The 237,374-nt window shown below is 38.5% G+C and overlaps 4 protein-coding genes, 1 long non-coding RNA gene and 1 pseudogene across 14 annotated transcripts; 2 read left to right on the forward strand and 4 right to left on the reverse strand.

Moving 5' to 3' along the window:
• The first annotated feature begins 2,320 nt into the window (after nt 1-2,320).
• INTS8 (integrator complex subunit 8) lies at nt 2,321-113,181 on the forward strand. Of its 7 annotated transcripts, none has more exons than XM_037802745.1 (27): nt 2,321-2,632; nt 3,828-4,002; nt 5,679-5,819; nt 6,121-6,192; nt 7,216-7,267; nt 8,238-8,420; nt 15,271-15,378; nt 17,911-18,066; nt 24,371-24,471; nt 24,913-25,054; nt 38,667-38,737; nt 39,101-39,276; nt 40,398-40,531; nt 62,206-62,316; nt 72,878-73,079; nt 92,132-92,253; nt 98,760-98,944; nt 99,383-99,416; nt 100,101-100,157; nt 100,233-100,294; nt 102,824-102,942; nt 104,123-104,226; nt 104,896-104,946; nt 106,378-106,451; nt 106,532-106,596; nt 106,759-106,802; nt 109,767-113,181. In XM_037802745.1, the coding sequence occupies exons 1-27, from the start codon at nt 2,503-2,505 to the stop codon at nt 109,929-109,931; spliced, it is 3,036 nt and encodes a 1,011-aa protein (XP_037658673.1). In that variant the 5' UTR covers nt 2,321-2,502; the 3' UTR covers nt 109,932-113,181. The 7 variants fall into 7 exon arrangements, 5 of the variants coding, with proteins under 5 accessions (XP_037658673.1, XP_037658674.1, XP_037658675.1 ...); XM_037802746.1 differs by having other exon boundaries at nt 109,815-113,181; XM_037802747.1 differs by having other exon boundaries at nt 106,532-106,652; nt 109,815-109,913.
• LOC119508991 (mitochondrial import receptor subunit TOM20 homolog) lies at nt 34,715-35,152 on the reverse strand. The gene has a single exon (XM_037802752.1). The coding sequence runs from the start codon at nt 35,150-35,152 to the stop codon at nt 34,715-34,717; it is 438 nt and encodes a 145-aa protein (XP_037658680.1).
• On the reverse strand, nt 54,731-55,355 carry LOC119508990 (annotated as a pseudogene).
• On the reverse strand, nt 110,036-121,763 carry CCNE2 (cyclin E2). Its single transcript, XM_037802750.1, has 11 exons — nt 121,741-121,763; nt 121,549-121,645; nt 121,414-121,467; nt 120,312-120,463; nt 119,289-119,424; nt 117,119-117,265; nt 115,680-115,775; nt 114,265-114,399; nt 112,544-112,655; nt 111,881-112,038; nt 110,036-111,478 (listed from the first exon to the last, which is right to left on the reverse strand). The coding sequence occupies exons 1-11, from the start codon at nt 121,752-121,754 to the stop codon at nt 111,365-111,367; spliced, it is 1,215 nt and encodes a 404-aa protein (XP_037658678.1). The 5' UTR covers nt 121,755-121,763; the 3' UTR covers nt 110,036-111,364.
• A 1,172-nt stretch (nt 121,764-122,935) lies between these two features.
• Nucleotides 122,936-173,229, forward strand: LOC119509120. Of its 3 annotated transcripts, XR_005211629.1 has the most exons (5): nt 124,409-124,434; nt 124,824-124,889; nt 128,927-129,080; nt 166,071-166,145; nt 173,093-173,229. It is a non-coding gene; the product is annotated as an uncharacterized LOC119509120 (long non-coding RNA). The 3 variants fall into 3 exon arrangements; XR_005211628.1 differs by lacking the exons at nt 124,409-124,434; nt 124,824-124,889 and adding an exon at nt 122,936-123,467; XR_005211630.1 differs by lacking the exons at nt 124,409-124,434; nt 124,824-124,889; nt 173,093-173,229 and adding exons at nt 122,936-123,467; nt 171,577-171,871.
• On the reverse strand, nt 162,923-180,174 carry TP53INP1 (tumor protein p53 inducible nuclear protein 1). 2 transcript variants are annotated; one of them, XM_037802978.1, is made up of 5 exons: nt 179,961-180,174; nt 172,326-172,585; nt 171,370-171,727; nt 168,920-168,957; nt 167,659-167,794 (listed from the first exon to the last, which is right to left on the reverse strand). In XM_037802978.1, exons 2-4 carry the CDS (start codon nt 172,435-172,437, stop codon nt 168,936-168,938), a joined length of 492 nt encoding a protein of 163 aa, XP_037658906.1. In that variant the 5' UTR covers nt 172,438-172,585; nt 179,961-180,174; the 3' UTR covers nt 167,659-167,794; nt 168,920-168,935. The 2 variants fall into 2 exon arrangements, with proteins under 2 accessions (XP_037658905.1, XP_037658906.1); XM_037802977.1 differs by lacking the exon at nt 168,920-168,957 and having other exon boundaries at nt 162,923-167,794.
• Between the last annotated feature and the right edge of the window lie 57,200 nt (nt 180,175-237,374).

A 237,374-nucleotide genomic window follows, 5' to 3' on the forward strand; every position in this document is an offset into this window, starting at 1 on the left:
GGCCCACGCTGAATGGGTGGGGCTATGCTTCCATGGAAATGATCTAATCAGAGTTATCACCTACAGTTGGGTGGGTCACATCTCCATGGAAACAACCTAATCCAAAGGTTCCAACTTAATCAACACTAATATGTATGCCCCTACAAGACTGCATCAAAGAACAAGGCTTTTTCTGGGGGACATAATATATACAAACTGGTACAATCTCCTTGTGTAAGAAAGTAAGGAAATGTTCAAATCTGATGAGCATATTTCAGAAGGACACAGAGCAGCTTGAAGGGGTTCTAACTGACCATCTAGGACAATTTGAGCATCAGAGTGATAATGATTACAACCCATTGAATAAAATAGAAATCCATGAGTCTCTGCTGATGTAAATAAATAAATGAATAAATAAACAACGGGGGGAGAAGGAAAAACTCTTCCTTACAGGAGAATGCCAGCTAATCAACATAGAATGGATGATGAAAGTAGACAATCACCATTTGGCAAACATCTTGGTGGTAGTTTATTCAGGCAAGAGTTGTCAGTGGTTGCTAAGGCTGCTTAGAGAAGAGTACTGATGAGGAAAGGGATATTGGCTTAATATTTTAATATCTCTTACAAACTACTAATCAAAGATAGTGGGAAACCAGGAAGACACCAACCTGGTCTGGTGGCCAGTAGTGGGACACATCAGTGGACCTCTTGACGTGATGCACTGAGAAGAGCACAGCATCATTTTCTGTGGTTTCCTTCCAAGAATGCATGGCCTGAGTCTGCATCCATGAGGGAACATTGGGCAGACCCAGGATGAGCGTTATCCAACTTTTTAAAATTGTCAAGAACATGAGAAATGGGTAAAGACTAAGGAAGTGTTTGAGATTAAAGGAGACTGGTGAGATATAACAACCAAATATCATGTGTGTTCCTGGATAGAATCCTGAACCAGAAAGGAAAAAGAGATGTTGTTTGATTGGTGAATGACTGGATGATTGGTGAAATTTGAATGGAGACTGTGGATGTATTGTACCAATGTTGATTTCTTGATTGGAAGGCTTATATGGTAGTATAGTAGATGTTGTGTCCTTGTACGGAGGAGGTACACACTAGAATATTTAGGAATGGTGGGGTGTCAGATCCCAAAGAGACATCTATCTCTCTATCTAGAAAGAAAGAGGGTCATGGAGCAAGTGTTGTAAGTGTAGTAAAATATTAACAACTGGGTAAAGGGAATGTGACAGTTCTTTATACTGTTCTTGCAATTTTTTTGTAGGTTTACTACTATTTTACAACATAAACCAACTCAAGATATCTTCTTGATGAAGTAGAGTGGTAGTAACAGTTGGGTTCTGGGATCAGACACAACTGGACTCAAATCCCTACTTTACTGCTAGATAGGTGTGTAACAGTGTGTAAGTTATTTTACTCCTCTGAGACTTAGTTTCCTCATCTATAGGTGTTTGAAGCAGAATTCAAAGCATTTATATAGAGACCTGAGATAGAGGAAAGGCTGGGATAGTATTTTTTTTTTTTTTAGACCATAAACTATTATATTTATTGAAGAGTTAAAATAATGCACTTATAAAACATTTTAGGAAAATAACACCAGAGTTCTGAGTTCCTCCAGGGCAATAGTAGGAACATGTTGGAAAAAATGTAGTCATTTTAAGTTGTTTTTCTTACTTGTTTTGTTTTGTTTAAAACGTTTCTTTTGTTTTTTGTTCTGTTTTTAAATAAATAAAGCTTTAAAAAAAATGATAAAGCTTTTAAAAAAATGCAAGCACACTACAGGACGGAGGTAAATGGGAAATGGGGTTTACTACCTGTCTCTACCGGGGAAATGAGAGGATTAATTAGGTGCAAAATATTGAGCTAGTCCTGAGAAGCAGCTGATAGACTGGATCTCACCGTAGGCTGTAATCGGTCATTTGGGTTCCTATAGAGTAGCGATGAGGGGCGGGGCTGTGGGCGAGAGGACCTCGGTGCAAGGTTCAGCCAAGGGGAGCATTGTCGAGAGGACCTAGGTTGGTGGAAATCTTGGAAACGAACATGAGAAAATTAAAAACACCAAGGACAAACTTTGCCTCGATTTGTCGTGTTCAATGTCTTTCACGAAGACACTGAGGCCCGCTGCAACCTTAAGATGTTTCATGTTCTCACTGACTACTCGCAGCCCACGGTGTAAGCCCAACTGCTACCTAGCTTCCCCGGGAGCCGACTGCCAAGGCAACCTAGGGGAGGCGTGGTCTGTAGCGGGTCCGCCCCTTTTTCTCTAATTCGAACAACGATTGGTCTGAAGGCGCGGCGGTGACTGCAGAGAGGCGGATCCAGGAGTCCAAGCTCTTATGGGGCCATGTCGCCATTTTGGGTTGTCTGGTTGAGACTTTCCTTGTGCGGTCACCGGGGTCCTTAAAGCGGGCGCCGTCCGGACAGTTCCGCAGGTTACAGGCCCCGGGCCCGCTTCCGAGTGTCAGGTTGGAGCCGGGAGGCGTCTCTGGGGGTAGCGGCGGCGGGGGCAGGATGAGCGCGGAGGCGGCGGACCGGGAGGCAGCCACCTCCAGCCGGCCCTGCACGCCGCCGCAGACGTGCTGGTTCGAGTTCCTGTTGGAAGAGTCGCTGTTGGAGAAACATTTACGCAAGCCCTGCCCGGGTAAGCGCGGCCTCTGCAGCGCGGGGGAGTGGGGCACGGCCCGCAGGGTTATCCGCCGGGCCTTTCTCGATCCCGCGCCTTCTCTGCCACCGACCTGGGAGGCGCCTACGGGAGCCGAGCGCTGGCCACTCCCTTGCTAGACGTTAAACCTGCACCGCCGTGGAGTGTCAAAGAAAAACTCAAAGCAAAGGCCCCCCCCCACCCCTTACCCCGCGGCGATCTCGTTCTTTTGGGATTTTAGCACATGCGAGGTGTATCTCCTGGTTGCTTGGACCGGGAAGACTGGCCCGAGCGAACGTTCCTTGTACAGAACTCCGGGCTGTTACACGTTTGGGGAGATGGGGAGAGTCAGCTGTTCTGGTGCTGAGCCTAACGCTGGGTAGTTTTGTTGTATTAGGTTCTTGTTACAGTGTTTTGTTCCTCAGTGAGGGGATTTTACTGACTCTTAAATATATTTTTAAACGTATGTAAACTAAGAGAGATAATTAAGAAAGCAGGAAGTGCAATGCAGTTTAAGTTATATAATGTTCACGATAAATATATCAGTTAAATCGGCTTTATTGGGAAATGAGGAAAACTCCAGGCAATTCTGGAGAGAAGTACTGGCGTGAATAATTGACTTTTTTTGTTATGTTCAAATCCAAATATGGTTTATTCAGTCTAATAGATCGACCTTAACTGATTGAGATTACTCTATGAGAAGTTAGCGTACTCTCCTTTTTGTGTTGTTTACTACAACTTGATCAGTTACCACCTATATTCTTTTAATTCATTTTTTCAGTCTTCATAATAATCTTGCTAGGTGGATGGTGGTTATTGGTATTTTGCATTGGAGGAAACAGGTGGAGAGAGGTAACTTAACGGAGGTCCCACTCTTAAGTGTCAAAGCAATAATTATAAAGTCTGCATCTCGTTCCTGTAATTGGCATTGGTTATTTGCTGTACCGGAAATCTATAACTATTACATGGCTTATTTGAGTAAATGTCCTTCCCTATGAAGAGGTTTCTTCTGCTCCTGTTACCCCTTCCTGCTCACACTCTTCATCCCTGAGCATATGCATTATAAATCCTTTTCCTTAGTCATTATAACTCCACATCTTGTTTGAATTCTTTTTGTAGCCAAAAACCACAGTGAGTCTCTGCATCTTCATAATTAAAAGTTCATTTTAAGGATTTATTTTCTTTTAAATCCTAGATCCTGCACCAGTTCAACTTATAGTTCAGTTTTTGGAACAGGCTTCCAAACCTTCAGTTAATGAACAGAACCAAGTTCAACCTCCACCTGATAACAAGAGAAATCGAATTTTAAAACTACTTGCTCTTAAAGTTGCTGCACATTTGAAGTGGGACTTAGACATATTAGAGAAAAGGTATACAAGATTTAAGTGAAATGTTATGTGAAGTACTATTTATGTGTTTTTTTTTCCATTTATGCTTTTATTATATCAACAGATGAAAATTATTTTTCTGTGTATTTGTAATAAAATATGCAAGCATTTTTCAAAAGGTGTAAGAAAGTATTTGAACTTTCAGTGAATTTAAATGGCTCCAAGATGCAATATGATTAAAAAGCAGTGATGTTAATTTTACTTGTATATAGTGTTGGTCAAATCTTAAACTGTGTGCTATGTTCTTTTAAAGCATAAACTTGATGTTATCAGGAATGAGGCAGTTTTAATTTTTTTTAATATGGTAACAAGGACAATTCACACCTATACTTTGAAGATGTTTTGGTTTTGTTTTGCATATCTAAAGGAAATGAATAGAAATTAATGATGAAAATTGCATAATATGAATGATTTGCTATTGAATAATTCAATTATTTTTACTGAGATCAAATAAATTACTCTCTCCCAAACTGTTAAAATATCTTATTAGAATCAGTGTTTTTGTTTACAAATAAATACTTCCAAGGCTGGGATTAGGAAATGATTTGTTTTCATCCCCTTCCCCTACATTTATAAAGAAATACTTATTTATTATAGAAAATTTGGAAGCATACAGAAACTAGAAATTATAATAGAGGATGGGACAAAAGTATTTTTAACATTTTTGTGTGTTTTATTGGTATTTTTTTCCCTATATTTTAAAACAAAGTTGTGATCATACCCTATATACTATTTTGATTTCTGTTTTTTCACTTAACAGAATATCATGAACATTTTGCCATTTTATTTGTTGTAGGTTTTTCCACTGCATGGTAATTTATTAACTATTCCTCCATGAACAGTCATTTAGTCTGTTTCTACTTTTCACTATGATAAATCACAGGGCTTTAAATATCTTTGCCCATGAACTTTTTGCTTGGTCATATGGCATAAACGTTTTTAAGGCACATGATGCATATTGTCAGGTTGCATTCCAAAAGAATTGTGCTAGTTTATACTCCTATCAATAGTATTTAAACTCTGCCCCACCACCACACATTCTCCAGCATTAAATATTAGAATTGAGAAAGAAAAAAAATCATTTAATCTAAAATCTGTAAGCAGAACCTATAGAATAAGATTTAAGTAACATCAACAGATTGTAATGTGTACAAAAAGTATGATTTATATGAGACAGTTGGAAAATTGAGCACTGATTGGGGATTCACTGATAATCAAGTATTCAGTTTTTAGATGTGAAACTAATACCGTGGTTAAGAGTTAATTTTTTGGAGACATGTTCTGGAAGAAATGATTTAATGTAGGCACTTTGTTTCAAATAATAACAGGAAGGAGGAGAGCAAGTGAGAGTATAGGAGAAACAAGATTGGCCATCAGTTGATAACTGGTGAAGCTGGATGATGGATACCTGGGGGTTCATTATATTATTGTCTACTTTTGTATATATTTAATTTTTTTCATAATAAGTTGTTTTAAAAGGCTTTTCAAGTTTGATAGGTAAATATGTTTTTAGTAAGTCATTGAGACTTAGATTAGTAAAATGGCCCTAAGGATTTTGTCCTTTAACAGTGTATTTTCAGTGAAGGTATTGATTTGTATATTATATGCAGCTAATATGTAGTCATGTGTTGCTTTTTCCTTTTTTTCCTCCTTTTAAGTTTGTCTGTTCCAGTATTGAATATGCTACTAAATGAACTGCTCTGTATCAGTAAAGTTCCTCCTGGGACAAAACATGTAGACATGGATCTGGCCACTTTACCGCCAACCACTGCCATGGCTATACTTCTCTACAATAGATGGTAAATTTTTTCATAAATCCAAATGTGTTGGACAATGTCTACCTAATTGCATTCCATTTTCAGGGGTATGCTTAAGTTGCCCCTTCTGCTCTGGAGATCTCTCAGATGATCTTGGGAAATTGTGAGTCTGGTGGTAGAGAAAATCTCTTTGACTGCAGAGATGAATAACATTTTGATAAAAAGGTGGATGATTTATAATGTTTATTATATGTAAAATAAAACTAAAGTAAGAAGTATTTGAAAAGACAATTGAAGTGATATTTATAATGGATTAAATTTGCTTTTTCTGTCTTTTTTTCAGGGCAATTAGGACAATTGTCCAAAGTAGTTTTCCTGTCAAACAGGTGAAACCTGGACCCCCTCAGTTAAGTGTGTAAGTTGGCAGATATGACACTTACTTGGCACTTTTTTCATCAGAATTTTAAAAATCTTTGCATAATAATCTCTGGTACAGAAGTAGTAGAGCAGAAATTGGAATGCAGAAGGCCTGAACAAAAGGTTTGTTTAGAAGAGTTGGAGAAGCAGTAAGAGGTAGTACTCTAGGTATCTAGAGAAGCAGGTAGTACTCTAGGTATTTAGAGAAAAGAGCTCAGAAAAGGAAAGGAAGCACTTTTTGAATTTTACCCTTCATTTTGGTAAGTGTCTGTGAACCTGCTTCAAAGTATTAAGATATTTTTGCATTAAACTTAGTTGACTTGAAGAAGATATATTTGTTCTGTATGTGGGGAAGTTATTTTAATATATGTAAATATTGGTTTAGATTTTAATTAAGTATAGTACTTGACAAAATGAAGGCTTCTTGGGGGGAAATTCTACAGAAGTCAAGAATCACAATTTAGAAATGTTTTAAAAAATGTTGGACCAACAAGATTTTTTTAAAATTGTATTAAAAAAATAAATTATTATAATTTCTTACAGTTCTATATTTTAAATTTTTATGCTGGTAACCAATCTAAAATTTCACCTTTTATCCACTTTCAAATATACAATTCAGTGGTGTTAATTATATTCACAATGTTTTGTCACCATCACCACCATCCATAATGTATCTACAGTTTCAAGCCTAGATCTTAAATTCCATGTAGTAGCTTAACCAAATTGTGGAGCTAGAGAGCATAGGTTATAACTTGATATGAATGGACTTTTATTGTCAGTAAGTTTTACTTGTTAAATTGAGGTTTATTTATGCAAAACATAAATAAAATAATAGTAAATAAAGCATCATAATAATTGGGGGTTTTATTTTTTTAAGCATGAAAATAAATAGCATTAACAATTATTTTATCTAAATAGTATTAAAAATACCTCAGTTTCAAGCATGATGCTCTGAAGTATTAAATTTTCAGTCTTGTGAGTAACATTTGATATTCTTCTTTTCATCAAAATTCTCTTTTAGCATGAATCAGATGCAGCAGGAGAAAGAGCTAACAGAAAATATTTTGAAAGTGGTGAGTATCGACGTCAGTCATATTTTTGACATTCTGAAAAACATTTAGAGCATGTTGAGATGCTGCTTCTGGTCTTAGGTATATGAGAATTGTTAAAGTCTGGAAGCAGTGGCATTTAGGTTTTTACTGTTAGAACATAGCTGAGCTTTTATTAGTAATATGATTCTAAATTGTACAGGTTTTCAACTTTAAGGATAAAGTGCTTTGCTACCAATTTTTTGTTGACTAATTCACAATACTTACAGCAGGTAATAGAAATTGATGTCTTTATTATTTTAATTTTCTAAAAATTCTGCAATAAACATGTATTACTTTTATTTTTAAATAACTTTTATTATCAGAAAACTACAGTAGTTATTTTTAATTGATCTAGTTATTATAAAGGTAGAAATGGAATTTCTGTAATTTAGAAAAAATGATCTCTGTAATTCTTTGACACCTCCAATTACTAGAGACACTGTTCAAGGTTTAGAGTTGGGAGAAGCCGGCCATTGAGGAGGGAGAGGGAAGATAAAAAACAGTCTGTAGTTACATAAAACAAATATGCTGTAGTATTTTGAATGTAGAACCAAAAAGCTTGTGTTATTTTATTTTTCTTATCTAGTGCCTAGTGAAATGTCTGGCACATTGAAGCGTACAAACATTTCTTGAATAAATCAAATAGAACAGGACAAATCTCTAAAGCATTTTTCTTCATTTGTAAACTTTTCTGTAGGAAAAACTACCAGTCTTTTTCTAGTTGTATTTTCTAATTTCATGATAGTAACTGATAGTAACTTACCATGGTATTTTGTTTTTTTTCATTTAGGATAATTTTATTTCAAAAAATTTAGTTTTACTCCTACTGTTTTAAAAACAATTTTAATAGCTCAGTACACTAAGCTACTAAGAATCTTGCAAATAGTTTTTGGTTAATATAGTCAATTACTGCTATTTTTGTATTTTAATATAATTTATTGAATTTTTATAGCTAAAAGAACAAGCTGCTGATTCTATTTTGGTACTAGAGGCATCCCTTAAATTAAACAAGGATCTTTATGTCCACACAATGAGAACTCTAGATTTATTGGCCATGGAACCTGGCATGGTAAATGGAGAAACTGAGAATTCTACCGCTGGATTGAAAATCAAAACTGCAGAAATGCAGTGCCAGGTATTTATTTCAGGATTTAATCAATGCATGGCAATTTTTTGGAAAACCTTATTTCATTATTTTAATTAGAATTTTTTTCTGCCTTTTATCTCTTTGATATTGACCTAAGATGCTATTAAACTTTGTATTGTATTCAATTTGTAAATTTTGTAAAGCTTCACTTGAAATTTTTCTAAAAGAAGTAGAAGAAAAATTGCATTTGATCTGTTCTCTGAAGTAGTTTCCCACTTGTATTTAAGAGACTGAATTTACATTCTGAAAATGCAGTGAATATATAACTGATTTGCACTTCATTCATATAATTAGAAATCCAATCAGACCTAAAATATATATATATAGTGCTAGACTTGGAAAAATCCAGGTCCCTAGGAAAAGTGTCTGGTTTTTCAAGGGTCTTATTTTCTGTCACTCTGGACCCCAGTTCCTTTGACAGTTTTCACTTGATGTTTGTGTCATATACTATTTTACATGCTCATGTCTTCTTTTTCTCTGATAGATGGTAAACTCCTTGAGGCCTCTTTTTAAAAAATACATTCTTCCTCACTTTCTAGCACAGAACCTTCAGTATAATAGAAATTTGAAAATATTTGATGATTGCCTAAAGAGGGCTACTAGAATAGTGACTTTTAAACTATATTTTCTCCCTAGTTGTATGAGTTGGTATGGTTTCTTTAATAACTGTTTCCTGTTTCTGAAATGGACAGAAGTAGCTATGATAAGGTGTTAGGAAGTCGTCTTTTTTGATTAGATGGGTCCAGAGCTGAAAGTAGTAATTTTTTTACACCTGACGAGTTTGAGGTTACAGTGTGACTATGAGTAATGACATTTGACACTTGGCAATCTCTTTAAATCATTGATGAAACTTGTATATGGGAGGACTTCTGGTACTATACTATCTTATAATCTCTGAAAGTCTGAATAAAAATTATCAGTAACACTTCTAATTCTCACAATGTGGTGAGTGATACAACCTGGAAAAAAAAAAAGGCAAAACTACTAAAAAAAACTACACCGAGACAGGGTACATAAACAGCAGACCAAATGCTCTTCTAATTACATAACTGAGTTCACAATTCCTGTTTTTTGAATGGCAAATCAGTGGTGATACTCACTTCTTGATATGTTAATATTTAAGGTACATTCTCTATGGTACTAAAACTTACGTAAGATTCAAAAAAAAAAAAAAACCCCCCACCAAAACCCAAAAATGTTGTTTTTAGTGGGAGAGCTTCATTATCAGGTTTTCATTTTGTTTTATTTTGTTTATCCTTTCGACTGCCTCTTTTTTTTTTTTTTTTTTAATGATCCCCAAAAGAAAACTTGTACTTATTGGCAGTCACTCCCCCACTCCTCTCCTCCCTCTCTCCTTTAGCTCTAGGCAACCAGTAATCTGCTTTTATTTATAGATTTACTTAGTCTGGATGTTTCATATAATGGAATCACCATATGTGGTCTTTTGTGGCTGGCTTCTTTCCCTTAGCATAATGAATAGTTTTGTGGTTTATCCATATAAATACTAAATAAGTATTTCATTTCTTTCTATAAACTGCTGAATAAAATTCTGTTTTATGGATATACCATATTTTGTTTATTCATTTATCAATTAATGGGCATTTTGGTTGTTTCCACTTTTTGGCAATTATGAAATGCTCCTATGAACATTTATGTACAAGTTTTATATGGCCATATGTTTTCTTATACGTATACCTAGGGGTAGAGTTGCTGGATCCTATGATAATGTTATGTTTAACATTTTGTGGAACTGCCAAACTGTTTTCCGTACAGCCGCACCATTTAAAATTCCTACCAGCAGTGTATGAAAGTTTCAATTTCTCCACATCCTTACCAATACATGTTATTGTCTGTCTTTTTGAGTGTAGCTATTCTAGCGGATGTGAAGTGATTTCTCCTTGTGATTTTGATTTTTTTTATATTCGTTTTATTGAGAGATATTCACATACCATGCAGTCATACAAAACAGTGTACATTCGATTGTTTACAGTACCATTACATAGTTGTGCATTCATCACCAAAATCAATCCCTGACACCTTCATTAACACATACACAAAAATAACAAGAATAATAATTAAAGTGAAAAAGAGCAATTAAAGTAAAAAAGAACACTGGGTGCCTTTGTTTGTTTGTTTCCTTCCCCCATTTTTCTACTCATCCATCCATAAACTAGACAAAGGGGAGTGTGTTCCTTATGGCTTTCCCAATTCCATTGTCACCCCTCATAAGCTACATTTTTATACAATCGTTTTGACTGCCTCTTAAGAACAGAATTTAACTTGTTTTAATGGCTAGTCAGTTACTATATAAAACTTGAAAATATCTTTTTGATGTCTTTATACTCTGTCCCTACCTGGAAAGGAGAACTGTGTTTTATAGTTACTCCTTTAGCATCCCCTCCCCCCAGGTGGAAGGAGTGCTCTGGAAAATCAGCCATGTATTTAGTGTATATCAAATAGTTCAAAGCAGTGTTCTAGAGGCTGAGGGGAATTAATCTTGATTCGTATAGATCAATATCTATAATGCCTGTCAGTGAAGAGTAGTTCCATAATGTGTGTATCAGAGACTTAACAGCTTAGGAGTTAGGAGGAGAACTATGTATCTTTTGGCTAAGGGTGGTTTGGTGTAAATGGAGATAAAAGTGTGGAAGGAAGCTCATTTCTAGGATTCAATATAAATGGGGAATTGAGGAGACTGGTGTGATTGAAATAGGGGAGAGTAAAGAGGTCTTTGGAGAGAGAAGTTAGGCCAGATGTGAGGTCCTTGAAGATCAAATCAAGGAGTTTATCCTGTTTGGGGGAATAATTAAAGACCTTTCAAGAAAGTCAGATCAAGAAGGCTGATTTGAGAGCCATGTGTAAGATAAATTGCAAATACTCTAATATATCCAAGAGATCTGGGTTTAAGCCTGGGCTCTACCACTACTTGATTGTATGGTTTTATACAGACATGTCACTTCCTGAGTCTCATACAGTCATCCAAAATATATAATCAATTGACTACATTACCATAGTTGTTCATTCATCACCGTGATCTATTTTGTTAACATTTTCCTTGTACTGGAAAAAGTGATAATAATAATAAAAAAAAAATAGTGAAAAAAGAACACCCAAATCTCCCCCCCCTTGCCCTACGTTTCCTTTAGTTTTTTTGCCCCCATTTTTCTACTTACCCATCCATATACTGGATAAAGGGAGTGCGATCCACAAGGTTTTCAAAATCATGCTGTCACCTCTTGTAAGCTACATTGTCATACAATCGTCTTCAAGAATCAAGGTCACTGCGTTGGAGTTTGATAGTTTCAGGTGTTTATGTCTAGCTATTCCAGTACATTAAAACCTAAGAAGTGTTATCTATATAGTGCATAAGAATGTCCACCAGAGTGACCTCTCGACTCCATTTGAAAACTCAGCCTCTGAAGCTTTATTTTATTTCATTTTGCATCCCCCTCTTGGTCAAGATGTTCTCAATCCCACGATACCGGGTCCAGATTGATCCCTGGGAGTCATATCCTGCATTGCCAGGGAGATTTACACGCCTGGGAATTAGGTCCCATGAAGGGGGGAGGGCAGTGAGATCACCTGCCAAGGTGGCTTAGTTAGAGAGAGAGGGCCACATCTGACCAATAAAGGGATTCAGGGGGATATTTCTTAGGCACAATTATAAGCAGGCCTAGTTTCTCCTTTGCAGTAACAGGCTTCCTAAAGGCAAGTCCTCTGATAGGGTTCGGCACATCAACCCGCCAATCCTCAATGTTTGTGAAAACATCAGCAACAATCCAGGTGAGGAAGCCCAACACCTCTGCATTTTCCCCCAGCTCTTCAGGGGGTCTCTGCGTATTTTTTTCATTGTTTTTCTTTTTTAAATTAACGTTATCAAAAAATTAAAAAAGCAGACAGTAGAAAACCATTTCAAACAAAACCAAAACAAAGGAATAAGAAAAAGTAAATATCCTAGAATAACTACATTACTTCCAACATGTTCCTATTCTACCCCAAGAAAATACAGACTATAACCCAGGAAAGGAATAAGAAAAACAGATAATCTAAGATCACTACTTTTCTGTGAACTTGTTCCTACCATACCCATGAGAAATTAACAAAGCATAGTCATTCCTGAGCATTCCCAAAATGTTAAATTTACCCACAATAATTTATCTGTTCTTGTTAGATTATCATTCCCCATTCACTAACTGCTGTCACTAGATCCCCTGCATTCTACATTATAAACCATTTATTTTACATTTTTCAGTGTTTACCTCAGTATTCTTATACATAAAATGACTGAGTTGAATTAAATAATCTTTGAGTTGACATTTGGTTAATCTAGGCACTAATCTAGGAAAACTCTTTGAAGACTCTATGAATTCCAGTTACAAAAAGGCAGTTGCTAAAGTATTAGCATTTTATAGTCAATTTAAATTTCTCAGTATTTTACTCTAGCCAGTCTTGTTATCATAGACTTTTGCCCACCCCACCCCCTGCAACTTTTCCTGGGGGCTCCCTATCATCTGTTATCTCTTACGTTAGAATTTCCTACCTTTTGAGACTTGGTGGGAGGCAGAGCCTGCTTCTTGTAGTAGAAACTGAAAACTCATACTTTCTCAAACCACCTCCTGCTTGAGGGTGGGCATTTCACATAGGTTTGACAGATACATACTCTTAGTTCAGACTAAATCTGGAACTTACTAAGTCAAAGAGGGTAAAAAGTCCATTTTGGTGGTGGGTAGCAGCAACATTGACTATAAAATCTAGTTTCAGGGGCTGCTGCTTCCAATGTCTAGTGCTGGTGGCAGCAGTGATACAAGCTGTGAAGTCAAATGTTCAGTTTGACTGCAGCAGTATCTTCATTAGACTGGTTTTGGCTCTCGGCCTAGCTGCTTTCCTCCTTTGCCTCTTTTGTTTTCCAAGCCTGATTCTTTGGCCTTCCCAGTAATTCTGTAGGCTAGCTGAAATCTTTTCAATAAATATATTTTCTGTTTAAGTCAGTCAGAGTTGGTTTCCATTACTTGCAACTAAGAACTTTGGTTATTTCACTGCTCATTGAAATGTTTTTTTTCCACGTGTGTGTGTGTGTATATGTGTGTGTGTATTTTTTTTTGTGTGTGTGTGTAGGTGTGTGTATATGTATATACATGTATACATATATACATATATATACCTATGTTTTGCTGAGATAAAGCTAATTTTTTAAAACAGTTTTTTTCACACACCATACAGTCCATTCTAAGAGTGCAATTAATGGCTTCTCTTATAATCACAGTTATGCATTCACCACCACAGTCTATGTGAGAACATTCCCATTTCTTCCGAAAAGGGAAAAAAAAAATCCCACACCCTCCTTTATATCCCCCTGTTACTGACATTTAGGATTGGTATAGTCTCTTTGTTATAATTAATGAAAGAGTATCACAGTGTTGCTGTTAACTATAGACTTTAGTTTGCATTAATTTTATTTTTTCCATGTACCATCCCATTTTTAACACCTTGTAATAGTGACATACATTTGTTCTAGTTCACGTAAAAACTTTCTTATATTCAGTTAGCCACTGTCATCATCTACTGTAGGTTTCACTAAGGTATACAGTCCCAGTTTTTATCCTCTAGCTTTCCTTCTGGTGACATTCATGCCCCCAGCCTTCCTCTTTTGACCATGCTCACACTCAGCTTTGTTCATTATACTTACAATATTGTGCTACCATCACACAGTATTGTGCTATCCATTTCTGAACCTTTACAGTCAACCTCATTAAACATTCTGTACTTCTAAAGGATCAATTGCCCAATCTCTATCCTCTTTCTATCTCCTGAGAACCTGTGCTATCACATTTAACTCTCAGAATTTGCTCATTATAGATAGTTCATATTAGTGAAACCATATACTTTTTGTCCCTTTGTTTCTGGCTTATTTCACTATTTCACTCAACATAATGTCTTCAGGGTTCATCCATGTTGTTGCATGCATCATGACTTCATTCTGTCTTATAGCTGCATAATATTCTGTCATATGTATATGCCATAGTTTGTTTATCCACTTATCAGTTGATGGACATTTGGGCTGTTTCCATCTCTTGGCAATCGTGAATAATGCTGCTATAAACATTGGTGTTCAAACGTCTATTCGTGTCTCTGCTTTCAGTTCTTCCGAGTATATACCTAGTAATGGGATTGCCTGATCATATGGCAACCCTATACTTAGCTTCCTGAGGAACTGCCAAACTGCTTTCTAGAGCGGCTGCACCATTCTATATTCCCACCAATAGTGATAAGTATACCTATTTCTCTACATCCTCTCCAGTACTTGTAGTGTTCTGTTTTTTTTTTGTTTGTTTGTTTGTTTTTGTTTTAAATAATAGCCATTCTAGTAGATGTGAGATGGTATTTCATTGTGGTTTCGATTTGCATCTCCCTAATAGCTAGTGAAGTTGAGCATATTTTCATGTGCTTTTTAGCTGTTTGTATTTCCTCTTTGGAAACGTGTCTATCCATGTCTTTTGCCCATTTTTAAATTGGGTTGTTTGTCTTTTTGTTGTTGAGTTGTGGAATCTGTTTATATATTCTGTATATTAAACCCTTATTGGATATGTGGTTTCTGAATATTTTCTCCCATTGAGTAGGCTGCTTTTTTACTTGCTTTAAAAAAGTCCTTTGATGCACAAAAGTGTTCAATTTTGAGGTGATCCCATTTATCTATTTCTTCTTTCATTGCTTATGCTTTGGTTGTAAGGTCTAGGAACCTACCTCCTACCACAAGATCTGATAAAGTTAACTTTGAGTTCTTTCAGCGCTTAACTGCATGAAAAATTACTAAGCAAATTGGATTTTGTTATCATTTCAGGTGTGTTATGATTTGGGGGCAGTATACTTCCAGCAAGGCTCTACAAATTTAGCTGTCTATGAAAATGCCAGAGAAAAGTTTTTTAGGACCAAAGAATTAATTGCAGAGGTAAATAAAGGCATAACATGCTTGTAATATTCAGTTCCTTAAAAGTTTTACTTTCTCTAATGTTAAAGTGTTCATTGTAGTAAATTTGGGAAGTTCAGAAAAGCATTAAAAACTGGTTGAAAAAACAAAGAAATGGTATTACTACTACATGGAAATAACAATCCCTTTAGGTATTTTGGCTTATTTTCTTCCCATTTTTTTTCTTTCTGTGTGTTTTATATAGTTACGCTTATACAATATATACTACTTTGTATCTTGCTAAATCTTTGAATAAACATTTAAAAAAAATTCATTATATGGAATATGGTGATTTATTTCCATTTCCCTAATGTTTAGACATTTAGGTTTTTTTGAATTTACGGAACAATCATGCATAAAATAGAGGCTTCCCGTAAACTACCCTATTATTAACAGTTTGTATTGGTGTGGAAGGTTTGTTACAATTGATGAAAGCACATTTTTATAATTGTGTAATTGTGCTATTAACTATAGTCCATGGTTTAACTTAGGGTTCACTGTTTGTCCTAACTAAACAAATGCTATTTGTTTCAGGTTTTTATTTCTTATAATGATGTAATATTTGCATCTCCAAGCATAAATTTTTGTCTGGATTTTAGATATTTTTCAAGTTAGATTCCTACGAGTAGAATTACCATGTCTGTGGGTATTAAGTGTTTAAAGCCTGTAATACAGAAAACCAAATTGCTTTCCAGGTACATTTCTTTCAGAGTACTGCAGTCAGCAGTGAGTGTAAAAAACAAACAGACAAAAATAAATTCTGCTAATGTGATGGGTGAAAAAATAGTGTCTGTTATAAATTTGTATTTCTCGTAAGGGTAAATTTTTCATATATTTATTATTTGCATTTTTCTTTTTATGATTCAATCAGCTGAATTTTGAAGTATATAACTTGGTTTTGTATGCCTTTATGTCTAGAAAAATTCCCATTTCAATCTCTCCTTTTCTCACCAGAGAAACTAATTAAATTCCCTAGACATTTAACTTAGATTTATTTTAGATCCATTGGGAACCCCCATTTTTCTTTGCCTGGGGTTCTCATCAGATTTCTAATTTTATGGCATTTCAGGTATAGTAATTTAAAACTTTCATTATTTTTTCAAATGTCTTTTAAAAAAATCTCTTTAACTTGAACCATTTCTCTTCTTTCCAATTGTGTGAAGATTATGGATTTATGGTTTATCTTTGCTTCTTTTCTCCCCTTGACCCTTTAAGTCTCTGCTTGGTTATATGTATTTTCAAAAATTTTAAGCTTTTTTTTTAAAATTCAGTTTTATTGAGATATATTCATATACCATACAATCATCCATGGTGTACAATCAACTGTTCACAGTACCATTATATAGTTGTACATTCATCGCCCCAGTCTATTTTTGAACATTTTCCTTATGCCAGAAAGAATCAGAATAAGAATAAAAAATAAAAATAAAAAAGAACACCCAAATCATCACCCCCCCATCTCACCCTATTTTTCATTTAGTTTTTGTCCCCATTTTTCTACTCATCCATCCATACACTGGATAAAGGGTGCAATCCACAAGGTTTTCCCAATCACACTGTCACCCTGTGTAATCTACATTGTTATACAATCGTCTTCAAGAATCAAGGCTACTGGGTTGGAGTTTGGTAATTTCAGGTATTTACTTCTAGCTATTCCCACACATTAAAACCTAAAAAGTGTTAACTAAATAGTGTGTAAGAATGTCCACCAGAGTGACCTCTCAACTCCGTTTGAAATCTCTCAGCTGCTGAAGCTCTATTTTGCTTCATTTCTCATCCCCCTTTTAGTCAAGAAGATGTTCTCAATCCCACAATGCTGGGTCCATATTCATCCCTGGGAGTCATATCTTGCATTGCCAGGGAGATTTACACCTCTGGGAGTCAGGTCCCACATAGGGGGGAGGGCAGTGAGTTCACCTGCTGAGGTGGCTTAGCTAGAGAGAGGGGGCCACATCTGAGCAAGAAAGAGGCACTCAGGGGGAGACTCTTAGACACAATTATAAGCAGGTTTAGCCTCTCCCTTGCAGCAACAAGCTTCATAGGGGCAAGCCCCAAGGCAGATGTTACGTCCTTTTTTTTAAGCAGTGTTCACTTTTTGTGTTAATTGTCATGTCTACTTAAAGTGGTAATAACGGCTACCTTTAATAATGTTGGCCTGAAATCTAAACCAGGGGTTAGCAGACGTTTTTCTGTAAAAGACTGGATAGTAAATATTTTTGGCTTTGTGGGCCACATATGGTCTCTGTCCCATATAATTTTTTTTTCTTTTACAACCTTTCAAAAATGTAAAAATTGTTCATAGCTGTACAAAAACAGGCCATGGGCTAGATTTGTCCTGTAGGCAGCAGTTTGCTGACCCCTGCTCTAAACCTTTAACATTTTCAGTTTTTATGGTTCCTCCAGTCCTGACTTTTTCATTAGCATTACCTTATACTATTAAAATGCAGTAAGTGGATGCTAGACTATTGTTTAATCACATTAATGGATAATGCTGTATACCCTCTTACTTTACAGATAGGTTCATTATCTCTTCATTGTACCATAGATGAGAAGCGGTTAGCTGGCTATTGTCAAGCATGTGATGTTCTTGTACCTTCTTCTGATAGTACATCTCAACAATTGACTCCATATAGTCAAGTCCATATTTGTTTGAGGTCTGGCAACTATCAGGTAAGATGTCTGATGGGAAATGCAATGATGTAGTTGAAAAGTTTTGAAAGCCAGGCAGAACTGAGTTCACGTCTTTGTGCCATGAGTTATGTGAACTGGGGCAAGTCACTTAAACTGTCAAACTGACCTATAAAATAGCAGTAATAAATACCCCATTTCATAATATTCTCATGAGAATTAAGTGAGAAGTTGTAGTTTTATAAACTCTAAAAGAAAGCACTGCACAGGTGTTATTATTATCTTATCTTATAAAAGAAAGTATAGAGTTGCCCATTTTAAATAAACTCGAAGAAACTCTGTAAATAGTACTTTTAAGTTTTAAAATTACAGATAGACAACTTTTAGTTTTAGGGAGGCTGAAGTCTTATGTCTGTTTTGAAAATAGGTTTTTGAAAGAACTATGGCTGTGTTAGCCATTGTATATAATAAGACCAAAGGAGAAAGTGAGCATAGCTGTCTCGGTAGGTCTGGATGGTCTGTTACAGAGCCCACCATGCCATTGAGCCAGGTCGTCATCTCAGCTTTACTCACTGAAGGGGTTTAAATTAGTCTGTCGAGATTTTCCACTTTGGATGTATGATTTTGGTTTTATAATGAAAATCATTGGGAATTAGTGTTTGTACTTTTAAAATCTTTATCAGAAAGCCTTCATTCTAGACAATGAACAGCACCTTCATGTTATTTAATTCAAAACAGGAATCTTGAAATGACAAAACTAAAACATACTTTTAGTTTTGTCTCTCAAAATGGGCTTGTCTCTTCTCATCTAGAGTTGTTTTGTCTCCCCCTCCCCCCACAAAAAATAGATGAAGGGAGGGGGATACCACTCTCCTTCCTCTACTACCTCACAACCCCTTTTCTCAAATTCTGCTTTGCCCTTGGGAAGAAAATTAAACTCTCTTGAAGATTGTTTAGAGATCTGGATGAATTTATTAGAGATTAGAGATCTATAATATGGCTTATGGTGGGTTGGGATCAGTTACAGTAAGCTCACTGGAGCAGTAAGATCTGTGTAAACAAGACCTTAATGTTACCCCTAGACAGGCATCTGTTACTGTTAATGTAACAAAGTGCCAAAATTTGTAAATCAGAAAATAGTATAATGGGTACTTAGGAAGTGGAAAATAACAATTTTGTTGCAACTCTGATGTTCATTAATTTAGTTACATATGCAGGAGTATGTATATTAGAAAGCATGTTTAGCCTTTTATTTGAATAAGATTCTCTTTATCTGAACTGTATAAAGTTTTTGTTATGTCCTGTCAAGCAGTAGTTGAACAGCTATAACAGATGTGTCTCTTTACATTTGGAAAGTTGCTGTCTTTCCTCTCTGTAGCCCTGCATTGCTCATGTTTTGCTTCTGAGGTGAATTAGTTTTTGATTTTTCAGTACTTTTGTGGTAGCAGCTGATTAGCTTTAACTGTTTCCAGAAATTCTCTTCCCCGCCTTCCCACATTATCAACCCTTCTGTCTCCTTTTCCATTTCTTGAGAAAGAGCAGAGAAAAAGTCTGTATATAATGTATTTGTATGTAATAATGTGTTTAATTCACTAAATAACTTATTTTAAACTATTTAAATTTATTAGAATCATTTCTTAGCATGATTTTTTTTCCAGATGAATTATTTGAAATTAATTGCTTTTTAAATTTTTTTTTGAATTTAATGTTTTCTTGTTTTGGCATTTTTTTTTTAAATTTTTTTATTAGAGAAGTTGTGGGTTAACAGTACAAGTACAGGATTCCCATATACCACTCCACCACCACCTCCTTGCATTGGTGTGAAAGATTTGCTATAATTGATGATAGCAGTTTTTTGTATTGTATTAATTTTTTAATCCTTTTTTCAATTGAAATATAGTCACATACCATATAATCATCCAAACTGTAAAATTGTTGTTCACAGTATCATCATATAGTTGTGCATTCATCACCACATTCAATTTTTGAACATTTTCTTTACTCCAAAAAATAAAAATAAGAATAAAGATAAAAGGAAAAAGAACACACAAATCATTCCATACCCCTGCTCCCCTGTAATATTCATTTATTTTTTGTTCCCATTTTTCTACTCATTTGTCCATACACTGGGGAAAGGGAGTGTTAACCATAAGGTTTTCATAATCACACAGTCACACCATATAAACTGTATAGTTATACGCTCGCCTTCAAGAATCAAGGATACTGGATTGCATTTCAACAGTTTCAGCTATTTCCTTCTAACTGTTCTAATAAACTAAAAACTAAAAAGGGTTATCCATATAATGGTTAAGAATTACCTCCATGATGACCTCTCGACTCCATTTGAAATCTCTCAGCCACTGAAACTTTATTTTGTTACATTTCTCTTCCCCCTTTTGATCCAGAAGGCTTTCTCAGTCACACAATGCAGGGTCCAGTGTCATCCCCGGGAGTCACATTCCATGTGACTGCGGAGATCTACAACCCTGGGAGTCATATCCCACATAGTGGGGAGGGCAGTGAGTTTACCTGCAGAGTTGGCTTAGATAGAGGCCACATTGAGCAACAAAAGAGGTTCCCTGAGGGTGACTCTTAGTTACAAGTAGACTCAGCCTCTCCTCTGGAGTAACAAGCTTCATAAGGGCAAGCCCCACGATTGAGGTCTCAGCCCACCAAGCTGGCAGTTCCCAATACTTGCGAGAACATCAGGAACTCCCCCCCTGGGGAAGTTTAGTATTTCCACATTTTTCCCCAGTTCCTTAAGGGGGCTTTGCAAATACTTTTTGTTCTCTGCCCAAATTACTCTGGGTTTTATCAGGGCTTCATGCGATCCTATACAAACCAACATCTCACTCCCTAATCAAAGTTCCATGTAATTATGGTATTTGAGTAAACTGACCATACAAGTTAAGTTATGTAGTGTGCTACAGAAAATATAGATTTTGTACCAAATAAACATCTCTTCCTTTGGTCCCACACAGAAGCCACGGTTTTAAAACGCAGTTAATATCATCCTCTACCCTTTAGTCTGATCTACCCCAATCTCAGCCGAGTCCGTTCATTCATATCTCCCATTGAAGTCTGATCTCCTTTTCAGCCTCTTTAACAGTTGATTCATGGGGCAATGCTGACATTTGCAGCTGCTGAACTCTGGCTCTAAGTCCTAGGTGCCACACAGACACCCAAAGCTCCAGGGACCAACCACGTCACACTACAGCTCAGCATCTCAAAATTTAGAAATAGCTCTTACAAGTCATGAATAGATGTGACTGCTGTAAAAACTTATAATCTAGGAAACTTGACATCCACTGATAACTCATGCTCCCAGATTTCTATTCTCAGAGTTTGCACATTATTATTAGTTCGTATTAGAGGTGTTAACAATGTTTGTCTTTTCATTTCTGACTTATTTCACTCAACCTGCTGTCCTCACGGTCCATTCACCTGGTTGCATACCTCACAACTTCATTCCTTCTTGCCACTCCCTCATATAAAAACATTCTTATATTTGTACATTTAGTCACACTCATTGACCACTCTAGGTTTCACTAAGTTATACAGTCCCAGTATTTATCATCTATCTTTCCTTCTGGTGTCACACATACTCCTAAACTTCCTCTTTCAATTTACTCACAGTCATCTTTGTTCAGTGTACTTACAGTATTGTGCTACCATTACACAGTATTGTGCTATCCATTTCTGGAGCTATACAGTCAATCCTGTTGAACATTCTGAACTCCTTCAGCATCAAATGCCTGATCTTTACCCTCTATCTCCTGGTATCTTCATTTCTACACTCTTCTCCAAAGCTCTCTCTCCTGCTTTTCCTATCTGTCGGTAGCACTCCCTTTAGTATTTCTTGTACAGGAGGTTCCCTGTTCACAAATTCTCTCCGTGTCTGTTTATTTGTAAATTTTAAACTCTCCCTCATTTTTGAAGGACAGTTTTGCCAGATACAGGATTCTTGGTTAGCAGTTTTTCTCTTTCAGTATCTTGAATATATGATACTATTGCCTTCTGACCTCCATGGTTTCTACTGAGAACCCTCCACACTTAGTCTTATTGAGCTTCCCTTGTATGTGATGGATTGTTTTCCTCTTGCTGCTTACAGAATTCTCTTTGTCCTTGACATTTGACAATCTGATTAGTAAGTGTCTTAGAGTCGGTCTGTTTGGATCAGTTCTTTGTGGGGTATGCTGTGCTTCTTGGACCTGTAATTTTATGTCTTTCCTAAGAGTTGGGAAGTGATCATTGATTATTTATTTCCTCTATTATTTCTTTCTGCTGCTTTTCCCTTTTCTTCTCCTTCTGGGACACCTATAACACTTATGTTCATGTTATCATTCAGTTCTCTGAGACCCTGCTCATATTTTTCCATTCTTTTCCCTATCTGTTTCTTTGTGTGCAGGATTTCAGATTTCCTGTTCTCAGTTGACTAATACTTTATTCTGCCTCTCCAAGTCTGCTGTTGTATGTTTCCATTGTGTTTTTCATCTCTTCTGTTGTGCCTTTCATTCCCTTAAGTTCTGCCAATTGTTTTTTCAAGCTTATGAATTCCTCTTTATGATTACCCGCTGTCTTCTTTATATCCTTCATCTCTTTTGTCATGTTCTGTCTGAACTCATTGATTTGATTTAAATGGTTTGTTTGAACATCTATAATTAATTGTTTCAACTCCTGAATCTCAGTTGAGGTGTTAGTTTCTTCCTTTGATTGGGCCCTATCTTCTTGTTTCCTGATGTGGCTCGTGATTTTTTGCCATCTAGGCATCTGATTTTCTTGACTGGTTTGTTCTGGAGGTTGTTTTCTCTCTTTTGCCTAAGGTTTTCTTGTTGGTTGTCTTTGATCTCTGTCTTTTCTTTCTTTGTCTCCCTGGCCAGTTGTTAGATTGGCTCTGCCCTCCAGTTTTCCCCCAGAAATCAGGCACCCACCGTGACCTGCCACAGGGATGGCAGGTGGGCACTGGTATCCCAGCTAGTTCACTATGTGTGGTAATACCAGTCTTCCCGTGATGCTCTGTTTCCCATTGGCTAGCAAGACCTGCGTTTGTTTTCAAGCTCTGCTTTAACAGTTGGGTCTTCCCTATTTCTCAGCCCAAACAGGGCCAGGTTTCCATACAGAGTGTTTAGACAGCTCTTGTGCTCCTAAGAAAGGGTCTGAATCATCTTTTAAAAAGTATTTTACTTCTGTTGCACTTTCTGGAGTGTCCAGCAGATGGCACTGTTCAGTAACTTAATCGACCTCAGAGGCTGCTTTGCCTCTGAGCTCAGGCTGTGTCTACACAGGTAAGCTGAAACTGCAGGATTCCTATGTCCTCATTTTACCAGCCAAAATCTGGCTTGATGTGGGGCTCCACCTATGGCAAAGTACTCCCTCAGTTGACCCAGCACTCCAGCTGTCTCCAAGGCAAGGAAACAGCTGGCTGCTGCTCTCGTCAAGGGTGGGGGAATGGCTTTCAGATGCAGGGCTGGAAATAGTCTCTGTCCATGATTTCTCAATCTGTGTCCCTCACAGATCTGGGCCGTGAAATGTCTTACCCTGTCCACTGGGTCTTCAAACAGTGAGGGTATTTTTCACTGCTGTGAGAGATTTTAAAATCTGTGACCCTGGTGGGAGGAGTCCTGTCTGCTATTCTGTGCCTTAGAGACCGAATGAAGGGGAGGGGAGAGGACTGGCTGGTCTGGGATGGAAGATTCCTACCTTATATTTCTTCTCTTTATTTAGTTTGGCATTTGTAGGGTCTTTCTCCAGTCTGTATTCTCCTCCAGAGTTTCAAACAATTCAGAATTGTCCTTTTTTTCGTTAATCTCTGGAGAGAAGTTTTCAGTAGCTGTTTACGTTGCTGTGTTGATGACATCCCTTGTATTTTTTTTAACAGTTACTTTTGTTACAGTTGATGAAAAATTAAGATAGTACTATTATCATCCATAGTTTACATTAGGTTTATTTTTTCCATTTATTAGAATCATTTCTTAGCATGATTTTTTCCAGATGAATTATTTTAAATTAATTGCTTTTGTATTTTTAAAAGCTTATTACATGAACCCATGTTTAAAGTGGATGAGAGGAATATTTTAAAATTCTCTCTAGTAATACTGCTGAATTGCCTCTTCATGATTGAATTTTCCCTCACCTCTCATTTTGGATTCATGATCTTCAATTAAAAAAAAAAAAAAAAAAGCTATGTTTTTTTTAGTTTAAAAGTTTTAGAAAGGGAATGTTTCCCAGTAAGATATTTCTGTGATTTTCTTCAACTTATATTTTTTCATTGTAGAAGGATGTTTTTAAGTAAAGGAACTTTGCCATGATATTTTAAAGTGGATGCAATTTTATGTATGTGTTCTAGGAAGTAGTAGAGATATTCACTGAAGATAACTTAACCTTCAGTTTACCTGTCCAGTTCCGACAATCAGTACTAAGAGAACTCTTTCAGAAAGCTCAACTGGGGTAAGTAAGTAAATTGAAAAATTACTTTTCGTGTTTTGAATAAAAGGATAAGTGTATTTCTAGGTAGTCAAAAACATACCTCCAAAGTGCCTAATAATATGACAGTACTTTCAGTTTTATTAATGTAAGGGAAACTAACATAGCCAGAGATGCTTCTCCAGTGATCATCTAATCCATTTTGAAACTCTTGAAAAAAAAATTTATGCATGGCAGAAAATCATTCTGTTGCTGAGTCTGTAATCAAATGGTCCCATAGTCAATTCAAAACCTTTTTTTTTTTTTCCCCCTTGACTTGGTATGTGGTATATACTAGAATACTTGGATATACTAAAATCTCATCTCTTAAGAATAAATGGCTCGTTCTTGTGAATTTTGTTTGTAATATACACCTTTCTTTTATGGTAAAAATAATATTAGTGAATCTACTTTTGTCTTCTACAGAAATGAAGCTCTAGATGAAATCTGTTTTAAAATCTGTGCCTGTAACACAGTCTGTGATATATTGGAAGGTAGAACAATTAGTGTTCAATTTAACCAGCTATTTCTTAGACCTAATAAAGAGAAAATAGACTTTCTTCTTGAGGTAAGATATATTTTCCCCCTTTTGATTTATTATTTTACTTTAAGTTTACTAATGACCTCTTAATTGCCAATTCTAGCACCCACTTTTCAGTCTTCATCTGACTTGCCTCTCTGGCTGAGAATTGACACTACTGACAGACTGCTCTTCATCCTTGTCTTCTAGTTAGCTCTTTTCTCGTTCTCCATGTTTTTTCTACATCTTTCATTGGATTCTCCATAACCCTTCATTGACTTCTCTCCTGATCTCCATTTAGTATTTTGATTTATGTTTTGGACTTTGCTCACACATAACATTTTTTATTGTCATCCAGAACTTCCTTAATCACCTTTTTACTAAAAACTCATGAACCATACTCTGGCCTCTCATATGAGCTCCAGAATCTATTTCTACTGAATCTTTTGACCTCTTTCTGTAACATTCTTTATTTATTTATTTATTTTTTTAATCATCATTTTATTGAGATATATTCACATACCACGCAGTCATACAAAACAAATCGTACTTTCGATTGTTTACAGTACCATTACATAGTTGTACATTCATCACCTAAATCAATCCCTGACACCTTCATTAGCACACACACAAAAATAACAAGAATAATAATTAGAGTGAAAAAGAGCAATTGAAGTAAAAAAGAACACTGGGTACCTTTGTCTGTTTGTTGGCTTCCCCTACTTTTCTACACATCCATCCATAAACTAGACAAAGTGGAGTTTGGTCCTTATGGCATTCCCAATCCCACTGTCACCCCTCATAAGCTACATTTTTATACAACTGTCTTTGAGATTCATGGGTTCTGGGTTGTATTTTTTTTTTTTTTTTTTTTTTTTTAATCATCATTTTATTGAGATATATTCACATACCACGCAGTCATACAAAACAAATTGTACTTTCGATTGTTTACAGTACCATTACATAGTTGTACATTCATCACCTAAATCAATCCCTGACACCTTCATTAGCACACACACAAAAATAACAAGAATAATAATTAGAGTGAAAAAGAGCAATTGAAGTAAAAAAGAACACTAGGTACCTTTGTCTGTTTGTTTGCTTCCCCTACTTTTCTACACATCCATCCATAAACTAGACAAAGTGGAGTTTGGTCCTTATGGCATTCCCAATCCCACTGTCACCCCTCATAAGCTACATTTTTATACAACTGTCTTCGAGATTCATGGGTTCTGGGTTGTATTTTAATAGTTTCAGGTATCCACCACCAGCTACCCCAATTCTTTAGAACCTAAAAAAGGTTGTCTAAAGTGTGCGTAAGAGTGCCCACCAGAGTGATCTCTCGGCTCGTTTTGGAATCTCTCTGCCACTGAAGCTTATTTCATTTCCTTTCACATCCCCCTTTTGGTCAAGAAGATGTTCTCCATCCCACGATGCCGGGTCTACATTCCTCCCCGGGAGTCATATTCCACGTTGCCAGGGAGATTCACTTCCCTGGGTGTCTGATCCCACGTAGTGGGGAGGGCAGTGATTTCACCTTTCAAGTTGGCTTAGCCAGAGAGAGAGGGCCACATCTGAGCAACAAAGAGGCATTCAGGAGGAGACTCTTAGGCACAAATACAGGGAGGCCTAGCCTCTCCTTTGCAGCAACCGTCTTCCCAAGGGTAAAACTTATGGTAGAGGGCTCAACCCATCAAACCACCAGTCCCCTATGTCTGTGGTCATGTTAGCAACCATGGAGGTAGGGTAGGCGAATACCCCTGCATTCTCCACAGGCTCCTCAAGGGGGCACTACATCTTTTTTTTTTTTTTTTTCCTTGTTTGTCTTTTTTCTTTTTTTTTTTTTTTTTAACTTTCCCTTCTTTTTTAAATCAACTGTATGAAAAAAAAAGTTAAAAAGAAAACAAACATACAATAAAAGAACATTTCAAAGAGACCATAACAAGGGAGTAAGAAAAAGACAACTAACCTAAGATAACTGCTTAACTTCCAACATGTTCCTACTTTACCCCAAGAAAGTTACATAATATAGCAACATTTCAGTGAACTTGTTCCTACTACATCCATCACAAATTAACAGACCATAGTCATTTCTGGGCATCCCCAGAACGTTAAATAGCTTATCTGTTCTTCTTGGATTATTGTTCCCCCTTCCTTAATTGCTCTCTACTGCTAGTTCCCCTACATTCTACATTATAAACCATTTGTTTTACATTTTTCAAAGTTCACATTAGTGGTAGCATATAATATTTCTCTTTTTGTGCCTGGCTTATTTCGCTCAGCATTATGTCTTCAAGGTTCATCCATGTTGTCATATGTTTCACCAGATCGTTCCTTCTTACTGCCGCGTAGTATTCCATCGTGTGTATATACCACATTTTATTTATCCACTCATCTGTTGAAGGGCATTTGGGTTGTTTCCATCTCTTGGCAATTGTGAATAATGCTGCTATGAACATTGGCGTGCAGATATCTGTTCGTGTCACTGCTTTCCGATCTTCCGGGTATATACCGAGAAGTGCAATCGCTGGATCGAATGGTAACTCTATATCTAGTTTTCTAAGGAACTGCCAGACTGACTTCCAGAGTGGCTGAACCATTATACAGTCCCACCAACAATGAATAAGAGTTCCAATTTCTCCACATCCCCTCCAGCATTTGTAGTTTCCTGTTTGTTTAATGGCAGCCATTCTAACCGGTGTTAGATGGTATCTCGTTGTGGTCTTAATTTGCATCTCTCTAATAGCTAGTGAAGCTGAACATTTTTTCATGTGTTTCTTGGCCATTTGTATTTCCTCTTCAGAGAACTGTCTTTTCATATCTTTTGCCCATTTTATAATTGGGCTGTCTGTACTATTGTCATTGAGTTGTAGGATTTCTTTGTATATGCAAGATATCAGTCTTTTGTCAGATACATGGTTTCCAAAAATTTTTTCCCATTGAGTTGGCTGCCTCTTTACCTTTTTGAGAAATTCCTTTGAGGTGGAGAAACTTCTAAGCTTGAGGAGTTCCCATTTATCTATTTTCTCTTTTGTTGCTTGTGCTTTGGGTGTAAAGTCTAGGAAGTGGCCTCCTAATACAAGGTCTTGAAGATGTTTTCCTACATTATCTTCTAGGAGTTTTATGGTACTTTCTTTTATATTGAGATCTTTGGTCCATTTTGAGTTAATTTTTGTGTAGGGGGTGAGGTAGGGGTCCTCTTTCATTCTTTTGGATATGGATATCCAACTCTCCCAGCCCCATTTGTTGAAAAGACCATTATGGCTCAGTTCGGTGACTTTGGGGGCCTTATCAAAGATCAGTCGGCCATAGATCTGAGGGTCTATCTCTGAATTCTCAATTCGATTCCATTGATCTATATGTCTATCTTTGTGCCAGTACCATGCTGTTTTGGCAACTGTGGCTTTATAATAAGCTTCAAAGTCAGGGAGTGTAAGTCCTCCCACTTCGTTTTTCTTTTTTAGAGTGTCTTTAGCAATTTGAGGCATCTTCCCTTTCGAAATAAATTTGATAACTAGCTTTTCCAAGTCTGCAAAGTAGGTTGTTGGAATTTTGATTGGGATTGCATTGAATCTGTAGATGAGTTTGGGTAGAATTGACATCTTAATGACATTTAGCCTTCCTATCCATGAACATGGAATATTTTTCCATCTTTTAAGGTCCCCTTCTATTTCTTTTAGTAGAGTTATGTAGTTTTCTTTGTATAGGTCTTTTACATCTTTGGTTAAGTTGATTCCTAGGTACTTGATTTTTTTAGTTGCTATTGAAAATGGTATCTTTTTCTTGAGTGTCTCTTCAGTTTGTTCATTTCTAGCATATAGAAACATTACTGACTTATGTGCATTAATCTTGTATCCTGCTACTTTGCTAAATTTGTTTATTAGCTCTAGTAGGTGTATCGTCGATTTCTCAGGGTTTTCTAGATATAAGATCATATCATCTGCAAACAATGACAGTTTTACTTCTTCTTTTCCAATTTGGATGCCTTTTATTTCTTTGTCTTGCCGGATTGCCCTGGCTAGCACTTCCAGCACAATGTTGAATAACAGTGGTGACAGCGGGCATCCTTGTCTTGTTCCTGATCTTAGAGGGAAGGCTTTCAGTCTCTCACCATTGAGTACTATGCTGGCTGTGGGTTTTTCATATATGCTCTTTATCATGTTGAGGAAGTTTCCTTCAATTCCTACCTTTTGAAGTGTTTTTATCAAAAAGGGATGTTGGATTTTGTCAAATGCTTTTTCAGCATCTATTGAGATGATCAATTGATTTTTCCCTTTCGAGTTTTTAATGTGTTGTAATACATTGATTGTTTTTCTTATGTTGAACCATCCTTGCATGCCTGGAATGAACCCCACTTGGTCATGGTGTATGATTTTTTTAATGTGTCTTTGGATTCGATTTGCAAGTATTTTGTTGAGGATTTTTGCATCTATATTCATTAGGGAGATTGGCCGGTAGTTTTCCTTTTTTGTAGCATCTTTGCCTGGTTTTGGTATTAGATTGATGTTGTAACATTCTTTAAATTGTAAAATGTAATAGACATTGAGAGATGTATATAAAGCACATGTATCACCACATAATTACAAAATACAGTGTTGTCATCATGCTAGAAGCTGCTTTTAACTTTTTAGCAAACCCTCTGCTTCTTCTTGAGGAAACCTACTGTCCTGACTTTTGTGATAATCATTTCCTTGCTTTTCTTTATAGTTATTATCAGCTTTGTATGCCCCCCTAAAGAACCTTTATTCTGCTTCTTTTGGACTTCATGTGCAATATGTTCTTTGTCTTCTGTCATTTAACATTATATTTGTGATTTATTCAAGTTGTTTATAAATAGTTTTTTTCTTTTTTTTTTTCATTGCTATAATCATAATAATATGACCATGCCACAATTTATCCATTCTTATGACTTTGGACATTTGGGTTGTTTACAGTTTTTGGAAATTACACTTCTTGGAACATTTGCACATGTATCATAGTACATATGAGTATGCCCAAGTTTATCTATGGTATATATGTAGGGAAAGTGTATCTGCAACATTACTAGATGATATCAAAATGGTTGTACCAATTTATATTCCTACCAGGATTCATGAGAGTTCCTATTGGTCAACATCCTTATCAACAGCTAGTATTGTCAGATTTGCTTGTTAGGTAGTTTGTATATGGTGTCTTAATGAAGTTTTAATTTACATTTCCCTTATTACTAAAGAATTTAACAGCTGTTCATTTGTGTTTTGCTCATATGGATTTTGTCTTTCAAGGTACTTGTTCCAAGTGTTATGCCTCACTTTTCTATAGGATTGTCTTTTTTTTTTTTAATTAAAAAAATTTTTTTTTGTGTGTGGGAGTTCTTTATCAGCTTTAATATCGCAGGTATCTTCTCTGATTTTTATTTCTTTTTTAAGTTTTGTATCATTTCAAAACCTTTTAATTTTAAGATAAATCATATCTATCAATCTTTTCCTTTAAAGTTTGTGATTTCTTGTCTTGTTTAAGAAAATTTTCCCTCTCCTGAGGCCATGAAGATAATCTTCTATTTTATATACTAAAACTGCAACAGCTTAGCCTTCCTTATACATTTAGGTCTTTACCTACAGTTGATTTTTGTGTATCATGTAAAATAGAGATCTGATGTCATTTTTTTTTCCATGTGATATTTTATCCAGCACCATTTATTGCAAGGTCCATCTTTTTTCCACCAATTGGCAGTGCTACTTTTTTTTTTTTAAGCAAAGTGTCTGTACATGTGTGGGCCTGTTTCTGGGCTCTCTTTCTGTACCACTCTTCTATTGGTCTATCCATATATCAATATCCCTGTGTTTTGATATCAAGGGCAAGTTCTCCTACTTCATTTTTCATGGTTGTCTTGGTTATTCTTGTCCTTTGTTTTCCATGTGAATATTTGGACTCAGATTATTGTCAAGTTCCACAGATAAGCCTGTTGGAATTTTATTTGGAATTACATTAAATTTAAAAATCAATGTGGGAAGAATTTTAAAAGATTTTTTCCTGTGGACTTATATAGTTTATGCATTGGTATAGAGGTACAGTTGAACTTTGTGTAATAATTTTGTATCCAACAACTTTGCTACACTCTTAAAATTCTTTTAATTTATCAGTAAATTCTTTTATTTTCCTAATTATACAGTTTTGATCTGTGAATAATGAAATTTGGTTTTTCCTTTTCTAACCATTTACTTTTTATTTCCTTTTACTTGTTCTTGTTGTATTGACTATTCAATAGTGTTCGTTCAGTAGAAATGACAGTAGTGGGCACACTAGTCTTATTCCAAGTCTCAGAGTGAAGGCTTATACTATGTTACCACTAAGAATGATGTTTATTGTAGGTTTTTTGGTTGGAATCTCCTCTTACCAGAATGGAAGTTCCCTTGGTGTCCTTAATTTGATAAAAGTTGTTTTGTTTTGTTTTTTGACTCATGAATGAGTTTTAGATTTTATTAAATGCTTTTTCTGTCTCTGTTGAGATGAACACATGATTTTTCTTCTCTAGTCAATTAATGTGGTGAGGTACATTCATTGATTTTCAAGTGTTAAACTACATTTGTATGTCTGTAATAAACTCAACAACAAGATTATGATCTTTTTGAATATAGCTGTGTTTGTTTGCTAATATTTTAAGATTTGTTTGCATTGATATGTGATATTGATCCATATATATATTTTTTTGTCTTTTTTTTTTTTTTTTCTTGTCCTGTCTTTGATTTTGGTGTCTAGGTCATGCTTGTCTCATAAATAAATTGGGGCTTAGCTCTTCTTTTTTCTTAACTGGAAAAGTTTGTATAAAAGTGGGTTCGTTGCTTCTTTCAGTGTTTGGTAAAATTCACCAGTGAGGCCTTCCGGAGATTCTTTTGTGTGTGTGTAAGAAGATTTTTGGCACTGATTGAATTTTGTCTGTGATTATAAGGCTATTTTCTTTTTTTCCAAATTAGTTTGAGAAGTTATTTTCTTGGAATTTGTTCACTTCATCCGCATTTAAAAATTAATTATTATTACAAGTTTTCATTTGCTTATCTTTTTCTTCTTTTTTTTTTTTTTCCTCCAAGCCCTTTAATAGTCACTTAAACGGTTGAGGCACAAGCAATAAAAACTGCATTTTTTTTATGTTACAAGAAAAAAAATTTGTGTGATGGCTGCATGATATGCCAGTTTTCTCAAAATCTCTTCTGCAATAACATTTCGTTAACAATCTGGTCCACGGGTCGAATCAGTAAGGTCACAAAGACAGGCAGGAAAGAGGTAAAAATATCAAACTTACTGAGGGATTAGAAGAATCAAGTATTTACTAACTCTATGCTAGGCACACGGTAGTAGGTTTTACACACTTTACCTAAGTTAAATGTGAACATAAGTTCTAGTTATTTATTAATAGAAAAACAATACTACTGTCAGGTAAGCTATGTTTTAAATGCTTTCACCTTAAATACAAATTATAGAACCTTTGTATTTAACAAAGATCTTTCCCAAAGAAACATGTCAACACACCCTAATACATGTTTGCATTTCCAAAGATTTTATAATAGCATGCAACATTAGCACATGGTAACATTGTCTGTTTTACTCAAATTAAATATTCAGTTGTTCTGTTTCCATCTACCGGGTACCATTTGGCTAGCATCACAATTCCCTGGTTTCATCACTATTAAAACTTTGGGCAGGAAACATTGTGTTCACTGGGGTAAAAAAAACAGGTGATGATTTTTTCTTTTTTTTTTTTTACATAATACCTTCAAAAGTACCAAAGCTGATTAAGCCAAAATGTACTTGGCTTAATCAGCTCTAAAGGGAGGCTATCACAGACTTTTCAACAAGGCTTAAATCAAAGTGAATTATTTTCCAGAAAGCCAAGTGATACCCAGCTTATACTGCACTACAATTTTCAGGGACATAAATAGAGTTGGCTTTCTACCCTCCCCAAATCTAAATTGACCCCTATTCCTCCAGTCAATAGTTAGTTTTTCTGGGCCCATTCTTTTCTTCCCAAGCTGTCTGCTCCTTGTTCTTTTTTCCACCTATATTCTCCCTCTGTCCGCCCCACACACCACCCCAATCTATACCTAGACTATTGCAAGAGAGAAGCTTGTTTCTCAGCTGCATGGTCAATTATTAACCAGTCACTACTAGAATGCTTTGAATTTCAGAGCCTATTAGTAAAATGACTGCCATGTTTCTATTGATCGTCCCCCCCAAAAAAAGTACACCAAGTGTCATGATAATAATAATAAAAGTAAGAAGGTACCTGGAAGGAGTCCTTAAATGTTTGAACCATCTAGTCTGATGTTCTAATTTATAGGTGAGAGTATTACAGGTGATATGACATGATAGCCCAAGGCTATATGACTAACTAGAGGCAGAAGCTAGACCTGCATTTCAAACTCTTTCCGCTATACCACAACCACCACACAGAAAAACCCCTAAGATAAGTAAGAAAAGTTTGTTAGTAAACCAAAAGCCCAGTACATAGGAAAAACCTTTGGGATCTCTCTGCAGACTTTTAGACAGCATAAAAGCCAGTTTGTACAATGTTCAGCACATGCCATACAATACCAAGGATCTTTAAATATTGACATGCAGAAAACATGTCAATATTTGAGAACAAAAGGTCCCACTAGCTGTATTCTTTTCAGTCTTCAGCCACAAGGTTATGCCTTACTCTTAGTGTTCAACAAGATAAATGAATTAAGTACACTAAAGAGAAACACAAAGGGGAATAAACATTTCTTACAAGCAGGTCATCCAGTTACCAATACACTTCAAATTAATTTACAGAGCTGTGAAAGAACCATATGACATCAGTGAAAATCAACACAATAGTTAAACACTAACAAAAGATCAATTTGGAAATGCTAAGTCAGGCAAGCATGCGAAATTCAGAGTATAAAACAATGCAAGGCCTGGTAGTCAAACAAAGACACTCCTCAGGTGAAGGTGGATTTGAAGATGCTGAAAAGAACAATATACATTAAGGGTTGAAAGGTATACCTCAGAAATTAGTGGACCGGTTCCCTTATTTTATAAATGAGGAAAGTGAACAGACATGAATTGGTGAAGCTCACACAGCTAGTGCTATTTGCAACTACACATATCTAAAACACAGGGTGATAAATACCCAGAACATATTAAGCCCACTGTTTTAAATAAAACATTTCAGTAAGCTCATTGATTTAAACAAAGTATTTCAAGACTGATGGAAGGGGTAGAGGTGAAGTTCATAATATAACACAGCAGCATGTTTCACAAATATTTGATAAACACAATCAAGTTTTCATACAATCTTCTGATGCATAGCAAAATGTACTAGCTTTAAAAAATGTGCATCCTTCAGGTTTCTCCTATACTTTTTTTTTGTCTTATCTTTCAAAACTGAGCATTGGGTATTTTTAACCTAAGTATTGTTACATGTATGTACATTTTAATTGCACATTTTAGAAAGAAACAAAATCCATGATATTTCAGTAACTTAGTGTATTTATAAAATGAAAAATACTCATTAAAAGACACTTTTCACTGGGAAAAATAAATAAAACAGACAAATGGATCTACACAAAGTAAAAATTAACTTTGGTAGACTTCAGTGTGGTACACAGTCCATATCAAGCACATTTGCCCTTATTCCCCCAGAGCTGTTCATCTTCCAAATTTTTAAAATATTTTAAATTGAGATTTGTTTATGCTGACATTTGTTTTTCATTCCACATCATCTTCAGCCAAGCTCTGAGCACTTACAATTCTCTGACTAATTGTTGGGAGCTTACTCAGAAGCATCTGAAACACTGGTTGTGGAAGAGTTTGCTGTAATACTTGCAATAATTGCTGTGGCTGTCCACACACAGCAACTGCATTTGTCAAATGGGCCACACCCTTCTCAAACTCCCCTTGGGCTAGTAACTCTTCACCAAGCTGTATTTCTTCAAGGAAAAAATTCTGAACAGCTTCAGGATCTTTAAGGTCAGGTAACTTAGAAAGCCCAGCTCTCTCCTTGGCAAGTTTCTGTTTGTTTCTTCGCTCTCGCAGCCTGTTCTTGAAATTGGGGTCACTCCGTCTCTTGCGGTTGAAGTAAATGCAGTACCCGATGAAAAGAGCCCCGCATACACCGGCGGCAATGGTGCTGTTCCGACCTACCATTTTCTCCCGACTGCCTGGCGTGGGGGGTGGCGGTGGCGGCGGCAGCCCGCGAGGGAGCCGTTGGCTGCCAACCCTCAAGGGGTACTGCTTGTCTTTTTAATGCTTACAGCATCTGGAAATGTCTCCTGTTTCGTCTGTTTTTTTGTTTTTTTGTTTTTTTTTCCCCATTAAATAACCTTTTTTTATGAGGTGAAACTCACATAACAAAATTAACCATTTTGAAACAAATACATCAGTGGCATTTGGTACATTCACAGTGTTATGCAGCTACCACCTCTTCTAGTTCCAGACATTTTCATCACCTCAAAAGGAAGTGCCATACCCATTAGGCTGTTACTCCCTATTCTCCCCATCCCCAGCCCCTGGCATCTACCAACTTGCTTTCTGTTTCTATGGATTTGCCTAGTCTGGATATTTCATATAAATCTACAATATATGACCTTTTATGTCTGACTTCTTGCACTTAACATAATGTTTTCAAGGTTCATCACCCATGTTGTCATATATATCAATACTTTGTTCCTTTTTATCATTTTTTTATTGTAGAATATAACATATATACACAGAAGTGATAACTTTCCAAGTACGATTTAACAAGTAGTTCACAAATTCCAAGAATGTTAGGGGTTACAGTTCCACAGTTTCAGTTATTTCCTTATTTTGAAATATAGCACATATGCTGAAAGGTAATATCTTTCAAAGTATGAATTAACAAGTAGTATATAGGAAATTTCCAAAAATATGAGTTACAGTACCATAAAATTTCTTATTGTGAAATATAACTTCATTCCTTTTTATGGCTGAATAGTATACCATTGAATGGATGGATATACCACACTCGTTAATTTAAGTAACTTTTTTAAATTAAGAAATATTTCAAACCCATAGAAAAGTTTAGAGAGTGGAGCAGTTGATCATACCCCTCATGCAGATCAAACAATAACATTTTGCTATATTTGCTTCATATCTTTTTGTTTGTATTAAGAAACAAAGCATTACAGATACTATGGACACTTCCTCTAATCCATTTCCTGCTCCAGGAATGATCAAAGAATACATTCCCCTAGGTTGGTCATCTTCTTTGCAAAGCTATCCCAGCTCCCTAATTTCACTTCTTTTTTCCTGTAGCTATTTGAGCTTACTTTTCTGTTAAAGCACATGTATTGTGATTATATTTTCCCATTCTCTCATTCTTTAACCTCAGATAATTAGCTCATCAAGAGCAGAGCCCTGTCTTTTCTGTATACGCACTTGATTACCTAACACAGGGTAGAAGCTCAGTGATGGACCGGGTCAGCGTTTAAATGAGAGGATATTTTGCTAGTTGGTTGGTTTTATCATTACAATGCTTTCCTTTGTAAATATTTTAAAACTTGAAAATTTGATTTCATTACCTATTTCTTTTTATTCATTTATATTTTTGCTTAACATATGAAATTTCATTTTTTATTTGTTGTCAGAATTTAATATGAATTCCTTAAGTTGTCCCATGACACATGTACAATGTGTTTTTTATATGTGAATAATCTATTATGAAAAGAAATTTGGAGTATTACTTAACCATAATAAAATATGTATGGCTGCAAACTTGAGAAATTTATATATGCAGTGGAGCAAGAGTATTAGAATGTAAGTACTTCTTATTCCAAGATGTTCAGATGTATTATACTGATAGATTAGACTATTAATCAGAAAGTGTTTTCTGCACATAGTAGATTTTAAACTCTGTTTTACTTTTTTTATGACAGCGTTTTTGAGATATAATTCACATACTGTACAGTTTACCCATTTAAAGTATGTAATTAATGGTGTTTTGTATATTCAGAGAATTATGTAGCTGTTCTAGTTTGCTAATGCAGCTGGAATGCAAAACACCAGCGATGGATTGGCTTTTATAAAAGGAGGTCTATTTGGTTTCACAGTTACAGTCTTAAGGCCATAAAGTGTCCAAGGTAGTGCATTAACAATCGGGTACCTTCACTGGAGGATGGCCAGTGGCACCAGGAAAACCTCTGTTAGCTAGGAAGGCTCATGGCTGGTGTCTGCTCCAAGTTCTGGTTTCAAAATGGCTCTCTCCCAGGATGTTCCTCTCCAGGCTTCAGCTCCTCAAAAGTGTCACTCTTAGTTGCTCTTGGGGTGTTTGTCCTCTCTCATTTCCAGTGCATTCTTCAGAGTGTCCCTTTTGGCTATAGCTCCTCTTCAGAGTGTCACTCTCAGTTGCACTGAGTTCCTTCTGTTTGTCAGCTCATTTATATGGCTCCAGTGATTTAATTTAGACCCACCCTGAATGGGTGGGGTAATACCTCCATGGAAATTATCCAATCAGAGTCATCATCCACAGCTGGGTGGGGCGCAGCGCTACGGAAACACTCAAAGAATTACAATCTGATCAACACTGATACATCTGCCCATACAAGATTACAACAGAGATAATGGCGTTTTGGGGGGCATAATACATTCAAACCAGCATAGTAGTCATTACCATAATTAATTTTAGAACATTTTCATCACCCCCCAAAGAAACCTCATACCCAGTAGCATTCAGATCCCAGCACCCCTAGCCCTAGGCTAATCTGCTTTCTGCTACTATATTTGCCAATTCTGGACATTTCATATAAATGGAGTTATTCAACATGTGGTTCTTTGTGACTGACTTCTTTCACCCAGCATAATGTTTTCAGGGTTCGAACCATTCATGTCATAATATTTATTGGTATTTCATTTTTATTTTTTTGTGGTTGAATAATATTCCATTGTCTGAATATGCCATATTTTATATATCTATTCATCAGTTGAGAGACATTTGTGTCTTTCCTGTTTTTTTGCCTGTTACGAATAATGATGGTGTGATGCTTCTATAATTTGTGTGTCAGTATATTTTAGAATATTTGATAACTTCCTGAGGTTAGAGACTTCTACACTAATTGTATTTTATTTTGGCTCCTTACAAATAATACATGGGGAGGAATCCTAATCTAAATGAATAAACTCAGAATAATATTATGAGAATATTATCTGTAGATAACTAATATTCCTCTAGCTAGTTTTATTCTCCGTTTTGGGTGTTTAATTTTTAAAACCTTGGTTATCTTCTTAACCATTGGTTTTGTATTCATTAGCTATTATCAATCTTTTTTTTTTAGCTATCTGATGAATCTTACTTTACTTTTCTGATAGGAGTCAACTGATTAAAGTTGAGCACTTCATAATTTAATACATTACATTATATTAATGTATTACATCTTAATACATTCTGGGAGAACTCTACAGTGTGCTAAATGTGTTATTCTTTATTACATATAAATACCTGCAGTTGTTGAAAGATCACAATTCTGCTACCTCTCACCATAATGGATTCATATTTTTCTCTTATCACTTCTCTTAAGTTACTGAACTAAAGCTGTGGTTCTCTGGGTTGAGAAAGGAAAATTTGGTTGTAATTCTAAACTTTTCAAACTGTAATGTGTAATTTTTAAAGGATCAATACTCAAATAAAAATTACTCAAATTCCTAGGTATGTTCAAGATCAATTAATTTAGAAAAAGCTTCAGAGTCTTTGAAAGGAAACATGGCTGCTTTTCTAAAGTAAGTGTCTTTCATGTTCTGTGAAAAGTATCCTGTATTATTTGTCTTTATGTATTTGTCCTGCGTATGTTATAACCAGGCAGTAACTGGTATTTGAGAACCAGTTAAGGTTAGGTTCAGATCTGTGCAGCAATACCTAACTTTAGGATCATGTAAATTATTTTGCTTGTGTATTGTGGCATTCACATCAGAATTTTAAATAAGCACCAAAGGGAACATTTTTAATTTATTTTGAAGTATTATGGAATTTATGAAATGCTAGATTTTTTTTAATGACTTACTAATAAAAATTCATTAATATGGTTGTTTTTCCCAAATTGAATTAAACATGTTTTTGTTTTATAATATTTCTTACTGATCTAGGAATGTGTGTCTGGGTTTGGAAGATCTGCAGTATGTTTTCATGATTTCTTCACATGAGCTTTTCATTACATTGTTGAAAGATGAAGAACGAAAGCTACTTGTTGATCAGATGAGGAAGAGATCCCCTAGAGTAAATCTGTGCATTAAACCTGTAACTTCATTTTATGATATCCCAGGTTAGCTCTCTAGTTAAAATGTTGGCAAATTTTGCCCCTCTATTCAAGTTAATAAGGAAATGTATTTGAGGATGCCCTCTTATTCTAGTTTATACATTATGTGAGTAATTTATAGAAATTTACCTGTCTTCATATTTGTGTATCAGCAGTTAAGTGCTGGGACTCTGCTGAGTCTATGTCTAATGGAGATTTATGTCTAGATACATAAAAATTTTTAGCTGGGGATATAGACCAGGCTAAATCTACTGCTAATATATTCTTGGAATTAAAATAGGGGGTCAGAGGGAGTGGAGAGTTGTAGAGGTTGCTGGGAACTGAAAAAATGTTGGAAGAACAACAATTTTTATATGTTTGATCCATGCTTTCATGATCCAGTCTGGTGACTACACATTCAGCTTTGCTAACATTGTCATTTTCCCCTTATCTGTTTGATGATATTGTTCCATTTTTGCCCTTATTTTATAAATTTAAGTGGAAAATATAGTGGTGTTCTTTAATAAGAAACATATGCTTCAAAACTTAATTTAGAAGAGATGGGGAATTTAGTTGGTTTAACAAAAGCAAAGCTTTTGCTGTTCTGACTCTCACTAGATTTAAACTGGTTGACTCTGTCCAGTTGTAAAGGAAAAAAAATAATATAAAAAGGCTGGAGTTGCATTATTGAAGACTGTATCTGAAAGCTAAGGTATAAGTAGGGATTTTAGTGATCATTTGTTGTTTCTCTGAGAAAGAACATTTTATATATGCTTTTCTTAATGTGTTATGTTCAGAAGTAAGAGGCTGTCTATGTAAGTTAACTTTTTCCATATTTTCCATGTAGCTCTTTCCATGAACCAGTTGACCCTTACCTTTGTTTATATTTTTACTCTCTTTATTATATGCATTCATTTATGAACTGCATAATAATACATAATTTATTTGGGTTTCCATATGAGGATAAAGTTAATATATAATTTGCATTATGTTTAATAAATAGTTCCTAAAATGAGAGCTACTTTAACTTATAGATGATATATTTACAAGCATACACAGTTCTCTTACCAAATTGTCATTTTCAGATAAGTTTGTGTATGCCTTTTAATTAAATCATTATTGAAATAGAAATCTGTTTTCTTTCTTAGCTTCAGCAAGTGTCAACATTGGCCAATTGGAGCACCAACTTATATTGTCAGTGGATCCCTGGAGGATTCGACAGATTTTAATTGAATTACATGGTATGACTTCAGAGCGCCAATTCTGGACAGTGTCCAATAAGGTAAGAAACACTCTGTTAAGAACAGGTAAGAAAATTATGCTTGTTTTCTGATGTCAGTTAATAGAAGAGCTGTTCCCTGATCTTTTTGAGAATAAGGACCCCCCCTTTTTTTTTTTTTTATTAAATTCAGTTTTATTGAAATACATTCACACACCATACAATCATCCATGATATACAATCCACTGTCCACAGTATGATAACATAGTTATGCGTTCATCACCACAGTCTATCTCTGAACATTTTCCTTACATCAGAAAGAACCAGAACAAGAATGAAAAATAAAAGTGAAAAAAGAACACCCAAATCATCCCCCCATCCCACCCCATTTGTCCTTTAGTTTTTATCCCCATTCCTCCACTCATCCATACACTAGATAAAGGGGGTGTGATCCACAAGGTCTTCACAATCACACTGTCACCCCTTGTAATCTACATTATTATATAATTGTCTTCAGGAGTCCAGACTGCTGGGTTGGAGTTTGGTAGTTTCAGGTATTTACTTCTAGCTATTCCAATACATGAAAGCCTAAGAGGTGTTATCTATATAGTGCATAAGAATGTCCACCAGAGTGACCTCTCGACTCCATTTGGAATCTCTCAGCCACTGAAACTATTTTGTCTCATTTTGCATCCCCCTTTTGGTCAAGAAGATACTCTCAGTCCCACGATGCCGGGTCCACATTCATCCCTGGGAGTCATACTCTGCATTGCCAGGGAGATTTACACCCCTGGGAGTCTGGTCCCACGTAGGGGGGAGGGCAGCGAGTTCACCTGTCGAGATGGCTCAGTTAGAGAGAGAGAGGGCCACATCTGAGCAACAAAGAGGTACTCAGGGGGAGACTCTTAGGCACCGTTACATACAACTTTAGACTGTCCTTTGTGGTAATGAGCTTCATAAGGGCAAGTCCCGTGCTCGAGGGCTCAGCACATCAAACCGCCAGTCCCAATGTTTGTGACAACATCAACACCAGTCCAGGTGAGGGTGTCCAACACATCCACACCTTCCCCCAGATCCTCGGGGCTGGGGAGGGGGAGGCTATAAATATATTTTTTATTATCTGCCCAAATTACTCTAGGATGTGTCACTATTTCACTCCAGCCTATACTAACCTACCGTATCTCACTTCCTATTCAAAGTTCCATGCAATTGTGGTGTTTGAACAAATCGACTGTAGAGTTGTACCGTTTAGAAAATTTAGATCCTGTACCAAATAGATATCTATTCCCTTGGTCTCATATGAAAGTTGAAGTTTTAAAACACAATCAGTTTCAACCTTTATCCTTTGGCCTGGCTTGCCCTGGTCTTAACCAGACCTGCTTCATTCATATCACTAATTGAAGTCTGGGCTCTTTTTCAGCTTTTTTTTTTTTTTTTTGACAGTGGCTGTATGCACTAATAAGGACCCCTTTTAATATGTCAAAAATTTTAGGACTTTACATGACAATAATTACACTTTTAATCTCTGTTGAGAGAGAAAATACAAAATATCAAAAAGAACAGTACTATTAAAACCAGTAACATTTAAAACTGAATTTGTATTCCATTTATTGTCATGACATTTTAAATATAGCTATAAATATATGCATAATATTTATGCAGTCTGTAGCTAATACTTGGTAGGTGCTGTATAGAGTTTTTTTTGTTGTTGTTGTTTTGTTTTTTAATATCCTCTTGACATAATAAAACCTACAGCTTAGAACCACTTCGTTAAAACTTCTTTATAGAACATTTTGGGCTTTAGATGTTCTTTTGAAACTTGCAGCTAACTTATTTACCTGTTTCTGAAGTTTTCTATTTAAAAGTTTTCCAGCATGGAACGTGCATATGGAACAACTTTTAAAATATCTCATTTCATAATATTGCTAAATTGTATGCAAGAAAGTGGATAAAATGGGCAATTTTGTGTTACCCCAATAAAAAAAAATCAGAGGAATGTAGCTAGAGATACAAGGGAACTAACCTGCAGATACAGAAAAAATTAAAGAAATTTGGCAGTGCTTGTAACCACCTGCATATTCTTCCTCTCCTGAAGATGTAATAAAGTAGACCAGAAATTCATTTTTATATTTGGGATTGACACTCACAAGCTCAATGAAATGAAAAATTGCTCTGATCATCAGTTGGACTTAAGCCTTAATATTGATGTTATTATTAGCATTCATCTTTATAGATGAGGAAATATAGCATAGTAATTATGAGAGGGTTCTGGGACTAACTCCCTAAATTTGAATCCCAGCTCCATACTTACTAGCTGTATAACTTTGGGTTAGTTACTTACCTTCTCTGTGCCTCAGTTTTCTCATCTATAAAATGGGATAATAGTATGTAGTTCATAGCATTTTTGTGAGGGTCACATAGGTTAATACAAATAAAGCTAGAATAGGGACTGGCCCAGAGTAAACACTCAATAAATGTCAGTTCAAAGTTTGTGAAGCATGAGTTGTACTGACTTACAATGTATGTGGGAAGAGGATGCTATCAGACCTGCTGGGCAGCATGCCCGGCTATGACCAGACCAGGCTGCCCTTTGTGGGAGCTGTTCCTGTTTGCTTGAGCTGCTGTTATGCAAAATACTAGAAATACCTTGGCTTTTATAAAGGGGATTTATAAGGTTACAAATTTATAGTCCTAAGGCCATAAAAGTGTCCAAACTAAGGCATCAACAAGAGCATTCCTTCATTGAAGGAAGGTGAAGGCATCTGGAACACCTCTGTCAGCTGGGAAGGCACGTGGCTGGTGTCTACTTGTTGTTTTTTTTTTTTTTAATCATTTTATTGAGATATATTCACATAGCACGCAGTCATACATAACAAATCGTACATTCGATTGTTCACAGTACCATTACATAGTTGTACATTCATCACCTAAATCAATCCCTGACACCTTCATTAGCACACACACAAAAATAACAAGAATAATAATTAAAGTGAAAAAGAGCAATTGAAGTAAAAAAGAACACTGGGTGCCTTTGTCTGTCTGTTTGTTTCCTTCCTCTATTTTTCTACAAAGTGGAGTGTGGTCCTTATGGCTTTCCCAATCCCATTGTCACCCCTCATAAGCTACATTTTTATACAATTGTCTTCGAGATTCATGGGTTCTGGGTTGTAGTTTGATAGTTTCAGGTATCCACCACCAGCTACCCCAATTCTTTAGAACCTAAAAAGGGTTGTCTAAATTGTGCGTAAGAGTGCCCACCAGAGTGACCTCTCGGCTCCTTTTGGAATCTCTCTGCCACTGAAGCTTATTTCATTTCCTTTCACATCCCCCTTTTGGTCAAGAAGATGTTCTCCGTCCCACGATGCCAGGTTCTCCGTCCCACGATGCCAGGTTCTACTTGTCCTTTGATCCCAGGTTGTGTTTCAAAATGGCTTTCTCCAACATGTCTCTGGCCTTCTGTCTTTGCTCCCCTCTGTCAGCGACTATGCATCCTTGCTTCTTTAGTTTTCTCTCTTAATTGTCTGGGGGTCCTTTCTTAGCTTCTCTGGGGCAAACTCTGGGCTTCATCTCTTAGCTTAACGTCTCCACATATCCTTCTGTCTGCATCTCCAAGCATCTCCAGTTGTCAGCGTCTGTGTTGGCTCTTGAGCTCTCTTAATTAGTCCAGTGAACTAATCAAGACCCACCCTGAATGGTCAGGGCCACACCTCCGTGGAAATAGTATAATCAGAGTTCTCACCCACAGTTGAGTGGGTCACATCTCCATGGAAACATTCAATCAAACGTTTCCACCCAACAAGATTGGTTTAAAAGATCATGGCTCTTCTGGGGTGCATAACAATTCCAAACTGGCACAGGAGCCAAGGGGAGCTCAGTTACCACCAGACCAGCTGGGTCTGCACCAGCAGCCCACGTCCTCAGAAAGGACTGTGGCAGAACTCAGACTGTACTGGATGTTCAGTTCAAGGAATTAACCCATAACCCAACACTTCAGAGACAGCACAGTACCATTTCCTGCAGAATCCCCAGCTTAGCAATGTTTCTTGATCAGTTCCTGGCAACTTGAAACCAGACACTGCTGTTTATGATGGACACTTGCTCACAGAGCTCTGCTCCCCGCCTCCCATCCCCAAACACATATATTCTCTCTCTCTCTCTCTCTCACTCTCACTTTCTCACTCTCTCACTCTCACTACATGGTACACTGCTATAGGTATAAATGGTCCTTAGTACAAAACCCTGGGGATTCTCCACATTATTGCAAATTTTGACAGCCAACAGTGTGTGGTTTTTTTTTTTTTTTTTTTTTTTTTTTTTTTTTTTTTTTATCATCATTTTATTGAGATATATTCACATACCACGCAGTCATACAAAACAAATTGTACTTTCGATTGTTTACAGTACCATTACATAGTTGTACATTCATCACCTAAATCAATCCCTGACACCTTCATTAGCACACCCACAAAAATAACAAGAATAATAATTAGAGTGAAAAAAAGCAATTGAAGTAAAAAAGAACACTAGGTACCTTTGTCTGTTTGTTTGCTTCCCCTACTTTTCTACACATCGATCCATAAACTAGACAAAGTAGAGTTTGGTCCTTATGGCATTCCCAATCCCACTGTCACCCCTCATAAGCTACATTTTTATACAACTGTCTTTGAGATTCATGGGTTCTGGGTTGTAGTTTAATAGTTTCAGGTATCCACCACCAGCTACCCCAATTCTTTAGAACCTAAAAAAGGTTGTCTAAAGTGTGCGTAAGAGTGCCCACCAGAGTGATCTCTCGGCTCGTTTTGGAATCTCTCTGCCACTGAAGCTTATTTCATTTCCTTTCACATCCCCCTTTTGGTCAAGAAGATGTTCTCCATCCCACGATGCCGGGTCTACATTCCTCCCCGGGAGTCATGTTCCACGTTGCCAGGGAGATTCACTTCCCTGGGTGTCTGATCCCACGTAGGGGGGAGGGCAGTGATTTCATCTTTCAAGTTGGCTTAGCCAGAGAGAGAGGGCCACATCTGAGCAACAAAGAGGCATTCAGGAGGAGACTCTTAAGCACAAATACAGGGAGGCCTAGCCTCTCCTTTGCAGCAACCGTCTTCCCAAGGGTAAAACTTATGGTAGAGGGCTCAACCCATCAAACCACCAGTCCCCTATGTCTGTGGTCATGTTAGCAACCATGGAGGTGGGGTAGGCGAATACCCCTGCATTCTCCACAGGCTCCTCAAGGGGGCACTACATCTTTTTTTTTTTTTTTTTTTCCTTGTTTGTCTTTTTTCTTTTTTTCTTTTTTTTTTTTTTAACTTTCCCTTCTTTTTTCAAATCAACTGTATGAAAAAAAAAAGTTAAAAAGAAAACAAACATACAATACAAGAACATTTCAAAGAGACCATAGCAAGGGAGTAAGAAAAAGACAACTAACCTAAGATAACTGCTTAACTTCCAACATGTTCCTACTTTACCCCAAGAAAGTTACATACTATAGCAACATTTCAGTGAACTTGTTCCTACTACATCCATCAGAAACTAACAGACCATAGTCATTTCTGGGCATCCCCAGAATGTTAAATAGCTTATCTGTTCTTCTTGGATTATTGTTCCCCCTTCCTTAATTGCTCTCTACTGCTAGTTCCCCTACATTCTACATTATAAACCATTTGTTTTACATTTTTCAAAGTTCACATTAGTGGTAGCATATAATATTTCTCTTTTTGTGCCTGGCTTATTTCGCTCAGCATTATGTCTTCAAGGTTCATCCATGTTGTCATATGTTTCACCAGATCGTTCCTTCTTACTGCCACGTAGTATTCCATCGTGTGTATATACCACATTTTATTTATCCACTCATCTGTTGAAGGACATTTGGGTTGTTTCCATCTCTTGGCAATTGTGAATAATGCTGCTATGAACATTGGCGTGCAGATATCTGTTCGTGTCACTGCTTTCCGATCTTCCGGGTATATACCGAGAAGTGCAATCGCTGGATCGAATGGTAGCTCTATCTCTAGTTTTCTAAGGAACTGCCAGACTGACTTCCAGAGTGGCTGAACCATTATACAGTCCCACCAACAATGAATAAGAGTTCCAATTTCTCCACATCCCCTCCAGCATTTGTAGTTTCCTGTTTGTTTAATGGCAGCCATTCTAACCGGTGTTAGATGGTATCTCATTGTGGTCTTAATTTGCATCTCTCTAATAGCTAGTGAAGCTGAACATTTTTTCATGTGTTTCTTGGCCATTTGTATTTCCTCTTCAGAGAACTGTCTTTTCATATCTTTTGCCCATTTTATAATTGGGCTGTCTGTACTATTGGCATTGAGTTGTAGGATTTCTTTGTATATGCAAGATATCAGTCTTTTGTCAGATACATGGTTTCCAAAAATTTTTTCCCATTGAGTTGGCTGCCTCTTTACCTTTTTGAGAAATTCCTTTGAGGTGCAGAAACTTCTAAGCTTGAGGAGTTCCCATTTATCTATTTTCTCTTTTGTTGCTTGTGCTTTGGGTGTAAAGTCTAGGAAGTGGCCTCCTAATACAAGGTCTTGAAGATGTTTTCCTACATTATCTTCTAGGAGTTTTATGGTACTTTCTTTTATATTGAGATCTTTGGTCCATTTTGAGTTAATTTTTGTGTAGGGGGTGAGGTAGGGGTCCTCTTTCATTCTTTTGGATATGGATATCCAACTCTCCCAGCCCCATTTGTTGAAAAGACCATTATGGCTCAGTTCGGTGACTTTGGGGGCCTTATCAAAGATCAGTCGGCCATAGATCTGAGGGTCTGTCTCTGAATTCTCAATTCGATTCCATTGATCTATATGTCTATCTTTGTGCCAGTACCATGCTGTTTTGGCAACTGTGGCTTTATAATAAGCTTCAAAGTCAGGGAGTGTAAGTCCTCCCACTTCGTTTTTCTTTTTTAGAGTGTCTTTAGCAATTCGAGGCATCTTCCCTTTCCAAATAAATTTGATAACTAGCTTTTCCAAGTCTGCAAAGTAGGTTGTTGGAATTTTGATTGGGATTGCATTGAATCTGTAGATGAGTTTGGGTAGAATTGACATCTTAATGACATTTAGCCTTCCTATCCATGAACATGGAATATTTTTCCATCTTTTAAGGTCCCCTTCTATTTCTTTTAGTAGAGTTATGTAGTTTTCTTTGTATAGGTCTTTTACATCTTTGGTTAAGTTGATTCCTAGGTACTTGATTTTTTTAGTTGCTATTGAAAATGGTATCTTTTTTTTGAGTGTCTCTTCAGTTTGTTCATTTATAGCATATAGAAACATTACTGACTTATGTGCATTAATCTTGTATCCCGCTACTTTGCTAAATTTGTTTATTAGCTCTAGTAGGTGTATCGTTGATTTCTCAGGGTTTTCTAGATATAAGATCATATCATCTGCAAACAATGACAGTTTTACTTCTTCTTTTCCAATTTGGATGCCTTTTATTTCTTTGTCTTGCCGGATTGCCCTGGCTAGCACTTCCAGCACAATGTTGAATAACAGTGGTGACAGCGGGCATCCTTGTCTTGTTCCTGATCTTAGAGGGAAGGCTTTCAGTCTCTCACCATTGAGTACTATGCTGGCTGTGGGTTTTTCATATATGCTCTTTATCATGTTGAGGAAGTTTCCTTCAATTCCTACCTTTTGAAGTGTTTTTATCAAAAAGGGATGTTGGATTTTGTCAAATGCTTTTTCAGCATCTATTGAGATGATCAATTGATTTTTCCCTTTCGAGTTTTTAATGTGTTGTAATACATTGATTGTTTTTCTTATGTTGAACCATCCTTGCATGCCTGGAATGAACCCCACTTGGTCATGGTGTATGATTTTTTTAATGTGTCTTTGGATTCGATTTGCAAGTATTTTGTTGAGGATTTTTGCATCTATATTCATTAGGGAGATTGGCCGGTAGTTTTCCTTTTTTGTAGCATCTTTGCCTGGTTTTGGTATTAGATTGATGTTAGCTTCATAAAATGAGTTAGGTAGTGTTCCATTTTTTTCAATGTTTTGAAAGAGTTTGAGTAAGATTGGTGTCAGTTCTTTCTGGAAAGTTTGGTAGAATTCCCCTGTGAAGCCATCTGGCCCTGGGCATTTATTTGTGGGAAGATTTTTGATGACTGATTGGATCTCTTTGCTTGTGATGGGTTGGTTGAGGTCTTCTATTTCTTCTCTGGTCAGTCTAGGTTGTTCATATGTTTCCAGGAAATTGTCCATTTCTTTTACATTATCCAGTTTGTTGCCATACAGTTGTTCATAATATCCTCTTATAATTTTTTTAATTTCTTCAGGATCTGCAGTTATGTCACCTTTTTCATTCATTATTTTGTTTATATGGGTCTTCTCTCTTTTTGATTTTGTCAGTCTAGCTAGGGGCTTGTCAATCTTGTTGATCTTCTCAAAGAACCAACTTTTGGTGATATTTATCCTTTCTATTGTTTTTTTGTTCTCTATGTCATTTATTTCTGCTTTAATCCTTGTTATTTCTTTTCTTCTACTTGGTTTAGGATTGGTTTGCTGTTCATTTTCTAGCTTCTTCAGTTGATCCATTAGTTCTTTGATTTTGGCTCTTTCTTCCTTTTTAATATATGCGTTTAGTGCTATAAATTTCCCCCTTAGCACTGCTTTTGCTGCATCCCACAGGTTTTGGTATGTTGTGTTCTCATTTTCATTCGTCTCTATATATTTAGCAATTTCTCTTGCTATTTCTTCTTTAACCCACTGATTGTTTAGGAGTGTGTTGTTTAACCTCCAGGTATTTGTGAATTTTCTAAGTCTCTGATGGTTATTGACTTCTAATTGTATTCCATTGTGGTCAGAGAATGTGCTTTGAATAATTTCAATCTTTTTAAATTTATTGAGGCTTGTTTTATGTCCCAGCATATGATCTATTCTGGAGAAAGTTCCGTGAGGACTAGAAAAGTATGTGTATCCTGGTGATTTGGGATGTAATGTCCTGTAGATGTCTGTTAAATCTAATTCATTTATCAGATTGTTTAGGTTTTCAGTTTCCTTATTGGTCTTCTGTCTGGTTGATCTATCTATAGGAGAGAGTGATGTGTTGAAGTCTCCCACAATTATTGTGGAAACATCAATTGCTTCCTTTAGTTTTGCCAATGTTTCTCTCATGTATTTTGTGGCACCTTGATTGGGTGCATAGACATTTACGATTGTTATTTCTTCTTGCTGAATTGCCCCTTTTATTAGTATGTAGTGGCCTTCTTTGTCTCTCAAAACATCCCTGCATTTGAAGTCTATTTTATCTGAGATTAATATTGCTACACCTGCTTTCTTTTGGCTGTAGCTTGCATGAAATATTTTTTTCCATCCTTTCACTTTCAGTTTCTTTGTGTCCCTGTGTCTAAGATGAGTCTCTTGTATGCAACATATTGATGGTTCATTTTTTTTGATCCATTCTGCGAATCTATATCTTTTAATTGGGGAGTTTAATCCATTTACATTCAACGTTAAAACCGTGAAGGCATTTCTTGAATCGGCCATCTTATCCTTTGGATTATGTTTGCCATATTTTTCCCTCTCTCTATTAATATCCTTTATTGTACCCATACCGAATCTCTTTAGTACTGAACCTTTCTCCAAGTCTCTCTGTCCTGTCTTTGTTTCTCTGTCTGTAGGGCTCCCTTTAGTATCTCCAGTAGGGCAGGTCTCTTGTTAGCAAATTCTCTCAGCATTTCTTTGTCTGTGAAAAATTTAAGCTCTCCCTCAAATTTGAAGGAGAGCTTTGCTGGATAAAGTATTCTTGGCTGGAAATTCCTCTCACTCAGAATTTTAAATATATCGTGCCACTGCCTTCTCGCCTCCATGGTGGCTGCTGAGTAGTCACTACTTAGTCTTATGCTGTTTCCTTTGTATGTGGTGAATTGCTTTTCTCTTGCTGCTTTCAGAACTTGCTCCTTCTCTTCTATGTTTGACAGTGTGATCAGTATATGTCTCGGAGTGGGTTTATTTGGATTTATTCTATTTGGAGTTCGCTGAGCATTTATGATTTGTGTATTTATGTTGTTTAGAAGATTTGGGAAGTTTTCCCCAACAATTTCTTTGAATACTCTTCCTAGACCTTTACCCTTTTCTTCCCCTTCTGGGACACCAATGAGTCTTATATTCGGACGTTTCATATTATCTATCATATCCCTGAGGTCCATTTCGAGTTTTTCAATTTTTTTCCCCATTCTTTCTTTTATGCTTTCATTTTCCATTCTGTCATCTTCCAGGTCACTGATTCGTTGTTCAACTTCCTCTAGTCTTGTGCTATGAGTGTCCAGAATCTTTTTAATTTGGTCAACAGTTTCTTTAATTTCCATAAGATCATCCATTTTTTTATTTAGTCTTGCAATGTCTTCTTTATGCTCTTCTAGGGTCTTCTTGATTTCCTTCATATCCCGTACTAGGGTCTCATTGTTCATCTTTAGTTCTTTGAGTAGCTGCTCTAGGTGTGTCTCTTCTGGTCTTTTGATTTGGGTGCTTGGGCTTGGGTTATCCATATCGTCTGGTTTTTTCATATGCTTTATAATTTTCTGTTGTTTTTGGCCTCGTGGCATTTGGTGACCTTGATAGGGTTCTTTTAGGGTTTGTAGACCAGTTGAAGTCCTTATCTCTAATTTATCAGATCTACAGCTTCGTGGAGTACACTTTCTCTAACTAACCAGCAGGTGGCGTCCACAAGCCACCTGTTCTCCACAAGCCAGATCTCCCCTGCTTAGCCTTTTTGGTGAGTGGGGGAGTGAGTCTTGTGGGGCCCAATTGGTGTCCCAAGCTTGCGTGTGTAGTTGGTGTTGCCTGCCCTGTATGTGGGGCGTGTTTCTGGGCAGTCGGGGAGGGGGGGTGGCCCTAACAATCAAATCTCCCTGATGATCCTAGAGTTTTAAAGCTACTGCAATAGTCTAATCCTTCAGTTCAGTCCTGCCACAGTTTGTCTCTGCCACTGACCCACAAGTCTTTGGTATTGGCGTATGGCTCCTGAGACTTGCAAGTGGGCCCCTCTTCCAGGCTGTGCACCCCAGGTCCTCTGTTGAGGGATGACTGTGCTATGTCACAGGTGAGTGCCGTCCCCCCAGGGCAGTTCTGGGCTGCTGGGCTGTGTTGGGAGGCTCCCAGTCTGCTCAAATGATGGCTGAATGGGGCTCTGTTAATTCACACTGCTCCCCCTTCCCAGCTCTGGGACATTCAGCTGAGGTTGCAGGGAAGGCTAATGTCCACGCCCAGTTTTGTGGTGTGTGCCTGTTATTTGAAGCACTTCCGTCACACTGGGTTGTCTGGGGCAGCTCTGGGCTATGGGGCTGGCGATGGGCAGGAGTGTTTCCTGTCCACCAGGATGGTGGCTGTGAGCGGACACCCCCCTTTTCTTGGGAAGTTGTGTTGTTTAGTGAATTTTCTCAGCCACTGGATTATTGCCTTTTGTCTCAGAGCTCTCTTAGTTTTGCTCTTGACTTGAGGTGCCCAAATTTCAATTCTTTGAAGCTTTCTGTATTGAGCTTCTTAGAGTAATTGTTTTAGAAAAAGCAAAAAGGATTTAAAAAAAAAAAAAAAAAAAAAAAAAAAAAAAAAAAAAAAAAAAAAAAACGGCCCTCCTCAGAGATCTAATGGGTTATTGAAATGCTAATAGACAAAGCAACCAGGGCCATTAAGGAAAAGTGCCCAGGGCAGAGAGATCAGCCTTGCTTCGGGATTTGCATATGCGCCTCAAGGCCTGATCTCCGCCCTTCCCCTTTCTGTGTTCACCAGAACTCCAAAAATCCTCTGCTTTTATTTTGGAGTTTTTCGTGTTGTTTTTTTTCTATGCCTGTCTCCTCTCTGCTGGGCTGGCTGCTCTCAGAGTCTCTGGTGTCTGGCCTCAGTCTATCTATGGTTGGAGTTTGAATCAGTAGAATGAGTTTCCAATAAGAGCAGCCACTGGAATTCTCCCTTCTCCTTCCTGGAGCTGACAGCCCCTCCTCCCCCGGGACTGAGCCTGGCAGGGAGGGGCGCGGGTCCCCTGGCCGCAAAAACTTACAGATTTCGCTGATCTCAGCAGTTCCACGTTTTCATGAGTGTTGTATGAAGTATGCCCAAAGACAGATTGCTCTGTGGTGTCCAGTCCACGCAGTTCCTGGCTTTTTACCTACTTTCCTGGAGGAGTAACTAAAACATACAGCTCACCAGTCTGCCATCTTGCCCCGCCTCCTCCAGTGTGTGTTTTTTCCTTGGAGAAGGCTAAACACAAAATATTAGAGCTAGAGGGAGGGTTTGTAAACATTAAAAACAGTTCAAAGAATAAAAACCTGGCAAATTAAAACTATTTTTCAATAAGAGATACCAATAAAATCCAATAGAAAAAAAATAAGCACCACAGGGACTTGTTTAATTCATTTGCCACAAACAATAATCTTCACTTTATCAAGAATCTAATTTAAAAAACCTTAAGTAACTAGAATTTTCCCCGACAATTTCTAGGATTGACACTGGTAGTTACGAACATGAGGCACCAAGACCCATGCTCAGTGCCTTCTGAAGCTGAAGCACCAGTGAAAGAATGTGTCATGGTGCAAATTCAAGCAATTTCAAATCCTTAGACGATTTTATTCAGAAATACTTCCCAACTCTCCTCAGGCATTTGAAAATTAGCATACATCCATGAGATGGAGAGAGTTGTGTCTATATATGTGTGTGTATGCTTATTTGTAACATGCACAAACATATATCCCCACCCATGGTCCATGAAGCCAGCAAATGGGCAAGTGCTTTGGCTGGTGGAATGGACTGTATTTCTTTAATGGCTTTTACTTGAGAAAGTAAAATTACAGAAAATCTGCATCGGGTAGGTAGGGAACTTGAAAACAAGAACGCCCCCATATTCCTGGCAAAGAATCCAGGAAGGGATTCATTTGAGGAAGGGTCAAGTGACTTCTAAGCATCAGCAGTCCTGTGGAGTTGCGCCAAGAGGACACCTGCTTTTCCCATCCCTGTAAGGTCTAGACCCAGCGATGAGGTCAACCAGTATGTCCATATGCCAAGACCCTCGGTGTCAAACATGGTCTTCTGGGCTTGTGCTGGCTGTCTCAGTACCCTTGGTGTAGAAGACAAGGAGTAGGTGAGGATCCTGGCAGCCATACTCAACAGTGACATGAAGGGTCCCCCAGCAGTGTGAGATCCCTGGAGGCTACCTAAGAATTACCACGGGTTGACCGTTCGAACCCTGTACTTTCCTTCCTTGATTGTTTCCCTTATTAGCCTCATTTAGTCCAAAGTCTTGATATAACAGGGTGGTCGAGAGTCAGATGTGAAACCTGTGCTTGGGAACAGTTAAGATCTGAAGTGGACATGGTTAGCCAGGGAGGCTGGCTACTCCCGTGGCCACCAAAGGCTGGAGAATCCATGGGCATCTCCAGTCCACCACTGTCTGAACAGCTGGGTATGGGGGCTATCTCCACTCACATACCCACTATGCCAGTTTGAATGTAATATGTCCCCCCAAACACCATTATCTTTGATGCAATCTTGTGTGGGCAGGTATATTAATTTTGATTAAGTTGGAACGTTTGGATAAGGTTGTTTCCATGGAGATGCACCCCACCCAACTCTGGGTGATAACTCTGGATAATTTCCATGGAGATGTGGCCCTGCCCATTCAGTGTGGGCCTTGATTAGTTTACTAAAGCACTATATAAGCTCAGACAGAAGGAGCGAGCTTGCTACAGCCAAGAGGGACACTTTGAAGAACACACAGGAGCTGAGAGAGAAGCTGCAAGTTACAAAGACATTTTGGAGACTGCCTTTGAAAGCAGACTTTTGCTCCAGAGAAGCTAAGAGAGGACACATGCCCCAAGAACAACTAGGAGTGATATTTTTGAGGAACTGCAGCCTAGAGAGGAACATCCTGGGAGAAAGCCATTTTGAAACCAGAACTATGGAGCAGACGACAGCCATGTGCCTTCCCAGCTAAATAGAGGTTTTCCGGATGCTGTTGGCCATCCTCCAGTGAAGGTACCCAATTGTTGATGCGTTACCTTGGATACTTTATGGCCTTAAGACTGTAAACCCCCTTTTATAAAAGCCAATCCATTTCTGGTGTTTTGCATCCAAGTAGCATCAGCAAACCGGAACACCCACTGACAGGGCTGCTCTGAAAACTCTTTTTCAAAATGAACTTTTACCAAAGAAGACAAAATTCAATTTAATCTCATGAAAATCTGATGTGATGAGGGAAATAAAACTTGATTGAGAGGATGGGCACAAGGACATGAGGGAAAAGGACTCTGGCAGGTCCTCATGTGTCCAGGCGCTAGATCTCAGGATGACAGTCCGTGTCTCCGGACTCAATGTGGGCTCAGATGTGGTCATTGGTGCTCTGTTGCAGATGCTAACTCTCCATTTCTGTACTGCCAAGAATGTGTTCACCGTGTACGCTGCAGTTGCCAAGAAGCCAAATACCATAGCAGCGATTTCTGCACCTGTTTTGTGGTTTAAAGCAGCCAGTACAATAGTTACAATAAAGAAAAATAAAGTCCTGAGTCCAGTGTTGACCAAATCTGGCAGATTCCAGTTGATCTTGGGGATCCTCATGTGAAGGTTGAGGTCGAATGTAATCAGCAAAATTCCAGTCACCAGAAATGCACTAGAGCTCTCAAACGTAAAAAACGAGAGACCTTCACAGGAGGAGCACTCCATGATGGTCTCTTTGCAGATGAACACAATCAGGGCCAAAATGACTTGGGCAATCTTCAGGCTGCTGAGCGTGCTACCAGGTAGTCAAGGTTGCAACACAGGCCAGCCCACCCATGGCACTGGCTCACTGGCTCCGTGGTGGGCTCGTAAGGGAGGCTGGTGCCCAAGATCATGGAGGTGCTCAAGGCCTTGCCCCCATAGCTGTCTAGCTTCTCTCAGCTCTGCATGCTGCTGCTCACCTTGGGCCACTTTGTGTGGCATGCTCCTGGTGCCAGGATCGGGCAGGCTCATCAGGGTCCTGACGTTGACACCGCCTCTCTGCCTCTGCCACCCAGCCCATTAATGCCCTTTTGAGCCTTTTCTCCTCCATTCTTGAATCCCTTTCACTATCATGTATTGCATTTAATTGTTATTATCTCTTTAGTTTCTTTTTTTAATTGTGGGAATACATATACAACAGAAATCTTCCCATTCCTTCCCTTTCCATGCATACCATTAAATTGGATTAATCACATTGACGGTGTTGAAGTACCCTTATCACCATTTGTTACATTCACTACTGTTTCCCTTCACCCCAAGCAGAAACTATACTCATTTCGCATTAACTCCCCCCCTCATCTGGCAACCCATACTCTGGGTATGTATAAATTTGCATATCCTCTGATATTTTCTTTGTGGTTACCATGGGGCTGAAATTTAACATCCTACATCTATAAGTCTTGTTTGCCTTGGTACCACCTTAACTTCAATATTATACACACTGTAATGTTTCTGTATCTGTCCCTCCACCTTTATGAAGTTCTTGTCACAAGTTATATTTATATGTTATGAGTCTAAAACCACTGGCTTATCATTACATTTTGTGCATTTGCCTTTTAGATCCTTTAGGGAAGAAAAAGTGGAGTTACAAACCAAAAATACAATAATACTGATATTTATAATTTACCTATGTCACTGTCTTTACAGGAGATCTTTATTTCTTCCTGTGGAATCAATCATCTAGTATTTTTTCCTTTCAACTGTAGAACTCCCTTTTGTGTTTCTTGTAGGGCGTCTAATGGTAATGAAATCTCTCAGCTTTTGTTTATCTGGGAATGTTTTCATCCCTGCCTCATTTTTTAAATTCAATTTTATTGAGATATATTCACATACCATACAGTCATCCAAAGTGTACAATCAGTTGTTCACAATACCATCATATAGCTGTGCATTCATCACCTCAGTCTATTTTTTGAACATTTTCCTTATACCAGAAAAGGTGAAAATAAGAATAAAAAATAAAAGTAAAAAAGAAAACCCAAATCACCCCCCCACCCTATTTTTCATTTAGTTTTTTGTCCCCATTTTTCTACTCATCCATCCATACACTGGATAAAAGGACTGTGATCCACAAGGCTTTCACAATCACACTCACCCCTTGTAAGCTGCATTGCTGTACAATCATCTTCAAGAGTCAGGGCTACTGGATTGTAGTTTGATAGTTTCCTGCCTCATTTTTGAAAGACAGTTTTGCCAGATATAGAATTCTTGGTTGGCAATTTTTTGCTTTCAGCACTTTAAATATGTCATCCCACTGGCTTTTTGCCTCCGTGGTTACTGATGAAAAATCAGCGCTCAAGGCTCCCTTGTATGAAACATTTCTTCTCTCTTGCTGCCTCCAGAATTCTACCTTTGTCTTTGCCATTCAGGTGTTTGATTATAACATGGCACAGTATGGGTCTGTTTGGGTTTATCCTGTTTGGAGTTTGTTGAGCATCTTTGATATGTATATTCATGTCTTTTGTTAAATATGGGAACTTTTCAGCCATTATTTCTTTGAATATTTTCTCTGCTTCTTTCTTCTCCTTCTGGAACTCCCACAATGTGTATATTGGTATGCCTGATGGTGACCCCAAGTTCCTCTTTTCACTTCTTTTTTTTCTTTTAGTTGAAGTTGTGGGTTTAACAAAACAATCACACGTAAAATACGGGATTCCCATATACCACCCTATTATTAACACCTTGCATTGGTGTGGTACATTTTTTACAGTTGATAAAAGCAAGTTTTTATAATTGTACTACTATCTAATACACTTTTCTTCGTTCTTTCATTTTTTCTATTCTTCATACTGTCTTATCTTCAAGTTTGCTGTTCTCTTCTGCCAGCTCCAATCTCCTGTTGAACCTCTCTAGGGAATTTTTAATTTCTGTTACTGTGTTCTTCAGCTCTGGTTTCTTTTAATAATTTCCTTCTCTCTGTTGATATTGTTTGTTTTTATCTGTCATTTTCCTGGTTTTCTTTAGTTCTTTGTTCCTGTTTTCCTTTAGTTCTTTGAGTATATTTAGAACCATTTTGTTTTTAAAGTCTTTGGAGTGTCGAAGATCTGATTCTCCTCACTGATAATTTCTAATGCTTTAATCTTTTTTGCCTGGGCCTTCACTTCCTGTTTCTTTTTATGGTTTGTAACCTTTTGTTGAAACTGGACATTTTGATATTTTAAGGTATTATCACTAGAATTGAGACTGTGAAGCATCTGTTCATTAAGCTTGTATCCATCTAGTGTTGTGACAGAGCATTCTTTGAGTGCCAGGAGCTAACAAAAAAATAAAAAGAAGAAAGAAAAGAAGATTCCTTATTCAGTCTTTGCAGGTTGATCTGTGCAAAGGTTCTCCTTTAGAGCTCAAACATAAAGAGTTCAGAATATGGCTCCAAGCTAAAGTGTAGGGGCTTCACTGGCCCTTTCTGTGCATGCACCTTGTCTTGAGAACAGGCATTTGGCCCTGAATCCCTTTATGTGGCTAAGAATGTCCCAACTTCCCTAAGAAATAGTTTCTTCATAATCCTGAGTATTGCATGGTATGTCTTACAGCCAGCCGTCCCTTGCCCCAGGCAGCATGACTTGACTGCTCTCCGACAGCATTCTGTAGGAAAGCTCTGTGTGCTGCTTTCTACGTGTAGGGCATGTTCGGGGAAAGTGAGTCTCTTAGGCCATCATCAGACTGATTGGGCTAGATACATATGCTTCCAGTATGTGCTCAAGAGTTACTGTGTTCCCTCCAGAACTAGTGCCATGAATCTGCCCTGGTAGCACAGGCTGGCTCCCTGCCAAGCTGGTAGGGGTTGGGGAGGGCCCAGAAAGGACACCAGGAGAGCCTGCCACTTTTAAGTGGCCTTTATCTTAATTTGGCATTTGCCCTGTTACTGAAGACCTTTAGCTGTTTTCTGGAGCTTTGGGAAAGATGTTTCTATGAGTTCTTAATAGTTGTTAAAAGCATCTTTGGGGGGGCTTGTGCTGTCTCCACCCTTCCCTGAGTCACAGCCCTGGAAACTGAAAATGACTGGGGCTTTCTTCACTGAGCCGAAAAAGAAACAGATAGTCCCCTTCAGACCCAGTCCAAGGCGACCCTCCGGCTCTCCCAGGCTACCTGCGTAATCTGCATGGTGATCATGGTCAGGAAAACAGGGGAGCACAATGAGCCGATTGAAGTACATCAAAAGGCTTAGTGATGGAGTACAAGACAAAGGAGAGAAGGAAGCAAGGACAATATCCAGAACCTCAAAAAGAGAGCAGATACCTGGGGAGACTTTCAGAGTATTGATGAGGAAACTGTAGCATGATGTTAACTTACTCAAGTCCACCTACTAGGAAACTTTGGAATGGGATTTCACACCCTGGCAATCTGACTCCAGAACTCACATACTTACGGGGAAAAGAGTGATGAGCACATGAACCATTGGTCATTCATCAGGTTATTTTTTTTTGTGGTGGAGGCCTATCAGAGGAGGTGACCTTTAAAATGTATTAAAGTTTTATTGGTGGAAGGGAGAGGGAAGACTACTTCTGGTGACAATGTCAAACTTTAACTGAGTCCTTTGTTCCCAAAAAACAGTAAGTGTTATTAAATCCACCGACTTTTTTGTGCTGGAAAATAACTTACTGCAAAGAACCACCTTTCCCCATGAGTTACACAAGACTCACAGATGCAGACCCTCCAAATTCCCAATCTTTGCTTCATAAATGATTATCTGAACTCTTTGTACTCACTGACCAATCTGGATAAAATGTCTGCTTATCTGACCTGACCAAACTTTAGCTAAGTTTCTCAGCTTCCCCAGGACCCTGAAATTTGACCCACCCTCAGCAAGACCTGGCATGCAGCCCCTCCTTTACAGCCCCAACAGAGAATCAGCTGACTGCAGGGAAAGGCTGTCACTGATCAGCTGTCTGATCATCCCACCCATGCAGTCCACTCAATAAACCCAAATTCTTCTAAGTTTCTTTACCTCTCATTATAAAAACAAATCCTCACCTCCAGAGAACCTCTGTTGTTGCTCAGATGTGACCTTTCTCTCTCTAAAGCCCAACTCTGCAAATAAATTCATTACCCTCCCCCTCTATGAGGGACATGACTCCCAGGGGAGTGAATCTCCTGGGTGATGTGGGACACAACTCCCAGGAATGAGCCTGGCCCTGGCATTGAGGGATTGGCCTTTTTGACCAAAAGGGGGAAAAGAAAGGTAACAAAATAAAGTTTCAGTGGCTAAGAGATTTCAAATAGAGTCAAGAGGCTGTCCTGGAGGTTACTCTTATGTAAGCTCCAGCCGGATATCCCAGATGCCCACAGTAAGCCAAGCCCTAACCAACAATAGTCCAGAAAATAGTAAAGAATACCTAGATCCTTAACTGAGACTCTATAAAAGTTTCACTCACTGAGTTGACCTTTGAGAAACTTAAATCTCCAGAGTTTTCCTATGCCAGATAAGTCCCAAAACCCAGAAGCTACAGCCTTTCTGAGAACATCAACCAGGTGCATCCCCCTTCTCCGTAATGTTGACAACCCTTTTCAATATGAACAGGTTTGGTTGGTCACTGCCCAGATATCCCTGAAGATTGAGACAGTGATCAAACAAGAGAGAGGGGTAGCAACTGACAAGATAAAATTTAACAAAGGATTATGAATACTGAATATTTATAAAAATAATTTTGTTTTTTAGTTTCTAGAATACTAGAATAGCTAAAAGGAGATAACTGATATGGTGGAACTGTAACATATAATATGCTTCAAAATTTGCTCTGTTACTTGTTAAGTTATACTTTGAAAGTTACCACATTTCTATATATATATTATATTTCACAGTAATGAAATAATTGAAATTATGGAACTGTAATCCATAACATTCTTTGAAATTTTCTAACTACTTGTTAAATCCTGCTTTGAAAGTTATCACTATTCTGTATACATGTTATATTTGACAATTAAAAAAAAATGTAAAAAAACAAAAACAAAAACCCAACACTGAAAAGATTCCAAAGGGGAGCCAGGAAATGGTTAAAGGGAATGACCCACTACACTGAGTGAATGGCACTGATTAATGTGAATATGGGTTTGGGTTTAGCCTCTGAATAAAGAACTGAGAGAAACACACACACATACACACACACACACACACCAAAAAAAACACACAAAAAAACAAAAGGATTGCCAATTAGATGATGCTGGTTTGGACCCAGAGTCCGTCTAAGCCAGAGGTTTTGAACTCATAGGATGGACTGTGACACTGTCGGATAAATCAACTGATAGATCTTTAAAGGGAGAGTGATGATGCTGAGAAAGTAATGAAGGGATTTTTTATGGTGTTAAGGATATTGACCTTTGAAGTCTAACAGAAATGTGTTCAATTCCTTTCTCGTTTAATAGCTGTGTGACCTTGGTCAAGTTTCTCTCTCTCTCTCTCTGAGTTTCAGTTTCCTCAGTTGCAAAATTAGGATAATAATTACTCTTTAATAGAGCTAAGGAAGGGAATGAATCATGTAACTATGTAAAATACCTAACTATGTCTGGCATCTAATAGGTGTGCAATAAATGGTATTTTTACTGTTATTATTGTTATTAATTAAACTCCATCTTCCCAAATATTTTATTGGCAGAATCTCCTCCTTGAAAATAAGTAAAAAAAAAAAAAAAAAAAAAGCATCTTTGGGGGGAATGGAGCTGTGAAACTTCTTATTATGCCATTTGATAAGGGTGGAGCCCCTAACCTTAGGGAATTTGCTTGTTTAGCTAGGCTATTGATGAATATAGAATAAATAGGATTATTTAAAGCAAAGCCAATTGTTTTGCCAATTTTTTTGGTCTTTGGCCAGTAAAGGGAGGTTTCTAGAAAGAAAACAGCCAATAGATAGGCATGATTAAGAATGGGGAAGAAAGTATATTTTAGAACATATTTAAGGAGCCAGATGCATTCTTTGGCATATTGATGTTATAGTATAGTACTAGAGAAATGATCTGATGTAATTTGCATGCTTCGTATCCCAATCCCTATTCCACTTCTGTTTCTCTGGAATTTAAAATACAAAAATATATGGACAGCAAAGGTTTTTTTCCTTCCTTCTTGAGTAAGTTCCAATCCATTTAATTACTTATTACTAATTCATTATAGTGAATATGTTTATTTTGATTAGCATTTCATTATGGCTGTCATTTTCCTTTCTTAAAAAAATGATTTATGCTCCCTGGTAACATCGGATCTGACTCCCAGGGATGAATCTAAACCTGGCATCATGGGATTGAGAACATCTTCTTAACCAAAAGGGGGATAAAGCTTCAGTGGCTGAGAGATTTCAAATAGAGTTGAGAGGTCACTCAGGTGGACACTCTTACACACTATATAGATAACACTTTTTAGGTTTTAATGTATTGAAATAGCTAGAAGTCAATACCTGAAATTATCAAACTCCAACCCAGTATCCAACCCAGTAGCCTTGACTCTTGAAGATGATTGTATAACAGTGTAGCTTACAAGGGGTGACAGCATGATTTTGAAAACCTTGTGGATCGCACTCCCTTTATCCAGGGGTCAAAATAGATTGGGGTGATGAAGGCATAACTATATGATGGTGCTGTGAACAGTTGATTTTACACCATAGATGATTGCATGGTATACAGATATATCTCAGTAAAATTGAATTTAATTAAAAATATGATTTATGAGTGATTGGCTATTTTTGTTCTAGTGTGCTTGAAGATTATTGAAAGCTTCTCATAGATTTGCTCTCTATAGGTTTATTTATATTTTCGTATTTTTATTTCTTCTAGTGGGAAGTACCTACTGTTTATAGCACTGTTATTCTGGGAATTAAAGACAATTTAACAAGAGATTTGGTTTATATTCTCATGGCAAAAGGTTTACACTGCAGTACTGTTAAGGTGAGTAAAAATGGATGTCAACTACTGGCTAAGAATATGCTTCAATAATTTTAGCATGAAGTCAGGAATCAGAACCTGTTATCTTTTCCTGATCTTTATCATAGGCCTAAAAAGGATATTTTGAATGGTATTTTGTTTGTTTCAAGGTGGTCTTGAACTGCTCTGTGCCTTTTTAAAAATCTAGAGGACATGAAAATATATTATTTGCATTGTTTAGGATTTAGTTTTTAAAGATTAGTACCAAGATTAAAAAGCAAAACAAAACCTTAAAATTACTTTTGTGTAGTATATTTTACATAAGGAATTTTGCGGTCTTTTTGGACAGTTGAAACATTGGTGAAATGTTAATACAAGTCACACTAAGTTGCACAATTAAAAATACGGTAAGTTCTATAAGAAGGTTGAAGATGGCATTTGGAGATGGAACTGCTGAGCTCAAGCTGAGGCTAAAATGAGAGGTAGGTAGGTAAAGAAGTAGGTGAATGGCATTGAAGGCAGAGGAGTGTATCAGGAAGAAAAGTTTAAAGACAAAAATTAAAATGGTATCTGGGGGGAATGGAAGCAATATGCTGTTAGAGTGTCAGCTGTGATGTAAGATGGGGCAAGTGATGAAGGTAGATGGGGAGGCAAGACCCAGACTGTAAAGACTACTGTGAGCTTTGTTAAGGAGTTTGGTCTTTCTAGACCAGAAGTCTTGTAAATGAATTACTCAGATGAAGTCCAGTATGTGGACATGGTAGTTTTAAAAGGTTGTAGCTCTCACCTCCTCAACTTCTCTTTCCTATATTGATCTACTTGAAGACACTCCTACAGTTCATATGTCATGTTGGTTCTCCTTTCTTATACTTCTTTCACAGTTGTCCTGTTCCTGCTTGCTTAAAACAAGAAGGGAGGGGGCATATTGTCTTTATTACTGTAGTTTTATAAATAAGTTTTGCTACTAGGTGGTGGAAATTTTCCAATTTTCTTCAAATTCATTTTGGCTATTCTAGAGCCTTTACTTTTCCATATAAATTTCAAAATCAGCTTGTCAAAGACTGCAAAAATCCTGCTGGGACTTTGACTCAGATTGCAATGAATTTGTAAATCAATTTGTGGAGAATTGATATCCTAACAATATTGAGTTTTTAAATCCGTGAGCAGAGTATATGTTGTTTCTGTTTATAATTTATCTCATCAATGTTTTGTAAGTTTCAGCATACAAATCTTAAGCATATTTTGTTAGATTTCCCCTTAAATGCATGTACATTTGAAAAAAATAGGAACAAAGTGTAATTCATTATTCAAAAAATTCAATATCTATGGTATACCAAAAATCATATCCTTTGCATCTACTTAAACTTGTGAGGAAAAAAGTATCTATTTCTCAGCTTAAAAATTTTTGTAGAGAGAAAACTCTTATAACAGAGAGGGGATAAAGTCCTTCAATGCACAAAAATTTTTAATTTTGATGATGTTCCATTTATCTTTTTTCTTTTTCTTTTTTTTGCTTGTCCTTTGGGTATAGAGTCTAAGAAACCATTGCCGAACATAAGATCCTGAAGTTGCTTCCCTACGTTTTCTTCTAAGAGTTTTCTATTCCTGGTTCTTTGTCTTTTTTTTTTTTTAGTCAATTTTATTGAGATATATTCACATACCTTACAGTCATCCAAAGTGTATAGTCAGTTATTCACAGTACCATGATATAGTTGTGCATTCATCACCCCAATCTATTTTTGGACATTTTCCTTGTACCAGAAGAAATGAAAACAAGAGTAAAAAAATGAAAGTAATAAAGAACATCCAAATCATCCCCTGCTTCCCACCCTGTTTTTCATTTAGTTTTTTGTCCCTATTTTTCTACTCATCCATCCATAGACTGGATAAAGGGAGTGTGATCCACAAGGCTTTCACAATCACACTGTCACTCCTTGTAACCTACATTGCTGTACAGTAGTCTTCAAGAGTCAAGGCTCCTGGGTTGCAGTTTGATAGTTTCAGGTATTTACTTCTAGTTAATCCAATGCATTAAAACCTAAAAAGGTTATCTATATAGTGCATAAGAATGCCCACCAGAGTGACCTCTTGGCTCCATTTGGAATCTCTCAGCCACTGAAACTTTATTTTGTTTCATTTTACACACCCCTTTTGGTCAAGAATATGTTCTCAATCCCATGATGTCGGGTCCAGGTTCATCCCAGTAGTCATGTTTACATCCAGATTTACACCCCTGGGTGTCAGATCCCACACAGTGGGGAGGACAGTGAGTTCACCCAGCGAGTTGACTTAGCTAGAGAGAGAGGGCTACATCTGAGCAACAAAAAGGTACTCAGGGGGAGACTCTTAGGCACAATTATAAGCAGGTTTAGCCTCTCCTTTGCAGTAATGAGCTTCATAAGGGCAAGTCCCGCGATAGAGGGCTTGGCATTTCAAACCACTAGTCCTCAATGTTTGTGAGAACATCGGCAACAATCCAGATGAGGAAGCCCAACACCTCAGGGGGCTCTGCATATATATTTTTATTCTCTGTCCAAATTACTTTGGGATATGTCTCTATTTTACACTAACATATGCAAACCTACCAGGTCTCACTTTCTTTTAAAAGTTCCATGTAATTATGGTATTTGAACAAACTATACAAGTTAAATTATTTAGGAAGTATGTATCTTGTACCAACTAAACTTTTAAAATGCAGTCAGTATTGTCCTTTACCCTTTGGCCCGATTTGCCCTAGTCCTAACCACATCTGCTTCATTCATATCTCTAGTTGAAGTCTGGACTCTTTTTCAGCTTTTGTCAATAGTTGATATATGTGCTAATACTGACATTCATATCTGCCGAGTTCTGTCTCTGAGTTTCACGTGTTACACAGATACCCAAAGTTCCAGGGACGGATCAGGTTATACACAAAGGTATCAGCGTCTCGGAATCTGGAGGTAGCCATTGCAATTCAGGAATAGCTGTGACTGCTGAAAGAGCTTACAATCTAGGGACCGTTAACAGTAAGCATTTCCCTGATAAGCTGTGCTCTAAGATTCAGTTCTGAGTGTACACATTATAGTTAGTCCATACTGGTGAAGCATTATACTGTTTGCCTTTGTTTCTGGCATAGTTCACTCAAAATGCTGTCTACACATTCCATTCACCTCATTGCATGTCTCACAGCTTCACTCTTTCTTGCAGTTGCTCAATATTCCATTGTATGCACACACCACAGCTTACCATTCTGTTCCTCAGTCGATGTACCTTTATATTGTCCTGGTTCTTATATTTAGGTCTTTGATCCATTTTCAGTTAGTTTTTGTATTAGGTATGAGAAAGTGTTCCTCTTTAATTCTTTTGCATATGGATATCCAGTTCTCCCAGAACCATTTGTTGAAAAGACTCTTTTGTCCCAGTTGAGTGGACTCTGCAGCCTTATCAAAATATCAGTATGCTATAAATGTGAGGGTCTTATTTCTGAACTCTCAGTTTGATTCCTTTGGTCTGTGTATCTATCCTTGTGCTTGTACCATGCTGTTACGACAACTGTAGCTTTTAGTAAGTTTGAAAGTATGAGTCTTCCAACTTTGTTCTTTTTCAAGTTTGTTTTGGCTATTCTGGGCCCCTTACCCTTTCATATAAATTGGATGATTAGCTTTTGCATTTCTGCAAAGTAGGCTGTTGGAATTTTGTTTGGGATTGCATTGAATCTGTAAATCATTTTGGGGAAGAATTGATGTCCTAACAAAATTTAATCTTCCAATCCATGAGCATGGAATGTCCTCCTGTTTATTTAGATCTTCTTTGATTTCTTGTAGCAAAGCTTTGTTCTTTTCTATGTATAAGTCTTTTACATCCTTGGTTAAATTTTTTTTTTTTTTTTCTGAAACAGTTTTATTTCACCTTCATTTTTTAAAAATTGAGATTATTCACATACCATACAATTATCCAAAGATTCAAAGTGCACAATCAATTGCCCATGGCACCATCATACAGTTGTGCATCCATCACCACAATTTTTTTTTCAATTTTTAGAACATTTTCATTACTCTGGAAAAGAAATAAAGACAAAAAAAGGAAACTTAAATCCTCCCATACCACTAACCACCCCTCCTCCATTATTGATTCATTGTTTTGGTACAGTACATTTGTTATTGTTGATGAGAGAATGTTAAAATACTTCTAACTGTAGTATATAGTTTGCAATAGGTATTTTCTTTTCCTATATGCTCCTCTATTATTAACTTCTAGTTATAGTGTCATACATTTGTTCTAATTCATGAGAGAGATTTCTAATGTTTGTAAAGTTAATCACAGACATTGTCCGCCACAAAATTCATTATTTTATACATTCCCATCTTTTAACCGCGAACTTTCCTTCTGGTGACATATGTGACTTTGAGCTTACCCTTTCTACCACATTCACACACCATTCAGCACTGTTAATTATTCTCACAATGTGTTACCATCACCTCTGTCCATTTCTAAATGTTAATTTCACCCTAGTTGAACATTTTGCTCATAATAAGCAACTGCTCCCCATTTTTTAGCCTTGTTCTATATCCTGGGAACTTATATTTCTTGTCTATGAGTTTACATATTATAATTAGTTCATATCAGTGAGATCCTGCAATATTTGTGTCTGTGTCTGTCTTATTTCGCTAAATATAGTGCTCTCAGGGTTTCTTCATCAACCCATTCTTTTAAAGATGGTTTTGTTCACACGCCATACATTTCATCCTAAGTAAACAATTGATGGCTCCCTGTATAGTTGTGTGTTTATGTATTCACCACCATCACCTCTATTTGTATGAGGACATCTCCATTTCTTCCACAAAGCAGGAGGAAGAGTCAAAGAAGGTAGAGAGATAAAAGAAAAGGAAAAAAGAAAGAGGAAAAAAAAACAAAAACAAAAAACATGACAGCTAGGAAGCAGCAAAAGGAAAGATAACCTTAAACTCAAGTAGAATAAAGAGTCAGACAACATTACCAATGCCAAGAGTCCCATACCCTTCCCTTATGCTCCCCTGTTACATGCATTTAGTCTTGGTATATTGCCTTTGTTACATTAAAGGAAGCATAATACAATGTTTCTGTTAATCATAGTCTCTATTTTACATTGATTCTATTTTTCCCCTAATACCTCCCTATTTTTAACACCTTGCAAGGTTGGCATTTCATTTGTTCTCCCTCATGGAAAAACATGTGTACATTTTATCACAATTGTTGAACACTCTAGGTTTCATTGAGTTACACAGTCCCAGTCTTTATCTTTCCTCTTTTCTTCTGGTGTTCCACATGCTCCTAACCTTCCTCTTTCAACCATATTCATAATCATCTTTGTTCAGTGTACTTACATTGCTGTGCTACCATCACCCAAAATTGTGTTCCAAACCTCTTACTTCTGTCTTTTCCTGTCTGTCTGTAGTTTTCCCTGTAGTATTTCCTGTAGAGCAGGAATCTTGTTCACAAACTCTGTCATTGTCCATTTGTCAGAGAATATTTTAAACTCTCCCTTACATTTGAAGGACAGTTTTGCCAGATATTGGATTCTTGGTTGGTGGTTTTTCTCTTTCAGAATCTTAAATGTATCACCCCACTTCCTTCTTGCCTCCATGGTTTCTGTTGAGAAATCTGCACATAGTCTTATCAAGGTTCCTTTGTATGTGATGGATTGCTTTTGTCTTGCTGCTTTCAGGATTCTTTTTTTATCTTTGATGTTTGATAATCTGATTATTAAGTGTCTTGGTGTAGGCCTATTCAGATATGTTCTGTTTGGGGTATGCTTCGCTTCTTGAATCCGTAATTTTTGTCTTTCATAAGAGGGGAAATTTTCATTGATTATTTTCTCTATTATTGCTTATACCCCTTTTCCCCCTCTCTTTTCCTTCTGGTATACCCATGACATGTACATTCCTGCCTTTTGTGTTGTCATTCAGTTCCCGGAGACGTTGCTCATATTTTTCCATTCTTTTCTCTATCTGTTCTTTTCTGTGTAGGCTTTCAGGTGTCTTGTTCTCTAGTTCCTGAGTGTTTTCTTCTGCCTCTTGATATCTGCTGTTTTATTTCTCCATTGTGTCTTTTATCTCTTGTGTTGTGCCTTTCACTTCCAAATATTCTGCCAGTTGTTTTTTCAGAGTTTCGATTTCTACCTTACATACACCCATTGTTTTCATTTTATGCTTCATTTCTTTTGCCATTTCTTCCCTAAACTTTTTGAATTGATTTAGCATTAGTTTAAATTCCTGTATCTCTGTTGAAGTGTAAGTTTGTTCCTTTGACTGGACCATAACTTCATTCTTCTTAGCATAGGTTGTAGTTTTCTGGTCAGGTTTTCCCAGACCAGAACGGGCTCAGGTCTTGGAAGGAGTCAATAGTATCTGGTTTCCCTGAGGGTGTCTTAGAAGATTGATACACCCTGTGAGGCCTCAAGTCACTGTGCTTTTCTGCCCAGCAGGTGGCGCCTGTCAGCCTGTAACTCCCAACTGTTGTAAGGAGGTGTGGCCTGTGGCTGTTTTCCCCCATGCTCTGGGGTCTGGTTCTCAGTGGAAGGTGGGTTGTAGAGCTAGGCCCCACCTCTTTCTTCTTAGGGAAGATACACCCCCTGAGGAGATATCATTTGCATTTGAATAGTCTCTCTGACTCTGTCATCTCCACCCTGGTCTGGGTCAGAGTGCTGGGAACTGAAAATGGCTGAGCCTTTCCCCCTGAACCGAAAAAGGGACAGAAAGCCCCCCTTCAGGGCCAGACCATGGCCACTCTCAGTTTCACCCGTCAACCAGAGATAGCACCTGGTCCTCTGGGCCCCCACTCCCTCTCAGAGTGGTCGTCCAGCTCTCCAAGGTCAGTCGTCATCAAAAGCCTCTGTCTGTTTTTTGGGAATTCGTAGCTTGTATTGAGCAGTCCACTTTTGTTAGTTAAAACCTAACTTGGAGCAGGGCTGAGCCATATTCGCTTGCTCTGAGAGTGCTGCTCTCTAGTACAGCGAGGCTTTGCAGTTTGGGCTGCTGGTCAGGGGAGAGGGCTCCTGGCTCGGATCTACAGTTTTTACTTACAGATTTTATCCTGCAATCTCAGGCATTCCTCCCAATTCAGGTTGGTGTGTGATGAGTTGACAGTCACGTTTGTCCCCCCACAGTTATTCCAGATTATTTACTAGTTGTTCCTGGTTGTTTATTAGTTGTTCCAGGGGGACTAACTAGCTTCCACTCTTCTCTATGCTGCCATCTTCTTCCCTTGGTTAAATTTTTAAAATTTGAAAGTATTAAAATAAGTTTTTTACAATTACTTTACCCTTCTAGGTAGTGGCTCCTGTACTGGATAGCCCTAGACAGTTGTGAGCCTTGAAATGTTTATGATAAAGAGCTACAGCTACAGCAAGTAGTCCAAGAGCTCCCAGTGGGTGGCTGGTGCAGCCCATCATGAGCAGCTTCTGCACGTAGCAGAAGGCTGGGCTGGGTCCATGCAGTGCCGAAAAGGCAGTTTGGAAGACGCACCTGCTCCCGCACCCCCGGTCTACCGCCTGATGATGATAAAACAGAAGAGGAGGGCACCACCCATGGTGAAGCATCTCTTTTAGATGATGTCTGTGGGTGCCAACGCCAGAGCCCAGCTGCCGAGACACCCTTGTCCAATGTGCACACAGCAGCGGCTTCCTCTCAGAGGTAGCTGTGGCCAATGGGGGCTGCCGCCCACACCCCGGTGGCTCTTGTGGTCTTGCGGCCTGACCATGGTTCTGGCTGTCAGCTGTTGCATCTTCTGTAATGAGTTTGGGGTGGTTGCTGGGTTCTTCTTGTCTGTAGGCTGGCCTGTGCCAAAGTGGGTAGCCAACCTGTCACTCAGAAAAGATGTATAGCTCCTGATAGATGGTCGCCAGGGTCACCAAAGCATTGATTGTTAGGCCTTACACCCTGTGGCAGCAGCGGGAGACCAGACCAAAACCTGGCTCTGACTGGTGGCAATTCCTGCAGTGGGTGACTGTCTGAAGGGCAGGTAATCAGGACACTGGTGCCCTCTGGCTCTGGGCCACTGCTGTTTGGCTCTTCATCTTCAGCACTTGCTGTACAGCCCAACTGTGAGAACAAAGGGACTAGAATAGACAAGAAGTAGGTGGAACCTTGGCCCATCAGGTATTCTCAAATCAGGCATTCTCAAGTAAGCCAGCTGAGCTCATCCAGGGAAGGAGTGCTGAAATGGTCTGGCACTCACCAGAATAGCTCCACAAACTTGGTGCCCATTTGCTTTGACCAGAACATTAGAAGACAAATAATCATCCAGCACAGCCTGCAGATTTGTCCAGTAAGTAGGCAGGCATGGGTATGGGACTCGTTCTGCTGCCTGGAAGGGAAAGAATTAATGCAGTAAGCACCTCTTTGTTGCTTATGGCCTCTTCAAGTACCCTTCCCAGGAAATACCTACTTTTCTCTCTAACCCTGGATTCCATCCTTCATGCCTACTTGGCATATTCAATCAATCTTTCTTTGGAACCTACTGTATACTCAAGCCTCTGCTTGATTGGAAATAAAGGTAGGGCACTGAAAGACAAACAATATAAAATGACCTCATATCATTGATGTATGTGCCAAGGACTAAAAAGGCGTAAGAAATGCCCGTTGCTAATAACACAGCAGTTTGCTACCCTATGCAATCAGTTTGAAGGTATTGTCCCCACTTAGATAAAATGTGGGACTTGGTTCAACCCATCTGCACAAAATCAAATAGGTCAGAGACCTGAATTGTGATTATATTAACTTTATATCCTGTGATGAATTTGGAGGAAAGCACTCATGACTTCATAGAGAAGGTGACTTTTGTGATGGGATTTAATAGGTAAGGAACAGTTCTTCAGTTACTCATCCATAGCCCTTGTGGATTTGAAAATGTTGACAAATTGACAAATTCTTAGAAAAATATAGCTTACTGCTGACTCAGGAAGAAATAGGAAAGCTTAAACAATTTGGTAACTATTGAGGATACTGAAACAGTGGTTAAAAGTCTAAGCACAAAGAAACACCATGCCAAAATTACTTTATAGAGAAGGTCTACAGGCATTCAAGGAAAAGAGCATTTTAGTCTTACAGAAACAAATAGAAAAAGGAAATTCTTCTGTTCGGGTGATGGAAAAATTTTAGTGATGGGTGGTGGTAATGATAGCACAAATTATGAATGTAATTAATGCCACTGAAATGTATACGTGCAGTGGTTAAAATGGGAAAGGTCATGCTTGTATATATGTTGTAGCACAATGAAAATGGAAAAAAAAATGTTTATGATATGGGGCGTATAATTAGCAGCTTTTATCCTTCTTCTCCGAAAATAACATTTATTGGGCCCAGAGGTTATTTTGTAATTTCATATACATTGTCTTACAGTATATATGAAATTATATATTATATGTTGTCTGCACAACAAAATTGGAAGGTGTTTTAAAACCGAAAAATCAGAGACTCAAAGGTATTGAATTATCCAAGATCATAAAGATTGTAAATTATATAAGTGTTCTAAGGGATACAGAGATGGAACATATTGGAGAAATCTTTAGGAGGTAAAATCTAAGATTGATTGGTAATTGATGTGACATGGGAAGCAAGAGAGTAAAGAACCAAAGATGATGCTCAGGTTTTCAATTTGGAGGACAGAGGACAGTGCCGGCAATTGTGTGTGCATGAAGACACTTTTTAAGAGCAGATTCTAAGTTTACTTTTATAAAGTTTAATTTGAGCCTGCTATTGGAAACATGAACCTGAAGATTGGGGAGTGGTCTGGGCTGGTGAGGCAGATTTGGGAGTCATGAAAGATCACCCAGAGAGAACATGCAGAGCACAGAACTTTAGGAATGCAACACTGGGTCCAAGAAAGAGTGGTATTATGGGTCTGAGGATGAGACGAAGGTGGAGTTACAGTAGCCAAGGCATTAGAGAATGTCAAGAAAAAGGGAGTGGGACGTAGCACTAAGTCTGATAAGATAACTCAAAAGTGTGCAGTAGATTGGACAGAAGATACTCGGTTAATAAGTGCTGTTTCTTTGGAGTGTTATAAAAAGTCACATTGTATGGATGAGTGAGGCCTGGGGAAACAGAGATAATGAATGAAGACCATTCTTGGGAAATATTAGAATGAGATGGGTAGGAAAGGGCTTGGATAGTAGCTGGTTTGACTAGATTTATTATCCAATTATACATGCTAATAGGGTTGTATGCAAAGATTTTACTATGTGAAACATTCTAAAGGGTCCACAGTCTAATTCTGAATGTTCTAGGTCTGAAAGGGGGGCTCGTCATAGAATTTACACCTGTGTTACATAGATGTCTTTGTTATTGTATAACTGATTTAAAACTTGTTTAATAATATAGTGTGTATTTTATACTAATTGATTGCTTATTGGGTGTTTTTAAAAAATTAGAAGGGAATTAAATATTCATTGGAAAAAATCCATAATACAGAGATGAGAAAGAAAAAGGATCGAGCCTTACCTCCTAGAGACAACCAGTGTTAACCATTTAAATGAATCCTTCTAGTCTTTGCTCAGTATTCCTACAGACACATATTTTTGACTCCAGAGGAGGGATGACCCGGGGTATTCTGTTATTTCTTTTTGTAGGACTTTGCCCATGCTAAACAGCTGTTTGCTGCCTGTTTGGAGTTGGTAACAGAGTTCTCACCAAAACTTCGTCAGGTTATGCTGAATGAAATGCTGCTTTTGGATATTCATACACATGAAGCTGAAACTGGGCAATCTGGAGAGAGACCGCCTTCTGACCTTATTAGTAGGGTTCGAGGATATCTGGAAATGAGGCTTCCTGGTAAGATTGCTCATAAAGCCAAATTTCAGAAATTCAGTATTTAAATAACTGTGGGGAAAAATTAAAAAAAATAAAATTAACCTACTTGATTTCTTTACCATCTATTAAAAAGTTATTTCCTAGAATGGAATTTGGGTGTGGAGTTTGAGAACATTGAGAAAAATGTAGGAAACTGTATTGCAGTTTGAGTGTGCAATTTAAAGGTTTGTTTTTCTCATTAATGACCTCAGAAAGCCTTCATTGCCAATGGGCCCAGTAGCCACTTGTAGATAGACCTTGAGTGTCTAAGTGTACATATCTTAGTGTGGAAAGGGGCTTCTCATTTAAATTATCACCTATATTGTATAAAATGGTTTCTTAAATAAGGAGCTTCTTACTTTTCCATATTTCAATAGAGTATTTAGAGTAACTAAATCAAAAGACCACATTTAATACTATAAACAGTAAAATTGAGTAATTCTACAAAACAGGAAAGATTGCTGGCCCCCTGAGGTCTTGTGAATTAGTTTGTTAGTACGTTCTGATTTCTTGAAGGGGCATGCAGTCATAAATTACAACTTAGCACTTTGTAGATAGAATACCTATGAGCTTTAATGCATCGGTACCCCTCAGTATCATAATGTCTTCTTAAGATTTGCTCTGATGTTATGCTGGCACTAAATATTGATGGATACATGCTACTGTGAACATGTCTGAGACATTTTTTTAAAGGCAGAAGGTTGGTTTTTCATTCATGGTTTTCCTAAAATTGAAAGGAAAAAAATAAAAAGCTCTAACATTTACTGAGTGCTAACTACATGTCAGGCATTTGTTGGAAGTGCTTTGGGTATATACTTAGTCCTCACAGCAACTCTGAATCAACTACTGTTTAATTATCCCCATTATTAGAAACCAAGGTGCAGAAAGGTTAAGGAATTTGCTCAAAGTTATGCAGTAAGAAAAAGAACTACAATTTGAATCTATCAGTCTAACTTCTAAGCCTGTGCTCTTACCCATTGAAAGGGATGGAAATTCCTTTAAATAATTATACTTTATTTGTACTACCTTTTTGGCCTTTTAACAGTTTGGAATCCACATTACAGTTTTCCTTTTTTGTAGTTGTTATAGGACCCATAGTTCTGTATATAATTTGTGTAAATCTTAGTTTATTGAATGTTCAACAACTTGTGCTCTCCCTTGAACTATAAACAGTATTTAAATGAGAAAGAGAGGATGTATTGTTTGAAATAGGAATAAGAGAAAGATTTTTTTCTACAGGAACAGTTCTTTGTCTTTGATTTTGGCTGATATTCAATTACAGATTCCATTTATCAAGTTCAGTATAGACTTCTGGCTATTGATGCTTTTACAGCTTTGAACTACAGTATACTATGAGAGTCAGGGTTGGTAGGCATGGTTTCTCCATGGGTCAAGATTCAGGGTAGTGGTGGTGGTGGCATTTGTAAAAACGTGTTATCTGCTACCTTCCATTCCCTACCCCCTTTTTGGAAAACAGTTGTTCCCTACTGGTATTAGGCCAATTTTGAATGAGCTATTGGCATGTCTTCTATAGAAAACAGAAAGAAGCACTCTTACATGGGGTTTGTGATAGTTAGGTTTATGTGTCAGCTTGGCCAGGTGATGGTGTCAGGTGTCTGGTCAAGCAAGCACTGCCCTTACTGTTACTGCAAGGATATTTATGGCTGGTTAATAACCAGAAGGCTGGTTTATTAATTCATCAGTCAATTGACTGTACCTGTGACTGATTATATCAATGAAGGGCATGTCTTCCGCAATGAGAGAATTCAAACAGCTGGATTTAATCCAATCAGTTGAAGACTTTTAAGGGAGAGAGAGAAAACTTTCACTACTTCTTTGGCTAGTGAGTGTCTCCTGAGTAGTTCATCGAACACCTTTATTGGAGTTGCCAGTTTGCTGCCTGCTCTATGGAATTTGGACTTGTGCATCCTGCCCTACAGAATTTCTACTCATGCATCCCCACAGTTGCATGAGATGCTTTTATAAAATCTTATATTTACAGATATCTCTTGTTGGTTGTGTTTCCCTAGAGAACCCTAACTAATACAGCTTGGTGCCAGGAGTGGTTCTTTAGAAACAGAATCTTAAAATGGGCTTTTACAATTATTTTTTTATTCTTATTAGATTCAAAAGTATTAATGATTCCATTTCCAGTAATCAAGATGGCACTGACAGTCCATGGCGTGAGTTGGCAATGGAGCTACACAAAATATCACCTTGTGAGTCTCCTAATCATACTCTTGTATGAAGCAAGGCTCTGGGTGACAGTGTTTTTGACACCTTAACAGAGTTTTGTGGAGTTAAGAGGTATAATGGTGCTGGCTGATTGCTCTTAGATACTCTGGCTAAAGTTACAAGAGAAAAGGATGCGCTAAAGGCTTCAACTTTGAAACTTAAAAGCCATATGACAGATGTAAAGGTTTCTGTGTGTGCTCTGAAAGAAAACCTTATTTCCTGTGACCGCAGACTTGAGATTTCTAAAACCAGACCCAGAGTCTCATTGTATGAGTAGCAGATTTATTAAAATCACAACCTCACAGGGCGTCTTCTGTTAAAGTAAAGGCATTGATTGGAAAAGAATGGGATCCTGAGTTTTGGATGGGGGAATATGGATTGATAATAATGGCAGCGAGGACATTGGAACCCTGGATCCTGCTGTGTCTTTGCTAGATATACCTGTAGTGGTCTGCCCCGAGGAGACAGATGCCCATCCTCCAGCCTTTTTTGAGGAAACAGCTTCCGGACCTCTAGTCTGCCCTGAGGAGCCTGCCATCCAACTTCCACCTAAAGAGATTAACCCTTCAGTGCCTGCTAAACCTGTAATCACATCCCCTGAGTAAGCAGCCCTCATTCCTCTGTCTGGAGAGATTAATCCTGTCTCATGAGATGAAACTGCAGTGGAATGTTCTGAGGTGATTGGCTTGAGGGACACTTCTAATTCTTTTCATGACTTACCCTCACCACCGCTCTTTTCTTCAAGACCTATAACTAGACTAAAGTCCCAGTGGGCTCCAAAGGGTGACGTACAAAGCATGACCCACAAGGGCGTATGCTATATTCCAAAAGAACTGCATGAGTTTTCCAGTTTATATAGACAGAAATCAGGGGAATATGTGTGGGAATGGATACTGAAGGTGTTGGAAAGGGTGGCAGGAGTATAAAGTTGGATCAGGCTTAATTTATTGATATGGGCCCACTAAGCAGAGATTCTGCTTTCATGTTGTAGCTCAAGGGCTTAGAAAGGGCATTAACAGTTTGGTTGGCTGAAACTTGGATCAAAAGGTGGCTGACATTACCTGAAGTCAAAATGCCAGAACTGCCCTGGTATAATGTAGAGGAGGGGGTACAAAGGCTTAGAGAGATTGGAATGTTAGAGTGGATTTATCATGGAAAACCTGCTCACACCCCTGGAATGTCCAGAGGACCCACCTTTTACCAGGACTGTGAGGAATAAATTTGTGAGACTAGCTCCATCATCCCTGAAGAGTTCTGTAGTTGCCCTTCTCTGTAGGTCAGATATTACTGTGGGAACTGCTGTCATTGAGCTGGAATCCTTAAACACATTGGGGATAATCAGATCCTGAGTTGGCAGAAGCCATGTGGCAACAGTTAACCACCAAAGCAGGGTGGGAGTGGCTACCATAATGGACAGCAGGCTCAAAGCAGCAATCAAAATAATAAGCCTAGACTTATGGCGTGGGCTAGTAGATCATGGAATACCTAGAAGTAAAATGGATGGGCAGCCTACTGAATTCTTGTTTGAGCTGTATAAGCAGAAGAATTCTAGGTCAAGTGAACAAAAGTCTAACTTGAATTACAAAAACAGAGAGTCACGGCCCTTTAATCAATTCCCAGACTTGATATAGTTTACAGACCCATAGCCCCTTGAATGAGGGGAAGGACAGGTACCCTTGGGGAAGGACCATGTTACACTGCCCAAAATTTATACTGTTAGTCTTCCTCACAGCCTTTCCCAAGGGGACCTATGGCCTTTTATCAGAGTAACTATACATTGGGGAAAATGAAATGATCCTGTATTTTGAGGATTATTAGACACTGGCTCAGAAGTGACATTAATTCCCCGAGACCCAAAACATCACTCTGGTCCAGCAGTCAGAGTAGGGGCTTATGGAGGTCAGGTGATTGATGGAGTTTTAGTTCAGGTCCGTCTCACAGTGGGTCCAGTTGGTCTACTGACCCCCTCTGTGGTATTTCCTCAGTTCCGGAATGCATAATTGGAATAGAAATACTCAACAACTGGCAGAATCCCCACATTTGTTCCTTGACTCATGGAGTGAGGGATATTATGGTAGGAAAGGCCAAGTGGAAGCCAGTAGAACTGCCCCTGGCTAGCAAAATAGTAAGCCAGGAGCAATACTGGATTCCTGGAGATATTGCAGAGATTAATGCCACTCTTAAGGACTTGAAGGATGCAGGGGTGGTGATTCCCACCACATCCCCATTCAACTCTCCAATTTGGCCTGTGCAGAAAACAGATGGATCTTGGAGGATGACAGTGGATTATCGTGAGCTTAACCAGGTGGTGACTCCAATTGCAGCTGCTGTTCCAGATGTGGTATCATTGCTTGAGCAAATCAACACATCCCCTGGTAACCTGGTATGCAGCTATTGATCTGGCAAATGCTTTTTTCTCAATAACTGTTAATAAGGACCACCAGAAACAGTTTGCGTTCAGCTGTCAGGGCCAGCAGTATACCTTCACTGTGCTACCTCGGGGGTGTATCAGCTCTCCAGCCCTATGTCATAATATTGTCTGCAGGCATCTTGATCGTTTCTCCCTCCCAAAAGACATCACACTGATCCATTATACTGATGATATGTTGATTGGACTTAGTGAGCAAATAGCAAGTACTCTAGATTTGTTGTTAAGAAATTTGCATATCAGAGGATGGGAGATAAATCCAACAAAAATGCAGGGGCCTTTCACCTCAGTAAAATTTCTAGGCATCCAGTGCTATGGGGCATATCGAGATATCCCTTCAAAGGTGAAGGATTAGCTGTTGCATCTGGCCCCTCCTACAACCAGAAAAGAGGCACAGTGCCTTGTTGGCCTCTTTGGATTTTGGAGTGGCCAGAAAAGCTTCTAGTTTTGAGTGGGGTCCAGAACAAGAAGAGGCTCTGTGACAGGTCCAGGCTGCTGTGCAAGCTGCTCTGCCTCTTGGATCATATGATCCAGCTGATCCAATGGTGCTGGAAATGTCAGTGGCAAAAAGGATGCTGTTTGGAGCCTTTGGCAGGTTCCTGTAGGAGAATCACAACGCAGGCCTTTAGAATTTTGGAGTAAAGCCATACTATCCTCTGCAGATAACTACTTTCCTTTTGAGAAACAGCTTTTGGCTGGCTATTGGGCCTTTGTAGAGACAGAACACTTAACCATGGGTCACCAACATGAGACCTGAGTTACCTTTCATGAGCTGGGTGTTGTCCAACCCGCCAAGCCATAAAGTTGGGTGTGCACGGCAGCACTCCATCATAAAATGGAAATGGTATATACTAGGTAGGGCTTGAGCGGGTCCTGAAGGCACAAGTAAGTTATATGAGGAAGTGGCCCAAATGCCCGTGGTCCCCACTCCTTCCACCTTACCTTCTCTTTCCCATCCCACAGCTATGGCCTCTTGGGGAGTTCCTTACGATCAGTTGACTGAGGAAGAGAAAACTCAGGCCTGATTTACAGATGGTTCTGCATGATATGCAGGTGCCACCCAAAAGTGGACAGCTGCAGCACTGCAACTCTTCTGGGATGTCCCTGAAGGACAGTGGTGAGGGGAAATCCTCCCAGTGGGCAGAACTTCGAGCAGTGTACCTCGTTCATTTTGCTTGGAAGGAGAACTGACCAGAGGTACATTTGTATACTGATTCATGGGCTGTTGCTAATGGTTTGGCACAATGGTCAAGAACTTGGAAGAAACATGATTAGAAAACTGGTGACAAAGACGTCTGGGAAGAGATATGTGGATATACCTCTCTGAGTGGGCAAAAAACATGAAGAGATTTGTGTCCCATGTGAATGCTCACCAGAGGGTGACTTCAGCAGAGGAAGATTTAATAATCAAGTGGATAAGATTATCTGTTCGGCGGATACCAGTCAGCCTCTTTCCCCATCTACTCCTGCCATTGCCCAGTGGCCTCATGAACAAAGTGGCCATGGTAGTAGGGGTGAAGATTATGTATCAGCAACATGGACTTCCACTCACCAAGGCTGACCTGGTGTGCTGGTTTGAATGTATTATGTCCCCCAGAAAAAGCCATATTCTTTGATGCAGTCTTGTGGGGCAGACATTTTGGTGCTGATTAGATTTGCATGGAAATGCGCGCCGCCCAGCTGTGGGTGATGACTCTGATGAGATATTCCCATGGAGGCATGGCCCCACCCATTCAGGGTGGGCCTTGATCAGTGGAGCCATATAAATGAGCTGACTCAAACAGAAGGAACTCATTGCAGCTGTGAGTGATATTTTGAAGAGGAGCTACAGCCAAGAGGGACACTTTGAAGAAAGCACAGGAGCTGCAGATGAGAGAAAGTTTGAAGACGGCCGTTGAAAGCACTCTTGCTCTGGAGAAGCTGAGAGAGGACAAATATCCCAAGTCCAACTAAGAGTGACATTTTGAGGAACTGCAGCCTAGAGTGGAACGTCCTGGGAGAAAGCCATTTTGAAACCAGAACTTTGGAGCAGACGCCAGCCACGTGCCTTCCCAGCTAACAGAGGTTTTCCGGATGCCATTTGCCATCCTCCATTGAAGGTACCCGATTGTTGATGTGTTACCTTGGATACTTGATGGCCTTAAGACTGTAACTGTGTAGCCAAATAAACCCCCTTTTTATAAAAGCCAATCCGTCTCTGGTGTTTTGCATTCTGCAGCATTAGCAAACTAGAACACCTGGCCACAGCCCAATCTGTGTGCCCAATCTGCCAGCAACAGAGACTCACATTCAGTCCCCGATATGGCACCATTCCCCGAGGAGTTCAGCCTGCTACCTGGTGGCAGGTTGATTACATAGGCAGGACTACCAGTGGCCAAGAAACTTCAGTTATAAAGGTTTGGGTCACCCTACCAGGCAAAGAACCACGGCCAGCTGAAGTGCTTGCTGAGGGTAAAGGGAACATGAAATCGGTAGTGGAAGAAGGTAGTGATAAATATGAACTATGAACACATGACCAGTTACAGAAAGAAGGACTATGATGGCATGATTATTTCCTCCTTATTTTGTTATGAGTATGTTTGTATTTGTACTAAAGCAAATATCTTTATTTTCTTCTCTATCTTACCCCTTTTCAAATGACATAAGGTGTATTATTCATTTTGCAATATTTAAGTTATAGGAAATCAAATTTAAAAGTTAATGTTATCCAAGGACTTGCACCCTATTCTGGAGAGATCTAGTGCATTTCCGGTTGTATGCAGGACAGTAGAGTATTGTTAGGCAAAATATATGTCTGTTATTGAACTCTGTTTAGAGATTAGTATGGTTTAAGGTGATGTGTGTAACTGCCAGGTTGACAAGGGGTGGACTGTGATGGTTACGTTCACGTGTCAGCTTGGACATGTGATGGTGTCCAGGTGTCTGGTTAAGCAAGCACTGCTCTAACTGTTACTGCACAGTCATTTGTGGCTGGTTTATAAACCAGAAAGCTGGGTTATTAAATCATCAGTCAGTTGACTGCATCTGTGGCTGATTATATCAATGAGATGTATGAGACTTCAGTCAGCTGGATTTAATCCAATCAGTTGAAGACTTTTAAGGGAGAGAAAACCTTCACTTGTTCTTCAGCTAGAAAGCCTCTCCTGAGGAGTTCATCAAACACCTTCATTGGAGTTGTCAGTTTGCTGCCTGCCCTATGGAGTTTGGACTCGTGTATCCCCACAGTTGTTGTGACATACTTTTATAAAATCTTATATTTGCAGATTATCTCTTGTTGCTTCTGTTTCCCTAGAGAACCCTAACAAAGGGTTGATCTGGCTTTATTATCAGGAACAGGAATTGATCTTAACTGACAGTAGCTCCAGCCTTTCAGTTGTAATAGAAATAAGGGCTACAGAGTAATTATTTTAAAACCAGACATATCTTTTCAGAGAGTTCACCAACTTTTAATACCTTTGTGCTAATAACCCCATATGGCAAGTTCTTTCATATCTTCCCATGTATACCAGAAAATTGCAGAGTTTGTAACCCATTGTTCTTTAGATGCTTTGCTATAGTTACCTTATGATACACCTGGGTACACCTGATTTTTTTTTAAATTTGTAAGTTAAAATTATAGAGGTAATGCTCCATAGTACATAATTGGGATGCCTTAACTGTTTTTCTATTTATTAGAAAAGATCCAAAATGACCCTTGCCGCTTGGTATTCCCTTAGCTATAATTCCTCATTTCCCTTTTAGGTGGTTTTCTATTGAGATGCATATCCTTGTTTTGTCCCGAAATTTCAGCAAAAAAATGTTAGGCTTACTCTAGTTGCCCATTAAAGCATATAACTCTGTACTTAATTGATAATAAATATTTGCCCATGCTTAAAGGGAAGTTTGATCTCCACATCATTGCCTCTTAAGTTCTTTATAAAGTTGAGCAACATAAACTATTTATGGAGAATTTCTTAAAGGATATTGTGTCTTTGTATTCCATTGGATTAAGCAAGATCCTCAGAGACCTGTGTTCTAGTTTGCTAATGCTGCCGGAATGCAAAACACCAGAAATAGATTGGCTTTTATAAAGGGAGTTTATTTGGTTACGCAGTTACAGTCTTAAGGCCATAAAGTGTCCAAGGTAACACATCAGCAATTGGGTACCTTCACTGGAGAATGGCCAATGGTGTCTGGAAAACCTCTGTTAGCTGGGAAGGCACGTGACTGGCGTCTGCTCCAAAGTTCTTGGTTTCAAAATGGTTTTCTCCCAGGATGTTCCTCTCTTGGCTGCAGTTCCTCAAAAATGTCACTCTTAGTTGCTCTTGGGGTGTTTGTCCTCTCTTAGCTTCTCCGGAGCAAAAGTCTGCTTTCAACAGCTGTCTTCAAACTGTGTGTCATCTGCAGCTCCTCTCTCAGCTTCTGTGCATTCTTCAAAGTGTCCCTCTTGGCTGTAGCCCCTCTTCAAAATGTCACTCTCAGCTGCACTGAGTTCCTTCTGTTTGTCAGCTCATTTATGTGGCTCCAGTGATTTAATTTGGACCATGCTGAATGGGTGGGGTAACACCTCCATGGAAATTATCCAATCAGAGTCATCACCCACAGTTGGGTGGGGCACATCTCCATGGAAACACTCAAAGAATTACAATCTAATTAACACTGATAGGTCTGCCCTCACAAGATTACATCAAAGATAATGACATTTGGGAGGACATAATACATTCAAACTGGCACAACCTGCATTGCTTGACCATATTCTGTTACACTCATTGCTTATATTTTCTTTCACTGAATTATATTTTCACATAATGACATTGGCCTTTACTGAGAGAAGTACTATACCATACATCATTGTTTTATTGTATTGATGCTGACTGTCCTCACTCACAAATTGCATGGTTTCTTCTCTATAGGAACACACAGAAAAAAATTTCTTTCTGGTATTAGTATTAGAAACAATTATTCTTCTAAGCAACTTGTTTCTTTTCCCCGTGCACATTAGAAATGTTGTAACTGTGATTGTGTCTCTCTCTTTATTCTGATTGTTAGAAGTCTTAAAGTAGTGATCCTTAGTGGGGTTGAGTTCATGTTGGAATCCTTGAAGAATCACTGCTATAGCATGCCAATATTATTCTTATTTTTTAATGCATTTTTAAAGTTGTGAACTTTAACAAATTTACTTAACAGTGATAACTTTCGAAGTATAATTTAACAAGTATTTAAAGAGCAAATTTCAAAGAATATCATGGGTCATGGTTCCACAACTTCAGCTATTTCCATTATTATAAAATTTAACATACATGTTGAAAGGTGTTGACTTTCAAAGTACAGCTCAACAAGCAGTTATATAGATAATTCCAAAAATTGTTGTGTATTACAGTTTCACAGTTTCAGTACTTTCCTTATTATGAAATATAGGGTATATACAGAAAGGTGAAGACTTTCAAAGCACAATTCAACAAGTAGCCATAGAGTAAATTTCAAAGAATGTTATAGGTTACAGTTCTATCATGTCATTTACCTCCTTCCAGCTATTCTAACAACCTAGGAGCTAAAAATATGTATATGTTTATATGAAGTTTCAGTATTCATAGACCTTTGTTAAATCTTATCTTGTTTATTGCTACCCCTTCCTCTCACTTAATTTCTTTCTCCATCTTTAGAGGTGTCTAGGCAGTGAGCACCCTAACATGTTCATATTGAAAGGGGGTATCGACAATATGTGGAAGGGGGCTGCATCTAATTGTTCTTAAAGAGACTGTTGCCTCTCAGTTTTAGGACTTGTTTGGCATAGGAACACTGTTGGATTTAAGTTTCTGAGTGATAAAACTTAGTGGGTGAATTTTATAGAATCTCAGTAGGGACTTAGGTATTTGGGGACTACTTTTGGTAAGGGCATGGGATACTGTTGCCATTTGGGATGTCTAGCTGGAGGTTACGTAAGAGAAACCCCCAGGATAGCCTCTCTACTCTATTTGGGATCTCTCAGCCACTGTTACCTCAGTTTGTTACCTTTCTTTTTCATGCTGTTAGTCAAGTAGGCATTTTCAATCCCTTGCTGCCAGGGCCAGGCTCATTCCTGGGAGTCACGTCCCACATCACCAGGGAGATTCATTCCCCTGGGAGTCATGTCCCTTGTGAGTGGGAGGTTAATGAATTTATTTGTTGTGTTGAAGCCAGTATTATTAATGGTGAGTGCACAGTGAATAAAAGGAGGGCTTGGAGCCATATGCTTTGTGGCCCCCGTTTGGCAAAATTGCTATAATTCAATGGCATGCAAGCATTTGGGGTACTAATTTCATTTCTGTGTTCATTCCTCTTTAAGAAAATTAGGCAAAGACAGTGTATTTGTATTTTGTTTTGCTCTGTTCCTACACATCTTTTTTGTCACCTCAAATTCTTTTTTTTTGGAATAATGTGAACTATAGATAAATAGCCAAAGGCACAGTCTTTTTAGAATGGCTGAAAAATACAGATTCTCAAGAAAAGGAGGATTTTAATAGCTCACCTCATTTTAAGTCTTAACATTATTATTTAGGGTTCATCATATTTTCTTCTTTCTTTTCTTGAAGTACATTGAAACCTGAATATTATATATTTTGACTACAAAAATTCAAAAGTTATTTGGAAGGTGATACTATTCAGAACAACTTGGGGTGATTTTTTTTTTCTTGTTACTCTTTAATTTTAAATTGTTTTTGCTACAATAAGTATCTGAATGAATGGTTTGTCTAATGACTTACATTTAATCAGAAAAAAACTATAAAAATATAAATGCTAATCCAGATTTAGTATAATTTAATTATATAGTTTACCCTTTTTTGTGTTCTAAGTGTGCTAAAAGTTTGTACCATACCAGTTTGTGATTTTTTTTCCTTAAACACCCCATAGCTCTTTTCAGCCCTTAATTATTTGTTCCTACTATTTGTGTGGTCCTAGTAAGGTATTCCTATTAATTATAGTCCCTAGTACACAACAGGTAGATTATTCCTGTTTACCATTCTGTTGTCAACTCTCTGTACCAGTGTCACATCTTAGAAATTTTATCATGTCTCTATTTGTAGTGCTGATATATTTAAAGGTATATATAGTGGGATATATACCTTTAAACAGCCCCTTTAAATTCTATTTGCCTTCATTACAGCTCTTATAATCCCATTAGCAAGCAATCATCACCGCTATCCATTCCCATACCTTTCAATTCATCCTCATTAATATATCTGAACATATTAGATAATTATTCCTCCTTCACTAGCCTCTGTCTATCACTAGGTCCCCAAATATTCTATGTTATAAGACATTGATTTTATATTGTTCAGGGAGTTCATAGTAGCGGTAACATACAATTATCTCTCCTTTTGTGTCTGACTTATTTCACTCAGCATTATGTCTTCGAGGTTCATCCATGTTGCCATATGTTTCAGAACCTTGTTCCCTCTTGATGCATAGTATTCCATCATGTGCATATACCACATTTTGTTCATCCAGTCGTCTGCTGAAGGACACTTGGATTGTTTCCATCTCTTGGCAGTTGTGAACAATGCTTTTATGGATATCAGTTTGCAAATGTCTCTTCGTGTCACTGCTTTCAGATCTTCTGGGTACATACTGAGAAGTGGGATTGCCAGATCATAGGGTAATTTGATATTTAATTTCCTGAGAAACCACCAAACTCTTCCACAGCTGCTGTACCATTATACATTCCTACCAGCAATGAATAAGAGTTCCAATTTCTTCACATACTCTCCAGTATTTAGTGTTGCCTGTTTGTTTAATGGTGGTCATTCTTATTGGTGTGAGATGGTATCTCATTATGGTTTTGATTTGCATTTCCCTAATAGCTAGTGAAGATGAACATTTTTTCATGTTTTGTAGCCATTTGTATTTCCTCTTTGGAAAAATGCCATTTCATATCTTTTGCCCATTTTATAGTTGGGCCGTTTGTACTATTTTTGTTGAATTGTAGAATTTCTTTATATATGCAGGATATCAGTCTCTTATCAGATATATGATTTCCAAATATTTTCTCCCATTGAGTTGGTTGTCTCTTCACCTTTTTGAAAAAGTCTTTTGAGGCACAGAGACTTTTGATTTTGAGGAGTTCCCGTTTATCTGCTTTTTTCTTTTTTTTGCTTATGCTTTGGGTATACGGGCTAAGAAGGTACCTCCTACTACTAGATCTTGAAGATGTTTCCCATATTATCTTCTAAGAGTTTGTGCTACTGTCTCTTATATTGAGGTCTTTCATCCACTTTGAATTAACTTTTGTATCGAGTGTGAGGTAGGGGTCTCTTTCATTCTTTTGGTTATGAATATCCAGTTCTCCCAGCCCCATTTGTTGAAGCGACTGTTCTGTCCCAGTTCTGTGGATTTTGAGGCCTCATCAAAAATCAGTCAACCATAGATTTGGGGATCTATTTCTGAACTCTTAATTTGATTCCATTGACCAATATGTCTATCTTTGTGCCACTACCATGCTGTTTTGAGCACTGTGGCTTCATAGTAAGCTTCAAAGTCTGGAAGTGTAAGTCCTCCCACTTTGTTGTTCTTTTTAAAAATGTTTTTGGCAATTCGAGGCCTTTTCCCGTCCAAATAAATTTGATAACTAGCTTTTCCAAGTCTGCAAAGTAGGTTGTTGGAATTTTGATTTGAATTGCATTGAATCTGTAGATCAGTTTGTGTAGAATTGACATCTTAACGATGTTTAGCCTTCCTGTCCATGAGCATGGAATATCTTTCTACCTATTTATGTCATTTTTTATTTCTTTTAGTAAAATTTTTTTTCTGTGTAGAGGTCTTTTATGTCTTTGGTTAGGTTTATTCCTAGGTACTTGATTTTTTTACTTAGTATTGTACATGGATATTTGTTTTTTTTTTTTTTTTTTACTGCCTCTTCATTTAGGTCCTTACTAATGTGTAGGAACATTACTGACTTATCTGCATTAATCTTGTATTCTGATACTCTGTTGAATTTGTTCATTAGCTCAAGTCGCTTTGTTGTCGATTTCTCAGGATTTTTGAAATGTAAGATCATATCACCTGCAAATAATGAGAGTTTTACTTCTTCCTTTCCAATTTGGATGCCTTTTATTTCTTTTTCTTGGTGGATTTCTCTGGTTAGAACTTCTAGCATAATGTTGAATAATCAAGGTGACCGTGGGCATCCTTATCTCTTTCCCAATCTTGGGGGATGGCCTTCAGCCTCTCACCATTGAGTACTATGCTGGCTATGGGGTTTTTATATATGCACTTTATCATATTGAGAATGTTTTGGGTGTTCTTTTTTACATTAACTTTTATTCTATTTTTTGTTTGTGTTTGATAATGAAAATGTTCAAAAATTGATTCTGGTAGTGATTCCACAACTATATAATGGTACTGTGAACAATTCATTATACAATGTGGATGATTCTATGGTTTGTGAATATATCTCAACAGAATTAAATGATTAAAAAAAAAATTCCGCTGTGAAGCCATCTGGCCCTGGGCATTTATTTGTGGGTAGATTTTTTTTTAAAATTCATTTTTATTGAGATATATTCACATACCCTGTTGTCATACAAAGCATATATTCAGTTGTTCAAACTACCATTATATAGTTGTGCATTCATCACCAAAATTAATTTTTGAACATTTTCATTACCACACACAAAAATAATAAGAATAAAAATTAAAGTGAAAAAGAACAGTTAAAGTAAAAAATAACACTGGGTGCCTTCCCCCCGCCCCCATTTTTCTACTCATTCACTGTAGGTAGATTTTTGAGGATTGATTGGATCTCTTTGCTTGTGATTAGTTTGTTAAGGTCTTCTGTTTTTTCTTGGGTCAGTCTTGGTTGTTCATGTGTTTCCAGGAAATTGTGCATTTCCTCTAAGTTGTCTAGTTTGCTGATGTACACTTGTTCATAGTATCAATTTATGATTTTTTTTATTTCTTCAGGATCCATAGTTATTGTCCCACTCTCGTTTCTGATTTTGTTTATTTGGGTCTTCTCTTTACTTTGTCAGTCTAGCTAAGGGACTATCAATCTTGTTGATCTTCTCAAAGAACCAACTTTTGGTTTTATTTATTCTTTCTGTTATTTTTGTTTTTTGTTTTGTTTTGTTCTCTGGCTCATTTATTTCTGCTTTAATCTTTATTTCTTTTCTTCTGCTTGCTTTAGGGTTAGTTTGCTAATCATTCTCTAGCCTCTTCAATAGTTCAGTTAGGTCTTTGGTTTTAGCTCTTTCTTGCTTTTTAATATATGCATTTAGAGCTATAAATTTCCCTCTCAGCACCGCCTTTGCTGCATCCCATAGGTTTTGATATGTTGTGTTCTCATTTTCATTCATCTCTAGGCATTTACCTATTTCTCTTGCAATTTCTTCTTTCATCCACTGGTTGTTTAGAAGTGTGTTTTTAACCTCTATATATTAGTGGAAGATCTGGTTCTTTGGTGGTTATTGATTTCTAGTTGCATTCCATTATGGTCAGAGAATGTGCTTCATATAATTTCAGTTTTTTAAAATTTTTTGAGACTTGTTTTGTGCCCCAGCATGTGATCTGTCCTGCAGAACATTCCATGGGCATAGAGAAGAATGTATATCCTGGTACTTTGAGATGTAATGATCTATGTATATCTTTTAAGTTTGTTCATTTATCGTATTGTTTGGGTTCTCAGTTTCCTTATTGGTCCTCTGTCTAGTTGTATTTATAGAAGAGAGTGGTGTATTGAAGTCTGCCACTATTATTGTAGATGTGTCTATTGCTCCCTGCAGTTTAGTCAAAGTTTGTGTGTTCATTGGAGCTTCTGGATAGGGTGCATAAATATTTATGATTTTATTTCTTCTTAGTGAATTGTCTCTTTTATTAATAGATCGTGTCCTTCTTTGTCTCTTATGACATCTTTGCATTTAAAGTCTATTTTGTCTGATATTAGTATAGCTACTGCTGCTTTCTTTTGGCTGCAGCTTGTGTAGAATAGTTTTTTCCATCCTGTCACTTTCAGTCTCTTTGTGTTGCAGGGTCTAAATAAGTCTCTTGTAAACAGCATTGGTGGGTCATCCTTTTATTCCATTCTACCAGTTTGTATCTTTTAATTGGAGAGTTTAATCCATTCACATTCAAAGTTATTACTGTGAAGGGAGTTCTTGAATCAGCCATCTTATCCTTTGGTTTTTAGTTGTCAGGTCTATTTTTTTCCTCTCTTTTTCCTTTAAGTTACCCTTACTGTATTAGTTAGGGTTCTCTAGGGAAACAGAATCAATGAGAGGTGTCTCTGATTATCAAGTTGTAAAAGTGACTCACGCAACTGGGTATGCACGAGTCCAAATTCTGTAGAGCCGTCAACAAACTGTCAACTCCAAGGAAGATGTCCAATGAACTCCTCAGGAAACGAACCGGCAACTTCGATGAACTCCTCAGGAAATGAACTCTGATCTTCGACGAATGTTTTCGATGAACTCCTCAGGAAACGAACTGGCAACTTCGACGAACTCCTCAGGAAATGCTTCACTGGGCAGCCAAAGAAGAAGTGAAGGTCCTCTATCTGTCTTGCTTATAAGTCTTCAACTGATTAATTGGATCAAATCCAGCCAATTGCTTTCTCTCATTGTGGAAGGCACGCCCTTTGGTGAGTCATCAGTCACAGCTGCAGTCAATTGACTGATGATTTAATAAACCAGCCTGTTGGTTTACTAACCAGCCTCAAACGTCCTCACAGCAATTGTTAGGCCAGTGTTTGCTTGACCAGACAGCTGGGTCACCTGGCCAAGTTGACACATGAACCCAACCATCACACTTACTAGTACTCTTCAATTCTGTGTCCTTCTGCAGACCTTGTTCTCTTTTCCTTTTTTATTTGTCAGTCAGTAGATCTCCCTTTAGTATTTCTTGCAGGGCAGGTCTCTTGTTAACAAATACTCTCAGCATTTTTTTGTCCATGAAAATTTTTAGCTCTCCTTCAATTTTGAAGGAGAGCTTTACTGGATAAAGAATTCTTGGCTGGCAGTTTTTCTCTTTCAGAATCTTAAATACCACTGCCTTGCCTCCATGGTGCCCGCTGAGTAGTCAGTACTTAGTCTTATGTTGTTTTTCCTTAAATGTGGTGAATTGCTTCTCTCTTACTGCTTTCAGAACTTTGTCCTTTTCTTCAGCATTTGAAAATCTGATCATTTTATGTCTCAGAGTGGGTTTATTTGGATTTATTCTATTTGCAGTTTGTTGGACATCTTTGATTTGTATATTTATGCTGTTTTAGAAGGGTTGGGAAGTTTTCCCCAACTATGACTTGAAACACTCTTCCTGGCCCTTTACTCTTCTCTTCTTCTGGGACACCAATGATTCTTATATTTATTTGCTTTTTGTTGTCCATCATTTCCCTGAGATCCATTTCAAATTTTTCATATTTTTTCAGCATTTGTTCTTTTGTGTGCTCACATTCAATTGTTGTGTCCTCACATTTATTTATCCTTTCTTTTGCCTCTTTTAGCTGTTATTGTCTCTAGTGTATTTTTAATTTGATCAAGTGTCTTTTATTTCCATAAGATCTGTTTTTTTTTTATTTACTCTTTCAAATTTTTCTTTATGCTCTTCTAGAGTCTTCTTGATGTCCTTAATGTCTTCATCCATCTCTTTGAAGTTGTTTTGGAGATTTGTTTGTACTTTTTAAATTAATTGCTCCAAATTTTGTGACTCTTCTTGCTTTTTGTTTGGCTTGTCCATGTCTTATAGATTGTTCAAGTGCTTTATTATTTTCTGTTGGCTTTGGGGCATTTACTTGTCTTGATAAGAATGTTTTGGGAAATGCAGGATTATTTAAGTATTTATAAATAATTTGGCAGAGCTATAGCTTGCTGGAGTGCAGTTTCCCAGTCTTCCAGCAGGTGACACTTTGAGCCACCCATTTACTCTCAAGCTGGTCTTCGCTGAACTTCTCCTATGTGGTCAGGGAGTCCAAACTGGATTGAGAACCAGTCAGGGCACCAGTTCTCTGTGTGCACTGGGGACTGCCTCTCCTGGGGCTGCAATGTGGTCCCTGTGCAGCTCTGGAGTGGAGAGCTGCTGCTCATGTTGTTGCTGCTGGCTGTTAGGTGGTCCTGGCCTGAACAAACTTACTCTGTCCCTTGAGGTGCCACCTGTCTGCATTTTTGTCTTTCCCTACCATGTACCGTAGGGTTCCATCTATGAACAGTTACAGCCCAAAATCCACCTTCCCGGGTATCCTCCGGCCCCTCTCTGGTTTCTTTCATTGAAGTGAAGTCCACTCCGCCTCACCCACTCCGCCATCTTTCTGTACCATACCACTTTGTGTTTGTTTAGTTTGTATGATTATTCTCTTATCATTTGAGTTGTAAACTTCTGGAGGATGGGGAATAATTCTTAGACTTTCACACTGCCCAGGGGAGTCCTGCACACCTAGCGGGTTCTTAGTATTTTAATTTTGTTGATTAATAGTGGGTACTACATTTGTCTATTGTTGGGAAACCTTAAACTTTCTAGAGAAAAGTGTACGAAGTTAATGGTTGTACCAGTTTGTATATATTATGTCCCCCAGAAAATGCCATGTTCTTTGATGCTTTGTGAGGGCAGACATATTGGTGTTGATTAAGTTGGAACATTTGGATTGGGTTGTTTCCATGGAGATGTGCCCCACCCAATTGTAGGCAATGCAGAGGTGTTAGTGTTGATTAGATTGTAATTCTTTGAGTGTTTCCACGGAGATGTGACCCACCCAAATGTGGGTGATAACTCTGATTGGATAATTTCCATATGGAAGTGTGCCCCCCCCCATTCAGCATGGGCCTTGATTAGTTTACTGGAGCACTATATAACCTCAGACAGAAGGAGCAAGCTTGCTACAGCCAAGAGGGACACATTGAAGAATGCACAGAGAGCTAAGGGAGGAGCTGCAGATGAGAGACAGTTTGAAGATGGCTGTTGAAAGCAGACACTTGCTCTGGGGAAGCTAAGAAAGGACAAACCTGCCAAGAGTAATTGAGAGTGACATTTTGAAGAGGAGCTAAGGCCTGGAGAGGAATGTCCTGGGAGAAAGCCATTTTGAAACCAGAACTTTGGAGCAGACACCAGCCACGTGCCTTCCCAGCTAACAGAGGTTTTCCGGACACAATTGGCCATCCTCTGGTGAAAGTACCTGATTGTTGATGTATTACCTTGGACACTTTATGGCCTTAAGACTGTAACTTTGTAACCAAATAAACCCCCTTTATAAAAGCCGATCCATCTCTGGTGTTTTGCATTCTGACAGCATTAGCAAACTAGAACAATGGTTTTCTATTTTTCCATCCATAGCTATTGTTTTTAATTTATTCAGCTGATATTTTTGCAGATATTTGCCCTATTCTCATTTTAATGTTGTAGTAGTAGTACTAGCTACTTTCTTCTTTGCTTTTAGATATTCCTCTTCGTCAAGTTATAGCTGAGGAGTGTGTTGCGTTTATGTTAAACTGGATGGAAAATGAATACCTTACACTGCAAGTTCCTACATTTCTGCTTCAGAGTAATCCATATGTAAAGGTAATTAATGTTTGATCTTAATAAAAGGACCATTAGGACAGTATTAATATACCTGCTTTAGATTTGTTCTGTGCTTTGGGAATTTGCATAATTTCTATGATACAGTAAAAGGGTGGACAGATGTTTGTTGGTTTGTAGTTAAAAGTATAGTTTTTGATAATTCAGGCTCTTGACTTTCCCCTCCCTAATGCCTAAATGTTTTTTTTTTCTTTCTAATACCCTATAGCTCTAATGGAAACACCAATAAAATTTTAGTTAATAGTCAGCATGTTTGTATAATCCCAGGCTAGTCTAGTGATTAGTCAACTTTTCTTGCTTTGGTTGCTGTTTTCAAACTCTAGTTTTAAGTTATGGAATGAATACAGAGGTATAGATTAGTATGAACTGGTGGAAACTGTCATGGTTATACTTCTACCCATTTTTCATTTGAACGCCTTTCCCTTCTTTACAAGCTATTTGCTCCTCTACTTATGGTATGTTTTATTCTTATTAGTATCATGTTTGTTGTTAGTAGTTACACCTGTGAAATAATTTATTCAATGAATTGACATTAAGTTGTTTCCTTAGAGTTCACCCTTTTTCCCTTTCAAAATAAGCCTTTTTTTTGTACACTTGGTACTTCAATTTCCTGATTATTTTCTCAACTGTGCATATTCTTTTTTTCTATTCTTATCTGCTTCCATCTCATCTTTAGCACTTAGTCCTTTAAATCTTTGGTTGTCTTAGAACTTGCAAGACTGCCACTCTTTTACATCTGTCTTTTGGTTGTTCCTCCATATTTCATGTGTCTCCTTTTAAAAACTGAACTCCTTTCATTTTAACCCTTTGAAGATTTATTGATTTCTTTAGCGTTTTTTTCATTTTCTTCTCCTCTACAACTACTTAAAAACCATTCTCATACTTGAATCATTCCTTTCTTTGGGGTTGCAGACATGTAATTGTATATGAGGTCCTAATTAATATCTAGGTTGCTTGTCTGTCTGATTATGCCCACTAGTAATAAAAAGGTGAGAGAACCATTTTGTTCTAAACTTATCATTGTTTCCACTTAGAATTTTATCTTGTTGCTTAGTATTAAGACACTTTAGAAGTTCCTCTCTTTGCTTCTCTTAGCAGTGAACTCCATGGGGCTGTGCACTGGAAGAGATTGTGCACGTGTTTTCTGTAATGAACATTAGAGCGTCTGCAGTGTATAAAGGGCATGGGAAGTTGAGTTGTAGCTTGCCTAACCTTGGGATTTTCTCATTGCATCCTACAGTTCCCCTGACTTGGCCCAAAAGGAGGAAAGATGTGTAGTGACCTTGTTATCATGTCGTTTGGTGGTTAGGGTTTTTATGTGCCTCCTGCCAAAATTGATTTCCTTGCTTCCTTGTTAATGTCAAGGTAAAAGAAATCAGAGAAAAAAGCCTAGAGTAAGGGATTTTGTTTTGAAGAGATACAATTTAGAGCAGTTTCCAAACTTCATTTTTGGTGTGGAATGTATACACATGTGTGTAGGGAAAAGTCTGGAGAGATATGAACAATCATTATCTCTGGGTAGTTGAATGTTAGGTGATTTTAGTCAGTGTTATTTTCTGTCTTTACATATTTTCTAAAATACTTTAATATTATGTTAATTGAGAGGGAAAAAATCTTAAGGACCAAAATTTGCTCTTTTGAGATAGTACAAAACTTTCTCCCTTGTGTCAGGATGGGAGGCAATATGGAAAGGGCACAGGATTTATAGGCACTTGGATTATATTAGTCTAACTAGTAGCAGGGGGAGGAGGAGTGGTGATAGTAGTAATAGTATGGGATAAAAACAAAAGATTCTTGTTTTTTCAGCTTTTTATTTTTAAATACTTTATAGGACAGTTATTAAAACCCCATACAGAGACCTCCAACATACCCCTACCTACCCCCACACCCAGAACCATCAATTTTAACTTGCCACATTTTCTGTTATTAGTCTGTTCATCCAGCTATCTGTGTGTTTATCAATCCGTTTTCTGAACATTTGATTGTAGGTTGTATATATCATACTCCTTGAACATTTAACACTGCCATTTCCTAAGAACAAAGATACTCACTTATGTAATCACCTTAAATACAGTTATCATGTTCAAGCAATTTAACATCAATATAAAGCTTACAGTCTGTATTCCAGTTTTTTCATATGCCCCAATAATGTCCCTTTGAGCTTTTACTCTCTTACTAGATCACATCCAGGATCATGTATTGTCAGTTGTCATTGTCTCTTTAGTTGTTCTTTCTTTCTTTTTCTAGTTGTGGAAACATATATACAACATAAAACTTTCCCATCTCAGTCACTCCAAAGCATTCCATTAGGTAGGATTAATCACATTCACAGTATTACAGTACCCTCACCACCTTCCATTACTAAAATTTTCCCAGCTCTCCCAGTAGAAACCCTGCACCCATTATGCATTAACTCCCCATTCTCCCTGCCTCTCTCTCCTGGCAATCTGTACTCTAATGTCTGTCTCTATGAGCTTGCATATTCTCTGATATTTTCTTTGTAGTTACCATGGGGCTTGAATTTAACATCCTAAATCTGTAACAATGTTGTTTGCTTTGATAACAACTTCATTTCAATAGTATACGCAAACTGTGTTCTTTTACTCTTCTTCCCCCCTACCTTTATGTAGTTCTTGTCACAAATTACATGTTTATACATTATGAGTCCCAAACCCCTGATTTCTCATTACATTTTATGCATTTGCTTTTTAGATCCTGTAGGAAGTAAAATGTGGAGTTACAAGCCAAAATACATTGGTACCTTTATGTATTTCCCATGTTGTTACCCTTACTCGAGATCTTTATTTCTTCATGCAGCTTAGATCTGTTGTCTAGCGTACTTTCCTTTCAACCTGCAAAACTCTCTTTTATCATCTCTTGTAGCGTTGATCTAGTGTTGATGAAGTTCCTCAGCTTTTGTTTATCTAAGAATGTCTTGATCTCTTGTTTTTGAAAGATGATTTTGCCGGATATAGATTTCTTATTGGCAGTTTTTTGCTTTCCGCACTTTAATATGTCATTTCACTACTTTCTTGCTTCTGTGGTTTCTAATGAGAAATCAGCATTTAATTTTATTGAAGCTCCATTGTACTTGACATATTGCTTCTCTCTTGCTCCTCCCAGAATTCCTTCTGTATCTTTATCATTTGATAATCTGATTATTATATGTCCCATTGTGGATCTATTTGGGTTTATCCTATTTGGAGTTCGTTGAGTGTCTTTGATGTGCATATTCATGTCTTCCATCAAATTTGGGAAGTGTTCAGCCATTATTTCTTTGAATATTCTCTCTTCCCCTTTCTTCTCCTTCTGCGAGTCCCACAGTACATATACTGGTAAGTTTGATGGCATCCTCCAGGTTTCTCAGGTCTGTTCACTTTTCTGCATTCTTCCATTTGCTCCTTAGGCTGGATGATTTCATTTGTCTTATTGTCACGTTCACTGAATCTGTCTTCTGCCAGCTGCAATCTGCTGTTGAGCCCTTCTGGGAAATTTTTAACATCTACAGCTCTGTCTGGTTCTTTTTTATAATTTCCATCTCTTTATTGGTATTCTCTTTGTTTTCATTCATTGGTTTCCTAATTTCCTTTGTTTTTTTTGTCCATATTTTTTTTGTTTGTTTGTTTGTTTTTCCTTTAGCTCGTTGAGCATATTTAGAACCATATATTAAAGTCTTTGGTATGTCTCAGATCTGGCCCTCCTCTTTGATGGTTTCTAATACTTTAATCTGTCTGGGCTATTGCTTCTTGTTTATTTGTATGTTTTGTAGTCTTTAGTTGAAACCTGGGCATTTGAATATTTCTTTTCACTGAAATTTAGACTCTGTGACATCAGTTCCTTAAACTTGTATCCAGCTAGTATTATAGCAGTTTTCCTTGAATGTCAGGAGCTAATAAAAGAAAAAAAGGAGGAGGAAAAGAAAATACCTTTCCTAGTCTTTGCAGATTGACCTGTTTAAGTGCTCTCCTTCAGAGCTTATCCATACAATGGGTTGTATGAGAATAGCTCCAGGCCAAAGTGTAGGGGCCTCCCTGCCCTTTTTGCGTCTTCCTCTTGTCTGTGCTTTCACATGTGGCCCTAGGAATGTCCCCTCTTCCTATGAAAGGGTTTCCTTATGATCCTGGGCACTACACTATGTATCACACAGCCAGCAATCCCATGCCCTGGACAGCACAACTTGACTGCTGTATTGCTTCAGCTGCCTTCTCCATACGGGGTGAATTCTGGAAAGGTGAATCTCTTAGGCCACCACCAGACAGATTTGGCCAGATATAGTATGTGCACTATATGTATGTGCACGAGGGTTACTCTGTTCCCTCTAGAACCAGGACCAGGGATTCATACTAGGGGCTGAGGCTGGCTCTGCACTGAACCAGTGAGGGGTGGCCAGCCAAGGCACATGGAGATAGATACTACCGCTTTTAAGCATTCTTTTTCTTGATTCAGTACTCTCTCTGTTACTGCAGTTCTTTAACTATTTTCTGAATCCCAGAGAAAAATGTTTCTGCCAGTTCTTGCTAGTTGTTCAAAGCTTGGGTGGGGGACTACAGAAGGTTTTAATATGGCCTGCTGAGGTCTTTTAAGATGTGGCTCCTTCTCCAGTTGCTTCTCCCCCTGCTCCTTATCATGCTGTGTGCCCCTAGCGCTAGAGTACTTCCTGGTACCTTTAATTAAGACTGTGAACTTCTTGAGGACAGTTAATTTTTATATTCTCACTACTTTACATGATGCCTAACACTTAAGAGGTGCTCAAGAATATTTGTGGAATTGAATTGATTTGGGGCCTTGACCTCTGTGAATTCTTTCTTTTGGTTCTTAATAAATTTAGTGAACTTCAACCAAGCATATGATCTCTTAGAACAGAAAACAAAATGAGTTAATGGGCTACAATATCCCTGGGATTTTATTGTAGTAATAGCTGAATATATTATGATCCCAGTTGTCAGATCCCAGCTATCAAAGGTTATTTTCAGGAGGCAAGAAGGTTGAAATGTCCTACTAGACTATGGACTCCTGATTTCCATTCCCATAGCATAGGTAGGATTTTCATATCATTTTCACTAGCTTTATAAAGCACTAGTATTCTTGTTAATTTTCTTAGGTGTGATCATGGAATTGTGGTTATGTGGGAGAAATTCCTTTTTCTTAGAAGATGTATGTTGAAGTATTTAAGGGTAAAATGTCATATCTGCAACTTACTTTAATATGACTTGTCCAAACAATATACGTAGTTAGAGATATAAAGCAAATATGGCAGAATATTTATTTACAGTGTGTCAAGTATACAAGTATTCATTGAATTATTTCAATTTTCTGCATTTGAAATTTTTCATAAAAAAATTGGAGCCCAGGAGCACCAATTTTCATCTTTGTTATAATCCTACCTTCCTTCTTAAAGAACCCACCTTCAGCAATGGTGACTTCGTTATGAAAATATTCTAGTGTCCAATTTGGGTTTCCTAATGGGCTTGAAATTATCCTTGCCACTTCACCCTCTAAAAGAGCCATGGTGTACAAAGTTTAATAAGAACAAATGACAGGGACCCTCTCTTGCTTTGAAGTGGTAGAGGGAAAGAAATACTACATTTGATACAAGCTTATTTTTTTCTCTGCCTTTTGGGCTGGTCTTTACCTTTTGCTTTATGTCCCTTCTTCTCTTTAGTTCTGGGTCTCTTAGGTCTTTAAAGCTGCGTTTATTCAGATCTATCACTCAGTAATCTGTTTTTTAGGAAGGTCTTTATTAGCATATCCTTCCTTAATCCTACCTTCTATAGCAACAGTAGCTCCTTCCCCTGTTGCTACCATTTTTCTTAGAGAAAAGTTGATGTAAATTTTGTTTCCTAATTTTGCCAACTTTTCTTTCCTTGGTTTTTTTATCAAAAGAAAAAAATTCTCTGGAAAAAATTGATTAAAGGCAGTTTGTGTGTATGTGTGTGTGTTTGTGTGTTTGTGAGAGATAGAGGAATTTAAGTACTAAATTTTACCACACCTCTAGGCTTTTACCACAGTTAACACTGTGGAGTATGTCTTCTATTGTCACACATGTTTTCACACCTTAGTTTTTTTCCTTTTTTAATGCAATTTTATTGAGATATGGTCACACACCATATAATCTGCTTATTTATTTTTTATATTTAATAAAAGTGGGCTCATACAATGTATATTTGGCAACTTGCTTTTTTTTTTCCCAATCATTACTAGACTATACTGGTTTTTGTTCTTATTTGACTGTAAATGTTTAGATACAATGAAGTTTATATAATAGAACAAGAGGATCCTCTTCTCCAAACAGATTCCTATCTGTCAGTAACCACTGAGCCATGTATTCCTCAGTGGCTATATAGAATATACAGCATAAAGTAACTATTTAGTACATTCAGGCGATTATCCATCTTTCTTCAAGTGTACCTTGATAACAGAACAATCATGTATGACATTACAGATTATTTTTTTGTGTATTTTCTCTTTGTTTTTCATGTTCTATGTAGCTTGGACAACTTTTAGCAGCTACATGCAGAGAACTTCCAGGCCCTAAAGAAAGTAGACGAACTGCTAAAGACCTTTGGGAAGTTATTGTTCAGATCTGTAGTGTGTCCAGTCAGCACAAACGAGGAAATGATGGCAGAGTTAGTTTAATAAAGCAGAGAGAATCTACATTAGGTATAATGTATCGGTAAGTTTCTGTCAGTTTTATTGTTTGAGTTCTTTTTAATATTGTTCTATTTGTACTATTTCAAGAATATCTCTCTTTATCCTTGTATATCATAAAGATGGACAGTTTTAAGAATTTTATGGTACTGCTCTCTGACGGACTTGTCTACCATAGCCACCCTTGGAAATACCTTCTGTTTATTTGTTATTTTAAGAGAATGTCTATTAATCATTTGCTATAATCAACTTGAATTCAAAATCAAAGTGTCTAAGGTTGGATAGCACTGAAGACTTTACATGTGATTAAAAAATTGAAGAAATTTTACGTTATCATGGCAATAGAATATTATACTCCCTTTCACACATGCAAAATTAGAGAATTAGGAATGCACCTTTACCTGTAATTTACTTTCTTGATTTTACTTTAAGTGTATATATTAAAAATTTTTGTTTTTTGTAGGAGCGAGCTGCTTTCTTTTATCAAAAAATTACGGGTAAGTGTTATTAAAAACTGACCTAATTATCATTGCTGATTTTTTTTCAGTGTGAAAATATTGAGTGTTTCAAATGCTGATGAGATTATTGAAGTGATCTGTTAATATGCTTATCTTCATTAATCATTATTGGGGTTGGAGTAATCTGAATGAAGAAGTTTATTTTACATTTACCTTATATGTTTTAGTAAATAGAGCAGATATTTTTTAAATTATAAAGAAGTCTTCGTAAAAGGACCAAAGGGTGTGAAGCCTGAGTTTATTATAAATTTTACTTGATAGAATAAATACCATATTTATTTACTGGACATAACCTAGGTTCCATTGTTTAAATGTTATTTTAAGAATAGAAACTCATTTGTTTTTGGAGCTAATTAGAAATACTAGTTGAAAAGAGATCCATTTACTCAATTTCAAAAGTTGTATGGGGAGTTGAGCCCAGGGATTGATGCCACAGGCCAGTACATAAATATTCTCTAATTAATTTTTGATTAATTGTCTACTGTGATTTTTTGAGATTTAAAATGAAGTTGATATTTAATGTGCTCTATAATAAGCAGGTGCTAAATTTCACCCAAAAGAGCAAGGGTCTTTTGGAAGAGAAAGTACTTGATATCCCTGAGGATGATAGGAAAAATATTAAAATATATAGAATTTAAGGTTTCTGTGTTTTCTTTCTCACAGGAACCATTGGTTTTGACTATCATCTTATCACTCTTTGTGAAACTTCACAATGTTCGGGTCAGTAGTCCATAATTTCATTTTAGAAACTTCTTTGAAAGATATTTCTTTTTAAATCATTTTCTTTTTTTAAAGGAGGACATTGTGAATGATATTACTGCTGAACATATTTCTATTTGGCCATCTTCCATTCCCAAGTAAGAAATATTATTATAGCTTACTTTTTATTAAATTACTTATGTATATTTAGAAACCATCCTAACTGCTGTAATCTTGGATAATTTGATTAAAAGGCTATGAATCTTTTTGGAGTCTATGACCAGCTTAGTGATTCTCTATTATAGTCATTATCCTCCTAACAATTATAGATAAAGGCGCATAGCTCTGTAAGAACTAAGGTATATCAGCCCCTAGGTAGAACAGAATCTCTGAGTGATCCTGATTACTTGTCAGTGGATAGAACTGGGAATTGAACCTCATGAAATAATGATTTTCTATCAGACTTCTAGCATCTTATTCCTTTTATAAGTGTCCATTTGAAAATGATTTGTTTTTTCATAATTTCTTTTAGCTTTTTTCCTAGTACTGTGATTATCAGAAACCATCACCACCTACCTCACCCACCCCCGTAGGTACACTTAGGAAATTCTTTAATTATTTTTAAGAAAATTTTCATCTCTTTCATCTCCTAAGAATCTCAATGAGATGGTGGGGGAATGTTTTTTAGGGAAGAACAAATGTTCTCCATTTGTTGGAAGAAGAAGCCATTTATATTTTTCTCTTCCTACACATAGCAACCTCTCATACTGGAGAGTCAGTTTGTTTCCTCACAAAAGTTACTTTTCCTCCCTCCACTCCCAATCTCTTCTTACTTTGCACCTGAAGGACAGGGTACAGCCAGGCCTCATTTCATTGCTCTCAGTGGCATCTGTGAAGAAGAGTTTAGTAGGTAGATAAGCAGGCAATAGAATGGCAATAAGTGATTTGATTTCATTTCAGTCTTAGAGTTTGGAAGCAATTCTGGAATAGGTTTGGAGGGTTAGAAGTGGCTGGATGACTGTGCACTCCTCCACTTCCTGAAGTTTATATCCCTGAAGATCACCATGTTTCTTGAAACAAATGTGCAAATTTCCTAGCATTCCAACTGCATATATTGTCATAATATATTTCTATTTTTTTACATAAAATTTGGTATATTAGATAGCAATATTTAATATCTCAGGCACAGATAGTTTTGTCTTTTTAATTGATTGTCTCTCGTCGTTGTTACTTCTTTAACCTAAGTATAGACTCTAAACTAATGATCGATTTTAAATATGTATCTATAAATGAGGTAAAAGAATGGTTTAGCGTGGAGGCTCTGGAGCCAGGCTCTTAGGGTTTGAACACCGTCTTTTCTGCTTTATCAGGTTTATGAACTTGGTTAAATAACTTTCTGAGTCAGTTTCTTCATCTGTAAAACGGGTATAATAATAATAGTAACTGCCTAAAAATTATGAGGATAAGTTAATGCATTTTCTAAGCTAGGTGTGTAGAATAAAAACTGGCACATTAGTAGACTTAACTGTTATCTTCATAATAAAAATAATGTAAATTGACCCAGAGAAAACAAAATGTAACTCAATGTTTGATCAGAAAAAGTATTTCTCTTTAGCAAGAGCCCTTATTGACTCCAATAATAGTGCAAGAATGGCACTAGATTAAGTATTACTATAAAATAGATTGTTTGATATACAGATAGATTTGTTAGACTTGTTACTGTTTTGTAAATTCCTGTAATATATAGTCATATACCAGTTTATTTTGTTGTAAATACAAAATTGGATATTTGCTAATAATACCACTATTCCTTTCCTATTATATCCGGCACAGTCATGAGTTATGATAAAATCTAAGCCCTGAGGGCAACAGAAGCAATTTGTCCAAATTCATCTTGTAAATGTTAGAGCCATGATTTGAACTTCACGTGTGTCTGAATCCAGAGCCTGTGATCTTTACCACTAGTAGCTGTGTTTCTTGGGTGCTGGCCTGGCTTTTTTCCACATAGTTCTATCTTCTAATTTTGTATTCCAAGACTTCCAAGTTTAACCAGGCTCAGAGTAGCTGCCCCCATTTCCTATCCATTTCTTGACTCTTGATTGCTACCCAAATGTACCGAAGTGGTATACTTCCCACATCTAGCCCCTAGCTTCGTGAGATCCGAGAGATGTCTAATGCTAAGGGGAGTCAGTTACCTTTTCCAGAAGTCACAAAGTAGATTGAAGGCCACATAGCAATGTTGTTAGTGTTTGAGCTTTCGTGTGTGTGTATGTGATGACAGAACTTAAAAATCATTTAGGGGAATTTTATGAGCCTGTCTTTACTCTTTCATTGCCTGTCAATTATGCTAAAAAGAAAAGGGTTTTATCCTACCACTTCTATGTTTTATACATTTGTAAAAGATTTAAAGTTACTTTTTTGGTATGATCTAGGATATCTTCTATGGAATTTTGAATAAAAAACAGCAAAAAACATTATTGTCAATCCCTTTACTAAAGCTGGCTTATCACACTTTCTCGGATTTCATTGTTTTGATAGTTTTTATATATTTACTGCCAGTAATGTTTAGCATTATATATATAATCACCTAAATTTTGGCTAAGTCTTTTTGTTTTATAATACATGCTTGTATGGGATTTGAAACTAACTTTAAAAATAGAGATTAATGTTAACTGTCTTTCCCTTAGCCTCCAGTCAGTGGATTTTGAAGCTGTGGCAATCACAGTGAAAGAGTTAGTTCGGTATACACTCAGTATAAATCCAAACAACCATTCCTGGTTAATTATTCAGGCAGACATTTATTTTGGTAAGTGCTATATTTGGTTGCTCTGTGATGTTTTCTTTTTGTAGCCCTTTTAAAAGTGAAATTAAATATATTGTACATTTTATTACATTACTTTATTAAATTTTATAAAGTCTTGTTTGGTATTATCTAGCTCTTCCTAGGTAAAATTAAGAGTAAACCTACAATTTTTATACATTTAAAAACTAATCATATACATGTATATATTTTTTCTTTGCAAAACCTTTGGTTCAAATGCTTTTAGGTTTATGTTGACTACTCTTTCTTTAAAATAATGAATGTTTGTTCATCTAATAAGTTGGTAAAGCATTCTTAAGGAATAAGGGTAAAGTTTTGTTTTAAATATTGCTATTTAAAGGTTCTGAAATATCTTCAGGCAATTTTGATTATTAATTTGTGTTCTTTGGGATAGATTCCTGTTTTTACCCCATCTGGGTATATGTGAATAGGATTTTCCAACTTGAAATGAAATTTCCAATATTTTTATTATGGCACAGATCAAATACATTTTCTGACTGGTATCATTTCAGAAGCAGTTTTTTAGGAGTTGATTTTTTTAATGGGAAATTTCAGAATATAAAGTGGAGAGAATAGTATAATGAACCCCAAACACCTACCACCTAGCTTTAACAATTAACTCATGTCAGGCTTTGTTTCACCTTTACTTTCATCTACATCATCACATCACCCCCTCCCCCAACTGAATTATTTTGAAGCAAATAAGAGCTGATTTTAATGTTCATTTTCACCCCAAACCCAACCATAAGAATTTATCATCAAGATCTTAATATTTATGTTCAGAATAGATATGTTGATTCCATACAACTTTGAAAAATTAGGACATGTTTCTAGTTTGGTCATTTGAGAAATAAATACTAAATTCTGTATTAGTAAGTTTGACAAGAAATCTGAGCTAAATTTTTGACAGATACATGTTAGAAAGCAAAGAATCTATCATACTGTCCTTTTAAAATGTTAAGGAGCAGTGGCAGTGTTTTTTTTTTGTTTGTTTTGTTTTGTTTTAGTTTTGCCCTGGGTATATATAATGTTTTATCCCTATGGTTGAGATCTGCTTTTGTCAACTCATGAAGTTATACCTGACTCTCCATAAAAAGGGCCTGTCTCTTTTTCCAACTCTTTTATCTAATGATAGGTAATTCTTTATCTCTGATTTCTGCTTCAGCAACAAATCAGTATTCGGCGGCTCTTCATTATTACCTCCAGGCAGGAGCTGTGTGTTCTGATTTCTTTAATAAGGCTGTGCCCCCGGATGTTTATACAGACCAGGTAAATTGTTATTGTGGGCTTTCTTTCCTTTGCCTGTCTTTAAATATTTTTCTGGGCCCCTTTTCTTCTTACTCTGCACTCCCTCTGGGTGTACTTATTTCTGAGTATGTGATGGTAACCCCCAAACTGATTGCATTAGGCCAGATTGCTCTTCATATTTCCAACTTCAGCTGCCCATAGACCATTACTGCTTTGATTTCCCAGACACCTCAAGCTCAACCTTTCCGAAACCCATTTCAGTATCTTACTTTACCAAGCTCCCCTCCTGACACACTCACCTGATCTTCCAAAAAACAAATAAACCCCAGATACCGTACACCTTATTCTCCTTTGTTGACCATTTGAGTTACAAAGCTAAAATACTGAGCATTATTTTTGGCTTTTTTCCTTATTTTACTGACCTTTTCCCAGCTTCCCTTCCTTCCCTACTCACCCCAAGTGTAGCAAATACCAATATCTAATTGGCTATCGAGTCATATTGATTCTGCCTCTTAAATCTCAGATTTTGGTCAGTCTCTTTTTATATGCATTGCCATATCCTCTGGTTTAGGCCACTGGTACCATAATTTAACAAATGGCATTTTCAATACCTAAAATTAATGACTTTTGAAATAAGCTTTTAAAAATTTTAACCAGTTTTTGAAAGTAATCAGGATCTTGTTTCTGTAGGTAATAAAACGGATGATAAAATGTTGTTCTTTGCTGAATTGCCACACACAGGTGAGTTTATTTTATGTTAGTTTATTTTTTTATATTTCAGAGGCATATACACACACACACATACACACATATAACTTCCAGTATTAGACTGGGAAGTAACTTATTTTCCATGTCAAAATTACTTAAAGTTTGGTGTCTAAGAGTTTGGCATATTCTTTTAAGTTTTTAAGTAGTTTATAGAATTTTTGCTAAAATGCAAGTATTTATGAGTTAGAAAGTATTGACCTTTGAACCTTTAATATAGAAAGAAAGCTTTTTTTTTTTTTTTTTTTACATTTAAGAGTAAGTATATACATTAGTCATCAGGGAAATGCAAATCAAGATCACAATGAGATACCACTTCACACCCACTGGGATGGCTATAATTAAGAAATAGACTAAAAAGTGTTGGTGAGGATGTGGAAAAATTGGAACCCTTATAATGAACATTGCTGTTCGTTGCTGTTCAAGTGGTATGGCCAATCTGCAAAAGTTTGCAGTTCCTCAAAATGTTAGATACAGAATTACCATGTGAGCCAGTAATTCTAGCTCCTAGGTATACAATAATCAAGAAAAATGCTAACATTTGTGCCCATTAAAAAGTAATGCATATTCATAGTATTATTCATAATAGCCGAAGTGTATAAACAATCCAAATGTTCATCAATGATGAATGGATAAATAAAATGTGTATACATGCAGTGGATATTACTCAGCCATAAAAAGGAATGACGTACTGAGAAATGCTACAAGGATGAACCTTGAAAATATTATGCCAAGTGAAAAGATAGACACAAAAGGCCGTGTATTATATGATTTTTATTTATATGAAATATCCAGAATAGATATCTATAGAGACAAAAAGATTAGTGGTTGCAGGGGGTAGTGGTGGGGAGGAAAAGAATGGGGAGTGACTGCTGATGAAAATGTTCTTGATCTAGTTAAAGGTGATCATTGTACAACTTTATGGATGTGCTAGAAACCACAGAATTGTATACTTTCAAAGGGTGTATTTTATCTTATGTTACTTATATCAGTTAAAAGTATTTTTAAAAAAAGATGTAGCATTAGGATTGCCATCCCTGCTTGATGATAGATCTCATCTTTGTCTTAAGCAGCACTGATAGCTTAAATTTTGCCAAAATGAGCTTCTGTACTTGCCAGCTATGAAAGGTTTAATTGCATATTCTGTATGCCCTTAATGCCATGTAACTTTTGCTGGCTTCTCATTCAGACAGGCAGAGAGACACTTGTGTAAAGGTTTGTAGACATTAAAATTGGATGGAATTCATAAGTATGAGCCTGACCTACTCTGTGCAATCTGTAAGTCTTCTTAAATTACTTAAAGAAGGTATTCTTGATATAACAAGAAGAGAATATTACTACTTCAAAACCAGGGGAATCATTGTTGACACTAGTTACATAAAACCATTTTTCTATTTGCTTATGTAGGTGGCAATTTTATGTCAGTTCCTCAGAGAAATTGACTACAAAACAGCCTTTAAATCACTGCAGGAACAAAATAGGTATGAATGGTTTTTAAAATAAAAGGGAATTGAAATTTTTCTGCATAAGAAAAAGGAAATAACTGAATTATATTTTTCAGTCATGATGCTATGGATTCCTACTATGACTACATATGGGATGTTACCATTTTGGAATACTTAACTTGTATCCTTTCATCAAAATACATGATGTTAGAACAATTCATTTCTGAAATTAAATAAGTATGTGATATTGTGTGTTTTTCAGATAAAAAATGTAAAATAGAGTTGAGATTCTGTCATGATATTTAATACTGTCAGATTCATTATTCTTAACTGATTTGTCTAGATCTTCATCATAAAAGAGGAGAAACAGATAAAAGACAAATTGCAGTAAGTTACCTTGTGTCTTTCTTCAGGGATATACTTGACTTCCAGAATATTATACCACTGTTAAAGTTTGAACCAACAAAAAATATTTTGTGTGCCTAGTTACTACCAGTATTTGGTTATCAGTGTTTACTTTTTTAAAGATCTTTTTAAATAATATGAATTGTTACATCTCAGTTTCTATTTCATTTAAAAATGTTAAATTGTTTCATTTTTGCACCCCAAACCTTCATATGGTTTCCTATCTCATACAAAGTCAGAGCCCTTAAAATGATTTAGCCTCCTCTCATGATTTAGTCTCCAGATACCCACCTGATCCTTTTTCTGACATCTGCCTAGAACATCACACCTTAGGGACTTAAAAATTTTTTTTGCCAGGAACATTCTTTAATTCCCCTCAGGTCTCTCCTTAAATGTCACATTCTTAGTGATCGTTTTTCCAAATAACAAATGACTCCCTCCCCTTCCCCTCTAATCCTGTTATTCTCATTTCCCTTTTTAATTTTTCTCCATAGTACTTAGCAACATCTGATATACTATATGTTTCTTATTTATTTATTTATTTAGTTGCCACAAGGGTAGGGACTTGTTTTGTCACTGCTGGTAACTGGAATGGTGCCTGGCACACAGTAGGTGCCCAGTAGTTAACTTACTGAGTGGATGAATTTTTATTTAAATTTGACTTTTAGGCCAAAACATTCATTTTAAGTCCCTTCTCCATTGAAGGTTATACCTACTTCTTACTAGCTCATCTAACCTCATGGTTTTTCCTCTGCATGCATTAAAAGACATCTGATCAACTTACCCAACACCTCTAGCCTTATAGGTCCTTGCTGGCCTCACTTCCATCAATTGCCATCTTTACCCTGTTTTAACCACCCACTCCTATAGCCCTGCTGTACTGTCAGCCCAAATTGTTCTACGTAAGACCTTATACTGCATCACACTATCTGCCAATAACCCACCCCCTTCTGATTTCCTGGCTGCCATGTTCCTCTTGATCAGTGAGATGTTCAGGTTTGTCACCAATTTTTTCCTGTTTGCCCTTTCCCAACTTCCCTCCCTTCCCTACTCAGCCCAAGTTTAACAAATATCAGTCTATTCACCCTCATAGAGACTGATTCAGTAGGTCTGTGATGAGGCCCTGGAATCCAGTTTTTAAGTTTCCCAGATGGTTGTGAGATGAACCAGTTTTGGGAACCACTGCTGTCTATGGTTGACTTTCAGAACTACTCTGATTGACATCCTCAGCATCTTTGCTTTTTTGTCTACCTCACCTGGGAAAATCCGAACACTGAATCAGTTCAATAATTTATGCTCAACACCCCCCCCCCCCCCCCCCGACCACTGAGTCCTAAACAAAACAAACTGATGGCACCTTAAACCAGTCTTAACCTTAGCTGGTCCCTTATCTATTTTAATTGTTTTACCTGGCACCAGTCAGCAGTCTGCATTCTTTTCAGGGATATTTTAGACTGTTCTTCTGTTAAGTCTCCTATCCGCTTTCTGTCCTTTCCATTCTCAGTAATCTTCTTGCCTTTTATATGGTTGGGACATACCAGAGAAAAGACTGACTAGTCCATGTCTTCATGGAAGTTAGTCTTGGGAATTGTGGCTCTGGGAATTCCTGCTTCAAATTTTCATTTCAAATTCTGCTTCTCACCTTTTAAATAACCTATAACTATATTCATCGTTAGGCCACTTCCAGCCAATAGAAATGTTACCATCCCATGATGGAAAGACAGTCTTTGTACTTTTGATTCTGTTTCCTCAAGGACCTTTTTAGTTAGTTCTCTCCTCTCCCATGTTGTCAGCCTGTTCCATAGCCTATAACCTGTTTCACTCCTAATAAAACTTTTGACTATCCTTTCACCTCCAGCAACCTCCTGTCCCTTCTCTACCTAGATTTTTGAAATTCAACCCAGGGTCATTTGGCCTTTGCCATCATTGCCTTTAACTGCTTTCTCAAGGATCATCAAATGCCAAACACTTATCCTACTGTTTACACTTCCTTCTTTCTTGATATTCCTTTCACTTCTTTGACTGTTTTTATTCAGTCCTTTTCTCTGTTCTTTTCTTTTCTCTTGGGTATCTTTTTCTCCTCACTTCTTACATTTGATATTCCCAAGAAGTTAATCCTTGGGTAATTTTCTTATCACCTTACACTCTCTGGGTAATCTCATGCACTTATGGTTTCTGACTACTACCCACATGGTGGTATTTCTCTGAAATACCTGGTTTTTCTTATGCCTTGGACTTTTATAGCCAACCATCTTTGGGATCCTTTGTTTGACACAATTCTTTAGCTACATTCTATTAGTCTTTGCCTCAGGCATCCCTTCATATTGAATAGCATCATCCAGCAATTCTTACTCCTCCCTTATTGATGATCATTTCTGAATAGTCTTGTCTCTCTTTAAACCATATATCAGATTAGTCTTTACTGTTTAGAGAATTTGTAATAACATTTTAAAAATTATTATCTAAAGGTAGATCCCAAGTTCCTAAAGTATGCCCTTACTAAACACTCCATAGCCGAATGCAACTAAGAATTTTTTTTAGTAGGTTATTTCTTGCTAATTATGAAAGAAGTTGATCCACTATATGCTATTATAGTGCTGAGCGAATAGGTATTTTTTAAAGTACAGCTCTGAAACATGAATTCTTTTTCACTCTATTTTGAGTCGTAAACATTTGCTTCTGGTTTAATATAACTGTAAAAATGTGTCGTGTTAAATTACCATGTATAGAGCTCAGTTGATTAAACTTAAAATACTTAATAAAATGTCATAGAAGAGAATTCCTTAAACTGTACTTTAACAATCAGTCTTCTCCTTAAGAGTGGCTGTAGTTGGTCTTTATGTTAATTTTTTCCACAACTCTTGGGTTTTACAATTAGGGATTCAATTAGTCCTTAAACTAACTGATATTGTTAACATGTAGGTAATTTTGTATTATGTTTTCTAGCAAGACTATTTTGACCAGACCTCTAACATCACTTTTTTGTTTTGGAAGATCAAAGCCATTGGCCAGACAGAATTGAATGCAAGCAATCCAGAAGAAGTTTTACAGCTGGCAGCACAGAGAAGGAAAAAAAAGTTTCTCCAAGCAATGGCAAAACTTTACTTTTAAGCAGCTGTTGAAATTTTTTAAAGTTTTATTTTTTAAACAATGGACTAAAAATAAGCAGTATTAAAAGATTAAGTTTATATAATACATATGTACACAGTTAGTGGTGTTTTTTTCCAGACAAAATACTGAAACAAATATTAGTTTAGGAAAAAATATATACAGAAGACTTCATACTATAACAATAGCTTAAATTTATAATTTCTTCAAAGGAAGAAGAGATTCACATGTCAGGTTACAGAGTAAACTAGCAAGCTAGTAAATTTGTTTTCTAATTAAATCTACTTTATAAGTTGAAATACATGAAAAAACTAAGATATTCATGTAGATGTAGCTAGTCAATATACAGTAAGGTTTTTGTGTTTTGTTTTGTTTTTTAAGTAATAAATAGATATCTGGGAGTCAGTATACATTTAATACTCTTATGCCTTAGGAAAATAGAAGCTTAGGTCAAGTGTTAAGCTTTATCGTTTTGACACTGTCCTTACTTCATAATGTAGGATTTAAAAATGGACATTAACAATTTGGGGAACATAAATAAAGCCTTAGTCACACAAAATTAAAGAAAAAAACAACTTGAGAGATATCTTAAGAGTAATAAAGTGACTTTTTCATATAAATAGTTTTAAAAGGTACTTAAGTTTTTCACCCAAATTGTGATATACAAAAAGGTTATTATAAAGTAACCTATATATCAAATAGAGCTCCAAGTAGGAGCCAAAGCATTTATCTTTTTAATAATTTCTTTGGTACTCCTACTGTTTAGAGCACAGTTTAAACATCATATTCATCTAAGCCTTTCTTGCCTGTTAAAAAATATGTTAAGACAAGGCAAATAAACTAGTTAAAAAACAGGTTAAAGTTTACCATTTGTAAAAATTCAAGTTTTATAATAGCTTGCTATCGCAGCTGTAGATAAATTAGTCACCTTGTTACATAACTAAACTTTTGTAAACAAGTTTAAATTTTATTTTCGATAACCAAATTGCACTAGTCAAGAATGCATGAGTTTCGAGAATCTAAAAGCTAGATTCATAGTATTATGTCATTTAATGTACCTTTTAAGGTAGCACATATATATATAGTCCAAAACACCAATAATAAGATTTCTAATTTATCAAAATAAACATAGTAACACTGGATCAAAAAAAAAAAAAAAGTTGCTGTGGCATAAATCATGGCTGGCTTCTATCCAGTCACCTTGGGAATGAAGTCAGTTTTGTAAACAAGTTTTGCTGTTCTTGAGCAGCTAATAGGAGTTAAATAAACTTCTCCATGCCAGTTTTAAGTGGCTTTTTAACCAAAGAATGGCATTGTAACCTCTTAATTGGCTAGGACAATCAGCAAAATTTTTGGTGTGAAATTTTAGTAGTTCAGTTGTATGAAATTCTGCCTTATACTTGGTCAATTTCAATTTGTTTGTGTAGTCAACTTCTTTAGAGTTTTCCTGTTGGTTTTTCAGTGCTCTTCGGTGGTGTCATAATGCCACCATTGCACACTGGTGACAACTGTCCCTCTTTTCTGAAGGTGTTTACGTAATTGACTTCATCCTATGCATGTGAAGAAAACATGCAAATATTAGCAGCTAAAATACAGCATTGATTTAGTAAAACAAAGTCAAACCTTCTGGGTACTTATTTGAGAATATTCATGCCTAATATAATGGTTCCCTAATGCAACTTAATAGCCAAATTCTGAAGATTCAACAGCTTAGACTGCCTATAACTAGATAGATATTTAAACTCTTACCTGGGTTATTGGCACTGGTTCGAGACAACCTCACAAATCTTGCTTTGACTTCAAACTTACTAATTTTTCTGCATTTTGAAATCAGTATGCCCACTGAACTTTCTGTCCCCTTAGCATCTTATACAATTGCCTGATGTATTCTTTCACAGTAACCTTACTACCAGTTTCAGTGGCTCACTAAATACTAAGACCAAAAAACATACCAGCATAGCCAGATAATTCGTATGTGTCTGGATATTATGTCTGTCTTCCATAGGAATCTTCTTAAAAGCCTTCAGTTTCACTGGACTGGTACCTTTTACTACATTGACAAAAGGCACCATCCAGTCTACACATTCTGAAATGTTATCCCACTCCAAACCTAGATGGAGAAAAGTTAGAATAATGTAAAGGTTACATCAGAAATTATCTAACATGTCTAATGTACCTGTTCTTGCTTCTAAATTTTAAGATTTGATAAAAAATCATTTTAAAAAGAAACCCAAATCAAGTATTATAGCAGGTTTATAGCCAGTCAAAATTTATCACTCAAACTATGTTTATAACTTGGTTATTTTGATAGGAAAAGAATTTCAGAGCTTTTTAACTAGTACCTTCTATATGTGAAATTGTCAAATTCCAAAGAACTCAGAGTAAAACAAAGCTATAATGATGTCAGTTCACTTAACATGGATTCCACGTGACCTTATTCTTTTTTGTTTGTGAATTATACACTGAGGATTACAAAGTACTAAGAGAAAGGAAGATGATCACTAAATTGCTACTTTTTTCCCCACTGAAGTTTTAAATTCATGTTTAGCGGGATGCTAAACTAAAGTTCATAGATTAACAGTCCCTTTAAAAGTTGTGAACATATAGGGTTTTACCTGAAGCTTTCTTAACAACTTCAGTAGAGGTAAAATGACACAAGGCAGCAGCAGCCAGTATTCTGTACTGGAACTCGAGTGAATCGATGGCTAGAATACACAAATCTAAAAGCTAACCAAAGAAAAAGCAAATTTACAGGTAATACAGGAAGATAAGGATGAGACTACACATTATTATTAAACGGTCACCTAACATTTTAGAGTGCTTATGTGGACCATATGCCAGGAATTGCTAAAATAGTAGAGAATCCAAAGATAATCAAACCATCACCCCGAAGGAACACTACATGGGATTGTGGATTAGAATGAATAGACAAGTAAAGAATGTTACAGTGCAGCGAGATATGTACTAGTAGGAAGGGGGTACCTAATCCAGTTCAAGGGAGACAGTGAAGGGATGTCTTGAATGAATCTTAAAAGGTAGGGAAGAAGATTGGAAAATAGAGGCTGTTTTAAGTAAAGTAAACAGCATTTGCAAAGATAAGTGAGAAAGCATTGCTTTTTCTTGGAATTCTAGTTCAGAACACCTAAGGTACAAAATAATGAAATAAGCAAAGAGCACTTTTCATTCCTATCAAAGAAAAAAAAAAAACAAAAAAACAGTGGAGCAAGTCATGGCCTAGACTATACCGTAACGGGCCTTTAATAGTACATTATGAAGTTGGAACTATAGGCTGATTAGTTAAGAATCCAGGAAATAAGAGAGTTTGGCAAGTAGTAGTAGTAGTGGACTAGGTTTCAGAGGCCTGGGTTTCTAGGAATAAAACAAATTAAGTTTGCCCCCTTTGGTTCAGAAGATAACAGAAATAGGAATAGAAGAGTTAGAAGTGAATTATTACTATTATATACTCTAGAAACTATTTCCACATTGTTTATTAGTTCATTAAATGTTTGCCCTATATCAAAAGGGTATAACTGCCTATGATAATATGGAATGCTGGAAATTCTGACTGAAGAAATTATAAGGCCTTGTTAGAAATTTTTGCAAAATGAACCATTTCCAGTATGTTTATTGGTTATCCAATTATAGTGTTCATAGTATGCTTACTAGATTTAAAACAAAGTAGATTTCAACCTAGTACTCAAGATTTCTTAAATTCTATAAGTAAGAGTTTCACAGCCTATGTAGAATGTAGATTTTCTTCACTTTCATATATGGCAATCTTAAGATACTACTTAAAAGTAGTCAAGAAAAAATGGGATCCCCCCTCAAATTAGTCACTTTGTTAAAATATTTGTTATGTTCTGGCCTAAAAAAGTTTAATTTGAACTTAAATTAAAAAAAAAATCCTATAAGAAAATGCAGAGATTTTTATTCTAATATGTAACTTAAATAGTACTCTGTAACAAATATGGAGTAAGATAATCTTAAGGAATAATAATGTACCATTATAAAAAACAATTGGCTGGCAAATACCCTTCCCCCATTTTATATCAAGAACAGATATTTAACTCTAGTTTGGATTCCTAAAGCATAAGTACTCTTTCTTTTTATAAAAGTAGTTTTATGCTTTAAAGCATAAGAGTTTAAAGACTTTTCTAGAATTAAGCAACATAAATATTAGGAACAGAACTTTATGCATCAAAAGTTTTGTTCCAGTCAAAGAGTGAATTTAATTCAATATGCTTTGTTATTTTGTTATATAACCTTTTAAATACTATATATACAGTAAACAAAACTGTAATTAACATTAGCATATATTCAGTTAAAATGTCAGTACCTGAGCTATTTGAATGAACTTTTCCTGAGAATACTGAGGTAGAAGAACTTTAGGTGCATCTTTAAGAGCATCAACTTGGAGAAAGAGATTTAGCCAGGAGATGACTGTTACAGGACAAAGTTCCCATTTTAAAGCCTGTTAATGAAATTTAAAATGCCTGTTAACAAATGTAGGTGCATATACCACATTAAGTAATTACTTTAAGTCATTAAGAAATTTATTCTGCTTTAAGCTTACTACTTTGTAGGACTTCCATTCTTCTGACCCTTTTTCTATGAAAAATATTTAAAGATGCTTATGTTTCACAAAGTAAACTATTGATATAGACCCTTTTATTATTCCCTAATCTTTTTTATTTATAAAATTGATTGAGACTATTATTCATTCCTACTTTGCCAATTTCTTGCAGACCTTGGGTCTCTCAAATCTGTTCACTACTTTATTGAAACTGCTCTTTTAATTTTATTCAATGACTGCTTCACAGCTAATTCCATTCGAGTCTTGTAAGAACTGCCTCTGGACTTAATTTTAGTGATCTCCAATGGCTTCTGGTCAAAATGTAAAAGTTAAAAGAATAGTACAAATCCTAATTTATGATACCTTTTCCTCCATCAAGTTCTGGGACTTCACAATAAGTCTAATTAGGAGGAAACAGTCTTATAGCCTATAGGACTTCCTATAGAATACCATCTTCTCTTTATATTTTCCTTACAGCAGTCAGCTATACTTCAAATCAGAACCTGGATTACTTTGTATATGGATAACTTTTTTATTAGGATTATATCAACATGCCAACAAAATCCCACTCTAAGAGCCATCAATCAAAATGCTTAGTTACCTGAGGATATTCTGTAAAGGAAAGTAATATATGTATTGTGTTTCCCATACCCTATTTATAAACCTACAATGTCCAAACTTAATTTCAGACTTTCAAATAGCTAACCTTGACCTTGAATTGCTACTTCAAGGCCTGATTAAGCACCTTTATGCTTCTTCCTTCCACCTTCTTCTATTAATAGCCCTTCTTCTACATATAGAAAGAATAAAGGAAGTGAAAATAATTCTAATTCTCTATCAGCTGGAAGGGGGAAATCAGAACTAAGATTTGAGAATCATTCATGGAATTCACATAAATATGCTATGCTGACTACCCATAAGTACTGAAATTGGTTGTCTTTTACATTCTCAATATAAGAAACTTGGAAGATACAGAAATAAAAGGTTTAAAGGATAAAAACTGCCCATAAATGCCCATCTCAGCCATAACTTTTGTCAGTATTTTGATCCATTAACCTTAGAACTGGATCCTAATGCTAAAACCTGTTTTGTTTATTTTGTAGTAGTCTTTGAGATTCAATAATACTTAATGTATTACTTAGTGCAACTAAATATAATAAAGACATAGTTATTATTACCTTTAATATAATGAGTTCCATCCTTAAGATATCCTCTTCACTGCAAGCACCATCGGTGACATAAGCAAACTCTTGGAGTTTAGGAGCATAGATTTCCTTTAAAATAGAAATTTTTATTAAGCCCAGTTGAGGTCAAGATTAAAACAATTATATACTAACCATATAGAGTCTTCTTTTAAGGATAACGTCACAGAGTGATCATAAATATTAATAAAAAAAACTATCCAAAATAATTATATAGCCCAAATAACTTTTATTTAAAGGTATTTTTCATATCTAGATATCTAAATTAGCAACTGTATTGATTAAATTTTCATAGACTTGACCTTGAAGAAATAAGTGTTAGTAAATGACTAGAGAGTCTTAACTACTCATTTCAATTAAAAAAACAGAAAGCCAAAATTATTTTTAAACTGTGTAGGATGTTGGTCAGGCCAAAAGTAGACACTCATCAATTAAGTTGAGAAACTAAAAGCATTTCCTTTACCCTGATACAAATGTACGGTTAATCAAAATAATAACAAATACAAAAACTAAATAAAAATTTTAAAGATACTTTAAAGAAAAATAAATTTTAAAATACTTTGTGTAGTTTGGCTTATGACAGGTCTGTCTGAACAAACCACAGAATAACAACTAAAATGAGTGAAGGGCTAGAAGAGATGCCTGCCACAAATGAGAATAGGCTAAAGATTAGGATTTCAGTCTAGAAAGAAACAAGTCCTGAAACAGTATGGTTTCAAGTAAGGATAGACTGAATATAAACTTATTTACTAAATTTGGTATAGCCCTTAAAGCTCAAAAGAGACACATTTGGAAGAAAAAGATAAATATACTTAAGAAAATTGATGCATGATCACAAGTCCTCTCTCAAAACAATACAGACTGAAAAATTTTAGATAAAAATATTGATCTCTGCATAATGTATTGTTTAAGAAGAGTAGATATTTTTAATACTCTTGAAATTGTGTTAAAGAAATTCTCAGAAGAGGAACTGCCTTCTATTGATGGCAGCACCATCAGATACAGAAATATTAGGCTGGGTAGACCATTATTCTTAACACAGTATAGCATTTCTTTCATTTGATTGGTTGTTTACTTTTCTAAGACCATTATATTGAATCCAAGTGCCATAACTAATGTATACAGAGAAAGTGTTGGTACATTTTGTTTGTCATAATGATGTATGGAACATTTCGAATTAGATACTAATTCCGAAATCTAAGCTAGAGATTTATAATAGACAAACAAAAAAAGGGAACTATGATAATCTATCCTCCCATCCTCCTCAATGTTCATTATCCTTGTGATCATTACATAATATTAAAGCCTTTCCAAAGGCGTTAATATCAAAAGTAGTATTCTCTAGGATTAGCATGTTAATTTAAACCACAAAAGTTTGGGATAAATACATTTATGGATAAATTTTGAGAACTTACCTCAAGTTTGGAAGCAATGAATAATGAGGTAATTCCAATGAGTTGAAGCATGTTTTTATTTATATCCTTTTGTGTCAACATAAATCTATCAAAAAAGTCTTGCGCAAGATAAAATGTTTCCCTGTGAAGTGTGTATACCTCACATACCTAGAGAAGAATCCAAACATTTAAGTATTACCCTCCAAATTTTTCCAAATTAAAAAGTCCTCTCTCAGCATCCAAACTTTAGTTGACTTTTAAGCCAAACTTTGTTTTTTAGGATATAAAAGCTGAGATTGGAAAAAAGTATATTAATGTGCAAAAAGTTATACAAATCTTTTGCCATCTTCTTTTACTGTTACTAATTTTTTAACTTTTTTTCACGAGACTTAATATTATTTATTCCTAGATATATTACACTTTTTGCTGATTGTGAGAACTCTTTTCTACTTCTTGTTTATTGCTGATATGAGTACATTTTCACGCTCAGTTAATATGGTTAGTAATTCTAAAAGTTCCAGCTGACTTTTCATTCTAAGTAGACATTTATCTACAAAATGACATCTGCTCCTATCAGCGTTTTTACATCATTTGTTTTTCATGTTTTACTGCATTGGCTAAGAGCTATAGAGGAATTACTAAATGAATATAACATTGGTGATAGACAAAATCTTTATCTTATTCTTTGTTTCTGACTTTAATGAGAATTCCTTTACTGTTTCACCATTGTTATTAATAATAAATAGAAGCTGTCATTTCCACACTCATTATGGGGAAGGTCTTCAATTCTTACAATAACACCATGAAGTAGGTAACGTTACCATCCCCATTTTAGAGATAAGGAGACAGGTATTGCAATAAATGCAGTTTCTGATGAACACTTACTGTGTTAAGGAAGTCACCTATTCCTGGCTTCCTACATATTTAAAATCAGGAATGTATATTGAATTACAAAAAATTTCTTTGGTGTCTATTGAGATTTTACGGTTTTTCTTTAAGGTATTAAGTTAATAGATTTTCAAATTTTGAACCATCTTTGCATTCCTAGACTAAAAGAATATACTGAGATCAGGTAGAACTTAACACTCTTCTGGATTTGGTTAATTATATTCTATATGGTTTTGCATATATAATATACTAAAGAAAAAAAGGAATAATTGGATGGACAAACACTGGATAAAAATGTAACATTAAAAAAAAGAAAAAGAAAAGAACAGTACTTAAGCTGCTTAAAACACTCAGAAAAAGTCAAAACTACCTTCTTGTACCCATGTGATTGAAATATACTCTTCCTTTCTAATTAGAATAAGAAACAAGTTGACCTGACTCAAAAAAACAAGTCAGAAAACAATTCTGATAGCTTCTTTCTGAGATTTATTCTGCCATGTGCTACTCCACTAAAAAGCCTATAGTTGTTTTCCTTTAGTATGCATCATTTTTATCTACCTTAAGACCAGGGATACTATAGAGCAGATATCCAGTGGTTGGAGGAAAATCATTTTTTCATCAATGCAAGCAATTATTTCATCAGTAATCTTAAGACACTCTTAGGAATCATCCAGATGAAGGAAATGGGCCTGAACAAGAGAAAATTCTGGCAGATTTATAGAGATTTCAGGATCACTATTATTTCTTTAAATTAATTGGTATAGTGTATTTCTGGAAAGAAAGACTAGAAGTATGTAATTAATGGGAAGCTACATGGAGCCTAGAGAGTTTAGAGGTCTCATATTCAAAATCTCCTTATGGTTTAGGATATAGAAATCAAGATACCAAACCATAATTTGATTTTGGTAATGTAGAAAAGGACTTCCGAAGGCCCTGAAGTCTAGTACTGGTTCTTCACTTTGCTTAGCCAAATTAAAAACTCGGTCAACAACACTCTGTACATCTTGTGTATCTTCAGCACTTAGAACAGTGCCTGGTATGTAGCAATACCACAGACACCAGGAATTCTGAACTGGAAATGGCTTGTATGGGATGTAGTGGCTGTGTCCTTATGATTTTACTCTTAAAAAGTGGACTTCATTTTCTGCTTTGGTGCCACTAACTACAGTAAGAAACCCAAAAAAGATGGCTGCTGACAATAGATAATAAACCCTATCTGAGAACATAATGAGAATGCACATTTACATCTAAATAATTTTTCCATCATACAGAGACAATGGAAATTTGTATTGCTGAAACATACCTCCAAAAGCCAGTCTAGAAGTATTGACCTCATCTGTGGTTCCAAGTTAGAATGCAGAACTTCAAAATGCTTGTCATGAACATACCTGGTCTCTTTTTTTAACATGTTGAGCCATACATCCTTTGAACATCCCCAGCTATTGGAAGGAGGAAAATTGTGTGATATATATAATATACAAACTATCTGTTTTACATAGAATAAATCCAGCTTTCAGACACTGAAATCCAACTTTTGAACTTGGAAAGAGAAGCTAGGCTCTTAAGGTAATTAGGAAAAAATTTCTACCTTAATTTTTAGAAACCACTTCTTCAGCACTGACAAAGTAAAAGCGTGAAATAATACAGAAAGAACTTGGATATGATAATCTAACTGGATGGATTTCAACAGTGCTTTCTAGTCCCCACTTATTTACAGTTTATAAAGGAGGTTCCTGTTTAAGATAACCATGTTTTCTAAAGAGTAACACTAAAAAATTAAAGCATATAATCATAGTAAAGACAAGCCTTAATCATCTACAAATAAGTCATCTATACTAGAGTCACCTATAATGGGGGTAAATAAGAGGACAGAGGACAGAGGCTGAGTTTAAATGTCTGAGACCATTAATTTGGTTATTAAAGCCAAATATAAATTACTACACTACATATTTTGTATAAGCTGTTCATCTCTAAGCTTAATAAGAAATAAGGAGGGTTGATACATCAAATGAAATGCATGTTAGAATGTGTCCAACTTAAGAATTTAGATAAATTACTTGAACTCCATTAAAAAGGTTATTCGGTTCTGCTGCTGAGCCTTTTAGTACTCAGTAAACAAATGAAAATAATTGTATCGAGTCTGTGTTATATACCCATATTGTTTGCAAATGACACTACTCTCCAGTAAAATGATGTATGCTTAAATATTAATCTAGAAAGCAATTTTTATAAGTTTGTCTATAATGAAGGCAAAAGATAATTCAAAACAGTGTCAAATCAGTACACTTCTAGGCTTTGATATAAAAATTACTGAAATCTTTCTTACCTTAAATCAGGCAAAGGTGAGGGATTAATAAAAAGGTTTTTAAATCTGTAATTTGTAAATCTTGAGAAGTCACTTGTTACTGTTTCTTTGTGGGGTGTTTCAATGATAATGCAAGGACTGATCCCCCCAGATAATACAGGTGGCCAACAATTCTGTCATTAAAAACAAACAAACAATAGTTTTGTGCAATGGGAAGCCAGCTTTAGTCTTGGATCATTCATAAATGAAAGCTAATATTTCTAAACAATCTGTAGTTTTGCCCAAATGCCATTGTTAGCTAACATAGCTGACAATCTAGCTAATTTAAATTGATATTCATATTTTACAAACAAGCCAAATAGCTCATATTAATCTTCATAAAGAGTGACAGGTAAGACAGTTAGACAACAAAATACAATTCTGGTAATACAAGACATTAGATATTAGAGAAGGGAAGGGAAGGAATAGCAACAAAATTGCATCTGCGGTTTAAAATACTAATCAAGTTCATGATCATAAAATTGCAGTTCTCCCTCGGTATCTAACAGTAGTGGCACAGACACCCTGTTGTATAAAATGCTTTTTTTTAGTTAAGTCTGATCAGATACTCTGGAATACTTGACAGCAAAATCTTAAAAATGGAATCAATTACTTAGAGGACCCTTTCTCCACTGCAGGTTTAAAAGGGAAGGACCATCTCTAAAGCGCTTTCTGTACAGCACAGTAGGAAGAATACGTAGCAAAGTGTTGGGTGCCAGGCTGTCAGTGATCTCACATCCTTTATGCCCAAGAAGCAGCTATTGGGACCCTACACTGTGTCAGAAGGGGAACAAAGAACAGTATATTGGATGGATTGGGCGGGACCTGGTGCACTAGGCAGCTCCAAGAGGCAGGGATTTATAAAGAGGAACCAGCTGCTACATGGTAAACTTACTCTGCAGCTTTAGTAGGATTCAGGCCACGTACAAGCCACCAAAAGATAAAAGCACCTTCCTGCTGACCTCTCCAGGCATTAAAAGTAAAAATGTCAGAGGAAGTGTTCTACTGCAAAGCACAAATTATTCTTATTCATCTTATCTTATATTCGTTATTACTCTAACCCACCCAACCAGTTCTGCATTACCCTAATTTCATACTGATGTTTCTTGGTGACCTCCTCTTTTCTTTTTTTGACATCCTGGAAAATAGAAGAGACCAGCGGTAAACTTAAGGTCCGAGCAAAGAAACTCCTCTCTCACACGCTCTTTCCTCAACTCACCTGGGCTGTTTTTCTCTTCTTGGCCTGGATAATCTGGGCTTCTTGGGGGGAATCCGTTTGGCTGGGCTGGGACTGCTGCTTAGCTTGTAAACGGCTACTGTGGTGAAATTTTGAAAAGGAAGTTTAATTAGTAAGTCAGGCGTTTCAAAGGCAGCAGCTAACTTTGAAACATGTCTTCAAGACAAATGTTACCTGCGTCTTGACATTCTCTTCTTTTCAGGTCTGTGAAACCTCTGAAGGGGAGGAGGAAAAACCGGTCAATTATTTTGTAATCCTCATCCAAGTACTAACTAGACGCTGATTACCGGGTTACAGCTAAGTCGCTCAGGAGACGGAAAACCATTTTACCACGCTGTTTTCTGCGTTATGTTAGTTATCGCATTGTAGTCAATTTTGGATACAGGCTTGCATTTCCTCAACTGAATACAGCCAGGACGCAAGTGTCTTAAAAAATGCACAAAGCAGTCCCTGCACTTCGAATGCGCAGGGAGACAGATCTTCCCCAAATGGGTCTTTTCTGGTTCCTCCACCGTCTCCTCGTACACCCAAAGTGGGGTTTGGGCAGCGCCCGCACCTCCCCCTTCCCATCCTGGACGAGCCGAGGAGAGAGGGGGCTGTGGAGGCAAAACGCTGTGGAGAAGCCGGTTCCGCGCCAATTTGGAGAGCGGCCGTGGCGGGGAAGCAGGGGGCGGAGGAAACTGAGACGTGTGTCACGTCCTCCAGTCTCTTTTCCCTCCTTCCCAGTACCACTGGGCCTTGCCCATTGCATGAGGGGGGCACCGGGACCCCGACTCCAGATGGAGGGAAGGGGTGAAGGAAAATGGATCAAAGAAAAGGGAAAACGAGACGGTCGCGGAACTTCTCTCCCAGTAAAGGGAACTCAGACCCCCATCCTCTCTCCCGCGGGATAGCTCCCAAATGGAAGTGGGATGGAGAGGCTCCCAAGAATCAGGGTTTTTTCCATGGCCTCTCACTTCTAGCGGCTCTCCATACTCCGCCGCTTCCCGGGTCTCCTGCTAAGGGACCTGACACGGATGGAAAGCGGGGACCCATTCCCCCCCAGCCGCCTAGCTATCCAGCCCTCCACTTTTCCTCCCTCAGGCTCCCGCCCTTGAGATGGATCGACCCAGCGGGGCTTTCTTCCCTCCCGCAAGCCCCCCCTGAGCCCAGCACTTCCTCACCGCCGGACCCGCTACCGCTCGGCTCTCAGCTGGCGCCGGCGCCAACCCAATATATAGGCCAGGCCAGGCCCGCCCCGCACGCATGCGCCTCAGACTGACACCTCCGGACAGCGCGCTCCCCTCCCCCGCCAGCCCGCGCGCCAGCCAGTCCCGCAGGCCCGCGCGCCCCGCCCTGCCTTCAGTTCGCGCAAGCCGACCGGAGAGGCCACACGGCCTGCAACCATGCCCTCACCCCGCGTCCACCCGCGCTTCACTTCATCTGCCGACTCTGCCGGGCGGCAGGAGGGAGTCTCTCCGAGGCTCCTCCTCCGCATCTCCCGCCAGTACTGTCCTGTCCACTCCCACCCTCAAGCTCCCGGCTCCCGATTGTGACAGGCCGCGGCCTGGCCCCTGCGTACGGCCAGGTGGAGGCGACTCGGGGTAGTATGGAATCGCAAGGAAGTGGCCATTCTGTGGCGCACCCAGACTGTCCCTCCAAGGCCTCAGGGATCCCAGCTCTTTCCTGAGAGACTCCGGGACAAGGAGGACCCGCCCACTCCGGGAGGAGCGAAGCTTTGGCTGACAACCTAGCCAATGGGAGGCGAGGACTGCAGCACAACGTGGAGCGGCTGCAGAATGTAAACAGTGCCCCCGCGCGCGATCTACTCTCCCTCCGGCCACCCGGGACCGGCGGTGGCGTCCTAGCGCGGCCACGCTCAGGGAGTACTACTTGCACTCTGCCTCAGCCCGCCGACAGAGGTAGGCATCAACCCTTTTCCCGCCCTCCCCCACTCCCGTGCTCCGCCAACATTGTTACGCTCCCCTTGGGTGATTAATCCCCCCACGCAGCTGCCCTGCCTCGAGGATTCCCACCCTGCAGTCCCTGCGCAGGAAAAGTTCGCGCCATGCCGCGGTCTCGCTTCTTCTCTTCGCAACCTCCAGTTCCGGGGCTCTTAAGGATAAAGCACCTCTCCCGAGCGGGGCCAGGGGTGGCAATTCCCCTCAACCCACTAGAGCGGCGGCCCTGCTGGGGCCGAGGTGGGAGAAGGGTCACCACCAGGTGCAGGCTCCGGGCCGCCTGCCGCGTCCCGCTGCGCCCCGCCCCGCCGCCGCCAGCGCGCCCTGCGGAGCCCGCGCGAGCGACTTGAGCGGGAGGGAGCCTCCCGCCTCCAGCTAGCACCGGAGGAGGCGGGTCCGACGCATTTTCTTTCCTTTCCCCAGTGTTTAAATTTAGGGGGCGCATGCTGCCTCTAGTGATTAACTTCCCCATCCTAGCTCACCCCAGAACAGGTTTTGCAGCGGGAGTAAGAGGGCTGGGGTCAACTGCAAGGACAAAGATCCCGGGTGTGGAGGAGCCGTGTGGAGGCTTCCTTGAACCCGCCGCAGCGCGAGCCGGCGGGTGCTTGTTTCTCTGCCATGGCCCAGAGGGAGCCGCTGGGAAAGGGCAGGGAGACGGTGCTGCCGGGCTTGCCCTGAGGTCGCCCCCAGGGCCCGGGCGGGGAGCGCTTCCCGAGATGCATCGGGAGGACGCGGCCGGGGCGGCCGCCAGGGTCCCAGTCCCGCGCCTTTTCTGCTGCGCCTCCTGAGCGGGCCAGGGAGCCTAGGAATAACCAGTGCTCTCAGGCCAGCAGTCTTTTTTTTCATGCTTTCTCTTTCGATTTTTACTACAGACTTATGACATCGGCAAAGTAATTATTTCTGCTCCAAATTTACGCTTGAGGAAATGGTAAGAGCCTTGCCCAAGGTGACATTGAATAAGAAGAGGCCCGGTACCTTGTCATTTCCAGGAAACTTTATGCCATTTATAATGGTTATGATGTTTCTCCCTTTCGCAGTGACTTCAAAAGCTGTTACTGTGAAAGCTTAGAGATCTAACAGCATGATAGAAAGGGAGGTCTTCTAACAGGCTTTTGTTAGCATAAGCAAAATTAGTGGCCTGAATGAGCAAATTTTATATTCAAAATGGACAGAAAATCAAGGATGTCGATTAACATTTGTAGAATTAATATTTGGTTATTGTATGCCCAGCACTAGGCTTTCTAGTAAATCAGCTGTAAACAAGGCACTGTAATTACAAATGTACTTTGGTCATGCGCTTCACTATTAATTGAACAGAGTGCAGGCTTAGTAAAGGAGACATTGGAAACAATCCCAAGAGGGCTTTGTGTGGAAGTGAACAAGGTGAGTGAATGCTACCATATTACAAGTCAGTGGTCAAAGTGGGATTGTAAAAAGAACGTAGGCCTTCCTCCTGATCAAACCTACCCTCCATTCTGCTCTACTGCAAGTTATTGAATCCCTCTGTGCATGTGTTTCCTCTGGAAAGTATGTAACAAGACACTCATCTCAAGGGCTGTTTTGAAGAGTAAATTTGATAATGCATATAGAGACCCTCTCTGACATATGTATTTGTCATAGAGCTCAGTCAAGTACTAGCTCCTCTCTCACTTGTATACCTTCCCCTTAATAGTTTATACCCATGGAAATTAAGAAGTAGTTTCAGCCTGAGTAAACAGAAGACTGAATTATAAAATTGCTGTTTCCCACAATTTTGTTCATTTAGTCGCTTTGTTGAGTATTTACTCTAGGCACCATCTTTCTATATGTCACCTTTGTTTCACCTTTGTACATGCTCATTTTTAGCTCCCTCTTATCTCATCCATCCCAGTTTTAAAATTCACCTACTTTGAAATGTGTGATATTCCTTTATACTTGTAATAATTTTAGATATTTGGGCATTTTCTAAAGTGTATTTTCCCATAACATGTGTAAAGTTAAAACTGTTGGTTTTTACGGTGCTTTTCTTTGCTGATTGTTTTGATTACTACCATATTCATTTTCAAAAGGAAAAAAAAAAGGAAAATTCTTGGAAGCAGTGGTTTAAAAAAAAAAAATTAGACCCTGCCCACCTATTTCTTGCTTCTGTGCCTTTTCTTTGCTATACTTCCTCTGTGAAGCCTTCCCAAACTCCTTTCTCTGTGTTCTACAGTTATGCTTACCTCATGGGACAACAGTTAACCTATTAAAATGTCTTTTATCTCTGACTAGGCTTTGGACTTTGTTATGTTCATCTTTATATAGCCAGTACTTGGCAGTTTCAGAAGCATACATAGTAGGACTTCTGTAAATTCTGAAGTGAATTTTACATGACATCTCATTACAGAACTTTAAGTCTCTAAGTTAGAGTGATGGATGGTAGATGCATGGTAGAATTATTCCCAGTTAATACCAGGGTTTTATTATTATTATTATTAAACTATTTTTTTTATAACCATTATACATTTGTAGAAAAATTGAGCAGGTAGAACAGAGTCCCATATACCTCCTTACCTCACCCCCCTTCACAGATTCCCCTATTACCATCTTACATTAGTATGGTACATTTGTTACCATATGATACATTTGTTATTAATGAAGCAATATTGATACATTATTAACTGAATTCATGCTTTATTCAGATTTCCTTAGTTTTTATCCAGTGTCTTTTTACTGTTCCAGGATGCCATCCAGGGTATGACATCACATTTAGACATCATCCTTATGCTCCTCTTGACAATGATAGTTTCTCAGACTTTATTTTTGATGACCTTGACTGATTTGAGGGATTCCTGTCAGGTATTTTGTAGAGTTCCCTCTATTGGAATTTGTCTGCTGTTTTTCTCATGGAGAAACTGGGGTTTTTGGTATTTGGAAAGAAGATCACAGAGGTAAAGTGTCATTTTTTTCACATCAAGGGTCCATACCCACTATGTACATCATCTATGACTATTGATGTTGACCTTGATCTCATGTGGCTGAAAGAGTGTTTGTCAGGTTTCTCCACTGTAAAATTATTCTGCCCCACCTTTAGGGTAGAATATCTATGTAATTTATTTGGAATTCTAATGCATGGGAAATTTGTCTCTTTTTTCCCCCATTTATTAACTTATTCAGTCATTTATTTATATCAGTATACATTCATAGATATTTATTTTATACTCTGAATTATAACTCAATATACTTTATCTTGTTGCTCAAATTGTTCTAGCTTTGACTAGGATATATTTAATTTTTTTTATTGTCATGGGGCTGATTTGAAGCTAAGTAGAAATAGCTGTTTAATGATAATCAGTATTTCTAATAAGAGAGGAATAAAACATTTTTCCCATTTGATAAAACTTGCTTATCATCCATGCTTATCCAAAACACGTCTAGAGAAAAAGAGCCATCCAGATTTTAATAATGGATTACCCATTAGACGCTTCCTTTTATTGCCTCATCAAGAGCTAAAGGACATTTTCAAGTGAAACTGGCCTTTTTTTTTTTTTAACAAGAACAAATGGCAAAGAATGCACTGATTACTAATATTCGGTGCCACTGCCTTGATTTATGCTAATGAATCAGCACTTTTAACCATCATTACTTTTGCAAAATCACAGTAAATGGTAACATAGTGCTAGGGAAAATGTCTTAATTTTATTATGAAAATAGTTTTGACCTCATTGTCCCCTTGAAAGTTCCACACTTTAAGAGCTGCAGATCTAGTTGTACAAACCAGAATTCTGACAGTCAGTTTAGTCATTCCTTTCTTCTTTTTTCTGAACTCCATAATTACAGCTGACACTTCCTGAGTAATTTTACAATTTTAAACGTTTGCATTCTTTTAGCTTGTTTAATCCTCCACCACACTATAAGACAGATGCTGTACTGTCATCCCCATTTTACAGATGCGGAAACTAAGGCACCAATGTTAATCGCCCAAGATCTGTAGTGAAGTCTAATTCTGGCATACTTGTGATATATTGCTTCCAGATATCACCAAGTCCTTTTCTGTTTCCAGATCATTTCCAAATTAATCCTCCTTTTTTTTCCTCTGCCTTATTTCAGGATGCCGTTCTCTCCTCATTTTGTGCAGCAGTCTAACTGGTTTTCCTGACATGCTTTGCCCCTTCTAATCTGCCTTCCAATGTATTTCTAAAGCTCCCCTTCTAAAGCACAAATCTGCCCATGCTGCTGCCCTTCTTAATGTCTTTCTACGGATTGCCTCGGGTTAAAGGACAAACCCCTTAGCTTAACACACAGGCCCTCTTCCACCAGGATATCCTACCACATGCTGTCCTCACACTTCTTGTCCTTTTTACCTTTGGACCTTTGCACTTTCACCTTTCTTCCTCCCCACCCTTACAGTCTTTTCCCAACTAACTCCTAAGGAAGAATTAACATTGAAGTAAACACCACTTCTAGAAAGCTCTCCTATCCTCTGCTGAATTAAGGGGCCCTCCTTTATACCCTTTACCCCCCCATCACTCATCCCCCCCCCCACACACACACACACTCAGTGCTTGCCTATACCTTTGCCCTTACCACACTTCGGTGACCTCCTTGGGGTAGGGGCTGACTCTTTTATCACTGGGGCCTTCTTGCCTGGCCTAATATGAATGGAGGAGATAGCAGAAGTATGTTTGCTGAGGATAGCCAAGGGCTTTGCAGCTGAATGCTGCCCTATAGGGGCAGAGCTGTGCCCAGCTTCTGGAGACTCTGGAAGCCAACAGAGGAGTCCCAGGCAGAGCACCTGGCTCTGTGGCAGCTGCCCTTGGCGGCCATCTCAAAGGGAGGGCCCTAGGGAAGGAAGGCATGAAGTGTGTGAGAGTTAAGCTAGCCTGTACCTTAGAGATGACCTTGTCCTGCTCTCCCAGGGTTTGCAATATTGCACAGTGGAGAGAACAGGGAAAAACAGGCCAGCGTTGGGAATCCAGATGCTCTGGATGGAGGTTGAAATAGAGAGGAGGGTGCAAGGTAGATCAGCTCGCTCTGGGCCAGGCACTGTTGTTAACTGCAGGGAATACGGCAGTTAACAAGTGGTCCTTGTACATAAGGAGCTTACATTCAGTTGGGGTGGTGGACATAGAATAAATGTGACAAATAACTATCATTAAGCACCATGGAAAAGATAAAATAGGATAGTATGGTGAGAGAGGATTACTTTAGCTCTTGGGGGTGTAGCATATTCTGGGAAGGACTCACAGAGGAAGTGACATTTTATTTAGTTCATTCATTAATTCAGCAAACACTAGGACACAGTGATGAAGTGAACAAAAATTCTTGCCCCTGGAGCTTAATTCTGATGGAAAGTGGCAGGGAATGGGTGCATGGTAAACAAATAAATATGTCAGATAGTAAGAAGAAAAATAAAAGCAGGAAAAGGATTGTGACAGCTTGTGCTGTATTCGATGTTCCAGGAAGGCTGCTCTGATGTGACATTTGAGCAGAGAACTGTGAAGTGACAGAATAAGCCAAGAAGATATGAAGGAAGAACATTCCAGGCAGGGGATTAGCAAGACCAGAGGACCTTGGCATATTTAGTGAACAAGGAGGTCAATATGCTGGAATGTGGTAAGCAAGGGAGAGAGTGGGAGGGGATATAACTGGAGGGAATGTTTTAAAATGGCTGCTGTGGGAAGAGGAGACTCTAGAAGGGGAAGAGAAGCAGGGAGATCAGTTAGTAGACTAGTGCAACCCAGGTGAAAGATCATGGTGGCTTGCACCAGGGTGGGGCTGTAGAGGTGGTGAGAAATAGTTGCATTCAGGATATGTGCTAAACGTGGAGCTGAGAGGGTATGCTGTTGGATTAGATGTATGGGACAAAGAGATGGGAAAGATGAAGGGAGGAGCAGCTTTGGGGCAGAATGAAACAAGAGTTTGGTTTTGGACAGGTTAAATACTTTTCCCTATGTTTTATTATGAAAATTTTTTAATGTACAGCAAAGGTGAAAGGAATTTACTGTGAACTCCCATAAACCCCCCACCTAAACATTTTGCTATGCTTACTTAATCACAGGTCTCTCTGGCTATCCATTCCTCTATCCACCCATCATCCATCTTATTTTTTTTTAATACATTTCAAAGAAAATTGGAGACATCAGTACATTTACCCCTAAATATATTAGACTTCAATATTTGCTTAGTTTATTTTTATTTTGAGGTAATACATACCTTCAATGAAAAGTGCAAATCTTAAGCATACATTCTTAATGAATACACATGTGGAACCCAAACCCTGTTAAGTTACAGAACATTACCATCACCCCAGAATGTTTCTTCATGCCCCTTTCCCAGTCACACTACTGCACGCTGTATAGTAGTTAAAATGAAGGAGGGCGTTTATTGCAGCATTATTCACAATTGCCAAGAGATGGAAACAGCCCAAATGTCCATCAAAGGACGAGTGGATAAACAAACTGTGGTATATACACATGATGGAATATTATGCAGCTGTAAGACAGAACAAAGACATGGATCATGTAATAATGTGGATGAACCTTGAGGACATTATGTTGAGTGAAGTTAGCCAGAAACAAAAGGACAGATTCTGTATGGTCTCACTAATATGAACAGACATTAATGAACAAACTTTGGGAGTTAAAAGCTGACAAACAGGCGACCAGGAGATAGAAAGAGGGCAGAGATCAGCCATTTGATGCTGAAGGACTACAGAATGTTTAGGATTGATTGCATAGATCCAGAAATAGATAGCATAATACTGTGTGATGGTAGCACGGTATTGTAAGTACACTGAACAAAGATGTCTGTGAGTAAAGCTGAAAGAGGTGGGATAGGAGAATGTATGACACCAGAGGTAAAGATAGATGATAAAGACCGGGGCTGTATAACGTGGCAAAAACTGGAGTGGCCAATGACTGTTACTAAATATACAAATATAAAAATGTTTTTGCATGTGGGAAAGCAAATGAATGTCAACCATGTAGAAATTTGAATAAGGGATGGTATTCAGGAAAAAACATAATCAAAGCAAACTGGAGTCTATGGTCAACAGTAACATTGTAATATACCTCCATTAAATGTAACAAAGGCAATACGCCAATGCTAGATGTATATGAGAGGGGGATATAGGGGAGTAATGTGGGATTCTTGGTAGTGGTGTTGTTTGCTGTCCTTGATAGTGTATTGTATTGTATGACATGTTGTTTTTCTTTTTAACATTTTTTCTTATTGCTGAAAAGAAAGAAAACAATTTTTCTTGTAGTAATCAGTATGTTCGGATGCTGATTGTGGTGATAAATGTACAACTTTATGATGATACCATGAACAACTGATTGTACACTGTGGATAAATGTATGGTATGTGAATATAACTCTATAAAATTGTAGGAAAAAATATATATAGGAGTAAAAGTGTTGGAGAAAGCATGGTGAGAAGGATGATGCCTCACCAATATGGACTAACTACAATGTGTAAACTCAGAATTGAATCTTAGAACACAGCCTAACGTGGACACAATAATTGTAATAGTCCCTAGATTGTAAGCTCTTACAGCAGTTAACTCTATCCCTGAATTGTAAGGCCTATCTCTAAACTTTGAGATGCTGATCCCCTAGCATATGTTGTTACAAACATTGGGACTGGTGGTTTGATGTGCTGAGCCCTTGAGTATGGGACTTGCCCTTATGAAGCTCATTACCACAAAGGACAGTCTAAAGTTGTATCTAATGGTGCCTAAGAGTCTCCCCCTGAGTACCTCTTTGTTGCTCAGATGTGGCCCTCTCTCTCTCTAACTGAGCCATCTCGGCAGGTGAACTCGCTGCCCTCCCCCCTACGTGGGACCTGACTCCCAGGGGTGTAAATCTCCCTGGCAACGCAGATTATGACTCCCGGGGATGAATGCGGACCCGGCATCGTGGGACTGAGAGTATCTTCTTGACCAAAAGGGGGATGCAAAATGAGACGAAATAGTTTCAGTGGCTGAGAGATTCCAAATGGAGTCGAGAGGTCACTCTGGTGGACATTCTTATGCACTATATAGATAACACCTCTTAGGCTTTAATGTATTGGAATAGCTAGAAGTAAATACCTGAAACTACCAAACTCCAACCCAGCAGTCTGGACTCCTGAAGACAATTATATAATAATGTAGAGTACAAGGGGTGACAGTGTGATTGTGAAGACCTTGTGGATCACACCCCCTTTATCTAGTGTATGGATGAGTGGAGGAATGGGGACAAAAACTAAAGGACAAATGGGGTGGGATGGGGGGATGATTTGGGTGTTTTTTTTTCACTTTTATTTTTTATTCTTGTTCTGGTTCTTTCTGATGTAAGGAAAATGTTCAGAGATAGATTGTGGTGATGAACGCATAACTATGTTATCATACTGTGGACAGTGGATTGTATATCATGGATGATTGTATGGTGTGTGAATGTATTTCAATAAAACTGAATTTAATTAAAAAAAAAAAAATGAAGGAGGGCCACATGTGTCAACCTGGATAAATTTCAAAAACAATGCTTAGCAAATCATTGATCAAACATTTATTTAAGGTTTGAAGGCATGCAAATCAAATATTACCTACAGTTATGAATACATATTTATGTACTAATACCATAAAAACATGCTTTGCAAAAATAACCATCAATTTAATAACTGGTACCTTGGGGTGAGAGTGAGGAGAAAAATGGAAACAGAAGCTTCAACTATATTTGTAATGTTTTATTCCCTTAAAAACATCTGAAGCAAATATGGCAAACTGTTAAGATTAATAAAGCTGGATTATGGATCCATGTTCATTGTATTCATCTCTGTACTTTTTGGTTCTCTGGTTGTTAATTTGTCTCAAAGGAGCTTCTCCTGAACTATTTACTCCCTTCACCCCCACCCTCTACTTTTTAGATAAAACTGGGACTCTACTGAACCATGATGTGCGGGGATAGAGCTGCTTTCTCCCTTTCGTGGCTACAATAGCTCAGGAGAAGCTCCTAGGAGACTCCATGGAGGAGGAGTCCTGGCCAACAAAGAGAGTACCTCTGACCTGCTCCCAGTTACTCCAGCCTTGCAGATAACTTCCAGGCCTTCCTTCTGCTTTTAGTGCCTAAATTTAGGTCTGTGATCTGGACCAAGCTCTCCCTCCACTCCCAATTCCGAACACTACTTAAAATTGAATATTTTATGGATAGAGGTAATGTTAGCATGTTATTATGAGAATAATTAACAGGGCTGAATGGTGTGTGAATGTGGTGGAAAGGGAAAGTTTAGAGTCATGTATGTCACCAGAAGGAAAGCTGGAAGTTAAACAGGGGAATGTATAACATAGTGAATCTTGTGGTGGACACCGTCCATGATTAACTACAAATATAAAAAAGTTCTTTCATGAACTAGAACAAATGTATGACACTATTACAAGGAGTTAATAATAGAGGGGTATATGGGGAAAAGATGTACCTATTGTAAACTACGGACTGTAGTTAACAGTAATATTTTGATTCTCTTTCATCAACAGTAACAAATGTACTACACTAATACTATGGGTCAATAATAGGAGGGTATAAGGGGTATGGAAAGATTTGGGTTTTATTTTTTATTGCTGTTTCTTTTCTGGAGTAATGAAAATGTTCTAAAATCGATCATGGAGTTGTATGCACAACTATGTGATGATACTGTGAGCCACTGATTATATACTTTGGATGGTTTGTAGGGTGTGTGAATATATCTCAATGAAACTGCATTAAAAGTTTTTTAAAGGGAAAAAAATGAATATTTGAAAATATTTGGTCTTGGTCCATTGTGTTGGGTTTTTCTTTAGGGCTTCTAATTTTACATTTGTGTGACTTCATTTACCTGACTTCTCTTATCACTTTCTCTCTTGTGATTTTTATTTATTTCTGTTTTATCTTTACTTCTCTGATTTCTATTCCTTATGTCCTTCTCAATGTCTCTTAGAGTGATGTCTCTTCTCCCTTGTGTTTCTTGGAATTGGGTTTTCATTTCTGAAATGTTTTTGTATTTTCTATTTCTTTTCATAATCTACCAATTCGTATTTCATGGCTTCCTGCTGTCTGACTCTTGCCTTCTGTTGCTTGGTCATCCCTTCCTTGAGTTCTTTGTTTCTGCTTCATCATCTTCCCGCATAAATTTTTTTAAATTAAAAATAGGGTCTTGGGTTAAAATTTTCTTCAGTTTTGTGGCAACATTTTTCTGAAGAGTTTTCTTTGTCTTCAGGGAAGTTTTGCTATTCCTTTTCAGATTTTTTTCTTATAGTACCTTTGATTGGATATTGAATTACAACTTTTTGTCATTTATTTTTGAATGAGATGGGATTTTCTAAACTGATTGTTAGCAAGAGAATCCTGTGATGGGGAGAAGAAGATAGCTTTCCTAGTTTCTTAGCTCCAGGGCTTCCTCCTCTTTATTATAGTTAGGTATGCATTCTTTACTGTGTAGCCAGGCCTCTTCCAGCTTTAGGTTCCTCAGCTGCTTTATGTGGGCTCCTCGCAGTAGCCCGGAGCTTCTTTGGTTCCTTCCCCAGCCGCAGATTCTGAGGCATCCTGCCCCTTCCTGCCAAGGTGCTCCTCTCTCCTTTGGAAATTTCCTAAGCTGCACCTCTGAGTCCTCCTGGCACTTAATGTACCTCCTTCTTTTCTCAATGTTGCTGCCCAATTCCTTCTTAGTCCTTCTCCGAGCAGTTCCCTGTCCTCCTGGGGTTGAATATTCTGTGGGGATTGACTGGGATCTGCCACCACCGGGATACCTGTGCATATTCTGGTTTTCCCTGTGGCACCTGCACGCACCTTATGGCTTAGTGGTGGTTCATGGGCAACATTACACACAGTATGGAATTTGTGAAATTTCCCACTTCCTAGTTTCGCTGAAGATGAAATTTGTAGGTGCTTTACACCTTTGTTCTTGTTGCTCTTTATGGTTTTCAGGAAAAGTGGAAAGAAAGATTTTGAACAAAGCTGTTCCTATGCTTCCACCATGTCAGTCAGGACTTCTTAGCCAGGCATTCAGGGTCCTCCACAGTCTGGCCCCAGTGTTTCCCTTCTGTTTTCCTTCCTGCTCTTAGGTATGAATGCTGCCCCAGCCTAACTACTGTGTTCTCCACCCCAGGAACTCAACTTGCGCCTTCCTTTCTCTATGTTTCCGCTGTTTCCCACAACTGTAGTGTCCACTTCAGGGGCTTCTTTATGGCCACTACTATCTTTGGTGACCCAGTGTGTTTTTCTCCTCTCTCCCTTTCTTCTGGTATCAGAACCTACCCCCATCACCCACCATTTGGGACAGGTGCATCAACCCAGCTTATTAATCATGGTACCTGTTTCCTTGGCATCAGTGATTGTTTCAGGGAAAGTTAAATGGTCCAAGTAGGGCCAAAGTCCTTCCCTGAAGCCTTTCCACTAGAGTTTGCCAAGAAGACTACCTCTTGATTCAGGGATCACTGTGTGAAAGAATGTTCATCTGTAGAAACACCCCATCTAAACTAAGTATTAAAGGATATGGCTGACACAGAGAGCCCAGTGAGGGAGAAACCTTGTTTAAGTCCTGGACCCACCCTGAGCTTCCCAGTACTGTGAGCCAGTCCATCCCTTTCAGCTTAACACTTTTTGAGTCAATATTGTCCTGTGTAACTGATAGATTCCTGACAAATACATCTTAATGTGTGCTTCTACTGTCCCTGTGCTTTTACCTATCATAGCACACACCGCACCATATTGTAATTGTCACTGTCTATTTGTCTGAGTCCCCTGCACTAAGCCCGTTATGGCAATACCCATGCTTGTTCACCATTGTGTCCCCAGCACCAACATTGTACCTGCAAGCACTGGGCAGTCAATAAATATTCAATTGAAACTACATTTCTGCCTTTCCAAATTCTTCCCATCACTCAAGGTCTTAGACTCCCGGTCTTTTCATGAAGCTTTCCACATCAAGTCAGAGTATGTTTGTAAAATGTCCTCATAGTAGGCTCTCATGAGAGGTGCATTCTTCTCTCCTCCAGTTACTCCAGCTAGAAATTATGTCTCCCTCCTTGGAACTCCTGTATCTCCGTTAATCTACTATACTTTCTTACATTAGAGTTATTTCCATTTCTCTTAAGAGTTCAACAGGATTGTAAATACCAGTAAGCCAGGGCCTAGACAGTGCCTCGTACAAAAGATATACAGCTAATGCATAAATGACTGATACTTTAAAAGCAAGATGAAGGATGGTGGGCCATTATTGGCTGTGAGAGTCCTTGTGCTACATGAGACAAGGCAAGGGGTAAATTCAAAGGATCTGAAAAAAGGGTAAAACTGAATCTTACTTTTGCAAAATGTGTAAATGCTGTTTGAAAATCTAATTAAACTGCAACAACTGGCCACAACTGAAAGATAGTTATGAGTATCCCATATGCCTAAATTTCTCACTACTTGGTAAAGGCTGTTCAATTGTCCAAGCTGAATAAATGGCATAAAAAATGAGGCATAGGGAGAGCCAGACAGAGTTTATAATGCTTTCACTTTTTATAAGGGGAACCTGTGTGTTACAAAGAGGCTGGGATCTTCAGGTCCAGAACTGTGCTTTGTAACTCTCATATCAGTCTCATGCTTTGCTTTGGCTATACCATCCATATACAATTAGCAATAGTCTGACTGATTCAACCTTCACACATTTTCATGTCATCTGTTTTTTTTGCCTGTGTTTCAATTTCATCACCATCACTGTTACCCTAATGATTATCTGTATTGAAAACAATTTCAGCAATTTTCCCACTCAAGACGTGCACAGCAGGAACATCATTATCAATGTGGAACATTTTTTTGTTGTCAGTTTTATTTTATACCTTTAGCTGATAAACTTTTGGTGTAAGATGGTTGTTCTAGTTTGCTAATGCTGCCGGAATGCAAAACACCAGAGAAGGATTGGCTTTTATAAAAGGGGGTTTATTTGGTTACACAGTTACAGTCTTAAGGCCATAAAGTGTCCAAGGTAACACATCAACAGTCGGGTACCTTCACTGGAGGATGGCCGATGGTGTCCAGAAAACCTGTTAGCTGGGAAGGCATGTGGCCGGCATCTGCTCCAAGTTCTGGTTTCAAAATGGCTTTCTCCCAGGACATTCCTCTCTAGGCTTTAGCTCCTCAAAGATGTCACTCTTAGTTGCTCTTGGGGTGTTTGTCCTCTCTTAGCTTCTCTGGAGCAAAAGTCTACTTTCAAAGGCCATCTCCAGAATGTCTCTGTAAGCTGAAGCTCCTCTCAGTTCCAGTGCCTTCTTCAAAGTGTCCGTCTTGGCTGTAGCTCCTCTTCAGAATGTCACTCTCAGCTGCACTGAGTTCCTTCTGTTTGTCATCTCATTTATATGGCTCCAGTGATTTAATTTAGACCCACCCTGAATGGGCGGAGCAACACCTCCATGGAAATTATCCAATCAGAGTCCTCACCTACAGTTGGGTGGGGCGCATCTCCATGGAAACACTCAAAGAATTACAATCTAATCAGCACTGTTACGTCTGCCCACACAAGATTACATCAAAGAATATGGCTTTTTCTTGGAGGCATAATACATTCAAACCGGCACAATGGTCTTTTCATTAGTGATATGAAATCCTTCAAAGTCTTCATCTATGGATTCAGTTTGAAACATCACTGCAAGCCAAAGTCCATACCAAGAGTTTTTTTTTTTTTTTTTTGAAATAAACTTTAATTTTTGAAATAATTTTACATTTGCCAAAAAGTTGCAAAGATAGTACAGAGAGTTCTCATGTACCCTTCATTCATCTTACACTAATGGGAACAGCAGTGGTACACTTGTCAAAACTAAGACGAATAACACTGATACAATACTATTAACTAAATCCATACTTTATTCAGATCTTACCAATTTTTCCACCAATGTACTTTTTTCTGTTCTTAGATCCTTTCCAGAATACCACATTGCATTTAGTCATATCTTCTAATTCTTCTCTGGTCTGCAACAGTTTCTAGATATTCCCTCCTTTTTCATGACTTGAAACTTTTGAGAAATGCTGGTCAGGTATTTCGTAGAATGTTCTTTAATTTGGATTTATCTGATGTTGTCTAATGATTAGTCTTGTAGTTTTGCATCACATAATTGCCAAGTATTTTTTAAAATTTAATTTTATTGAGATTGTTTACATATCATACAATCATCCAAAGATCCAGAGTATACAATCAATTGCCCATGGTATCCATCACCACAATTAATTTTTTTTTTCAATTTTTAGAACATTTTCATTACTCCAGAAAAGACATAAAGTCAAAAAAAAGAAAATTCAAATCCTCCTTTACCCCAACCACCACCCCCTCCATTATTGACTCATAGTATTGGTATAGTATGTTTGTTACTGTTGATGAAAGAATGTTAAAATACTACTAACTGTACTACTTAGTTTGCAATAGGTATATTTTTTCCCTATATACCCCTCTATTATTAACTTCTAGTTATAGTGTCATACATTTGTTCTAGTTCATGAAAGAGATTTCTAATATTTGTTTAGTTAATCACGGACATTGTCTACCACAAGATTCACTGCTTTATACATTCCCATATTTTAACCTCCAACTTTCCTTCTGATGACATGCGTGACTCGAAGCTTCCCCTTTCCACCTCATTCACACACCATTCAACAGTTAGTTATTCTCACAATAATGTGCTACTGTCACCTCTGTCCATTTCCGAACATTTAAGTTCAACCTAGTTAAACATTCTACTCAGAATAAGCAACCACTCCCCATTCTTTAGCCTTGTTCTATATCCTAGTACTTATATTTCATGTTTATGAGTTTACATATTATAATTAGTTAATATCAGTGAGACCATACGATATTTGTCCTGATGTGTCTGGCTTATTTCACTCAATATAGTGTCCTCGAGGTTTCTTCATCAATCTGTTTTTTTTTAAGATGATTTTGTTCACCCACCATACATTCCATCCTAAGTAAACAATTGGTGGTTCCCTGTATAATCACATATTTATGCATTCACCACCATCACCATCATCTATATAAGGACATCTGCATTTCTTCCACAAAGAAAGAGGAAGAGTCAAAGAAGGTAGAGAGACAAAAGAAGAAAGGAAGAAAGAAAGAAAAAAACATGACACCTAGGAAGCATTAAACTAAAGTAGAATAAAGAGTCAGACAACATCATCAATGCCAAGAGGCTCATACCCCTCCCTTATGTCCCCCTCTTATATGCATTTAGCTTTGGTATATTGCCTTTGTTACATTAAAGGAAGCATAATACAATGTTTCTGTTAATTATAGCCTCTAGTTTGCATTGATTTTATTTTTCCCCCAATTCCACTGTATTTTTAACAGCTTGCAAGGTTGACATTCATTTGTTCTCCCTCATGTAAAAAATATTTGTACATTTTATCACAATTGTTGAGCACTCTAGGTTCCACTGAGTTGTACAGTCCCAACCTTATCTTTCCTCTTTCCTTCTGGTGTCCCACATGGTCCTAACCTTCCTCTTTCAACCATACTCACAGTCATCTTTGTTCAGTGTATTTACATTGCTCTGCTACATTACTCTGCTACCATCCCCCAAGACTGTGTTCCAAACCTCTCCCTTCTGTCTTTTCCTGTCTGCTTGTAGTGCTCCCTTTAGTATTTCCTGTAGTGCAGGTATCTTGTTCACAAACTCTGTCATTGACTGTTTGTCAGAGAATATTTTAAGTTCTCCCTCATAATTGAAGGACAGTTTTGCTGGATATAGGATTCTTGGTTGGTGGTTTTTCTCTTTCAGTATCTTAAAGTATATCACACCACTTCCTTCTTGCTCCCATGGTTTCTACTGAGAAATCTGCACATAGTCTTATCAAGCTTTGTATGTAATGGATCGCTTTTCTCTTGCTGCTTTCAGGATTCTCTCTTTGTCTTTGATATTTGATAATCTGATTATGAAGTGTCTTGCTGTAGGCCTATTCAGATCTATTCTCTTTGGGGTATGCTGCACTTCTTGAACCTGTAATTTTATGTCTTTCATAAGGGATGGGAAATTTTCATTGATTATTTCCTCTATTATTGCTTCTGCCCCTTTTCACTTCTCTTCTTCTGGGACACCCATGACATGTACATTCATGTGCTTTATGTCATTCAGTTCCCTGAGACGTAGCTTATAGTTTTCCATTCTTTTCCCTATCTGTTCTTTTGTGTGTAGGATTTCAGGTGTCTTGTTCTCTAGTTCCTGAGTGTTTTCTTCTGCCTCTTGAGATTTGCTGTTGTATGTCTCCATTGTGTTTTTCATCTCTTGTGTTGTGCCTTTCATTTCCATAGATTCTGCCAGTAGGTTTTTCAAACTTTCAATTTCTACATTATGTTCACCCAGTGTTTTCTTTATATCCTTCATTTCTTTTGCCATGTCTTCCCTGAACTCGTTGATTTGGTTTTGGATTTGATTTAGCATGTTTCTTTGAAAATCTTTAATTGATTGTTTTGTAAAGTGAAATAATATCTCAGCTGTATCTTGATTGAGGTGTAAGTTTGTTCCTTTGGGCCATATGTTCCTTTTTCCTAGTGTAATTTGTAGTTTTCTGTTGCCTAGACATCTTGTTTCCTTGGTTACCCCAATCAGATTTTCCCACCAGAACGTGTTCAGATCTCAGAATGGGGTTATATTCAGTTTCAAGTCTCCCTAAGGGTGTGTCTTATAGATTGACAGACCTTCCAGTAAGGTCTCTAGCCGCTGTGCTTTTCCCAACCTGCCCAGAAGTTGGCGCCTGTCAGCCGGTCACTCCCAACTGGTATAAGAAGGTGTGGCCCCTTTAATTTCTGTTTTGGCTGTTTTCCCCCAGGCTCTGGGGTCTGAGTTCTGAAGGGAAGGCCAGCAGTAGAGCTGGGTCCCACCTCCTTCCTCATAGGGAAGATACACCCCCTAGGGAGTTATCTTCTGCATCTGAATTGCTTCTTTGTGTCTCTGACTCTGTTATTTCCACCTCTGTCTGGGTCAGAGTGCTGCTAACTGAAAATGGCTGAGGCCCTCTCCACTGAGCCACTCAGATTGAGAGAGTGGAAAAGGGAAAAAAGCCCCTTTCAGAGCCAGTCCATGGCCCCCCAGTTTTGCCTGTCAGCCAGAGATAACACCTGGTCTTCTGGGCTCCCTTTCCCAGGACTCAGGAGTTTTCTGGCTTTTTAAGGTCAGTCATCACTAAAAGCCTAAGTCTGCTTGTTAGGAGTTTGTCTATGTTTGTAGTTTGTATTCAGCAGTCCACATTTGTTAATTAAAACCCCAGTTGGAGCTGGGCTAGGCTATATTCTCCCACATTGAGGTTTTGCAGCTCAGCCTGCCATGGGGGGAGGGGGCTCCTAGTGCGGTTCTGCAGTTTTTACCTAGAGATTTTATGCTGCAATCTCAGCCATTCCACCCAATCCAGGTTGGTGTACAATGTGTGGACAGTCACGACTGGACCCCAGTAGTTATTCCAGGTTATTTATAGTTGTTCCTGGTTGTTTATTAGTTGCTCCAGGGGACTGAATAAATTCCACTTCTCTCTATGCTGCCGTCTTGCCCCTCCTCCTCCCTGCTGGCCAAGCATTTTTAATATTAATTTATCAACATCATTCCAAGTCTTGGTAACTGTGTTAATAGCATCCTCAAGTCTGAACTTTTCCAGGAAGTCTTTGATTCTGGGGCCCTTGTTAACTGCTGAAAGAAATGGGTGTGTTTTGTTTTGTTTTGTTTTTTACTTTAGGTGTTTTTACTTGTTCTCGGTGGAGGGTAAAATTCCACATTGACATCACAAGAAGTTCAGGAAAATCTATGTAACAATTTTCCCTGACCAGCTTGGCTGCAGTGAATCACACTGCTGCTATAAAGTAGTTATTGACCAGTCAGAAAGTATTTATCTGGTTACCCATATTTTGTTTGTATAGTAAAGCCCAAGCAGATTATGTATACCTTTCACACATCTTGGATGTTGGTGTTTTCAGTTGCTACCAGTTTTATTAATGTGACCTGCAACAGTGGCACACCCAGGAACATCAACCTATTCCTCAAAACCAGTGGTGCTCTTTCATTGTTGATGTTTCTCCAGGAATGTAACACCAAGACAACTGTTGCGTCAGCATTGTTGATTTGCTCAAGACTAGGGTTTTTATCAGGTATTGTCTTAGCAAATTTGATATAATTTTTATATGCTTCCTGATCAATAGAAGCCTTTTCCATGCAATTTTCAGATTTTATACAATAATGCTTCTTAAATTTCTGTAGCCAACTTTATTAATGTTCACACACACTTGCAAGGTTCAGTTCTTCATGGTGTGTTCTAGATATTTCTAATTATACTTTTACTTCTTGTTGAATTTACTCAAGCAACACAGTCAATTTTTGACTTATGTAAGTCAAAATCTCCATAATCTTCAGTAAAATACCTCAGGGACACACCAGGATCAAACTCCTGTTATAACCTCACTCTGTGCTATTGTTAATGACAGATGCTTCTTTTCTTCTTTTTATCATCTCACTGTTACCCATATGTCATGAAAGTCAAAATGACTTTTTGACATTTTCATGCTTACAAAAGAACAAAAAAAGAGCACAACTGAGTCTTAGGTCAGTTCAAGCCAAGTTTTGCTCCAAAATAAATAAGTTTTGGTGCCAAACTTATGAGATAACTTTTGGTTTTCAGAGATATTCAGATTTTAGAATTGCAACTAAGAGACTGGATCTGATTATTTGGAAGAAATGTTTTATGTTATGAAAGAAATAGCAATTCCCTGGTGTATTCATTAAGAACTGTTTCCTGAGTACCTAGGACAGTGACTACCAACTTTTGCTAACCAGAGAACCTGCTAGTCTTGGCACTTGGTGCATATAACTGTGACCAAAGCTTCTGCTAGGCATGGATAATCAGTTCATCCACACTGAAATGATACAATTTATAAAAACAACACATGCTGTGGCTTGTCTACCCACTGGGGCTATACTTAAAATTTGCTAGCTTGATATATATATCTTAGTTTAAATATATATACAGAAAATGGCAGATTCCTTTCACTAGTTTTACCAAAAGTACAAAAGTCTTAAGCTGCAAACTACCCACTATGTCTTAGACTCTGCTCACAAAAGTGAATGTATGGCCCTTAAAAGTACAAATATATGTAAGGTAGACCCCACATATACACAGGTGAGTCATAAGCATCCATGGTTCAGGGCTTACATTTAGAATGAGACCTGAATACGTTCACAGATCATTCACTCATAAGGTAAAAAGTGAGTAGAAATGAAAGTTGGACTGTAGAGGAATGAGTGATTAAGGGCCTGCCTAGGAATAACTAGGAAAGAAATTGGAGGACTTAGTGGAGTAAGTGACATATGAACTTGGCCTTGAAGGATGAATGGAATTTTAGTGGGTGGGTGGAAAAGATTGCTAGGGATCTCCCTCCCCTGATATCTGTGCTTGCTCTATTCATCAGTATCCCTGATTTAGCTGGAATGAAGAATACATTTCTCATTCTCCCTTGCAGCTAGAAGAGCCACAGACTAAGTTAGGCAGTGAAGCATAAGAGTGTGGTGAGTTTGAAGGTTGTTGAGTAGCTGAAGGAAGTAGTAAGATAGTATAGAAAAGAGAAGAAAGGAAGCCTTTTGCAATTTCTTAGAGCCTAATGCAATACTTTCCTTCTGTTGTTTCTCAGTAGCAATTCAACACTGAATCTGAGGTGGTTGTAACAAAATAAATAGCACAGAGGCAAGGCAGACCCTGGTCCTGTGGAATCAGTAACACCCAACAGCAAAATCTTCCTCAGTAGGGCCATTGTCCACTAGTCTATCCATCTGGGGGTGGGGAAGGGGTGGGACTACCAGTGCCCTGGCTTTGACACCTCATAAATGACCCAATCCTTTTTACATCCCAGCTGTCATCCTGTCAGCCACTTAAGTTTATTTAGTATCTGCATTTAAAAGAACGTGTGCCAAATCTTAGCTTATCCCACCTATTAAAAAAAAAATACATGATGGAAGAATAAACTTAGAGAACAAATTACTGAACAGTTACAGTATTAACTCATAAATTCCCATAATAAAAAATAAATTCACTACAATAACCTAAGGCTTGTAATCCTCTTATTTCTACCTGTTCCAGAGTGTCCTCATATGAGAGGTGTGGAGGCATTTACTAACATCTTTGCAATAGACTTATATCCTTGGGGTAGTTTAACAGAATACTGGAATTTCAACTATAGCATAGGTGTTGCTATACAAATAAAATCCAGATTTCCAAATCTTCAGACTAGTGTATTTTCCCCCTAATATAATAATTTGACATATATTGAGAAATTAAACTAATTTCTGCCAAAATAGACATTAAAATATACAGAGCCTTGGGTTTGAAATGAAATTTTTGTGTGTAATGACCAGGTGCTTGAATTACCAATATATACATTGGCAAAACTGGTTTTGTACCCCCCAAAAGTGGTTTTAAAATAGAAAATACAACCATAAAAAAAAAATGTCTAAGAAGAAATTCAGTGTGTTAGCTCTATAGAGATTTTAAATGTCAAAGAAGTGTACGGACTCTATAAAAACAGGGTAACAATTTTAGTTGGAGCATAAAGCTAATGCATATCACTCTTTGTCAAGGTCTCCTCTAAATGTCATAACCTCATGCGTTAATCTTTTATCAATCTGGTTCTATGACAAGGTGTACAGAAATGATTCTTAAGTTTATTCACTTTAAGAACATAAAATATATCAATCTTTCCATCATGTTTGCTTCTTAAGAGCAAGAATATTAATGGAAGCTTCTTTTTTTAATATGATAGTTTTTAATTAGAGAAGTTTTAGTTTACAGAAAAATTATGCAGAAAATACAGAGTTCCCCTTATTAACTCCTTTGTATTAGTGTGGTTCCTTTGTTACAATTGATGAAAGAATATTATTATATTTGTACTATTAACTATAATCCATGATTTATGTTAGGGTTCATGTTTGTATAGTACTGTGGTATTTGTTTGATTTTTACATTTTTATTCTAGTAACATTTATACAATCTAAAATTTCCCCTTTTAACCACATAAAAGTATATAATTCAGTGGGGCTAATTACATTCACTGTGTTGTGCTACCATCACCACCGTCCATTATTACCCAAACATTTCCATTACTCCCAACAGAAATTCTGTACCAATTAAGCACTAACTCCCCATTCCTTACCCAACCCTGGCCCCTGGTAACCTGTATTCTAGTTTCTGACTCTGAATGTACTTATTCTAATTATTTCATATCAGTGAAATCATACAATATTTGCCCTTTTATGTCTGGCTTATTTCACTCTACATGATGTCTTCAAGGTTCATCCGTGTTGTTGCCTGTATCAGACTTCATTCCTTTTTATGGCTGAATAATATTCCATTGTGTGTATATACCACATTTTGTTTATCCATTCATCTATTGGTTCTATTTTTGACAACTGTGAATAATGCAGCTGTGAACTTTGGTGTGTAAATACCTGCTTTCAATTTTTGGGGGTATATACTTCGTAGAGGGATTGCTGGGTCATATGGTAATTCTATACTTAGCTTTCTGAAGAACTGCCAAACTGTCTTCCACAACAGCTGCACCATTTTACATTCCCATCAATAATATACTAAGGGTCCCATTTCTCCACATTCTCTCCAACACTTGTTATTTTCCATTTTTTAAAAGTAGCCATTCTATTGGGTATGAAATGGTATCTCACTGTGGGTTTTTTAAAAAAATTGTTTGTTTTTAATTTGTCATTGTACTTTTCATATTTGCATTTCCCTAATGGCTAATGATATTAGTTGTCTTTTTATGTGCTTTTTGGCTATTTCTGTATTTTTTGTGGAGAAATGTCTATTTAAGTCTTTTGCCCATTTTTAAACTTGGTTTTCTTTTGTTGAGTTGCAGGATGTTTTTTATATATTCTAGATGTTAAACCCTTATCGGATATGTGCATTCCAAATATTTTATCCCATTCTGTAGGTTGTCTTTTACTTTCATGATGAAGTCCTTGATGTATAGAAGTTCTTAATTTTGATGAAGTCTCATGTTTCTATTTTTTCTTTTGTTGCTCATGCTTTTGGTATAAAGTATAAGCAAACATTTAAACAAGATCCTGAAGATGCTTATGTTTTCTTCTAGGAGTTTTATAGTTTTGCTTCTTATATTTATGTGTTTGATCTACTTTTTAGTTGATTTTTGCATATAGTGTGAGGTAGAAGTCCACCTTCGTTCTTTTGCATATGACTGTCCAATTGTCCGAGCACCATTTGTTGAAGAGACTATCTTTTCCCCATTGAGTGACTTAGCGTTCTCATAAAAAATCAGTTGGCAGTTAGTCCTCTAGAGCAACTAGTAAATACCCAGGAACAACTAGTAAATAGTCTGAAACACCTGTTGGGGAACACCCATGACCAGAAACACATTGTACACCAGCCTGGAATGGGTGGAACAGCTGAGATCACAGCACAGAACTGTAAGTAAAGCTCCCCAAAGTGCGGAGCGGGTACCTCACCCCAGTGGCATGGCAGGCTGAGTTGGAACACTTTCCTGTGGGAAAAAGAAGCAATCCCCTAGGTGCAAGGAAAGGTAACTCAACCAAACTCCAATTGTGGTTTTAATTAACAAATCTGGACTACTGAATACAAGCTACAAGCACAGATAAACCCAGAGCAAGCAGAAAAGGAACCCTGAGGTCTCTCCCAGCAGAGAGAAGGTGGGGCTGATGGGAAAAAATAATAATAAAAACAGAGGCCTTTGGAGACAATTGAGGTCAGAATAATGGAAAAATGGCTGTGTCTCAAGAAAAGGGGCATATAGATCCAGTACCAACTCCGGACAACCAGTAAAACTGGGGGGCTAGGGTCTGGCTCTGAAAAGGGAATTTCTTTCTTTTTTCTTTTTTTTTCCTCTCACTCTAAGTAGCTCATTAGAGAAAGCCTCAGACATTTATAATTCTCAGCCCCGACCCAGGTAAGGGTAGTGTTAAGAGAGTCAGAGAGACAAAGAGAGTCAAGTGAAGGAGATGATTCCCTAGAGGGCGTATCTCCCCTAAGAAAAGGGGGGGTGGGGCCAAGCTCAAGTGGCAGCCCTCCCTCAGAGAATTCAGACCCCAGGGCCTGGGGGAAAAAACAGAAACAGCTTAAGCTTGGCTTCTGACACCATTGGCCCCTGACCAGGACAGGGTGGAGTCAATTAAAGGCACCACACCTCTTTACACCATTGAGGAGCTGTGGGCTGAGAAGCGCCACCTGCTGGGGGTAGGATACGAAAAGCACAGTCTAGAGGCCTCACAGGGAAGTCGGACAACCTTCTGAGTCTCATCCTCAGGGAAACCTGATATTGATTAAACCCTCCTCCAGAGACCTGGGCCCATCTGGTCTGGGAAAATCTGATTGGGGTTATCAAGGAAACCAGATGCCTAGATAACAAAAAATTACAAGTCACATTAGGAAAAACAAAGATAGGGCCCTGTCAAAGGAAAAAACTTACAGTTCAAATGAAATACAGGAGTTGAAACAACTAATTAAAGATGTTCAAACAAATCTTCTAAATCAAATCAATGAGCTGAAGGAAAATGTGGCAAAAGAGATGAAGGATATAAAGAAGACACTCGGTGACCATAAAGAAGAATTTGTAAGCTTGAAAAAAACAAATGGCAGAACTTACAGGAATGAAAGGCACAATAGAAGAGATGAAAAACACAATGGAGACATACAACAGTAGATTTGAAGAGGCAGAAGAAAGGATTCATGAAATGGTAGACAGGACATCTTAAATCCTACACACAAAAGAACAGATAGGGAAAAGAATGAAAGAATATGAGCAGTGTCTCGGGGAATTGAATGACAACATGAAGCAAATGAATACACGTGTCACGGGTGTCCCAGAAGGAGAAGAGAAGGGAAAAAGGGGTAGAAACAATAAAAGAGGAAATAATCAATGAAAATTTCCCATGTCTTATGAAAGACATAAAATTTCAGATCCATGAAGCACAATGTACCCCAAACAGAATAGATCCAAATAGAGCTACTCCAAGACACTTAATAATTAAATTATCAAATGTCAAAGAGAGAATTCTGAAAGCAGCAAAAGAAAAGTGATCGATTACTTACAAGGGAAGCTCAATAAGACTATGTGTGGATTTTTCAGTAGAAACTATGGAGGCTAGAAGGCAGTGGTGTGATATATTTAAGATACTGAAAGAGAAAAACTGCCAACCAAGAATTCTATATCTGGCAAAACTGTCCTTCAAAATGAGGGAGAGTTTAAAATATTTTCAGACAAACAGAAACTGGGAGAGATTGTGAACAGGATACTTGCTCCACAAGAAATACTAAAGGGAGCACTACAGGCAGATAGGAAAAGACAGGAGAAAAAGGTTTGGAGAAGAGTGTAGAAATGAAAACTATCAGTAAGAGTAAAAAGAGAAGTAGACAAAATAAAAATAAGATATGACATAAAATCCAAAATACAAAATGGTAGACAGTAGACACTACATTGAGTGAAATTAGTCAGAAATAAAAGGACAAATACTATATGGTCTCACTAATATGAACTAACATTAATGAGCAAATCTTGAATGTTAAAAGTTGAGAACACAGGTTATCAGGAGATAGAAAGAGGGTAGAGTTCAGGCATGTGATGCTGAAGGAGTACAGAATACGCAACAGGATTGATTGTATAGATCCAGAAATAGATAACACAATGCTGTGTGATGGTAGCACAATATTGTAAGTACACTGAACAAAGATGACTGTGAGTATGGTTGAAAGAGGAAGGCTAGGGGCATGTATGATACCAGAAAGAAACATAGAGGATAAAGACTGGGACTGTATTACTTAGTGAAGCCTAGAGTGGTCAGTGATGGTGATTAAGTGTACTAATATAAGAATGTTTTTACGTGAGGGAGAACAAATGAATGTCAACAGTTCAAGGTGTTGAAAACTGGATGGTATAGGGGAATTGCAAACTAGAGTCTATATAGTTAAGAGTAACATTGTAAAATGCTTCCATTAATTGTAACAAAGCCAATATAGCAAAGCTAAATGTCTGTAACGGGGATATAAGAGAGAGGTATGGGATTCTTGGTGGTGGTGTTGTATGACCTTTTCATTGTATTTTATTTTTTCTTTTCTTCCACCTTTTTTCATTCTTCATTTTTTTCTCCTCTTCCTCTTTCATTGCAGAAGAAATGGAAATGTCCTCATATAGTTTGTGGCGTTAAATGTATAACTATGTGATTATACCAGGAATTATTGATTGTTTACTTAGGATGGATTGTATGGTGTTTGAATAAAACTTTAAAAAATAAACAGAGGGATACAAGTGCTGGAGAAAATGTGGAGAGAGGGATATACCTATTCACTGTTGGTGGGGAAGTAGAATGGTGCAGCCCATCCAGAGAGCAGTGTAGTGGTTCCAGAGGAAGCTAAGTATTGGATGGCCATGTGGTCCTGCAACCCTGTTAGTGGTTGTATACTTGGGAGGAACTGAAAGCAGGGACTCGAGTGGACATTTGGTGTTTGTGTTGGCAGTATTCAAGATTTGCAATGGATAAACTGAATGGTGATTTGTGGTGTATACATAGTGTGCCGGTTTGAATGTATTATGTCCCCCAGAAAAAGCCATATTCTTTGATGCAATCTTGTGGGGCAGACATAATAGTGGGGATTAAGTTGGAACGTTTGGATTAGGTTGTTTGCATGGAGATGCGCCCCACCCAGCTGTAGATGATAACTGATGGGCTATTTCCATGGAGGTATGGCCCCACCCATTCAGGGTGGGCCTTGATCAGTGAAGCCATTTTGGACTCAAAGAGAAGGAACTCAGTGGAGCTGTGAGTGACGTTTTGAAGAGGAGCAAGCTTGCTAGAGAGGAACGTCCTGGGAGAAAGCCATTTTGAAACCAGAACTTTGGAGCAGACGCCAGCCACGTGCCTTCCCAGCTAACAGAGGTTTTCCGGACGCCATTGGCCATCCTCCAGTGAAGGTACTCGATTACTGATGTGTTACCTTGGACACTTTATGGCCTTAAGACTGTAACTATGTAGCCAAATAAACCCCCTTTTTATAAAAGCCAATCTGTCTCTGGTGTTTTGCGTTCCGCAGCATTAGCAAACTAGAACACATAGTATGGAATATTGAGTGGTGGCAAGAAGGAATGAAGTTGTCAGGTATGCAACTAGGTGAATGGACCATGAGGACAGGAGGTTGAATCTGAGAGCATGGGTTATGAGGGGAAGGCTTATGTAAAGTGTCCTAGATTGTAGGCTCTTACAACTGTCACATCTATTCATGAATTGTAACAGTTATTTCTAAATTCTGAGTTGCTGAGGTGTTTGCGTGTGACCTGGTCAGTTCCTGGAGCTTCTGATGTCTGTGTGGCACCTGGGAATCGGAGCTAGAATTCGGCAGCTGTGAGTGTTGGCATTGCCCCATGGGGCTGATATCCTTGCAAGCACTGGGGACTACCAGTTCAGTAGGCCAAGCCCTTGATCTTGGGTCTTGACCTTATGAAGCTTGTTACTGCAAAAGAAAAGCTAAGCCAATTTATAATTGTAACTCTCTGAGAGTCACCCCCAGAGAACTTCTTCTGTTGCTCAGATGTGGCCTGTCTCTCTAAGCCAACTCAGCAGGTAAACTCACTGCGCTCCCCTCTATGTGGGACATGACTCCCAGGGGTGTAAATCTCCCTGGCAACTAGGGACGAGACTCCTGGGGATAAGCCTGGACCCACCTTCATAGGATTGAGAAGGCCTTCTTGACCAAAAGGGGGAAGAGAAATGAAACAAAGTTTCAGTGGCTGAGAGATTTCAAATAGAGTCAAGAGGTAATTCTGGAGGTAACTCTTATGCATTATATAGATATCCCTTGTTAGTTTTTAGTTTATTAGAATAGCTAGAAGGAAGTAGCTGAAACTGTTGAACTGTGTACCAGTTTGTATGTATTATGTCCCCCAGAAAAAGCCATGTTCTTTGATGCAGTCTTGTGGGGGCAGACATATTAGTGGGGATTAAGTTCGAAGTTTTGATTAGGTTGTTTCCATGGAGATGCGCCCCACCCAGCTGTGGGTGATAACTCTGATTGGGTAATTTCCATGGAGTTGTGGACCTGCCCATTCAGTATGGGCCTTGATTGGTTTACTGGAACACTGTATAAGCTCAGACAGAAGGAGTAGTTTGCTACAGCCAAGAGGAAACCAAGAAGAAAGCACAGGAGCTGCAGATGACAGTTTGAAGATGGCCATTGAAAGCAGACTCTTGCTCCAGAGAAGCTAAGAGAGGACAAATGCCCCAAGAGCAACTGAGAGTGACATTTTGAAGAGGAGCTGTGGCCTAGAGAGGAACGTCCTGGGAGAAAGCCATTCTGAAACCAGAACTTGGAGCAGACGCCAGCCACATGCCTTCCCAGCTAACAAAGGTTTTCCGGACACCATTGGCCATCCTTCAGTGAAGTTTCTCTACTGACACTTTATGGCCTTAAGACTGTAACTGTATAACCAAATAAACCCTCTTTATAAAAGCCAATCCATCTCTGGTGTTTTGCATTTTGGCAGCATTAGCAAACTAGAACAAACTGCAAGCCAGTATCCTTGATTCTTGAAGATGACTGTTTAACTATATAGCTTATATGGTGTGACTGTGTGATTGTGAAAACCTTGTGGCTTACACTTCCTTTACCCAGTGTATGGACAAATGAGTAGAAAAATGGGGACAAAAATTAAATAAATAATGGTGGGGAGAAGGGGTAGGGAATGTTTTTGGGTGTTCTTTCTTGACTTTTATTTTATTCTTATTTTTATTTTTTGGAATTATGAAAATGTTCGAAAATTGTGTTGATGAATGTACAACTATTTGATGATACTGTGAACAATTGTACACTTTGGATGATTTTATTTAAAAAAATCAATTAACCATAGGTATAAGGGTTTATTTCTGAACTCCCAGTTCAATTCCATTGGTCTATATGTCTGTCCTTGTGCTGGTAGTATGCTGTTTTGACCACTGTAGCTTTGTAATTTGCTTTAAACTCAGGAAGTGTGAATCCTCCAATTTTGTTCTTTTTCAAGATGGCCTTGGCTATTCAAGTCCCCTTACCCTAATGAAAGCTTCTTTATGCTAATGGTCCCTTAGGTATTTCTACAAAGTGACATTCTCCAGTACATGTTACCCAATGCCGAAATTTCCTTCAATCTTTCTGGATCAGCAAAACTTTCTTTTTTAAGCTCTTCCTTAGTTCTAGACATTCTCTCTAATGTGCTCTGGATTTCTTGGATAGAGATTTGTAATCTTTTTTTTTTTCCCCAGGAAAAAAAATAGTGCCTTACTTGTAAAACTCAGGAACTTCTAAGTGCGTCAGTTTAATCAGTTTGACTCCCTTCCTGATCAGTGCCATTGACATAGTTCAAGCTCACCTGGGAAACAAAGTAAGCCTCAAAGGATAACTCTAATCTGACCACCGAGGTCCCTCGACCCAGCCTTGGCTTGAAGCAGGAGACACTGGTCTGGGCCTCCCAGGGTTCCAGAGGTGATGGTGCCAGGTAGGCCTTGGAAGGCTGGCCACAAAGTGAACTGTCCAGGGAAGCCAACTTTGCACTCTATATTGCTTTAGAGGTTTGATTTTTCACAAATCCTGATCAGTTCTTTAATCACTATTCCATTTTTCACCTATACAAATGGTTCTACAGGCTATTTTTATCTATGAGCTAGCTATATAAAAATATCATTTCATTGATTTCTGTATTGTTATGACATAATTCTTGAGCACGTTGTCAAACATTTCTTTGACAAGAATAATTTTATCCCTGTAATTCAGCATTAAAGAGGAACATAGACCAGAGTATATTCTCTTTTTCTAACCCCAGTTTCTCCGAAGCTAAATATTCCCATCTTTTGCTTCCCTCCTTCTGCTGTCTTCACCTCCATCACACATGTCAATTCTGTCTTCACAGTATCTCCAACATCCTTCCCTTCCTGATCCATTCCTTGGGAGGTGTTCAGCAAATGCTCACTAATTGATAAAAGTTATTTCCCTTTTTATTCATTACATTTGTGTGGTTTTATAAAATTTTTATCATGTTTTTTATTGCAGAATATAACATATATACATAAAACTGATAACTTTCCAAGTGCTATTTAACAAGTAGTTAGAGAGCAAATTTCAAAGAATATTATAGATTACTATTCCACAGTTTCCGTTATTTCCTTATTATGAAATATAACATATATACAAAATGGTAATATCTTTCAAAGTATGATTTAACTAGTAGATATATAGGAAATTTACAAAATTATTATGAGTTATAGTACCATAGTTTCAGTCATTTCCTTATGAAATATAACATATATACAAAAATGTATAGCTTTCAAATTACAATTTAGCTATAGAACAAATTTCAAAGAATGCTATGGGTTACAGTTCCAGCATTTCAATTCTTTCCTTTTAACTGTTCTAATACCCTAGCAACTATGAAAAAGAAAATTGTATAAAGATTTAGCATTCATAGTCCTTTGTGAAATTCCATCATGTCTGTTGCTACTCCTTCCTCTAGTTTAATCACTTTCTTGATCTTCAGAGATGTCTTGGCAAGTGACCACCCTAACCTATTCATGTTGAAAATGAGTGTTAACTTTATGAGCAAAGGGAACATATCTAGTTGATGTTCTTGAAAAGGCTATTGCCTCTGGGTTTCAGAACTTAGCTGGCATAGGGGTACATTTGGTTTTAAAAATAATTTTAATTTAGTTGTGTGTTAAATGTTATTTAAAATCTTTAATGTTATTAGTTGAGTGGATGGAATCCCACCGCTGGGAGTTGCCCTCACCCCCCTTTTACCAGGCCACCTCTAGCCTTACTGCCATTTCAGGGACTCTCTGATGCAGAGCCTTGTATCAGGCAAAAACAAAGGAATGTGCCATTGCCCTTCCCCCAAAGGGAAGGTTTTGAAGTTTAGAGGAGGCATCCAAGCAAAAAGTAGGCATTTTAATTGTCCCAGTTTCAACTGATAACATGAAGTACCCTCAAGCATTGAATATCTGCTATGTGCAAAGCATTGGGGTTACTAAAATGAGTGACCAAGCATCCAAGAAGTACAAGAATCCTGAAGCACAGTAAGGATTAGACATGCTCTGAGTGAATTCTGAGGTACAGTGGAGGCCTACAGAAGGAAAGGAGTTTTTATTGTATTTCATTGCATCTAAAATACCATGAATTACAAGAAAACCAATTTTTATGTATCACAAAGAAAGAACTATGAAGTGTCACTGATTTTAAGGCACATCTGGATATCAAAGATGTTAAAGTGAGAATATATGTACATCTTAAAAGTAATGAAACTTGGTAACTCTAAAGTGAGAGTAGTGAAAAGAAACATTCTAGAAAATTCAGGGAGAGCATAATATCTAGTGATAAAAGCAGGTCATTAAACAAGTGTAGCAGATAAAAATTTTAATCCGCAAACTAGAGGTTAAGACATATTACAAGTCAAATTTGGTCAGCTCCAAGCACCCCTCTTACTGGTATGCAGGAAAGCCAACTGCAACAATTGTTGGAATCCCTGTGCAGCCCTCCCCCAGGATCATACAAGAATCCCAGTTTGTGGTACAAGCAAACATGGGATAGGGCTGGGATTTGAGTCCACTCTGGCTTCCTTCATTGCTACTGCAACCCAGAGCTCCACTTCACTGATCCCTGGCTTGCCTTGGAGAGCTCACTGCTGGTCACAAGGCTGGGTTGCATACCAGCCAGCCTCTGCAGCATCCCACAGCAAGCCCTCCTTCATTTGGAGGCTGAGCTTCTGTATAAATGAAGGCCTTTAATTCCTGTTCCTGCTTACAAACTCAACCACCCACTGGGTCCAGCCTCCATGCTTAGAGACTTACTTTACTGCTTTATCACCCTGGGGGTACCCAGCTTAACCCTCCCTAGTGAGTCTAGAGGAAAAACCCTTTAATTGCTCTACTGAGAGTCAAGGGGGTATAAAAACATCCTAGTCATTACTGACAGAAATCCCAACTCAACTCAGCTTAAGCAAAAAGGAATTTTTAGCTCACATAACTGTAAAGTCCAAGGGTAGATCTTGATCAAGGTACTCAAATTATGTCAATAGGGCAAGATTTGACTTCCCTTCCTCCTTTATTTCCTGTTCATTGGCTGTCCCTCTCCTTCCCTTTGTTGGGCAAGTTAGTTGCTGTAGTTTTAGGTTCATGTGTTATTTGATTGAAGTCAAATGGAAATGAGTCTCTGCCTCTCTCCCAGCAGTCCCAACAAGAGTCTCAGTGCATCACATTCCCTTTGATTGACTCACAGTCCTATCCCTGAGCCAACCACTATGGCTGAGGGAAATCTTTAGCTGATTGGCCAGACCTGATTTTTGTGCTTACTTCTGGAGCTGGGAATAGTTAGTGACATCTAAAACCAACATGATTCATGCATGGAGGAACAGTAGGTCCCCAGAAGAAAATTGAGATGCTATTACCAGAAGAAGGAGGATGGATACAGAATATCCACAAAACATTACGTCTCTGCTTCAATGTTTTTGACACAAACTTCTCTGTTAGTAACATCCCTCAGTGGTGTGATGATTGCTGCAATAAGGGAAGAGTAGGTGCCACAGGTAACCCACCTAGGGCTTCCACCTGATAGCTTCAGTTGCCTCTGTGAAACCATCTGCTGAGAGATAAGACCAACAGTGGGTTAGAGCAGTGGTCTCCAAGTGTGTTTTCCAGACCAGTGGCAGCTTAACAGAATGAGCTTTGTTAGAAATGTACATTCTCAGGCTCGACCCCTGGCCTATGACATAATAATCTTTGCAGGTGGGGGCCAGCAAAGTATATTTTAACAAGTTCTCCAGGTAATTCTGGCACACGTTAAAGTTTGAGAACCATTGGGTTAGGGCTTTGCTGTTCAAAGTGTGGTCCATGTGTCAGCAGCATGGGTGGGCATCAACTGGGAGTTTCTTAGAAAGGCAGAATCTCTGGCCCCACCCCAGACCCTACTGAATCAGAATCTGCATATTTAGTAAGATCACCCAGATAATTCATTTGCATATTAAAGTTTGACAAGCACTGGGTTAGGGGTCTTGAAGAGAGTGGAGAAAGAGGATTGTATAGTGAGTCAACCAGTGGTACACAAAAACACTGCCAAACAGTGCTACTTGAACTTGCAGACCCTAAGTGTGTCATGGCTCCTATCCCCATAAATTTGTGATTTCCTCCAGTACCTCTTAGGCAGCTCAAGAGTAGAAACCAAAAAGTCCTGTGTTAAGAATGATGCAAGGTTGGAGATTAGTAAAGCAGTCTTGTCAGAAAGATAAGATTCAGAGATGAGTTGAGTGAGCAGCCATGAAAATGGACAAAGAGGCACAGAATGGGGTCTAGGCTGGGTAGGAAGGAGGGCAGCTGTAAAGAAAGAGGGTGACAGCCTGAATGTTTCTAAGTAGTTGAAGCAGATAAAGTAGGAGAAAAAGCTAGACAGAAAAAGAGTAGTGTTCTAAGATTGCTATTTAAGAGTTTAAGCCTGCAGCTGTGAAACTATTGATAGGTCTAGAGAAAACTGTCCAATAGAACTTTCTGGATGATGGAAATGTTCTGTATCTGCATAGTGCAGTACAGTAGCCACTAGTCACCTTTGGTTGTTGAGCACATGAAATGTGATTAGTATGACTGAGGAACTGGATTTTTAATTTTATTTAATTTTAATTATTTTAAAATTAAAATGACCACATGTGGCTAGTGGCTACCATATTAGACAGCCAAGTCCAGAGTTTGAGACCTTATGGATTCCTAAATTGTAAATTCAGTCAGAAGTTTTATTTGAAATCTCAATTTGTATGCTAAGGAAGGGCATTTTAGTATTTTAAAACTAAAACTAATCCAATGTAACAGAATTCAAGTCATATTACTTATCAGCTGTGTATATAATCCATGATCTCCTAAAATTGAGATCTGAAGCAGCACCATTGGAGGAATGGAAAGAGATCAAGATTGAAGGATGAGACAGAAAATGAGAGAGCTGCCACTTCCTTTCCTGGTTGGTCACATGGGATTAAGAAGGAATTTTGTGGTCTGCCAGCACCCTTTTTACTTCTAGAACAGCTCTGTGAACCAGTAGCTTCCATGGCCAGAGCCCACGGCTTCCTGCTCTTAGCAAACTTATGCCTGGGACTCTGTCTCCCAGAGAAGGAAACAGGTATACCTTGTTTGAATGCACTTTGCTTTATTGTGCTTTGCACACATCACGTTTTTTACAAATTGCAGGTTAGTGGCAATCCTGCATTGAGCAAGTCTATTGGCACCATTTTTCCAACAGCATATGCTCACTTCATACCTCTGTATGACATTTTGGTAATTCTCACAATATTTCACACTTTTTCATTGTTATTTCTGTTAGGTGACCTGTGATCAGTGATTTTTGATGTTACTATTGCAGTTGTTTTGGGGCAACACAAACCACACCATTTAAAATGGCAAACTTAATAAATATTGTGCGTATTCTGACTGCTCCATCGACTGGCCATTCCCCACCTCTCTCCCTCTCCTTGGGCTTCCCTATTCCCTGAGACACAATAATATTGTAATTAGGCCAGTTAATAACACTACAATGGCTTCTGAGTGTTCAAGTGAAACATAATCTCAATTTAAGTCAAAAGCTACAAATGATTAAGCTTAGTGAGGAGGGCATGTTGAAAGCTTGGATAGGCTGAAAGCTAGGCCTCTTGCACCAAAGAGCCAAGATGTGAATGCAGAATTCTTGAAGAAAATTAAAAGCAGTGAACACACAACCTTAGAAGATTAAACCACAGCATTCCCTTTAGCCAAAGCCTAATCCAGAGGAAGGCCCTAAGTTTCTTCAATTCTGTGAAGGCTGAGAGAGGTGAGGAAGCTGCAGAAGAAAAGTTTGAAGCTAGCCGAGGTTGGTTCATAAAGTTTAAGGAAAGAAGCCATCTCCATAATATAAAAGTGCAAGGTGAAGCTAGGTCAAGAAGCCTAGCTGAGAAAATTGATGAAGCTACACTGAACAACAGATTTTCAGTGTAGATAAAACAGCCTTATATTAGAAGAAGATGCCATCTAGGACTTTCAGAGCTAAAGAGAAGTCAATGCCTGGCTTCAAAACTTCAGAGGACAGGCAGACTCTTTTGTGGGGCTGATGCAGCTGGGGACTTTAAGTTGAAGCCAATGCTCATTTACCATTCCCAGTATCCTAGGGCCCTTAAAAATTATGCTAAATTTACTCTGTGTTCTATAAATGGAACAGCAAAGCCTGGATAACAGCACAAATGTTTACAACATGGTTTACTGAATATTTTAAACCAATTGTTGAGAACTACAGCTCAGAAAAAAAATTCCTTTCAAAATATTACTGTTCATTGACAATGTACCCAATCACCCAAGAGCTCTGATGGAGATGTACAATGAGATTAATGGTGTTTTCATGACTGCTAACACAACATCCATTCTGCAGCCCATGGATCAAGGAGTCATTTTGACTTTCAAGTTTTATTATTAAGAAATACATTTCATAAGGGTATAGCTGCCATAGATAGTGATTCCTCTGATGGATCTGAGCAAAGTAAATTGAAACCTTCTAGAAAGGATTCACCATTCTAGATGCCATTAAGAACATTCATTAATTCATGGAAGGAGGTCAACATATCAGTATTAACAGGAGTTTGGAAGAAGTTGATTCTAACCCTCGTGGCTGACTTTGAGGGGCTCACGGCTTCACTGGAGGAAGTGACTGTAGCTGGGTGGAAATAGCAAGAGAACTAGAATTTGAAGTGGAGTCTGAAGATGTGTACCACAGCTTGTCCAAAATACCAGTGGTGAACTTTGGATTGTTTCCAGCTTCTGATTATTAAAAAAAAAAAAAAAAAAAAAAAAAGCTATTTTGAAAGTTCTATACACAAGTCTGGATGCACAGAGCATGTGTTTTTGTATGGTATGGCCCTAGAACGGAATCGCTGGGTCACAGAGTATGCATATCTCCAGGAGGGTATCAGCACTTGGTATTCTTGCTTACTAATTTTTACCAATCAAGTGAATATGTAGTGGTATTTCACTCTGGTTTTGATTTGCAGTCCTGTGATTTTTGATGAGTTTGACCATTTTCTCAACTGTTGATTGGCAATTTGAGTTTTGCCTATTGTGAAGTTTGTGTTCAATTTTCTACTGGATTTTTAACTTTTAAACTTTTATTGTTTTTATGTTTTGCCAGATTTATGTATTCTGGATACTAGTACTTTGTTGATTATGTACTGTGAACAACTCCTCCCTCTTTGTGGCTTGTCTTTTCACTCACTGGGCCTTTTTTTATTTTGGAATAATTTTAGACTTACAGAAAAGTTGCAAAACTAATGCCTCTCATTCAGCTCCTTCTAATGTTAACAGCATACATAACCATAGTACAATGATCACAATCAGGAAATTAACAATACCATACTATCAACTTAAACTAGAGACTTTCGGTTTTCAGTTAATACACTTTTTCTATTCCAGGATCCAATTCAAGGCTGCACACTACATTTAGTTTCAGGGTCTGCTTAGTCTCTGCCAGTCTATGACAACTTCTCATTCTTTCTGTAGTATTCATGACCTTGACATTTATGATAAGGCCCGGTCAGTTAGTTTGTAATAACTGATATTCTTCTGATGCCTTCTCAGGAATCAAGGTTAGGCCTTCCTGACAAGACTAGCACAGAAGTGATGTGATGTGCATCTTGTGTCGGTATGATATCCTTATGTCTTATGACAGGTGGTTTAACCTCAATCACTTGGTTAAGGTGGTTTCTGCTCTGTTTCTCCCCTGTAAAGTAACCATTTTTACCTTCATAATTGATAAATATGTTGGGCAGCTACTTTGAAACTATGCTCTCACATTTCTTCTCAAACTTTTGCCCACGATTATTTGCTTGCAACAGTTATTATGGTGGTGTTTGCCTAAAGGTGATTTTGTATTTCCCTCATTCTGTCTACATTTTCAAATTGGAATTCTTCTGTAACCAAGAGCTGTCTCTTCTCCCCCATTTCTTTATGTCAATACAGACTTGTAGATATTTGTTTTATTCTACAAGTTATAACCCAGTAATACCATTATTTATTTTGTTGCTCAAATATTTCCAGATTTTTTCACCATTTGGAGCCTTTATCAGTTGGTTCCTGTGTCTTCTTGACATGCTTTCATCCTTTTCTAAGCATTTCCTTATTGTGTAGTACCACAAGGTTTTCCAAGATCATCTTATTTATTTCCTGCCCAGCTTTGGAATGAACCACTTCTTCAAGGAGCCCTGATTCCTTTTATTGGAGAATGATTAGGAACAAAGTTCTGGATATGAGGTGTTCTCATTTCTACTAGAGTCATTGCTCTTAGGTTCTCTCAAGGAATTGTGTGTGTGTGTGTGTGTGTTCTAATGCAAATACATGCCTCTGTATTTAGTTCTATATCTATCTGCACAGATATTTTAAAAACATGAATTTGTCCTGATACCTTCCATTCCAACACCATAAGGTTCATTCTAGCCAGCCCCCTTTCCTTAATGGTAACTTCTTTCACCGAAGGTGTAGTTTTCTATGATATGTAATAGTATAGAACTATTATTTAGTGGCTTAAAACAACACCCATTAATTATTGCACAGTTTCTGTAGGTCAGAAGACTGGGCACAGCATATCTGGATTCTCTACTCAGAGTTTCAAAAGGATCAAAAATCAAGATGTCAGCCAGGCTATGGTCTCATCTGGAAGTGCAACTGGGGATCTGCTTCCATGTTCCCTCAGGTTGTTGGTAGAATTATTATTATTATTTTTGTAGCTGTAGAATTCATGGCAGCTTGTTTCTTTGAATCTAACAATAGAGAGAGTATTTCTCTGCTGTTTCAAGTCTCTGAGCTCTAGATGCTCTTTCAAAGGGCTCACCTGATTAGGTCAGGCCCTCCCACAATAATCTCTTTTGATTAACTTAAAGTCAAGTCATCAGAGACTTAAATTATATCTGCAAACGCCCTCACCTTTGCCACACAATATAATGTAATAAAAGAAATGACATGCCATCACTTATGCCATATTGTTTCTTAGAAGCAAGTTACAGGTTCAGCCTGCACTCAAGAGGAAAGAGATTATACAAGCTGTGACTCATTTCGGGTCACCTTAGGGTGTGTCTATCACATACAGTAAGAAGCCTGGCTCTCATTATCTACCATATATTCACTTGTTTAGTCCTAGTAAACACATAAAGTGAGTACCGAATTGTTCTTTGCACCAATCTGTTGAGAAATAGATTTACTAATTATACTAGTGTATTAGTACACTGTTCTTTTTGTCTTTAGCCTTAAAATATCCAGTCAAAATACTGATTTCCAAAATTACTTAGTGTTCCAGTTTGGTAATGCTGCTGTTTTGCAAAACAACATAAATGGATTGGCTTTAAGAAAGGGGGGTTATTTGGTTACAACATTACAGTCTTAAGGCCATAAAGTATCCAAGGTAAGGCATCAACAATAGGGTACCTTCACTGAAGGATGGCCATTGGCATCCAGAAAACCTCTGTTAGCTGGGAAGGCACGTGGCTGATGTCCGCTTGCTTCTAGGATGCGTTTCAAAATGGCGTTCTCCAAAATGTTGCTCTTGGGGCATTTTGTCCTCTCTTAGCTGCAGCTCCTCTTCAAAATGTCACTCTCAGTTGCTCTCCAAAATGTCACTCTTAGCTGCTCTGCGGTCCTTCTGTCTGTGAACTCCTTTATACAACTCCAGTGATCCGATTAACACCCACCCTGAATGGGCGGTGTAACACCTCCATGGAAACACTCAATGAAAGGATTTCAATCTAACACATACATCTGCCCCCACAAGATGGCATTAAAGAATATGGCTTTTTCTGGGGGACATAATAGATACAAACCAGCACACTTAGATTAGTTTTTTTCTTCCTCATTCCTTTCAGTGTACTATGTATTCATTTTGTAATAGTTGGGTTCATTTGTTTACTGTTTGTTTTCCATTTTGGGTCCCCTCCATCCATATCCTGGTTGATTTAAATTTTTTATTATGGAGGATATTGGAAGCATTACTGTGGTTCTAATAACCAAAGTTACACAAAAAAGGGATACTCATAGAAGTGTTGCTTCCGCCTCATCTCCACTAACCTGTTCTCATTCCTCTCCTTTCCAGTCCTTTTCCACCCACCTTCTCTAAGTAACCAGTCTCTTTAGTTTGTTTATTCTTCCCGTTGTTTCTTTTGCACAAATGAGCAAATACATGTGTGTTTTCTTATATTCCCTTCTTTCTTACAGGAAGGGTAGCCTACTATACATATCTTGCACTTTTCTTTTTCCACTTTTAAAAGGATGCCTTAGAAATCCCTCTAAATCAGTTCATAGAGCTCTTCCTCATTTTCTTAAAGCCACAGAGACCTCAAATATGTGGATGTACCATAATTTTTTCAACCATTTTCCTATTTATAAGTGTTTGTATTATCTCCAGTGTTCTGCAATTATAGACAATGCTGCAATGAATACCCTGTGGTCAGTACAAATTCAAAGCAAAGGAGCTATAGAATTTTCGGCTATACATCAAACTGTAAAACTTTGATGTGCCGATCTCCACGAGCCACCTTCACTTTTTGACTTCCCTAATTTTTGACTCCATGCAGTTATAGTTTTAGACTCCATGCAGTTATATCCATGCCCTTGAGACATGATCAAGCTGTTAAGATTCTCCTGTCGACTTATGTGTGGGTTTGGTAAACACTCTTCTCAGCAGCAACCATTCACCTGCCATTCCAGAGTGAGTTCTTTCTGCAGATAGCTAAGCCCCTCATTTCAAGTTGCTCCTTCCCAAGTGAACTTTGGTGACCTTGTTTCATCTTTGGAGTGGCCTCTTCTCTTCCCTGCCCCAAATATTTTCATCTCGGGACTCAGACGTAATAAAAAAAAACCCGTCTTGTGAGAGGTTACTGTTCTAGAATGCCAGTTTTCTCCAAGGACACATTCACATGAGTTATTCTTTATGCTTCCCATACAAGTATTCTAAATGGTTACTGGTCTATTTAAACTAGGGCTCCATAATAGGAGACAGTAACAGAGGGCATCAGGGAAGGCCATAATTGCCTTAAAATGTTTATGTAAGATTGTGTCTACATTTATCTGGAGAGAACCACCATTGAGATTCACCAAGCTAGCTTAAAAAAGGTTAAGAACCAGTATATTGGATTCTATTTTTGCTTTTTAGCATAGATTGGTTGGAGAAGAAGGTACTGGCTGGAGGTCACTTTCAAATTCATGTTCATATTTGGGGACATGCGTGATTATTCATTTTAGGTGAAAACTTTTAATATATTAATTTTACCCAAAAGTTTTTAAAAAGTATTTAAAGTGCTTATTAAACATACCTTTTGGAAAAATAAAACTGAATAGCAAAATTTTTAAGTAATTTGTAGCTAATTTTAAAACTAATTATAATAAAGAGAAAACAAAGAGAATCTGACAAATGTGAAGTTAAAAGACATTTTATTTACTGACAGATTAAAAACCATAACTTCCAGGTAGCCGAATCCAATTACAAAAAATTGGTGTTAATACACAATGTTTAAGCAACGCTACACTTATTTTTGGCAAAGTGCTGTACTGTTCAGTCTGTGTATAAAACTGACCATCTAGGAATCAATCAGTATAAAAATTTCTATAAAAAGAAGAAAAATTTAGACAGTGGCTCAAGAAAACAAGCTGCCATTTTGCATAGATTCATATACAGGATATATCTAACATAATGTCCCTTTTTTCCCCCTAATGTCCCTTTTGAGTTTTCAAGTTGTTGAAAAAAATGTGTCCAGAAACACATTAACAAGGCACATGGTACAATCTACAATACTATCCAGCTCCATAACGGATGCCCTGCCCTTGAAAAGTGTGTTCAGAATTTTACTTAAGAAAAAAACTAAAGCCACTTTTTTTTAATCATACACATGATTACTGATTAAAGTTCAAAATCTCTGGAGGAAAACACAACCAAAAAGCAAACAAAACCACTCATACACACCAAGCCTGGAAACACACACATCTAACCTCCCAAAGTACTGGACTGGAGTTTAGAAATCCACCTATATAAAGAACAAAATAGTAAAACTTTAGGTACATACGGAGCAAAATGAGGCATTTAACAATTACACAATTTTAAAAAACGTAAGAAAACTTGTCAATGAATAAAAAACATTATCCACTTACACTGCCTTTCTCTGAATAGTAACTTCTCCCACATAAAGGATACTGTTGCAAATAAAAAAAGATATTTATATGCTTTCCTGTACCTCTCTCCCCACTCAAACCACTTTAATTGGTATCAGATTTCAAATGAAATTGGTACATGGCAAGGCTGACACTGATCGTATGATGTAGATTTTCTAAGTAAAGAATTTTATATAAAATTTTAAGTATTACAATTAGCAGGTAGAGATGACATTTACAATATATCAATTAACATGACTGATGGCAGTGAAACAATCCATGATAGTAGCCCAAATTTTAAAAGAATTTAACCAGTATGTATGGGCCTAATAAAATAAAAAAGATAATTTTAGGGTAACATTACAAATACATATTAGTATCTCCCAGTACAAGGAGCAGTCTCTGAATTGATTATAAAAACAAAAATGAATATTTGAAAATGCCTTTATTCTCCACTAATCTAAATTTAAATGTCTGTCTTCCAGTTGGAGTTCTTCATTTTTATTGTTCATAACACAAAAAAAGAGGGTCATGAAGATACACTTCTTTGCTCTTTTCTCTTAAGAGCATGTAAAGGCAATATATTTCCTTGAGCAGGAAGAGAACTAGCAAAGAAACTCAGATTCAAGGAAGACAAAGATTACAAAGCAGAGTACTGTACAGATTTGAGAAGTAAGAAATAATAGGTAAGGCTGAAAGGCCCTCTCAAGTTTTAAGTAAACTCTTCTCACTAGTATGAAAGTATTGGTACAACAGAGAAGGTTTGTAAACAGAAACAGTTTGCTTGGAAAGTGGAAAAAAGTACAGGAAATTGATGTAAAAAAAAGGAAGCTCCCTGTATGAGACAGTCAAAAAATCCAATCACTTTGCATCTTCTGCAGAAAATCCTCCCTCCCCTCAAAAGCATATAAATGCAATGCCACAGAAGATAAACAGTGGATGGTTAATCTTCAACTTACAGTGCAGTATATAATTCAGTCAGTTAAGGAAGAAAAAGTAATAAACATAGAATTACATTATAAAATGTTTTATTAACAAAAACACAAACTTTGAGAAACATGGTGCATTACAAAAACTAAGAAGCTCCTTCACAAAACACTGCTTGTGTACACCATGTTTTCCAGACTTTTTCCAAGTAACATTCTATGTTATCAGTTTAGAAATAGTCATCGCTACTAAATTCAGAGGGGTCTTATTTTCTCACTGCTTGAATTTTAAGGAATATGAACTAAAGTACATTGTAAACCACTAATATTTACAACAGCAAAAATAATTATCAACTCATAATAAAATGCATTTTGGCCATGTTTCTAAGATACTTAACAGGTTAACATAATTCTGTGTTATTATTGGCCTTGTGTTTTGCATACAATAGATGACTTAAAAAAACATCTAATGACCAAGAACTTCAACTGAATTACGTAAACCATTTTCAATTCTTACACTGCCAATTTTAAACAAACTTTAGATAATGATACAGAAGCCACAGTATGATATTGCAGGATATCACACCTGGAAGAAAAATCCCAATGACTGAGATGAATATTTTTCCAGGTATGAAGTATATAAAACCAGGCCCAGATAAGGCAAACAGAAAGTCAATAACTAATAGAGATGTAATGTATTTATGGTATCTGAAAAAAATAGGACTAAAAAAAGACCACTGCAGTTTCATATATAAATCTCCTCATGCTGCCAAACAAATTCTCACGGCTAAACTTCCATAGCTCTTGAGGTACTAACAATTTGCATGTAATGTATGAATAGAAACCCCATGAATTCAGAGGCTTACATCCAGAAAACATTTAGCTGGTCTATTTTCAAGTTATGGAAGTATGGCCCTATAACTGACATGGTTGAAAACATACACACTTTCATGAAAACTCCTATCTCCCAACTCTGGTAAACACAAATAGTAACAAAATAACCTCTAGCTCAGTTCGACAAAATTTTACAGACTTGGTCCCTAATCAGAAAACAAATAAATAAAGGGGTAGTCAAAACGAAGGGGAATGAGGAAGGGAGGGGCATCTAGACTCTTGTTCTACAGACACATTCTTGGCACTTTATCTCAGCCAGTGGAAGAACAACCTAACCAATCTTAACTACACTATTTGACCTCTTACACTTCCAAGCACTCCAGTCTAGTCAAAAAAGAGCACAGCTCTTCCCTTAAAGAAAATAAACAAACAAAAAACTCTCCCATTGTTCCCTGCATCAAACTGTTTACAGGGTCATTGAAAAATATATACTTCATATAACTATTTTCTATTTTTTCTTGAAAACATTTTGTAGATGTGTACTATTTAATTAGGGTTGTAGAGAAATCATAAAATTAAGGTGTTTGACTATGAAGGTGTTACTACCGCTCTCTCAGTAAAATGTCCTCTTGATTGTATATGTTTATTTAATTTCAGGGGGAAGTCAGTGAGAATGTGGATGGCTCAGGAAAACCCATTACAACTACTAAAAAATAAAGTGACTGACTAGAGGTAAGGAAATAGATTTTCTCTGTGTTGGATTAACTGGCCCACGTGTGAATTGAACAAGGTCTCATTAGCACCAACACTGAAAAACGGTTGTGGCAGGAAAATTGCCACAGGTCCTCCACCCCCACCACTAGATTCAGTAGAGAGGCCCTCGGAATTTCACACAGGGTTCAGTTCTCTACAGCCCACACCCCCACTTCAAATCAAGATACAATCCTCACAACAACTCTGTGAGGGAGGTAATTATTACTCCCCTGTTGGTGGAAGAAACAGAGGCCAAAGTGGTTAAAGATTTGTCCAAAGCCTAAGTAAAACAAAGAAGGAGAACTCAAGGAAACTAACCTGTCACTCTTCATTTAGACACTATGAAAAGCTGTCACCAAATGTCCCCTCCTGCTCCCGACTATTCTTGCCACTTGGCAGGACAGGCTCCATGGCAGAGGATTTACCACTGTATCTGGAAATACAAAGCCTATCTCTTATCCCTTGGGCACAAATAAATGTAAAGTCACTCGAGTGCCTGGACGAGTACTTCTAAACAGCTGATGCGAGATGGTGTAGACAGAGCTGGCAGAAAAGAATTGAAACAACTTAAAAGACTGGACTAATGGGTTAATTATAGACATACATTTTTCCAAATAAAATTTCACAGGTCTAACTTAATCCCTCTGCGTGTAAGACAAGTGTTGTTGTCCCACGATGTCTCTGTACCCCGTCATATAGTCACATCAGAATTACTGAAAGCACTGTCAAAACTTAATGTACCTGAATTCCAAAGTGAACTGCATGATTAATCTGGAAAAAAAAACTAAAAAAAAAAAAAAACAAAACATACACACAGAAATATATCAAGTTTTCTTTCAAAAGAAAGTTAAGCCATAATTCCATTATATCCATGGCAACTATCACCTGTCAATGCTCATGTTAGTGTGAAAAAATGTATCATTATATACAGGAAAGATTATCAAGTACTGGTCAATAAAGTGTATGGCTGGCCCTGAGAATAAATTTTTGCTCACTCAAAAGATTAAGTAATACAAAACAAAATGAAATTGTAAGATGCCTATTCTCATACTTGGGAAGAATGTCTTTAAAATGCTGACTTTTTCATGTACACCTTAATAAATTTAAAGACATCCCCAAACACCCAACACTGTAAATGTATTGATATGTTTCCAAAAACATTCTGAAAAAAAATTATTTAAAAAGTGAATGTGAAGAGCAAGGCATTATGTGATACACAGCATGTAAATCTGGTTTTCAAGATAGTGTCTAAACACACCAATAAAACTATCTGATTGGTCATCAGTTGGCCTTAAAGAGAAAGCATCTTCTTGTACATACACACACATCCACATACACTGCACAAACCAAGAGAAACCAACCAACAAACTTGAAATTCTTAGTAATTGTACTGACGCGGGCAGGGCTGATGAACAACCCAGCCATTGTGCTTGACTTGCCGAGAGTAGCAATCCCTGGTAAGATTTTGGCGACGAAGGCTATTTCTGTTCAGAGACTGTCTTTCACTATGTTCTTTTATCCACTGGGAAGGGCGAAAGCTCTTGGGTTGTTCCAGAAAAGTTGTATGAGCAGCAAGAGCTGCAACATAGCAATGAATGTGCTGCCCTATTTCATTTTGAGCTCCCACTCTGAAATGGAAAAAAGTGGAAACAGTATTAAATAACAGATTATGTTATTAATGACACTGAAAAAGTTACTTAGCAACTCAATTTGCCACACTAGTTTGCTTATGGTTGAAACAGAGCTTAGGATCTCATGGCTAACAGACCAGTTTATTTTTTGTGACCACAATGACTGATAGTGGTGGAAGGGAGAAGCCAACTATTAATAGAAATATGCTGCATAATCCACAGTGGTTAATTAAGTAGGCTATATTCTTTAAAAAACACTATACACTCTGAGTGAATTTCAATTACATCACGCACACACGTGCGTGTGTAAGCTTTTCTGGGAGGGGAACTAATTACTAAGTGTCTACATTTGTCAAGAGAGTATTTTAATTCTCACCATAATCTTACATAAATATTTTAATTTCCAAATTTTACTGATGAGAGAACTAAGGCTCAGAAATGTTAAGGTCACAATTATTAACTGACTCAACCAGGATTCTAACACAGGTCTCACGCCAAAGACCATGGCTAGGAGGCAGGGTTACTACTGATGTGTTGTGCCTACAGCATCTTCAGTGATGTTTTCTGTCTATAACTAAAAGGTTCTAGGAAACAAGCTTTAAATCTATATTAATAGAAGTATGTATAAGGAAATTTTACTCATTTAACATTTTTCTAGTTAAGAAGCTACTGCTTTTTATAGAAGATAACTCAAAATTTTTTATTTATATCACAACAGGGCTCATTTTGGAACGGTATTTGCGTTTAGATTTTATAAAGACCCTTGAAAAACACATACTCTTAAATATGACTACAACAGTATTACTATTATATGTTTCTATATTAAGAGCTAAATCAAATAGGATTGGTCTAAACTATATTAACATATAACATAAAGAGTTTTAATATTTTTAAGGGTTATTTTACACAGGAAGGGCAGTTATATAATCTGCCTATAAACAACTGAAGAAAATATTATCTCTTAATATACTAATTTTTAAAATAGGCTTAAAGCAGGTCACATTAGAGGAAACTAATAAAAGTTAACATAAAGAAAGTGGCTTTTAAAAGGTGGACATTTTAAGTCCTTAGCCTCCTACACAAGCTACATACATCACGCAGTCTTAAAGTGAATATACTTACTCTGTGCCAGTGAGTCTTATAAGCAGCTTTTCCTGGCCCTACAAATGTTAAATGGTGAACTATTAAACCACTGGTCAGATTTAAAGTGTTATTTTAATCTTACTGAAAGGATGTGGTCAACTTTTCATTAACTATGGGTCATTAAAAACACATATATTACTTAAGATTTTCATGGCATGTAAACCTTCACAAAAATATTTAAAGGCTAAAATGCAATAAAACGCACACTCTGAAGCCCATCTGTAATTACAAAAAAAACTCATTTTATGGTAGTAACCCTGAGGATAGACAGGATGAAAGCAGTCTACTTTTGAAAAACATGATTTCTCTCCTGCTCAGAAAATATAGATGTTTATTACATAGCCATCCTCTTAATCTTGGTTAACACAATTTCTATTTTGGTTTAGTGGCCTTTCTTATAAGAATCTCAAATCCAAAAATAAGGAAGTTAAAAAATAAATTTACTTACTATTATAAAACTGTAATAGTTTGCAAGACTATTCTATGTGCAGGAAGAATTCATATAAAGTTCAGTGTGTATCTTTGATCCTTTATATATAGGAAAGTACATATTTGTTGAACTATCCTGTGTGTTATAACTACAACATATGAATGCAAAAACAAACAAGATACAAAGCATGAACAATCTCACTGCATCAAAACTACAAACACATAACCAGATGTGGGGCATGGTCCTGGACTACTGGTTACTGGTTTGAACAAACTAGATGAAATGTTCTTGGCTCTACTGGGGAAATCTGAGAGTAGTTTGAGTAGTAGATAAAGTGAAAATTTACTGAAACAAAAAAGTGGAGATCCTTGCCTAAAGAAGCAGATTATAAAATAGTATATACAGCATGATCTCATTTAGGTTAAATATATAGACAGAAAAAACAATCTGGAAGACTATGTCCTAAGGTGTTAACAGTCAGTCGTCTCTGGGTAGTGAAACTGACATTTCAATGTTTTTTAATTTTGCACATTTGCATTTTCTAATTCTCTTCAATGCACATGTACTGCTATAATAATACAAAGTTATTTTACAAAACTGCTGTAAATTATCTCTCACAACAAACAAAACACTTGAAACAATGAAAAGTCAATATAAAATGCTGGTAAGTTTAAAGTGAATATTAAACATACTAAATTCTTAAGTGGAATTCCTCAGAGGTGAGATCAGAATCAGGAGAGAAGAATTTTTTAAGAACTGAAAACAATTAATGTGAAGCAACCATAAAACAATTAAATCAATACCACCTCCAAAAACATTATACTTTAAATTTTTTCTTGGAATTCCTGAAACACTAATTTCAAGATAAGCTTGTAGCCCTGAATAAAATGCCAAGACAAGTTTCCTATCAAAGATCTGACCTGGCATCATGTAACTATACAAGCAAATGTTTATCCTCATAAAAGACTTCAGAGTACAGCAAACTCTGGTAAAGTTAACAAATCAATGAGTTGCTTGGGCCATGTTTGTATTTGAAAAATGGAAATACAAGTGGTCCTGTTTGTAGTCAGAGCCTATCCGAAAAGAGGCACAAATCACAGGAATATTCTGAATTGCTCTCAAGGATCCAATTCACCTGTACCCTTGACCTAAGAGAGCAAATTAAGTCAGTACCAGCATCCCCAAAATACTTTAACACCATAGGGAACATCTCAAAAAAGTATGTTATGGACTACCTAGACTGAGCAAATTATCAAAATCATAGTCTTTATGTCAGTGGGTAAGAGCAATCTTGACTATATTTACTGGTTACATCCTCTGGAAAAAGGCCACAAAATATCTATAGGTTTGTTTTGGAACATACTACTCTTCACTGACCAGGCACGTTCCCTGAAGGTTTCCAGGCCTCTAACCCATCTGCCGTTCAAAGAGCCTCTCGGACCACTTGGGTCCCCCATATAACAACAAAACATGGTTTGGATGTGAAATCTTTCCTCAGTAAGGCAGAAAACAACTCTGAACAAAATGTTTTGGCAAAACTGCCCTTTTACTTTACCCTTAACCTCTCATAGGTTTTCAAGGTTAAGCCCCATTTATGTGATCTAGTAAGGAATAACTGGAAGAAGATAAAGTTTTATTTTGAGACTCAGTATTCTAGTCAAATTGATACTTCAAATAATCCAGCCTGTATTTTGTCAAAGTTACATTCTAAGATACTTAACAGAATTTCCAGCCTTTTCTTTACATTCAGTAACAGAATATTATGAATGACATAGCTCTCTATTATATAGCTGGGGCTATGCTACAACTACATTTTACAAAATCCAAAATGAACACTTTTTTTTCATACCATCAACTACCTTGAGCACTGTGCACATGCTTTCATGGATCTCTAACAAAATTAGTGTTTTTTTACAACTTAGCTTTGAACTATAGTGGAATAAATAAAACACATGCTAAATAGACTGCCTGCGGAGAGAGTAAAGTACTTACAACGTACCTGGGACTAGTTGGGTTATGAAATTCGTCAGTCCCACAGTTGGCTTCACTGAGACCAGGGCAGGAGTTATGCACAGCATAAACAGACATGCTGGGATGTTCGATGAGAAGATCTTCCATAGGACTAGTTTCTACCTTGATAGTGGTTAATCCACCTGCAGTAAAACATGGGGGAGGGGTGATAAACCAGCTCTCCTCCATTGGACAGGACTCAAACTGAAGGAAGCAGGAATCGCTTGTATCAGCCAAGCACTCAAGAGATGCAGGTAAACAGGAAAAGACTGATGGGTGCTCTGTGGGCGACTCTTCACCGATGTCGTCATCATCGTCTTCCTCTGCTGAAAAACCAGTACACGTGTCTAGAACGTGGTCCATGTTGCATTCCAAAATGTGTTGATCAACAGTCCAGGGGAGGATGATTATCACATTGATCATCATGGAGCCACCCATCAAATTCAGAGCATAGAAAAAGAAGAGACAATACTGTTAGCTGATGCTTACATACCTCCTTTAGGTCAGAAACAAAACTATTTATATTCACTTAGCCACTCATATAATGATTAGAACATAATTTCTGAGCATCTAATGTGTGTGGTGTATTGTCTATATGGGGTAGATTATGCTGGCTTTGCAGCAATGGTTTAAAACTGTTTCTATACTGCTGTATAAACAAACAGTGAGCTTTATGGATTACTGCTTATCTAATAGCAGGGTTTCTTATTAATGTGCCTCTGATTTGATCAGGGTATAAGTGCTGCAAAACTGGAAAGTCTGATGCCCATCAGTTCACTGGCTGATCATCTTGCAAGGATGTTTCTCCAAATTTTCTTAAACAGATTCTTGTTTCATTTACTTTTAAGGCTTAAACCTTCTGAGCTATTGGTTTATTTATGCAAAACCTGAGGATGCCAATCTTTCCACTTTTACTATGAAGATTAAATGCTAAGAGTACCTTACCTATGAAGTCAACAAGAATCCATTCATCATCTTCTTTCTCACTAAATTCTGGTTCTTGATTGGAAGTAGTATTCACTTCACCCACAAACATTTTATTCAGCCTCTGGAACATTGTAAAGGCAAGATTGAGACTTGGGCTGGATGTCTTGATAGCTGAGATTTCAGAAATCTGTCTTCTGTAGTGCAATAGCACCAGCAGGAAACTAAAGTGCACACGGTGCGTATTCAACTTAGGTGAGTAGCAACACGAGTTATTATCCCTAAAATAAAACAGAAAAAGGCGGTGATTTCAAATCAGCATACGTTTATATAATGTGAGTATATTTTTAAAGCGTGCACACACACACACCCTTAAAACAACACATCTTACCCTACATTCTACAGCTATTCCTTTACTGCAGGAGTCAAATACAAGAAATGCAATGTCTTATTTACAAAACATTATGATTTGTGTACTCAAAGGCAGCCCGGAAATATCTTTCAACTTGGAATAAAAGAGAAAGAGTTGGTTCTATTTCACATCTGTGTTTTTATAATAAGGGATAAATTTGAATAATGTATTTCAAACTGCAATATTGCTCTTGTGTAATAACCTTCTTGCTATATGATATTTAACTGCCCAAAAATCTTAAAGGTACCCAGGAAAAGTATCCAGTAGCCACCATTAAATCAGGCCTCATCTTTCCCTGGCTCATTTCCCCTTCTGCCCTGTACTTTTATATATAATTTTAAGCATACCTAATTACATTTAAAATCTATAATTGCAGCATACTTTGACCTTCAAAACAATTCCTACAATGGCATGGAGAAATTTACACTGCAGAAAACTGAACTGGACAGTGAAAGGAACTGGAAACAACAGTCAACAGTGCAGTGGCTGAGAAGGTAGGTGCTGATGCCAGATTGCCTGGGTTCAGAGCCTGGCTCGGCTGTTTATTTGCCATATGAGTTAGGAAGTTATACTACCTCAGTTGGTGATAGTTCCTACCTCATGGAGTTATGCTGAATTCCGAGTAAGGAACTGCAGCTCTGCCTGATCTTATTTCAGAGTTCCAGATTTATATATCTATCTCCACCTGGCTACCTGATGGACATCTCAAATATAACATGTCCCAAAAAGAACTTTTAATTTTTTCCCACATACTTAACATACACACACACACACACACAACACCCTTCTTCTCCTTCTCAGTTAGCAACAGCAGTATCCAGAAGTTATTTAGGCCAAAAACCTAACAGCTATCATTGATTCCTTTTGTTCCCTACCACCATTGTCCCTGCTCCCCACACCAACCCCTTCATCCAAATTATCAGCAAATTTTGTTAACTCTAGCTACCCACATAGCTTGAATCCACCTACTTCTCTCCATGACTCTTACCAGTTTTAAACCAACCTGGTGTGTCTCCAGTTCTCCAACAATGTCTACTGAAAGGGTCACCCTGATCCTACTCTTGTTAAAATGAGATGATGTAGGCAACATACTTAGCAAGGTACAAAATGCTCAGTCAATGTCAACTATTCTTATTCTACAAATATTAACTGAGCACATAGTATGCATCAGGCATAGGGTTAGCACAGAGAAGCCCACATAAACAAGGTCTTCCCAAAGCAAGTTTAACAACCAAAGGGGTAAGTGCCTTGGAGGGAGAGGTATTGGAGAACCAACCTGGGTGGAGGTCATGGAAGGCCTCCTGGAATAAATGACTTTAATTTTGCATGGTTGAAAAGGTCAAGAATGGAGGAAGATGGATACAGAAATTTTGTTTGGTGTGGTGGAAAAGTTTTGGCAGTGGATGGTGGTGATGATAGCAAAATACTGTGAATGCAAATAATGCCACTGAACTGCACACTTAAAAATAGTTAAATTGCAACTTTTACAGTATATATATGTTACCACAATACAAAAATAAATTTAAATAAATAAATAAATGGTTGTATTTTAAGGGGGATGGAGAAAGAACACTAAGCGTTGAAAGCTTGCAGATGAATATAAAAATGTGGCACCTTCAGCTGGCTCAGGATTCAGATGGAGGGTTGTGAGAACAGGCTGGGGAGGTAAGCAGAGCTCAGATCCTGCAGGGCCTTGTAAACCAGAAGTGAAGAGGAGGGAGAAATCAAGGATGACCCAGATTTCCAGCTTGGCCAACCGAGGGAATGGTGGGGCCATTTGGCAGATAGGAATACTACAAAAGGTACAGGCTGATCATTTTGAACATGCTGAATTTGGGAAATCTGCAAGCCATGCAGCTGGAGATATCCGACTGGCAAATGAATATAGGACTTGGGAGTTCAGGAGCAAGCTCTCTGCTGGGGCTAGGTTTGGGAGTCGTCAACACAAAGGGAGTAACAGAAGCCCTAAGAGTGGATGAGATCACCCAAAGATGGTGAAAAGTGCCTAACTAAATGATACTTTTCTTCATTACAAGAATCAGCCTTGAATCCATAACTTTAGATTCTTGACATTTTACAATCAAAACAATAATCTTTAGATGTAAAACTAGTTAGGATCTGTAGCTGATGAGACTCCTGGCTAAATTCCTTGTGAGTAAATTAGGCCCCTACAATTGCTTGACACATTCCTATAAGAATAAAATAATTCAAATAAATGACATTTTAACACTTGTGTGGTCATACTTCATCCTCAGCTGTTAATTATCAAAAACAGGTAAACAGGAAGTTGTCACTTGCATAGTTTCAGTCTTCCTGAAACTCTTCTAGAAAGCAACATGGCCAAAGCATGAAGACTGGAGCTCTAGTGTGAGAATTTAAATTCAGCTTTAAGCTGCATGTAAGAGAAATCACAAGAAAACAGTTGTGTAATAAGTTTGTCTGACCTACTTTGGTGTGGTAGTTATATCCCAAAAGATGAGCTGCCATAAAATCTGATGTAAGTAAAGGTTTTTGAGTACACAAGCTAGAAGGAAAAAAAAAATATTTTCCCTAATTCTTTGAAATTATGGGGGCAGGTACTGGCTCCAAGTACAATTCTGTCTCTGTTCAATCAGTTGAGAGAGTAAGCCCAATTCTCCAGAGTATAGGAATGGATTCTGGTCCTGCAGCTAAGAAGCAGCAACTGCAGGGTGGGCAGTGGAAAATCCCACAGAAGAACCATTCCTCATCCTGAAAGAGTGCCTTTCCCCTACCTGTGATGCTGCTGGGTGAAGCACTGGACCCAGGCTGGGTAACTGGCAGCTATAAGGTAGAAAATACTGCTGGAGCCACTGCTGCTGGGTTCATAAATGCAAACCCCACCCTCCTACCCCCCACCCCTGGGTACAGCTTCAAACCTGTGTAAAAGAAGCCAGCATATGCCTGTAATATGCACAATATAACCAACTAGGCCACAGAAAACGATTCGCAAGAGCTTTCTACAGAGCAGTACAAGTTAGTCCTCTTGGTTTCTCAAAGCCAGATGCTGCTCCAGATGCCCCATGTCTCCTACAAGAGCAACCGACCTTGGATGAGCATCATGTTCAGAAGCCCAGCCAGCGAGGGAGGGAAGAGTGCACCCTTCACCTCACCTGAGTCACTGCTGGCATTTACATACCACACCTGTTAGGGCCCTGTGGATAGGACACAGAATGGAGTTGTGGGGAGGGGTGGGAAGAACCCTGGCCTGGGCACTACCAGACCAGGCATGTGGCTCTGGCTCTACCACAGGTGGCTGGAACTAAACAATTTAGCCCTTCTGAGCCTTGGTTTCATCATAGGAAAAATGAAGAGACTGTGTTGGCTTACCCCTTCACTCTCTTTCCCCACACATTTCTAGCACAATGAAGAGGCCAGGTATAACTAAGCAAAGCAAAGCTCCTCTGGCCCTGTTTTCTGTAGGTATCAGGAAGGACAAGGAGCTGTTGCAGAGACTCCAATACTCTAAAACTATGTTCGAATGAACACTTGAAATGTGACTAGTGGGACAAAGGAACGGAATTTTTAATTTTATTTAATTTTCATTAATTTAAATTTAGAAGCTGAGAACTGATTCAGTTTCTGGAAAACTGAAGTATGCTTGGAATAACTGGAGTATGTGAATCTACTTTTTCAACTGTAAATTTTATGATATCTAAATACAGCTCAAGTATTTCCAATGAAAATTTAGCATCTAATTGAGATGTGCTGGATTTCAAAAACTTAGTAGAAAAAAAAAAGAATGTAAAATATCTTATTAAAACTTTCATATTGATTACATGTTGAAACAATATTTTTGATATACTGGGTTAAATAAAACATCATTACAAGTAATTTCACCTGTTTCTTTTTACTTTTTTAATGTGGTCACTAGAAAATTTAAACATGCTATATATTTCCATTGGACTATGCTATTCTAGAAAAATCGCTCTAAAACCTTAATGGCCTTCTCCTACTGATGACCCAGGGACTGTCCCAGCCTTGTAACTGCCACTCTTGACACTGGCTCCTGCTCAGGAATGGAGACTCTGGATGGGGCTGATTCTAAGTAGAGCTAAAAGGTGAAGCAGAGGTCTAGTTGTCACCCCCTCATCACATGACCACTGGCTTTTTGATATTCACAACTCTAGGGCAATGAAAAAACTAAAGTGAAAATTACAGAGAAAGCATATGTCCCAGGAGGACAAATTTACAAAGATGGCTCTGGAATTTAGCAGAGAGGCAGAGGCAAAGAAGGCTAGTTGGGGCAGCACTGCTGTTCTTCCAGGCCCTTTGCAGCTTTCAGCTATAACCAACTTCAGCTGGCAGTCTCACCACAGTTGTAGAAAAGAGACCAAGTGTCTGGGCCCCAAACACTTCAAGAAGACAGCTCTACCCCTGTTCTGCTTGGCTCAAGATACCTCCACCCCTCCTTTAAAAAAAAAATGGTGTCTTTTTCATCATAAAATGAATAAAAACACATTATAGAAAGCCTAGAATATAAAGAAAACAATCACTTACTGTTCTACCACCTTGTAGTCATTGTTAGCATACTGGTGCATTTTCTTGTACACATAAGGTTCCTTTTTATCATAGTTGTACTGAAGTCTAGTGAATGCACAATTTTGTATCTTGCTTTGTTACATAACATTTTATCAAAGTTTTTCATATTATTACATGAGTAAAAATTCTTTGTGGGCAGAGAAAGGTGGCTGAGTATAGTATTTCTAGGCAAGAAGATTATAGTTGGAGAATTTTAAAAAGGAGTTGCTAATCTGGAAAAGCTTGTTAGTATAATTTACTTTCTCATTTTTGAGACAGGTAACCAACCAAGAGGCAGTGTGGTGCAGTAACTAAAGGTGGGCTCTGGTTAGTCTGATCGTTTTGAAATCTTGGTTCTGCTATTTGCAATCTGTATGAATTTAGAATATTTAGTAACTTCTTGGTGCCTCAGTTTTCTTATCAGTGAAATGGGGATGATAGTTATAACACCTACTTCATAGTGCCAAGGTGAAGAGTAATTTAGGTAGTAACAGAACAGTGCATGACACATAGCAAGCAGTAAGTAAACATCAACTGCAAGTTCATTAAAAGCCAGTTGTTTGACCACAGGCAAGTCACTTAGCATGTTTTGGTCTGAGTTTATTTGTCAGTAAAATGAGTTTCTTCATCTGTGAAATGTCTGTATAATTTGGGTTACAATTTACTAAGTGATTATTGTGTGTGACAGGCACTTGAGGTACTTACTTATGCCATTTTACTAATGAGGAAGCTGAGACTCAGAATTTAAGTAACTTGTTAAAAAATGACAGAGCCCGTGAGGAGTGGGATTAGAGCACAAATGAGGGGGTGGAGCTGAGGTTAGAGCACAAATTTGCCTGCTTCTCCCTACCCATGCCCTCTCAGGCTCCTTCCAGCCTCAACTCTGGTTCTATGAATATCAGAGAACAGCACCTTCCAGTTTGTTTTAGCTGCCAGTAGGCGGCTCCAAAAAACAACATTTTTAAATTAAAAAAAAAAAAAAAACCCTGCAACTTTGATGATCTAACTTCTAAATATGTGTACAGTTGTTTTCAGAATATCGGATGACTAAACTAACACATCATCATTAAAGAGCAGCCTCCAAATGATCATCTCTTTATGGTCCATCCTCTCCCACTAGTTTAGAACAAATAAATATGCTAATTCAGATAACTTAAAATTGATACTGAGCTGCAGAAAAACCAAGCCAAGAAAGTTGGTTTTGCTTGTTCCACTTCTACCCAGTCTTTTCAGTTAGCTAGCTGTAAGGGAGGTTATTGCTCCAGGGAGCCACCACTCCCTGCCCTGAAGGTTTAATGACAGTGAACAAAGATAGCAGTAAGTGGAAATTCATAGCTCTTTAACTTTGAATTTTGAAAGCAGTACCATTCCCAAGAGAAATACTAGGGGAGCAAATCCGCAGAAAAGATAGGATGAGAAAACAAGAGCCCTTGTCATAGAAGTAAAGTCCTGGTTCCAGTTCAAAATTATAGTGGCTGTGACTTGAAATCAAAAGCTTCCCAGTGCTTTTTAACATATGCAAAAATAAAAATGTATTCCAATTACCAAGCAAGTAATTTCAGGATCTTGGGGCACTCATGCTGAAACGACCCCACCAGTCACTTTTCCACCCCTTTTGTGGAAAACTACTCTGCATTCTGGAAAGGTTCTTTAAGCTACTGCTGACCCCGTCCTTGGGAGTCAGAGATGCAAATGGTTCTTCCTTAATCTAAGATAATGGGTAGATGTAATTAGGAAATAAAATAAAAACGAAAAATTCTTTGAAATTGGAAACACCATTTCCCCTACATTGGCTATGTGGCCTTGAGTAATCTCTCTGTGCCTCGGGTCTCCAATCCATCAGATGATGAGGCCTACTTTATAGGGTTATTGTGAGGATCACTGGGTTCCCGCTCAGTATAGTATATGGCATTCTGTAAGCCTGAGTGATCAAAATGATTATGATTTTCATTATGACCGGCAAGGAAAGTTCTGCTTCACAACCTCAAATAGTGATGTTCAAGATTAAGTTGGGACAAGGAACATGGAATAGTGAAGGGGACATTTTGGCAGTGGCCGGTCGTCAGGCAACAGAGCAAGTTTCCTAAAGCAGCAGAGCCGACTGTGCTGTGGGGCGCGACCCTGCACTAAGAAGTCAAATAGAGGAGACGAGCACGGGGCTTGGGGTCGGACGGTGGTCGGACCGCGCGTCCAAACGCCGCCGCCTCTGAGGGATGCGTCCTGGGGCGGTGGCCACGCTGGCTCCTCCCCGAGCCAGAAACCCCCGACGCCAAGTCTTGACCTGGCAGCCCCAGTCCAACGGCCGAGTGCCGGAGAAAGAGGAGTGGAGGGGAGAGTGAGGGGGAGAGAGAACAGGAGGTCCCGCCGCGACCAAGAAAACAGACCATGCTCGGGGGCGGAGGCAGAAACTCAACACCCAACTGCCGCCCAGAGCTGGGATTCAGCTCGGCCGGTGCCTGCCGGACGCCTCCGCCCGCACCCCCGGCGCCGGCTGCGGTCCGCCGAAGGGGTGGGGGCCCTGCCCGACGGCAGCGGGGAAGACAGGAAGCGAGAGGTTCGGGGAGCGCGCAGACAGCCCCTCGCGGGCCGCCCCGAGGGCAGGACGCGCGGCCGCACCAGGTCCGGACCCGGGCAGCGCGGGAACCCGGCAGCGCAGGGCGAGCGGGAGCGAGGCGCCGGGTATATTCGGCCCCGTCTGCACTTACGTGGGTCCGACTTGCAAACCCGACTGTGCAGCGCAAAAGCGGACGGCTCCTTCCGAGGGGGAAGCACGCACACAGGCGTGGGGCTGCTGAGGTAGCTGCGGCTGGGCGGGCTGCGCCCTCGCTCAGGCTCCCCGGACGGCGGGCGCGGGGTCAACTCCAGCCCTCCTGTTGCTGCGCCGCTAGCCGCCGCCGGGCCGTCTCGCTCCTTTTGTTGTTGTGCAGCGCTCGGAACAGCTGATCCGCCGCCCCGCCCCGGGGCCGCGCCAGACCCGGCCGCACCAATCGGCCACGCGGGGGCCCCGGGGCCGCCCTGCGAGAGGTTGTCACTAACGCACGTGACCTGGCGCCGAGTCAGGCGACGCTCTCAAGTTAGAAACAAGCCCGGGCAACAAAACCCGGGAGCTGAGAGAAGAGAGGCGCGAGCTGGAGGGGGCAGTGAAGAGGGTGTAGAGGTGGAGCGACTGGGGAAAGGAGCGGGCGGGTGGTGGTGGGGAGGGATGGGCAACCGGAATGGGAACCGGCAGGAGCGAGGCAGGAAGACTGGAGTGTGAGGAAGGATGGGAGGAGTGAGGGGAAGAGCAGGAAAAAGAGCCCCGACTCTAGTGGGTCCCTTGGCCTAGTGAGGGGCCGAGGCACAAACGGACACAAAATTTGTTTTCTTGTGAGAGGACATTGAGAAAGATGGAGGCAAAAGACCGCCAAGAGCCGCATTCTGGCAAGTGTATGGGGAAACCTGTGGACGTGGTGCTGGGAGGCAGGCCCTCTTCTTGGAAAGCAAAGTCTGAGCTCCAGACATGGGGATGCTGGCCCACCCCACCTCCTTATTAAGACAAGGAGACAGGCCTACCTCTCTGTGGTAACTAACACTTGGGAACTGACTGAACTTGCTCACAGGCTCAGGAGTCTGCCTACTCAAGGGGCAGCTGAAGAGGCCTTCAGGCCAGGCCAGAAGGTAGAGAAGACAGGATCCAAGAGGCCTTCTGCCCCAGCAGACAAGAACAACTGTGGATAAAGAAGAGTTAGGAGAGCTGCTCTGGTATTGTTTACAAGTCTGTAAACTGTGGGCGTTCACACAGGACCTGCCTACTCAGTGGGTTATTTGTAGTGAGAAGGGTATGAGACAGTGGACTAGAAAATGCTTTCACAACCAAAGCTCTATACATATATAGGTGGATTAGCTGTGTCTGGCAAAGGTAAAGACAATAATGATAACAACATGATAAACAATATCATGTTGATGCATATTGGTTCTCATGTAGATCCTGTTTAGATTGAGATGCACTCCTCTGTCCCAGGGAGAAATTTATAGCAACCTGCAACTGATATACATGCATTACAGTATCTGAAAGACTGTCATGTTCTGACCCTCACAAGAATCCTGTGCTGTATCCATTCCCAATGGATACTTAAAAACAATAATGGTTTTAAAGGATGTAAATTAAAATACTGGGTCTTACCTGAAACTCAGAGCTAGAGCTTGGCAGATATGAATGTCAGTATTAGTGTATACATCAACTGTTTAAAAAAAGCTGAAAAAGAGCCCAGACTTCAATTAGTGATACGAATGAAGCAGATCTGGTTAAGGCTAGGGCAAACCAGGCCAAAGGGCAAAGGTCAAAACTGAATGTGTTTTAGAACTTCAACTTCCATGTGAGACCAAGGGAAGAGATGTCTGTTTGGTGCAGGATCTATATTTTCTAAACAGTATAACTCCACAGTTTGTTCAAATACCACAATTACATGGAACTTTGAACAGGAAGTGAGATACGGTAGGTTAGTATAGGTTAGAGTGAAATAGTGACACATCCCAAAGTACTTTGGGCAGAGAATAAAAAATATATTTACAGCACCCCATCCCACCCCAAGGAGCTGGGGGAAGGTGCAGAAGTGTTGGACATCCTCACCTGGACTGGTATTGGTGTTGTCACAAACATTGGGACTGGCAGTTTGATGTGCCGAGCCCTCTGTCGTGGGACTTGCCCTTATGAATCTTGTTACTGCAAAGGAGAGGTTAAACTTGTATATAATTGTGCCTAAGAGTCTCCCCCTGAGTACCTCTTTGTTGCTCAGATGTGGCCCTCTCTCTCTCTCTCTCTCTAACTGAGCCACCTCAGCAGGTGAACTCACTGCCCTCCCCCCTACGTGGGACCCGACTCCCAGGGGTGTAAATCTCCCTGGCAACACAGGATATGACTTCCAGGGATGAATCTGGATCTGGCATCATGGGATTGAGAATATCTTCTTGACCAAAAGGGGGATGCAAAATGAGACGAAATAGTTTCAGTGGCTGAGAGATTTCAAATGGAGTCAAGAGGTCACTCTGGTGGACATTCTTCTGCACTGTATAGATAACAACTCTTAGGTTTTAATGTATTGGAATACATTAAAGTAAATACCTGAAGTAAATACCTGAAACTACTAAACTCCAACCCAGTAGTCTGGACTCCTGAAGATGATTGTATAACAATGTAGATTACAAGAGGTGACAGTGTGATTGTGAAAAACTTGTGGATCACACTCCCTTTATCTAGTGTATGGATGGTTGAGTAGAAAAATGGGGATAAAAACAATGACAAATAGGGTGGGATGGGGGGGATGGTTTGGGCGTTCTTTTCTTACTTTTATTTTTTATTCTTATTCTGATTCTTTCTGATGTAAGGAAAATGTGCAGAAATAGATTGTGGTGATGAATGCATAACTATATGATCATATGAACAGTTGATTGTATACCATGGATAATTTTATGGTATGTGAATACATTTCAATAAAACTGAATTAAAAAAAAAAAAATTCTGGGTCTTGCCTGATACCCAGGAGTAATGACCAAAATATGGTGGTTATTTGACCCTGTCTTGGGTGGTAGAACAAAGCTGTAACCTGGGGACTGTTCAGTCTCACAGAATTGAGCATGCTTTGGATTGTGGGTTTTGGCAAATTACGATTATCCTGATGTTTATTCTCAAGTGTCATTGCTATGTTAGGAGACCCACAATCTCTTGTTTCCCCTCAGGAATCCACAAAGAGAACATCTTCCCATTCAGAACCAAGGCATGATGACAGTTATAGGGTCCAATTTTTTAAAAGTCTAAGTGAGACCTACATTTTTCCAGCTTGTTAAGGTTTATCACAAAGGCAAAGTATGAAAGTCTACCATACCTTGCTGAGATGGAGAAAACAATATGAGATGGATCATATTTTCAAAGATGGCCACAAGAATGTCTTCTTATCATGATATGGAGTCTGATTTTCCTCTCCTTGAATCTGGGCTGGCCCTCTTACTACTTTGCCCAATTAAATGTGGCAGAAATAATGGTCTAGGAACTGCAGACCCAGGCATTAAGAAAGCCTGACAACTTCTGCTTTGTACCCTGGGGAAAGACAGATACTATGTAAAAAGAGCCATTACATTGAGACCACCATGCTGTGAGGAAGTCCAAGCCAGCCAAGTGGAGAGGCCATGTGGAAAGAGAGAGATGCCTGGCCGTCCCCCAGCTGTTCAGACCCATCCCAACTGAGGAACCAGACGTAAGAGTGAAAAAGCCCTCTTCCAGGTTCCAACCCCAGCATGCACCATATGCAACAAAGAAGAGCCATCACCACTGAGCCCTATCCAGACTGCAGAATTGGGAACAAATAAATGATTGTTGTTTTAAGGCACTAAATGTTGGGGTGGATTTAAAGCAACAATAGAGAACCAAAACACAGGCTAAACAACATAAAGATCCATAGCACACAAATCAGCCATCTTTAAACTCTTCAAAGTGGGTTTTTATGATGAAAAGATTTATCTTATCTCAGGAGTCATTTACTTTCTGCTTATTCTCTTGCTGATTTATAATCTTCCCACCTGGTGCTTGTTCATCCCAGTGGTGGTCAAGGGGGGTGGGAGATTGTGTGGGAGAAGTCTGCCCCTAGAAGGGAGATGTATTTTATCCCTGACATTGTTTAGAACTGCTGGAGCATGGTAATAGTAAAAAAGCAAGCTGACTTTTAGTCAGTTTTATTATTGTTTGAAAATTCTCTACAACAACCACAAAAAAGTATTGCTTACTGCCCACACCTGGGGTGCATTGTGCTGTTGCCTCCCTTGTTGGTATGCCACTGCTCTATCCATACAGTGACACTCTACGCTAGTGTCATCTGCACAGCATAGAGCAGTCTGAACAAAACCAAACTGTCACGTCACACAGCTGCAAACCAGCCTCTCATCTGTTGACCCAACCCGGTTCCCTGCCTGGGCAGACAGTGAATCTAACCATCCTTTAATTCATAGGATAATTCTTAGTGTGTTGCTATAGTACCCACTCCCAGGCTGACCCCCTGCTGTGGGGGTCACCTTGTTCCCATCTGTCAGAGTCCTCCTGTCTGTTTTCAATGAAGCTCAGTACACTCCCTTATCTACCCCAACAAAAAGGATTCAATTTTTTGTTCTGAAGGACCACAGGGCAGAACCACATTCATGCCAGTATCCAGAGACAATGCAGCTAATGCCCCTGCCTACTGCTTACAAAAGCAGGCTACGACCATCACCCTGCCAGTTGTGTCAAGGCTGCTAAAGAATGTGTTTCCTACCAAGCCGCAGATGGAGAATCCCATAGGGTGGCTGCCCAGGGCAACCTCAGAACACAAAGCAGCAAGTTGTCCAGTTTGTACCGAGGAGAATCCCAAAGTGAAGTCTGCTTAGGTAATTTCACCAACTAATAGTGTATGCTGTGCTTCCACCATGCACCCAGTATGTTGCTAAGTTGTCTGGGAAAGACAAAAGATTTTTTTGTATTGTGTTTTAAAACAATTGCTTGGAATTTCAGTGAAATCTTTTGTTCTACCAGAAGGGAAGAAAGGGTCAGTCTGGGTCTCTAGAAAGCTTGGACCTGAGAGAAAAGAGAGGTTCAGTGAACTCCACTTTCTGAAATAAAAGCAGAAAGCTGAAATCTGTGTTGCCAGTTACCATCTAGGAAGGCTCCAGGAATTATACCAGGGTCATAGTGTAATAACTTCCAAGACCCTGGAAACTTGGTAACTCCTGTATATTAGTTTTGTTTGTTTGTTTTTGTTTTTGTTTTTCCCTTAAATCCATATGGAGATTAGAAAGAAAATCCTTAAAATGGAAAGGGTCTGTGTGCTGGCTAAGGCACCAAAAAGAAGGAGGGAGGCTGGGCCATCTCATCCAGCAGGCAGTGCTGGAGCAAGGAGTCCAAGGGCCCAAATCATGGCAGCAGCTACTGGATTGACAACAGTTCCCCCAGGCCAGTTTCTGTAAAGTCCTAACTTTAAAGACTTTATAGTGTCTAGGTGAATGCACAGATAGGAAGCCAATTATTTAGAATTATATTAAAACTCATCTTTACCAGCAGAGCAGAAAGCAAAGCCATCCCTTATTGGATGTGGCTTAGGTACATGGTATAGAATGTCCCTTATACACCACCCAGCCCCAGGGAGCCATAGCATCTGAAGAGACCTGCCACATGGGGCGGACCTGACTTGGTCCTGGGGCAGCTGCCAGCAGTTATCTGAAGTGTCTGAGCAAAGATCTTTTATAGTCCTCATACTGCCACAGCTATGTCTTCCCTCGCATGGCTACTTCTGGGTCACTGCCCAGCAGTCTTTCTGTACCAGAGGCAGCCCAAGGTAGGGTCTGTAACTCATGACATGCTTGATTATAGGGACAGCATGAGTAGAATGTGTCTTTCTGCCCTTCTTAAGAGGATGACACAGACAATACGATTGCTACTTAAGTGAAATACTATACTGTCTAAATAATCTGACCACTTAAAGAAAACTTGTTTAGTAGGTTATTTTGCTTGAATTAACTACCTTAAATATCTGTTAGATTTTGCAAGATTAATTTTTGTTTCTTTAATGTCCCTGTTTTTGGCTTTGGCAAAGCCAGGCCTAAGCATTTTGATAATCTGAGGCAGGGTTTTTGATTTCTGTTCTTTGGAGCCTCTCTGGTAGGAGTAATTTTATTCCCTTTGCAGCTCAGAGAGGATCTGAGTAGTGTAGTCCTGTAAAAATCATCCACTCATTCCTCCAGGATGCAACATGTCCTGAGTACTGACCGTGTTCACAGCATCCATCCATTCATTCATGCATTCGTTCAACAAGTATTTAATGAGAGTCCACTCTTTGCCAGGTACCAGAGATGGAACAAAACAAAACAGACAAAGGCTGGGCTTCCATTCTAGAGAAGGAAATACAGTACATACATACATACATAATGTCATGGGTGCTATAAGAAAAATAAAGCTGGGTAAGAATAGAGACAAGCTGGTGGGGAGGCAGGACGGTCAAGCAGTCCTTTCTCAGGAGGTGGCATTTGAGCAGCACAACCTGAAGGGCATAGGGAAGAGTGGTCTAGGCAGCAGGGAGAGCAGTGCAAAGGCCTGAGGCAGACAGCCCAGCCCTTGGTGTGCTCAGCATCCTTCTTGTGCTAAGCAATTGTGACTGATAATTTGGTGTGATCTGGTATCTGATGGTTACCTGATCAGCCCCATTAGGCCTACGAGTTGAAGAGGACTGGCCATGCAACTTTTAATTCCTTTGCAGTCTTTTGATTTTTTTTGATACTTCCAGAAAGGCATAGAGGTCACTGAGAAGTAATTTTTCATGTTTATCATTTTTCAGGGCCCTGAGAATAGGTCTCACAGTAAGGGACCCTATGTAATCAATTCTGGAGCATGCTGGGAAGCCAAAAACCACTTTGGAGCCTGTGCTATCTGGTAAGGAAGGAAAGAATAGGTTATAATGGAATGCCTATTCTGTGATGGGGACAAGTCACTTATCTTCTGGGTGCCTCAGTTTCTTCACCAGTAAGAGAAGAAAAACACCAACCCAGAGAGACAGTGAAAGCAGAAAAGCACCTGGCACACATGGGTGTTCGGTAAATGTTTTCGCCAACACATAGACCCTTCTCATTTTAAGGATTTTATTTCTAATTGCCATATGGAAATAGGGTTAGAAAAAAAAGAAAAAAAACTAAAGCTTAGGAGCTTTAATAGCCTATGAGAATTTGAGCCCCACACCCCCACCCAAATAAAAGGTTAAGAGCAAAATCTGCATCTTCTTTAACAAGTCTATGATCAGGAACCATCAGAGATGGTTCTAGAACCATATTTGAGTTTGTGCCTACCTACTCTGAACTTTGCATTATCTGAAGGTTTAAAACCAGAGTTTGGAAAATAAGTCCCTCCCTGGCACACACTGATATACTTGAATTATTTTACCTGCTCAAACACAAGTGCAATTGAAACCAATCAATCCTGGAAAGTAAACTCCTGGAAGTTTCTCCTCCATAACTCAAAATAGAGTTTAGAGTAAGAGGCAGCTGAATCTAATGGTTAAGAGCACTAGCTCTGGAATCAGGCCTTAATGCAAGCTGGGTTTGACCTCTCCTTGTCTCAGTTTCTCATCTGTAAAATGGGGATAATAAGAATGCCTCATTAGGTGGTTCTGAGGATTCAATGAGATAATGCATGTAAGCCTTAAGCACTTATTAAATACCATAAATCTAACTTGAGTGTACTCAGTTCTCCAAGCTTTGGAATTTGCTCTGAGACAAGGGGTCAAGGAAGGCCTCTCTAGAAGGTGAATTTTGAGCTAATACCAAATGATTACAAGGGAGCAAGCAAGCTATCGGAAGCTCTAACTAGGGCCTAGTGGTGGAGGCAGAGGGAATAATTAAGTCTGAAAGCCCCACCTCAAGTAGTGCTGAGAGGATTTAGCATTGTGGTTGAAGGGCAATGAGGGATGGGGAGAGTGGGAGGAGATGAGGTCAGAAAGGTGGGCAGGGCCTGGCTCAGGAGGGAACTTGCAAGCCAGAATAAGAAGTTTGGATTTCATTCTAAATGTGATGGGAAATTAGAGGGCCCAAGCATTTTAAAAGAATCCCTCTGGCCACTGTGTGGAAAACAGCCTGTAAGGGAGCAGGATTGGAGGCAGCAAGTCGAGCAGGGAAATAAGATAGTTCAGAAAAGGGAAAATGGGTTTGGAGCAGAATGGTAGCAGTGGAGGTAGAGATACACAGTTGAAATGAGGATTTATCTTGAAGGTAGAGACAATGAGGCTTCTCAATGGATTAATGTAGGTGTGAGAGAGAGAATCAAGGATGATGCTTGGGGTTCTGGCCAGCATAACTGGGTGAATGGTGTGCTACTGGAGAAGGGAGATTCAGAGGAGAGGTTCTGAGGGATGCTGGTAGCCTAGAGTTTAAGACATATTAAACTTGAAGTGTTCTTTGGATATCCAGGTGGGAATGCACAGGGCAATTGAATATTTGGGACTGGATCTCCAGGGAAAGGTAGGGGCTGGTAAGGTAGACATGTGACTTCTGCACTTTTTAATGATATTTAAAGGCATAGATCTGGATGAAATGATTTAAGGAGAGATTACAGACAGAAGAGGGCTCTGACATTTAGAAGAAAGAAAGATGAGGAGTATCTGGCCAAGAAGGCTGGGAAGAAGCTTCCAATAGGGTGAGATGTGATGCAGAAGCCACCTCCTGAAAGTGCTCTAAGAAGGGGCATGTCACCAACTCACCAGGTGCTGCCAATAAGCTGCAAATGATGAGGACAGCAGAGTGGCCTTTGGATGTGGCAAGATGGCAGTCAGCGGTAACCTTGACACGAGCAGTTTCGGTGGATTGCCAGCTACAGAATCCTGACTGGAGTGGGTTAAAAAAGAGAATGAATTTATATATATGTTATATTCTACAATAAAAAAAATATAATTTAAAAAGGAGAGAGAATGGAAAATAAAAAGAAGAAAGGGAATGGGAATTGAGGAAGTAGAGACAAAGTCTAAAAGCAGAGACAAGTCTCATTTTGCTGAAAAGGAGAGCAAAGAATTGGGGTGGAACTAGAGGGGAATGTGGGGACAGGGAGCTATTGTCTTTAGTTTGTAGTTTACTGTGAGAGAAATTACAGGTGATGAGAACAGTATGGCAGAGAGGCTGACACTGTCGATGTGGGAGAGAGGGAGGTAAGTACAGGAGCCAAGTCCTTGCGTCTCTGAGAGGGGATGGGATCCAGAGGTGTTAGATGACTTCCCTGGGTCACATAACTTGTGAGTGGTGGGGCTCGAACTTAACCCCAGGAGTTCTAACTCTTTTGCACCAAACTATATTTTAATTCCTGTCCTTCGGAGCAGCAGTAACCATAACAATCCCCCAGATAGAAAGAGAGGAACACTTAGAAGGAAACAAATTTATGTATCAGATCACAGCTGTCGACTTCCTAGACTTTCACACTGGGACTTGGCAGGGAGGTGAAGGAGTTCAGGCAGTGGAGGGAAGACGAGGAGAAAGAGATGAGGCTGTCCCTGACATACTGGTGAACTAAAACACCTCCAGGAAGTCCAGTTTCAAAGGTTGGTGAATGTTTTCAATCTGTAACCGGCACTGGCCTATTTATTTGAACCGGGATGTCCTGAATTGGGTTGAGGTCAGCCCTTGCCATTTCAGAACGTTACATCATCAGCTCTTCCTATGCAGATGCCACTTGCTTTTAACGGTGCCAGCGAGCTCGTGGCTTCGTGATTTTGCATCTGCAAGCTCTCTTATCATAGCACTTGCATGCCAGAGTCCAGATGTTAAACAAATCAATCAATAAACCTTGGCTTCACATTTTGTACAAATTTAACTGATAGAAAATCTTAGCAGCTACACAGCCTCTGTGCCATGAGGTCTCTGCCTGGAAATACTTTTTCTTTTTCTTTTTTTTTTTTTTGCAACAGCTTTATTGAACTGTTTAAAGTGTGTAATTTATTTGGTTTTTAGTATATTCACAGAGTTGTGGACACTTCCTTCTTGACCCCGTGGCTTTTACTTGAGGAGACAGGTCAAACTCCCAACCTCCTTACAGCTCTGCTCTTTTAGTCATGGCAGTTCCCAAACCTGTAGAGGTTATCTGAAGGTCAATGCGGTGGTTATGACTGTCACTCCACTGGTGCCTAGTTAGAAGCTGATTGGTTGTCCAAGTTTGCCGATGACAACGGCTCAGTGTCTGTTACACGGTCTACTGTTGAGGAATGAATAAACCAGCAATTGAATGAGCAGGTTTTCACACAGCAAGGGTGGACCCCTTACTTGGTACTCAGACAATGATATCTCAGTATTTTTAATCCAAGTGGCAGAACACTAAATCCTTTACATTTGTTTCACATCTTCTCACCATCCCCTTCTCCTACATGTTCCATTTCATTATCCTCCAAAGTGTTTGTTTTGAAACCACGTGTCCTTCTTCCTCTCATGGAAACCACCTGTAGCAGCAACCCCTGGAGCTGCAGCAAACATTTGTTTTTGATAACAGTGTATTTTGAACGTCTGTGGTTTCAATTTCTATTTTTGTCCCTGACTATTGTAACTTTTCGATCTCTTCATACCTTTTATGGGTAGTTTTGCTTTTTCTGAGCATTTACACTTTGCCCAACAGTCAGCAACGCAGACTGTGACAAGACTGTTGCAAGATTCCTGTATCATTATTACTCCCAGGAAATGTCTTGTTAAAGGCTCCAAAATCCTAAGAGGCCAACATGTGGGCCTTTTTGGCATTGTACTGATTATGTGCAATCATCCCCAAACACTAGACATTGTGCCAAGAGAACATCCCTTTTCTGAGACCAGAGCCACAATACAGAGGGACACAGTAAAGTAAACCATTCAGCCCCAGCATGAAAACTCCCTCTAAGTTCTATTTTGTTTCAGAACTCTAGGCCTACCTCATATAGAACTTCTTCTTCAACACTGTCCAGCTTTTCATTCATTCAACAGGAACTTTTATATTTTGAAATCAGTACAGTTGTTTAATGACTTACAGTTTTCAATATGCTTTCATTTACATTGTTTGTTAGCCCTTATAGTAATTTTATGAGTGGACAACCATTAATATTCCCATTTTATAGAAAATTAAGGCTTCCTGGCTAACAAGTAACAAAAGTTATAGTAAAAGAATAGCTGCTTTGAATTGCAGTCCAGTATTTTTTCCTTCCCTAATACTGGCCATCCTCTATGACTGTGGTTCACCAACTTTAGCTGCATCAGCATCCCCTGGATCGCTTGTTACAACACAGCTTGCTGGGCCCCACTCCAGCATTTCCGATTCAGTAGGTCTGGAGTGGGCTCAAGAATTTTATCATTCCACTCCTTTGCTCAATGCCCTTCTCAATTGCCTTCCCATTCTCAGCTTCCCTTGCAGCTCGGGGTGGCCATCGTGTGTACTTCTGACCAATGAGCTGTAAGCAGAAGTCTTCTGGAAACACTCGTGCTTTCCTGATGAAAAGGGGCAGCCTTAGCTCTTCACCCATCCTACTCCTTTCTGCCTGGAATGTGCACATAATGCTCATAGGTGCAGCAGCCTCCTTATGACCAACACAGTAAAGTCCACAAGACAGAAAGATGGGCAGAAGTCAGGTCCCTGACAAGCTGGGGAGGCTTACCTCCAGTTATTGAAGATGCTGTAGTCAGGCTCTCTGTTACTTGTAGCCAAATGCATCCCTAACTGATGCAGGGAAAAAGGATAAAATGGTACAGACAGTGTGGGGGACTGAGTGAGAAAGGGCATCTAACAAGCCTTTATTGAGGCTTTGTTCTCTCTGACATTGTGCCACATGAATGAGACATTGATCTTGCCACCAATGTGCCCATAGTGAAGGTGAAAGATCACCACGTAAACACATGAACAGTAGCAATGATTGTGACAAGCACAGAGGTATATAAGTAAAATGTGGTGGAAACCCAGAGAAGGAACCCTGCCTGGGGAGGTCAGAGAAGGCTGCGGGTGGTGACACCTAAGCAAGGTCTGGAAGGATGTATAAAGTTCTGTCAGGCAAAGAGAAAAGAAAGCTTTCTGTCCTTGAGTCCCTTCTTTCCCTCACCCTTAGGGGCCAGGGACTGGCCTAGCTGGGGGTGGGTGGGGACAAGGACTGTAGCCAGATTTCTAACTAGACAATAGATGATTCCAAAACCCAAGCTGTCAGCAGAGCTAACAGCTCTGTAGGAAACTCAAAGTCCAAATAACCAGGAGGGAATTTGTGAGGATTGGCAAAAACCCCTGACAGTAGGACTAGGGAACCAGAAATCTGGGGCCAAACAATAAAAGCAAGAAAGCAGAGGCACACAGGGAGGGGCAGGGCAGGCCCCCGAGAAGACTGGTATGAAGCTCAGTGCACAAGCCCAGCAGTTCAAGAAATACTCCATTTCATTATTTCTTATCATTCAACTTTGTTATCAGTTTCAGCCCCCAGCCTGTTAGGCTCTTGAGAAGCTCAATCTTAAACCTTCCTGGGGCTCCCTCCTGCACTCAAGGCTGTGCTAAAATTCTGAGGTTTTACTCAGCCTGCAGGGCCCTCAGTCCCCTCTGCTGTTATTTCTGTGACATAGGAAACCTGGCTGGAGGATCTCATCTCCCTGATGTACGAGTATTTCCACCTAGAACCTGACACATCCCTGCAGCTGGTGGGCCCAAGAGACCTCTCTCTCCTCTCCCCAGCCCCAGACGCATCTTCTTGGTCTGAGAGAAATTCCTCTCTCTAGTCCTGATTCCACTGGAGACACTCTGTCACCTTGATGCCTGTTCACCCCAATGGGCTTAGGGCTTGGGAAATACAAGACAGGAAGTGAAGTGTCTCCAGGCCAACTCTGCCTTTCACCTGCCCCAAACCTCCCCTGAGACTAAGAACAGGTCCTTTTAGAATAGGAGGAAAAGAAGAGAAAACTGAAAACATAACAAATGAAGCTTTCCAACAATTACCCTGCCACCCTTTGATGGTGGTGGTGTGGTCTAAAGGATGGGGAATGGAACACACCACCCTTCCGTCAGGCATAAAGACCTGGTGGGCCTGATATGCTGGGCAAGTGGTGAGTACGTGGGAGCGAAAAACAAGAGGCCAGAGAGGATGGGATGGGACAAGCCCTGGGTCTGTGGAATCTGCATTTTATTCTGTAAGCAACAAGTAGTCAGTAGAGGTCAATAAGCTATGTTGAGACATGATTCTGTTTTTTTAAAGGCAGTAACTCTGGTGGAAGTGTGGGAGATTAAATTGTGAAGAGGCTAACAAGAGTTTAAACCATGGAGTAGCAGTGAAAATAGAAAAGTACAGTCACAGGTCTGGGATAAAATCTGAGAACACCATGATTTTTAGCTTGGAAGACTGGGTAGTTGGTAAAACCATTTACCTGAAGGCGAGAAAACAGAAGCCAGAGGACTTGGTTGGGGGTGAGGAGAGAACTAAATGGATCTAGCACTGGTTATGTGGCAGATGCTGTTTTACATATATTTTTATCAGAAAAACCCTAGGAAGTTGGTATTATTGTGCTCATTTTACAGATAATAAAAATGAAGCCTCAGAGATGTTGCTACTCACCCCATGATTACTCAGAGGGTGATGGATTCAGGATTGTAAACAATATCTACCAGACACCCCAATCCATGATTTTCCCCCTACGTGCCCCTACGTGCCATCCAGTTGGGATATCTAGGAGTAATTAAATCTGGAGCTTGGGAGATAGGCTGAAGGTACAATTCATGTGTCCTTATGATGTAGATGGTTCCTGAAGTCATGGGAGCAGATGAGATCACGGGGAGAAAATGTATGTAGTGAAAAGAGAAGACAAGCACAGTCCTTGGGGAACTTCAATATGTAAGGGTCATGTCATTAGGTTTGTGTTAAACTAAGCATAACAGAAAAACCAAGGAACAAGATTAAGATTTATTTTTGTCTCATCATAGAAGTTCAGGGGTAGAGTTTTCAGAGTTGTATGTTGGCTTGCTCAGGGTCTTTCTCTCTTTTTATTCCACTACATTTAGTATGTGTTCCATCCTCAAATCTGCTTCAGTTTCACAAAATGGCTGCTTTAGCTCTCACCATCGTATTTTAGACAGCAGGAAAGAGGAAAAAGCCAAGACAAAAGAGTATCTGCCAGGCAAGTGAGTCTGCTTTTTTTTTTTTTTAAATTTTTTATTGTAGTAACATATATGCCAGTCAGAATTTCCCATTATAACCACTTTCAGGTGTACAATTCAGTAGTATTAACTACATCCACTTTATTTTGCTACCATCATCAATATCCATTACCCCAACTTTTTCATCACCTCAAACACAAACTCGGCAGGAATCTACTTTTAAGGAAGCTCTTCCAGAAGATACACCTATAACTACTGCCTCTTAGAAAAGAGGAAATACAATTAGTAAATAAAGATAAGGAAAAATATTTGGCACCATTAGCTAGGAAAGAAATACAGATTAAACCACAAGATGACGCACTTTCAACTATCAAATTAACAGCAACAAACAAAACCTGTTCATGCTCTTTTTCTTTTTTTAGGCTGTTTTATTCATACAACATACAATCCATCCAACATGTTCTGTTCACACTCTTTAACACAGTAATTCCAGTTCAGGGAATCTATCCTAAGAAACTTTGCCAAAATGCAGGTGAAATAACTGGCCATGGTTTTATTTATGACAGTTAATAACAGAAAATAATCCAAATGCTGAACAAGAAGAGAATAGCTTAGAAAATTATGGCATATTCACACAATGGAATATTAATCAATCATATACATGCATATAAAAATGTTTGGGAAGAATTTTTGGTAACACAAGAAAATGCATGTATCATGTTCATTAGAAAAAAAAAACAGGATTCTAAATTGTATAGACCTTATATTCTCAACCATGGGGAAAATATTTATGGAAGAAGGGAAACACTGTGAAAAACACAACAAGATTGGCCACCAGTTCTTTGAGCAGCACTCCTTTGTTGAGTGATTCTCTGCTGGGTTGTCTGTGCCAAGTCCTCGGAGTACAAAAATAATTTGGAAAGTTCTTGCCCTTGAGTTCTTTGTACCTAATGAAGACTTGAAACACTTTTCTGTGGGAGAAAGCCCTGAAGTCTAAAAAGACATAAACATAATTGAGATCCCAAAAATACCACAGCAAAAATGAGCCCAGGAGCAAGGTGAATGTCAGCCACAGAGCCAGGCCTCTGGACCCTGCTTGTTCTGTGGTTCTGGGGTCAGGAGGCTGGTGGGAGATCAGGTGGGCAGACTGAGCTGTCAGTTGAGTTCTTCTTGGAGACCCCAAGGCTGGAGTTCAGACGGCTCGGACCCCAAAAGAGGAAAAGTCAAGGCATAGTTAATGGAATTGATAGGACAGAGCTGACACTCCCATTCAGTAATTGTTACAAGTCTTCCTGCTTTAGTGGTTTGATGCAACCACCCCCCCCGCCTTTGCTCAGAGCCACCAGAGAGATGGCAGATGGGTCATTATGCTCTCTCCATTTTGAGTTACTCCTGCAGCCACCTCTTTGGCAAAGACAGGCTTGGAGGTTCCTGCTGCAGTAGCAGGCTGGTGGGAATGCCTCTTTTTTGGGCTTCTCACGGATGGAGATGACAAAGAACCACATCTTACATCTTATATTTATGGAGTCCTTTACAAAGCCCTTTCACGTACATTTTTAAAAATTCTGACTCACCTGCAAATTGAAGAGTGGTGTAGTTGCTGGATTTCAAGTGCTGTATTATTTATTTTCTGGCAGCATCACTTCAACCTTCCTTCCTTTACCTATCGAATTGCAGATATTTGACAAATTCTATATAAGAAAAGTAATGGTTCTGATAGCATCCATGAGAAAGCTCTCCTAGAAAGCTGTTTTTTGGAAAGTCAAAAGAGATTATTCTTTAAGAATGTTAAAAAGGGTATTGGTCAATCGCAGAGTAAGACAAATGTTGAGAGTGAAGAATAGATACAATGTGATCTTTAAAATAGATCATCAAAATCACCTAAAGGAAAAAAATGAATTTCTGTTTGTAAAAATAAGTACAATTTAAAAATCCTTTTACTATGAGGAATCCGCAATAATTACAATGTAATTATGACAGTAATGTCTTAAGACAAACTGGATTCTAATTGAGGTTGCCACTTGCCATTTATATGACCTTGAGCAAGTTACTTAATTTCTTTGTGTCTCAGTTTTTTTTTTTCCTCATCTGTAAAATGGGGATAATGATAGGATCTCCCTTATTGGGTTGTCATGAAAGCGGAATAAGTTAATATTTGTAAATAGCTCTGAACAGTGCCCGGCACGTAATACCCACTATGTAAGTGTCAAATAAATAGACATTAATAAAATAAAAGTAAATGCTAATTTTTTCTTGCTATCGCTTGTCAGTAAAGCAATCATCACAAGTAAAAGCAAATATATAAAATAGTTCATGACAATATACTGAAATATCCATTTATGTTTCTTCTTTCTAGTGTTATCCTTTCCTCCCCCTGTCAAGGAGGCTGCCATATTCCCTTGTGCCTCTGGCCTGAGGGATTCTTGCAGAGCTAGGAGCCCAAGGGAACAGAGGTTACCTGAAGCCCACGGCTCTTCAGTCTTTTATGAACACCTAAGCCCATTGAACTGATAGGTGACACTGAGCGTCCCAGAAGAGGTGGAGAGTGAGTGAAGCCTGTGGGTATGAGAAGGGAGGGGAGTCTGCACAAGGCCAGGGGCACGGCCGTGTGGTATGCTAGGGAAGACTGCACCCATCCTCCTATGCCTCATGTGGCCTAGAAACAAGGAGCTCCAGACTCCCAGGGACCCCTCAGGTCTCGGACTAGGAAGACATCAGCCTTGACCATGAAAGGTCAGAGGTCAGGGCAGCACTGACTAATAGCAATATAATGTGAGCCACATATAAAATTTAAAAATTTCTAGACACAAATATCTAGTAGTCACCTTATAAAATGGAAAAAGACATAGGTGAAGTTAATCTTAATACTGTATTTTATTTATATCCAAAATGTTATTTCAATATATAATCAGTATAAAAATTATTTAGTGGTGGTTTTTTTTTGCATGAAGTCCATGAGATCTGGTATGTATTTTACCCCTAGAGCACATTTCAGTTCAGACGGCCTCATTTCTGGTGCTCAGTAGCCATGTGTAGCTTATGGCTCCTGTGTTGAACAGCAGAGGGTGGATCTCTTATTTTCCGTTCCCTGCATGAGCTTCATGGATTCTAATGGGACCCTGACAGGGAGAGGGGGCCCCAAATCATTCTAAATATTTACAGAATGCCTATAGAATATTTATAGAATGCTAGACCCATGGTTCCTAAAATGTGTGTCGAGGCACCCTAGCATGCTGCATGAACTCACAGGGGCGTGCTAGGTTTTCTGTTTTCAAGAAGAACATCTGTTGGACACCACATGAACTACTAGCTCAAGGCAGTGCACAGTTTAACATTAGAGTGCACTCTATTCCTTTCCATGACACACATCTTTGAGAAGCTGGGTTTTCAGCAGCTGCTTTGTTAAGGGAAAAAAAAAAAAAAAAAAAAGCAAGTACTAGACCAAACTCTACAGGGAACAGGAAATGGGGTGGCAGTGTCCAATCTGATTCCAAGGTTTGAGTGTTTGTCGTGCCCAGCAGGTACACACATCCCGTCAATAAGTAACAGTGGTTAAGAATGAATCAAAATATTTTTCTTTCAAGTTACATGTTTTATTTTTTTCAAACAGCTACCAGATTGTTAGGACATAAATATTTATTAAGTTGTTTGGACCTAACTACTTAATAAACAGAATTGAGGATTTCCTTTGGACTAGTGGTGCCATGAAAAAAACCACTGAAATACTGTTGAGGGCCAAGAATATTTGGGAACTGCTGCATATGGCACTCCTCTAGGCACTTTGGAAAGTCAATGAACACTGCGGACACCGATCCTGGCTTTGTAATGCCTGCGTGGTGGGATCAGCTGGGGAGACAGACAGTAAACAAGGGTAGCAAGTAATCCTCTCAGTCCAGTGGATGGGGTTTGGGAATCAGAATGAAGCTGACTTAACGAGAGTAAAGGAAGTGATATTTCTTATACAACAGAGTTTGTAGACCTTGGTTTATTACATATATATACCTGTGCTGGACTCTGGGTAGTTATTTTAATGTAAAGTTTATTTTAAGGGTGTCCATGCAAGTAAGGAAAACAAATATCATCTTCATGGGAACTCTGGAAAGCTATTCAGCCAGTCTTCAAGGCTAGAACAGGGACACTGGTGTCACCACACCCCATGGAGACTGGTAATTGGTCAGCACTGGAAGGTCATTCAGGACACTGCCCAGTTCTCTTGACTGCCATCGGGGTTGGCTGGTGTCTGTTAGAACTGTCTCCTTCTCTCTGTGGGTCTTCAAATTTTGTTCCCAATACCAACTGCTCTCTCCCTTCTCTGCTTCCTGGTTTCTGTTTCCTTATAGCTTCTTCTTGCTTTCTTTTTGTGTTTCTTCACTTCCGCCTCTACTATTGCCTAACTCTCTGGTTTAAATTCTGAGAGAAAGACTCAGATTGGCCCACTTAGTAACTTGCCACTAAGCTCTTATTGGTGACCCCTCATAAGCCATTGGTCAGCCTATGGTTTGACAGTTCCTGGGCCTCTCCTGGCCCAGTCATCAGTGGCCACGGTTGTGACCAGCATGTGAGGAAACAACTAAGGAACTTTTCTCAATAGGGCTGTAGACAGGATATGGCAGGCATGCTGAGCCTTATACTCTCAGTACATACAGTAAGCTTTTAACCTTTTTTGGTATTATTTTAGGAAAAAAAGGATTAATTAAAATTGTTCATTGAAATTAGAAATACAATATCATTTGCATTCACTCCAAAAAATTTTAAATGCTTAAGTATAAATCTAACAATCATGTACAGGACTTGTATGCCAAAAACTATACAACACTGACAAAGGAAATCAAAGAAAATCTAAAGAATGAAGAGACATGCCATATCCGTGGATTGGAAGATTTAACATAGTAAAGATGTTAATTCTCCCTGAATTGATATACATACTTAATGAAATTCCTATAAAAAAAAATCCCAGCAATATTTGTTGTAGATATAGACAAGACTATATTAAAATGTATGTGGAAAGACAGGGAATTAGAATAGCTAAAACATTTTGAAAAAGAAGAATAAAGTGGGATGAATCAGTCTACCCAGTTTCAAGACTTACATAGCTACAGAAATCAAGTATGGTATTGGCAGAGAGGTACTTGCATAGATTAATAGGACAGAATGGGGACCGTACAAATAGACCCCCACAAATAGGCTCAACTGATTTTTGTCAAAGGTACAAAGCAATTCAATGGAGGAAAGATAACCTTTTCAATAAATGGTGCTAGAGCAATTAGACAGCCATAGGCATAAAAAAAAAGAAAAAGAGAAAAAGAACCTCAACCTGTCTCACACTGTATGATGCAAAAATTAACTCAAAAGATATCACAGACATACATATCAAATGAAAAACTGTAAAACTTTTAGAGAAAAAAATACAGAAGTAAATATTTAGAATCTGGGGCTAGACAAAGAATTCTTAGACTTGACACTAAAGGTATGATCCATAAAAGGAAAAATGGATAAACTATATTTCATCAAATTAGAAACTATTGCTCTGTGAAAGACTCTGTTAAGAGGATAAAAAGATAAGCAACAAAGTCAGAGAAATATTTGCAAACCATATTTCTGGTATCTAGACTATATAAAGAACTCTCAAAACTCAACAGTAAGAAAAAAACTCAACAGTGAGAAAAACTAAATTCAATTAGAAAACGGGCAAAAGACATGTAGAAACATTTCACCAAAGAGGATGAACAGATGGCAAATAAACATGTGAAAAGATGTTCAACATCTTTAGCCATTCTGAAAATACATATTAAACCGCAATGAGCTATTGCTACATACCTATCAGAATGGCTAAAAGAAAAAATAGTGACAACATCAAATGTTGGTAATGACACAGAAAAACTAGATAACTTATACATTGCTTGTAGGAATGTAAAATGGTTCAGCCACTCTGGAAAAACATGGCCATTTCTTATAACACTAAACCTTTGCATAAATGTTTATAGCAGATTTACTTGTAATAATCCCAAACTGGAAACAACCTAGATGTCTTTTAATGGTGAATGATTAAACAAACTGGTACATCCATACCATGGAAAACTACTCAGCAATAAAAAGGAATGAACTCAATAACCTCGATGAATCTCCTGAGACTTATGCTGAGTGAATGAAGCCAATCCCAAAAGATTACATATTTCATGATTTCATTTATATAACATTTTTAAAATGACAAAATTATAGAGATGGAAAACAGATTAGTTCTTGCTATGGGTTACAAAGGAGGTAGTGGGAGAGAAGTGGATGTGGCTCTAAAAGAACAACATAAGGGATCCTTGTGGTGATGGAAATTTTCTGTATCTTGACTGTATCAATATAATTATCCTGCTTATGATATTGCATCATAGTTTTGCAAGACGTTACCAATCAAGAGAAATTGGGGAAAAGGTACATGGGATCTTTCTGTATAATTTCTTAGAAATGAACATGAATCTACAATTATCTCAAAATAAAAAGTTAAATTAAGAAAAATTATTCCAAGGAATGTCTTATATACTTCCAAGTAGAAATCTAATGCAAATTTATAGGTTAAAGCAAGGTCCCAACTCAGGATCCCTCAGACATAAGTTTACTGGTGGACAGAACTATCTTTTTCAGGTTTTGGCAGATTGAAAGTAAATGTCTCTTGAAACTAAATTTACTCCCTTTATCGTGGGCAAAATTAAATCCAATATGTATATAAAGAAATCTGGAGAAAGTATAAATCCAGATGTTTTTACAGCTCTACCAATAGACACTAACAGGATACTGTAGGTATGTGAAATACAAGTGCATAGAAAGAGTGTAGTTTGGAGTAAATGACAGATATTACCTGTGTGTTTCAGTCTCAGTTCCCACAGTTCTCTGGTCAGTACCTGAGGGCAGACTGGCTGACAATCTGTTGGGCTAGGGGCTTCACGTTATCTAGTTCAATCTTCAGCGCTTTACTGAGGGTTAATAATGTCCTGGGAGGGGACATTGGGTCCCTGAATGGTAGACATATGACCTGAGGTTCAAACCCAAGGCAGGCAGTCTAGGCCCAAAAGGAACACGTGGCAGCCCAGAAGTCAAATCCAGATCTGTCTGGCTCCAAAACCCCAGTCTCTCTCTGCCACCCTCCTGGCCTACCAAGGTAACCATGTGGGGTGGCTTGCACTCGCGGATTTGCCAGCCCTGGCTGTCTCATCTGGATCCTGAGTTGCCCTGGGGATAGGGCAGGTCTTTCTTTGCCCTCCCTGTAGCTGCTGGGGACAGGGCAGTGGCAGATAGAGGGTGTGGAGGGGACTGGAGGGGCCCCCTTTCATTGCACCCCTCAGGTGGCTTTCTTGGGTCTATTTTTTCCCTTTAAAACTTCTCTAATTGCTCATTTTAAACAGATGTTATCTTCCTGGGAGGGAGGTGGGGGAGGAGAGAAGATGAAGGTGCACTGAGGTGTCACCAGGCTAGTAGTCTTCGCAGTCCGCTCCACATCTTCCCTTCCCCAGGGTCCGCTCGAGCGCCAGCTCCCACGTCCCGCCGGCCGTGCTGAGCCAGCACAGTCAGAAGGGGCATATTGGCAGAGCTCCTGTGTCCCGCAGCTGCTGATTCCCCAGAGACTTTCTTTGTTGGCTATTGCTTGCTAGGCGTTTGTTGGGGTTCACGTTCTCACTATATTTACAGGTGTGAGGATTGAGATTAGAGAGAGGGGAAGGGAGGAAAAGGTGAGAGGGAAGAGACTGATGAAGGCCGGGAAGTGAGAGACTGACTTCAAAGTCGTGTTGAGGCTTATATTCACATCATCTATGGACTTTTTTTAATTCGTATTTTATTTGGGGGATCTTTAGGTGATTCTTATAATCCTGTTGCTGTTTTGTAGCCTCCTGTTATTTCGTGGATAGGATTCCCTACTTTAGTTCTCCGAGAACCGGGAATCAGCTTTGGCTGTACACTGGAATCACCTGGGAGCTTTAAAAATACCGAGCTTGAGCCCCAGCCCAGAAAATTCCCACTTAATTGCAGAGCGGTTGGGCATCGGAGCTTAAAAGCTCCCAGCTGATTCCAGTGTGCAGCCGAGATGGAGAACCGTTGTCTCTGAGGATCTGAAATCACTAATTTTGAAGGTCTCGTTGTCTGCTAACTCTATTTTCTGAGGTGCAATTTCCTCCTTTTGTTGAGATTTCTGTCTCTGTTTGATGGCGTCCGCCTTTCTCAGAGGCGGGGTGAGCTCAGCCTCTGCCTGAGCCCCTTGCTTCCTGCGGCCCCGCGGCACAGGTTCCCACAGGGAGGTTCCCAGATGGGTGCCTCGGCTAGCCTTGCGGTCGCCCATCTCGCTACCTTAGGGAACGCTGCTCTGCCTTTGCGGACAGGGCCCTTTCTTATTTTCAAGAGTGGCTATATTGTCTTTCATTTCTTTTCTTTTCTCTCATGTTCTCTTTCTTCCTCTTCCTTCCTTCCTTTGTGTGTGTATGTGTATCTTTTTAAAAAACCTCAGTGTCTTATGAAAGAGGTTGAGTTTCAGAATGACTTTAATACTGATGATTTTACTTTCTAACGTTATACACTTCTGTGTTATTTAAATTATTTTGCCACAATTGTATTACTTATATAATAATCATCTAAGATGTCCATAAAGTCTATGTCATAATCTGGGAAAAATGTTTATGATTTAATGCTAAGGAAAAAGGTAAATGGGGATCACCACAAAGAGATTCTCTTTTTTTTCTTTCATGCTGTCCTTGAACCTAAGAGGCTGTAGCAGCTCTAGTCATCTTCCTTGCGGAGCCTGAGAATTAAGCCAACACACGGAGGGGAACAAATCATTTGAGCCCCAACTCTAGGCATGGTGAAGTCTGTTTTTGTTTGTTTGTTTTTTTTAACTTTTTTTTAAACTTTTTATTTTGAAATACTTTTGAACTTACAGCACAGTTACAAAAATAATACAAACCCCTTACAGAGAACTCCAGCATACCTGTATCTGCCCTTCATCCCAGATACCCAAATCCACCAATTTTAACATTTTACCACATTTGTCATATCATTCTATCAATTCATTTTCCAAACGCTTGAGTGTAGGTTGTATATCATGCTCCTTGAACACTTAACATTGCAATGTGCATTTCCTAAGAACAAGGATATTCACTTTTTAAAAAAATTTTATTTTGAAATAAATTCAGAGTTATAGGAACAGTTGCAAAAACAATACAAACCCCCTACATAGAACTCCAGCTTACCCTGACCTCCCTCCCCTGATACCCTGATCCACCAACTTTAACATGCTGTCACACCACCATTTCTCTTTCCCTATCTATCATCCATCATCTGTTGCTCTGTCTTCTGAACATATGAGAGCAAGCTGCACACATCCTTGAACCAACACTGTAATTCACATGTACATTTCCCATGAACAAGAACATTCTTTTATGCAATCCCATTAAGTGCAGCTAAGAAGTTCAAGAAATTCGACATTAATACAAAGCTTACATTCTATATTTCCTTTTTTTTTTTTTTCCTTATGTCTCAACTGTGTCCCTTTGAGCCTACTGTCCTCCATCCTCAGATCCCATCCAGGATCATCCTTGGCGTTCAATTGTCATCTATTTAGACTTTTTTTTTTTTTTCAATTGTGGAAACATGTATACAGCCTAAATCTTCCCATTCCACCCCCTCCCTAGCATTCCATTAGTGGAATTAATCACATTTAGAATGTTGTAATACTATCACCTTCCCACCATCCATTACTAGAAATTTCCCTTCACCTCAAACAGCAACCCTACACTCATTTCTTAACTCCGCATTGCCCCTTCCCCCACTTCTCATAACCCATACTCTACTTTTCATCTCTATGGTCATATTCTCTGATAATTTCTTTGTGTTTACTGTGGGGCTTAAAATTAACCTCTTAAATCCATAACAGTCTTGTTTTTCCTTGATACCAACTTAACTTCGATAGGACATATAAACTATGTTCCTATACTCCTCCATTCCCCCACCTTTATATAGTTCTTGTCAAAAATTACATATTTTACATTGAGTCCAAAACCACTGATTTGTCATTAGAGTTTGTGTATTTTATGTCATGTAGGAAGTAAATAGCGGAGTTACAAATCAAAAATTATTGACTTCTATTTGAATTCCATTGCGGTCAGAGAATGTGCTTTGAATATATTCAATTTTTTTTTTTTTAATTTATTGAGGCTTGTTTTATGTCCCAGCATATGGTCAATTCTGGAGAAAGATCCGTGATCACTAGAGAAAAATGTGTGTTCTGGTGGTTTGGGATGTAAGGTTCTATATATGTCTGTTAAAATTCTCTGTATCTCTCTTTCCTTTCTTTGTTTCTCTGTCAGTAGGGCTCTCTTTAGTATCTGAAGTAGGGCAGGTCTTTTATTGGCAAACTCTCTCAGCATTTGTTTGTCTGTGAAAAATTTAAGCTCTCCCTCAAATTTGAAGGAGAGTTTTGCTGGATAAAGTATTCTTGGTTGGAAATTTTTCTCTCTCAGAATTTTAAACATGTCATGCCACTGCCTTCTCACCTCCATGGTGGCTGCTGAGTAGTCACTACTTAGTCTTATTTTGTTTCCTTTGTATGTGGTGAATTGCTTTCCTCTTGCTGCTTTCAGAACTTGCTCCTTCTCTTTAGTATTTGACAGTCTGATCAGAATATGTCTTGGAGTGTGTTTATTTGGATTTATTCTATTTGGAGTTCGCTGGGCATTTATGCTTTGTGTATTTATATTGTGTAGAAGGTTTGGGAAGTTTTCCTCAACAATTTCTTTGAATACTCTTTCTAGACCTTTGCTCTTCTCTTCCCCTTCTGGGACACCAATGAGTCTTAAATTTGGACGTTTTATTTTATCTATCATATCCCTGAGATCCATTTCGATTTTTTCGATTTTTTTCTCCATTCTTTCTTTTGTTCTTTCATTTTCTGTTCCGTGGACCTCTAGGACACTGAGTCGTTGTTCAGCTTCCTCTAATCTTGTATTATGAGTATCCAGAGTCTTTTTAATTTGGCCAACAGTTTCTTTTATTTCCGTAAGCTATTCTATTTTTTTATTTACTCTTGCAATTTCTTCTTTATGCTCTTCTAGGGTCTTCTTTATGTCCTTTATATCCTGTGTCATGTTCTTCTTCATGTCCTTTATATCCTGTGCCATGCTCTCATTCTTTGATTGTAGTCCTTTGATTAATTGCGCCAAGTACTGTGTCTCTTCTGATATTTTGATTTGGGTGTTTGGAATTGGGTTCTCCATATTGTCTGGTTTTATCATATGCTTTAAGATTTTCTGTTGTTTTTGGCCTCTTGGCATTTGCTTTGCTTGATAGCTGTGATCTTCCAGGACCTCTGCTGAGGGAAGGCTGTGCTACATCACAAGTGCATGCTGTCCCTCAAGGGAAGCCCCGGGCTGCAGGGCTGTGCAGGGCACTCCCAGCCTGATGCAAAGATGGCTGAATGGGGCATCTCCACCACCCCCCCTTTTCGCACAGCTCCGCCTTCCCAGCTCTGGGACAACTAGCTGTGTATGCACCCAAGGCCGCTGTCCACATCTGATATTGTGGCATGTGTGCGGTGCAGTGGGATACACTCCCCGTCACACTGAGTTTCCTGGTGCGGCTCTGGGCTGTGGGTATGGCCCCAGGCAGGAGTGGCTCCAGCCCGCCAGGGAGCTGGCTGCAAGCAGTGTAGTTTCTTTCTCCTTTTGGCTCTCCCCTCTGCCCCCCAGCCCTGAGGGAATCAGCAGCAGTCTATCCTCCACTCCAGACACCGAGAGGTTGGCATAGCCAGCCCACTCCTGCTGTGCTTCACTGTGTGGTTCTCACCATCATAACTGTAGCCGCTTCTGGGTTTTGTTTTTTTCTTTTTTTTTAAAAAAGAACTAGTCTGTCTCCACACGCCGACCCCCAGTTTCCCTACACCGCAGCACAGCCGCGGGACTTTCAGCCGGTTTACTCACTCATTTCAGAATGTAGGCTCCCAGTTTCACCAAGTGCATGGTCCCTGTGGTTTTGGCAGACCTTGTCCAACTGGTGCATCGCTGGCAGTGGTGTTCTGTGTCACTTTCTGGTTTTTACCTAGTATTTTTCATGGAGGTGTTTTTTTGCCCTGTCTCACCTAGCTGCCATCTTAGGTTCTCCCAGGATATTCACTTTTTTATGGTAATAAGATTATCTTTTACTTTTTAAATCATTTTTTATTGTAGAATATAACATATACAGAGAAGTGATAACTTTCCAAGTGCAATTTAACAAGTGGTTAAGAGCAAATTTCAAAGAATATTTTGGGTTACAATTCCACAGTTTCACTTTCGTAACCACCTTAAGTGCAGTTATCAAGTTCAAGAAATTTAACATTGATATAAGCTTACAGCCTATATCCCAATTTTTTTTATATGTCCCAATAACAGCCCTTTGAGTCTTTTCTACTCCCTTGCTAGATCCCATCCAGGGTCGTGTATTGCATGTAATTGTCATTTTCTCTTTAGTTGCTCTTTCTCTTATTTATTTTTTTTAGTTGTGGGAATATATATACACATAAACTTTCCTATCTCAGTCACTCCCAAGGGTATCGTTCAAAGCAATTAATCACATTCATGTTATTGCAGTGCCTCACCACCTTCTAGTATGAAACTTTCTCATCTCCCCATTCTCCCTGGCCCCCCTACCCTGTTCCTGGCAACCTGTACTCTAATTTCTGTCTCTGTGAGCTTGCTATTCTCCAATATTTTCTTTGTAGTTACAATGGGGCTTAAATTTAACATCCTAAATCTATAACAGTCTTGTTTGCTTTGATAGTGACAACTTCAATAGCATATAAACTGGGTTCCTATACCACTCTGTCCACACCTTTATGTAGTTTCTGTCACAAAGTATATGTTTATACATTGAGTCAAAAACTACTGATTTCTCATTACATTTTATACATTTGCTTTTTAGACCGTGTAGGAAGAAAAAAGTGGAGTTACAAACCAAACAGTACAATAGTATTGGCATTTATATTTACCCGTGTCATTACCGTCACTGGAGAGCTTTATTTCTTCATGTGGCTTTGATCTATTGTCTATTGACTACATACATACATCTATTGTTTATTGTTTTTTCCATCCAACTTGCAGAACTGTCTTTAACATCTCCTACTAGGGCCAGTCTAGTGGCACAAATTCCCTCAGCTTTTGTATAGCTGGGAATGTCTTAATCTTGCCCTCATTTTTGAAAGAAAGTTTTGACAGCTAGAGAATTCTTGGTTGGCTTTTTCTTTTTCTTTTTTTGCTTTCAGCACTTAAAATGCATAATGGATGTAGAATTTCTGTTTGAGGAGATGGAAAAGTTTCAGTAACGGATGGTGGCACAGGTACTGCAACACTGTAAATGTGAGTAATCCCACTGAATTTTATGGTTAGAAATGGTTGAGATGGGAAAGTTTATGTTGGATGTATGTTCACACAATTTTTAAAAAAGAATGCAAAATTGAAGAGACAATGATAATTGAATGCAGTACAATATCAATCAAGGTAGGAGAAAAGGCTCAAAAGGACATTATTGGGACTATGTAAAATTGGAATATAGACCGTAAGCTTATATCAATGTTAAATTTCTTGAACTGGATAACTGTGCTTATAGGGGTTACCTAAGTGAATTTTATTCTTAGGAAATGTATGTGGCAGTATTAAGTGCTCAAGGAGCACGATGTGTACAACCTACATTCAAGTGTTCAGAAAATGGATTGATAGAAAGATGGATGGATAGATAGATAGAACGATCCAGCAAATGTGGTAGTTAAAATTGGTGGATCTGGGTGTTTCAGTTTCCTTGGACTGCTCAAGCAAATACCATGAAATGGGTCCAATTAAACAGTGTGAATTTGGTCCCTCACAGTTTTGAGGTTAGGAAAAAGTCCAAATCAAGGCATTACCAAAGCAGTGCCTTCTCCCCAAAGACTGTGGCATTCTTGGGCTGTCTGCCGGTGATGCTTGTTCCTTAGCTTGTCACATGGCTCGGCACTTGACAGCGTCTCCTGGTCTCTCCCTTCTCTTCCGGGTTCCATTGATGTTCAGCTGCTGGCTCTTCCCTGTGGTTTTCTCTCATGGTCTGAATTTCATTCCGCTTATAAAGGACTGCAGTTATAGGTTTATGACCCATTCTGATTGGGCTGGGCCCCTCCTTAACTGAAGTAACCTCATGAAAATGTCCTACTTACAATGGGTTCACAAGAATGGATTCAATTTAAAGCATGTTTTTCTGGGATACATACAGCTTCAAACCACACTGAGTATCTGGCGGGGAAGAGTATGTTGGAGTTCTCTGTATGGGATTTGTATTATTTTCTAACTGTCCTGTAAGTTTAAAAGTATTTCAATATAAAAAGTTTTTTTAAAAAACCATTAATTATATACTTTAAATGAGTGAATTATATGGTATGTGACTTATATCCCAGTAAAGCTGTTACAAAAAGGCAAGAAAGAAAATAGTAATTTCTACCCTCTCAAATATGCTGCGAGGCTCAAATTAGTTGTTTTACGAATGAGAAAACTGTTTCAAATTATACAATGATAATTGTATTTTGACTTCTTTAAGCTGGTATACTCAAGGAATTTCCCAGTGATCATTGAAGATTATATAGACCAGAGGTGCAGAGCTGCTTATAGTTCTGTAAATTAGAGTCAGATGAGAAGAAGCAGTTTAAGGTTCATGAGGGTGGTGAGTGGGGGCAACAGTAGCTGGACTGTAAGCTCCTTACCGTTAGGGATTGTTGCTGTCTTGTTGTCTATACATGGAGAACTAGCTTGGTGCCTAGTACAATGTCTGACTCAATAAGTGTGAATGGGGAAAGCAACTAATCTCTTCTTCTCCTTATTTACCAGTTGGGAAAGAACTCATGGAGTTGGGCCCAAGTTGGCATCATGGCAAACCAATGCCAGTTACAGCTGAAATCAAGGGGGAGCAAACTCCGAAGATAGAATGCTCTACTTTTACTTCTTATTATGGGTTCTTGGGATCACCATCTCTCATTTCACCTAACTTTTTTTTTTTTTTTTAAATCTTTGCCATCAAAAGAGCTCCAACTGGAACCCCCTCTGAAGGGTCCCTTGGGTTCAGACATAAGAACTTGACTTTAGCAACTGGACTGCTCAGAACAAGAGCTACTTAGTTCAAGGCCTGGAAATTTTCATTTGGAAAATAAATCTGGGTTAAGAGACATTTCTTCATGACAGGAAAATACAGTCACAATTGGTTTAGAGAAGATCTAGAACACAGCATAAGCCTGAACCAGTGCAGCCTAACTGGGTGCCAATGCCTTCTCTCAGGTAGATTAAGTCTAAGTTTCTCCTTTTGTGCTCAGGCTGTAAGCCCTTCCTATCCAGGAGACTTGACAGCAGCAGCAGCAGAAGCCTTACCCAGGAAGAGACTTTTCATAACCTTTTATTGCCCTTAGTTGCTTTCTTCTACAGTGTGTCCTGGGGCCTAACGGCAGTAAAGGTTAAATATCAAAGGCCTCAACAAAAAATTACTTGCCTAAGGGAACTGTATGTGCTGCATAAAATAAGGCATCTTTCTATCCCCCTTCCACTTGTTTCTTCCAAAGGCAGGAAGTAAACAAAGGAACAAATAAACAAACAAAAACCTCCAGTAAAACCAGCCTGTTTAAAAAAAAAAAGTCGTCTTCCAATCTCCAGCCCCTTGTATCTGTATAAACACCTTAAAAGATGTTTGACTGTGAATTTTTATTATTCTGCCTTTGATGTCATTTATTTTATATCGTAAATCTGAAGACCAGAGACCCAAGTTTGCTTAGGAGGCAACTTTGGTGATATTGGAGCATGGATTTTGGAATCAGGCATAGCTAGGCTAGAATCAGCCTTCATGTTTAACAGCTGTGTGGCCTTGGGCAAATTACTTAGCCTTTCTAAGGTTATTCTGTAAAATGAAGATAATAATACTTGCCTCGGAGTTGTTGTAAGAATCTGAGATTGTGTATATAAATGAGAAAATAATCTAGAATAATCCCACTCTTGTCCATATCCACAGCCATCTCTCCAAATAACCAGTTCTATTTGTTTCTTATCTCCCAGATTTTCTTTATGCAAATACAAGCAAATTAAAAAATATATTTTCCTTTTTCCTGCTTGTTTACATAAAAGGAGCATACAACTATTCTGTATTTTGTTTGTTTCACTTAATCTATTTTAGAAATCTTCCCATATCAGTATAAGGAGAGCTTCCTCATTCTTTTTTACAACAATGTGAGAGTCCATTGTGTGGCCATAGCTCTGTTTATTTAATCAGTCCCTTATTAGAAGACACTTGGATTGTTTCCAAACTTTTCCTATGACAAATAAAGCTGCAGTGAATATTCTTGTACATAGTGTCATTTTGTATATGTGTGAGTATATCTAAAGGGTTTATGCATTTGTAATTTTTAAAACAGCTTTATTGGGGTTTAATTTACTGAATTTGTAATTTTTATGTTTTTTGCCACATTGTCCCCCGGTGGGGTGTGCCATTTTACACTCCTCCAGCAAGGTATGAGAGTGTGCACTAAACTCTTAAAAGTGATTGCTTCCAGAAGGCAGGATTGAAGGGCCCAGAGAGGACTTCTTTTAAAATATTACACATTAAAAATGTGAATGTATTCTTATGGTAGAGTATTTCAAGCAACAGAAATAAATGGTAAGAATTTAAAATCCTCCTTGGCTAGCACTTTTTTATTCCCTGCAATCAATACTAGCCCCTCCCACATTGTGAACTGTTTGGTGGTGTGTCAAATAACAATGGTCATTTCTCAGTCCTCATCCTCCTTGGGATTTTCAAAGATCTCTTCTCAAGATTTTCTCTTCCCTTGGCCTCCAGGATACAAACATTCTTCTGGTTGTCTCATATTTCTCTGATCCTTCACCATCTTCTCTAGCTTCTCTTTCTTCTCTTGCCTTGAAAAACAGGCCAAATAATAGGTATTATTTATTGAATGCTGATGAAGAACAAAAACAACAGAACCCCAAAACTCAAGCTTAAGATCTTGGGATGTGGCAGATGGTCTGCAAAAGTGGCTTCACTAATTCCTCCCTCTCTATAGGCATGTCCCTTTGCAAAATGACTTTGCTGTTCTTGCCATCAAGGGCTGGAATCTCCTTCTCTACCTCCTAAACCTGGGCTGGCTTGTGACTTGATTTGACCAATAGAATGAAGCAGAAGTGATGAACAAATTCTAAGACTAGGTCTTATGAGACTTGCAGCTCCACTTTTACTCTCTTGGAATGCTGCCCTGAGACCACCAGGCTGCCCTGGTCTAGCCTACTCGAGGACAAGGGGCCATAGGAAGGAGAACTGAGACATGCCAGCCATCAGCACTAACTGCCAATTCCTTGAGTGAGGGCACATTGGGGAATCCAGTTGTTCCTGCTGTCTGACTGCAATGGCACTAGTAAAGTCTAGGCAAGGTCAGCCAAAGAACTGTCTAGCCAGCCCACAGAATGATGAGAAATAATACAGGCCTGTGGTTAAGTCACTGAATTTTGGGATGGTTTTCTTACACAGCAAAAGTTAACTGATACTGGGGGAGATATAGAAATTAAATGAAGAAATATAAATGTGATGAGTTTCATAAAAGGAAAAATGCAAGTTGCCATGAGGCAAATCATGGGATCCAAAGTAGTATGGGAGAAGGAAGTCAGAGAAGGCTTCCTGGGGAAGTGGTGTTTGAGACATACACAATGAAGAGGAGTAGGGAGACCATGGAGGGTGGGAGGAGGATGTGGTTGATGAGATTCTATTCAGCAAATACTATCTCTCCCTACCCTGACCTCCATGGGAGGGTATTTCCCTGAGCCATTGATGTTGAGGTGGGCCACATGACTTGCTTTAACCAACAGCATGTGGGTTGGAGTGACAATGTACAGTTCTGATCCTATGCCTTGAGAGGCAGTGTATGCTTCTGCTTGCCCCTCCAGGAGCTTCCAACTTTTGCCATAAGAAGAATATTCTCCAGGCAGCCTGCTGGTCCCAGAAGAATGGGAAATACTTGGAACAGATCTGAACCAAACCCACTGCCTGGAGCCAAGCCAGCCTACATCAGACAAATCACAGCTGACCTACAGATGTGTGAGCAACAGATAAATACTTGGATGTTTTTTATGCAGCAAGAGCTGACTAATAGGATCACCGGCATTCCCGACAGAGGGAACAGCAAGTGTGGTGGCAGGTAAGAATACGTGGTATATTTGAGAAAACAAAACTGACCAGTATAGCAGGAACTCAGTGAGAACTGGGGAGAAGGGCTCACCTTGAGACTGAAGAAGGTAAGTAGAGGCATATCATTCAAGCTCTTGCAGGCCTCAATTATGACTTTATCCCAAAGAATTCTGGACTTTATCCTAAAATCACTGGGAAGCCATTTCTGGGTTGCCATTACAAGGCAGCAAACTGATCAGCATATCTTATCTTCAAGAACTCATCCAGCATTCCAGTTGCAGCTATCATCTACCTCCATTCTCAAATTTGGATCTCCAGCTCTGGCTGCTCTCCAGTGTTCCAGGCTACATCACTAACTTTCTTTGAGCTGTTTCTTCCTAGATGGTAAAAATCCATCACCCTCAATTCAACCGACTCTGTGCAAGGCACCATGGATTCAATAAGTCACAGTCCCAAGCCTCAAGGGACTCTGGACAAACAAACAGCAGCTGGAGACGATACTTGTCTCTTTTCCTGGAAATGCCCTCTCTCCTTCAGCCTCTCCTATTCCCACAATATGATTTTCTGGTAATTCTTTCTTCTGGAACCAGGTCAAGAATCACATGCCTACTCTAAGAAACTCTCCTTGGTACTCTCAGAGTTAACGATGCCCTGCCTAACTTATACCCAAGTCTGTTATTGCTATCATGGTCTAACTATATTTTCATATATTTAGATTCATTTCTCATTGTAAACTAGGGATAATCATTATTGCCTCTTATCTAGAAAATCAGAGAATTGGATAGAATCTGGGAGACTCAACTTTTCCACCAGTATATGATAGTCTCAAGAAAGTTGTGGGGCTGGAGCCTGTGTACCTGTGGATGCTGGGATGCTACGTAAACTGTGTAGTGTTGCCCACATTGCAGAGGAAGTAGAAGGCGTTATGCCACTGCTTTACAATAAGTCAAGAAAAGAATTTTCTGAAGACATAAATCAGAAAGGGCTCATCGCAGGGCCTTCCTGTTTGGAGTTCCTCCTGCATTCTGGGGAGAAGAACATGGCAGATTCAGCAGAAAGGACCAAGTTGCCCTGTACTTTCACATGCCGCTGGCTTGTGTAGCTACAGGACAGGCGCTGGTGTAGGGCCAGGCTCACCCCTGCCAGGGTTTCAGTGGGCACTTAAGGAAAAAAGAGAGAGAGAACACAAGAGACAGCTTTTGAGCATATAATGTAAAGGGAAAATTATCTGTTTTTCCACTAACTGTTATGTTTGCAACAGCACAATGATATTCCTAAAGTAGGCACAAGTATATTTTTGACTCAGAATCATTTCAGTGACTTTAACAGAGAATTTTTGCTGGATTTTAGAAGGTTTGCAGATCTCCACAGCCATTCCTGTTACAACATGTATGGTAGCTGGCTCTCAATTAGTTGTCTTATTAAAAGGATTCGCAGGGATACCTATTATTAGCGTATATTATTTTTCTCAATGCTTCAGACACTTGGGCTTTTATCTTACTGTTACCATAGGAACCCAGGTCTGTAATAAGCAGCTCTTTTAATTCTGACAATTAGGTTTATATAAGAGTATTTTAATAAGGTAAAGAATTTGGAGAGCCCGGCCAGAGGTCTGCTGAAGAACTTTATTCTCCAAATAGTTATAAAATGAGCTTAAGTTTTCCTTTGTTAGAGTTGCCTTTTTTGACAACTGCTGGGTGTTCACTGGTCAGGCCTTGGTAAGGACCTGTGGTTTTCCATAAAGATAGGAGGTGCTTATTTCTCAGAAACTGAAAATCTGTCCACCCCAGTTCTCCCTCTAACACCTGGGCTGCTCTCCTCATTAAAAGGAGGTGCAACTTCTTCTTGCTAAGAATCAGCAGAACTCTAGGATTACCTTTAAGCTTCACTGATGATAGAAGCTCTTTTTTGTTAGTCAAGAAAAAGTAATTATATCCCTCTACATTATGGGATATTTGGAAGTAGAAAGTTTTGTTTTTCTTATATTCATTGCCTATAAAAATATTTTGGAGGGATATTTATTAATTTAATTAATTTTAGTGGTAGGTAACTGTGCTGGTTTGAATGTATTATGTCCTCCAAAACGCCATTATCTTTGATGCACTCGTGTGGGCAGACATATTGGTGTTGATTAGATTGCAATTCTTTGAGTGTTTCCATGGAGATGCGACCCACCCAACTGTGGGTGATGACTCTGGATAACTTCCATGGAGGTGTGCCCCCGCCCATTCAGCATGGGCCTTGATTAGTTTACTAGAGCACTATATAAGCTCAAACAGAAGGAGCGAGCTTACTACAGCCAAGAGGAACACTTTGAAGAACGCACAGAAGCTGAGAGAGTAGCTGCAGATGAGAGAAAGTTTGAAGATGGCCTTTGAAAGCAGACTCTTGCTCCAAAGAAGCTAAGAAGCTCCCCAAGAGCAACTAAGAATGACATTTTTGAGGAGCTGAAGCCTAAAGAGGAACATCCTGGGAGAAAGCCATTTTGAAACCAGAACTCTGGAGCAGACGCCAGCCACGTGCCCTCCCAGCTAACAGAGGTTTTCCAGACACCATTGGCCATCCTCCAGTGAAGGTACCCGATTGTTGATGACTTACCTTGGACATTTTATGACCTTAACATTGTAACTTTTTAACCAAATAAACCCACTTTATAAAAGCCAATCCATTTCTGGTGTTTTGTATTCTGGCAGCATTAGCAAACTAGAACAGTAACCCATACACACAGAACAAAAATTAAGAGGTACAAAAAGTATACAGAGAAAGAGAAGTCTCCTTTCCATCCCTGTCTCTCTTTGGCAAGCATTGTTCCTAGTTTCCCTTGTATTCTTCTAAAGATACTCTCTGCAACCAGATATGCACGTACACCCACATACATAATGGGGGCATATTATGCATACTATACTGCATCTTGCTTTTTTTACTTAATGTTGAAACTTCAATATAATTCAATTTCATTAAATAAAGAACTGCCCCATTGTTTTTCCTGGCTTTTCTATGCAATTCTAGTTTTCACGTATTGAGTGCTACAGGCGTTGTGTGGGGACTACAAGCCTCTGCCCTCAGGAGCCCACAGTCTCATAGAGGAGGCTGACACCTATGGAAGAGCCAGCCATCCAGTGTAAAAGTGCTGTGGTTACCTTAGGTGGCAGATGAGGTGGAGTCTAACTTTGCTCTGATGCGTCACAGAAGGACTCATAGGCAGGATACTTGAGCAGTGTCTTGAATGGTAAGCCAGGGGCCTCAGATGGGCAAGGAGGGCAAGTTTATTCCAGGTAGGGGGAACAATACATGCTACATCCTTTAGAATATAAAACGCATGGTGTTTTGGGGAACTGAAAGTGGTTTGTTATGACTAGAGAGCAGGGTGTGTGTGTGTGTTTGAGTTAGGTTACATCAGTGACTCTCAAACTTTTTGACCACAACCCACAGTTAAGAAATACATTTTAAATCACCACACAATGTATGTGTACCTCCGTGTGTGTGCATGTGTGTGTATAAAATGGAGACAAAATTTCATGAAATGATCCCCCTATTAAATGGACTCTGGCATTTTTTTCTATTAATTTCTATTCTATTTATTTTTTAAATGCTAGTCATGTTTACCACATTGATTTCACAAACCACTAGCTGCATGTTGGAAAATACCGGACGATATAGTGTTTAAAGTCTCTGATATTCTATACCCTAGTTCAGTACTTCCCTGATTTATATGACCATGAATGTAAATTAGAATAGATTTTAAATTAGAATAGATTGACAGGAGTCAAGAAGCTCACTTGTACCTCTATTCAGAAATATTTACATAGCGCCTACAGTGTCTTAGACATGTTAGGGATACAGGGACAAGGGAGAAAAATCATGGTCCCTACTCTCATGGACCCCAAAATTGGTCTCACAAATGAATTACTTGGAGCAGTAATCTAAAAATGCATATTTTAATATTAAAGTAAAACATGTACTGTAAAAAAATTTAACTATGTTAAGGAGTATAACATAGTAAGCAAAAAAAAAAAAAAAAAAAACAAAACCCCAAAACTCTCCTACCTTTGTACATGAAGTTGCTTCTGTATTTATTTACTTAGAATAGGAGGAATGCATTTCTGGTTAATTGAATTTATCATCCCTAGGGAAATATTTGGGTGGAGGATGACAGTTTCCCAGGGCTTGCTCACCCCCACTTTGAGAGAGTTGGTCTATCAAGTTTTTGGTCCAGAAAAGTTGAGTGCCAGAGCTTGATGATGCCATTCATTCTGTGACATCCAATTCAGGCCTGTCCATATCTTCCAGGAAAGTTTTTGGGTGACTGAGAACACTGAACAATGGTGTTACTACTGAGATGACATAAGCTTTTTTGGGCATATTTGCCCAGACGATTTTTACATGGTCCCTCAGGACTGTCCAGAGATTAGATGAAGGTTCCTGGATTCTTGCATAAACTTCTGCCTTAGAGGGCTGGCCCCTGGAAGCTCTGGAGGAAGCTAAAGAGGAAAGACTGAGGAAGTTGGATGTGATTCCACATGGACGGAGGTTTGGTTTGAGTTGTTCATTGTTCAGTCCACAGATATCCTCAGAGCATCTGCAGATCTCAAGGGTCTGTGAGGAATGGGGAGTGGGGGCTCAGGAGAAGCAGAGTGTTTTACAGCCACTGTGTTCACCCAGGCTAGACACTCAGGGAGGATCTGATTAACCTACCCTTATTTAATTGGAAAGAAGCTTGGAGACAATGAAAAGAGGATTTAGTGACTCCTACAGTTGTTAAGTTATGTTCAGGGAAACACTGCATTCGACTTTATGAGTGGTTTTGTATTTCCAGTATATTTGGTTACTGATCTATTTATAAAACGTTTCTGAACTTGTTCCGTATTCTTTTGATGCTTCCTGATAAAAATATCTTTTGCTCTCAGTCTAGAGCTTTGTTTCTACATAAGAGATGTATGTTATTCTTTTTTCTCTTTTAATTAATTTTCTGTTCAGGCCAAGGCAATTCACAACAATATCTGTGTAATGTGCTTTGAGCACCTCAAGAGCAGAAATGAGTTTAACCTGTCTTTCTTTTGTCCTCTGCACATCAGCTGGCACATAAAAATGTAATTGAGAGCAATTAACTTTCATTAAACACCTGCTATGCAGACTTGAACCCTGCATCCAATTTATTTACACTCTGGTAAGAAGGGAGGGCCAAGAACACAAGCAACTAAGAAGCAAACTCTATAAAGTGCTGCCAGGAGTGCAGGCAATTGTTTAGGGTTCTGGGAACCATCCCATTTGGTTTTGGGTTCAGTAAAACTCTTGCAGTAGTAAATGAATTTGAATTAGATCTTGAATGACTGTTAGGAATTCAGCATTTATTTATCATTATTGCGCACCCATTGTGCTAGACTCTAGGACCAAAGTCTCTGCCCCAGCAGAGCTCAGAGTCTAGTGAGGTAGACAAGATCAGGACTTTTTTGGGGGCAAGGAAGAGGCCAGCTTGTCTCAATTTCCTGGCTGCGATCTCAAAAACCACAAAATAGGTTGGCTTAAACAAAGGGAATTTATTGGTTTACAGTTTCAGAGGCTTGAAGACTTGCTTCTTCCAGGGTTGGTATCTTCTGGCTGGCCAGTAATCTTTGGAGTTCCTTGGCTTTTCTGTGTCATGGAGGCATCTTCTCCTTTGTCTTCCAGGTTCCATTGATTTCCAGCTTCTGGCTATTCCCCATGGCTTCTCCTTCTGTGTCCAATTTCCTTTGCTTATAAGGACTTCAGCCATATTGGGTTAAGGTCCACCCTCATTCAATTTGGGCCACACCTTAACTAATAACATCTTCAAAGGTCCTATTTACAAATGGGTTCAAACCCACAGGACTGGGGTTTGGGACCTGAACCTGCCTTTACTGGGGTACATAATTCAATCTCCAACACAGCTTATGCCAACAAAAGAGGCACTTGGTTGGAAAGTCTAGAAGGGAAAGTGGTTTCAGGCAAAAGGGATCTGGGGACTCAAATAACTGATCTCTGTTTGGGTCTCTTCTTTCCCCCATTGCAGTTGGGCTTCTTGTATGTGATGGTGGTTAGAAGTCATGATATGGAAATTGGCCAGACTTTTGACTTACATCATCTCATCTAGGGAACTCAGACAAAGTGATGTCATTTCACTTTCTGCATATACAATCCTGAGAAGTGATGCCAATGACCTAGCTTGAGTCAAGTGCCCACAATTATAGCCATGGGGTCCTAGTTTCATATTTGGGAGCCATACCAGTTCCACAATGAGTGAGGGAGGGGCCATGCTCAAGCTGAGCATGGACTTATTACCAAAGGAAGGGGCCATGGAGGAAGAGAGGTTGGGCAGATGAGTACAACCAATATCCTCTACAAATGTGAATAAATAATTAAAATACAGTGTGATAAGAAGCTAAGTATGTGGGGCCATAAGGTCCTACAACCTCATTATGGGGTATGTATTTGGAAGATCAGAGAGCAGAGACATGGACATTTGCACACTGGTGTTTATGGAGGCAGTATTCATGATTTGCAATGGGTGGAGGTGGCCTAAGGTTACACTGACTGAGGAACAGAATGGTGAACTGCGGTGTATGCATGCAGTGGAATATTGAGCAACTACGAGAAGGAGTGAAGCTGTGAGACACGCAACGAGGTGAATGGATCCTGTAGACAGCATGTTGAGTGAAATATGCCAGAAACCAAGGCAAACACTATAATGCCTCACCAATATGGACTAATTACAATGTGTAAACTCAGAATTGAATCTTAGAGCACAGCCTAACAAGGAAGTGATTACTGTAAAGGTCCCTAGATTGTAAGCTCTTACAACATTCAAATCTATTCCTGAATTTTAATGGCTATCTCCAAACTCTGAGATGTTGATCCTTTAGTGTATAATCTGATTGGTCTCTGGAACATTGGGTATCTGTGTTACACCTGAAACTCAGAGCCAGAGCTCGACATGTATTAATATCAGTATTAAGGCATACAGCAACTGTTAAAAAAAAAAAAAAAAAAAGCTGAAATAGAGCCCAGACTTCAAGTAGAGATATGAATTAAGCAGATCTGGTTAAGACTAGAGGAAATCGGGCCAAAGGGTAAAAGTTGAAACTGACTGTGTTCAAACTTCAACTTCCATGTGAGACCAAGGGAAGAGATGTTTATTTGGTGTAAGATCTATATTTTCTAAACAATATAACTTCTACAGTCAGTTTGTTCAAACACTACAACTACATGGAACTTTGAATAGGAAGTGAGCTATGGTAGGTCTGTATAGATTAGAATGAAATAGAAACACATCCTAAAGTAATTTGGGTAGAGAATAAAAATATATATTCTGGGTCCCCCTGAAGAGCTGGAGGAGGATGCAGAGGTGTTGGGCTTCCTCACCTGGATTGTTGCTGATGTTCTCACAAACATTGGGGACTGACAGCTTAATGTGCTTAGCCCTCTGCCTTGGGGCTGGCCCCTGTGAAGCTTGCTGCTGCAAGGAGAGGCTAAACCTGCTTATAATTGTGCCTAAGAATCTCCCCTGTGAGTGTCTCTTTGTTGCTTAGATGTGGCCCTCTCTCTCTAACTAAGCCACCTTGGCGGGTGATCTCGCTGCCCTCCCCTCTACGTGGGACCTGACTCCCAGGGGTGTAAATCTCCCTGGCAACACAGGATATGACTCCCGGGGATGAATCTGGACCCGGCAGATTCTTGATCAAAAAGGGGATGCGAAATGAAATGAAATAAAGCTTCAGTGGCTGAGAGATTTCAAATGGAGTTGAGAGGTCACTCTGGTGGACATTCTTATGCACTATATAGATAACACTTTTTAGGATTTAATATATTGGAATAGCTAGAAGTAAATACCTGAAACTACCAAACTCCAGCCCAGTAGCCTTGTCTCTTGAAGATGGTTGTATAACAATGTAGCTTACAAGGGGTGATAGTGTGATTGTGAAAACCCTGTGGATCGCACTCCCTTTATCCAGTGTATGGATGGATGAGTAGAAAAATGGGGACAAAATCTAAATGTAAAATAGGGCGGGATGGGGGGGTGATTTGGGTGTTCTTTTTTTATTATTATTTTTTATTCTGCTTCTGATTCTTTCTGGTGTAAGGAAAATGTTCAAAAATAGATTGGGGTGATGAATGCACAACTATAAGATGGTACTGTGAACAGTTGATTGTACACCATGGATGACTGTATGGTATGTGAATATATCTCAATAAAACTGAATTTAAAAAAAAATGCAAAGGGCCCCAGGGTGGGTGTGGGAGTGGGGAACAATGTGATAAGGGTTGAAGTAGACGTGTATTAAGTGCCATAGGAACACTGGTAAAAGAATGATTTGTGTCATGGAGAGGGCATTCTTGGGGGAGCAATATACATAAGCAACAGTACAAAGGTGGAAAAACAATGGAGATATTTGTAATATGTCAAGTGGTCCAATTTGGTTCAGTCCTGGATAGATATTCTGAGAGGAACAGAAGCTTTTAGAACCCTGGGCTCCGCAGGATAGGGCTCTCAACATGAGCCATCCTCTTTTGATTGTGTCTTTATTTTAAGCACTTTAGCTAAGACCATTAGGAATAAAGTAATCCTGTAGCAGAGATGGAAGAATTCAAACCCAAACTCTCCTTTCACTTTGGTGCTCTTTGTATCTTTTATTCTCTACTCTTTTCTAAATCTCCTTAGACAGAAAATACCTTCCTTTTGGTCTCAAAGATATAACTTCCCCACCCCAGCTGGACAGCTGGCTTCATATTTTAGTCTATTAGGAGGTACCAAACTGGTTGTCTCTAACACTCTATATTGAATTTGTTTAAATAATCATGAGTGCTTCCCAAGGTGACAATGTAGTTGGGGAAATTGGAAGACAAGAGGAAGAAGTTTTCTCTTAAGATATTTACAATTCAAATAATGACCTCTGTTTAACCTATCACCCAGAATTAACCTTCTCGTCCTAAGTGTGAAAGTTGACTTTCCTATTGTTTAACTTGTCACTCCTTTTTCCTTTGTGTCCCTAAGACTTGTATTTCAAAGAATCTCTGTAAATCAGCTTTTATTCTAGCACTCCGGGCTTCAGGTGCCCAAGAATATTTGTTCATCATGCAGTTTACTTGGGTTGAGCCACATTCACAACTTCACAAACATGCTATTTCTACAAGTTTGCCAAGGTAAGCTAGTGACCTCAGAGAAAGCGTGCTTTAAAGGTGGAAATATTACATATTTTAAAATGTGCGTTAAAATATTGGAATAGTAAGACTGAAATAGTCTTTGGGTTCTATAAAATCAAATACAGAGGCAAAAAAAAAAAAAAAAAAGAGGTGACATTAAGTTTTCATTTGAAGCATGTAACACATTCTTGCCTACAACTTCCTTCTTTCCAGAATTCCAGTACCTTACTTCTTTAGGCTTACATGAAAATGTTCCTCCCACCTTGCTGAAATGGTTTCACTTTAACCAAATAATTTCTGGCCACCTCATTGGTTGAGAGAAGCTCAGCTGCCTCCATTACTTTTGAGTCTCCCATTATATTCAAAAATCCTAAAATGAGGTTTAAAAATTGTGGTATTTTGAATGCTTAGATTTTAACAAATTAATACCTTTAACACAAAAAAATCACAACACAAAATAATGGTGCTAGTCACAAGATAATTAAAAGATTTCACTTTTTAAATCCATAGTATACTAAAGATGATATCCTTTAGTAATGGATCTCAATTTTAAATTTTATTTGGGGCATCTCCTTTCCATCCTGTCAAAATAGCCCTGTGTGACATCTTTCAAAGGTAATGTCAGAAGTCCAAATCCAAGACCCTTTCTATTTGTGGGCTCCCGGGCGAGATGCCTTACAGCCCTGCATCCTCCCAGCCCCTTCTCTGCCGCACCATAAGCAATGACTATTTAGCTAATGATTGGGAAACTGCATTGTTATTTGGTAATACAAAATGAACTCAAGATGGTCTTTAGCCTTATCCATTTCAGTGTGTTAAGAGAAAGGGAATCATCCTACCTTGTATAAGTGCAAGAAAGGCCAGTTTCTCCCAAATGCTGAATGAATTCTTGGTTTTTCTTAGCTAACTTACATATATATATATTGGTTTGATAAATCTTGTTTAGATCACAAACTCCTTACAAAGGAACTCTATCTCGAACTATTGCTAAAAACAGTAATTAATACTGTTGGGTAATACCCATTTAATCTGTTTGCTTAAGATTTAAACTGGAAAGCAATTTTCTATTTATGATATGGGGTACCCTAACATTTAGGCATATAAGTTTATAGATGTGGAAATATGCTGCAATTTGTGTTTGTAAACACAAATACCATCACTTTTAGCCAACACATAATGCCTACATATGTGCATACATACATACATACAAATTATTCATTAAAACGATTGCCTTTGATTCAGGAATACCCTGTCTCAATTTTAGTAACACAGAAGAGTTCAACCATCTGCATATAATTTGTTGCTGAAACCACCTTTTGTGTAAACGCATTGGTACCATGGTGTTGATAGAAACCAGATACAGATGGGTTAGATCATTAGCCTCCCTGCCTTGCGAACTGCTGGGTCAGAGGGCCACAGGGAAGAGGGTGGATGGTGCCACAGAAACCCTCAAAGAAGCAACAGAGAAAGGTTTTGGGGCTAAGGTCTTCCTAAGAGGCCAAGAACCCTTACCACAACCTCATCAGCTCCAGGCCAAGCCAGACAGAAAGTAGATCAACAAAGGTTAAAGCAGCCTGGGCACGGAGTTGAGCTGCTTTGTGCAAAGGAGAAAATGCCAAGTGGAGATGTAATTTCAGCAGAGATGGCAAAAGAGGGCAGAGTAAGGAGTGCTTTGAGGATAAATATGTTCCCCTCTAAAACCCACAGAATAGCCATTTTGAATGTCAGTTTTCGCCTGTATTATTTTTTAAATCTTATTAAACAAGTAATAAAAATGTATTAATGTTTCTTTTAAAGTTACATATTTTTAAAAGTAGTTTTTATTTCTTTTAAACAAAACGCAGAATGGGCTCCCTCCCCTGTCCCCTGCAAAGAATACACTGCACTGAATTAATATGATTGCAAATTCCCCAGCACATAGACTCAAAAGGCCAAGTGTCCCTACGTGAGCTGTGTGGCTTTTCTGAAAAAGAAAACTAAATTATATCTTTAAGAAACATAATGGATAATTTGAAAAGAATGAAAAGAAAAATAGCTCATAAAGATTCTGTCTATGATCCAGTGCACTTTATCTTTTACTGTAATAAACTTAAATGCTGGCTTGTCTAGTTGGGTGTTACCACCTGGTATTAAAGTAATTCTGCCTAATAAACATGTTATAATCATTGTTATTATAGGTTATATGTAACTGTTTTTATTAAGACAGTTGCACAGTTGTCTTTATTTACTTGTTTTTTTCTTGTTTGTTTTTGTAACTGGAGACCAAGATTACAATTCAAGAACTTCTATGCTATGGACAATAGTTCCCCTGCTCTATGCAAGTGAGGGGATTTTATGAGAATAAAATTTAAGATCCTTTCTGAATAATTTTTTTCATTTCTATTTAACAGAAAGAAATAGAGAGGGGGTGAGAGACAGAGAGGGGGGAAGAAAGAGAAAGAGAAGGAAAGGTAAGGAAGGAAGGAAAGAAGGAAGGGAGGGAGGAGGGAGGGGGAGGGAGGAAGGAGGAGAAGGAAGGAGCAAGGAAGGAAGGAAGCAGGAAAGGAAGGAAGCAGGAAAGGAAGGAAGCAAGGAAGGAAAGAAGGAAAGGGAATAGGTTCCTGAGGGAATTTGGGATTGTTCAGTAACACAAAGCTAGTCATCATCTGAAGTTAAACAGCAATAGTGTTGCAGAGAACAAACTGACATCTATTCAGTTTTATTCCCGGAACTTGAAATGTAAATGGGAAACAGTTCCTCTCAGAGTCTTTAAAAGCACGCCAGTGCTAAACTCCAGCAGGTTCAAATGAGGGGTCTCTGCTGTGCCAGTGGCTCCCCAGGAAGCAGATGCTGAGAGGGAGCAGGGGTGGGGAATGTTTAGCAGGGGAGTAGAGCCTGCGAAGAGAAAGGAGAGGGAATCTGCCTGGGCAGGGGAAGCTACCAGATCCATGCAGACTTGACAAAGGCTCTGCCAAACCAAGGGGGTTTCCAGCAAACACTGTACACTTGAAAGAGTCCTCTGTTCGCTGGAAACGGCCGGGCCCTTGGCCACTGCCTGGCTCAGTCACTGGCTGGGAGCTGCGCAGAGAAGAGCGGAACCTCAGCTCTTGAAGATCTGTAGGAGCTGTAAGCTGGAGGCTGTCAGCCACCCACGCTAGGAGGGCGACCTGAGAGGCCACCAAGGACCACAGCAGCAAAAGGAGTGGAAAACTTGTGGGCTGAGGAGAGTAGGGAGCGAAAAGTTGGGGGAGTGTCAGAGAACTTCCAGGGCCTCCAACGATTCATGACATGTCACTTTCATTACATTTCTAAGTGAGCCTCCTCACTTCGATGTGCAGAGCAATTCAACACAATAAAAATAACTTCTTTCTTCGTGGTGGGGGGTGGGGAACGACTCATCTTTCATTTTCAAAAAGGTCTACCAGATAGTTTCCCTGTATATAAATATGCCACTCCTTTTATATGAGAATGTGATTGTGGTAAATTCTTGCTTTAAATAGCACTTCCCTCTTCTTATTACAGACAGGAACAACTAGGGGTGGTGACAGCAGAGGGTGAATTGGGGAGCAGAAGCTGAGAATTTTCCTGCCCTAGTTTCATGAGGTGCCTCTCTTTCCCCCCTTCCTTTTTTTTTCTTTTTTTAAACTTTTTACTTTGAAATACTTTCAAACTTACAGGACAGTTGCAAAAGAAATACAAACCCCATGCAGAGAACTCCAGTTTACCCCTATCCCCCCAGATACCCAGATCCACCCATTTTAACATTTTTTGACATTTGCCAGATCATTTTATCTATCTACCCATCTATCTATTAATCCATTTATCGATCTAGCCATCTATGCCTGTCTGTCTAATAAACACATTATAGTCATTAGGAGCACAGGCAGTCTGTCAACTCTATCAATCCATTTTCTGAACACTTGAGAGTAGGTTGTATACATTGTGCTCCTTGAGCATTTAATACTGCCATGTACGTTTCCTAAGACGAAGGATGTTCACTTAGGAAACCACCTTAAGTGTAGTTGTCCAGTTCAAGAAATTTAATATTGATATAGTCTTACAGTCTATATTCTAATTTTTCATATGTCCCTATAATGTCCTTTTGAATAATGTCCTTTTGAACCTTTCCTCCTCTCTTGTTAGATCTTGTCCAGGATCAGGTATTGCATTTAATTGCCATTGTCTCTTTAGTTGCTCTTTCTTGTGCACACCCTGTTCACCCCCCCGCCTCCTAAACTCACCTTTGGGGCTTAAAGTTTTACGTATATTGCAGACTGGTTTAGGGTGGGAGTGGTAGAAACTGAAAGTTTTTCATAAATATATATGACTTATCTCCTAAAACAGAATTTCAGGAAATCGGACACCTTGCCACTAGTTGACATTTGGTAAATGTCGATTATGCTGTCCAATTAGCAATTAATTCTGTAGATAGCGGGAATATTACTCCATAAACTCAAAAGGACAAAAAAGGCATATTCTTGATTTGTTTAAAACCAGGTGTCCTTCCTATATTGAAATTCTGGAGGCTCATTGATATGTATCTTTCTGAAGGCTGCTTTTTCTGTAGGATAGATTCCTAAAAGTAGGATTTCTGAGTCAAAGGATAAGGATATTTTTGTCCCACCAACAAAGTATGAGAGTATCTGATTATCTACACCCTCACCAGCCTAGAAGTTGTCAATCTTATCTACTTTGCTAAGCAAATGGGCAAAATGCAACTTTGTTTTTATTTATGTTTTCATTTCCCTGGCTACTGGCAAGGTTGAGCAACTTTTCATATGTTTATATGGCATCTGCACTTCCTTTGCTCCATTTGTCTTTTTGTCTATTTATAAAAGCCTTATGTAAGTAAAGCCCCTTAACTCTTTGTGTATGAGTGTATATGTTGCAATTACTTTCTTCTAATTTACCACTTGTCTTTTGACTGCCCATGGGTTAGCAAAAGACACAGCCCCCTTCCCCTCAGCTCATTGTCTAGTGGGAATGTCAGAGAAAAGACAGACAATACAATTTGATAAAGATATGACTGGAAGAATACAGCTCAGTGAAGCTATGCTAGAGGGACCATTGCTAATATCTGCAGAAAGAAAAATTTGTTTTTACAGTAAAAATATTTTTATTGGGTATTGGAGACAATGTAGCTCCATTAAAGACCACTGGAATTCTTCTGTCATGAAGTCAGGCAAACAGAGCACAATGTTTAGGTTTTGCCAGAGTTTGGCCAGGCAACCTCATTCGGCATCTCTTCCTTCTCACATGTCCCTTCTCTAACTACCACTACCAAATTCCATTCTTCTCAGAGTGTTTCTGTCCACCCACCTATTTTCAAAATAGTGTTGACTCCTGCTTTTCTAGTTTCAGAATTATTTTCTTGTTGTTGTTGTTGTTATTATTACACCTAGCTAGTCAACTCCTTAAAAATGTGTGGTCCAACAGACTTTTGCAATCATGCGCACTTGGAAAATTCCCTAATTAAACGATGAGATCCTTGAAGAAAGGCATTTTGTCATATAGCTATCATCTTTATCTAGTTTTTAAAAAAATAATTTTTAAAATTTAACCCAGTATATTAAAAAAGTATTCAAAAATAATCAATGAAAAGTTACTAATGAGATAATTTTCACTTTTTTATGGTAAGTCTAATCTGGTGTATATTTTACACCTACAGCACATCTTAATTTGGATTAGCCACGCTTTTTAAAAAAATTTTATTGTGGCAACAAATATACAGCACAAAATTTCCCATTTTTAACCGTTATCATATGTACAATACAGTGATATTAATTGCATTCGCAATATTGTGCTAACACCACCACCATCCATTTGCCAAAATTTTTCATCACCCTAAACTGAAACTCTGTATCCATCAAGCAATAATTCCCCATTCCCACCCACTCCTAGCCCCTAGTAACCTGTTATTCACTCTGTTTTGATTTTTTAATATTACAAAAATTTAAAAACATGCAAAATACTATGGAGAATAAGATAATGTATATTCATGTATTCACCACCCTGATTTATAAAATGTTAATATTTTGATGTTTGCTTCAGAATTTTTAAATAAATAAAATATCACAGATAGAGTTTAAGACCTCTTTTTTCCCATTACCTTGTATTCGTTTATTCATTCATCCATTCATTCATTAATGCCCTTACTCATTTACTTTCAATTAAGAAGCACTTATTAACCAACTACTCACTACACTGTGAAGACAGGGGATAAATACGAATAAGTATGAGATTTGTTCTCTTGCTCTCAATCTGGTGTGGCAATTACAGATAAGAAAACACATTGTCTAGGAATAAGGCAGGTGCAATGGGGAAAAAGGGGTGTGCTTTCCAGAAATCAGGATAAAAAAACACAAGTGTAAAGATGCTCATTACATACAAATTGTATTGAACTGATCTTGGTATAGCTGTGGAGGGCCACTCAATGTAGCTATAAAAAGGAAATGAAATTTTGATACATGTGAAAACATGGATAAACCTTTAAGAAGACATCATGTTGAGTGAAATCAGCCAGACATAAAAGGACAAATATTTTATGATCTCACTGCTCACTGATATGAAATAATTAAAATAAGCAAATTCTTAGAGTCAAATCTAGAATATGAGTCATCAGTGTTGGAATGGGTGTAGGGTATAGGGAATTAAGGCTCAAAATATACAGTATTTCTATTTGGGATGATGGAAAAGTTTTAATAGTGATGGTGGTGATGGTAGCACAACATTGTAAACATAATTAACATCACTGAATTATATATATATAAAAGGGGAAATTTTAGGTTGTATATATACGTTACAAGAATAAACATTTTTTAAAAATTCATGAAAGTGCACAACACAAATAGTGAACCCTAAGTTAAACCATGGACCAAAAGTAATAGTACAATTATAAAAAAGTGCTTTCATCAATTGTAACAAATATTCCAAACCAATGAAAGTTGTCAATAATAGGGTGGTATATGAGAACCCTGTATTTCATGCCTGAATTTTTTATAAGCCCACAACTTCCCTAATTTGAAAAAAAAAAAAAAAAGAAGAGAAGGAACAGGGCAAGGTAAAGTAAGAAGCCAAGGAGAAAGCGTGGAAGGAGAAATGACATTGTTGGGAAGACCTTGGGCTCCTAACCATTTCTCCCTACTTCACACCTGAAGAGTGGTGGGGGAGGTCACAGGTATGACATGCTCCCACGGGCACTTGAATTAGGGGCCCTGGCATAGGGAAGGTATTTGCAGTTTCTGGCATGTGGCTGTAAATCACCCTTTTCTTTTCCCTCGTTGGAATTACATTATCGTAGGGATGACCTTGAATCATCTCTAATATCTATAAAAAGTAAACTATTTTCAAACTTTGGTTTTTTAAATTCTAATGAGAAACAGAGAATTCATGCAGACCAATCTACCATAACCCTGGGATGACTATGACAGGCCTTGCCTGGGTTGTGTACGTGGGAGATGGAGGCAACATCCATCTTCCTTCTTCACATAGGATTTTGTGAATCAAATCTATGGAACATTTAGCAGCAATGTCCCAAGAATGGCTGGTGGCCTATTTGTGGTTGCTGTAAGGTTTTTGGAAAAATCTGCAGGTAGATGGGTGGGAACAGATAGAGAAAAAAATGGCTAAAGAAATGGAAGCTTCTGCATTGAAAAGTTGGCAATTTAAGATCACAGTGGAAACCAAAGAGAAGAACACTTTACCTCTTCCTGCGTCCAGCAGAATAGCTTGGTGGGTACGCTGTTAAACGTGCCACTAAATAGGTATTGGACCTTGGCCAATTTTGTTACAATTTCTAATGTTTAGTTCATACCAAGCATATAACCAGTATTTAAATGCTCAAAAACAACAACAACGTTTTTTGAATCACTAGATGACTAATTTTCTTTCAGATCTAAAATTATACAATTTTATATTGTTATAAAAGGGTAATTGAAGATAAGTATACCTCACTAAACACACAGTGCATTCAACTTCCTCTTACTCATAATTGATGATAAATTTCCTAAAATCCGATAACACTAAAGCCTATTATTAGATGAGCATTGGAAACTTTTTGCAGTGGGAAATGTTCGACTTTGCATTCCTTCATGTTCTGCCTTCCTTAACATTGCTCTCTCTGATTTTGCTCTTCTGATTAGGAAGATTGAAAGCCTATGTGGTGTCTTGGTGCAAATCGGAAGGTGCCCTCTCTTTGCTGAGGTAGTCCTATAGGCATGCGCCTCTGGGTAAGGAGAAAGGCTCCCCTTCCTCTGGGCAGAGACAGCCTCACACCAGTCCACACCAGCCTCACTCACTCCCTTGACATATTTGTGTAGAACATAAACTGCACAACCATGTACAGGGGACTTATTTCTAGTGCACCAAACCGTGGCTTTCAAAATAATACATTGGCCACCTCTCAGTGCTGGTCGCTTCACCAGGCACTGGAAATAGAGAGGAGCAAGGTAAAGTCTACCTTTGGCAGGCTGGGAAGAGGGCCTGCAATCAGGCCTGCTAACATGATCAAAGAGAAACACACATGAATTGTTATGGGTCACCAATGAAGAAGCAACTCATTTTTCTTGGTTGGGTCTATGGTCAAGGAAAATTCAGAAAGGAAGAGTCTTTTGAATCGGGGACCACAGAGTGAGTAGAAGTTCATGAGGTGGGAAACGTGCATTAGGACTTTTGGTGGCAAGGACAAGTTTGAGGCTCTTCCTGAACCCTCAACCTCTGGAAAACCTCAGGGTTGCAGCTCAGTCACTTTGATCTAGGTCTCAGGTTGGGTTTGTCTTTCAGTGCCCCTTTTTGTCTTTGAAGGGATCCAGACAAGCTCAGCAGTGCTGTGGTTTGTAAAAACAGTGTAATAAACAGTGTTCATTTGCCAGGACGGTCCCTCTGAGCTCTCTTGGGAGTCTGTGGAGGCAGGAGATGGCTGGCCAAAGGCTGGGGATTTGGGATCTTTTCCAAATGGACTCCTTGAAGATACAGCACATTCCAGGAAGAGAAAACAGCATAATCCCACGGCATTTTGTTTGTCAGATGGAAATATCCTTAGTGACAAACATTTTATTTAGCTGTAGGTGTGACCTTTGGTTATACAATAGAATTGTGGATCTACTAGAACATAAGTTTTGAAAGACCTAGACTGCATATGTCCCTAGAAAGATCACTTAGTTTGCCCAGAAAAAAAACTGTTCTAAGACCACAGACTGCATCTCTAACTCCAGAAAACTCTTTCACTGTTGCCACAGGCTACTGGTTGCTGGAAGAATCAGGAAAGAACATGCACATAGCTCCACACAAGCCGTCACTACTCTCAGATAAACAACTCAGCGTGTTCTTTTGGCAGAAAGTCAGAAGCAGCTTCTTGGGGTTGTAATGATAGAATAGTCATATGCCCAGCATCAAACTGATTGTGTTGGGAGTGGGCGTGGGGGATGTCAGATGGAGTGACCTTTATTTCTTCCCTTGTAATAGGCCCTCTAATGTTACTTTGATGTTTTTGGTTGATTGTGTCCTCTGACCCTGTTTGTGGAGTTCAAGGAGGACTGGAAGCTTCACTGGACACTGCTCTGCACAGGAACAACATTGACAACAAAAGAAAGCCACTGACTGTGTTTTTGCTGATTAGTTCCAAACTGGTTATTCTGGGTCACACACTCATAAGCCAGGTTCTCCTTCGCTGACCCCTATGTTGAAACAAAAGGTGGTGGTGAATTATGCAGCACCAGCCCTCAGGAACTGCCCGAGGGCCCTTATTGCGACAATCTGAAACCACAGAAAACACTGAGGAGTACCTCGCCCCTGTTTAGGACTCTCCGGTGCCCCGACACCCCTCTGAAGCTCTCCACTGATGGGGTAGTGAAAAACCCAGGCCCATGTTAGTACCTAGGAAGGAGTCATCAAAGAGAACACAAGACAAACTCAAGAAGACTTTGTAAACACTAAAAGAACATTCCTAAAATGTAGGCAGGCACATTATAATAAAGACCAAGAGGAATAAAAGAATAAAGACCAAGGGAAGGCCTTTCAAATGATGACTCAAAATCCAGAAGCCATAAAAGTAAATATTGGTAACTGTGAATACATAAAACATATTACAAAATTTCTATAAGGCAAAAACTCCATGAGCAAAGTCAAAGCAAAAACAAACTGGGAGGAAAATTTGTGATTTATATCACAGAGAAAGGGATAATCTCCCTAAGGTACATAGAGCACCTAAAAATCAATATGGAAAAAGTCTGCAACCCTATAGAAAAGTAGACGAAGTTAGGAAAAGAGGAGTTTATGGGAAAGGATATAAATGCCTCTAAAATTATGAAAACATGCTCATCTTCACTCTTAATAAGAGAAATGCAAATGAAAACTATACTGGGATACCACTTTTTATTTATTCCATTGTCAAAAATCCCTGAACTTGGTAACGTATCCTTTTGGCAAGGCTGTGGGAAATGGGCTCTCTCATAATAGCTAGTAGGAGTGCAAAATGCCAAACCCGCATGAAGAGAATGTAGCAGCATCTATCAAAATTACAAGTTTATATGTCCTTTGACCCAGAAATCCTACTTCTAGGAATTTGTGCATTTACCTGCAAAATTATGTCCAAAGTTAATAATTTCAGCATTATTATAGCAAAAGATTAAAAAAAAACCCCACTAAATGTCCATCAGTAGAAGAATGGTTAAATAAATCAGCATGCAGCTATAAAAAGAAATGGTGACACATACTATGCACTCATGGAAAGATCGGTAAAAGAGATTATTAGGGAAGAAAATAAGTTCCAGCCACACTGGCTTTCACTCTGTACTTCGAATGAGCTAAACCCTTTACCAATCAGGATTTTTACACAAGTGGTTGCTTGTGGACACTCTTACTCTCCACTTTTTGCTTGGAGTGGAATATAGTGGTTAAGCAGGTAGGCTTTGAAGCAGCCTTCCTTGGTGCAAATCCTGCCTCTCTGATAGCTATTTCTGTAACTTTGGGCGAATGACTTAACCGCTCCATGTCTTGGTTTCCTTTTCTATAAAATTGGGATGATAACAATGGTACCAACAGGGTGACAACCACCTGGTTTGCCCAGGACTAAGGGATTCCCCAGGATGCAGAACTTTCCGTCTAAAACCGAGACAGTCACCTTAAACAGCATTTGGTTATTGTGATATTGATTTAATTAATGCCTGTAACCAACTAGCAGTGCCTAGCACATGGTAAGCACCCAATAAGCATTGGGTATTGTTAATATTATTATAAATATTATATATTTCAGATCTCAGCTCAACTATCACTTTCTTAGAGAGACTTTTTCTGAACCCATAATATAAATCAGGGCCCCCTGTTATGCTCTTTCATTGCATCTGGTTCTTCTTTGTTAGCTGTTTCTCAATATCCATTCCCCCCATTTTCAATAATAGTAGGATCTCTGGTTTTTAGCTGGGTACACAGCTACCCAGAATAAAGACTATTTCCCAGCTTCCCTTGTAGAATAAGTTTTTACCAATGGGATGTGAGTGAATCCAATATATGCAAATTCTGTGCTGTTCCTTTAAAGCAGGAGGTTCTTTCTTTTGAAGGGAGGGAGGGAGGGATGCATTTATTTTCTTGATTGTGGTAATGCTTTTGTATTTTGTATATACATATTTTAACATCAGTTTGCATATTTTAAGACATTTTTTATTGTGAAATATAACATACATACAGAAAAGTGACAAATTTCAAAATACAGTTTAACAGGTAGTTATAGAGCAAATTTCAAAGTATAGTATGGGTTACAGTTCCACTATTTTAGGTATTTCCTTCTGGCTGTTTGGTATTAATACCCTAGAAACTAAAAAGAAATGTCTATATAATGATTCAGTAGTCATAATCATTTGTTAAATCCTAACTTCTCTGTTACCTCCTCCCTCTCATTTGATCATTTTTTCAGTCTTCAGGGATATTTGGGCAATGACCATTCTAACTTCTTCATGTTGGAAAAAGGTACCAACATTATGGGGTAGGGGAATGCAACTGGTTGATTGGGAGAGACTGGTAGCTCTAAATTTCAGGGCTTATCTGGCATAGGAACAACCTGTAAGTTTTAAGTTTCTGGAAAATAAATTTAAGTAAAACTTTTATAGCATCTTAGATAGAGCCCTGGGTTTTCTTTAGGGTTTTCAGGAATACTGTTGGTTGGGGCTTGACATACTGTGGCAATTTGTAATATCTGGCTAAAGCTTAGATAAGAGTAACCTCTGGAATGACCTCTCAACTCTATTTGAAATCTCTTAGCCACTGAGACCTTATTTTGTTCATTTCCTTTCCCCCTTTTGGTCAAGAAGGCATTGCCAATCCCACAATGCCAGGGCCAGGCTCATTCCTGGTAGTCATGGCCTATGTTGCCAGGGAGACTTACTGTACCCCAGGAGTCATGCCCCACATAGTGGTGAGGGTAATGAGTTTTTTGCAGAGTTTGGCTTAGAGAGAGAGAAGCCACATCTGAGCAACAAAAGGGGTTCTCTGGGGGTGACTCTTAGATGTGTTTATAAGTAGGCTTAGCTTCACCATTACAGAAAAATAATAGATATACATAGCCACACATAAAAGAAAACCCAAAACACCCCATATCCCTTATCCACCCTCCCCCCAATTATTTACCCCTAGTACTGGTGTGGTACTAGTAAGGTATTGCTGTTAAAGATAGTCCATAGCATGCAATAGGTAATTTTCCCCATAGACCACTCCATTATTAACTCTTTGTTCAAGTGTCAAACATTTGAAGTAGTTCATGCAAGAATTTACTTATACTTGTAGTATTAATCAGTAAGATACATGACTTTAGACAACCCCTTTCAATCATATTCACCTTCAATGGCACAATTACTTATAATCCCAATACCAAACTACTGTCACCTCTATCCATTTCCAAACATTTAAGATCAATCTCGTTAACAAATCTGTATATGTTAGGTAACCACTCCTCCTTCTCTAGCTTGTCTGTCTCTAGGTGCCCTATATTCTACATTTTAAGACTCTGAGTTTACATTTTCTAGGTGGTTCATAGTAGTGAAATTATAATTTGTGCACTTTTAACATGTATAGTTCATATTTTTATTAGGGCAGTTGTAGGTATACAGAAAAATCATGCAGAAAGTAGAGAATTCCCATATATCACCCTCTTGCACATGAAGTTTTCCTGTTATAAACATTTTGCATTAGTGCAGTAATTTTGTTACAGTTGATGAAATAATATTATAATAATTATGCTATTAACTTAGCCCTCTGATTTCATTAGGATTCACTGTTGTGTTGTGTAGTTCTACAGTTTTTTTTTTAAAGCAGGAGATTCTTAACCCAAGGAGCTTGTGGATAGAATTCAGAAGGTCTATGAATGTGAATGGGAAAAAAAATTATATCTGTATTTTCACTAAGTGCTAACTGAAATTTAGCATTTGCTTCAATTATGAATATAGGCAACAAAACATTAGCAGTATTAGCAGTAACTGTGAACTTGTCACCAAAATAAATCATAGACATTTTCATATCACATAATAGTTTTGCAGATAACTAATAGGTTTATGCTCATAGGCACTTTGAAATTATGGTAGTTATTAGCTTCACTGCTAGATCCTATTTAATGCTTAAAGAAACACATACATTACTTTATGCCATGGCGCAAAAATGGTTACAGTTCCCTGTCTTAAAGAGTAGGGGCATGTCTTGCCTTTTTCGCTCTTGTTGCTGGCCGACATCTGGACCTAGTGGTAAGCCATCGTGGACATGCGCATGAGGGTGACCCCATTCCGATGGTGGAATGACCAGGCTGAAAGAGTCTGGGTCCTCTGCACCTTGGAATCTTCAGGCAACTGTACACAGCTTACACCTGAACTGCCCCTTGAGGGAGAAACCTATGTCTAGCTTGTTTACGTTGTGGTTATTTTGTGTCTTTATTAGAGCAGCTAAATTTATATCCTGTTCATACAATAGCAGTTATTACATTTTCTAATTATATATTTATTTGTGCTGATTTTTGTTTGTTTGTTTAACATCTGTATTCACCACTAAAGAATAAGTTATTTCAGGACATGGACCTTGTCTATTTGTTCACCTCTGCATCCTAGCAGTCGGCACTCATTGCAGATTCTCAATAAATATTTAAAAATGAATGAAATAACAGCATAAGAAAATGTCTATGACAATTTTAGGTGAATCCAACAATATTGTGAAGGAGTATGTAAAAATAAACATAAAAGTCTGTCCATAGAAAAAAGGATGAAGGAAATACCAAAATGTGAACCTATTGCTTGAACGGTGAACTTTAGCATGATTTTTGTCTACATTTGCTTATATTTTCCAGATTTCCTTTCATTATAAAACAAAAAAAAGCATGTTTAAAAAAATGAAAAACATGTAATAATAGAAATGGAACAAGAAGTCAGTTAAATTCCTGAGGGCCTCGGAGAAGGCAGAGGAGGTGTGTGGAGGAGTCTTGCCCAGGGAGGATCAACCAGCCATCGCCTCAGATGGACCTTCCAGACCCCTGAGATACACAAAGTGAAATGTAAGGAACGTAATTTGCTTCTTAACAAAGGTGGAGCATTATTCTCCCACAATAAGGCCTAACTCTTTAAAATGTAGCAATCAACCAAAGGACAGTGTTTATTTGGCTACAGCCTGGAAAGAAGAAGTGTTATTATGTTTCACCTGCAACTACACAGATGGATCGGTCATAATCACCATGGAGAGAAAGAATCACATACTCAAAAAGGACACAGTGTATAAATGCCACAGCTAAAGACCAATTTTAAAAATCATGCTTCTGTGGTCATTTACGTTGTTAAAGTTAATTTTTTGCTTAAGTACTGAGTTTCTGCCTTGCTTGTAACCCTGGTTGAATAAAGGTGTATACATATTTCAAAAATATTGGTTTTGATACCAGGAAATTAGACTAAGGAAATATTTTCATGTACTCTCAATGCAAAAAAAAAAAAAAAAAAAAAAAAAAAAAAGCAGCAGTAGTTTGTTAAGAAACATCAATTTTAAGATTGGCAAATAACAGATATTGAGTAAATGCTGCTTGGTGACAATATGTTATCCCACAGCATAATTTTAAAAGTTCTTAATTTTTCCTCTATTGATAGCAGTTAGAATTCTGCCTTCAGATTTATAGATCTATGTACTCATAAAAACATCTGATATGTGTTTTCAATAACTAGAAGTGGCTGTATTTTTCAAAACAGATTGGAGTGATGAAATCTGGAGACAAATTAGGAAACAAATGAAACAGTTTCATCAGAAAGATGTGAAACTGGGTACAGGTTATGGAAATGAAGTGGAAGAGAACTTAATAGCTAATGGTAGCTAATAATAGTAATAATTATTTTTAAATAATTATTTTGAAAGTGTATAATCATGACTCTCATTCAGATATAAAATGAACATGAAAGAAATTTTATTTAACTCATCAATTAATGAGGGAACCAGTAAGCTGTTATAAACAGTTCAAAGGAGTATTCAAAATACCATACATATACAGGCAGTCAGGAATGCTTAAATAAATCTGCTTAATAGATGAGAAACTACCAAAACTGGTCAATATCCATAGGAATCAACTGAATCTCCATTGGACACAACTTGCATTTCTATGAACAAGAATCATTTACACTACTGTCGGTATTCTACAACTTACAGAGACATTTCAAAGACAATTGAAGATTCAGAGACCCCTTTAGAAACAGACTCCTTTCTTAGAATCAGAAAATTTCGACAATGTCAAGCTTTCCACTGAAGACACCCAGTAAACTTTTGGTCCATTTCAAAAGTCTTTCATGTTTTCCCTATATAGCTGACTTAAGTTGAGAGCTTTTTGTGGGCCAGGCACTCTCCCAGGTGCTGTAGATGTATTACTCATTTAATTCTACAACCACCTTATGAGGTAGGTTTATTATTATTTTTGTTTTTTAGGTGAGGAAACTGAGGCGCAAGAAAAGGTAAATAACTCACCAACATCATAAACATAGTAGGAGGTAGAGCCAGGATAGGAATCCAGATAGTTTTACACCAGCTATGCCACCATGGATGGAAGTATGTGAAGGAAAAATAACTGATAGGCCTGACCAGTTATATATACGTTAACTACAGAAGAGGGAAGAGGTAAAGATGACTCCAAAGTGTTTCCACTGGTCTAAGGGGAGATGGGGGGCTCTGCCCAGATAAATAAAGAGATTATGAGGAGTTGGTTTGATTT

This window comes from Choloepus didactylus, chromosome 14 (genome assembly GCF_015220235.1).
Source record: "Choloepus didactylus isolate mChoDid1 chromosome 14, mChoDid1.pri, whole genome shotgun sequence".
Lineage (NCBI taxonomy): Eukaryota > Metazoa > Chordata > Mammalia > Pilosa > Megalonychidae > Choloepus > Choloepus didactylus.

Excerpts from the sequence above, each read along its gene's own strand:
- INTS8 (XM_037802745.1), top strand. The coding sequence starts at position 2,503 with ATGAGCGCGGAGGCGGCGGACCGGGAGGCAGCCACCTCCAGCCGGCCC. Across the intron at positions 102,943-104,122 it reads TCAGGCAGACATTTATTTTG|CAACAAATCAGTATTCGGCG; the intron begins GTAAGTGCTATA and ends TTTCTGCTTCAG. Across the intron at positions 106,452-106,531 it reads TCACTGCAGGAACAAAATAG|TCATGATGCTATGGATTCCT; the intron begins GTATGAATGGTT and ends TATATTTTTCAG.
- TP53INP1 (XM_037802977.1), bottom strand. The coding sequence starts at position 172,437 with ATGTTCCAGAGGCTGAATAAAATGTTTGTGGGTGAAGTGAATACTACT. Across the intron at positions 171,728-172,325 it reads GATTCTTGTTGACTTCATAG|ACACGTGTACTGGTTTTTCA; the intron begins GTAAGGTACTCT and ends ACCACGTTCTAG. Across the intron at positions 167,795-171,369 it reads CATAACCCAACTAGTCCCAG|AGTGGGAGCTCAAAATGAAA; the intron begins GTACGTTGTAAG and ends TTTCCATTTCAG.
- LOC119508991 (XM_037802752.1), bottom strand. The coding sequence starts at position 35,152 with ATGGTAGGTCGGAACAGCACCATTGCCGCCGGTGTATGCGGGGCTCTT.
- CCNE2 (XM_037802750.1), bottom strand. Across the intron at positions 119,425-120,311 it reads TCACCTTTGCCTGATTTAAG|CTGGGGATGTTCAAAGGATG; the intron begins GTAAGAAAGATT and ends TCCTTCCAATAG. Across the intron at positions 114,400-115,679 it reads TGGAACTCATTATATTAAAG|GCTTTAAAATGGGAACTTTG; the intron begins GTAATAATAACT and ends TTTCATTAACAG.